General features: G+C 43.9%; 2 protein-coding genes across 4 annotated transcripts; both read left to right on the forward strand.

The window, feature by feature from the left end:
* The first annotated feature begins 14708 nt into the window (after positions 1-14708).
* CFAP251 (cilia and flagella associated protein 251) lies at positions 14709-130924 on the forward strand. Of its 2 annotated transcripts, none has more exons than XM_082251471.1 (23): positions 14709-14785; positions 20511-20768; positions 24851-24985; positions 30298-30585; positions 34047-34187; positions 35325-35434; positions 38801-38909; positions 49281-49361; positions 54495-54572; positions 56815-56859; positions 59273-59490; positions 62998-63192; positions 69238-69488; positions 73533-73684; positions 91909-92082; positions 92642-92826; positions 101083-101194; positions 104155-104318; positions 105922-106012; positions 110144-110287; positions 115720-115948; positions 119588-119689; positions 130658-130924. In XM_082251471.1, the coding sequence occupies exons 2-23, from the start codon at positions 20517-20519 to the stop codon at positions 130792-130794; spliced, it is 3393 nt and encodes a 1130-aa protein (XP_082107597.1). In that variant the 5' UTR covers positions 14709-14785; positions 20511-20516; the 3' UTR covers positions 130795-130924. The 2 variants fall into 2 exon arrangements, with proteins under 2 accessions (XP_082107597.1, XP_082107596.1); XM_082251470.1 differs by having other exon boundaries at positions 14712-14785; positions 20498-20768.
* A 22128-nt stretch (positions 130925-153052) lies between these two features.
* Positions 153053-208376, forward strand: BCL7A (BAF chromatin remodeling complex subunit BCL7A). 2 transcript variants are annotated; one of them, XM_082269633.1, is made up of 7 exons: positions 153053-153267; positions 171491-171572; positions 193747-193809; positions 200460-200556; positions 201085-201249; positions 203778-203896; positions 207291-208376. In XM_082269633.1, the coding sequence occupies exons 1-7, from the start codon at positions 153176-153178 to the stop codon at positions 207363-207365; spliced, it is 693 nt and encodes a 230-aa protein (XP_082125759.1). In that variant the 5' UTR covers positions 153053-153175; the 3' UTR covers positions 207366-208376. The 2 variants fall into 2 exon arrangements, with proteins under 2 accessions (XP_082125759.1, XP_082125760.1); XM_082269634.1 differs by lacking the exon at positions 193747-193809.
* The last annotated feature ends 79982 nt before the right edge of the window (positions 208377-288358 follow it).

Here is a 288358-nt window from a genome sequence, read left to right on the forward strand (position 1 = left end):
GTTGGGTATCTATTTACTCAGCGTGACATCATCTTTCACAATATACAAAAAAAAACATGGGCTAACTTTACTGTTTAGTTTTTTTTTTAAATGCAGTGAAATGTGATTTTTCGTAATTTTTCCCCCAAAAAAATGGCGTTTGAAAGACCGCTGCGCAAATACCGCGTGACAAAAAATATTGCAATGACCACTATTGTATTCTCCAGAGTCTTTGCTAAAAGGGGTTTTAAGTAGTTTTCTAGCAAAAAATACTGATTTTAACTTGTAAACAAAAAGTGTAAAAAATAGGCTTGGGGTTAAAGTGGCTAAGTTATATTATGAACCTTACTCTCATGTAATGGAGCTAAATAAATGTTCTTAAAACTCAGTTTTGTCAAAATTTTGGCAAATTGTTCTTGTGTTCATTGAGATATTGATTAAAATCCTACTTTTCAAAAGGGGTGTAATTTATGCTGAGCACTGTATACTCCAGCTTGGAGCTAGGACCGCAGTATACAGAGGAGCCTTCGCAGGCACTGCAGCTTTCACATCATTTTGCATATATATGCAACTAAAACCTCTGTTTTTAACCACTTCCCGACCGCCGCAAGTACATATACTGCGACGGTCAGCCCCTCACAGGCAAAGTGATGGCAAAGTGATGGCAAAGTGATGTACCAGTACGTCACTAGCCTGTGAGGCTCTGGGGAGCGAGTGCGCGCCGCCGGAGGCACGCTCCCGCGCGGTCACGGACGTCACGATCGTCCGTGACAGCGGGAGAAAGGCAGGCGGCTAATGTAAACAAGCCACCTGTCATTCTCCCCTGTGTAGGAATGGTGATCATACGGTTCTACTATGTAGGACCGTTGATCATTGTTCCTACACCTCAAGCCACAGCCAATCACAGTTGGAATCACGCCCCTAGCGACACACACAGCCCCTCCCTCTCAAATAAAGTTAACCCCTTCACTACCAGTGTCATTTTACAGTAACAGTGCATATGTATTGCACTGATTACTGCAGTAATGTCACTGGTAACCCCAAAAGTGTCAAAAATGTCAGTCAAGGGTCCGATCTGTCCGCCGCAATGTCGCAGTCCCGCAAAAAGATTCGCAGATCGCCGCCATTACGCGTTAAAAAAAAAAAAACAACAAAAATGACAAAAATCTTTCCCTTTGTTAGTAAACGCGATAACTTTTGCGCAAACCAATCAAAATACGCTTTTTGAGATTTTTTTTACCAAACATAGGTAGCATAAAACAAATTGGTCGAAAATGTTAAATTTTGATTTTTACATTTTTTTTTTTTTTGGGGGAATTTCATATAAAAAAATGTGAAAAATATTGTTATTTTTGCAAAATTGACGCTCTTTTTTTGTTTATAGCACATGATCAAAAAATCGCACAGGTGATCAAATACCACTAAAAGAAAGCTCTGTTTGTGGGAAAAAAAGGACGTCAAATTTGTTTAGGTACAGCGTCGCACGACCGCGCAATTATCCATTAAATTCACGCAGTGCCGAATCGCAAAATACCCCCTGGTCAGGAAGGGGGTAAAATCTTCCGGGGCTTAAGTGGTTAATGTGAATTTTTTTTTCCAGGCTGGCAGGTAATTGTGCTGGGACATTTTTGTCTGTTTGTGATGTAAATTGCCCTTTTATGTGCACCTTACTGCAGAGGCTAGTTATAAATTGGGGTGGTTGCCTTTTTTTTTGTACAGCTCGTAGCTGTTTTTTTTTAAATCCTACCTAAAATGCACTGACCCTGACCTTTGACCCCAACACTCGACTCTCAAGCCCCGTACACACGTACCGATCGTCGGCCGACAGAACGTCCTACAAATGTTCGCGGCTGGTGTGTTTGTTGTTTGTCTGTTGAAAAGTGCTCAAAACTTGCCCAGGACATTTGTCTGCCGACAGAAAATGACGTCACTACGTTCCACGCACGTTCACCGCTACAAAAGAGGAAGTGAGTGTTTGGCCGTGACCCTTCTGGGCATCTCGCGCTGATTTCGGTAGCATTTGTTTGGTTGACGACATTTCGCTATTTTCCGAGACATCGTTCGAGAATTTATTATGGCGACCGTGAATTAGTCCGTTGCTGTCGTTAGTGTTGGAGTTTTGGCTCTGAGACGACGTACGAGCAATAGGAAGAAGAAGCGGACCTCCTGGACGAAAAATTGGTTGCTTAACCGTGATCAATTTTCTCATATGTCCTTGCTGAGGGAGCTCCAGGAAAATAATCCTGATGACTTCAGGAATTATTTGAGGATGACGGATCCCATCTTTTACCGTCTTCTTGCCCTGGTGTCCCCCTATATTCTGAAGCAGGATACTTGTATGCGGCTTGCAATTACTCCTGAGCAAAGGTTAATTGCGACGTTGAGGTATCTTGCAACAGGGAGAAGCCTGCAGGATCTGAAGTTCACCACAGGCATCTCCCCCCAAGCTCTTGGTATCATCATCCCTGAGACCTGCTCTGCCATCATCAAGGTCTTGCAGAAGGACTATATCAAGGTATGTTTGATTTTTTACATTACATTACATGTATTACTAGTTTCACCCGAATTATGATGTTTTTGGATGTACAGCAATTGACACAGGCCATTATTTGTAAACTACCCTCTGTCCGCATGCACATAGTAGTAAAGATGTAGATTATCTTTAACCATTTGTAAAATTACCCACTAACCACCCCACCATTCTCTCCTATGTGTCCCTAAACGCATTGCCTGTTAACAGTATGTCGAATTTATCTAATTTTATTGCTTTCCCTCAAACAATTATTCCTTGGCCAATGTTTTAGTACCTAGTTAATGATTTATCTAAAATACATCAGTCCATCCATTCCCACCTATGATTCTGTATGTTTATGTAATGATGTTAAAACCTTCACTGACCACAAGCCCTTATTGATGTATAAATGCCCAGTTTTACTTACCCATCCCCCACCCACATGCTAAATCTCAAAGTCAGCATATACCAAAGCTCAAGTTCAGAGGTCTTCAAACTATGGCCCACCAGTTGTTCACGAACTTCAATTTCCATCATGCCTAGTCATGTCTGTGAATGTCAGAGAATTACAAGGCCTCATGGAATGTGTAGTTCTGCAACAGCTGGATGGCCGTAGTTTGTAAATCTCAGCTCTAGCTGGTGAGTATAATGGGCCATACACACTAGAAGATTGTCAGAACATTTTATCCTTCCGATTTACCAAAACCAAATAATATGAGGTCCAACAAACACTTTCAAATCCTATGCAATCTGGTAGGCCCTTGCACTACATAGAAAAGGTAAATCTGCACGAAAAAGTCTTCAGAGAATCTTCTAGTGTGTATGGCCCTTTACAATATAAGAACAATAGGAGGTTGAAAATAAATGTATGTAGATGTTACATCCCCATATCCAAACCTTTGCCTTCCTGTTGTATATTTTTTTAGCAAGTTGCATAAGCATTTAACAGACAACTGTGTGTGTAATTAATAATGTGATGTGCTCAAGCACTAATTTTATTTTTTTTATTTTTTCCCCACAGTTTCCTTCAAACGCAGAGCAATGGCTGGAGATTTCTGATCAATTTCTGGAGAAGTGGAATTTTCCCAATTGTGGGGGTGCTATTGATGGGAAGCACGTCCGCATTGTCCCCCCTCCGAATTCCGGCACATTTTTTTATAATTATAAAGGTTTTTTTAGTATAGTCATGCTAGCCATAGTTAATGCAAACTATGAGTTTATTTTTTTGGATATTGGCAAAAATGGCCGCAATTCGGATGGGGGAGTTATTGATCAGACGGAGTTCGCTCGTCGTCTAAAGAACGGCACTCTGAACCTGCCATCCAGGGAGCAAACTGTTGAGGGTATGAGCTTTGTGTTTATCGCAGATGAGGCTTTTGCGCTTGGGGAGCATCTCATGAAGCCCTACCCTCAGAGGAACCTCACCCCAGACCAAAGGATTTACAACTACCGGTTGTCCAGAGCTCGCAGAGTTGTGGAGAATGCCTTCGGGATAATGGCCAACCGGTTCCGGATATTCCTGACGTCCATAAACCTGGCACTGTACAAAGTGGATAATGTGGTCTTGTGTTGCTGCATTTTGCACAACTTCCTACGCAGGAATGCACAAAATTATGTATTGCAGCAACTGGATACTGACCCTGCTATGCCAGGTACAAGTGGAGAGGCCCAACCTTCTAACCAAGTGGAGTCCATGCCGTCAATGGAAGTTGGACGGTCAGCATTGGCATCACACAGGGCCCGTCAGATCCGCCAGGAATATCTGGACTATTTCGTGGGGAGAGGAGCTGTGTCCTGGCAGCAATCACTGTCACACACCCATTAATCTTGTTAAAGATTGGACACACAAGATAAATGTCAGAGATATATTATTTTTCAACACATTAAACAAAAATTGCAATGATTCTGTATTGTGGATTATAATCATTTGGGCACATATGCCAAACACAATTATTTGGGTTAATCATGTGTTATATATGTGTGACTTTGGAAGGGTTAATACATTCATCAGTGTGTTTCTTGACTGTAGTCTCTCACCAGCTGATCCAAAGTGATGATGGCCATGTGTTATTTTTTAGCCAGTGGTGTAAATACAAGGGCCTTCTGCACCCCACAAAATGTACACAAACCCTGTCACATTGAGAACTAGGTCACACCCAAGGTTCATCTAATGTCACCTTACATTGGTGTTCATTGTCCAGAAGTTGCCCATACTATATATTTCATATAATACATTAGGGTATTAACAAAGTACCTACACCTGTTATGTTGTGTTCATTTATGACATCCTTCTCACTGCCCACCAATGTTAGGATATGTCAGTGTTATGTGAAACTTGATCATTGTTCATCTCAAAGTGTTATATATATAGGTAATGGAAAGTGAACTAGAGCAACGAACAAGCAATACACTATAGATTACACTGATCTCCCTACACTGATTGCTACTGGCAATATCAATGCCATATTGAATCCTAGGACTGCTAGTACCTTGAGTGTTGAGTCACACTTATGCGATGCGGGAAGTCTGCGACTTTGCAGCCTTCCAGCATTGCATAAGGGTGACCCGCCACTTACTTTTTGCACAGGATTGTATTCCACAAGTGTTAAGCACTGTGCGATCCAATCCAGATACATCAGAAATAAAGGGTCATGTGCGACTTGTATGCGTGTTCAGTGCGAATGTAGCCATACAAAGTGTATGTCTCAATTCACACTGCACATCTGATGGCATGTAATATCGTAGCGCACTGCTCCTTTATTACATGCGATCAGATGTTCATGCGAAAATCAGCTATACAGTTTGTATGGCTCAATTCGCACTGCACTCGCACAAAAGTCGCACATGATGCATTTATTCAGCCGCATCAGGATAGGATCGCACAGTCGTTCAAACTTGTGTGATCCGATCCTGTGTGAAATGTCAGATCGCACTGTGATATGCGTTAAAACTGGGGGTATCTTTAACATTTCATTGACACCTCCAGCAACTCGCATATGGCAGTGTCCAAAATGCTTTCATTAACATGTAAATATGTGAATAGGACAGCCATCATACATTTAGTGCTTCTTTACACAGCTTTAGACCTCGACCCCCCAACGAAAGTCTAATAAAGAATTGAACACACATTGTTGAATGTAAAAATGTTTTAGTATCAAACATTCACAGGGTTAGGGTTAGGGTTAGGGTTAGGGTGTTGTAAAGTGCTTTTCCCAAACTTGGGTACACTCTTTAACATCTGAGTGTAATTAAAATGCCATAAAACATTATAAAAAATTTGTAACATCAGGAACATCCCAATACAAACATTAAAAACGTAGTAAAATTGTGGCTTAAAATTTGCCAATCATGTCCACAAAATTGCGCATTTTGATTTGTAATGCCGTTGCAGTCTCCTTTATTTGTTCCAGGTCTGCGCAGCATTGGAGAGCCTCACGGGTCAATTTGGCTAATGTGCAACTATGTAAAACATGGTCTGTAAAAAAAAAAAAAAAAATGAGTCAATGTGAATCACCTACATGAGGTCATAATAATAGGGAAACATTTGGTGTCCAGGTAATCTTAAATTCCTCTCGAGTTAATACCTACCCTGTTCTTATGCTCTTTTGCCCTAGGCTCTTCTTCTTCCTCCTGTCCTCCTCCGATGCTGTTGCTGATGATTCTGCCGGTCTCCTGAGCTTACTATAGATTTATTAGGGGTGTGAACGCATGATGACGTCATTGTGAGGGCATGGTCGTAATGTATATATATTAAGATGCAGAGACCAGAGACGGGCAGAATGCACGGCAACAGCATCGGAGGAGGACAGGAGGAAGAAGAAGAGCCTAGGGCAAAAGAGCAGACAACATAAGAGCAGAAGATTGGACAGCAGAAGAGTGGAGAGGAGAAGATCCAAAGAGCAGAGTGGAGAAGACCGGATGAAGATATTTAAGAACATTTCATAAACGTCTCCTGTCGTTATTCACATACACTTCCATTTATGTGGTTAATGTGTAGGGGTACTATGTACCCCATACCCATTCACATAGGGATTGGGGTCTGGGATCTGGGGGCCACCCTTTGTTAAAGGTTGCTTCCAAAGTCCTAGGAACCCCCTGGCCGCATGACCCCCCAAAACCACCAGACAGGGTTGTGGGGATGAGGCCCTTGTCCTCCTCTACATGGGAGCAAGGTGCTTTTGTGTGTGCGGTGCAGAGGCCCCCTGGCCCAAAGCAACAAAACCCCCCCATGTTGAGGGCATGTGTCCTGCTGTGGTCCAGGGGGTGTTTGGTCCGCTTGCTCGTTCCCTTTCCTGGCCTGACAAGCTGCATGCTTGGATAAGGGTCTGGTAGGGGTTTTGGGGGTAACCCACGCTGTCTTTTTGTTGTGGGCATACCCTCAAACTCAATACCACACACAAAAGGCCTGGTTGTAAACTTGGGGTGGACACCCACGGTGGGTTATTCAATTTGTCTGTGTACTTCCCCCTCAAAAATCTTCACAGCGCAAGTGGCCCCGCAAGTCAGAGCATCCTGATCCGACTTACGGTGCCACTTCCATTCAAATAAAGAGGCTCCCATAGGGAACTAGTGTTGACAATTGGAGGCTAAAAAAACACTGATAAAAATCATTATGAAAAAACCTACGTGGGCACACAATTGGCTCTCTGACACTTGGTCCTGGATCCTCCACATTTTCGGAAGTGGCTTCCACGCTGCTTGGCAAGTTGCCAGGAGATCTGGGTTCTGACCTGGCTGGGGATGCCACATCCTCGCATGACGCAACATCTGCAATGTAAATTTGTAAGGGAATACAAGAATATAAGGTTAAACAATCATTGCAAATACACATATTTCTATGATCCCACTACACAAAAATCTGTGCCTACAAACCTTCATGTTGCTCTGGTGTCTCATCACTTGTTGGCTCCACCAGAATAAGTTCAGGAATAATGTCTTCATCTACATAATACAAAACATTGGCCGTATCATAAAAGTCACAAGAGGTACATTTGTTAGGACATGGTGCCCTGCTTGATAGCTCTTTTAGTAACAAATATGAAGACATGTACATGGTTATCTACGAAAAATATGGTACATTAATGTTTGACAGTGCATAGGAACCAATTACCTTTAGTGGAATCTGTGCCACCATCTGGGCCCATGTCCTCCTCTTCTTCCACAACTGCCGATGGAGCTGCCAAACCTCTCCTCCTCCTTTCCCATTGTTTGGCACGGAGTTTACGTTTTTCTCCTATTTAAAGGTTTGAATAATAATCTGTGATTAATAGGAATGTTTGCTGAGAAGATTCGTGCAGGAAAGAACGTTCGTTGCAACACAATACATATATTTTTAACTATGGCTTCCTGACTTTTAATGTCATATACTAAAACATCATCAATAGATCGATCTAATCACGACATGACAACTAAAATGAGTAATCTAACTTTTTACATAGACATTATAATCTAGACATGTTAATACAACATACACAAAATTATAAAAAACATATTGCATGATTAAAAAAAAAATTAATAAATAAAACTTACTTTTTTTCAAAATCCGATGGATTTGGCCCAGCTGATCCTGCTCACGGTGTTTCAGGTCAGACCACCGTTTACGAATCTGATCTTTCGATCGCTCCACACCGAATTTTTTTACCAAACAGGCCACCACCTTATCCATGATGCCATCTTTCCTGGCATTGGGCCGATCGTAATTTGCCAACTTGCCATCATAATCCATTTTTTCTAAAATGGAGACCATCTCCACCATTTCTGGCTTTGACATGGGTGTAGCCCTTGATTTTCGGGTGGCCCAATCACTTCGGCCCACACTAATTGAGCTCCCAGATTGTTGAGACATTATTCTTGATTACAAGATTTTTCCACTGCTTCAGGTGTGAGTGTCGCATGTAGCCCTGATCTTCGGCACGTACACACCCCTGCACAAGCCCGCCACTGGAGGAGGAGTTGACGCCTGCGCTGTATTTAAAGGACGCCAGATCGTTCGGCCGACGATTCGCTAGCGGACATATCGAGAGTTGGAGCACGATCGAGCGGCGAATCACGACTTTTCCCCACAAACAAAGGTACGACTCTTTTAATAGAAAGTGTGTGTTTTGGGCCCTATACAGCTTTTATTAGGAATATCTTTATTATGTGCCAAAATACATGCTATTTTAATATGTTTTGTGTTGTTTTGTGTCTTGCAGGCATATACTGTCCTGCAATATGGTGGACAATTACACCAGCCACAACTTTCTAATAAGTTTTATTGATGAGTTCAGGCAACTGCCGTGTTTGTGGCAAGTGAAGTCCGCAGATTATAAAAATAGAAAACTCAGAAAACAGGCCATGGAACATTTGGTGGCCTTCTACAAGCCCGTCTGTCCTGGGGCAAATTTTAATTATATACGCAAAAAAATAAACAGTATTCGCACTGCCTACAGGCGGGAGTTAAAAAAAATAGAGGAGTCCACCCAGTCTGGAGCAGGTGCACGGAATGTATATGTACCACGGCTGTGGTACTATGATAACATGCGATTCCTGGCAGACACCATGGAATCCAGGCCGTCAATTTCAACACTGCCTTCTACTTCGGCAGAGGGCTCAGTGTCGGTTGATCCAAGCCAGGATGAGGATTTCCTGGAGGAGAGTTTTACTCAGGTATGGCATTTCACAATATATTGTCTGCTAAAATGTAATCATGTAACAAAATTATAAGCTAAACCATAATTGACCCTTTATGTAAACGGGCATAGCAAGGGGTTGGCATGACAGGCAACCGCCAGGGGCGCAGGCCAAGGGGGGTGGGTCACAAAAACATTGGCATTGTTTTATTGTTTATTTTAACAATCCACTCAGCCTGCACACCCCAGAACCCCCAGTTTGCAGGCGGATTCATGCAGGTGTAAAACATTGAGAGCTGCTTCATGCAGGTGTAAAACATTGAGAGCAGCTGAGCCAAAAGACCAGGAGACTGAGACTGCCTCTCACTGCATCCCCAGCACACCTCTGGTCTTACAAACACTGCTGCATCCCCAGCACACCTCTGGTCTTACAAACACTGCTGCATCCCCAGCACACCTCTGGTCCTAACAAACACTGCTGTAGCCTCAGCATTCCTCTGGCTCAACCTTTTTTAATACAAAACTAACAGCTCCTGCAAATGATCCATCCATCCTTGCTTCCATGTCTCTGGTCTCTCACTCTGGGTCAGCAAGGCAGGTGGCTTCCTTATTCCTGTTTCCCTGCACTGCTTCACCCTCAATGCCCTACATCAAGCCCTCTGCAAGTTCAGGCCCCTCTCTCTCTGCAACCCCCTCCTCTCTCTCTCACACCCCCTCTTTCTCTCCCTCTCTCTATCTCTCAACCCTCTCTTTCTTTTTCACACCTGAGACAATGATTGCCCACTAGAGAGCTCTACACTGGGCAAACAAGGGGCAAATTAGAAACTTTTAATGCCCTTTAATTTTTTTTTTGGGGGGTGGGTTACAGTTTTACATTGATCTTGGGGGGGGGGGGGGGTTGTTGCCAAATACAGCTCCTCAACAAGGGCACTGGAGACCCTAGATACGCCACTGTATGTAAAGTCTGCTATTTGTTCCCAATAATATAACAAACATGCATTTTTATATACACTATAACATTCTAATCAATTGTTCATTTCATCAACAGGGAAGTGTCACTGAGGAGGAGCCAGGTTGCAGCCAGGAGCCTGGGGAGCCTGAGGAGCCTGTGGAACTATTTCCACCACCACCTCCTCCTGCCAAACGGAGGCAAAAGAGGAAGCACGTGGATGACATAACCGATGAATTTATCCAGGAGGCCACCATAGCCCTACGTCGGAAACCGGAGGCCAATGAGTCCTTCGGCAACATGACGGCAAAAATTTTGGATAAGGTGGACCTCAGGCAGTGTCAGTATGCCAGAAAAATTATCCTCAATGTGCTGCAAAAGGCTGAAAACGGGATCCTTAATGAGCACAGCCATGCATGCCAGGAGCACCCGTGCCCTCCACCTCCACCTCCACAACACCCACCACCTCGCCAAATGCCACATGGCCAGTGGCAATATGGCCAGCAGGATCCAAACCTGCCCTCATGGCAACCTGATTTCAGTTACCAGCAACTTTAATTTTTGTAACCCCCTATTATTTATTTTACCCCTGTTTGCCAGTTTCTAGTTTAATTTTGTCCAAATGGAACTTTTTTATGTTTAGTTTATTATACGGAAAGTATTGATGTTTTCTTTGTTTTTTTTTGCTGAGATACAAAAAATAAAGAAAATGAAAATAAAAAATGGCCTATCTGAATTTGTTAACATGTTTAATATTGTGCATAACCTGAAAAATATGTTTTAGACATTAATTCATACAAGAATAAAGGGTCATATCAATAGTTAGATCTTTGGTGTGAAAATACAAAAATAATGGTGAAGAGTTCAAATTATTTAATTATAAAATTTGATAGAACAGATAGAATAGACAAACATTATCTTCATCATAACAGAACACATGCCTTTTGATTAGAAAAGTGTGGTATTATGAGCAGCATCTTCCTTCTTCTCACATTTATCAAGATGAGCATGTGCTCCGCATTTCACCTATTTCTTGGACTTCCGCGAGCCGAAAGTTCTTTCTGAATAAAATGTTGAGTTTACTAGAGAAAATTCTTCCGGGAACTCATTTGGTTTGATCATGCGTGTTGGGATTTGTAGCTGTGTGTCGGCCGAATTGTGTACTGACAGGCGAACAATCGTCCGTTCTGGTGTCCGCAGACAAAAATTTTCATGTTTGCAAGAAAGACTTTTGTCCGCGGATTGTGCGCAGACATCTGTCGGAGGCACCATACTAACACGCGTACAATCGGCAGATCTTTCGTCCGCCGACGTTTGTATGCCGACGATCGGTACGTGTGTACGGGCCTTCAGGGCCGGTTCAGACTTTAGCGATGTCAAACTTCGAATGTGATTTGCACCGCACTGCGGTGCAAATCACATGCAATGTCTGTGCAATGCAAATTCAGCCATGCAGATTGTAAGTCTGAATTTGCATCACGTTCGGACCAAACTCGTGCAGGACCCTTTTTTTGGTCCGCACCAGAATCTGATCGCATGGGTGGTCACACCTATGCCATCCGATTCCTGTCCAAATTGACAGTTCACACCGCGATATGTGAACTGATCCGGGGATGTCATTAACTTTGTATTGACACTCCCAGCGGTGTGAACTGCCTGCGAGTCGGGTGCGATGTGGGACCCGCAGTGGATTCACAGGGTTCCCCCATTGCACCAATGTGAACCGAGCCTAACTCTGACACTAACCTAGATCAAGCCCTGATCCAGCTATTTTTTCTTCTTTTCATACACTTTTCTTTGCTTACATGAGCCAGGAGAAAAAGATACAATGTATTATATCATGTAAATATGTAATACAATGTATCTATTCTCCATTCACAATCAGAAAACAAGACAGGGGTGGGATGTACAGTGACTGATCACTGCAATAGCCGATCAGTGGTTATCACAGCGATCAGATGATCGGGAACCGGGCAGCGGAAGAAACGTGTATTCAACCCACCCAATGTAACAAATCCTTGCAGCGGGCAGTGAAGCAAAGCCTTTATATTATAACAATGCCTGGCGGGAAGTTAAATAGGTTGTAAAAGTAGAAGAGTTTTCACCTCCATGCATTCTTTAAAAAAAAAAAGAATCTTCTGTGCACAGGATCCACTCTACTTACTTGAGCCTGATCTCGATCCAGTGATGTGCCCAAGAGCTGTCTCTCTCTCTCCTCACTGGCTCAGAGACAACAGCAGGAGCCATTGGTTCAGGGTGTGAGGAGGGAGCTGAGCAGCACTACTGACACACAGTGTGCGGATCAGGGGAGAAGATAGAGATCTTGTGTTCCTGCTAAACAGCAACACAGATCTCTGTCTTTCCCCCAGTCAGACCATCCCCCACACAGTTAGCAAGCACCCTCTAGGGCGGTGATGATAAACCTTGGCACCCCAGATGTTTTGGAACTACATTTCCAATGATGCTCAACCACACTACAGAGTGCATGAGCATCATGGGAAATGTAGTTCCAAAACATCTGGGGTGCCGGTGTTCATCATCACTCCTCTAGGGACACATTTAACCCTTTGATCGCCCTTGAGTTAACCACTTCCTTGCCAGTGTCATTAGTACAGTAACAGTGCATATTTTTAGCATGGCGAAAAGCCCAGGAGGCACTCAACGCTTTAGTAGAATGCGCCTTCACTGGAAAAGGAGGAATCTCACCCTTCAGTGAATAGGCCTGTACCACCGTCTGTCTGATCCAAATGGAAATGGTTAATGGTTGCAGCAGCCAGTTCTTTATGAGGTCCATCTGTAGGGACAAAAAGAGCGTCCGATTTTCCAAAAGGACGCAGCGGTCTCTAAGTAAACCCTGATAGCCCGGACCACATCCAAAGAATGTAAAGCATACTCCTTAGGATGCTGAGGTTTAGGGCAAAGGGAAGGCTGTACAATGTCTTCATTTAAATGTCATTGGTCCCCAAAAAAGTGTCAGCTAGGTGTCCCATTTGTCCGCCACAGTGTCCCAATCCTGCTAAAAATCCCTCATCGCCACCATTACCAGTAAAAATAAATAAATAGAAATGGCATACAAATACCCATAGTTTGTAGACGCAATAACTTTTGCGCAAACCAATAAATATACCCTTATTGGGATTTTTTTTTTACCAAAAATATGAAGCAGAATACATATTGGCCTAAATTGATAAAGAAATTCGATTTTTTACATTTTTTTTTATTAGATGTGTTTTATAGCAGAATGTAAAAAATATTGTTTTTGTTTTTTTCAAAATTGTTGCTCTAATGAAAACCGCAGAGGTGATCAAATACCACCAAAAGAAAGCTCTATTTGTGGGAAAAAAAGATCAATTTTATTTGGGTACAGCGTCGCACGACTGCGCAATTATCAGTTAACCACTTGCTGACCAGCTGCCGCAGTTATACGACGGCAGGACGGCAGGTTCCTGCGAATCGACGTACCTGTACAGTGGTCCGCGGGAGCGATACTGGGGACGCGAATGCGCGCCCATTCGCCAGTGAGGAAGCTGATCCACGGGGCCGCGATTGCCGCCGGGCACCTGCGATCGCTCCTCGTGAAAAGAGAACAGCGGTCTGCTGTTGTAAACACAGCAGACCATTGTTCTCTCTGGAATCAATGCAGAGCTCCTGTGTTCCTCCTATTTAGGATCACAGGTCTCTATTTTAATTTTACAAGCCCATCCCCCCACCCCCACAGTTAGAAAACACCCCCTAGGCTCACATGTAACCCTTTGATCGCCCCTGGGTTAACCCCTTCCCTGCCAGTGTCATTAGGACAGTAACAGTGCATATTTTTAGCACTGATTACTGTAGTAATGTCACCGGTCCCCCCAAAAGTGTCAAAAATGTCAGTTAGGTGTCCGATCTGTCCGCCGCAATGTCACAGTCCTGCTAAAAATCGCAGATTGCCGCCATTACTAGTAAAAAAATAAAATAAAAATGACATAAATCTTTCCCCCAGTTTGTAGATAAATTTTGCGCAAACCAATCAAAATACGCTTATTGGGATTTGTTTTTACCAAAAATATGTAGCAGAATACAAATTGGCCTAAAATAATAAAAAAATAGATTTTTACATTTTTTTTTCTGGGGGGGGGGGGGGGTTATATAGCAGAAAGTGAAAATATTGTTTTTTTCAGAATTTCATTCTTTTTTTATAGCGCAAAAAATGAAAATCGCACAGGTGATCAAATACCACCAAAAGAAAGCTCTGTTTGTTGGGAAAAAAAGGACATCAATTTTATCGGGGTACAGCGTCACACGACCGCACATTTGTCCATTAAAATAACGCAGTGTCGAATCGCAAAAAATTGCCTGGTCATTGGGGGGGGGGGGGATCTTCCGGTCCAGAAGTGGGTAAACTAACGCATAAAATGGCCTGATCATTAAGGGGGGTAAAACCTTCCATGGTAAAGTAAGGCAGTACTGAATAGCAAAAAAAAGGGGAAAACTCTTTAAGTGGTGATATCAGAGTTATCCATGATTATCCACAAATCATCAGGACTGTTAATATCCCACAATAGCTCCATCGCTGCCCACTCCTCCACACACGTGCCCCACAATACACCAACAGCACAGCATCACTACCTAGGATTCCTCAGGCCGTAAAGCGCGATGCTTGTTTGCGGCGCTCACCATAGGAACGCTGAATGGTTTACAGATTAGTTGCTAAGCAACGTGTGGAGAGGCTGCTGTGCGGAGAGAGAGGGATTTGTGAGTATCATATATTTATGATCGGGGGAGCGGGGTGTCCCGATCTATAGGCGGCACATAATCGGGGCTATTATTATTACTGAACTATTCACACAGTGCTAGGAAATAGTTATAGACCATGAGACTCTACAGGCATCCAATCGGCTTGTTTTATGATGGGGGTGACGGTGTAAAAACTGCTAGCACCACAGTAAGAGGTATTTACTAAAACTGGAGTAGCTGTGAACGACAACCAATCAGCTTCTAGCTTACATTTCCCAAGCTTCATTGAACAAGCCAAAGCTAGAAGCTGATTGGGTTCTATGCTTCAGAATGCATCTTCCAGTTCTAGTAAACCCCCCCCCCCCCCCCTTCCCATGCCTCCTAGGGCTGGTGTATCAGATCGCAGGCAGAATCGCTGCGATTGTGCATGCAGTACCGAATCATTGCAAATTGTGGGACGCACATGCAGTTCCCATGACTTGCAATGGCACCCCTAACGCGGTGCGATTATTGCCCAATAGAATCGCCGGACGCCTGTTGCCCAAAAGAAGTTATTGTCGTTTTTTTGGGCGATAAGCTATCCCAGGGTTCTGCTGGCACGATTTTACCGTGATTCGTCGTGCGACAATTGCGGCAAAATCGCTCCACATATTGGGGGTGCCATTGCAAGTCACGGGAATCGCACGGGCGTCCTGCAGTTTGCAATGATTTGGGATCGTGTGCAGAATAGCTGTGATGCTGCCCGCGATCCGATACGCTGGTATGTGAACGGAGCCCTAGGAGGCATGGGGGAGGGGGGATTTACTAAAACTGGAAGATGCAACCTGGAGCATAGTAACCAATCTGCTTCTGCAATTCTGCCCGCGATCTGATACGCCGGTATGGGAACGGTCTCCTAGGAGGCATGGGGGAAGGGGGGCTATTTACAAAAACTGGAAGATGCAATCTGGAGCATAGTACCCAATCAGCTTCTGCGATTCAGCGATTCTGCCCGCGATCTGATATGCCGGTATGGGAACGGTCTCCTAGGAGGCATGGGGGAAGGGGGGCTATTTACAAAAACTGGAAGATGCAATCTGGAGCATAGTACCCAATCAGCTTCTGCGATTCAGCGATTCTGCCCGCGATCTGATATGCCGGTATGGGAACAGACCCCTAGGAGGCTTGGGGGAAGGGGGGCTATTTACTAAAACTGGAAGATGCAATCTGGAGCATAGTACCCAATAAGCTTCTGCGATTCAGCGATTCTGCTCGCGATCTGATACGCCGGTATGGGAACGGACCCCTAGGAGGCATGGGGGAAGGGGGGCTATTTACTATAACTGGAAGATGCAATCTGGAGCATAGTACCCAATCAGCTTGTGCGATTCAGCGATTCCAGCGTTCCCATACCGGCGTATCAGATCGCAGGCAGAATCGCTGAATCGCACAAGCTGATTGGGTACTATGCTCCAGATTGCATCTTCCAGTTTTAGTAAATAGCCCCCCTTCCCCCATGCCTCCTAGGGGTTCGTTCCCATACCGGCATATCAGATCGCAGGCAGAATCGCTGAATCGCACAAGCTGATTGGGTACTATGCTCCTGATTGCATCTTCCAGTTTTAGTAAATAGTCCCCCTTCCCCCAAGCCTCCTAGGGGTCTGTTCCCATGCCGGCGTATCAGATCGCGGGAAGAATCGCTGAGTCGCAGAAGCGGATTGGTTACTATGATACAGATTGCATCCTCCAGTTTAGTAAATCCCTCTTCCCCCATGCCTCCTAGGGCTCCGTTCACATACGGCTTCACAGTCAGTTCTCTACTGCGCATGCGTGAAGCGCGCTGCGCTTTGTCAATGGCCGGCGGTGGGGGAAGGACAAGGGGTGATCTTGCCACAGCGAAAGGGGCTTAATGTCCTTTAGATTGTAAGCTCCATAAGCAGAGCCCTCCTAGGAGTCCCTTCTGTATTGAACTGTATTGTCCCTCCTCTACATTGTAAAGCGCTGCGTAAACTGTTGGCGCTATATAAATCCTGTATAATAATAATAATAAAAATGTGGCAGCGATGAGGGGGAGGCAGATAAGCGGAGCTTCCCCTTTTGGGTGGAGCTCTGCTTTAATGCATGCGTGCTGACATATTACATAAGCATAGCTCCCAACTGTCCCTGACTTCAAGGGACTGTCCCTGATTTGGAACAAAGTCCCTCTGTCCTCATTTTGGTCTGATCTATATAGTTGCATATAAAATACACTACTTATCTATCAAAAAGTGTTTCCCAAAGTATTAAACCTTTCATCCAATTTCTAAATTGCTGCATCTGTAAATTCCAAAAGCCAATATAAAGGAAACGTAGTGTTAAAAAAAGAATTTGTGAATTTAAACAATCGTCTTTTTTTTTTAAATTCTCCTTTAACCACTTCTGGACCGAAAGGATTTACCCTCTTAATGACCAGGCCATTTTTTGCAATTAGGCGCTTTGTTACTTTAACTGACAATTGCGTGGTCGTGCGACGCTGTATCCAAATTAAATGACCTTTTTTCCCCACAAATAGAGCTTTTTTTTTGGTGGTATTTGATCACCTGCGCATTTTTTTTTTTTTGCACTATAAACAAAAAAAGAGCGACAATTCTGAAAAAAAAAAAAAAAAAGGTTTTCACTTTCTGCTATATAGCATTCCCAATAAAAAAAATGTAAAAATCAAATGTTTTCATCATTTTAGGCCAATTTGTATTCTGCCACATATTTTTGGTAAAAAAAATCCCAATAAGTGTATATCGATAGGTTTGTGCAAAAGTTATTGCATCTACAAACTAGGGGAAAGATTTATGTCATTTTTATTTATTTATTTGTTTTTTACTGGTAATGGCGGTGGATCAGCGATTTTTTTACGGCGGACAGATCGGACCCCTAACTGAAATTTTAGACACTTTTGGGGGAACCAGTGACATTACTACAGTAATCAGTGCTAAAAATATGCACTGTTACTGTAATAATGACACTGGCAGGGAAGGGGTTAATATCAGAGGGCACTCAAAGGGTTAAATGTGTCCCTAGGGTGTTTTCTAACTGTGGGTGGGGGAGGGGGGGTGAGCTTTCTGAATGAACACAGAGACCTGTGTTCCTAAATAGGAGGAGCACAGGATCCCTGTGTTCATCACTGACAGAACAGCCGTTCTGTGTCCACGAGGAGCGATTGCGGGTGTCTGGCGGCAGTCGCGGCACGGGTGCATTAAGAAGGCACATTGGGGTGCTATTCACATTGTATGGCACCGCAGCACACCGGTGTGGAAGGGTCCTGGATGGCAGATGTTTCCAATATGTCTATCTATTATGAACGTTTGATACAAGCTTATTGTTTTGGATTGGAAAGCAACCTTCCTGCCTAATGGTGGGCATGCATGATGTGATGAAACTGAAAGATTGATACCTGATCACTTACGATCAATATGGGTGTCAAAATAGCTATGATCCATTCCTGTTAGACAAAAACCTCATGCATGCAGTGGTGTCACTAGGGTTGGTGTCACATGGTGCTGTACAACATGGTGTCACCCCTCGGCGGGGCTCTCCTCCCCTAGCCTGCCACAGTACTCTGTCGTGCCGCTGCAGAGTGACAGCAGGAGCAGGACAGAGCAGCGGGCACTGGGCAGGCTAGGGCATCAGGCTCTCTCTGGTCTAGCCTGCCACAGTGCCCTTGCCAGGTACTGGGCAGGATAGTTTCAGGCCAGGAGTGTACGGTCACAGACAGTGCATCCCAAACTGGCCCATGTAAATGGTGCGGTCGTACATTGTCATGGATGAGGGTAACACCATTGCGGACGGATATTACTTCCTACTTGATGGTGTCACCCCTCTGGCAGGTGTCACTCAGGTGCGGTCCGCACCCCCATAGTGACGGCACTGCATATATGGCCTCCAGAACTCCAGGCTTTATTTTTGTTTTTTGTTTTTTCAGGTTTTGGATAGTGGGATTCAAGAGTTAAAATATGTCTCTCAGGATTTAACTCCTGTCTTTGATCCCATTGAGAAGATTTTTCCTCATTTCCTGGTGCCAGTTTGGGATGCGCACTGTGACCGTACGCTCCTGGCCTGAAACTAGCCTGCCCAGTACCCTGTGGCAGGCTAGACACTTATACAAGAAATGGATGGTGTGGGTGTCACTGGGGCATGGAAGGCAATGACAGCAGTAAACACATACAGGCCCAATTCACAAAACTTTACACAAGGATGAAGATTTTTCCACTACAGCCATGTGACTGTAATGATTTACTCATTAGGCTCCAAGGTTCGAAAATTAACCCAAATAGTTACATGCAATTACAGATGGTTGGCTCTGGGCCCAAACTGCCTGCATGCAGGGTTTCTCATCAGTCCCTTATCGCATGTAACTATCGAGTGCCCCCACAGAAAGCAGCTTGCTATGGGGCCACCCGAGCCGAGCTGCAGCTCCATGTGTCCATTCAGACATGGAGCTGTGGTTTGGCCCAGCCCCCCTCTTTCTCCTTTTGGAGGTCATCTCATTGTTGCCCTTCTAGTTCACCTGTTGTTAATTTCATTAACACCAAATTAGCTGGAACTGATTAACAACCCCCTCTGCTACTTAACCGCTTGCCGACCGCCGCACAACTATTTACGGCGGCGGTCAGCCCCTCACAGGCAAAGTGACGTAGTACTACATCGCTCGCCTGTGAGGCTCTAGGGGGCGAGCGCGCACCGCCGGAGGCGCACTGTCGCCCCGCTCGTTCCCTAAGCAGTCCCGGCGGTCACTTGCGATCTCCCCGTGGAGAGGGAGAAAGGCAGGCGGCTAATGTAAACAAAGCCGCCTGTCATTCTCCCTGGTGTAAGAACAGAGATCATACGGTCCTGCTATGCAGGATCGTATGTCTCTGTTGTTACACCACTAGCCACACCCCTTTACAGTTAGAAGCACGCCCCTAGGGACACACTTAACCCCTTGATTACAAATAAAGTTAACCCCTTCCCTGCCAGTGTCATTTTTACAGTAACAGTGCATATGTATAGCACTGATTACTGTAGTAATGTCACTGGTACCCCCAAAAGTGTCATAAATGTCAGTCAAGGGTCCCATCTGTCCGTTGCAATGTCGCAGTCCCGCAAAAAAAATCGCAGATCGCCGCCTTTACTCGTTAAAAAAAAAAAACACCAAAAATGACAGAAATCTTTCCTTTAGTTAGTAAACGCAATAACTTTTGCGCAAACCAATCAAAATACGCTTATTGCAATTTTTTATACCAAACGTATGTAGCAGAAAACAAATTGGCCAAAAATTTTCAAAAAATTAGATTTTTACATTTTTTTGGGGGAATTTCATATAAAAAATGTGAAAAATATTGTTATTTTTTCAAAATGTACGCTCTTTTTTTGTTTATAGCGCAAAAAGTAAAAATCGCACAGGTGATCAAATGCCACCAAAAGAAAGCTCTGTTTGTGGGGGAAAAATGACGTCAATTTAATTTGGGTACAGCGCCGCACGACCGCGCAATTGTCCATTAAAGTCACGCAGTGCCGAATCGCAAAATAGGACCTGGTCAGGAAGGGGGTAAAATCTTCCGGGGCTTAAGTGGTTAACTGACCAGATCAATATCCCAGGAGTTTAATTGACTTGATGCTAAATTCTGATTAAAGAGTGTTCCTTTAATTTTTTTGAGTAGTTTATATATATATATATATATATATACACAGTATATATATGTACAGTTATACAGTATCTGTTTCCTTCTGACTATTCAGGTGTTGCTCACAGTATAAAATGTCTGAAGTGAATCCGGAATCTCAAGAAGACACATTAAACTATGAAGCTGTAGGCCAAGATATCCCTATGGAAGTCAGTGAATCCAATGCTACTGAAAATAATGAAGAGCACACAATACTTCCATCCAGTTATACTTCCCTGGAGGACCACCCTGGGACTACAAGTGGAGATGAGGTGGAGCAAGAAAATGACCATGTGCCACATAATCCAAGCCCCCGCAGTCCGACTGATGAAGAAGTACATGCAAATGTAAGAGGATGGAGAGTCAATTACAATTTTTTTGCTTTGCAAATGGAATCTTATATAAAGCAGTATTAAACCCCAAAACAAACATTTATTATATTGCAGTTTAACAGTTCTTAAATGTGGTGGCTACAGTCGTTTTCATTTTTAGGCTTTCTTTCTTTTACTTTCACCTTCTGATCTTGCCAGTAAGTCTGTTGTTTTTCAACAGAACAAGATGTCCTGCAGATGTAGCAGTTAGAGGGCTGAGACAACCCATTTTAAACTGACAGGGGTGCTTACAATGCTTTTTTTTTATTTATGCAAGTCTCTTAGGCCCCGTTCACATACAAGCGACGCTACTTCGCACCGCGACCTCCGAGGTCGCGGTGCGAGCAGTGCGCCGCGACCTCGGAGCGGCCGCCACGGACTTCATAACATTGAAGTCTATGGCGGTCGCCTCCTGGTCGCCCCAAAGAAGCTCCGGACCCTTTTTCTAAGTCGGAGCGACTTGTGTCGCTCCTATTAGAACGGGTCCGAGGCTTCCCTATGGGAGGCGACCTACGGCGACCTGTGAGGCGACCAGGTCGCCTCACAGGTCGCCTTAGTGTGAACGGGGACTAATCCCAAAAGGAAAACATTTTGCTTTATCCGCTTAAAAAGTGTTACATTTGGAAAAAAAAAAAAAAGTGTTACCTGGAGTTTGGCTTCTGTGTGTTAGTGTATTTAAATCTGCTTGTACATCTAACACTTCACTTCCCTAGGCTGACAATGCTGCGGTCCAAATGTGTCTCTGTTGCTCCATCATCCAGAGTGTAGGAACTCTAATACAAGATCACCAGTTGAAATCAGAGGGAAAAAAGAAAACTAATGCAGCCACCACCCCTAATAATTGGTGAACTGCAATATATTACATTTTTCGTTTTGGGTTGAATTCCGCTTTATTATAATCATTTTTTACAATAGCTGCATCGTCAAGGCTTCATTTAAATTGCTTTGCCTGCATTGTGTCTGAAGAAACGCAACATAAAGCAGGTCAAATGCAGCCTCGGAATTGTCAGTCACACTACACCTTTCCAAGGTGTCAATCTGATTTTCAAACGCTTGTCAAAAGCAATGTCCGTGTACATTTTTTTTTTTGCAAAACAAAAATTGTATACATATAGCAAAAAAAAAGAAATATATATATATCTTTTTTTTTTTACCTATGTTTCTGAAGGAAGACTACCACGGTTCGGGTCATTTTATTTAGGAATAAATTGATGTTTAAACAGACCTCAAAAATTCCACTCGCCTGTTCGCATTTTGCAAGTGGAATGATAAGGATGGCGAGTAAGGGCTGTGCTGTATGGGGAATGTAGTGCCTACCGCTGCCGTTCACAGCGCAGCCTGCATTGTAGTGAGTGCATTGTTCTTCAGAAAAGGGTGGACCCGGGGCGCAGAGCAGTGCGCCCTGAGCCCACCCATTGTGTGACAATAGCGAAGGATTCGCTATTGTCACACGGATTCTCCTCCTGATCCTCCTCCTGGCCAATCAGGAAGCTAGTCCGAGACCCGTTTCCTGATTGGCGGAAAGGCGAACAATTGCCATTGGCCAAGGAGGAGGAGGAGGAGGGAGACACGGAGGATTAGGAGAAGCCGCCGCTGGATCAGGTAAGTGAACGCTGGTCTCTCGGCATGCTGTGCTAACTCTGCATTTAAGGGGACACGCTGTGGGCACTCTACATTTAAGGAGGCATGCTGTGGGCACTCTACATTTAAGGGGGCACACTGTGGTCACTCTACATTCAAGGGGGCACGCTGTGGGCACTCTGCATTTAAGGGGGCACACTGAAGGCACTCTACATTTAAGGGGGCACGCTGTGGGCACTCTACATTTAAGGGGGCACGCTGTGGGCACTCTGCATTTAAGGGGGCACGCTGTGGGCACTCTGCATTTAAGGAGACATGCTGTGGGCACTCTGCATTTAAGGAGGCATGCTGTGGGCACTCTGCATTGAAAGGGGGCAGGCTGGGGGCACTCTGCATTTAAGTGGGGAAGTTTGTGGGCACTCTGCATTGAAAGGGGGCACGCTGTGGTCACTCTGGCGAGGGCGTGTTTAGGGGCGGAGCAGGGTGGGGTTTGGGTGGGGCAACAAGTGGCGAGTAACTCTTAAGGCCTGGCTAGTAGCTCATGACTTGAAATTTTGAGCCCTGTACTGTATATATATATATATATATATATATATATATATACACGTATATATACACACACACATACATATATATATATATATATATATATATATATATATGTGTATACACAGATATATATATATATATATATATATATATATATATATATATATATATATACATCAATTTATGCCTAAATATAATTACCCAAACCATTTTCCCAGCAATAATCTACGAGAGCTCCCAAACTGGGCCATATATACTGAACAGCAATCTTTCATGGAGGCAACAAACAAGAAGTGTAGACTCCCTGAAGAAGGGCCTTTTTGTGTTTCTGTACCAAAATACAGCTAATCCAGAATATTACAGCCATGCAACTTAATTTTAATGGATTGATTAACTGCTCCCCTCTGTTTTTGCAAAACAATATTTAGGAGAATTATGGCCTCCCATTAAAATATGTGCTGCAGCACCTAATTATAAGTGCATCTGCAAATAAAATATTGATTGCAGAACTTTAGAAGTGCACCTGCGCGGTTTTCTTTTAGTCCCCCTGCAGAGTCCCACAAATATCTGTTGATCCTTACAGTGAAGTCCATCTGATGCAGCTTCCTGTTCTGTAATGTTTTGTGGCAACAATGCTGCACTGCTCCTGAATTTGGAGCAGAGTTGCCACTCTCCTGTAGTCTGTGTGTGTGTTTGGACTACAGATGAAAAAGCTTGCAGTGGGTAGGGCCATCAGCATTGTTGCTGCTGATTCATAAGCCCGTAGCTTGTCAATCAGTACCTGACCACACCTAGTCCTGCCCACTGCTTAGTGGATTGGCAGCACTGATTGGACAGCTGAAACCCTCCCACTGTGAGCTGCAGTGTCTGGGAAGGGGAGCATGTGAGGCATAAATGAAGGAAGATTTGGCTCAGTCAGGGAGGGTAAAGGTCATTTTTTGCCTTCTTTACAAGGCTTGTGCATTACCTAATATCTGGATTTCATACTTGTTTAGACTCGCATACAGGAGCCTTTAATTGTTCTTTTAATACATCTCTTACAATTTTTGAAAATGCATGCATCTGGTACAGGTGCGTAACTGCAGGGGCTGCAGGGGTTGCAATTGCAACCGGGCCCCATGCTCCAGAGGGCCTGTGTGGCTCCCCTGTACATCTGGATGTGAGGGGCGGTGGGGGCAGCATGTAGAGAAATCACTGTCCTCCTTTTTCCTCCTGTAGCTGCAGGAGGAAAATGGAATTAATTGGTTCCTCTGTATGCTGCCCCCGCCACTCCTCCTATCCAGTTTGCTTCTGTTCTGCTGTCTCTGGGCCCCTGTGTGCTCCCTTGGTCCCCCCCCCCCCCCACTGTGCTGTGCTGCCCCCCCTCCCCCACACTGTGCTCCCTACCCTCTCCTGCCGGCTGCTGCAGGGGATGTGTCACAATAGAGAAACAGGAAGGGGTCAGTAAATATGTAATTTACCAGCTCCTTCCTTTTCTGAATGGACAGAGTCATAGTCAGTGATATTGAAAAAAAAATGATAAAAAATAATACAATTAAAATACCAAAAAATAAAAACTACTGACACCAGTGGGTGAACTTCCAGGATCTCAAAGGTCACACTTGAGACCGGGCCCTGGCATTCCACCACCATGGGGAGGCCCCAAGATGGCAGGAAGGGGGCCCACTGCAGTACTTGTGAAAGGGTCCCGCTGCAGGACTGTAATAAAGGGCCCCGCAACGAGAGTAAAGGGCCCCAGGATCAGTGGGAAGAGCCCCAGGCTTGAAGGGAAGGGCCCGGGCCAGGGGTTCGGGGGGGCCCTTCATGGTTTCCTTGCACCGGGGCCCTGAAGGTTCTAGTTACGCCTCTGATCTGGTATGAAGAAGTTCTCTGTGTTTTATAACCAGTTTCATTATAAAATATTAAACCTCGTATTCTTTGACAACTAGGAATCAAACAGTGCAAGAGACAGCATAGCAGACACTCTCTATGAGACAGATCCTGAAGAACAGGTGCTTGATGGAAGAGTGTCACAATTAAATCATGGTACCGAGGAAAATCAGCCTGATCCTACAAATATTCAGGTAAAATTGGTTTAGCCAGCCAGGCAAGTCAATAATGTTATCACTTGCATGCGCAAAGATCTGCAATTCTGTGATTCTTGTACCCCTGCCAAAGAGCATATTCAGGTCCCTGTACTTAACGTGGAATTTAAAGTAAAAAAAAAAATAAAAATGAGCAAACAGGCAGGATTTTAATGCGGAACAGACATACCATGTCTCTCCTGCATTAAAGTTCCATTAGCTTTCTGTATGTCTTATAAACTGAGCTGCACAAGCACAGCTCAGTGTACCAATTACGGCAATGTCGAGATGAATGAACTCCCACAGCACACGTGACGTCATCTTGGCCAGGCCAAAAAAATGGCTGAAGATTGGTACCTGGAAGCTGATCCGATTGAAGGTGACAGTGGCTGATGGGTATCCTTGGGGGACCGCAAAGCTGGATAGTGGGTGAGTATAGATTTACTTCTCACATATGCAATGCGGGAACCCTGCAAATCCACTGCGGGTTCCTGCATCACACTTGACTCGCAGGCAGTTCACACTGCCGTATGTGAATCACTGGGGGTGTCACTACAAAGTTAACAACATCTTCAGATCAGTTCACATATCACAGTGCAAACTGTCAATTCGGACATGAATCGGATTGCATAGGTGTGAACACCCATGCAATCCGATTCTGGTGTGGACCAAAAAAAGGGTCTTGTGCGACTTTGGTCTGAATGCGATGCAAATTCAGCCATACAATCTGTATGGCTGAATTTGCAACGCACAGACATGGCATGTGATTTGCAGTTCGCTGCGAATCACATGCGATGTCTGACATCGCATATGTGTGAACCGGCTCTAAAGCAGATTTAAATTGTATTGTAATTGTACTGTCTGCCCTCGTGTTGTAAAGCGCTGCATAAACTGTTGGCGCTATATAAATCCTGTACAATAATAATAATATTTTACTGTTGTTTTCAGTCTTCTTTTTTGTCCTTTTCACACTCCCTAGCCTCTACTGATGCACCTGAGAGCTACTAGTGTAGAGCGAGCGTTAGTTATTTCCTTCCACATGCTCTGCTTTGGGTGTACTGCAATCCCCATAGAGCTGAATGTATCTGCATGTAGATGTGTAGTGCCCCTCGGGGATGAGGGGGGAGAAGGTGGCTACTTTCACATACACAAGGCGGGTATAGAAAACAAACGTAGTCACCCTAAAATAAGAAGTCTGAGAATAGCACACAAAAAGTGAATACTTTTTCAAGGCACTGTATAAGTCATATCAAAGCATTTCACAACATGGCACACATCAAATTGCATTTCTCTGTGCCAGCTTCCATTCCAGCTAAAGAGTATTTTATAAGGCTTCTTTCACACGGAGCGGACCATATTGCGATCCGCTCCGGCACTTTTTTTTTTTTTCACGGACACGGATGACACTTGTGTCATCCGGTCCATATGTCCGCTTATTATCCCATCCATTTGCGGATGATATGCGGACATAATGTATGTCTATGACATTGCGGATGTCAGCGGATGACACCGCTGACATCCGATTTTGCATCCGTTCCGTTTTTTAAATGGAAGAAAAATAGGGTTCTGTTCCGTTCCAAAAAACGGAACAGAACTGAAAGGACGCAAATCGGATGTCAGCGGATGGTCATCCGCTGACATCCGCAATCCCGTTGCCATGCATTATGTGCGTATATCACCCGCAAATGGATGGGATGATATACTGACATACGGAACGCTCGTGTGAAAGGGGCCTAAGAATGTTCTTTAGCACATTATAACCACAGCTTTCCCACATAAGGTTACATAGAAATCCTGTGATATCACATCTTGTGATTTCTTTCTCTCTTTCTACAAAGAAACCATCCAGAGATAAAGGGGATCCCAGGTGGGGATTATGGACCATCCTAGTGAATATACAGGATATGGAGCTGTACCTGTCTGCTATTTTTATGTAAAGCATATATAAATATGAAACTATAAAACAAAACCATTAAAGTTATTCCAGGCTATAAATCCTCCTTTGACTACCCTGTGAAAGGAAGATGTTTAAACCTACATATTCTCAGGGCGCTCAGGTCCAGGTCCCATGGTCTCCCCAGCGGCGGATTCAGTGTAGAGGAAGGACAGTTGACAATGGATGTCCCATAGTAAGCCTATGGGTGACCCCACCACCCAGGCATTTCAGTCATTGTCAGGGATCTCTGCCCTACCCTAAAGCCCGCCGCTGGGAAGATCATGGGACCATACCATAGTGCTCTCAGAATTAGTACGTTTTAGCAGCTTCCGTTCACATTGCAGTTGGAAAAGGATTTAAAAGGCGGGTGGGAGCTGGTTTAAGCAGAGTTAACAATAAGCATAAAATTACACTATAACCACCTCCATCCCAAACCTATTCTGACACTTCACTCCTACATGTAAAAATCTAACAGATTTTTAGCAGAGACCCTATAGAATAAAATGGGGTGTGTTGCAATTTTTTATGTCACACGGTATTTGCACAGTGGTTTTTCAAATGCAATTTTTTGGGGGGAAAAAAACACATTCATGAATAAAAAAAAAAAACAAAACAGTAAAATTAGCCCATTTTTTTTTGTATAATGTGAAAGATACCTAACATGTCATGCTTTAAAATTGCGTCTGCCCATGAAATGGCAGCAAACTACAGTGCTTAAAATTCTCTATAGGCGATGCTTTAAACGCCTTTACAGGTTACCAGTTTAGAGTTGCATGGGCGATATGTTCGCCATCCGTCCAGCGGGTCGGATCGGATGAAAACGTACAGACGGTCCGTTTTCATCCGATCTCCCCATAGAGCAGAGCTGACAGGTCCGTCTCTGCACAGTGGGTGGAGACAGACCTGTCATCTGCCTGCATAGCGGGGATTAATGGAGCAAAAAGGGGCCTTAATGACAATGTGAATACCTCTCAAGATGTATAGATAGGTGGCACATTGACAAAACTAAGGTGGCACGTACATAACAAAGGTAAACTCTAATGGGAACTAATGGATGGTTAAGGAGCGAGGAAGGGAAAAAGAAATGAAGGGTAAGGTGCACTAGGCAGGGAAGCACACCCCTGTGATCATTTAGGTAGCCACTTTTGAATACTGTATAATCACAGTTTGGATAAAGCAGACAACATGGTCAAGAACATGAGAAACAAAGAAGGTTTAATTTAAAGCTGAACGCACACTGAAGTGGCAAGCTGTCGGAGCGCTTTACCTCTCTGTGCATCTGTCTGTTTCGACTGCGGTAGAGTACAGTGTGGTGCATGATCCAGCCCATCACACAGCTCTCTTTTTTTTCTCACTGAACTTTATTTTAAGTGTACAAAAGTACACTTCATTCACTGTATGTCACTGTAAAGCAGCACATTTTGTACAATGTGCTGCGACAAATCGCAGCATGCCTGCATTTTATTGCAGCTCTCTGCAGCGCAGCTCCAGCCTGTGTTGCAGTATAAATGGGACACACAGAAAACAACTATTTTTTGTGTGTCCTTGCGATGACCGGCGTTTTACAATGCAGTAAAACAGCAATCTCCGCACAAAACAAAGTCCATAAAGACATGGATTAACAAATTTGGGGTAGAGGTACTTGACTGGCCTGCACAGAGTCCTGATCTGAACTCGATAGAGCACCTTTGGGATGAATTAGAGCGGAGACTGCGAGCCAGGCCTTCTCATCGACATCAGTGCCTGACCTCACAAATGCGCTTCTGGAAGAATGGTCAAACATCCCCATAGACACACTCCTAAACCTTGTGGACAGCCTTCCCAGAAGAGTTGAAGCTGTTATAGCTGCAAAGAGTGGGCCAACTCAATATTGAACCCTACGGACTAAGACTGGGATGTCATTAATGTTCATGTGTGTCTAAAGGCAATACTTTTGGTAATATAGTGTATATGTAAGCAGTGTCAGTACCTGAATTTGACTTGGTGTTCATGCTTTTGCAGTCACTTTACAGCAGAACCAAGAGAGGGGGAGAGAGAAGCTGCACAATGAGCCAGTCAGGTGTGCCAAGGTGCAAGAAGCTGTTCTTATTGGAGGAGAGAGCAGAGTGGAAGAGAGATGAGCTAATCAGTGTGCTACATCGATTTTCACTAGCCATTCATGGGGTGGGTGTTGGGAGAAAACCTGTAACAGAAAGTGAAACTGCAACAGAGAACGATCAGGTCCCTAGCCCCGCTAGACATAACTATTCTGTGGGGCTAACACTGTAAAATCTCAAGACTGGATAGACAGAAATACAAATTCTTTGAAGTACAAAAACTGACAAACTGTCCAAAGGCATAATGAAGATGTAAAGAAGTGTACCTGACTCAGTTTGGCTATGCCAGCAGGTAGAAGGAGCTTTTGGATATAATATATAGAATAAAGTTGGAATCTGATACCAGCAAGACAGAGATTTGAAGACTTGTTCTTGGATCTGGTTCACTATGGAGGACATAGTAGATAGTTCTGTATTGTAATTCTGCTTCCCACTTACACGTGTAAGGGTCATCATTTCACACGGGCTTTCCGATCAGGTCCGCTTGTCAGTTTTTCATGTGAACCTCTTTAGATGCTCCATGCACCCCTATAAAGCAGCGGATGTCAGCGGTGACATGCCTGCTGACACCCGCTGCTATCCAATCCGATCCTGTCCGTGAAATCCAGACAAATGGAAACCCTATTTTCCATCCATCTGGAGGATCGGATCGGATCGGATCGGATAGGATCAGATGAAAATGGACAGGCGGTCCGTTCTCATCCAATCTCCCATAGAGGAGAGCGGGATCTAACAGGTTCGTCTGTGCACGAAGAGCAGAGACCGACTTGTCATCCGCCTGCTCAGCGGGGATCGGCGGATCGATCCCCCTCTGAGCAAAACAGAGTCTGCCAGGCAGGAAAGCCCGTGTGAAAGGACCCTAAGGGGCACATATTCCTCTGAGAAAGTGGCGAAGAGTTTGTATAGGTAGGTTAACAGGTGGGAGGCCGGGAGAGTACTTCTACATAAATCCTTATATGAGGTAATGGGTTTATGTCCAGGATAGCTGGTAAAACCTGGTGGAGTTGGCATGCCACCCAGGCATTAAACGGGCAGAGCGCCACGTTTTGAATTTTGTCATATTGTAGCCATCCCAGGGTGGAAGAAAGTCTCAGTGCCGGAATTTACCTGTAGGCACTAGTTAGTTCTATGTTCTTTGGTCACTGATTTTAGGGCCTGGAGTGGGGTGAAGACAAGGGACAGTGGGTGAAAAGTACTGAAAAAGAAATACAAATTGTTTAAAACTGTAACAATGAACATGCTTTGTATTTTTAACCTTTGTTGTTTTACTTGTTTATTAGGAGAATATTGGAGATGATGAACCTTCCAAAAACGACAACGATGAACTGGAGGATATAAATCTCCCACCGCAGTCAGATATTGTTGTCCAGAATGAAACCTTGCAACAGTATGTTGTTGAAGGTCAGACACCAGATACTAGTAACACAGGAGACCCAGTTCCTGGGGACATCAATGAAAAGGCAGATTCAGAGAGGAAAAGTCCAATAGATGAAGACTCATTAATATACACTGCAAGCCCTAAAACTGCATTTGAAGAGGAGAACACACCTCCAACAGATAAGCCTCTTGTGAGTATTATCAGGGTTACCAGTGTAGACTGATAAAGGGTGAAACACATACTGTCTGTGCCATACAAAAAAGTAAATATTACCTTATATACATAAGGAAAACTTGTCATAGAAGAAACAGGGATGCTAAAATCACTGACCCCATTCTGGAAATGCTAGTTATCAAAAACATCTGCAGAGTCGCGCTGAATGTGTGATTACCCACAGTGTTAATTAAGTCTACGAAAATATTTTCGTCGACTAAATCAATACTATTTTAGTCGACTAAATATGACTAAAACTAAAACAAATCAGATGACTTATACGACTAAAACTAAATGGCATTTTAGTCACATGACTATGACTAAAACTAAATTGAATTTATATCACAATGGCTAAATTTGTGTCTGTAACGCATGTTCAAATCTTAATACCATAAATAATAAACATGTTATTCGATTTTTACTCCAGGAGCATATAATGTTTGGCAGTTCTATTAAAATGTAACTAAACCCATTCGATTTTAGTGGATTAAAATGTACTGGAGATTTTAGTCGACTAAAATACGACTAAAACTAAAAAAACTTAGATGACTAAAATACGACTAAAACTAAAATGGCATTTTAGTCATAAGACTATAACTAAAACTAAATCGAAATTTGATGTCAAAATTAACACTGATTACCCATGCATAACGAGCAATAAGTGACATTAAAAATTATAGAAACCAAAATGGTGAAATCATTTCAAAGGTGAGAATATTCTTGTCAATGCATCAGCATTGCCACCTTGCTTGAAAGAAGAAAATGGTCGCACACCACCAGGGAATCCAATGAAGAAAAGTTCTTTATTCACATAAGTGGTACAAGGTACAGCAGGGTAGGACAGTAGACGCGTTTCACACGACTGCTTCGTGCTTGTTCACTACAAAATGTGTAATGGTAGGCCATCATTTAAATACCCACACCATTGTTCAATTAGCCACCTAATTACTCCAAACCTGACACAAATCTGCTTGCATAAAAATACAAATAGAAATACTTGACAGAAATAAAAATCAAAACATATATAATTGTGAATAAACATAAAAGTGAAAAAAGGAGAAAAAGACAAAAAAACTAAAAAAAGAGGATATATGTATATGAAAAAAACATATCAAATATATGTGCATCTAAACACACACATGTATACAAAATAATAAAAAAAAAAATGATTAAACAAAAAATGTATGTGTATATGTGTGAATGTGCACATATACCGCAACATAGATGTAAAATCACCATATATATTATAGAAAAAGTTGAAGGAAGAAGCAATACACAACAATGTCCATCCAGTCCTGTGTCTAAATGTTTTGTCTTGTCCTCTGGTGGCGCTGCCTATATAGGTTTAGATATATTGGGGTGTATACTCTGATGATTAAAGGTGCCTATGTGCTAAATATGTAATGTTATAATATAAATACACTCATATAAAAATATATAATTCATAAACATCAAATTGGTGCAAATAAGCAAGTGCAAAAAGTGCCTTCAAGAGTATTAAAAGTGACTGGTGCAAAAAAGTATGTGGTAAGTGATATACACAAGCAATAAATAACCAATTAAAATAACCAATATTAATAAAATACATGCAATGGTAAAGTGCTTTAAAAAAGTGCTATATAGTGTGGGTCACCCCAATTAAACCACCTCGCTGGTATGGGGGTAATCTGAAGTGCCAACAGAGGCTAATATAAAGTTTATGTACAGCTCGCAAAGTCCAGTAAAAAAGATCCAGTAAAAGAGTCTATATGTCACATGCCGTGACTACAGGTAAGCATAGGTAGATATAAGTGACAACACTCGGGTAACAACACTCTGGTGATAGGTGAAGAGGAACCCCGTGGTGGGTGGTAAGGTGCTGGGATATCCCTCCGGTGGAAATGCACACTTACCAGAAACACCCACCCCACACAGGGGTATAGAGCGGGTGTTTAAATGGGTCTGGCAGCCTAACGATATCCTCCTCTGCTTGGATGGGGGCGTATGCCGAGGCCCAGGCTGGTCTAGGGATATCTCCTGGTTTGGTCCCCTGTATGCCTTCCTGACCTAGGTGTGTTCCGAGGTGTCCACTCTACTCCACTCCCGATGTATTATGCCAGAAAGTAAATGGTGGACATAGTGTAATTCCGTATTATACTTTATTAATCAAAAGAATGTACAGAGGTATTCACATTGAGCAGGTAAAAATCGAGCGTGACTAAGTGTCAGAGCGCTTGCGATCCAAGCCTCGTTCCCATACAAGTTTACCGGAAATGACTCGACACGCCGTACGCGTTTCGTAGCTCGTACGTCAGGCTGCTGATGACGTAATATTTTGTGAGTCACTGACCTTGAGCGAGTACACAGTTTAGGAGATTTAGCTTCACTTACTGCATACTCATTTTGGGTCAGTGATTTAGCAGTTAGCTGTGGCTTATGGCGCTTTTCCACTGCATGGAACCAAACGGTTCGGCTCGCTTTTGTGCTTTTCCACTGCTGGTACTGCATGGTACGGTGTAGGAACGGTTCGGTATGGTACGGTACGGCGGCGCTTTTCCACTGCATGGAACCGAACGGTACGGTTCTCAAAAACAGTACCACCTCGATTGTGGTTCCAAGAGGTACTATACCGGTACCATATCCCACAATCCTTTGCATGCAGTCACTACTAGCCACTGATTGGTCAGAGAATCGTTGTTATCCCACCCACTTAACTTTAGTACTACTTTAGTGGAAAAGCAAAACCATACCGTACCGTATTGAACCATGTGGTACCAGCAGTGGAAAAGCAAACCGGGCCAAGCAGGGCCGAGTAGAGCCGAGCCGGTACTTGCAGTGGAAAAGTGCCATTAGTGTTTAGCACTTCTGACCAAGCAGGACTCAATCTGCATGATGTTTACATGTTCTCACTGTGCCTGCGTGGGTTTCCTCTTGAAACTCTGGTTTTCTCCTACACTATGAAGACAAGCTGGTAAGTTAATTGGTTTCATTCTAAAACTGTCTCTATTCTGATGTTCTGCTGAGCGGCCACAGGATGGTTGTCTCATCATTGGCCCCAGTAGTAGATAAAATGCTTTGAGCCTACAACTAGGCAGCCAGCATTTTCCGAAGGAAATCAGCAATAGTAGCCTACATATAATTGGGGCTTTGCTGGTGACATGTACCTTCTGTGGTTTCTAGCTCTGCTTCCACAAGTTTCAAGTCTTACTTTTTCTACTTAACAAAGGGAATTCTTAAGCTGGCCATACACGCATAGAATTCTCCATGCTTAATAAACAGCAAGAATGGTGGAATATTCCCTGCCGGCTATTGTGTTTTGACAACTGGCTCTAGTGGCACTCTCACACACTGTTTAGGGGGACTGATTTATTATTGGCTCACCATCCAGTTACAGTTATATGTTACTTGTGTCTTTGCATAGATCACATAATAAGAAGGAAATGTGTTTTCTTTGTGCAGAACCTAGTATGGTCGTTTGGCATAAACAATAATATCCCAGTTTATAATCTCCATGATGAAGAGCATCAAGTGCTTGTTTATGTGTGTGCTCACACAGCTGTCATTCATGACTTCACTCTTAACCGCCAGCGCCACCTACAGGTATGAACCGGATATATAAGTTACATTTATATGGTATGTTGCATTATTGTATGTAAAAAAGGCACCATTCTTCTTTAACCACTTCTGGACCAGAAGGATAAACCCCCTTAATGACCAGGCCATTTTTTGCGATACGGCACTGCGTTACTTTAAAGTGGAGTTCCACCCAAAAGTGGAACTTCCGCTCATCTGCTTCCTCTCCCCCCCACCGGTGCCACATTTGGCACCTATCAGGGGGGAGGGGAGAACAGGTACCTGTTTTTGACAGGTACCCTTCCCCACTTCTGGGAGACAGCGCCGTGGCGCTGTCCCTCGCATCTTCGGCCCCCCTCCTTTTTCCGCTTCGCACATGCACAGTAGGGAACCAGCTGTGAAGCTAAAAGGCTTTACTGCCGGGTTCCCTTACCCTAAATGGCGGCGGCAGCAGCACCCAAGAGCCGATACGAAAATCGGCTTCGGGTGCCGATATTGGACAGGTAAGTTCTAATATTTAGAAGTCAGCATCTACAGTATTTGTAGCTACTGACTTTTAATTTTTTTCCTAGGGGGGGGGGCGGAACTCCTCTTTAACTGACAATTGTGACGCTGTACCCAAATAAAATTGATGTCCTTTTTTTCCCCACAAATAGAGCTTTCTTTTTGTGGTATTTGATCACCTCTGCAATTTTTATTTTTTGCGCTATAAACAAAAAGAGAGCGACAATTCTGGAAAAAAAAAGCAATCGTTTTTACTTTCTGCTATATGACATTCAATAAGTGTATATTAATTGGTTTACGCAAAAGTTATCATGTCTACAAACTAGGGGAAAGATTTATGTAATTTTTTTTCCATCGTTTTTTAGTGGGACTGCCACATTGTGGCGGACAGATCAGACACCTAACAGACATTTTTGACACTTTTGGGGGGACCAGTGACATTACACCAATCGGCTCTCATAGCCTCACCCCCTATGGTAGCCATATCTCCAAACTTATATGTTTCAGTGTATGTGAATAAAAACTTAGGCCAGCCAATGATTTACACCATCATTGGCCTGCCATAGCCTGAGAGTTTTATTTATCCTGCTTATCCAGATTTTACAGATTTGCTATGTCTAGTTTTACTGGTTATTTAGTAGCATCACTATACTCCTACAGGGGCACTGCAGTTGCATTTCTTGCATGTGTGTGAGTGAAGACAGGAGATGGATTGCTACAGCTGACTGCGGACCAGAGAGTCTTATCATTGTATGGGATTCATTTTCTGGGTAAGGTTAGCTATATGCTTTATTCTCTAATAATATAACCTCTGGCATGGCAAGTGGGATCCTTTATTTGACTTGAAAGGAAGCATGTGACGAATAATAAATCTGGTATTTTTATTTTAGTACTATTATATGGTTTGTGGGTATCCTTTAAAGAAGAACTCCAGATTCAGCCCAGCATTCGGTATACATTTGCATGATCATGCTGTAAATAAACTACCAAAAGTATTGGACGCCTGCCTTAACACCCACATGAACTTTAATGGCATCCCAGTCTTAGTCCATAGGGTTTAATATTGAGTTGGCTCACGCTTTGCTGGTATAACTGCTTCAACTCCTCTGGGAAGGTTGGCCACAAGGTTTAGGAGTGTGTCTATGGGAATGTTTGACCATTCATCCAGAAGCGGAAGGTGTTCTGTTGGGTTGAGGTCAGGATTCTGTGCAGGCCAGTCAAGTTCTTCTACCCCAAACTCACTCATCCATGTCTTTATGGACCTTGCTTTGTGCGCTGGTGCGCAGTCACGTTGGAACAGGAAGGGGCCATCCCCAAACTGTTCCCACAAAGTAGGGAGCATGAAATTGTCCAAAATGTCTTGGTATGCTGACGCCTTAAGAGTTCCCTTCACTGGAACTAAGGGGCCAAGCCCAACCCCTGAAAAACAACCCCACACCATAATCCCCCTCCACTAAATGGATTATGGACCAGTGCACAAAGCAAGGTCCATAAAGACACGGTAAGCGAGTTTGGGTGGAGGAACTTGACTGGCCTGCACAGATTTCTGACCTCAACCCAATAGAACACCTTTGGGATAAATAAGAGCGGAGACTGCCATCCAGGCCTTCTCGTCCATGTCAGTGCCTGACCTCACAAATGCGCTTCTGGATGAATGGTCAAACATTCCCATAGACACACTCCTAAACCTTGTGGACAGCCTTCCCAGAAGAGATGAAGCTGTTATAGCTGTAAAGGGTGGGCCAACTCAATATTGAACCCTACAGACTAAGACTGGGATGCCATTAAAGTTCATGTGTGTGTAAAGGCAGACGTCCCAATACTTTTGGTAATGTAGTGTATGTGCTAGTACAATTTTCCGTACCTGCTGAGATCTGCCCAAACTTTAAATATGTAAAAACGATTTCCCTTGGCTCACTACAGTCTGCAGGAAAAATAAATGCTTTACATAAACTTGAGCATCGTCAGCATCTCTGTTAGCAAGTAAATATACTATTGGGGCTGTTGATTGAAAAAATTGCATTATGCATAGCAACATCTAATAGCTGAATTGGGTAAGTATGAGCAGTTTACATTGTGGGGGTGGAAGGGGATGCAGACTTTCATCTATTTTGTGGGGCTCAGACCTACCAGAAATGGGGTATAGGGGGACAGCCACACAGGAATATTGGATTTTATCATAATGATGTACCTGTAACTACTATGTGGGTCTCAATACATTACCTGTTCTTCGACAGCGAAGGCTGTTGTTCCTCTGAAATTGCAGTGGGGCTTTAAGGGGACAGTTTTGGCAAATATGTGCTTCCTGGAGTTATTCTTTAATAAATCAACTCATTGTATTGTTCACTTTGAAGTTAGCAGTTTATGACTGTGATAAAAGTGGTTAAAGCATGACCATATCTATGACCTTCTCACATCAGACGTCACCATATTGTGACGCAAACCGATATCACTGTTTACCAGGGAAATAACTGTTTCATGTGGCACATAGTGTATTGCTAAGCTGAATATTGATTTAGATAATAAATCACCTGGTTCCAATATATGAAGGTTACAGATAATTAATATTCAAAATATTCTTTCATGCCATCCAAAGAGCAACAGTATATATTTTGTATGTTACTAAAGCATGACCTGTAAAGCACTATACCATTTGCACTAAAACAATGAAATACTGGGGGCTGTTTATCATATTGGGATATTTGTGTATATATGGCATACTTTTAATGTCTGTAACACATATAGTTAAGCAAACAATTGTTTTTCCTGTGCAGCCTCCAGTAGGTGGTTGGTTAAACTGCCATGGGTTCAGTTATAAACAGGCACCTGAAATCTGGGAAGCTACTTCTGCTATCACTAACTAGGATCTGGCTGTCTATTCACCTTAGTGTGGAACTTACTGGGGGGTCACTACATGTCTGCCCAGTGGCAGAGCTAGACTTTTAAAACAGGGGTGGCAGGGTATTATTTTGGGGGATCAATATACAAAGTGTTCAATTACACTAAAAATATGTTATTTTCCACAAAATGTATATACTGTAGATCCCTATAGATCCCCCTTACAGCATGCCAGGGTGAGGTCCCGTCCCCCATATAGATCCCCCCTTACAGCAGGCCAGGGTTAGGTGAGGTCCGGGGAGTGTAATGTTTTCAGCAGGGGGGGGGGGCAACAGGGGTGGCAAGGACTTAGTCTGGGGTGGCATTGGTACACCCTGATGTACAATGGCACTATCCGATGTCCCTATCATGTCATCCAAGGACTAAGTTAGGTTGTCCTCTTCAGTAAGCTGAATTATTATAATATCTTCCTGTAACAGTATATCAATCCAGTGTACACAATATTCATTAGCTCAGATTTTTTACATGCATTTCATTACGTGGTCAATCCACCAAGAAGTAATATTTCAAATTATTTTAGGTTACCTATTTTCAGATATAGTTGGGCTGAACCACCCACTTGCTTGAGGATTCCAGAGGAAAATGCCTCACCACCAGAATTCTTGGTTGTAACCAACCCTGCCCTGAATAGGATATCTCATGTACTACTGCCATTTCTATAATGTAAAATAAATTCCAAATCCTACAGGAAGAAAGAGGTCCTAATGCAATAAATGTGGCAAGTCTGATAAGTGGTTGATAAAGTGCGGAATATTCACAGCTGGAGCCTTAAAGATATAGTTAGATGCTGAAAGGTGGCTCAGACCAGCAGCATCCTTCCAAAACTGTAATATAAATTTTCACCCTTTCAGCAAACAAAAGCATCTTATTCTATCCAAAATTTGTCAAATTAGATTCATCTTGTTCTGCTATTCATCCCCAGGTTATCGTGATCTTACTTTTAAATAATATACTTGATACATAAAAACTGGGTATGACATACATGAAAAATAAAAGGCTTAATTCACTAAGCTGTAACGCATATTTGCAATAATAATTGTTATTTTCAGCCATGTGACTTTAATTTTCAGCTCTTGTCGCTCATAATAATGGACGTTTTTACCAATTATTATTAATATATATATATATAGATATATATATATATCTATATATATATATAAAAAATTATTATAACTATAGTTTAGTAAATTGAGCCTAAAATGACACTGTTAATATCATTTCCATCTTGTGTCCTGCAGCATCCCTGTTCATACGATATTCCAGAGCCATCCAGAAGGGGGAGTAGTTGCCATAGCTATGTCTCAGAATGCTAAGTACTTGGCTACTATCGGAGGAGGAACAGTTCAGGTATAATATGATCAGTTTTTTTATGTACATTTTATTATATATTTTTTAAAGAAAACACTCAAAATATGTTTTAACTAATCAAACCATTCATTGTTGAAGAGGTCCTCTTATCCATTCACTTTTGCTTTCTTTTTTTTGTTTCTTAAAGCCCATGGTATGTGAAACACACTCAGACTAACACCCAGTACAAAAAAAAGTGCACACACAAGATGTGAGAACACAAAAAAGTGCATAGAGTGTATGAATAGTCCATTTACGAAGAGGCAGGACCCTGACCCTGTTCCCCGGGGGCGCAAGGCTCCTGACAGGGACTGAGGTGCTCACTGTTCCACCTCGCTGAAACCTGGCAGACCCTGTTCTCTGGGAGGACTGCTGAAACAGCCTACCCCAAGTTCTAGGTGGGTCTCCCCCGAAGGGAGACCCCATGAGAAAGGGCGAACTAAGCCAGAATGCCATATCCACCACCTCCCAAGACTTTCAGGGTAGGCCCAAGGACCCACACACTACTAATCACTGTGAGCAAAGTACACCCGTGCAAGTGACAAACACACAAAAAAATACAAACACACAACTAAAAGGGGGGACAGGGAAATGGAGAAGTGCTAAAAGTGCTGTGGTGCAGTACCGTGGCAGGCCCTTCTGCCAGTAATCAAAAATTCCTCTGGTCCCGGACAAAAGGCCCGACCCTAGAGGCAGCTGTGAAAAAAGTTTGTAGGTGCAGTGACCAAAGTGCCGAAAAAATTCTAGATGAGTTCACCAACCTGTGAGAATTAAGGCACCCCTGGCTGAACCATACCAGGGGCGCGTACATCACGGCTTTTCTCACAGCCCGGCTTTCGGACAGACCAGCGCCTCTTCATTCCACAGGAAGGTATCAGAACTTGGAGAGCTTAGGGAGAGCCTTGCCTACAAGTGGGGACAAGCACAAGGCCAGATTCAACCCAGGAAGAGAAAGGCTCCCCCACTGCTCCCACCGTTTACACCTGATTACATCAGGGAAGTACTAACTGACCCCCCAAATGGCAAGGGGTTCAAGGTTCTCTCCCTAACAACTGTTAAGAACAGATACTACACTTGATCTTAGCCAGAGGTTTTGCTTTCTAGATTGTTCAAAGGTACCTCTTCCTACATTCACTTGGGTTCATTGAGTGTTCATCTTTTATATTTGATGTGAGTAGATGCTCTGCTTTATGGTGATACCATCGCCCTTATTAGGGCCATGCAAACAGTCTGTGCTATTTTATATTGGGCAAATTCCTAATGGCTGATTTGCAAACAATGTGTGTGAGAGGAGATCTGAAAGTAACCCAGTGGGGGCTCCAATACACATACAATACTCTTCAATGTCAGTGATTTGTGATCAGTAATCCACCCTGAACTATAGACTATAGGGTTTGATTTGGAAGATTGCTGGCAGAGACATTACTGATTGTGGCCTTTCCTTGTATGTAGCAGATTTACCCTAATTGCCCACACCTACCTAGCAAATACTTACCTTTCCTTCACTCCCCCTCTGCTGTCCTCAGGTGTTTCAGGATATAAATGAGCATATAACTTACTCCATGTGACAGCACTAAACTTTAGTGGTGTCACATTGGGGGTCCATAGCCCTGTGTTAGTATGATTCTGGCAATTCATAAGAGGGGCGTTAAAGTCAAACCGGGAATTTTAATTTTACAGTTATAAAAAGGGATGCTAGCATGAAGGTACTACATGCAGTAGTAGGTGGCAAGTGTGTCCTATTACTGATAGGCAGCGCACATGTTGCGGGCCAGTACAGAGACCATTAATCAAGATGGTAGATGACAGTGTTAGTGCGTACACGAAACAGCGTGTGGTGATGAAGTTTCTTGTGAATGAAGGCGTAAAACCCGTGGATATCTACAGAAGACTTTAAGCACAGCACGGTGATGAGATGCTCAGCCACAGTAAAACATTTGAATGGTGTAAACATTTCAAAGATGGCCATACACTCGCCATTGACAATCCCAGCCGTGGTGGTTCTCAGCCCACAGCAGTCATTCCTGTGAATGGGGAATGCCTGATCCTCGGTAATCGACACATAACCTGTCATGAAATTGCACAAGAGACAAATCTTTCTAATGACGAAGTAAAGCAGACTGTCCTAGGATGGTTCAAGTGTACTGACAAATCTTTCTATGCTGATGCTTTCCAGGCATTAGTTAACCACTTGAAGGCCAGGCCTATTTCTGTAACGCTCCTGCGTTTCTTATATGGTGTGGATTTTCAGCTGCAGAAATAGTTCCACGTCAGTTGTCATGTAAGAGATATGCTGAGATACCATTCCCAACCTCAATGACTCATGTGTGGAAGGTCTTATTTCAGCCAGTAAATACACACAATTAGCAAGCTGGTTCCTAGAGTGACTTTATATATGTGGTAACACAATGATGAAGGTTTGAGGGATAGGTTGAGTGGAGGTGGTAGGTGATAGACACTTGAAGGTGAGACAGTAGCAGATGGATGCAGGAAGGTTTAACAATGTTGTATGATAGCAGATGATAGAATAGCAGGTGGACATACAAAAGAGATCAACCCAGTGCAGAAAAGTAGCAGTAGTCTCAAGAGCTAGCAATCTAGTTTATGCAGATGTGATAAACAGTCTCTACTATGCAGAGCTAGATAGTGTAAGCTTAGTATAAGTTTATAGAGAATTCCCCTGCGGGGTACTTAGCACTATTAGCGATACAGCCGAAGGGTGGTTCAGGAGAGGCAGATGATCCAGTAGCGGGATACAGGGATCAGCGCAGCGAGGTTCCGTCAGCGAAGTAAGCTTGCAAGCATGGAAGCTTCAAGCAAGGTTAGCATCCAGATAAGGGTGTTTGAACGAACACATGTGAGTGAGAGCCGACGCCTTAAATAGCCATCTAGTCCGGCGCTGAGTGATGACAGCTCCAGTCTTAAAGGTGTTTGTGGAAAGTGTAATTTAGGGTGCCAAAGGTACCGGAACATTACAATACCCCCCCTTTAAGGCCTGCTCCTGAAGGCCTCTGGAGCTGGTTTGTCTGGGTATCTCGCATGAAAATTGCGGATTAATCTAGGGGCATGTATGTCAGAGGTGTTTAGCCAGGTGTCGTCTTGGGGCCCATAGTTCTTCCATCTAACCAAGTACTGAAGTCTTCTTCTGTAGATACGAGAATCCAGAATCTCTTTTATCTCGTATTCTTCTCCACCTTCAACTTGTACAGGAGGGGGAGGTGGAATATTAGGCCTTATTCCTTGGTCCGGAACATGGGGTTTTAGTAGCGACACATGGGAAATGGGATGGATTTTTAGGTCCATTGGCAATGTAAGCTGCACTGCAGCTTTTCCAATAAGTTTCTTGATTGGGAAAGGTCCCAAGAACAGAGGTCCAAGCTTTTTGCTAGGGATCTTCAGTCTCAAGTTTTTTGTTGAGAGCCAAACGAGGTCCCCGATAGTATACTGTGGAGAAGGTCTTCTACGAAGATCATAGTACTTCTTTTGTTGACTGTGAGCGTGTGCAATGGTAGTATTTAGTAAACCCAGAGAATCCTTTATTTGGGAAAGATAGTCTGAGGCTACTGGGTTATTTGAAGGAAGGATGCGTGGAGGGAGAATAGAGGGATGGAACCCATAGTTCAAGTAGAACGGACTCTGCTTGGTTGTACTGTGAGTTGCGTTGTTGTAGGCAAATTCTGCCAGGGGGAGAAGATCCAACCAATCATCCTGTTGGTAAGAAGTGTAACAACGTAAATACTGCTCGATGCATTGGTTGACTCTTTCAGTCTGTCCGTTGGTCTGCGGATGGTAAGGAGAAGTGAGCTTCCGCTCAATCCGTAGTATGTGACATAGTTCTTGCCAGAATTTAGAAATAAATTGGGATCCACTGTCAGACAAAAGAGTTTTTGGGATACCATGTAATCTGAAGACATGTTTCATCAGGAGTTCTGCCGTTTGTTTGGACGAAGGTAGTCTGCGAATAGCAATGAAATGTGCCATCTTTGTCAGATGGTCCACTGACACCAAGATGGTATTAAATCCTTTGGAAGGAGGCAATTCTACGATGAAGTCCAATGACAGAACCTCCCATGGAGTTTGGGGTATTGGTAGACTGCATAGTAGGCCGGATGGTCTCGTAGTGTCAATTTTGGACCTGGCACAGACATTGCACGAAGAGACGAATTTTTGTATAGATGTTTTCATGTCAGGCCACCAGAATTGCCGAGAAATCAAATTGAAAGTCTTTGTCATACCCATATGTCCTGCCATAGGCACATCATGCGATAATTCCAAGATCTTGGTGCGTAGGGTAGGTGGTATGTAAAGTTTGTCGTTGTAGTAGAGGAAGCCTTCTGCATCGGTATTTAGTTGTGGTGGGGGTGAATCCAACCTTATACCATGCAGAACCTCTTCCTTCAAGGAACGGTTAACTCCAATAATGCATTTGTGAGGTATTATAGGAACGGAAGGAATTTCAAAGTAATTTTCTTCAGTTAGTCGTGATAGTGCATCCGCCTTTTTGATCTTATCTGCAGGTGTGTAGGTCACTAGGAAGTTAAACCTTAGAAAGAATAGTGACCATCGTACCTGTCGATGCGAGAGAGTTTTGCTAGTCTGAAGATATTGGAGGTTTTTATGGTCCGTGTATATAATTATTGGTAATTGGGTGCCTTCGAGTAAATGTCGCCAATTCTCCAGAGCCAATTTTATAGCAAGCAGTTCCTTCTCACCCACGGGGTAATTTATCTTGGGACTGCTCAGGGATTTAGAAAAAAAGGCGACTGGATGAAGTGGTGAAGTGGGGGTAGGTCGTTGGGAGAGTATTGCTCCTACTGCCAGGTTTGACGCATCTACCTCCAGAATGTATTGGAGGGATGGGTCTGGATGGCGTAATATGGGAGCGGAAGTAAACCTTGTCTTTAACAAGTGGAAAGCCTTATTTGCTTCTTCTGACCATTTAAATGGTATTTTTATGCTAGTGAGCTGTGTGAGGGGTCTCACAATAGCAGAAAAGTTTTTTATGAACTTCCTGTAGAAATTTGAAAATCCCAGGAATCGCTGTAGCGCCTTGCGTGTAGTTGGTGTAGGCCAATCCTGAATGCAGGATATTTTACTCATGTCCATCTCGATTCCTGTTTTGGATATGATGTAGCCTAGAAAGAGTACCTCATCTTTATGGAACAAGCATTTCTTCAGCTTCACATAAAGATTATGTGCAAGCAATCTCGATAATACAAGTCTTACATGTCTTATGTGTTCAGACAGGGTCCGTGAATATATAAGTATATCGTCCAGATATACCACAACACAGACATCTAGTAAGTCTTTAAAAATATCGTTTATAAATCGTTGGAAAACTGCAGGGGCATTGCATAGGCCGAATGGCATCACAAGATACTCGAACAATCCGTATCTAGTTCTGAACGCAGTCTTCCACTCGTGTCCATCACGGATTCGAATGAGATTGTATGCTCCTTTCAGGTCTAATTTTGAAAAATAGGTAGCTCCACGCACCTGCTCAATGAGCTCAGGGATAAGTGGTAGAGGATAGCGATCTTTTATTGTGATAGCATTCAATTTCCTGTAGTCGATGATAGGTCTGAGACTTGAATCTTTATTGCGAACAAAAAAGAGTCCTGCTGCTGTGGAAGAAGTGGAAGGTCTAATAAAACCTTTTTCCAAGTTCTCATCCAAATAGGTTTTGAGATGGGCAAGTTCATCCTGTGAAAGAGGATAAACATGACCGAACGGCAATTTGCTATTTGGGAGTAGATCAATGCTACAATCATAGTCTCGATGAGGAGGTAATGCTTGAGCATTTTTCTCAAGAAAAACCTCAGAAAGATCCTGATAACATAGTGGTGCAATCTCATCTGTCACCACAGACAGAATCTTCCCGGAAAACGGGAGGTTACACGTTTCCTCGCAATAACAAGAAGGGAAGGTCAAGGACCGTTTCTTCCAATCTATGGTTGGTTGGTGTGTGTGTAACCAGGGAAGTCCCAACACAATGGGAAAGTGGGGTGATGGTATTAAATTGAAGGTAGAAGTCTCCCTATGAGACTCGTTAATAGTGACTAGAAGTGCTTGTGTCTGATCGGTGATCGGACCAGAGGATAACGGAACACCGGTAATAAGACTTACTGAGACAGGTTTGAGTTTAGAAATAATAGGAATTTTATTTAAAGCAGCAAAACATATATCCATATAATTTCCACAAGATCCTGTGTCAATCATGGCCTTAGTAGTAATCCTGTTCTGGTCCCACTGTAATGTCAAAAAAACAGAAATGTAGGGGTTAGTGAATGAAGTTGTCAATCCTCCTAGAGAGACATGTGAACACTCACCCTTCTTTTTGTTGACTAGGGGGACAGACGTTTATCTTGTGATCCGGGGATGCACAGTACAAGCAGAGATTTTCATTTCGTCTTTTGGCTTTTTCCATAGTTGATAGCGGTGGGCGTATGGTTCCTATCTCCATAGGAACGGGGTCAACGGCCAGACTCCGAGAGGAAACGGATAATGGCATTCCCATCTTTTCAGCCTTTCTTTCTCGTAGTCTTCTATCTATGGTAATACTGAGTTGTATTAATGCATCCAGGGTTTTTGGCAGATCCGCTCGGGCGAGCTCGTCCTTAACGGCTTCTGATAGGCCAAGCCTAAATTGGGTTTTCAGAGATGCGTCATTCCATTCTGAATCAAGGGTCCATCTCTTGAACTCTGCGACAAAGTCTTCCACAGGCCTCCTTCCTTGTTTCAAGGATCTTAACTGAAGATCAGCAGTACTCTGCCTATTGGGGTCATCATATAGGCTAGTGAGCTCTGCCAGGAACAAGGCATAGGAGTTGAGAAGCTGGTCGTTTTTCTCAAAAAGAGAATCTGCCCAGGCTCGAGGATCGCTTGATAGGTAAGAAATAATAGTACAAACCTTAATGAGATCAGTAAGGTAGGTACGAGGTTTTAGCAAAAAAAGTAACTCACATGCGTTTTTAAATTCGCGAAATTTTTTGCGATCGCCTGTAAATACCAAAGGGGGATTTATCTTGGGTTCAGGGGACTGAGCAGAGGTAAGTTGTGTCAGTCTAATTACCTGCTGCGACAGAGCCTGATTGTCTTCTTTTAATTCAGCAAGTGCGTGTATTAACGCAGATACTTGCTGTTTTAATTGTGTCACCTGAGTGGCTATTTCTGCTGAATCCATTTTTTAGGTTTGTTCAATCTGTAACGCTCCTGCGTTTCTTATATGGTGTGGATTTTCAGCTGCAGAAATAGTTCCACGTCAGTTGTCATGTAAGAGATATGCTGAGATACCATTCCCAACCTCAATGACTCATCATGTGTGGAAGGTCTTATTTCAGCCAGTAAATACACACAATTAGCAAGCTGGTTCCTAGAGTGACTTTATATATGTGGTAACACAATGATGAAGGTTTGAGGTATAGGTTGAGTGGAGGTGGTAGGTGATAGACACTTGAAGGTGAGACAGTAGCAGATGGATGCAGGAAGGTTTAACAATGTTGTATGATAGCAGATGATAGAATAGCAGGTGGACATACAAAAGAGATCAACCCAGTGCAGAAAAGTAGCAGTAGTCTCAAGAGCTAGCAATCTAGTTTATGCAGATGTGATAAACAGTCTCTACTATGCAGAGCTAGATAGTGTAAGCTTAGTATAAGTTTATAGAGAATTCCCCTGCGGGGTACTTAGCACTATTAGCGATACAGCCGAAGGGTGGTTCAGGAGAGGCGGATGATCCAGTAGCGGGATACAGGGATCAGCGCAGCGAGGTTCCGTCAGCGAAGTAAGCTTGCAAGCATGGAAGCTTCAAGCAAGGTTAGCATCCAGATAAGGGTGTTTGAACGAACACATGTGAGTGAGAGCCGACGCCTTAAATAGCCATCTAGTCCGGCGCTGAGTGATGACAGCTCCAGTCTTAAAGGTGTATGCGCACCTTTCCAAAAGTAAATGGTAGGGCGCATACACTTGTGGAAAGTGTAATTTAGGGTACCAAAGGTACCGGAACATTACAATTTCTGACATTTGTTGCTTACCAGCTAAAATCAGTATTTTTGCGGGTGCCTCTGGAGAAGTCCATGGGAGGGCGCAATCTATTGTACGCCCCGTGGTTGCTACAGGAGTACAGATGTTTGTCGGAAACGGTCTCACCTTTGACGGCCCACACTTTAAGGGTCTGGGATAGCAACAACCACTTGCTCTCTCATGTCCCGTTGGCACCCTTGGGAGGTTTTACCTGGTTTTCACCCGGAGAACACCTAGACTTTTTTGGGCCATAGCATCTGATCATAACACTACCTGTGGCAAATTTTTAGAAGATGGGAAGTTCCTCCCCTTGGAGTCTCTTAGAACATGGTACGATGACTTTCCCATGGACTTCTGGAGGTTTAAGCAGCTCCACCATTTGTTCTCAATACAGAGATCTGCACTTTGGGCAGTATCTACCCTTACTCAGTTTGAACGTTTGTTCATTGCTGAGGAGCCAGTGCCCCATATGATTTCAAAGCTTTACAAACTACTTACTCTGGTTTCTCCCACAATTTAACCAGCTGATATCTGGGAATGGGAATGTGATTTAGGTCGTGAATTTTCTGAGGACCAATTGGTTCATCTGTATCAGTTGACTCACTTTAGCTCCATGGACCCTAAAACCCAAGAAAATAATTATAAGATTTTGACACATTGGTATTGTGTTCCAGCTACCATGGATGGCACGTATTTACCCCTCTGTCCTGGATCTCTGCTGGTGGGGCTATGGCCAACACTGTGCGCTTTTGCACATATGGTGGGAGTGTCCTGCGATCAAAGCTTTCTGGATGGACGTCAGATTGAAAAAATCCTGGACATAGCTGTTCCTTTGTCCCCAGAACACTTCCACCTTCATGTGCCAACCATACCACTTAGCCAATACAAACAAAGTTCCTTGCCACATTTGTTGAATGCTGCCAAATGTGTCATACCAATATATTCAAAGCAGGCACAGGTTCTTAGCTACGAGGATTGGTTTAAGAAGGTGAACTAGATCATGGAGGTGGAGGAATAGGTAGCGACCTGCAGGGATACTTTAGAGAGGTTCTGCGCGACTTATCATATCATGACTTCAGACTATGTTCTATCCAGCCTAGAATGTTGCCCTCCTGAAAATGGCCGACCCCACCTTTGGATCATCCTCCTGATCTCTGAGTAGCGATCTCTGTATTTTTTTTATCTGTTGTCCTTTTTTTTCTGTCTGTATAATGGTACTTGCTGACGTGCAGTTTTGAGAATTGCAATGGTTGTGAAAAGCGTCCACTACTCCCCTACCTCCTACCTCCCCTTTCTCCCCCCCCCCTTTTTTTTTTTTTTCTTCCTTTTATTGGATTGTTGTTTATTTTTCTTATATTGCACGTGTGGGATATTTGATGTTGGGGGAACAATGATCATTTAGCAGAAGGTATTTCTAGGCAGTTGCTTGGGTATCCCCCAGCACACGATGGGCCATATCATGGACACCAGGGCAAACCCCCCGTATAGTGCTCCCATCTTATGGTCCACTGTTTATCCTACTGATTAATACGGTGGTCACTATGGCCTCCCTTTCCTGCTGGGCTGGCCTATGACCAGGGACCAGGACCGCTGTTGGAAATCACGTGGCCCCTTACAGCCTTCCTGATGGGCCCCCCAACCTCGCCTACACCCCCCCTTCCCGGGGTGCAGAACAGCAGCACTGACTTTATCTGCCTACACCTCATAAATGAGGAAAAAAAAAAGGCCCTCCTCTTCTTCCACCTTCTGAGCCTCTCTGTTGACCTAATGGGGCCCAGGGAAAGTAATTTAAGCCCCGGTAAGCAAGTAGGAGCAGTGGTGTGGTCTAGTAAAATCCATGTTTTTAGGCATAAAAGAACATGAAATAAAGCTGCCCTGGGCCCCCCTGATTAGCTGATCAGGCCTGGGCCCAGTACAACAGTATCAGCGGCCCTGCCTATGACCAACATTGTCGTTTACAATATCACTGATTGCTGGCTTACATCCTAGGCCAGTCTACACGACATCTTGGAGTCTGCATTCTCCCTTACTCTCTGTTTATTTTATGTTATATATTATTATTTTATTTTTTATTGATTACATGTAAAAGTGATCGGTGATACAGTATATGCTTACATTTGATTCTTGGTTTGTTATGAGTGGTTGACAACTCTGATCACTCTAAATCTGTTTGTGTATGTTATGCATACAGTGGTGATCGAAAGTTTGGGCACCCCAGGTAAAAATTTGTATTTATCTACCGACTCCACAGCCCTGTGCCTCTTCTATCTCTTGCTTTTCACACAGGTACTTTGTGACAGATTCCTTTTAATAAAGTCGATTATATTTTATCTTATATATTTTCTGCAGAAAGTCTGTATTTGGGACTGGACCACAGGATCTGAAACACCAGTCTGTACTGCTGAGCTTGATGGAGAATTTGGTCTTCAGGTAACATCACAAATTGCTATGTATGCTGCTGAGTCTGACCTAGGTCTGATCTATATTGTCTCAATAACCCTACAGTTAATGTTAAAGTATATATTTAGTGTATATGCTCAGCTAATTTTAAATGATATGTAAAATGTGAGCCTGGTTCAACAAGATTTAAACCAGAGTTCCCACCTATGTTGCAATCTTATTGGGTGGTGGAGACTAATATGATTGGCCTATACACTCCATAAAGTGCTAAACTATTTGTTGGCACTATTTACAGTACAGTACAGTATATATTCATTAGATCAGGGATCCTCAAACTATGGCCCTCCAGCTGTTGCAGAACTACACATCCCATGAGGCATTGTAAAACTCTGACATTCACATACATGGCTATGCATGATGGGAATTGTAGTTCCTGAACAGCTGGAGGGCCATAGTTTGAAGACCCCTGCATTAGATTAATAAATGTATAGATATATAGCAGAGCAGTAAACATGAACAGACCTAACTAATAGCTATCTCTTTCTTGGATTAACATTTTACATTTCTGTATGAAATTGCCATTACCTACAGTGCCTTGCAAAAGTATTCGGCCCCCTTTAACTTTTCAACCTTTTGCCACATTTCAGGCTTCAAACATAAAGATATAAAACTGTAATTTTTTGTGAAGAATCAACAACAAGTGGGACACAATCATGAAGTGGAACGAAATTTATTGGATATTTCAAACTTTTTTAACAAATAAAAAACTGAAAAATTGGGCGTGCAAAATTATTCAGCCCCCTTAAGTTAATACTTTGTAGCGCCACCTTTTGCTGTGATTACAGCTGTAAGTCGCTTGGGGTATGTCTCTATCAGTTTTGCACATCGAGAGACTGAAATGTTTGCCCATTCCTCCTTGCAAAACAGCTCAAGCTCAGTGAGGTTGGATGGAGAGCGTTTGTGAACAGCAGTTTTCAGTTCTTTCCACAGATTCTCGATTGGATTCAGGTCTGGACTTTGACTTGGCCATTCTAACACCTGGATATGTTTATTTGTGAACCATTCCATTGTAGATTTTGCTTTATGTTTTGGATCATTGTCTTGTTGGAAGACAAATCTCCGTCCCAGTCTCAGGTCTTTTGCAGACTCCATCAGGTTTTCTTCCAGAATGGTCCTGTATTTGGCTCCATCCACCTTCCCATCAATTTTAACCATCTTCCCTCTCCCTGCTGAAGAAAAACAGGCCCAAACCATGATGCTGCCACCACCATGTATGACAGTGGGGATGGTGTGTTCAGGGTGATGAGCTGTGTTGCTTTTACGCCAAACATAACTTTTTGCATTGTTGCCAAAAAGTTCGATTTTGGTTTCATCTGACCTGACCAGAGCACCTTCTTCCACATGTTTGGTGTGTCTCCCAGGTGGCTTGTGGCAAACCTTAAACAACACTTTTTATGGATATCTTTAAGAAATGGCTTTCTTCTTGCCACTCTTCCATAAAGGCCAGATTTGTGCAGTATACGACTGATTGTTGTCCTATGGACAGAGTCTCCCACCTCAGCTGTAGATCCCTGCAGTTCATCCAGAGTGATCCATGGGCCTCTTGGCTGCATCTCTGATCAGTCTTCTCCTTGTATGAGCTGAAAGTTTAGAGGGACGGCCAGGTCTTCGTAGATTTGCAGTGGTCTGATACTCCTTCCATTTCAATATTATCGCTTGTACAGTGCTCCTTGGGATGTTTAAAGCTTGGGAAATCTTTTTGTATCCAAATCCGGCTTTAAACTTCTCCACAACAGTATCTCGGACCTGCCTTGTGTTTTCCTTGTTCTTCATGATGCTCTCTGCACTTTAAACGGACCTCTGAGACTATCACAGTGCAGGTGCATTTATACGGAGACTTGATTACACACAGGTGGATTCTATTTATCATCATTAGTCATTTAGGTCAACATTGGATCATTCAGAGATCCTCACTGAACTTCTGGAGAGAGTTTGCTGCACTGAAAGTAAAGGGGCTGAATAATTTTCCACGCCCAATTTTTCAGTTTTTTATTTGTTAACTAAGTTTGAAATATCCAATAGATTTTGTTCCACTTCATGATTGTGTCCCACTTGTTGTTGATTCTTCACAAAAAATTACAGTTTTATATCTTTATGTTTGAAGTCTGAAATGTGGCAAAAGGTCGCAAAGTTCAAGGGTGCCGAATACTTTCACAATGCACTGTAGGTACACTGCACAGATATACACTCACCGGCCACTTTATTAGGTACACCTGTTCAATTGCTTGGTAACACAAATTGCTAATCAACCAATCACATGGCAGCAACTCAATGCATTTACACATCTAGACATGGTGAAGAAGACTTGCTAAAGGTCAAACCAAGCATCAGCCTCAGGGAAGAAAGGGGATTTGAGTGACTTTGAACGTGGCACGGTTGTTGATGCCAGGCGGACTAGTCTCAGTATTTCAAAAACTGCTGATCTACTGGGATTCTTACACACAACCATCTCTAGGGTTTACAGAGAATAGTCCGAAAAAGAGAAATTATCCAGAGAGTTGCAGTTGTGTGGAAGAAAATGCCTTTGGTAATGTCAGAGGTCAGAAGAGAATGGGCAGACTGGTTTGACATGATACAAAGGCAACAGTAACTCAAATAACCACTCAATACATCCAAGGTATGCAGAATACCATCTCTGAACACACAACACATCAAACCTTGAAGCAGATGGGCTACAGTTTCAGAAGACCACACCGGGTGCCCCTCCTGTGAGCTAAGATCAGGAAATTGAGGTTACAATTTGCACGGACCCACCATAATTTGACAATAGAAGATAGGAAAAAAACGTTGCCTGGTTGGATGGGTCTCGATTTCAGTTGCGACATTCAGATGGTAGGGTCAGAATTTGGTGTAAACAACATGTTATATTCTCCGTGTTGTGAGAGACACAGGACTCTGGTCTGGAACAACGGATGTTTATTGAGGACTCGCTGTACACTACAACATGCATTACAGGACAGCTCTGTATATCAATGCATCTCTTACATGTCTCTAAGATGGCCACTCTGCCCCTTGACCCTTGTCATCACTCCTGGGTGGAGCCAGCCTTAAAGAAACAGTACATGTGAAACCCTTCAGGTATAACACAACATGAAAGCATGAATCTATCCTGCCTTGTATCAACGGTTCAGGCTGGTGGTGTAATGGTGTGGAGGATTTCTTGGCACACTTTGAGCCCCTTACCTACCTGAGTATTGTTGCTGACCATGTCCATCCCTTTATGACTACAGTGTACCCATCTTCTGATGGCTCCTTCCAGCAGGATAATGCACCATGTCACAAATCTCAAATCATCTCACCACTGGTTTCTTGAACATGACAGTGAGGTCACTGTACTCCAATGGCCTCCACACTCACCACATCTCAATCCAATAAAGATCCTTTGGGATGTTGTGGAACGAGAGATTCTCATCATGGATGTGCAGCTAAAAAGTCTGCAGCAACTGCGTTATGCTACCATGTCAATATGGACTTAAATGTTTGCGGAATGTTTCCAACACCCTATTGAATCTATGCCACAAAGAATTAGGGGAGTTCTGAAGGGCAAAAGGAGGTCCAACCCTGTACTAGCAAGGTGTACCTAATAAAGTGGCCTGTGAGTGTACATTTGCTGACTAACTCAGCATGCACTGCAGACATATAAATGGCTATAGACCGGTGTCCAACCTTTCTGGCCCACATTGGAAGAAGAGGAATTGTCTTGGACCACACATAAAATACACTAACAAAGATAGTTGATTAGCAGAATAATTCGGGCAGATCACAAGTTAATGATCACTGATATAGATAATGTTCCTATCTGGTCAATAAAACTTCACTTTTGTAATATTTTTTATTATGGAAGTAAAAAAGGGCAACATAAAACGAGTGCGATATTTGATGTTTTTGATAAATGAATGCATCAATATCTGGTTCGATGGATGTAGTAGCAATTCTCAATGAATTCCCAAGGTACTCTTTAGATATTTTGGTTCTAATTTTTCCCTTTGTGTGCTTCATCCTTGAAAATAGCTGCTTACAAATATAGGTGCTACTGAAAACTGATGGAATGGATAAGGCATGATTGTGAAAAAGTGGGATATTTTTCTTTGGCAAGATAAAACTTATAAAAGCCCAGTAAAGGCTGTCAAATGTATGTGTTTGCTAAATGTAAACGCATTTTGACAAAAAAATCACCAAAAATAAAAAATAAAAAAATAAAACATTTTAAGTAAGTTAATATTTTTGCGTTGGGCCGCATTCATAGCCGTCATGGGCCGCAGGTTGGACACCCCTGTAGATGACCACATGAACTGTAGGTCTTTGCCGTTGCATTAAGTGAAAAAAGGGGGTGATATACTGTGCTAACTAGACCAAAATAATAAAGCTGCTAGCACAATCAACTGACAAAAAGTTGGTGGAAAACATGTGAAAATATATATAGTGCAGCGCTGCGCTAGAAAAATGTATACAAAGTCCATATGGCATACACAGAATAATTTGTAAAAATAATAAATAAATGAAGTGAGTCCCAAGTGAAGGAGTGAAATTGACTGTCCAAGGTGATGTATGTGATCAAGGAAGCTGATAGTTTCCCTTCAGAATAAGGAATCAATATGTGCTCACCAGAAGTTGTAGACCCAAAATACCTTATAGCAAATAGGTCAAATAAGGCTCATGTAGTATGTCATAGGTCACCCCATCTCCCAATCAATCAGTGACATATAGGGATAAGCAAAATGACACAAACATAGTGTAAATCTGGTAAAAAAAAAACTGTTTATTTTAAAGGAAATACACTTACAACAAACATCAGATGGTAACAGCACATGTAATAAGAGATAATGTTAGGCTGTATCTGGCATGGTACTGGCGCGTTTCGTCATACCTGACTTTCTCAAAGGATATATGCCTTATGGATTTTCTATACATTTTTCTAGCGCCGCACTATATATATTTTTTCATATGTTTGCCGTTGCATTACTTATGAGATAGCTAAAGTATATAAGGAAAGGGGGGATTATAGTCTGCAATATTGTAACCTTCAAATGTACACTGTTTCTGAATCAGTAATACAGGTCTGTCTAGATTTTTATACATTGTCAATATCTGTTCACATTTTAGAAATATATTATATTTAATCCTCAAGATCACACACAAATAATTACCAACAGTGAAACACAAGTGATATTTTACTCATGGGTAAGTAGCACATCTAAGACTACCACATATTTGTCTTTATTATTCATTTTTTTTCAGTAGTTGCACACCCTGAAATGATTGATATATATATATATATCTTGCCCAAAAAATACTTTATTGACATAAATTACTATGCTAATATATATGTACTGTATATAAATGTACGCACCATTTTTACAGCACTCCTTTTCTACATATATCTTTTGTTCAGTGGTAAGCAGAGATAGCAAAGGTCCCTGTGCAAAATGGGAATATAAACGCCCTTTGAAACTTGTCAAAATCCTCCATGTATGTGCATACATGACATTGTGCCACCTGGCTGAAATTTGTCTCCAGGAGGTATTCACAGAATGTCTAATGTAGCTTATGCCTACATACAGTGCATTCAGAAAGTATTCACAGCGCTTCAATTTTTCCACATTTTGTTATGTTAAAGCCTTATTACAAAATGGATTCAATTCATTATTTTCCTCAAAATTCTACAAACAATACCCCCATAATGACAACGTGAAAGAGGTATGTTTGAAATCATTGCAAATTTATTTAAAAAAAAAAATAAAAATCACTGTGTACATAGGTATTCACAGCCTTTGCCATGACAATCAAAATTGAGCTCAGGTGCATCCTGTTTCCACTGATCATCCTTGAGATTTTTCTACAACTTGACTGGAGTCCACCTGTGGTAAATTCAGTTGATTGGACATGATTTGGAAAGGCACACACCTGTCTATATAAGGTCCTACAGATAACAGTGCATGTCAGAGCACAAATCAAGCCATGAAGTCCAAGGAATTGTCTGTAGACCTCCGAGACAGTATTGTATCGAGGCACAGATCTGGGGAAGGATACAAAAAAATGTCTGCAGCATTGAAGGTCCCAATGAGCATGGTGGCCTCCATCATCTGTAAATAGAATAAAATTGGAACCACCAGAACTCTTCTTAGTGTGGGCCACCCAGCCAAACTGAGCGATCTGGGGAGAAGGGTCTTAGTCGGGTAGGTGACCAAGAACCTGATGGTCACTCTGACAGAGCTCCAGCATTTTTCTGTGGAGAGAGGAGAACCTTCCAGAAGAACAACCATCTTTGCAGCACTCCACCAATCAGGCTTGTATGGTAGAGTGGCCAGATGGAAGCCACTCCTCAGTAAAAGGCACATGACAGCCCACCTAGAGTTTGCCAAATGGTACCTGAAGGACTCACAGAGCATGGGAAACAAAATTCTCTGGCCTGATGTAACAAAGATTGAACTCTTTGGCCTGAATGGCAAGCGTATTGTCTGGAGGAAACCAGGCACCCTCATCACTTGGCCAATACCATCCCTACAGTGAAGCATGATGGTGGCAGCATCATGCTGTAGGGATGTTTTTCAGTGGCAGAAACTGGGAGACTAGTCAGAATCGAGGGAGAGATGAATGCAGCAATGTACAGAGACATTCTTGTTGAAAACCTACTCCAGAGCGCTCTGGAACTCAGACTGGGGCAAATCTTCCAACAGGACAATGACTCTAAGCACACAGCTAAGATGACAAAGGAGTGGCTAGGGGACAACTCTGTGAATCGCCTTGAGTAGCCCAGCCAGGGCCCAGACTTGAACCAGATTGAACATCTCTGGAGAGATCTAAAAATGACTATGCACTGACGCTCCTCATCCAACTTGATGGAGTTTAAGAGGTCCTGCAAAGAAGGGGAGAAGCTGCCCAAAAATAGGTGTGCCAAGCTTGTAGCATCATACTCAAAAAGACTTGAGGCTGTAATTGGTGCCAAAAATGCTTCACAAAAGTATTGAGCAAAGGCTGTGAATACTTATGTACATGGGATTTTTGTTTTTTTAATACATTTGCAAAGATGTCAAGCAAACTTCTTTGACATTGTCATTATGGGGTATTGTTTGTAGAATTTTAAGGAAAATAAGGCATTTAATCCATTTTTGAAAAAGGCTGTAATATACCAAAATGTGGAAAAAGTGAAGCGCTGTGAATAATTTCCAGGTGCACTGTATATCGTTAGAGAAAGTGTGATCCAACTGAGCTTAGTTTTTTCTGCTGTTAAAGGGGATGACTGACATATTTGGAATTTTAACATTAGGCACCTATCTACCTAAATTAACTTTATATACAGAATGTGCACCAGCAACATTTTTTTTTTTTTTTTTGCTAACCTTAACTTTTACCTTTAATTTATCATGAGACAAAATGTGCACTTTAAATCACTGTTATCTTACTTAATTTTCCCCACATACAGGATAACTCTGTTTTGAAATACTCAGCTCCTCCCCTGAATGATACCGTAAGTACATTTTCTTGATTTAATTTTCCCTATGACTAAGCCACTGTGGAAGGGCCGAAACGCGTCAGCAGGTGTGGTTTCTTGGTGGAAACATGTAGGCTGAATCCAATCCTTATACACAGGTTATGCTGGCTGGTTGGGAAAGCCGCATTTTCTCTATTAACTGCACACATTGCTCTGAATGGGCATACTGAAAGCCTGCATCTGCGGATCATGGGAATGGAATCCCTGGCTTTTAGCAGCGTTCCAAGTTTAGCCAAAGGTTGCAAAGCAAAATATTTACTCTATACATAACCAAAAGAAACACAAAAAGTGAAATATTGCCCGATGGCAAGATTTAAAATGGCTTTCTGTGGTGACATGGAGAGGAAAAGCCTATTCCCTGCCACCATGCTGTAAAAAATAACCCTTGCTCTCTGTGTTCAAGCAGTGGTCTCTCTGCCAAGGTCTGACACACCCTCTGCTTAGTCAGAACTCTCTAACTAGTAGAAAATGTAACTTTACTGATTGGAGAGTAGGGATGAGTATAGCTGTGTTTGAATCCTAATCCAAACCCTCCTGCAAGGAAACTGTCACTGTGCTGGGCAAATCATAGGTGGTCAAGGCATTCACTGCCTAGTAGCAGCATGTACTGTATAAAATCCCCTTGTATACATGGAGTTATGGGGCTGGAATTGCCTCAGTGCTTATGATTGGTACAATACAATACAGATTCCTTAGGTGGGTTGGGTGGGTTCAGACTAGGATCCAAACATACCTGAGCTCATTCTTATTGGGGAGCTATAGGTCTAATTTAGCAGTGTAGAACTAGTATTGAGAGTATTCATTTAATTCACCATGTGCAACTCTTTTGTTCCAGTTTCCTGTTCTTCACTTTTTCAATAGATAGCCATCATAGACTAGCCTGGCTCAGTCCACTTCCCAGATTCTTTAAGTAGCCCAATATTACGCTGGTCATACATTGAACAATTTCTTGGGGCTGGACTAGAGAATTCTGTTACATAGTCAGGTGTAAAAAAAACACAGGTCCATCTACTTCAACCAATAGAAAAAAAAAAAGCCAACCATACAATCCCATATACACAATCCTATACCCGCAGTTGATCGAGAGGAAGGTGAAAAAACCCCAGCAAAGCTTAATTCAATTTGCTCCAGCTTGGGAAAAAATTCCTTCCTGATCCCCTGAGAGGCAATCAGATATTCCCTGGATCAACTTTACCTATAAATGTTAGTATCCATTTATATCATGTACATCTAGGAAATAATCCTGGTCTTTTTTTAAAGCAATCTACTGAGCTGGCCAGAACCACCTCTGGAGGGAGTCTATTCCACATTTTCACAGCTCCTACTGTGAAGAAACCTTTCCGTATTGGAGATTAAATCTCTTTTCCTCCAGACGTAAAGAGTTTCCCCTTGTCCTCTGTGGTGACCTTAAAGTGAATAACTCAACATCTAGTTCACTATATGGACCACTTATGTAATTATACATGTTGATCATATCCCCCCTTAATCTCCTCTTCTCAAGAGAGAATAAATTCAGTTCCTCTAATCTTTCCTCGTAGCGGAGCTCCTCCATGCCTCTGATCAGTTTGGTTGCCCTTCTCGGCACTTTCTCCAGTTCCCCGATATCCTGTTCATTCTCCTATCTACACTAAACAGTGCGAATGGAGGAATCCCCCCTGCCTGCTATTAGGAGGGTGTCAACAGAGTCAGCCTCTGTTAACATTTTTTTCTGGTCGATCAGGAACTAGCTGACATTCTCTTAGTGTATGGCTAGCTTTACAGTGTATGAACACCTCTAGTTAATTGGCTAAAAAAGTCCTTTATGTGGAATAATCTGCTCAACTACTGGTACCAGTTAAATGTCACCCCAAAGCAGCCCATAGATGATTCAATTTTGTTCCCTTTCACCACGGGTGGAAGGAAAGAAATCCACTTGATTCCCCCATCAACACAGTTAATGTTGATGTGTTGATGGGGGAATGCCTCCCGTTGCACTATTGTGTTCTCCAAGTGGGGGGCGACAGAACACAATGATTACTGTGGCTATAGCTGCCAGCAGTAATCGCATTTAAAAAATCCAACAGGCTGGCTGTACCTAAGTTGATTGCTGGATCAACTTGGGTACAAGTAGCCTGCCGATAGATGGATCACATATTGGCCAGTCTCTGCTGAACTGGCCGAATTTCGATTCATGTCCGGCTTCAGACCCTTTATTTAATTTTCCTTACTTGTATACTTATTGTAGTGTAATATTGGCCCTTTCTTCTCTAAATTAAACTCAATATATAAACTCACTGTAATGAGTATATGCAATCTAAGCAGAATTTCTTACCTCCAAGTATTTAACCTGATCGCATTTACTTTATCAATAATTAATTCAATTTTACTATTATTGTGTTATTTTTTGCAGACCTTTAACAAAGTCGTGGGAGCCTTTAGCCAATCGGTTTTCCATTCTGGTAATGTAAGATCCTTGACAGCTACATCTGCAGGAAAATTGGTTGTCTGGGAGACCATGAATCCCCCTTCGATCAGAGCAAAAGCTTTCATAAAGCCACATAATAAGAAAGCATTAAAGCTGATGCATCTGCAGAAAGATGCAATTACTGTGCTCACTGCCCATGACAGGTAATGACAACAACTAGGCACAGTAATTAGAAAGGCCAAAAACAGTTAATGTTTTAGGTAGTAATTCCAATGAGATATATTTGAATATGTAAACTAAAAATATACCTCCCACAAAACATTATATTAAACTTACAGAAATCAGTAACTACACAATAAAGAGTATTTATTATTTAGCACCAAGAGCAACAAAGCAATATAATGTACGGCATCTAGTCAGGATCAGCTTTTCCGATAAAGGTTTTGTCTTAAGAAAAAAATAGAGCTTTGCAGAAATTGCTCACATTGAAACAAAAAGTTTACCTAACCACTTTAAGACCGGTAGATTTTGCTGCTTAATGACCAGGCCCTATTTTGCGATTCAGCACTGCGTGAATTTAACGGACAATTGCGCAATCGTGCGATGCTGTACCGAAATGCAATTGACGTCCCTTTTTTCCCCACAAATAGAGATTTCTCTTGGTGGTATTTGATCACCTGTGCAATTTTTATTTTTTGCGCTATAAACAAAAAAAAGAGCGACAATTTTGAAAAAAACACAATATTTTTCACATTCTGCTATATCAGTGTTTCTCAACTCCGGTCCTCAGGGCACACTAACAGGCCAGGTTTGCAAGAAAACTGAAATACATCACAGGTGATATCATTTGCTTCTCAGTGATTGCAGTATTCTAGTCTGAATCTCCTCAAGGTAATACTTAAAATCTGGCCTGTTAGTGCGCCCCGAGGACCGGAGTTGAGAAACACTGTGCTATATGACATCCCCAACAAAAAAAATATGTAAAAATCAAAATTTTTTAACATTTTAGGCCAATTTATTTTTTGCTACATATTTTTGGTAAAAAAAAATAGCAATAAGCATATTTTGATTGGTTTGCGTAAAAGTTATTGTGTTTACTAACTACGGCAAAGATTTATGTCATTTTTTTTTTTCTTACTAGTAATGGCGGCGATCTGCGATTTTTTGTGGGAGTGCGACATTGGGGCGGACAGATCGGACCTCTAACTGACATTTTTGACACTTTTGGGGGTACCAGTGACATTACTACAGTAATCAGTGCTAAAAATATGCACTGTTACTGTAATAATGCCATTGGCAGGTAAAGGGTTAATACTATGGGTGATCAATGGGGTTAATTGTAAGCCGGGGGGGGAGGGATTCTAACTGTGGGGGGGGGTTGGGCTTGTGAGATTACCATAGAGACAGGCGATCCTGTATAGCAGGATCGCATGGTCTCTGTGATCATGTCAGGGAGAAGGACGGACGGCTGTGTTTACATCAGCCGTCCGTATTTCTCTATCAGTGGGAAGAGATCCCCGGTGTCAGGCGGCCATCGGAGCCGCCTGACACTCACGCCAGCTTCCCCGCTGACGAGCGGGAGCGCGATGCCGGCAGTGCGCGATCGCCCCCTAACTCCTCCCAGACGAGCTCCGTAATTGTACGGGGCTTTGTCTGGGAGAGCCAGCCTGCCGCAGTACATCTGCGGTGGGTGGACGTAAAGTGGTTATAGTAATACTAAACACACGATGTTTAATTTACATTGTCTCTGCTATTTCTGTAAGTGGATGATGGCACTGTAATTATTTTATTAAAGAAAAATCAAAGTACACTTTTCTTAATCAATGTACAGCTGTCACATGACCCAGCTCTTTCCCAGCCTGTCTGCAGGGAAACATAAGCAGGAGGAGTCTCTAGTCCTCTGCTGCAGGTCACATGTTCAAAAAAAAAAAGCCATTGGAATACAGAGTAAAAATTTATAATATCAATAAATTGTTTTAAATTGGCATACAAGTATATATTGGAAATGAAATCTTTATTATTTTGTGGAAAATAACATGGTGTAGGCTGTGTCGTGCCCCTCCAGCCTGTGTCTCAAAAATAGAGCTTTGCAGAAATTGCTCACATTGAAACAAAAAGTTTACTTTAAGTGATAATTTACATTGTCCCTTATATTTCTGTATGTGGATGATGGCACTGTAATTATTTTATTAAAGAAAAATCAAAGTACCTTTTTCCTAATCAATGTACAGCTGTCACGTGACCCAGCTTAGAGGGAAGCGAAGCCTCCATTAATCTACATCTAATATCCCACCCCCTTTGTGATTAGCTGGTTAGTGGGCATGGAGGAGGAGGGACGGAGTGGGCTATTATTTACCACTGTGTACATGTCCACATGTGTGACTCTATAGTCACATGGGCTGCTCAGATGTGATAGCGAGGAAATGCTCAGCATTGAAACTCACTGAAAACTGAGCATGTGCCGAGCTGCCAACACTGCTCTGCAAAATCCCTAGCTGCATTGGTTACATGGATAGAATGGGATGTAGAGAACAGCAGGATCAACCAGGTTTTTTGTAGAATGCAGCAAACTAATCTCATAGTGATTGAGTAAATATAAACAGCATGTAATACGCCATTTATTCATAGTTTTTTATGATGTGGATTTAGTGACACCTTAAGTCAGGCATGTCCAACCTGCGGCCCGGGGGCCGCATGCAGCCCAGAGCCCCAGGCAATGCAGCCACCTGCCCCCTGACTATTTATTTTTGATGGGGAAGAAGGAAGTCGGGTCAGGGGCACGGCCACAGCGGCTTCCAACAAACTGTAGGCAGAGGCTGCCTCGGAAGGGATCATCCTCTAGTTGTGTTAAATTAGTGCTGGGGGGGGGGGGCAGCAGCGCGGGAAGGGCACGGCGGCGTTTTATTACTTGTATACCTTAACTATAGTTAATATTTTATATGCGGCCCGAGAAAATTTCTCTACACTCAATGTGGCCCAGAGAAGCCAAAAGGTTGGACACCCATGCTTTAAGTGTAGTCAAATGTTGTAGTCAAATCTCCACCATGCTATGTATTTGCAACACAGCAGTTGATCACAAATTTCTGCTCAATTACTTTTATTGTTTTTACAAGATAGCACACCGCAGTCCAGAATGAGATACATAGTGCCTTGCTAACGCACACTTGGAGGGGAAGATATTCCCCACGGGTAACAATCTCACCGTTTCATTCAGCTGCGATTAGCATTCCACGGCTCACCGCCAACACTGCTTCCTAATATACCCCTCCTGTTGCGCCGGACATAATGACGTCACAGCGTGGTGCAGACACCAAGAGAGACGCAACAAGAGACACCACTCCCACTCCTCCTAATCTCTGTCCGTAAAAGGAACGCATATGCGGTCTATCACAGTTGTGTATTATCATTTTTTTTTTTTCCTTTTTTTACCTGGGGCCCAGCTCGGCCTGGTGCATCCCGGTCCATCTCTCCATATTACATCTTTTCTTGGCCACTTCCTGTTACTTAGTACCTCATAAGTAACCACTCTACCTTACTGACAACACTGTCTTTGGTTCCATTTTCAGCAGCTGAAGGCTCAGGGGGAGCTGATAGGAATAATGACTGGGGTCAGGTACACCCCTACAGCTACAGTACTCACCCCATTAATTGTAAATGTTCTTATTCCCCTGCATCACACGCTAATATTGTTTAATTTTGTTTTTCCCCAGATATTATGTCACTGGTGATTTTCGTGGACATGTGAAATTTTATGACCAAAAACTACAACTCCTAAACTGGTACAGCCATCTTAATCTGACTCCAATCCGGTCCATTTCTTTTTCAAAAAGCTCCCCTGTACCAGCAAGCGATAATACAAAATATCCTCAAGATTGCTCCATTACAGGGGATCAGTTTGCTGTAAGGTAAGTCAGAATACCTTGTTTATACTGAAGGGCTCATATTGCTTAAAGGGTAACTCCACTTTCCTGGAAAAAAATAGTTATTAATAATAATATAGCGTGTACAATTGCGACGCAAGTCATACTGTGATTGAATGTTTTTTAACCGCTTAAGGACCAGGCCTATTTCTGGCACTTGTTTACAAGGTAAAATCAGTATTTTTTGCTAGAAAATGACTTAGAACGCCCAAACATTATATATATATATATATATATATCATATTTTTTTTTTTTTTTTTTTAGCAAAGACTGGAGAATAAAATGGCGATTGTTGCTAAATTTTTTGTCACGTGGTATTTGCACAGCAGTCTTTCAAACGCAATTTTCTTGGAAAAAAAACATTTCACTGCATTTTAAAAAAAACGAAACAGTAAAGTTAGCTCAATTTTTTTTCTATAATGTGAAAGATAATGTTACGCCGAGTAAATAGATACCCAACATGTCATGCTTCAAAATTGCGCACACTCGTAGAATGGCCACAAACATTGGTACTTAAAAATCTCCATAGACGACGATTTAAAAATTTCTACAGGTTACCGGTTTAGAGTTGCAGGGGAGGTCTAGGGCTAGAATTATTTCTCTTGCTCTAAAAATCGTGGGGATACCTCACATGTGTGGTTTGAACACTGTTATGTGGGCGCGACATGCGTATGCGTTCGCTTCTGCGCGCGAGCTTGGAGGGACGGGGCACTTTAAATTTTTTTTTTTTTTTTAAAAACGCTTTAAAAATTTCTACAGTTTACTAGTTTAGAGTTACAGAGGAGGTCTAGGGCTAGAATTATTTCTCTCGCTCTAACAATCGCGGGGATACCTCACATGTGTGGTTTGCACACTCTTATATGGGCGCGACTTGCGTATGCGTTCGCTTCTGTGCGCAAGCTTGGAGGGACGGGGCACTTTCAATTTTTTTTTATTATTATTTATTTTACCTTTTAGTTTATTTACTTACATTATACCTTTAAAAAAGTATTTTTTGATCACTTTTATTCCTATTACAAGGAATGTAAACATCCCTTGTAATAGAAACAAGCAGGACATGTCCTCTTTAATGTGAGATCTGGGGTCAAAAAGACCTCAGATCTCACATCTACACTGAAGAGCAAAAAAAAAAAAAAAATTTCATTTTTTTTTTCATCATGAAACAAATGGGCCCTTAAGGCCATAGAGTCGAGTGGGGACCATCTTTCCCTCACTCGACTTCCTGCTTAGGAGGGGAAAGGACCGGACCGTTTTTCCTGCTACAGTTTACTAGTTTAGAGTTACAGAGGAGGTCTAGGGCTAGAATTATTTCTCTCGCTCTAACAATCGCGGGGATACCTCACATGTGTGGTTTGCACACTTTTATATGGGCGCGACTTGCGTATGCGTTCGCTTCTGTGCGCAAGCTTGGAGGGACGGGGCACTTTCAATTTTTTTTTATTATTATTTATTTTACCTTTTAGTTTATTTACTTACATTATACCTTTAAAAAAGTATTTTTTGATCACTTTTATTCCTATTACAAGGAATGTAAACATCCCTTGTAATAGAAACAAGCAGGACAGGTCCTCTTTAATGTGAGATCTGGGGTCAAAAAGACCTCAGATCTCACATCTACACTGAAGAGCAAAAAAAAAAAAAAAATTTCATTTTTTTTTTCATCATGAAACAAATGGGCCCTTAACGCCATAGAGTCGAGTGGGGACCATCTTTCCCTCACTCGACTTCCTGCTTAGGAGGGGAAAGGACCGGACCGTTTTTCCTGCTACCAACGGCTCCAGTAACCGGGAAAAACAACCGGGAGGCAGCTGAAGGAGAGGCACCTCTCCCGCCGCCCATAAAAGTGATCCTGCGGTGACCGCCCGCCCAGTAAAAAAAATACCGGGGTTATGGCACCAGTCCACACCAGAATCGGATCACCTATGCAATCCGATTCATGTCCGAGCTGACAGTTCCCACTGCGATATGCAAACTGATCTGGGGTTTTTGTTAACTTTGTATTGACATCCCCAGCGATTTGCATATGGCAGTGTGAACTGCCTGTGAGTTGAATGCGATGCGGTAACCGGAAGTGGATTCGCAGGGTTCCCACATCGCATATATGTGAACTGGCACTTATGCTGGCAATATATATAATAATAAGAAACAAAAAAATACAGAAGGTTTCATTTTTTAAAATACTCTTTCACTGGAAAGCCTTTTTTCAGCACAACAAAGCCAAATATTGATTTAGTGGGATATGGTTAGATTTTCAAGAAGAACCAAACATTCCTTTCAAATAAAAACAATCATTGATTGACTGAACTGCCCATTTTTGATGTTAAAGCAGTGTTTGGTCCATAGTGACATGATAGCATCACACTGGTGAGTGTGGAGGCCATGGGAGTACAGTATTTATTGTCATGTTGAAGAAACCAGTGGTGAGATGATTTGAGCTTTGTGGCATGGTGCATTATCCTGCTGGAAGTAGCCATCAGAAGATGGGTACACTGTAGTCATAAAGGGATGGACATGGTCAGCAACAATACTCAGGTAGGTCGTGGCATATAAATGATGCTCAATTGGTACTTAGGGGCCCAAAGGGTGCCAAGAAAATATTCTCCACACCATTATACCACCAGCCTGACCCGTTTATACAAGGCAGGATAGATTCATGCTTTCATGTTGTTTATGCCAAATTCCGACCCTACCATCTGAATGTGGCAGCTGAAATCGAGACCAGGCAACCTTTTTCCAATCATCTATTGTCCAGTGTTGGTGAGCCTGTGTGAATTGTAGCCTCAGTTTCGTGTTCTTAGCTGACAGGAGAGGCACCCAGTGTGGCCTTCAGCTGCTGTTGCCCATCTGGTTCAAGGTTTGATGTGTTGTGCATTCAGAGATGGTATTCTGCAAACCTTGGTTGTAATGAGTGGTTATTTGGGTTACTGTTGCCTTTATATCATCTCAAACCAGTCTGCCCATTCTCCTCTGACCTCTGACATCAACAAGGCATTTTCATCCACACAACTGCCATTCACTGGATATTTTCTCTTTTTTTGGACCATTCTCTGTAAGCCCGAGAGATGGTTGTGCATGAAAATCCCAGTAGATCATCAGTTTTTGAAATACTCAGACCAGCCCGTCTGGCACCAACAACCATGCCACGTTCAAAGTCACTTAAATCCTCTTTCTTCCCCATTCTGATGCTCGGTTAGAACTTCAGCAAGTCAAAATCCAGATTTATTGACTGGACATCCAAATATGACAATCATAACAAGGTAGACGCGTTTCACACACTGACTGTGTGCTTAATCATTACAAAGAAAAATGGATATAACATCTCAATATATACACACACAAAAATCCAATCATCAATTAAAAAACAGGTGATACAAATAAGGGATAAACCATTTTCCTAATTACCGAGGACACTGATAGACCCATAAAACATCTATGTGAAACCAGTGAAAAATCAAATGTGAATGCTGTGACACAATTGTGTATGAAAAAATATATAAATGCAAAAAAACTGATAAAATCTAAATATGTATAAACTATGTGTGAAAATTAAATGTATTGTGATTAAAGATATGGATAAAATTACCATTGTTTAATAATATGTGTCAATTATTTAGACAATGTGGGCTATGTGGGACTTTAAATGAGACACCGGCAGGTATGCCCAGCGTCTCCATCCCTGTATCGGAAAAAACGAATTGAAAAGGATTAAAAGAGGTGCATGGAAGCCAGCCAGCCCCCAGCCTGATGTACGAACCCTCCAGTCTGCCACCAACCAAGTAGACCTGTCTCAATATACATACAGAACAGGGGTTTAGTTGACACGCATTTGCAAACGCATATGTAAGCTGCAGAGCCACGACACGGCACCCTGTTATATCTGCAGTCCCTAACACTTTTAAATGTAAGTGTCTCCACTCTGGGAGCACATGGTTAAAGCACATGGTTAAAGATATGGATAAAATTACCATTGTTTAATAATATGTGTCAATTATTGTTCAGTATCTAGTGTTATAATCTGATGTATGTAGCTTTGATCTCCTCGAACTATATATCTCTCTCCGGTCACCCCGATATGATTGTAATTGTTTTTATGGGTGACCGGTTGATGCATATATACACAGGATCATATGTGTTTATTTTGTTCTAAAAACCATATTGTTCGAAATTGTTTTTATTGTACATATATCGTTTGGTCTGTGTATGTTATACGATCGATTTTCTTCTGACCCATACAACTAATATGCACGAATAGATTTATATATTTGACAAAAAACATTTTTAAAATTGAAAATTTAATAACAAACTATTTCATAGTTTTATATTCACATAATCGGATTGTACAGATATCAATATATATATTCACTATTCCTTGTATTTTTGTATATTTTTTGTGCATTTTTTTGCGCTTTTATTCTCATTTTATAATTGACACATATTATTATTAAACAATGGTAATTTTATCCATATCTTTAATCACAATACATTTAATTTTCACACATAGTTTATACATATTTAGATTTTATCAGTTTTTTTGCATTTATATATTTTTTCATACACAATTGTGTCACAGCATTCACATTTGATTTTTCACTGGTTTCACATAGATGTTTTATGGGTCTATCAGTGTCCTCGGTAATTAGGAAAATGGTTTACCCCTTATTTGTATCACCTGTTTTTTAATTGATGATTGGATTTTTGTGTGTGTATATATTGAGATGTTATATCCATTTTTCTTTGTAATGATTAAGCACACAGTCAGTGTGTGAAACGCGTCTACCTTGTCACGATTGTCATATTTGGATGTCCAGTCAATAAATCTGGATTTTGACTCAACCTGGAGTGCTGCCAATTCCTTTTCTTTTATCAAGTTTTCACGGAGGCGAGCCGGGGCATGCACCGGTGTGAGTCATCAGGCAATTACACCACCTTGAGCAGTGAGTCCTTGTCTCTTCAATTAGAACTTCAGCAAGTCGTATTCACCACATCTAGATGCCTAAATGCATTGAGTTTCTGCCATGTGATTGGCTGATTAGCAATTTGTGTTACCAAGCAATTGAACAGTTGTACCTAATAAAGTGGCCGGTGAGTGTATATCTGTGCAGTGTACCTAGGTAATGGCAATTTCATACAGAAATGTAAAATGTTAATCCAAAAAAGAGTTAGCTATTAGTTAGGTCTGTTCATGTTTACTGCTCTGCTATATATCTATACATTTATTAATCTGTTTCAGTAGCAGTATCACCCCCTTCCCTCCTGATTATGCTTGCCTCACTCGAACCAGCCCTGTTCCCATATGTAGCAGCTCTTTCATCTCCTCCCCTCTTTCACAGGCTTTGCTGAGACAATGGGAGCTATTGGCTCCTGCTGTTGTCAGTCATACCATGTGATAAGGGAGTGGGAGCGGGGCTGAGCCGCATTGTGTGTGTCTATAGATGCAGGAAGCATGGCTCAGGATCAAGCCTGCACTTGTGCCCCCAAAGGAAGCAGCTTTCTATGGGGGTGCACATAGAAGAGGAGGAGTACTCCTAATGCAGGAGGTGCTTTACTGGCCAGATCACAAGGAGAAAACAAAAGAAAAAAAAAAGAAGAAAACTAATGCAGCTACCACACCTGGTGAAAGACTGGCAGGTTGCAATGTATAATATTTTTGGTTCGGGGTTTAATACCACTTTAACTTCTAACAGATATGATTTTTTAATAAAAAAGATCATTATACTGAACAAATGTATTGTTTAGTGTAGCCACCAAATGATAATACATCTTATTAATGTTTTCTGCAAAGGAGATTCTGCAATCCAATTAAACCTGTATGATTATGATCAGTCTAACAGAATTTTGGTAAAGATGTGCATTTTTTTTGTCCTATTTGGTGGTTGTTTTTTAATTTATAATGATTGTTTGAGATACAAACATTTTTTCTTCTGTCATTTTGGGTATGTGTTTGTGTTCGTATAAAATGTAAAAAAAAAAATATCTGATTAAAGAAAAAAAAAAAAGATGTGCATCAAACATATCAATTTTATCTTTCAGCAATTTTATTGCATCCACATGGGATGGTCAGGTGCTGCATGTATTTACAGATGGAACTAAGCTGAAAAAGGTGTTACAAGAGCCCACTGAAGCTGTCCATGCACTTGCCTGTCATCCTGGCAAGACACAAATTGCCATTGGAAGTTACAATGGAATCTTGAAAATTTGGGACTACAAAGACCAAAACTATTTCATCAGCAGGATTTTTGGCAAAGGCAAATCTTTGCAGTGTCTGTCATATGACCCTAAAGGTAATCTCTCTATTCCATTTTTCCTCTCTCTTATATGTAGCTGAAATCCAGAAAAATATAGGTGGCAGGTTTTCTAATAATATAATCCTTTTAAGCCTAGCTACAAACCATGGTATCTGACTGATAAGGGTGACGATCAACATCCATAGATAACATCTACTTGCCAAACAGTAAAATTAGAGTATAAATGTTCCCATAGAAATTGGATGATTGTTGCGTGGTCCAGTTAGGCCGGCCATACACAGATCGAATCTCGAACATTTCAAACTTGAAATTGGGCAGGCTGAATGTACCAAATTAATCGATCGATCTACTTGAGCACAACCAGCCTGCTGGATTCTATTGCGATTATTGCTAGCAGCAATGGCCCGGCAGGAGAGATTCCCCCATTAACACTGTTTGTGTTTATGGGGGAATCGAGTGAATTTCTTTCCTGCAACCATGGAAATCCGCTCCATGTATGGCCGGTGTTCTAAAATTTTGTCGGACCCATGAAAATTCCGGACCTCGTCACTTCCGGCTGGTGCGAGCCCCGGTGCGCATGCACACAAGACATTTTCAAGGTCTGAGTAAATTCTAAGAGTTAGCGAACAGCTGGTTGAGAGGAGGAGGGGCTGAGGTGGGACGTACACACCACCGTGGGAAAATTGCTGTCACGGGTGAACCAAAGGTGCTGGAGACTCCAAAATTTTATCGTAGGTGGCCAAGACCCTTCCCTATGGCTTACCTTCCCTTACATTCTCTGGGATGAAAGGGCGCGGAGCAGTGACCCCGAGGCCCGGTTCTCAGGGTCACTGCTCCGCGTCCTTTCATCCCCGAGACCCCAAATTTTTATCAGCTGTAGGGGAGCGTCTTGGCTACCTGCTATGTAATTTTGGGGTCTCCAGCACCTTTGGTTCGCCCGTGACAGCAATTTTCCCACGGCGGTGTGTGCGTCCCACCTCAGCCCCTCCTCCTCTCAACCAGCTGTTCGCTAAGCCTTAGAATTTCATCTGACCTTGAAAATGTCTTGTGCGCATGCGCACCGGGGCTCGCACCAGCCGGAAGTGACGAGGTCCGGAATTTTCATGGGTCTGACAAAATTTTAGAACACCGGCATTAGGCTGCTTAGGCAATGTGAATGACACCCTAAAGTGGACTTCAGGACTCCAAAAGGAAGAATTAACTCAATAGACAAACCCTAAAAAAAATTGTGATAGTACCACATCTTGTAAATCTGGCTATATGATTTGTCTGGTAAATGTATTGCATCACTTTTCTTAAACTGCCAGACTGAATTAAATATTTTGGCCCCTAGAAGATGTTTGCCATAATGTGCAAGTATGCACAATATATTTGCACATTATGGCAGAGTTACCTAGCAAAATGATGATCCTCTCGAGAGCTGCAATGTCAGCATGCCCCTCTGTTGCCGGAACTTCCATCTTTTCATGGTCTTCTTAGAGGTTCTGAGTATCAAGCCTTTTACATGGCCTGATCCGGATGACATAGCGCCGGTGCATGCGCACAGGAGCTATTCTGTCACAGAATCGTTCCAAGTTGTATACTGAGCTGGGCATGTGCGGCTTGGTGTACATTTATAGAAAAAAATGCTGATAAGAAGGTAGATAGGAAGATACATGCACAGTCTTTTCTGTCATAAAAAGCCTACCTGTACTTTTCTAAAGAAAAGACTTCACCTTCGATGTGAATAATGTCAAAGTTATCGCCAAATAAACTGATCTATAGCAGAAATGTAAAATAACACTGGTTTATAAGCAGTGCTGTATCTTGGCCTAGGCCGACAAGGCCCAGGCCTAGGGCGGCACTATGCAGGGGGGGCAGAAAAAAAGCTTCACCCCGCATAAAAAGGGTCCCCGTCGGCTTGTGCTACTCTTTTAGTATAGTGCCAATCTTTTGGGGCGAATTGGGTCAGAGGGCAGGGTCCAGGAGGCAAATCAGTCTGGCATCCCCATACAGCGGTCACACTGCTACCTGTCGCTATGTTAGTACCGGCTGGTCAGGATATTCAGACAGACCACAGGCCGCCGACCACACTTAATACAACTGGCCTGATGGCCGCCAATGCTAATAGGTGTGGCTCATAAACAGGAAGGGGTGTGGCCTTTATAGGAAGGGGTGGGTCATATTTAAATTAGGGGGTGGACAAGTTTAGTCAGGCCTAGGGCAGCACAAAATACACCACTGTCTATAAGGGTTTTACAGGTGCAAGAGCTGGCATGGTTAAGTCTAAAATATAATAAATGATGGCTGCAGGGAAATAATATAAAAGGCACGGCACAATGATAAAGGGGGAAGGATTGATATAGATGAAGAAAATATTTTCCATGTTATAGGAACCACTTCTAAAGGGAGGAGTAGCCGTTATACCTCAGGTTGTTGCTGGTGCCTGGGGTTTGTACTGAATACACTTGTCTGCACTGGCGGTTTTAGGCACGGGCGAACGGGGCAGCCGCCCGGGGCGGCATTTTTTCATAACACGTGGGGGGCGGCATGCCCAGGCCGCGGACCGGTACCGGTCCGTGGATCAAATGGCACCGGACCGCCCGAGCCCCGTTCGCCCATGCCTAAAACCGCCGCAGCCGAGCCCAGGAGCAGAGCATTGCTCCCCCCCGAGCCCGCCCATTGTGTGACAATAGCGAATGAAAATTCGCTATTGTCACACTGATCCTCCTCATGGCCAATCAGGGAGCGGGTCCTCCCGCTTCCTGATTGGCCAAAAGGCAAACTCCACGCCATTGGCCGAGGAGGAGGCGCCGCGGGAGGACTGAAGAGACGTGAAGAGAAGTGAGGTAAGTGCTGTGCACGGACGGGTCTCGCGGGGGGAACGCTGGCGCTCTGCATTGAAAAGGGGCACTCTGGCATGGCATCTCTACATTGAAAGGGGGCAATGCTGTGGCACTCTGCATTAAAGGGGGCATTGCTGTGGCGCTCTGCATTGAAAGGGGGCATTGCTGTGGCGCTCTGCAATAAAGGGGCAATGCTGTGGCATCTCTACATTGAAAGGGGGCATTGCTGTGGCGCTCTGCATTAAAGGGGGCATTGCTGTGGCGCTCTGCATTAAAGGGGGCAGTGCTGTGGCACTCTGCATTAAAGGGGGCATTGCTGTGGCGCTCTGCATTAAAGGGGGCATTGCTGTGGCGCTCTGCATTGAAAAGGGGCATTGCTGTGGCGCTCTGCATTAAAGGGGGCATTGCTGTAGCGCTCTGCATTAAAGGGGGCATTGCTGTGGCGCTCTGCATTAAAGGGGGCAGTGCTGTGGTGCTCTGCATTGAAAAGGGACATTGCTGTGGCGCTCTGCATTAAAGGGGGATTGCTGTGGCGCTCTGCGTTAAAGGGGGCATTGCTGTGGCGCTCTGCATTAAAGGGGGCAGTGCTGTGGCGCTCTGCATTGAAAAGGGGCAATGCATTTATTGGGGGCAACAATGCTGTGGCACTCTGCATTTATTGGGGGCATTGCTGTGGCACTCTGCATTTATTGGGGGCAATGCTGTGGCACTCTGCATTTATTGGGGGCATTGCTGTGGCACTCTGCATTTATTGGGGGTATTGCTGTGGCACTCTGCTTTTATTGGGGGCATTGCTGTGGCACTCTGCTTTTATTGGGGGCATTGCTGTGGCACTCTGCATTTATTGGGGGCATTGCTGTGGCACTCTGCATTTATTGGGGGCAACAATGCTGTGGCACTCTGCATTTATTGGGGGCAACAATGCTGTGGCACTCTGCATTTATTGGGGGCAATGCTGTGGCACTCTGCATTTATTGTTATGTTGTCATGTTAGTTTTTTTTTTTTTTGGGGGGGGGGCGCCGGGAGGGAGTCTTGCCCGGGGAGCAATTTAATGTAGATCCGCCACTGCTTGTCTGCTTGAGTATTATCTGTGTACATGGGTAGGAAGACAATTGGTTGGCATTCAGATTATGTATGCTGATCAAGGGTACTGGTGTGTTACAGGTTACTATGTGAAGTACATCTTGTCATATGTTACCCCAGGCAGCATGTACAGGGTCTTTTGTCTTGATATTTATTTTCTTGGAATTACAGGGTTCTTTTTAGCAGCCGGCTTTACAGATGGAAGTGTACATATACTTGATGCTGTGACTCTGGAAGATGAAACTAAAGAACCATTCAAGTATGCAAGAGGATCAATAATTCATATCTGTTTCTCTCATAATTCACGCTATCTTGCTACAGCAGTAAGTATCAATAAAGCTACAATTTTATCTTCACATGTACAAAATATGGTAATGGGGAACCTGTAACTAAGGGACTCCTGAAGCAAGCAAAAACCCATTCACTTCAGTTAATAGAAAAAAAAAATGCTAGTTGGAGCAGAAAGAGAAAAGCCCAGTCACGTCACATGGCAAAGGCTCTCCTCCAATACCAAAGTACTCTCTAAAGCAGGGCTCTCCAAACTACGGCCCTCTAGTTGTTCAGGAACTACAATTCCCATCATGCCTAGTCATGTCTGTGAATGTCAGAGTTTTACAATGCCTCATGGGACGTGTAGTTCCGCAACAGCTGCTGGAGGGTCGTAGTTTGGGGATCCCTGCTCTACAGTATTATGGTTTTATGGTGAACCTTCTATTGGAAACCACAGGTTCCATACTTTAGCCTGCATTTTATGGATGAGTCCCAAAATGCCGGCTAAATATAGAGCGAACACTGCGGTGTCCAGTAAAGAGCAGATGGCAATATATGCCCCCTGTTATGAAATGGCCCCTAAATGTCAGTAATTTGTTTTTAAAGTTCAAATAGGGTTGCGCTTAAAACTTTGAGATGGAAACCAAAAAAAAAGTCCCAAGAGTGATAAACCGAAGTCCATTCAATCACAAATGCACTGTCCATCACCGAATGGTGTGTGATCCCAAGTAAAAAAAGCATCCACATCATAGGTTGGCTGCTTACCAACTAATATTGACCTCCTGTTATGTTATGGAAGGTCTCGCTCACTTGTGGCTTTAAACCCTGCCTGGACCTCTGATCAATCAAGGAGACTAAAGCCTCGTACACACACAACGATTATCGACCGACCGATCGGCCGTCTTTTGTCCAGTGTTGTTGTGTTGGTTGAAATGTTCTCTAGACTGCACACGAATTTTATCGGCCAACAAAAACCAACTTCAGAAGTGATGTCATGTTCTGGTTTACTTTCCGTGTGTTTTTTCTTCTCTGAGCATGCCCAGTCTTGCTCATCTGATTTTCGTCTGACGAAATCTGTACTGACTGACGAAAATTCACGGCCAACTATCGATGCGTGTGTACGAGGCATTAGGTTAAAAGTAACTGTACTCTCCACTTCTGAGGAAACTCGGTCTCCTGTAACCCCAAAAAAGATAACGCTTTTATAGCATAAAATCTTTTAAATGTTTTATTAAATAATAAAAGTTGCACTTACAGAGTACACTATAAAACACACATAGAAACTATGGTAATGGGAACCTGAACAGAAGGAATATGGTCTGCCACCTTTCATGTCCAGTTGCCTCCATCCCTAAATACATGAAAAAACAAGGAAAAGAAATTGGGACTTTGAATGAGGTCAACTAGACAAATAAGTTTATTTAATTTTTTAGAACCTGAACCTGTCACTAGGGACTCCTGAAGCAAGCAAAGACCCATTCACTTCAATGAATAGGGAAAAAAATGCTAGGTGGAACAGGAAAAGTAAAGAGCAGATGGCAATATATGCCCTCTGTTATGAACGGGCCCCTAAATGTCAGTCATTTGTTTTTGCTTTTTTTTCATATCTTTCTGCCCTCACTTTAGAATGCCCATTTATTTTTCAAGTTTGCAGCAGAAAATATTCACACTATTTTCAACTTGTAGTGATACAAGCAGTTTTTGCTGTTATAAATATAAATATATGATTGTGTCTTCCAGCCATATGTTTTACGGTATCAGAAAATAGGCTGGCCATACACTGATCAAATTTCTAGGGTTTCCTGCTGAATAAGCTGAAATGGGTGACCTGACAGCACCATCCGGTTCAACAGACTTTACTCTGAAAATCAAAGGAGTGGGGTGGAAATTTTCTGGACAAACTTTGGCTGCAGCAAATCACCTGCAGTCAGTGTTTGGGTATTCCAACAGCCTGCAGTCATTCCTGCTGTCAGAATACAACAGGCAGTAGAGGGGATTCCTCCATCTACACTGTTTAGTGTGGATGGATGAATCTGTTTGGTTTAAATTGTTCAGCCCGCAGGCTGGGGTTTGGCTTATGAATTGAAGTTGTTTCCACAGTGCCATCATTCACACTCACAGTTTTGTAGCACATTTGAAAGAGTAGAGTAAAATGAAGAAGACCTAAACAGGGATTTGAGATAAATAAGGTGATGGTTAAAGTCACAGAAATAGATATGCAGTATAACAGACTAGCAACCTCTATGTTCTTGTCTTACTCTCTTCTACAGCAGTTGTGCAGGGAGTTTTACAGTGTAGCATCATTCAAAAACAAAAATATACACACTGTAATACATTTCAATTTACCAGTCCTTAGATGTGGTTGCTGCATTTGTTTTCTTTTCTCAAAACCTTTTTCCTTCAGGCCTCTTTCACACTGGCTGACCGATAGGATTTGCCTGTCAGTTTTTTACGCAGACCAGTTTGGACCATCCATCGCTCTTTATGGTTGGCGGATGCCTGCTGACACCTGCCAACATCCTATCCTATCCTGTCCACTAGATGGATGGGGATCCGTTCCCCATCCATCTGGTGGAAGCGGACAGGTGGTCCATTTCCGTCCGACAGCACATAGAGGATAGCGGGCTGTGTGAAAGGGGCCTTACTTTCACTTGGTGATTCTACCAGTAACACACTTCCAGTCCTAAATAACAACACTCATCGACTATTTAGTATTAAACAAAATAGGACTATGGCCTCCTGACCCTCTGCTGTTCTTAATAACATAGAGGAGAGCAGGAGCCTTTGGCTCTTGCTGCTGTCAGTCAAATCCTGTAAGGAGGAAGCAGGGGGCATGCCTGAGCTGTGCTGTGTGTGCCTATGGACATACACAGCTCGGCTCGGGAGCACGTAGCATTGCTTTGTTGGCACTCGTAAGAAGAAGGAGGGGAGAATGCCGGTGGGGGGGGGGGGGGGACTGACAAAGAAGAGGAATAATCTTTTTTATTTATTTAATTTGAAAAAAAATGCCTTTAGAATCACTTTAATTGGGCTTTTATGGAGGAGATCTATTGAAGTGTGTTGTTCCCTTTTTTATATAAATAGTTTTGCATAATTAGGAGAAGGAATAAAGGAATAGTGTGGTCATGTGACTATTTACTGTACTATATTACAATAACAGCAATAATAGAAATAGTGGAAATGATTATTAATGAGGAGCTGTTGTCCTTTTTAGATGTCCATTTGGAAGAGGTCATCCTAATCTATATAATCTTGTCAATGTTTGTTAGTGTAATAGAAACCTGCCAGTAAAGAATCAATCAGTGTTCGCATAGATAGAGCAAAAGTAGTGCTTCAATTACATTCATCTGTGGACTACTTACTGCACATAACAATGTATCCAGCATCCATCACATCAAAGTCTGTCCACAGTAGCTGAGACTGCTATAAGCATATATGCTACTGTTGCCAATTTCATCAAAGTTTGTATCCACTCACATATGCTGTTGTTCTCATTCATACATATGCCCAGTACACGGCTCCAGCTGGTGAGGTTTCAGCTTTGCTGCTCACCCTTGGTTTACAACTGCTCTGCTTCAGGGAAACAGATAATAAATTCCAGCCATGAAATGGTAGTTATATGGTAGGCTATCATAGGAGGAGTATAGTCTTCACCTGTCAGGTCCCGGCCGGTGGCACAGTGACAGGGATGCGTCATCACTGGAAAAGCCACAGGCAGTGTAAAAGCCCCTCTGCTAGGTGATGTTATGTTGTGCCTATGTGTTACTTCACCCAGAATTTTCAGTGTTACTGTTGACGCATTTTAATAGAAGCCTTATCACACATTCCTCCCTCTAACTGTCCTTTCGCTAAAAGGGATTGGGTTCAAACCTTGTTCTTTGAAAGAGATTTATAGATTATTTTATCTTCATCTAGAGAGGGTCTAAGGAAGAACTAGATGCTGTATAATTATTTAAAGCGTTTAAGTTAAAAAAAAAACCCAAAAAACGAATATTATATATATATATATATATATATATATATATATATATATATATATATATATATATATGTATAGATCCCGTTCCCTTAAAGTGGTTGTAAACCCACTTTAGAGACTTTTACCTATAGGTGCTATAAATATCTCCTAAACATGCACCGTTTAGGAGATATTTACAGTGCATGCAGCCGATGACGTCATTGGCGCATGCGCTCTGAAGGAACGGCCACCCTGTGCCGTGAACGGCGGCTCCCATTCGCATGTGCGGGAGTGATGTAATCGTGCCTCCGGCCAATCAGATGGCCTGAGGACACGAACCAGAAAGCAGGAGAAGTCCTGTAGCTGAGCGGTCGGCACTGCGGGGGCTTTGTTTTAAGGTAAGTATTTCATAATGATGCATACTAGCTCAGGTTTAAGGTATTTCATAGCGATGCATCCTAGCTCATTATGCCTTTGTCTTTACAGGTTTTTTTTTCTCATTTTCCTTCAGAGGGTTTACTTCCTCTTTAAAGCATGTTATACAGCACAGTGCTTGTGCTGTGTATATTGGCCCTTTCTATTACCTATAAAACCTGTATAAAAAAAGTATATGTATAAAAAACAAGCTGCGCTAAAAATTGAAACAGTCCATGTGAATGTCCATAAATATAAAGTGATGACACTTGTGCAGGTACCGCTTACCAGATTCCAAACATTAAAGAGCCAAATAGGTGAAGGCAGATATCTTCAAATGTGAGACGCGGTAAACTTCAAAGGACTCCAATATGAATCTCCTCAGTGAAACATTAATGAAAAGAAGAAAACGACACCATAGTGTAAACCAATAATGGAATGAGGAATAGATGCACCAAATGAGTTATGACCTGTGCAGGTACCGCTTACCAGAAGTAGCAGATTCTATAGCCAAAATACTGAAAGATGACTCCACCGGGCCTCAAGGGATAAACAGCAAGCCTGCACTGTTGTGATGCAAATCTCCAGAAATGGGTATTATATAAAAAAGAAAAAAAGGGCAAACGCCATAGCGTAAAACCAAAAACAACAGGTAATAACACCCGAAATGTGTGAAGCTGGAAATTCCAGTGCTGAATGTGGTAATTAAATAGTGAAAAGGTGACAACCACCACCAAACTGAGTAGGTACCCCTTACCAGATATAGCAAGAGGAAGAATCAGATAGTCTCCCCAGTGTGATTGACCGCTTACCAGATGGACTTATAAATAAGCATGAAATAATAGGAGGTCCCGATCATGCAACCAAGAGGGCACCAGTAAGGATGGGTACTCTTACCGACTCCAGGTGATGTATGAGCGGGGGTTCAGAGTGACGTTGGGTTAAACTCCAAATTGGACTCCACCAACCAGGCTCAGGAAGTGGTGAAGGTTACCCGAGGAATAAGGAGGGGAGAGCCATAGCATAAAATCCAACGATAATTTATTCAAAACATAAAAATTGCACTTACAAACATCAGATGATAGATACGTGGATAGAAGGGAGGTAACAGCCGCCGGCCGGACGGCTCCGCTCGCCCGTCCTTCGTAGACAGATACGTAGGTGTGACATCAGCACGCCGTGACCTGACTAGTTTCATCAAAGATGATATTCTCAAAGGTGCGGGCGGCGTGCTGACGCTACCTATAAATAGCAAGAAATTCAATTGAACCGATGACCGGAAGTTCCCTTTCCGCCATCTTGGTTGTGGTAACACGGAACCGGAAGTGTACGTCATAGTCCGGGACAGGATATGAGGTACGGTATGTCAGATGTAAACAAAATGTTCCCAATGATACAATTCCATGTCTGAGGGGTCAAGTGATACACCAACCGGAACCGGAAGTCCGCCACGAAGTCCGGAACAAAAAGTTGAATGCACCATAGCAACCCCAAATAGCGGAATTGCCAATGGTACTAGCCCATAGGCAAAAGGGACAAATTTGCCATCGGCCAGCAAAATATAAAAACAGCTAGATATAGCAACAAAAAAAATTTTTTTTAGTAACAAAGATGCTAATTGAAAGCAAATAAAATCTAATATGGGATATTCCGGTCATGGATTCCAGTCTTGAATACAGTCCACATTAAAAGACTAAAATTATTAAATTAAATTAAATTAAATAATGTATTCAAAAATAATTATTAAAATTAAACCTATATTAAATGGCTCACATTACGGCATATTAAAACAAATTCATATACAGGAAATTAATAGTATAGAGAACTCATCTGTAATAAACACATTAACCCTTAGATGGAAAACAATAAATTTCGCCATCCAAGATGTTACATACAAAGGTGGTACATGGTAAGCATCAATGAAAAATTTTTTCAACTCAAGAGTTATCAATGAATGCGTTGACCTCTGTATCGACATTCAAACCAAAGGGTGTGTATGTTTTAACCCTGTAGATCCAGGCCATCTCGAGGCGGGAGATACCTCTCATCAGAGGCTCACCCCGCCAATGAGGGGTGAACTTGTCTATTCCTAGAAATAGTGTGTTTTTAGGATCACTGTTATGGGCCTGAGCATAGTGCTTCGAAACCGAATGTTTCGGAAATGATTTACGGATATTAGCCACATGTTCATTGAGCCTGACATTAATAGGACACTTGGTTCTACCTATGTATTGATAGCCACATGGGCATTGGAGCAAATAAACGACTCCTTTGGTGGTACATGAAATGAAAGGCTCAATGTCATGTGACTTCCCAGTACTTTGTGAGGTAAAAGATTTAGTATTCCGTTTCTTTGATGAATTTAGAGAACATATCTGGCACCTATTACATTTATAGTAACCCGTGAGCTGGTCCAGGAAAGTGCTCCTGGGTTTAGGGGGTTCCAGCACATTGGGGGCCAAACTGTGTCTTAAAGATAATGCACCCTTGAAAACAACCCTAGGTTTTTCAGGTAAAGTTGTACTCAGGACAGGGTCATTATTTAAAATATGCCAGTGACGGCGTGTTAGATTTTTAATGACCATGTGCTGGCTGGAAAAAGTAGTAATAAAGGGTGCAGCAGGCACATTGGAAACAGTATTGGTGTTATCTGCCTCCCGTGGTTTCAAGAGTGAAGCTCGATCTTTTTGCTGCACCTCCAAGAGTGTTTTCTGGAGAAATTCATAATCGTATCCCTTCTCAAGAAATCTCTTGGTTAGGACCTCCGACTGAGAAAGAAAATCTTGGTGATTAGAACAATTTCTCCTGATGCGGAGGTACTGACCCTTTGGTACAGCCCTTAGCCAAGGGTCATGGTGGCAGCTATCGACGGGGATGTACGAGTTTCTATCCGTCGATTTAAAATAGGTAGAAGTTATGAAACAATTATCCCTCACAGTTATGGTTATGTCAAGAAAGTTAATAGTAGATTGACTACATTCATAATTAAGTTGAATACCTCTTGAGTTAGAATTCAACATTTCCATAAAGGCTATTAGGTCACGGTGATGACCATCCCAGAGGAGGAGGACATCATCTATGTACCTGGCCCATAACCTCAACTGAGGCCTGTGGTGGGCATATATGACGTCCTCCTCCCACTGTGCCATGAAAAGGTTAGCAAGGGAGGGGGCATATTTTGCCCCCATAGCCACCTATAAAACCTGGCTGATCCTGCCTGGCTATAGCCTCCCCTCTGTAAACTGACCACGGTATATCATGGTTGCTGAGCCCTGATCATTTTACATGTCTCTGTCATCCACACCTCTCCTGTCCTCCTCTCGCCCCTCCCTCCCTGCCTGTCTGCTCCTGTGTCAGTGCCTGCCCCCCCCCTCCTGCTGCTGAAGTTTCATTTAATGTTTTATACCATCCTTTCTGTTTAATATCCCTGTGTGCTCCTGTGTCTGTGTTTTATAAAAATAAGCCGTTCTTTACCAGTTTTTAGAGTGCCGATCACTGCTCACGTGACCCGCCGGCTCTCTCCCCCTCTCCTTTTCCATCAGCGAGGAATCCTTGGCTTCGCCCGCTGCAGCTAACACATGGGGAGAAGAGAGGGCCAGCAGGTCACGTGAGCGGCGATCGGCACTCTGAAAACTGGTAAAGAATGGCTTCTTTTTATAAAACACAGACGCAGGGGCACACAGGGTATTAAACAGACAGGATGGGATAAAGTGGCTTACCAACTACTTTAAGAAGGATTACAGCCTGCATTTTATGTCATATGCCAGGAGAGACTTCCTGAACCTTGATATTTTCATTGAAGATTATCAAATTTTGACCAGGACCTTTACAAAACAAGTGGACTGCAGTAGTAAGATTCTCACTATCAGTTGTCATCTCCTGTCATTTTTTAAGAGCATACCAAAGGGACAATTTATTTAGGTAGGGCAGAACTGTAGCAGATTGGAAGATTACAAAAAAAGAAGCAGATGAATTAATGCTCCAGGGTATGGGGAAAAAGGTTTTGAAATAGAGACACTATTGAAGCAGAATGGGTGGAATGCTTACCTAGGGAGAGTCTGCTTCTATAAGAGAAGAATGTCACAATGATGATCCATCAGATGAATTTTGACTTTGACTTGGCCATTGCACTTCGTTTCAATGCACAAACCTACTGTAAGAAAAATAATTTCTTGACATTGGAGGATAACAATCTGATAAGGAAAGGACTGAGAAAGCCAAAAACATCCATTCCACATACATTCTTTCAGGGCTAGAATGGGTAAAACGTGACTGGCAAGGAGGTAATTTCATATAAAAAATGTCACAGACTGAATCAAAGTGCATATTTGAGTTTGACACTTTTGCCCCACCAGGGCTTTTGGTTGAGATTTATGGGTGTAATATGTTATTTTGTATTCATTAGTTTCAGAGTTTTAAGAAGATAAAGTGTTTTTTTTATTTTAAGACATATATTTTAAGGATATAACTGCTCTTGAAACACAGCTTTTAACAGGGTAAGTAAGAGATTGATTAGTAATGAAGCTATAAGGATATGGAATAAACCAGCACAACAGGGGTTAATAGAGGGAGGAATACATGAAAAGCAATGCCCTGAGCATTCCTTGACAAAGAGAGAGGCTTCTATCGAAACGCATCAGGGGTAACACAGCGTGACATCACCAAGCAGAGCTTTTAAATTGGCTGCGGCTTTTCCAACAGTACTGCACCCCTGTCACTGTGCCACCGCCTGGGGCCCTGACTGGTGAAGACATCACACTCTCCCTCTGATCACCTACATTCTAAATCACTACTTTATGGCTGGAATTTGTTATCCCATCCACTGAAGAAGAGGAGTTGTAACCTGTGGGTGAGCAGAAAAGCAGAAAACTCACCAATATGCATAAATGAGAACAGCATATGTGGAGACATACTTTCATGGAATTGGCAACAATAGTATCATATGCTTAGGGCAGTGACAGCTACTGTGGATACACTTTGATGTGATGGATATTGGATACATTGTTATATAAGTAGTCCACAGGTGGATATAACTGAGAGACTAACTTTTTTTGCTTTAACCACTTCTGGACCGGAAGTCCCCCCCCCCCAATGACCAGGCCATTTTTTTGCGATTCGGCACTGAGTTATTTCAACGGACAATTGCACGTTCGTGTGAAGCTGTACCCAAATAAAAAATTGATGTCCTTTTTTTTCCCCACAAACAGAGCTTTCCTTCAGTGGTATTTGATCACCTGTGTGATTTTTCTATTTTTTGTGCTATAAACAAAAAAAGAGTGACAATTCTAAAAAAAAAAAACAATATTTTTCACTTTCAGCTATATAACATTCCCCCCCCCCCCAAAAAAAAATTAAAAATCAAATGTTTTCATCCTTTTAGGCCAATTTGTATTCTGCTACATATTTTTGGTAACAAAAATCCCAATAAGTGTATTTTGATTGGTTTGCGCAAAAGTTATCGCATCTACAAACTAGGGGAAAGATTTTTGTCATTTTTTTTTTATTTATCTATTTTTTACTAGTAATGGCAGCGATTAGCGATTTTTAGCAGGGCTGCGACATTGCGGCGGACAGATCGGACCCCTAACTGACATTTTTGACACTTTTTAGGGGACCAGTGACATTGCTACAGTAATCAGTGCTAAAAATATGCACTGTTACTGTAATAATGACCCTGGCAGGGAAGGGGGTTAACCCAGGGGCGATCAAAGGGTTAAGTGTGAGCTTAGGGGGTGTTTTCTAACTGTGAGGGGGATGGGCTTGTGAAATCAATACAGAGACCTGTGTTCCTAAATAGGAGAAACACAGGAGCTCTGTATTGATTCCTGAGTGAACAACGGTCTGCTGTGTTTACAACAGCAGATCGCCGTTCTCTCTTCACGGGGAGCCATCGCGGCTGCCGGCCCCGTGGTTCAGCTTCCCTGCTGGTGAGTGGGCACGCACGCCCCCAGGATCGCTCCTGCGGACCTCTGTACAGGTACGGTGATTTGTGGGAACCTGCCGACCTGCCGCTGTATAACTTATACGGTGGCTGGTTGGCAAGTGGTTAAGCAAGCATTGACTGATCAAAAATCAAGAGAAACAAGATGGGCTTTAAGGTGCCAACAAAACACAATCAGTATAAAATCTGTAAATTTTATTATTTTTTACTTTTTTGATACAATTGGTGTCTAATTATATGAGAGGTTGTTGAGAGAGGTAATTTTTTATACACATGGCGTTAAGGGTTCATGCACAATGCAGCTCAAAAAAAAAAAGCTGCTTTTACAGCCATTTGAGCTTTTAATTGAGCTTGAAGAAGCTTGTACTTTTTTTTTGGCTCTTTTGCAGTTTTTTTTGAGCTTTTTTTAAGCATAAGTTTTTTTTTTTTTTAAACCCTCCCCTCATTTTTCTCATTTTTTTTTTTGTGTGTTTTTGACCTTCTTTGAGCTTTTTCATGCTCATTCGTGCTTTTTCACGTGTTTTTGGGCACATAGGTGCCTTTTCTGCTCGAAAGCTCCTCTCAAAAACGCAATTTTGGTGGTCGAGGGGGTATTTCTGCCTGTAAGAGCATATGCGTGCAGTGGCGTACCTAGAGCATTTGGCACCCGGGGCGGATCCTATATCTGGCACCCCCCCCCCCCCCCGACTTTAAAATGTAAAAACACCCACAAAAAAAGTAATGTTTTCAAGAATATTTTTTGCACAAATTTCACAGCCCCCCATCACAGTGCCCCTTGCGGTCTGCCCTCCATCTCTCTAATCACAGTTCCCCCTTTTGCACTCTCTGCCTCCCCTGCACAGTCCTACCTTCAGCATAGATAGATAGCTAATATTAGCAATGTGTTTAAGTTTGAGTAAGAGATTGTAGACTTGCTAAAGGAGATATTCAGAGACTACAGACATGATACAGGAGATGGTCAGAGATTGAAGACATGATACAGGAGATGGTCAGAGACTGCAGACATGATACAGTAGATGGTCAGAGACTGCAGACAGGATACAGTAGATAGTCAGAGACTGCAGTCATGATACAGTAGATGGTCAGAGACTGCAGACATGATACAGGAGATGGTCAGAGACTGCAGTCATGATACAGTAGATGGTCAGAGACTGCAGACATGATACAGTAGATGGTCAGAGACTGCAGTCATGATACAGTAGATGGTCAGAGACTGCAGACATGATACAGTAGATGGTCAGAGACTACAGACATGATACAGGAGATGCTCAGAGACTGCAGACATGATACAGTAGATGGTCAGAGACTGAGGATATGATACAGTAGATGGTCAGAGACTGCAGACGTGATACAGGAGATGGTCAGAGACTGCAGACGTGATACAGAAGATGGCCAGAGACTGCAGACATGATACAGGAGATGCTCAGAGACTGCAGACATGATACAGGAGATGCTCAGAGACTGCAGACATGATACAGTAGATGGTCAGAGACTACAGACAGGATATAGGAGATGGTCAGAGACTGCAGACATGATACAGGAGATGGTCAGAGACTGAGGACATGATACAACAGATGGTCAGAGACTGCAGACATGATACAGTAGATGGTCAGACACTGCAGACATGATACAGGAGATGGTCAGAGACTGAGGACATGATATAGGAGATGGTCAGAGACTGAGAAAATGATACAGTAGATGGTCAGACACTGCAGACATGATACAGTAGATGGTCAGAGTCTACAGACATGATACAGGAGATGCTCAGAGACTGAGGACATGATAGAAGATAGAAGAGCACTAGGGGGGCCGGAGAGCACAGACGAAGCAGAGAGCATTGGAGGTGCTGAAGGGCACGGTGGGGGGGGGGGACTGGAGAGAATTAAGAGGGGGTTTGGAAAGCATTGTAGGGGGATTGGAAGATGCAGGGGGTGGATTGCACTGGGGGGGGACAGGGAGCACTTGGGGGGCGAGCAGGGAAAACCAGAGGGGTGGAGAGCACTGGGGGGGACAGGGAGCACTTAGGGGGTGGGCAAGGAAAATCGGGGGGTGGAGAGCACTGGGGGGGACAGGGAGTACATGGGGAGCAAGCAGGGAAAATCAGGGGGGTGGAGAGAACTGGGGGGGACAGGGAGCACTTGGGGGGTGGGCAGGGAAAATCAGGGGGGTGGAGAGCACTGGGGGGGACAGGGAGAACTTGGGTGGTGTGCAGGGAAAATCAGGGGGTTGGAGAGCACTGGGGGGGACAGGGAGCACTTGGGGGGGGCGGGCAGGGAAAACCAGGGGGTTGGAGAGCACTGGGGGGGACAGGGAGCACTTGGGGGGCGGGCAGGGAAAACCAGGGGGGTGGAGAGCACTGGGGGGGGCAGGGAGCACTTGGGGGGCGGGCAGGGAAAACCAGGGGGGTGGATAGCACTGGGGGGGGGGGCAGGGAGCACTTGGGGGGCGGGCAGGGAAAACCAGGGGGTGGAGATCACAGGGGGGGACAGGGAGCACTGGGTGAGGGACAGGGAGCACTTGGGGGCGGGCAGGGAAAACCAGGGGGGTGGAGAGCACTGGGGGGGGGGGACAGGGAGCACTTGGGGGGAGGGAGAAAGCACTGTGGGGAGCTGAAGAGCATGGGGGGGTAAAGAGCAGGGGGGGTCTAGTGCACTGGGGGTGGGGCTAAAAGCACTGAGGGAGGGATTAGGAGCACTGGAGGAGGTTAAGAACTTTGGGGGGCCAGCAAAAGAAGTTGTATAGGAGGGGGATGGGGCAGCTGCATATAGATGAATTGATCTTTCCCTATTCTTCCTGCAGGAGGGAGAGGAGGAGAATCGGTTATTCAGCAGGAAGCTGCAGGAAGAATAGAGAAAGATGAATTCCTCTATATGCAGCAGCCCCATCCCCCTATCCAGCACACACTTTTGCAATGGGCACTCACCTTCTTCCCGCCGAGGCTCCACCCCTTCTTCCCGCCGAGGCTCCGCCCCCTTATTCCCGCCGCGGCTCCGCCCCCTTATTCCCGCCGCGGCTCCGCACGGACTGAAGGAGCTGCCACTGCAGCTGCCTTCACACTGCGGGATCTGTCTGAACACACCCGCTGACACCCCCCCAGTGAGTGGCACCCGGGGCGGGCCGCCCCCCCATTGGTACGCCACTGTATGCGTGTAAACTCCTGAAAAAGCCAAAGTGTGCATGGACACATTGGCTAACATGCAGGAAAAATGAGAACTCAAAAAAGCTCAAAAGCCTGTAGGAGCTGCTTCTTTTAGCTGCGGTGTCATACTTGCCAACTGTCCTGTTTTTGCAGCGACAGTCCCGGCAAATAGAAGCCTGTCCCGTGTAATTTATACTGTCCCTTGCAATTTATTTATATTTACATATTACATTTTTTGTAGGGTCACACCTGAGCACATTTGACACTCTAGAATTGCAGGGAATTGTGAGGAGAATTCTAAACTTTAGGCAGAAGTAGTGCAGCTAAATGGGAGAATTATTCCAACTCTGCTACTTTGGCTCTGTTACTTAAAGCAGAGTTCCGGGCACAAAATCGATCTTTTTTTTTTTGTGTCCGTCCGCTAGTTCTCCTTCACCTGAAAAGGAATTGGATAGTTAGGTTTTTTTTTTTACTCACCTTGTAATTGAAGATCGAAAATACTCACCTCAGTGTACTTCCTCCCTCAGCGCCGCGGCTCCGCTGTCACTTCCTGTCTTGCGATGATTCCTGGGAGCTGAATGTCATCGCTCCCAGGAATCAATGCGACGGCACCGGCCCCGCTCGTCACTTCCGGGGGGATGCCCAGAAGCTGTGGAGGAATGCAGCGCCGCACCGGAAGTGACGAGAGGGGCCGGTGCAGGCGCATTCTGGGAGAAGAGGACGCGGAAGAAGACGCAGAAGAGGACCGCGCCGGCTTCAGCTGCCCACAAGAGAGATGGCAACGCTGTGGAAGAATTTTTATAAGTGAGTATTTCATCTTGCAGGTAAGTGCGAACCGGGACAGATCAGAGGCTAGCCAATGTGGAATGTACTAGCCCTGACTGTCCCGGGGTATGTTCACTGAAAAATGTTTTCTGTGCCCGGAACTCCGCTTTAAGTTTGAAATTCCCTTTTCAATTTCCTGTAATTCTCTCTTTATTGAGTAGACCCTATAATCTGATAATAAGTAGGCAGAGATTAATTATGTGGAGTGGGTGGAGCTTCAGGGAAGTGGGTGTGGTAAGTAATTAATAGCTGTGCTGCAAAGTGTCCCTGGAAATTTTTTTCAAATGTTGGCAACAACTATGCGGTGTGCATGAACCCTAAAAAGTCCATCTTGTTTCTCTTGATGTTTAATTAGGTTATTAGGATGGTGGTGCCTTTGGCAATCCCCTGATCCCTTTGGAAGCACTGACTGATACTATATTGGCATGTTTATATCTTACTTTTTTGAATACTTTAAAGTGCACTGCAGGACTCATCTTTTCATTTTCTGTTAACCACTTAAGCCCCGGAGGATTTGGCTGCTAAACGACCAGAGGGTATTTTGCGATTCGGCACTGCGTGACTTTAACGGACAATTGCGCGGTCGTGCGACGCTGTACCTAAACGAATTTGGCGTCCTTTTTTTCCCACAAATAGAGCTTTCTTTTGGCGGTATTTGATCACCTGTGCGATTTTTTGATCACGCGCTATAAACAAAAAAAGAGCGTAAATTTTGCAAAAATAGCAATATTTTTCCCTTTTTTTTATATGAAATTCCCCCCAAAAAAAATGTAAAAATCAAAATTTTTTAATATTTTCGGCCAATTTGTTTTATGCTACCTATGTTTGGTAAAAAAAATCGCAAAAAGCGTATTTTGATTGGTTTGCGCAAAAGTTATTGCGTTTACTAACAAAGGGAAAGATTTTTGTCATTTTTGTTGTTTTTTTTTTTAACGCGTAATGGCGGCGATCTGCGATTTTTTTTGCGATACTGCGACATTGCGGCGGAAAGATCGGACCCTTGACTGACATTTTTGACACTTTTGGGGTTACCAGTGACATTTCTACAGTAATCAGTGCTATATATATGCACTGTTACTGTAAAAATACACTGGTAGTGAAGGGGTTAACTTTATTTGAGAGGGAGGGGCTGTGTGTGTCCCTAGGGGCGTGATTCTAACTGTGATTGGCTGTGGCTTCAACTGTATGCAGAGTGATCAATGGATCTACATAGTAGATCCATGTGATCAGCTCTCATACAGAGAGGAGAATGACAGGCAGCTTGTTTACACAAGCTGCCTGACTTTCTCCCTCTCCCCCGCCGATCGCAGAGTGGCTGGCGGCGATCGGGTCCGCCGGTCACACGCGCGGGGGGGTCCGTGACCACGCGGGAGCGGGAGCGCGCCTCCGGCGGCGCGCGCTCGCTCCCTAAACCCTCACAGGCGAGCGACGTAGACCTACGTCACTTTGCCTGTGAGGGGCTGACCGCCGCCGTAGATAGTCGTGCGGCGGTCGGCAAGTGGTTAAAAACCTATTTATCTATGTTCGTAATTATGCAAAAGCATGGATAAGGCATATTTGCTCATTGTTACATAGACAGGCATTGCTCTCTGCTTAGTTGTGATGCACAGTGTTTGTGCCTTGCTAATTTTCTACTAGATGTAGTCTGATTGAATCAATAGACTCTCTGCAGTCTTCAGTGGCATTAAAAACCACAAGGATTCGGTAGCCAGAAATGATGTGATCCTTTGTCTTTTCATAACATGAAGGAGAGCAGGAGCGCAAGTTAACTTTATTTCTCACAGTAATCATTTATTTTGGTTATGTGGATGCCCCATTTATTAAATGATTTCTATGGTCATAGCATACACTTTTATTTTATAACATCAGCATTGTAATAACAATACAAGCAATAGGTATAAATATATATGTTGCTTGTATTGTTATTACAATGCTAATGGTATAAAATAAATATTGGATTGTCAAGTATAAAATTTGACAATCCAATATAAGCCTGCTTAAAAAAAATCTCCTTTTATGTTGTGAGTTCTGCCTGTCTGCTTTTTCTCCTCTCAGCACCTCTGTAGTTCACAAGGCAGGCTCTATGATTTCTGTGACACAGCAGTGCCTAATCGCAGGACATGGTGAATATGTGTCACAGAATTCAAGGAAGTAAATGTGCAAGGGTTTTTCCCTACACAGTTGAAGGTGACTTTTCCAAGTGGCTGGGGATTTGGTTTTTACCACCCCCTCTATCCTGGCAACCTAAGGCAGCTGCCTAAGCAGCCTTATGCTGGCACCAGCCCGATGTGAATGATTTTACATTTTGTCCCTAGATATGCTTTATGTAAAATGTGATTATTAACAATAGGCCTCATTATCATTTGCAAAGCTCCTCAGTAGGGAAGCTGCCTGTTTAGGCATTTTGATGGTAGAAAACAGAAAGCTAATTATATTTAACATCTTAACCACTTATGCCCCGGAAGATTTTACCCCCTTCCTGACCAGGGGGATTTTTGTGATTTTTTTACTGCGTGACTTTAACGGACAATTGCGCGGTCGTGCGACGCTGTACCTAAACGACTTTGATGTCCTTTTTTTCCCACAAACAGAGCTTTCTTTTGGTGGTATTTGATCACCTGTGCGATTTTTACTTTTTGCGCTATAAACAAAAAAAGAGCGTAAATTTTGCAAAAACAACAATATTTTTCACATTTTTTTATATGAAATTCCCCCAAAAAAATGTAAAAATCAAAATTTTTTAACATTTTGGCCAATTTGTTTTCTGCTACATATGTTTGGTAAAAAAAAATCGCAAAAAGCGTATTTTGATTGGTTTGCGCAAAAAGTTATTGCGTTTACTAACTAAGGGGAAGATTTCTGCCATTTTTGATGTTTTTTTTTTAACGCGTAATGGGGGCGATCTGCGATTTTTTTTGCGGTACTGCGACATTGCGGCGGACAGATCGGACCCTTGACTGACATTTTTGACACTTTTGGGGTTACCAGTGACATTACTGCAGTAATCAGTGCTATACATATGCACTGTTACTGCAAAATGACACTGGTAGTGAAGGGGTTAACTTTATTTGAGAGGGAGGGGTGGTGTGTGTCCCTAGGGGCGTGATTCTTACTGTGATTGGCTGTGGCCTGAAGTGTAGGAACAGTGATCAACGGTCCTACATAGTAGAACCGTATGATCACTGTTTCTACACAGGGGAGAATGACAGGCGGCTTGTTTACATCAGCCGCCTGCCTTTCTCCCTCTGCACCGACGATCGGCGAGTGACCGGCGGACATCGGGTCCGCCGGTCACATGCACGGACTTGCTGGGGAACGAGCCGGGGCTGACTGGGCTGCCTGGCCGGGGCTGACTGCCAACGTATATCGTCGTGCGGCGGTCGGCAACCGGTTAAAGTCTTATGAGCAGGCAAGCCCTTTATTGCAGAAGAGACATGCAGACCTACCTGCCTACTCATATTCTTCTTTGGAATAAAAAGCTCAGTTCAGTGTAGATACCAGCACAGAGCCTGCATGGCAGGATGGCTGTCTGCTGCATGTGGACCCAATGACAATGGGGTACTTTGACGTAGTGGTGGGCTTGAGCACAATATGGCCATATGGTGGGACCAAATCCCCATTTTTACTCATTTTGATCAGGTCTTAGTTGCCTTGTTATATTTGATAGTTATTTCTTTTGCATGTGTGCGCTATCCTCTGTAGTTATATATGTCCTGTGCATGTGAACGAGTGATGTCATCCCTTGCTGGCCAAACAGCCGGGTATCCAGAAGACTCCAGGTAGAAGATGCTGGTGATGGACGTTGGACCATTGAAGGTTCTCCTTCATTGAAGGTAAGTATCGCAGAGTTTAGCTCCACTTTAAAAATTCCTTCAGCAGTTTAGTGATATTAGTAAAATGTAATCAGTAATACCAGATATCACTGCTATTTACCAACACAGTCTCATACATACTGGAGGTCATACATGTCTCATAAAGGAAATGTGTTCTCTTGTTTCAGGATGAAGAGTTCACAATAACAGTGTTTCAACTGACTAAACAAAATGGGTATACGTTTTGGGAATATTTAGCCAGGAATCAAAGTCACTATAGACCAATACAGAGTATAATGTTTGGCATTCACCTGGATAGCAATGAACCCAGACTTGCATCTCTTGGAAGGGATCGGATGTTGGTTGGTATTTATTATTTATTTTATTATTTATTTCAGGTTCTTGTATAGCGCTGTCAATTTACGCAGTGCTTTACATATACATTGCACATTCACATCAGTCCCTGCCCTCAAGGAGCTTACAATCTAAGGTCCCTATCTCACATACATACACAGTAGGGCCAATTTTTTTTTTATACAGGATCCAATTAACCTACCAGCATGTCTTTGGAGTGTGGGAGGAAACCCACGCAGGCACAGGGAGAACACGCAAACTCCAGGCAGGTAGTGTCGTGGTTGGGATTTGAACCAGTGACCCTCTTGCTGCTAGGTGAAAGTGCTAACCACTGTGCCCCCGCTCTGTACTACTAGGTAGATTGCAGTGATGTATATTTATAAGCACAACTATTGCTGAACATTTGTCCTAATGTATATTTTTTCTGAAATGCAAATGTAATTTCTTTGTATTCACAATTACACAAAATTGTTTTAGTTCTTTTTCAGAGCACAGGGTCTTTTTTTCTTTTTTTATTGTTCCCCAAACTGTTTGTTACTGATGCTATCATGGTTTTCTCTCCAATAGGTGGAGTATAATATTATCAAGAGCAGTAAAGACAATCTAGTCATCGAAAGCAGTGACCGCATTGACCAGAGTGCGGTTCCACAGTGTTTAGTATGGTACCCTCCTTTAACAAAAGAAAATTTTATTCTGGTTGGCAATGATCAGTATAAAATGAAACTATACAACACAACTACTAAAATGTGCAGGTGAGTAGAAGCACTGTATAGGGTAAATCACAAAGCATGTCTTCTCTGTGTTTTCTTCTTTATGGGTAAAGAAAAACAAAATCAATGTTTATGTGGCTATGCACTAGGGATCGACCGATTATCGGCAAAGCCGATTATTGGAGGGCCGATATTCACTTTTGCCGACACTTGGGTGATACCGCACCGTCCGGCATACGATCTTGGAGGTAACGTGGTCACGGCAAAGCAAAATTCAAAATGACCTTCTTCGCATCCTCCCTTTCCAACACCCTTCAAAGTGACCACCAATCAGCGGCTGCATCTAATCAAATGCACGCACGGGTTGATTTACTAAAGCTGGAAAGTGCAATATCTGGTGCAGCTTTTCATAGAAACCAATCAGCTTCCAGTTTTTTTTTGTCGAAGCTTAATTAAACAAGCTAAAGTTAGAAGTTGATTGGCAACCATGCACAGCTGCACTAGGTGTTCTGACAACCCCCGGTTCTGGCTATCAGAATAGAAATGTCTAAAGCCCCGTACACACGTACTGATCGTCGGCCGAACGATCGGCCGTCTTTTGTCCAGGGCTGTCGTGTCTGTTGAAAACTGCAAAAGACTGCACACGAATTTTGTCGGCCAACAACAGCCGACTGCAGAAGTGATGTCATGTGATGGGTAACTTTCCTTGTTTTTTTTCTTTTCTGAGCATGCCCAGTCTTGCTAATCTGCTGTCTGTTGGCCGAAATCTGTACTGACTGGCAAACAATCGGCCATTCTAGTGTTGGCCAACAAAAATTTTAATGCCTGCACACCCGATTCTGTTCGGCCGAAAATGCGCTGTCGGCTGTCGGAAGCATCATACTAACAAGCATACAATCGGCCGATCGGTCGTCGGCCGAATATTTACGGCCGACAATCGGTACATGTGTACGGGGCTTTAGTGTAATAGGTCAAAGAGACTGCCAAATAAAAAAATCCTTAGGAGTCCAAAGTTTTTAATGTTCAACTGGTTAGGACAAGCAAATCAAAAGACAGCCAACACCTTTCTGTACCACACTATCCCCCTTCATCAAGGCTAGGTGAAATGGCGGAGGGTTAAATGGACTCAAAAGTACTATGGCAGGCAGAGGATGTCATAAATTGCAGTCAATTGTGGTGTTCACAGTAGAAGAAGGGAAGTTTAATTTGAGTTGAGACAGTCCATTGCAGAGATAACTCCCGTAGCTAATCTACAAATCTCTATATTTAAAGCTAAATTTCAGGCAAACCGCTAAATAAACAATTGGCATATGCTTTTGGGAACTGTTTTGCCTGTCAAAAGATTTGCATTTTTTTCAACAAAGGCTTTCTTCTTGCCGCTCTCCAATAAAGGCCAGATTTGTGGAGTGCACAACTAATAGTTGTCCTATGGACAGGTTCTCCCACCTGAGCTGTGGATCTCTGCAGCTCTTCCAGAGTTACCATGGGCCTCTTGGCTGCTTCTCTGATTAATACTCTCCTTGCCTGGCCTGTCAGTTTAGGTGGACGGCCATGCCTTGGTAGTTTTGCAGTTGTGCCATACTCTTTCCATTTTCAGATGATGGATTGAACAGTGCCGAGTGAGATGTTAAAAGCTTGGGATATTTTTTTATAACCTAACCCTGCTTTAAACTTCTCCACAACTTTAGCCCTGACCTGTCTGGTGTGTTCTTTGGCCTTCATGATGCTGTTTATGCACTAAGGTTCTCTAACAAACCTCTGAGGGCTTCACAGAACAGCTGTATTTATACTGAGATTAAATTACACACAGGTGAACTCTATTTACTAATTAGGTGACTTCTGAAGGCTATTGGCTCCACTAGATTTTAGTTAGCGATATCAGAGTAAAGGGGGCTGAATACAAATGCACGCCACACTTTTCAGATATTTTTTGTAAAAAAAATTTTGAAAACCATTTATCATTTTCCTCCCACTTCACAATTATGTGCCACTTTGTGTTGGTCTATCACATAAAATCCCTATAAATACATTTGGAAGTGTGGAAAATTTGGAAGTGTGGAATAATACTTTTCAAGGCGCCGTATCATCAAGAAAGTTAGGCAAAACATCCAACATGGGTTCAGCCAGCATGACAAATGCCGGCAAAGAAGGTCTATTCCAGCATCAAAGATGGGCCATCTTTGTGTTGCCCACTCCTATTAGAGGGTCACATCCCTTCCGGTAAGCAGAACATAAGAGTAAAGGGTGTCACCTGGCTTTCCTTAGGATTTCTGCTTCCATCAGGGCTGTGGGACCTCTGAAGTTTCTATCTGGGACTTTTTATAACACTTATGTTGTTTTATTTAACGGACATTTCAAATTTAATTTTTTTCTTTATTCATAATTTTGGAGTGCTGCACAATTGGTTTATTATTAATTAAAAAACTTTTTGGGTGTTTTTTATAATACCTGCCTGGAGTTCAGCTTTAATAAAATAATTACTCTAAGATAAACTTAGCAATAATAGCTGAAAATAATTTATTTTTCCTTTATCTGTGTACAAAAGAAATAAGCCCAATGCATGTGATCTGCTCAGTGTATTTTCTAAAGTGTTACTAAACCCAGCACCCTGCATTCACTATATCTGGTCTCCCACAGTACACAGAACATGGAAATAGTTTTAGTAAATATAAACGGCTAAATACCTTTTCTCATCAGCAGTATATAGCAGTCTCGTGACGTCTATCAGTGTCTTGTTAAAGCTTGTAGGAGGAGTTTTCATACTGCACTAGCTGTCCTATGAGGATGCAGGACCCCTAACCCTCTGTCTGGACAGTGCTAAATGGCCCTGTGCTGATCACATGCACTCTCTTAAAAAAAAAAAAGCCTCTCTAGCATAACACAGCAAACTGAGCATGTGCAGCTTGTCCCCCTACCCTCTGTACTATCTGGAGATGAATAGGGGACACTGGAAGAAGGTGAGGATCAGAGAAGCCAGGATCAAAGAGCTTTTTTACACAATGCAGAGGATTAACCCCTTAGGTTCCACAGTGAGTATAACAAGCATGCTTTACTGCATATACAGACTGATTTTACTCTTGGGGATTTAATAACAATTTAAATATACAGTGGATTGTAAATCTATATTCACATAGGGCAGCTATATTTGCTCATTACATATGCAGGCTCTATTTTTTTGTTCAGTAGTGCTTTATGTCTGCCATAGATGGATCAAATCTTGGCCAGCTCAGCAGGGACCAGCCGAGATTTGATATATCAATGGGCAGGCTGGTTGTCCTGAAATCAATCCATGATCAACTTCAAGCGGTTGTATCCCGCTTTTTGACACTTTTACCTACAGGTAAGCCTATAATAAGGCTTACCTGTAGGTACAAATAATATCTCCTAAACCGGCACGGTTTAGGAGATATTTACAGTGCATGCAGCCACTCGCGCGAGCGGCGCATGCGCTCTGAAGGTCCGGGGGGACCTTCAATTAACTTGCCGGGAGCTTGCCGGAAAAATCACTCCCGCGCGCATGCGCGGGAGTGACGTCATCGTGGCTCCGGCCAATCAGCGCGCTGGAGCCGTCTCTTCCGGCCAATCAGCGCGCCGGAGCCGCCGAACCCGGAAGAGACGACGAGGGATCATGGCAGCGCCCGCATCGATGTCCGGGGGTCCGTGTCGGGGCTTCGTTTTAAGGTAAGTTAAACATAATGGGCTAGTATGCGATGCATACTAGCTCATTATGCCTTTGTCTTGCAGGTTTTTTTTTTTTTTTATAGGGTTTACAACCGCTTTCAGTACAACCAGCCTGTCAGATTTTTTTGCATGAGATTACTGTCGGTGGATATAGCTGCCAGCAGTGATCATTGTGTTCTGTCGATAGGGAAGGCTCCCCACCAGCAGTGATCATTGTGTTCTGCCAACTCCCCACCAGCAGACCACAATGGCGCTGTGGGAAGAATTCCCCCATCCACACTGACTGGGTTGATAGGGAAGTCGAGCGATTTTCTTTCCTGCAACCTGTTCAGTCATCTATGGCTTTCTTTAAAGTAATTGTACATTGCTAATCCTGTTATACAACTGCAAACCTTGCAGATGGGCTCTGACTGACTGAATGAACAATTTATTCACTGCAGTCTCTAATTTGAGAAAGATAGATAATTCTCATGGTAGAAAGAAGCAAGTGAACAATAGGTCTCAGAAGAGACATGTGGAGTAGTATGATTCCATGCATGGCAAGAAAGAGACACAATAATATTCAAAATAACAATGAAGCTTAGCAATACTAACATATGTTGTATTGATTTGTGTGAAGTGTGAATTTTAATCATAGTCCCATTTTAAATAAGTGAAGACATATTATATGCTTTTTTTATAAGAAAAAGAATGTTTGATATTTGGCTGCTCTTTGATGTGGCACTCGGAAATGTGTAGGAGGATGAGTAATGCAGTGCATACAAACATTCTGCCCAGATCTTTTCATATTTGTGGAATGTTTAATACAGACAGAGTACTTATTATAGAAAACAATTCTCCTTGATATACTGTATACTGATGTACCAGTGCTTCTGATACGTAATACTAATTAGATACTGGCTGAATGGACAGCAACAGGAATTATTTGTGGAACTCATTGAGCTGCAGAGCACGTTCAAAGAAATTATTACATTAATATGTGGATGTTATTTACAATAAATTTGCAAAACTGTTCATCCTGCAAATCTGCATGTATATGCATTCTGGGCAAAGCTAACAAAATAAAATATTAGTAGTAGAAATGCATCAATACTGGTATCGGTATAGATGCCAATACCAAGCATTTGAGCGAATACCAGTGGCGGCTGGTGCTCCATGGGCCTGGGGGGGGGGGGGCGGTAGACAGACCACACCATACCCCCCCCCGGACCACACCAGCCCGCACACCATAACCCCCCCCCCTCCCCCCGGTCGCCGGCTCACTCACCCTGGACATGTGGAGGGCAGCGGCGGCGGCGGCAGCGGCTGCGGCTTCCCCCTCAGTCTCCTGCATCTCCTCCCTCCTCCTCCTCCTCCTTGGCCAATGGCATGGCTTCTCCTTTTGGCCAATCGGGAAACGGGTCTCAGGACCCACTTCCTGTTTGGCCAGGAGGAGAATCCGTGTGACAATCTTCATTCACTATTGTAAACACAACTGGGTGGGCTCAGCCCACCCTTTTTTGAAGCCTGTTAGAGGCTCTGGCTCTAATCACGTGCTTAAAAAAAAAAAAACCCATTGGAATCCATGCGTCTGGCGTCCTGCATGTAGATTAGGGGGCCGGACGCATGGATGGGGGGGCGTCGCCCCTGCGCCACCTAATGGACAGGCTGCCACTGCCGGATACCGATACTTTTCTGTCTGATTTACATCAATACAAAATGAATTGGCGCAAATTGCATGCAATTTCCCCCACTGCTCCTGTGTGTGTGTTTGTGTGTGTGTGTATAAAAAGGGAAAAGCTACATCTAGTGGGCAGGTTAAAAAAAATGTTAGAATTCACAGTACATATCTGGCCATAATCTACATAGGTGTTCTGGTCCGCCCGATGATAGCAAATCATGGCCGCTGGAAGAGAAGTTCCAGTACCCCAGGTGGTCTGCATCCAAGCTGACTTTACTTCTGCCTTATACCCATGCAGGGCTGGCCCTACCATGGGTCCCACTGGGTCCATTGGACCCAGTCAGAACTTGGAGAGGGGTAGCAATTTGACTCCCAAGATTTTTTTTTTTTACAGCAGTTTTGTGTATCATCAGTTCGCGGCATGTTACGGGTGGCATTTCCCCATCTCATACTGCCGCCCATAGTGCAAACTGATGAGTATGAGGAGGCAGAGTGTCTCCTCCTGGGAACTCCCCTCATGTGATCGTGGTGTGCGCAATGACCTCAGACATCCGCGCACTCCATCTCACGCAGGGCAGGCTGGATCTTCTTGGGTGGTGGGCACAGCAGACACAGGAGTGACAGGACTGAGGACAGACAGTGGATGTGTGGTGGACTGGTCCGCTGGTGGGTTATGTAAGAAGATAACAGTATACATTATATTTTCTAAATGTTATATTTATATAAAATAATGGATGTGGGGGCCTTTTGTTAGGCATGGTTTTTTTTTTGTTGGGTGGGTTGCAGCATTTCATTCTTGGACCCAGGCAGCACAATGTCTTGGGCCAGCCCTGTACCCATGGGGTATGGGAATTTCTCCTCCAGTGGCCATGATTTGCTATCATCGGCGAACCGGAACACCTATGTAGATTATTTTGCATGTGGCCAGATATGTACTGTGAATTCTAACATTTTTTAAACTGCTCACTAGATGGCGCTTTTTCATTTCTATACACACAGGAGCAGTGGGGGAAATTGCATGCGACCATTTGGAATTGACGAAACTCACACAGCAAAGTATCGTTACTTGGTATTGGCGGGTACATGACCGAAAGTATCGGTAATCGTACTCGCAATGCCAATAGAAAAAACAGTATCGGTGTAACCCTAGTTACTAGGCTATTTTCTCTCCAGGTTGGATGTCCTTCATTCGTAAGAATAGTGTAAATCAGGAAAATACCACATTATGACCACTTGATGTAGCTGATGATCATAGTAAATAGGTACTTATTTACTATGATTGTCAGCTCTAATTTCACAATTGAGAAATTAATCGGACCGGATTGGTTACAGTAACATACTGTCTCATTGTTTTTGGTATTACCATGTGACATATCACACTCATTTGAACTGGATCTGATTCTAAAAATTCTGACATTCTACATTTAACAAAGAATGTGATGTATCAGATTTGTAGTGTTTGAATTTGTAACATAGTGAATTGGGTGTAATCCCAGTGTTCGATTTTAAAATAATCATAATTTGTGTCAGATTTCTGAATTGACTTCGGCCAATGTGATTTTGATAGTAATACAAAGGGGCATGTCATACCATGTTTACATACCTCCCAACTTTTTGAGATGTGAACGATGGACAAATATTGGCAAACATATGTAGGTATAGGACACACACCCCTGCCACACCCCCTTAAAGGAGACTTCTACAAAAAAATGATTAGTTAAACCCACAAGTGCTTTTTTTTTACCAATACTATTCCTTTATACTGGCTTTTGAAATTTACAAATGCAGCAATTTAGGAATTGCATGAAAGGTTTTAGCACTGGGAAACACTTTTCGATAGATAAAAAGTGCATTTTTTATACAACTATATAGATCAGACCAAAATAAGGGACAAATGATGAGGAAAGAGGGACAGAGGGGCTTTGTTCCAAATCAGGGCCATTTGAAGGAGAGATTGGTGCCTCAAGCCAAGAGTTTTGGGACTTTATGGGCTAATACAATGTTGTTGGTTTTATACAATTTATTTGAATTAACAACATACAAGTATATATAAAATATATATAAAGAGGAGAAGAGCATATACATTGGGTGTATGGGTTATAGACCCATAAGTTATAGTGAATCAAAGTAAGAAGTTTTGTGACATGGTGATATGGTGACAGTGGTATGTCTCTCTATCTGTCCACGCTTCTTGTTTTAGCGTTGGATCTATAGGGAGAATATCCTGGGTTTTCCTACGCGTTTCGGCGTGATGCCTTTATCAAGGCAAATCAGGGCCATTCCCTTGAAATCAGGGACAGTTGGGAGCTATGTCTTTATAGTAGTGGTGGGTGAAAAACCAAATGTACCATTAGGTAGGTAAGTGCATTTAGGTGGCAAAGAGGTGGCTTTTCCCTGTTTAACTACTAGTCACATATTTTTGTTCCATCATCAGAAAGAATGCACAAAGAAGTCAAGTCTATGTCCTGTGTAAACTAGGTGACCTTAGCGGAGAGTATTATTTAGGGTGGTAAAACTGCATGCTTACAGACTTTGGTGATGAAAATCTGACCCTGGTGGATACATTAAGGTTGATTTACTAAAGGCAAATGTACTGTGCACTGCAAGTGCAGTTGCTCTAGATCTGAAGGGAAGTTCTGCTGACATCTATCATTCATCATGTGCAAGCAAAAATGTTTTTTTTATTTTTATTTCCCTTGCATGTGATTGGGTATTCTTTGTAAAGTGAGGTTTTATCTAATTTACTAAGCTCTGGAGCATCTTACAGTGCACAGTATATTTGCCTTTAGTAAATCATCCCTATTGCATTTCTGGCGCGACCCCTTTACACTGTAATGGTATAAAGTATCACGGATTAGCTGGATTCAGAGCATGACAGGCAGGATTGACTGTTTGGCTAAGATGTGCCCAATTTTTTAGCTACATTATATGTATGTTCATTTGTTTCCCTATGTTAGAAAGACCCTCTTGGGCCCAACATTTGGATCTCCTGTAAGAAAAATGGAAGTGTTCCCTTCAAATGATCAATACGCAAGTAAAGGCTACATGGCATATATCACAGATGATAAGGTATGTTTTCCTTCTCTAACTATAATAGTTTATTGATTATGCTCTCGGACCATGCATTAATAAGGAGTTACATGTTCTGTTTTAATTATACATTTATCTAGTGATTGGCTGATGAATAGGGTTGTATGGCGAATGAGAAAATATTAAAGCTTCACTTAATAGTTTCTGTCTGCTGGGAATGCATAAAGATGTACTGATGGATTTAAACAAATGAGGAGTAAATAAGGCTGGATGTTTCCAGGTCCACAGTTTTTATGTTACTCATCTTATGCTACATCACTATCGTTCCATCCCTGTCTTGTTGCTTGAAGCTATGCTGTCACTGTCAGCATAATAAAGTGGAGGGGTATAAAAAAAACACGAAACCCCTAAGATCAGTGATTATTGGCAGACGGTGCAACAATGCATTGGGGAGATCACAGGAGTAGATATTGTCAATGATCTTTGGGTTTGTCTATTCCATAAAATCGGTAAACTTTTCCAAAGTACGATAGTCCCAAGCCTTCTAAACGCAGCAAAGGGTACAATCCCCCCGACAAATGGTTAGGATTGGAAAGCCCTACAATTAGAGATTGGTGTAAAAGAGTAGATTATATATATATATATATATATATATATATATATATATATAATATGGAGTGCTTGGGAAGCAGAGAGGAACATCAGACAGAGAGTTTTACAAATAACTGGGTAAAATGGGTAGATTTTAGGAAGACGAGTAGATATGTAGAAATTTGGATGGATTATAGTATGAAAATAAGGGAGAAGGGACAATAGATAAATGGACGAGTAATGCCGAGTGAAAGGGGGAGAGAAATTGGGGGAGGGGGGGGGGTTGGGGTAATTGTTTCAATAAGGAGATAAATGTATTTGTATTTTTGTATTAACCTGAATTTAATAAAATGTATAATTTTGATTAAAAAAAAAAAAAAGAACTAAACAAGAATCTGTTTAGATGGTGTCACTCACCAGCAGTGCTGTATCTTGGCCTAGGCCAACAAGGCCCAGGCCTAGGGCAGCACTCTGCTGGGGGGCAGCAAAAAAGCTGATGGAGCTGCACTGATATGCTGCCCTGATGGGCACTAATAGAATGCACTGATGGCCACTGATGAGGCAGGACTGATAGGGCTGCACTGATAAGGCAGCACTGATGGGCACTGATATGATGCACTGGTGGCCACTGATGGGGCTGTACTGATGGCCACTGATGAGACTGCACTAATATGCTGCACTGATGGGTAGTAATGAGGCTGCACTGATGGGCACTGATGTAGCTGAACTTATGGGAACTGATAGACTGTGGTTGTGGTCTGTGGTTTACAAATGACAGGGTGGGTCATAAACAGGAAAGGGTGTGGCCTTTCCAGGACGGGGTGGGTCATATTTAAATTAGGGGTGCCCAAGTTTAGTCAGGCCTAGGGCAGCACAAAACCTAAATACTCCACTGCTCACCAGACTACAGACTTAGGCCAGCCACACACGGTGCAAATTTTTTTTACCCGTGGTTACAGGAAAGAAATTTGACAGTGGAATCAGCAATTGTCTTCTCCCAGCGGGGCTGGGTGTGGAAAGAGTGATTATCGCTAGCGGCTATAGCAGCTGCTAGTGATAATCGCAAGAGAATCCAGCAGGCTAGTTTTACCCATGTTGATCAATCTATTAACTTGGTACATTCAGCCTGCCCATTAATGGTTCGAATCTTGGCAGGTCCCTGCTGAACCGGCCGAGATTCAAATCGTGTATGGCCGGCCTAACTCCTTTCACAATCAAACATATGTCAGAGGTGCATGTCTATGTAAGAGAACTATAGGGTAGACACATATTCCTGAGAGCTGCTTTAGCTCAGTTCACTGTATGCTGTGCAAATTAAATGATTTATTTCATTAAAATGATCATATTATGTACTTACCCTGCAACAGTATTGGTATGATGTGCAACTACAGTACTTCATCATTATTATTCTACCAGACTGTGTACGTTATGGGACATGTACGCAGAAATTGTGGTCTAATCTAAACCTTGTATACCAACGCTGCTTTTTACTATTGGTACACCCCCATGCCCACTTCAAGAAAAGTAGGTAAAAGTTATGTAATGCATGCACTGTGTTTTTCATAAGGATGAGAATTCTTGCCCAAACAAGTGTTTCCAGCTTGTGCATGTGCAAAAATTGGTCTGTTTTTAGATACCCTAGGAGTTAATACTGTAAGTACTTCTAATGCTTGCAGTATTTATTATTGCTTGAGAGGATTTTGTAACGTTTTGAAAAAAGATGATAAGACCTGGCTGATCCTTCTATCCCTCTTGTGACTGACAAAAGTAAAAGAAGGTGTTGGCCACACATAGCATGAAAGAAGAAAATGGTCGCACACCATCACGGAATCCAATGAAGAAAAGTTCTTTATTCACATAAGTGGTAAAAGGTACAGCAGGGTAGGACAGTACTCTGCTGTACATTGTACCACTTATGTGAATAAAGAACTTTTCTTCATTGGATTCCGTGGTGGTGTGCGACCATTTTCTTCTTTCATGCTTCTCCTGGTGGCGAGCCGAGGTTCAGCACCCACCTTGAATCGTGGACTTTGACTAGCCTGAGCGGTGTTATCTCTCTTCATTGGCCACACATATGTTAAGTCAGTTCATAGGGAGACTAACTTGGGAAGCAATGGCAGGTCCCAGCATTACAAACAACATCTCTGCATCCATCATAGGGAGACATCAGCTCTTCTACGGGAAGCTGTGTACTAGTCTTTTCTTTAAACCAAAACATTTTTTTATTCAAGTTCCTATAGTAACATTGGTGATTAAGGGATAATCTACTGTGCATTACCAGAATAAAGTTTGGCCTCTGCATTGTCTCTGTTACAGTACAATTTATGCATATAAAGTGGAAATAGACATATGGTTATTAATACAATTTAACAACAAATTCCTTTAAGCCCAATGTCTTTTTCATCTAGGTCGGGCTTCAGATCCTACCTATTGATGGAAACCCACACAAGTCAATGGCTCTCATTTGCCATCCTGATGGGGTAGCCAATGTTGTCTGCTCACCTGATGGGCAGTATGTGTTTACTGCTGGAGGAAATGATTGCACAGTTTTTATGTGGAAAACAAACTTTCAGTAAGTAAAAAATAAATTTCTTATATTAAAATATAACGAATTGTATATAAGACATTTACCGTGTTTAAAATGATTAAAAATTAACATATATGGGCAGAATAATAATTATATATATATATATATATATATATATATAATACCATCAAAATAAATAAGTAGCATAACAGTTAAAAAGTGAATAGACTCGCTGCTATGGCATAATTTACATTTTTCATTCCTGATAAGTAAAGTATAAATTCTAGGTAGGGTAATACTTTGTAATGAGGTGTAGAATGTAACACAGAAGCTTGCAATAATAAGGGATTTAAAAATTACTTTATTGCATGCTACCCTCCCTGTAGTAACACAGATAGAGTACTCATCATTTACGATCTCTTCTGCACAATTCTCATCTGGCATTTAGCAGTATGCCTGCATGCGGATAGAAGTCCAACTATAAAAGCACAGTGATTTCTTTACAGAATCACTGTATTTCATGTTTGTGTTGAAATGCCAATTTTCTTCAGCAGGTGGCATTATGGGTAAAATGTAAAATTATAGCTCTATGCTCAGCTAGAACACCTAAGATATATGAGAAGAGGAGCCCTCTAAGCATACAAAGGGTGATTTCCAGGTTTATTAACTTACAAGCTTAACTACACTGTATTGTCAATAGTATGGAGACGCCTGCCTTTAGACACAAAATAACCTTAATGGCATCCCAGTCTTAGTCCGTAGGGTTCAATATTGAGTTGGCCCACCCTTTGCAGCTTTAACAACTTTAACTCTTCTAGGAAGACTGTACACAAGGTTTAGGAGTGTGTCTATGAGAATATTTGACCATTCTTCCAGAAGCACATTTGTGAGGTCAGGCACTGATGTTGGACAAGAAAGCCTGGCTCGCAGTCTCCATTTTAATTCATCCCAAAGGTGTTCTATGAGGTTGAGTTTAGGATGCAGGCCAGTCAAGTTCCTCCACCCCAAACTCGCTCATCCATTTCTTTATGGACCTTGCTTTGAGCACTGGTCCATATAATTTGGTGGTGGGGGGATTATGATGTGGGATTGTTCTTAAGGGGTTGGACTTGGTTCCAGTGAAGGGAAATCTTAAGACGTCAGCATACCAAGACATTTTGGACAATTCCATGGGGGTTTGAGGATGGCTCCTTCCTGTTCCAACATGACTGTGCACCAGTGCACAAAGCAAGGTCCATAAATGGACATCACATGGATGATCGAGTTTGGGGTGGAGGAACTTGATTGGCCAGCACAGAGTCCTGAACCTCAACCCGATAGAACATCTTTGGAATGAATTAAATGGAGACTAAACAAAAGCTAGGGGAGGTAATTTAAGTCATTATATAGCAGCTGCTTGATAAGCCTGTGGGGCTATGGTTGCTGCATTTTGCTTTCTGGTATTGCTCTCTAGTAGGTAGTCGTGCCATAGACGTTTATAGACTGCCAGACTATTAGTTGCTGGGATAGATCACATGACTGTACTGTATTATTAATATTATATTTTCCTTTTTTTAAGAAAAACTTTGATTAAAAATATCTTTCTTTTTTGGTAATGTATTAATAGTAACACTAGTCTGTATATATGACATTCCTGTTTGGGTTACAGGTCTTTGGAAGCCGTCGCTTCCCTTGGGGGTGATGACTTAATACCTTTCTATGGGATGCTGCCTGGGGGAAGAGATGGAGCATTATTCAAGGTTAATTTTTAACCATATGAAACATTTAATTTTCTATGATATTGTTTGTTTGCAGTTGTTTATTATTAGTTTTTTTCTAACAAAATTACAAATAACTTAGAGAGCAGTGCTTGAGCTACAGTAAAGGCCATAAGGGACCTTTTTTTAAAAAAAAAAAATTAATAAATTGACTGGTTCACAGTGGTTCTCAAAGTTGTAAAGTGCGACGTTCACTTTAATCCAAGTCACAGATGTTGAAGGCCATTTACAATATGTACGTTCACATACTGTGAAGGGTTCGTCGCCCTCCTGAATCCTTGCGAGATTATATGACCCTCAGAGATCAAGCTTTGTAAAAATGGTAGCTGAACAGAATCTGAAATAATTCTGGAACCAGAGAAAAGTGGTAATGATTTTTAACGACAACTTTGATTGAAACCTCTATAATCCTTTCATGGACAGGGGGTGTGGTTTTTTTTTCCACAAAAAATAATGCAGACTTAGCTCTGAAAGTGGATGACTAAATCACCTCTTTCGTTTTTCATTGATATAATATTTTAGCACCTTTAAAGAGTAGATCAGGAATCTGGAAAAAAAAAATCATACTCACCTAGAGGGCTGCAGCACTGCTAAGATTGAGAACTGAGCAATCAAACACTGCTGATCGCTCAGTTCTTGGTCTTCAGTGAGCTCTCTCATTCAGTTTCTGGCTCTCTGCTCTGCCCCAACAGTGCTTACTGGAGCTCAGAGCTTTGAAGGGTGCTGAAGGGGCTGGCTCAGGCTCTCAGCAGCATGCTGAGGCTGAGCCAACTGCCAGTCCAGGCATCTGGGTGTATACCAACCATATGGTCGGGATTTTTCTTGAGCTTGGACTAGTTGAGTGATGTCAGCTGACAGCAGGCTTTAGCCTTGCAATACCCAGCATAAAGGAAAACAGGGAAGTTGCAATAACATCTAGGCTATGCAGTTCTATGTGCCTTGGCTCAGGAATAGCAGATATAGGATAGATTTCATAAGTGATGGGACCAGATTTGATGTTTGCTCTATCAGCCAGGAGAACAGCGCTTCTTTGAGACTTGGTCTGCAGAGGAATTTGATGTTGTTGTACCAAGCTATGATCAATGAAACAAGTACAGGCACCCGAGTCATTTATAGCTTGAGTTTGGGGTCTTTCTTACGGCAGCAGGAAGGACAATATGAATTGACCTATCCAACATAGAAAAGAAGGAATGACACCCACTGCCTTTCAAAGGCCAAGTTCCTACGTAGTATTCATCCTCATTGCAATACAGACAGAGGTTGTACTGAAGGCGTCACTACCTCCCCTCCGATGGCAGGGGAGAATGTAGGAGTAAGAACTGTATGGCCTCATGCACCTAGGTGCATTCAGGCATCTATCATAAATTGTGTATACAGTCAGGTCCATAAATATTGGGACATCGACATAATTCTAATCTTTTTGGCTCTATACACCACCACAATGAATTTGAAATGAAACAAAGAAGATGTGCTTTAACTGCAGACTTTCAGCTTTAATTTGAGGGTATTTACATCCAAATCAGGTGAACGGTGTAGGAATTACAACAGTTTGTATATGTGCCTCCCACTTTTTAAGGGACCAAAAGTAATGGGACAGATTAACAATCATAAATCAAACTTTCACTTTTTTATACTTCGTTGCAAATCCTTTGCAGTCAATTACAGCCTGAAGTCTGGAACGGCAGCAGCAATAAATGGCTGTACATGGGTATATTCCTTGCTTGCATAAACTGGCACACTAGCATTAATCCCTGAATGGGACTTTTGTGTTCATTCAGGAATTTACACGTTTGTGAGTTTACGCAAGCACAGTGTATACTCACATATAGCCATTCAATACTATTGATAGCTCTATGCTGTAGCTGCCTCTCTACGGCCTTTTTCACACTGATGTGATGCAGTCTGACCATACCGTAGGTGCAGTGTAGTGTACCCATGGGTTTAGTGCTGGTTAGCTGTACTTTCCCATGGAGTTCTATATGTCCCACGGTTCTGGTGCGCTTTCTGGCAAATCAGGACCGCTGTAGTAGCAAGTATTGCACAGAAGTATGACCATGCACAGTTTTGTAAACAGACCTATGCACATCCATGCCCAAATGTGAAGGTTCTCACGCTGAAGTCCAGCTATTTGGATTGGCCTGATTTTCCTGACATAGGTTATGAGTAAGCGACCTACAGAGTCGTGAAACGCGTCAACCGTGTCCATGTCTGTTCGATGCACCGCTGTCTTTTATGAATGGGAATAAACACTTCAAGTTCATTCACCTCTGAGTGCGGTCACTTTTTCTCTTTGGAAGCTTGATTTTCCTGACAGCTTTACTGCTCCTTCTCACAATGCAAGTCTCCACAGTTGCTTAAGGATATCTATAGTGAATTTGTCCCTTTTTTTTTTTTTTTATGGTCTGGACTAAAAAATATCATTTTTAAAAATTGTTATTTTTTTAGTGAGTTAAAGTGTTACTAAACCCACAACAGTGAAATCAGTTTGTACAATGGGTATGAAAAAAAGAATCACTCCCTTTAAAATAATCACATTTTGTTACTTTGCAGCCTGAAATTAAGATAGAGACAGTTTTTGTTTTATCCAGCTCTATTTACTATCGCAACCTATAACATCCAAGTGAAAGATATAACACCAACATAACAGAAAAAAAATGTTATCCCTTAAAAAAAAACCTGCAAATGAATCTGCCAGAAGCGCACTCAAGCTGGCCATACACAGTTAGTTTATACTATGGTAGGAACAGCTTCTTAAAGAATTGGCACCAGTTCTCAGCTCTGAGCTGACGTACAGCGGTAGACCAGAGTGGAGTATGTCTATGCTGGGAATCTATCATGTATGTGACAGCTTCCCACACAGTACTGTTCCCTCCGCCCCATTCAGCTGTCAGACGGGAAATTCTCTGGCCTAAACATAAAAAGAGTGCTCATTCATGAGTTGTCGGGCCACACATGTAACGCTCGGTATGTCCTGACCTCTGCAAGATGGAGAGAGGAGGGCAGTAGAATAAGCATCTTGAAAAGTAACCATTCTTTTTCAGAACAAAAGGCTAAATATTCACGTACTGAATTTGTTGTAATGTATTACTGATGTTTTTTGACAAATGTCATTTAGGCACCTTTCACACTTATGCGACCTAAAAGTTGCGCGATTTCAGCTCGATTTTTTGCAGTGATTTTGCTGCGATGTTGACTGGACTTGAAGCAATGCCTATGTCTATGGACCTCAAAACGCATTAAAGCGGAGTTCTGGCCACAAAAAAAAAATTTCAATGAACATACCCCCGGGACAGTCGGGGCTAGTACATTTCACAATGGCTAGCCTCTGATCTGTCCCAGTTCGCACTTACCTTTTAGAAGAAATACTCACTTTTAAAATTTCTTCTCCAGCACTGCCATCTCAGGTGTGGGCAGCTTGAAGCCAGCCCGATCCTCTTCTGCGTCCTCTTCCGTCCTCTCCGGTCCCACGATGCACTGCACCGGCCCCCGCCGTCACTTCCGGGTCTGCAGCGTCATCCCTGCACAGCTTCTGGGCATGCCCAGAAGCTGTTTAGCAAGGTATGACGCGCCTGCACCGGAACTGACGTCGGGGCCGGTGCAGGCGCATTGATTCCTGGGAGCGATGACGTTCAGCTCCCAGGAATCATTGCAAAGCGGAAGAGACGGCGCGGGCCGCGGCCGCCGAGGGAGGAAGTGGAAGAAAGGTGAGTATATTTTTCTGCAATTACAAGGTAAGTTAAAAAAAAAAAAAACGTAACTACCCATTTCTTTTTCAGGTGAGCTATAGCAAGCGGATGGCCCAAAATCGACTATGTCGATTTCGTGGTCGGAACTCCGCTTTAAAATCGGCTCATAGTAGTGCAGGGACTACTTTGAAGTCATTGCGACTTGAAGTTGTACAAATATGAACGGTACTCATTGGAAATCATGGAGTACAACTTGTCATGCGACTTTGCAGTCCCAAGTCGCAGGAGAAGTGGTTCAAGTGTGAAAGGGGCCTAAAGGTGAACTAACCCTTTAAAGAGGTTTTATTTAATAGGACAGCATCACTTTTGATAGATACAGAGATGATGGTTGTTTTTACTTGTTCACATTTGCTTGTGTTTTATGCAGGAGTTGGAAGATTACTTTTACTATGCTCAAATGCGTAACCAGGGTATTGATACAATGGAGACCAGACAAGTTTCAACACATATTCCCTTGAAAGAAGTTCCTTTCATCATGCGAGCACTGGGATATTATCCAACAGAACAAGAGGTATTTATAGAACTGTAGAATTTGTTAATAGTGAATGGATTTACATTCTCACTAAATAAAAAAAATACACATTTTAAAGCAGTGATCTTTAGCCATTGATTTGGGAGCTTTATGTGGTTCTTGTCTAGGGAACAAAACTGAACTGACTTGAAGGCCCTGGTAGATGGCTGTTATGGCATACCACTGTTTTTTTTTTCTTTTTTCAAAATTTGTGAGACTTCAGGTATGCTTTAAAGGAAACCTATCAGCAAAGAAACACAGAGGCCACTGCTGATATTTTTTTAACCGCTTCCATACAGAGCAGTTAGACACCCTTCCTGCCCAGACCAATTTTCAGCTTTCAGCACTCTCACACTTTGAATGACAATTGCTCAGTCATGCTACACTATAACCAAACAAAATTTTTATCATTTTTTTCACACAAATAGAGCTTTCTTTTGGTGGTATTTGATCACAACTGGGGTTTTTTTTTTTCGTGATATATGCAAAAAAAGAGCAAAAATTTTGAAAAAAAAACACTTTTTTTTAGTTTCAATTATGAAATTTTGCAAAAAATAAATTTTTCTTCATACATTTGGGCCAAAATGTATACTGCTACATGTCTCTGGTAAAATTAACCCAAATTAGTGTATATTATTTAGTCTGTGTGAAAGTTATTGAGTCTAGAAGCTATGGTACCAATTACTGAAAATTGATCACACCAGATGTACTGACTGCCTATCTCCTTTCTTGAGGCCCTGAAATGTCAGGACAGTACAAATACCGACCAAATGACCCCTTTTTGTAAAGTAGACAGTCCAAGGTATTTAGTAAGAGGCATGGTGAGTTTTTTGAAGTTGTAATTTTTTCCCACAATTCTTGGGAAAATGAAGAAAAAAATTTTTTTTTCTTTTTTTTCCCACAAAGTTGTCAATTTATAAGCTATTTCTAACACATAGCATGTACACAGCAAAAATTACACCCAAAAATACATTCTGCTACTCCTTCCGAGTATGGCGATACCACATGTGTGAGACTTTTACACAGCCTGGCCACAAAAAGAGACTCCACGTCCAAGAAGCACATTCAGGCGTTCTAGGAGCATAAATACACATAAAACTTTCTTACTACCTATCACACTTTTCAAGGCCCTAGAGCACCAATACAATGGAAAAGTCCACAAAATGACCCCATTTTGGAAAGCAAACACTCCAACGTATATTCTATGAGGCATTATGGGTCGTTTGAACATATCATTTTTTTCCACAGGTTTTTGGAAAATGTGGGAAAAAAATGAAAACTTTTTTTTTTTACACAAAGTTGTCAATTTATAGGATATTCCTAACACATAGCATGTACACAGCAAAAATGACACCCCAAAATACATTCTGCCACTCCTCCTGAGTATGGCAATACCACATGTGTGAGACTTTTTCACAGCCTAGCCATATAGAGGGGCCGAACATCCAAGGAGCATCATCATGCATCCTAGCCACTTGCCTAGGCCTATTTTTGACATTTGGTGTTTACAAGCTAAAATCAGTTGTTTTGCTAGAAAACTGCTTAGAACCCCCAAACATTATATATTTTTTTTTAGCAGAGACCCTAGAGAATAAAATGGAGATTATTGCACTATTTTTTATCACACCGTATTTGCGTAGCGGTCTTCCAAACGCAATTTTTTTGGAAAAAATTCACTTTTTTTAATTAAAAAATAAGAAACCAGTAAAGTTAGCCCAATTTTTTTCCATAATGTGAAAGATAATGTTACGCCGAGTAAATAGATACCCAACATGTCATGTTTCAAAATTGCGCACGCTCACGGAATGGTGACAAACTTTGGTACTTAAAAATCCCCATAGGCGACAATTTAAAAATTTCTACAGGTTGCCATCTTTGAGTTACAGAGGAGGTCTAGGGCTCAAATTATTCCCCTTGCTCTAACGATCGCGGCGATACCTCACATGTGTGGTTTGAACACCGTTTACATATGTGGGCGGGGTTTCTGTATGCATTCGCTTCTGCGCGCGAGCTAACGGGGACAGGGCGCTTTAATTTTTTTTTTTTTTTTTTTTTACTATTTATTTTATTTATTATTTTTTATTTTTACACCGTTTAAAAAAAAAAAAAAAATTGATCATTTTTATTTCTATTAAAAGAAATGTAAATATTCCTCGTAATAGAAATAGGCACGACAGGACCTCTTTTTTGTGAGATCTGGGGTCAAAAAGTCCTCAGATCTCACAAGTACACTAAAAGATAGAAAAAAAATAAATAAATAATAATTATAATATAAAATGAAAAAAAAAAAAAAAGGACCTTTAAACCGGTTGCTAGGCAACAACATTTTCCGTAGCTCCGGTCCTCCAAGACCATAGAGTCAAGTGAGGGCAAGCTTGCCCTCACTCGACATCCTGTCTGTGAGGATTCGGGACCGGATCGTTTTCCCCGCTGCCGGCGGGTCCGGTAAGCGGGGAAAAGGACCGGAACGCGTCGGGAGGGGGGGGGGGCGCCTCTTCCGCCATCCCGGAAGGGTGATCCCACGGCGAATCCGCCGCTGGGACCACCCTTATCGGAAAGCCAACCGTCCACCGTTTAAAAAAATACCAGGGTTATGGCAGCTATCTGCTACCATAACACCGGTATTTAGGTTTAAACAGACGACGTATATAAACCTTTTTGGACTTGGACATGGTGGCTGTATGAAGGGTGACAGGTACTCGGGTACTTTGTTGGGCAGGTGACAGGTACTCTGGTACTGATGAACAGGTGGCAGGTACTCGGGTACTCCGATAGGCAGGTGACAGGTACTCGGGTACTCTGATGGGCAGGTGACAGGCAGGTGATAGGTACTGATGAGTAGTACTCACTGACTGATAGGTGATAGGTGATACTGTACTGATGGGTACTGATGATCAGTACTGATACGTGATAGGTACTGATGAGTACTGATGAGTAGTGATGGGTACTGATGAGCAGGCGGCAAGTACTTGGGTACTTCAGGCGTCAGGTACTCTGATGAGCAGGTGGAAGGTACTCGGGTACTCTGATGGGTAGGTGACAGGTACTCAGGTACTCTGATGACGGGTACTCCGTTGACAGGTACTCAAAGTACCCGAGTACCTGTCATCAGAGTACCCGAGTACCTGTCATCAGAGTACCCGAGTACCCGTCATCAGAGTACCCGAGTACCTGTCATCAGAGTACCCGAGTACCCGTCATCAGAGTACCCGAGTACCTGTCATCAGAGTACCCGAGTACCTGTCAGAGTACCCGAGTACCCGTCATCAGAGTACCCGAGTACCCGTCATCAGAGTACTCGAGTACCTGTCATCAGAGTACTCGAGTACCTGTCATCAGAGTACCCGAGTACCTGTCATCAGAGTACCCGAGTACCCGTCATCAGAGTACCCGAGTACCTGTCATCAGAGTACCCGAGTACCCGTCATCAGAGTACCCGAGTACCCGTCAGAGTACCCGAGTACCTGTCATCAGAGTATCCGTCATCAGAGTACCCGAGTACCTGTCATCAGAGTACCCGAATACCTGTCACCAGCCCATCAGAGTACCCGAGTACCTGTCATCTGAGTACCTGATGACAGGTACTCGGGTACTTTGATGGGCTAGTGACAGGTGCTCTTTATTGGGGGGGGGGGCAATCAGTGTGTTTAGGGTGCACTGTAGTTGGTAACTAGCTGTTACCACAATCTCCTCCTCACACAGGATCAGTGTGTGAGGAGGAGAACACGGTGACAGCTAGTTACCGTGTTCTCTGTTGACATTTGTGACCGGCTGTGATTGGACACAGCCGGTCACGTGGTAAAGAGCCAATTTCATTGGCTCTTTACCTAGATCGGGGATCGACTCTGTCCGAGGGACGAGCCTCGTCCCCGATCGCTGCTCTGCGCGCCCCCGGGGGCGCGCATTGCAGAGAGAACGAGCGGCTCGTGCTGGAGCCGCTCATGTGATCGGCTGTGATTGACACAGCCGATCACGTGGTAAACAGCCAATTTCTATTGGCTGTTTACCTTGATCAGTGATGGGCTATGTCCGAGGGACGAGCCTCATCCCTGATCGCGCCGCTGCGCGCCGCCGGGGGCGCGCAGTAGCAGCTAGAACGGGCCGACGTCATATGACGGCGGCCCGGATCTAGACAACCACTTTTCCGACGTCATTTTACATGACTCGGTAAGGAAGTGGTTAAGGTGCCCATGGCTGTTATTCCTATCTTGTTTCACTATCAAGTGCTACCCAAGTAGTAAAGGAAGGACAACAATAAAGATGACAGACCTTCACCGTGTGGATTTAAAAACACATTAGCAGTGCCATTTCCCATGTGTGTTTTTTTTTTTAAAGGTTACTTTATGTAAAAGCTTGTTTCTCTTTTTTCCCCTTCTTTTTTTTTTTAAATGTCCATACTCACTAGCTCACTACTCACTAGCTCACTACTAGTTATTATTGAATTAGCTCACTAGGTGACAAAGTTTAGAGTCAAGTGCAGGCATTACCGCTGCACAGAGGCGTAACTAGAACCTTCAGGGCCTCGGTGCAAATAAAAAAAACATGAAGGCCCCCCCGGACCCCTGGCCGGGCCCTTCCCTTCAAGCCTGGGGCTCTTCCCACTGATCCTGGGGCCCTTTACTCTTGTTGCGGGGCCCTTTATTACAGTCCCGCAGAGGGACCCTTTCACAAGTTCTGCAGTGGGCCCCCTTTCCTGCCATCTTGGGGACTCCCCATGTTGGTGGAATGCCAGGGCCTGGTTGCAAGTGTGACCTTTGCAATCCTGGAAGTTCACCCACTGGTGTCAGTAGTTTTTATTTTTTGGTATTTTAATTGTATTATTTTTTATCATTTTATTTTTTTACAATGTCACTGACTATGACTCTGTCCATTCAGAAAAGGAAGGAGCTGGTAAATTACATATTTACCGACCCCTTCCTGGTTCTCTATTGTGACACATCCCCTGCAGCAGCTGGCAGAAGAGGGAAGGGAGCACAGTGGAGGGGGGGGGGGCAGCACAGTGGAGGGGGGCGGGCACAGTTGAGGGGGGGCAGCACAGTGAACGGGGGGGGGGCAGGGGAGTACACAGGGAGACTCATTTTATTTCGGGTGGAATGTAATGTCACCAAACTCACCAACACATCTAAATGACCCCAGTGATCTCCTCCTCTTCCTATACATCTCTTGTCTGTGAGCATGTATAGAATTTCCAGCTAAGATCAAATATGAGAAGCAAAAGCCTCAGAAGCATCAGTGGAATGAGATATTTATCAGTATTTTATGCTTTCAATTTATTATATTATTAATAAGAAGATTGAGATCTTTACACATCCTGCCTCTGTTGTTTTAAACCAATAGAGACCTTCTTAAAAATGACAGGCTGACTGCTTATGTTTAAAAACACAAAAACTCAAGAACAGACAATGTAACATTTTGTCATCTTTCATGTTTAGGTGGAAAATATGCTAAATGAAATCAAATTTAGTGAGTATGTAAACACTGGAAAACAAGTTAATGACATAGACCTCGGGGACTTCATAAAACTCTACATAAATCACAGACCTGCATTTGGATTATGCTTAAATGAGCTACAACAGGCATTTCAAGTTCTTGGTTTCACTAACGAGAAAGGGGAACTGGCTGTGAACAGAGGAGATTTACTGCAGCTTCTGCAGACAAGAGGTGAGGAACCAGCACACTAAAATGTATTATTAACAAGAGGAGACAGTAATATCTTCTTATAATACAATGAAAAATACTGATGGGAATAACAATTATTGAAAATGTATTTATACCTACACCCGCTGTTGTGGACGGTGATCACCATGGATGCCAGCCTGACAGGCTGGGGTGGAGTACTGGACACTCTTTGCGTCCAAGGAACGTGGTCGACGGTGGAGTCGTCTCTACCGATCAATGTCCTGGAGCTCAGGGCGATCAAGCTCTGCCTGCTCTATTGGGCGCCTTGGTTACAGGGTCTCCCGCTTCGAAGTTCAAACGGACAATGCCACGGCTGTGACTTACATCAATCACCAAGGGGGCACCAAGAGTGCGTGGGCGGCCAAGGAAGTGGCCGAGATCCTGACCTGGGCCTAGGCACACGTTCCGGCTCTTTCCGCAGTTCACATCCCAGGGGTGGAGAACTGGCAGGCGGATTACCTAAATCGTCAGACTCAGGATCAGGGGGAATGGTCCCTGCATCCGGAGGTCTTTCGCCTCCTGTGTGCCCGATGGGGAACTCCGGAGGTGGATCTGTTTGCATCTCGTCGAAACAGAAAAGTAGAGCGGTTTGTAGCCAGGGCTCGAGATCCTCTGGCCAATGCTGTGGATGCACTGGTGGTGCCTTGAAGCCGTTATTGGCTGATCTATGCCTTTCCCCTGCTACAACTGTTGTCTCGGTTCCTCCGCAGGTTGGCGGTGGAGACGGTGCAGGTGATCCTAGTAGCGCCAGACTGGCCTTTCCGGTCTTGGTATGCAGATGTGGTGAGGATGACCGTCAAGCCTCCATGGTGGCTGCCTCTGAGAGAAGATCTGCTGTCTCAAGGACCGATCTTCCATCCTGCTTTACAGTCGCTGGCTTTAACGGCTTGGCGGTTGAAGGCCAGGTGTTGAGAGACAGAGGTCTCTCTGAGGCTGTGATTCCTACCTTGTTGAGAGCTAGGAAGGCTACTTCCAGGAAAATTTATCATCGTACTTGGAAGATGTATATTACCTGGTGTGAGTCGCAAGGGTTGCATCCTTGTTCCTTTTCGGTGGCGAGGGTCTTGGCTTTCTTGCAGAAAGGAGTGGAGCAACGTTTGGCTCTAGGCACGATTAAAGTTCAGGTGTCAGCCTTAGCCATTTATTTCTAACATCCCTTGAAGACTAACTCCTTGATTCGCACCTTTATTTAGGGGGTGCGTCATCTAGCTTCGCTGAGGAGGTCCCCTTTACCTCCGTGGGATCTGAATTTGGTTTTGTCCATGCTACAATGACCTCGCTTTGAAAATATTAGAGAAATTTCTCTGCCTTTGTTGTCTCAGAAAGTTGCCTTTCTGGTGGCTATCACCTCTGCTCGCAGGGTGTCTGTATTGGCTGCTCTGTCCTGCCGTTCGACTTATCTGGTCGTTCATAGGGATAAGGTTGTTCTAAGACCTAACCAATCTTTTCTCCCCAAGGTGGTGTCGGCTTTCCACCTCAATTAGGCTATTGTGTTGCCTTCGCTCTGTGTGAAGCCCTAGCATCCTAAAGGATTTGCCCTGCATTCGCTGGATGTGGTTTGAGCGATCAGGGTTTAACTGTCGGTCACCGAATCCTTTCGGACGTCTGATTCCCTGTTTGCCCTTCCTGAGGGATCTCATAAGGGTTAGGGTGCGTCTGCTGCAACCATATCAAAATGGATCAGACAGACTATTGTTCAGGCCTATTCACTGAACGGTCAGGTTCCTCCTTTCCCTGTGAGGGCGCATTCTACTAGAGCGCTGAGTGCCTCTTGGTCTTTTCACCATCAGGCTTCTGTGGCTCTGGGTGTGTAAAGCGGCGACCTGGTTGTTTGTACACACTTTTACAAAATTCTACAAGATTGATGTGATGGCATCCTCCCATGCTTCCTTTGGCCTCAGAGTTTTGCAGGCCGCTGTTTGCTGAAGACACTGAGCGTTCCCCTTCCATGTACTCCTTGCTGCAAGACCACTTATAGGTGAGGGCAGTGGCCATTTGTTTCAACCACTTGAAAGGTTGTACCTTTTACATAAGCAGCTTTTTTATTCTGCTGTTTTATAAACACGTGAAAGACATGTTGTTTTTCCTTCAGAGCTTCTGTTTCTGTTATTTACGTGAATTCTAGAATTTTATGCTGCATTGGTTATTGCATTGCAATTGCTATTGTGGTGATAGCCTCTGTTTCACTCTGTAATAATTTTGTTTCATGGTACTTTATCTTAAAGCAGAACATCGGGAAAATAAATGTTTTCCTATGCAGTGGGGCTGTGCCTGCACTGCATAGGTTAATTGCTCGTTTGTCCAGGGTCGCACAGAAAGCCTATACTTACCAGAACCTTCAATCCTTCAGAAAACAGCACTCCCCTAAATCCAGCAGTGGACTGTTTCTGCTGTCCTCGTGTTCATAGCCGGTCTTTGGGCATGATGACATCAGAAACAGTTCATGCACTGCGCTCAGAGGATCGGCAGTTTAGGTAAGTATCTCCGCTTTCCTCATCCTTAGGCAAAAGCAAGCAGTTAACCTAAGCAGTGCAGGCACAGCATCACTGCATGGGAATTCGTTTTTTTTTCTCCCCTGGAATTCTTCTTTATTATAACACAAGTAACAGCTGATTTTAAAGTACAGTTAACGTGTAAGTCAGCCATTCTCAGCCAAGGTTCCTTAGAATCATAGGGTTTCTCCAGAGGTTACTTGAGCTGTGGCTGATGGTCCTTTTTTCTGATGGTGTCTGCAAAGTCTTGGGTCTTACGCCACTTAACAGAACCAGCAGCATGGCGCCACTGAAGTGTAAGGTGGATTCTTCCCACGGACCATCAATGTAAGAGACATTCTTTACACTGACCATCAATGTAAGAGACATTCTTCCCACTGACCACCAATATAAGGTACATTCTTCCCACTGATCATCAATTTAAGGTACATTCTTCCCACTGGTCATCAATGTAAGGAGCATTCTTTCCACTGATCACCAATGTAAGGTACATTCTTCCCACTGATCATCAATGTAAGGAGCATTCTTTCCACTGATCACCAATATGAGGAGCATTCTTTCCACTGATTACCAATGTAAGGAGGGCATTCTTCCCACTGATCCTCAATGTAGGGTACATTCTTCCCACTGATCACCAATGTAAGGTACATTCTTCCCATTGAACATCAATGTAAGGTACATTCTTCCCATTGAACATCAATGTAAGGAGAATTCTTCCCACTGATCATCAATATAAGGCACATTCTTCCCACTGATCATCAATGTAAGACACATTCTTCCCACTGATCATTAATGTAAGGCACATTCTTCCCACTGATCATCATGTAAAGGACAAATGTATTAGATTGGAACCTCTCACAAGCAAGGCTCCCCTAACCCTTTTCTGTTGAGTTGTAGTGTAACTGTACTGTCTTCCATTTTATGATAAAGGACTGCGCAAACTTTTGGCACTACAGAAATCCTACAAAAGAATAATAGTTTTCCCAATGACCCCTGATAGCAGGGTTTTTTGAGACCTGAAATTTTATTTAGGATTCCTAAAAAGGTTAAAAAGGTTGGGAAAGGCTTATGTGAGTTAGAGTTTTTGAATCTTCACCTTCACCAATTATTTCTAATATGTTGCACACAGGTGAGCATATGACAGAAGAAGAACTTGCAGAATATTTTACAACCTTGTTGGGATTAAATCCAGAAGGTGGAAGTTCAGAACTGGACACCTATAATTCTACAGGTTTGTTACAAAATGGAGTGCACCCTCCAATCAAACATAAATATATTAATATGATAAAGGTTACCTGCCAGGTTAAAAAGTTTAAACAAACCAACAGTACTCATTAAGTGCTAATATTTTTCTGTGCAATCAAGGAGCCACTTCAGCCTCCAATGCAAGGTATTTAGGTGGGTTCACAACAGATGCATTTTGAACACGGTGCGAAAAAACACCCACGGAACGCAGGTTTCACGCACACGTTCTGGTGTGAACCAGCCCTTACTCCATCTTGGAGCTCTGCCACACTTCCCTGTCATTTAACAATTTAAAGGGAGCTCATCTATTGAGTACTGATGCACTCATGCTATAGTTTTAAATGGCACCAGGTGTGACAGAGTGCTGGGTCAAAGAAGAATTTGAAGTTTGTATGTAATATTCCATGGAATTGCTGGGCTCCCTGGATGAACAGAAAAGGCAGTACATTGTGAATGCAATAAGGAAGTTGGTTTATTATGCTTTTTTGGCATGATAGGTTCCCTTTTAGGCCTCATGCACACTGGAGGTTATCAAAACGTCAGAAGAAAGCTGGAGCTGTAGAAGGAATTTTTCAGCTTTTTTGCAGTAGCGTTCAGCGTTTTTTAGCAAAACTATACTCCCACAAAAGCTTATGGTTCAAAAACATTATCAAATGCCAAAAAGCCAAATTTGTCAGCCTTTTGTTGCCATTTTTCAGTGTTTTTAAGCTTTTATCAGAGTTGGAGCATTTTTACAGAGGAAAAACTCATCTCAAAACCCACTAGTTCTGGGTTTTTTTCCAGCCAGAAAACACCCCTGACAAAAACTGCTGATAACAGCCTAAGTGTGCATGGACACATAGGATAACATGCTGGGGAGTTTACTGACTACAGAAAAAAATATCTGAAGCCAAAAACAGCAGCTGTAAAAACGTGCAGTGTACATGCGGCTCGAAGGACCATTTGTAAGGGTAACCCCAAAACTCATGGGTTTCCGTAACATTTTGACTGTTGAAGCCAGATTGAAAATTATATTTATTTAGACAAACATGTAGATAGGAAGCCATGTTTGGAGAGCAAGTCAATCACATTACATTCTGTTGGCTTAATGAACATTGCTCTAACTTCTTAAAGACTTGTATTACAATTTATACATTCTGAAGTAGGTGGCACCTATCTATCTAAAGTTCCTTTGAAGTTCCATCTCAGTCTTTGATAACATTCTTTGATATGCGAAATGGACATTTAACATAAATGTGTCACTTCCAAAGCTTATTGGCTAAACAGGTCTTCGAAAGGTCGAGATAGCAATCTAACAACAGGAGGCATAAATGGCTTTTGAAGACAACAGCTGTATACAATATGACTTATCACAAAATATATATCCAATATATCTCCTTAATCATAAATCCATGTTTGATAATCATAAGTAAATATTTAATAAAATGGCTACTTCCCTTTTCCTCATCAAGGCCTAAGAGGAGTTTTTTAGCTGTAAAAACGCTTTAACTCTGATAAAAGCTGAAAAACAATTAAAAAAAAAAACGCTGAAAAACTTAGCTATTCTGCGTTCATCAGGGTTTTTGAGCCATAAGCTTTTATGGGAGTATAGTTTTGCTAAAAAAAAAAAGGCTACAAAACACTACAGCTAAAAACACTTAAAAAACGCTGAAAAACTCACTCTACCCTACTAAAAGGGAATACAGTACACATGTTGTGGGGCCCTAATTGGTGTTGCGGGATTCATTGTGTGTAGTCAATTGTAATTCTCTCTAAACTCCTGTAGTTAATTGCATCCTTATTTTCTGAATGGCTACAAATGTGCACCTGAAAATGCCGTGTTCCCACATCTCTGGTGCTGTCTTCTGTAGTCATAACAGAGCATAGGCATGCGCACAGGGTGTGTCAGGTGTGTAAATTGTAAAAAATAATAAAATGATAAAATCTACTGACACTGTCCACTGATCTACTGATACTGTGAGCCCCTTGCATTATATGTTTTAGCTTTGGGGTGCACACCATAATGCAATAGGCTGCGCACACCTATGTAACAGAGGGAGTCTATATAGCATTCACTCAAATGAATAGAGGCAGCCAAGGATTATATCAGATCTGCACTGAAGGTATATTGACTTTTATGACTTCAGCCTTGTGTTTCCTGGATAGCACTAGTAGCTTGGTTACTGGTTTTCTTTGGTGTTTTTTTTTTTTTTGCAATATATGTTCTCCAACATGACTGACACCGTAAGGCACAGCATACCACGCTCCTGGGCTTCTCTTTTACCTTTCTGATCCTACAGATCTATCTTTATGATCTTACTGGAGTGCATAGCTATTTTGTACATATTTTGTTTATATATTAATTATGTTCAGGAAAAAAAATCTGTTGTCAGGTAAAACTGGAATATTGAGTATTATTTTTTAGCATTTGTATAATGGGTGAAGCCTTTGCGTTCTTTTCATGTGTGTTTCAGGGATTGTTCAGCAGTGTGTTGATAAAAGCTTGTGGTTTAGAGACCTCCATAGCAGAGGCTATAATTTACAGACATACTAAGTGACTTATTTCTTATCAGAGGGCTCAGTCTCAGACTTCAATTAGACAAAACCAGCCACGAAGCAAGGTGTTAAAACAAACAATAAGTACTTGTACATACTGTAAGAGTGTGTGTGTTTATTTATTGAAAAAAGTACTCAAACACCAGTTAAAAAAAACCCCAAAAGAATTGACCCCAAAATATTAAATTTTCCCCTTAAAGGATTAATTCACCTTTATAAAAAAAACTGCCTATGCGGGTGTAGATAAAAAACAAACTGTGCAGCTCTGGCTAAAGCTGAAAAATTCCCTTGGTATAGGTGTAGGTTATTTACATACCTCCTGAAGCCTGACAGGAATACTCCTAGGAAGTTTCTAGGACGTTGCTAAGTGAGGCCTAGTCATTACTGCTCACCTCATCCATCATAGGAGTGAGCTTTTTCTCTGAATCAAACCCTCTCACATGGCTCTTTCTCTCCCCGATGCAGTAGCTCTGAGCTCAGCGTTTAAAAGCTCACCTGTGATGGTGGAGGTGAACAGTGATGACTAGGCCTCACTTAGCAACTTCCTGGGAGTATTTCAGTCAGGCTTTATTGGTATTTTTTGGTAAAGGTGAACTAACTCTTTAACCACTTTACCGCTGCTCACTAGAGCTCTACTGCGGCAAAGTGGCTCGATAACGTCTGGCGACGTAGACCTACGTCACCAGACATTCCCCTCTTTCGGCGGCACACGCGCTGCCGGAGGCTCCCTCCCGCTGTATTCAGTAACAGCGGGAGTCGGGCCAGGGGAGGAGCGACGGCGTTCGCCGCTGCTCTTCCCCGATCGTCGGGGAATCGAGTGTGGAGATCCACCTGCTTGTGTAAACACAAGCGGGCGGATCTCCTATGTGACAGGCAGGGTCAGATTGCAGGGTTAGGCATAGCTGAACCTGCGATCTGTCCTTGTGTCACATAGTCCCCTCCCCCCACACACGTCAGTAAGCACCAGGCATACATTAACCCCTTGATCACCAATAAAAATTAACGCCTTCCCTGCCAGTGTAATTTTTACAGTAACAGTGCATATTTATAACACTGATTACTGTAGTAATGTCACTGGTACCCCCAAAAGTGTCAAAAATGTCAGTCAAGGGTCCGATCTGTCTGCCGCAATGTCGCAGTCCCGCAAAAAAAATCGCAGATCACCGCCATTACTCGGCGAAAAACACCAAAAACGACAGAAATCTTTCCCTTAGTTAGTAAACGCAATCTTTTGCGAAAACCAATCAAAATACGCTTATTGCGATTTTTTTTACCAAAAATATGTAGCAGAAAACAAATTGGCCTAAAATGATAAAAAATTTTGATTTTTACATTTTTTTGGGGGGGAATTTCATATAAAAAAAATGTGAAAAATATTGTTATGTTTTCAAAATTGTCGCTCTTTTTTTGTTTATAGCGCAAAAAGTTAAAATCGCACAGGTGATCAAATATCACCAAAAGAAAGCTCTGTTTGTGGGAAAAAAAGGACGCAAATTTTGTTTGGGTACAGCGTTGCATGACCGCGCAATTGTCAGTTAAAGTCGCACAGTGCCGAATCGCAAACAGTGGCCCAGACGTAAGACAGAAAAATCCTCCGGTGGTAAAGTGGTTAAAGATTAACTCCCAGAAAACAGCTAAATGCACAGACAGGGGTTGATTTACTAAAATTGGAGAGTGCAAAATCTGGGGCAGCTGTGCATGGTAGCCAATCAGCTTCTAACTTCAAATAAACTAATAACTATTGCTGTGCCTACCCCCTTATATGTGTATTAATATAGTTGTTATCACGTACCTCATGGAGATCGAGCTGTAGAGGGGACTTCTCTTGCACCTCCTGTCCAACACCCCTGGTAGAGATGACAGGTGGTGTGGGGCAGAGTGGTACCAGGGCCGGTATAGCAGGTGGCACTAGCTGCGGCTTGACAGGAAACCGATGACCGTGGATCACCGGATGGGCACCTGGAACTGGAACTCCGTGATGCTGGATGAGAAGGCAGGAGCATAGCCGGAACACAACACAAGCCAAGGGGTCATCAACAGCCGGGCAGCACGGGTACAGGAACCTGAGATGGAAGCGGTGTTAAGATACAAGCCGAAGTCGGTATACAGTCTGGCAGCGAGGTGCAAAGGCATAAGACAGGAGCAGGGTCAAACACAAGCCGAGGTCACAGGTAGGCAGGCAGGAATCCAGAGGAGAGTCGAGGACAAGTTAAGTCAACACAGGTAAACCGGAAGAAGGTCAGAGCACAGGTGAACAGGATATTGTGCCAATCCTTCAGTGACTCCCACCACAATTCAAGTATTGCGCTCACCTCCACATTTGACCTCTCATACCAGGTCAAGTTGCGCTTTCCCCTACTGTGGCCCCTCTGCACTCCTCCTCCTCTTCTCCTGTACCTTCTGGTATCCTGGGTCTGTTCCCATAATCACGTGTGTTCCTCAGGAAGTCACGTGACTGTGACAACATACGTTGGGTGGAGGCGGGTGATGTTCCAGAGACCGGAAGTGACGCGGGAGTCTCCGAGCCCCACTGTTATTCCGCAGCAGAAGGTTTTAAACTGTAAATGTAAGTGCTACAATTTTTAATACACTCATTTTAATTTACTACACTATGAGAATGCCCTTTCTTGCATGAATTTGCATACAGTGGTGAAACCGCAAATTTAAGGGGCCATACATGTGATTACGGGAACAGACCCATGATACCAGAAGGTGCAAAGGAAGAGGAGGAGGAGTGCAGAGATGCTCAGTTTTTTGTGCCCCACAGTAGGGGAAAGTGCAACGTGACCTGGTATGAGAGGTCAAATATGGAGGTGAGCGCAATACTTGAATGGTGGTGGGAGTCACTGAAGGATTGGAACAATATTGTGAAAAATAATTTGATTCACTTTGAACTGCATCACAGTTTGGATTATTTTGAAGGACACTCAAAAAGTTGAAATTAATTTTGTTTCACTGTATTCATTATATATATATATATATTTTTTTACTGTTATTTGTACTCGGTATACGATTGGAAGTGTCATACAGATTATCATAGCTTACCTACACCTATAGAAATATGTAGAGAATTTAGATTGCTTATGTTCATGATTGATGCACATTTAATATAACTGCTCCTGGACCACCCCACGTACATGTACTGCAGCAGGATGGCTCTTCAGCGCAAAATTACGTAAGTGTATGTCATTATTTCCAGGTCTGGGGCACGCATGCGCATCGCCTGCAACCTGCTGTGATTGGACACAGTGGGAGCCAATCAGCAGGTCCGGCAGACCCGATGTTTTCCGATACCTGGCGATCATTACCGAGAGAGGCAGAACAGCAGTCTGCCTATGGAAAGAAGGCAGATTGAAGTTCTGTCAGAGGGGAAGAGGGAGATCCTGTGTTTCTTCTAAGCAGGAACATGGATCTCTGTCTTCTCCCAGTTAAAGCATCCCCGCATAGTTAGCAGGCACTCCCAGGGAATACATTTAACCCTTTGATCACCCCTGATGTTAACCCCTTCCCTGCAAGTGTTATTAATACAATGACAGTGCATATTTTCCAACACTGATCACTGTATTAGTGTCACTGTTCCCCACAAAAGTGTCACTAAAGGCTCGTACACACAATAAGAAAATCGGAAGGAAAATTTTGTCCGACGAACGATCTGCCAACTTTCGGATTGTTAGTATAGTGCTTTCGACAGCCGATTACGAATTTTCGGATGACAAAAACTGGATGTGCAGGCTATAAAAGTTTTATCGTACATCAACACAACATCCGATTTTTGTTTAGCTAGTACAGTTTTCGTCTGAAAAAAATCGTAAGAGCAAAACAAGGCATGCTCAGAAACGAAAGAATACATACAAAACAAATCAACACATGACATCACTTCTGAAGTGGAATTCTGTCATACATAGTTACATAGTTAGTCAGGTTGAAAAAAGATACAATTCCGTCCGGTTCAAAAAAAAAAAAACAGTATTAAAAACCCAAACATACAATCCCATATACACAATCCTATACCCGCTGTTGATCCAGAGGAAGGGGAAAATAAACCCCAGTAAAGCATAATCCAATTTGCTACAGCAGGGGAAAAAAAATTCCTTCCTGATCCCCCGAGAGGCAATTGGATATTCCCTGGATCAACATTACCTAAAAAAAAATTTATTACACATTTATATTATGTACACCTAGGAAAGAATCCAGGCCTTTTTAAAGCAATCTACTGAGCTAGCCAGAGCCACCTCTGGAGGGAGTCTAGTCCCTATTTTCACAGCTCTTACGGTGAAGAAACCTTTCCGTATTTGGAGACGAAATCTGTTTTCCTCTATTCTAGATGTAAAGATTGCCCCCTTGTCCTCTATGTGTTAAAGTGAACAACTCAACACCAAGTTCACTATATGGACCCCTTATGTATTTATACATGTTGATCATATCCCCCCTTAATCTTCTCTTCGCAAGAGAGAATAAATTCAGTTCCTCTAATCTTTTCTCATAGCTGAGGTCCTTCATGCCTCTTATCAGTTTGGTTGCCCTTCTCTGCACTTTCTACAGTTCCCCGATATCCTTTTTAACCACTTTACCACCGGAGGATTTTGCTGTCTTCCGTCCAGGCCACTTTTTGCGATTCGGCGCTGTGCGACTTCAACTGACAATTGCGCGGTCGTGCGACGCCGTACCCAAACGAAATTTACGTCCTTTTTTTCCCCCAAACAGAGCTTTCTTTTGGTGGTATTTGATCACCTGTGCGATTTTTACTTTTTGCGCTATAAACAAAAAAAGAGCGTTTATTTTGAAAAAATAACAATATTTTTAACATTTTTTTATATGAAATTCCCCCCAAAAAAGATGTAAAAACCAATTTTTTTAAAAATTTTTGGCCAATTTGTTTTCTGCTACCTATGTTTGGTAAAAAAAATCGCAATAAGATTATTTTGATTGGTTTGCGCAAAAGTTATTGCGTTTACTAACAAAGGGAAAGATTTCTGTCATTTTTGGTGTTTTTTTTTTTAACGCGTAATGGCGGCGATCTGCGATTTTTTTTGCGGGACTGCGACATTGCGGCGGACAGATCGGACCCTTGACTGACATTTTTGACACTTTTGGGGGTACCAGTGACATTACTGCAGTAATCAGTGCTATATATATGCACTGTTACTGTAAAAATGACACTGGCAGGGAAGGGGTTAATTTTATTGGAGAGGGAGGGGTTAATGTATGCCTGGTGCTTACTGACGTGTAGGGGGGGAGGTGACTGAGTGAGTCATGTACAGATCGGATGTCCAGCTATGCTGAACAGTCCGATCTGTCACTCCCTGTCACTATGGAGATCCGCCCGCTTGTGTTTACACAGGCGGGCGGATCTCCACACTAGATCCCCGGCGATCGGGGCAGAGCAGCGGCGATCGCCGCTGCTCCTCCCCTGGCCCGACTCCCGCTGTGAATGAAAACAGCGGGAGCGAGCCTCCGGCGGCGCGCAAGCACCGCCCAGAAGGGGGAGTAGTACTATGTCGTCAGACGATAACGAGCCACTCTGCCGCAGTAATATTACTGTGGGCGGAGGTAAAGTGGTTAAGAACTGGTGCCCAAAACTGAACTGCTTATTCCAGATGAGGTGTTACTAATGATCTGTACAGGGGCAAAATTATATCTCTCTTTCTCTCTGGAGTCCATGCTTGGCATTGCATGCTATTATTAAGCTTATGATCTACCAGAACACCCAGATCCTTCTCTGCTATGGATTCCCCCAGTTCTACTCCACCTAGTATGTATGATGCATGCATAGTCTTAGCCCCCAAGTGCATAACTTTACATTTATCAACATTAAACCTCATTTGCCACATAGTTGCCTAATGAAACAGTGCATTGAGGTCAGCTTGTAAATTGGAGACATCCTGTAAAGAAGTTATTCCACTGCAAAGCTTGGTGTCATCTGCAAAGACTGAAATGCTACTTTTAATCCCAGAGCCTATATCCCGCTAATAGGACAGGGCTCTGCCTTAGTTACATAGGCAGGGCACTGTCCTGTGTAAATTCATGTCGATCGGTGGATGCCAGCGGTAATCCATTGGCTGGCACCTGCTGATAGACATCTGATGTGTTTAGTGCCGGTTCACATTTCTGCAATGCGGGAACACTGCGAATATACAGCGTGTTCCCGCATCCGCACCCCTGGCAGTTCACACTGCCATATGCGATACGCTGTAGGTGTTAATTAAAAGTTAACGACACCCCCAGATCAGATCGCATATCGCAGTGCGATCTGAAAGTTTGCCCATAATCGGATCACACTAGTGTGAACCACCATGCGAACCGATTTTGCTGCGGACCAAAAAAAGGGTCCTGTGCGAGTTGGGTGCGATTGCGGTGCGAATTCAGCCATACAAACTGTATGGTTGAATTTGCACCACACAGAGATCGCATGTAATTTTAGGAGCAGTGCGCTCCGAATTACATGGATCTCTGTGATCGCAGAAATGTGAACCGGCACTTAATCATAGCACGGTCTGGTCGCCGGCGGCTCGCACGCGCGCCCCTACCCCAAAGTGGCAGATCACGTACCTAATTGACACCGTATATCTGTTTTATACGGTCAGCAAGCAGTTAAGCTGTGGCAATAAAATACCTGGAAACTGGTTTCTATGCAGAGCTGCACCAGATTTTGCACTTTCCAGTTTTGGTAAATCAACCCCACTGTGCTTTAGCAAAATAAATGTTATCCAGTTAGAGTTTAGATCCAATTTTAACCAAGTGCAAGAGTTCATCGAAGGAAGTTCAGAAGCAGAGTATTTTGTACCATTATGTTGTGGGTCATGTTGGAAGGTGTGCTGCAGTGCTTTATTGTGAAAAATAAATGGTCAATCCCATATATGGTGTATTATTACAATTCACACAGTAAACATTTAAAAAGGCTGGAATTTTTATTGAACTTACATTTGTGTTCATTATAATTTTTGTGTTTACTGTGAAATCCATTCAGAAACATTATCAAAATGTTTATGCTGCTTTTGTATCTGAGCACATCTACAGTGAAAATCAATCTCAAAAAATGTAACCATTCTAGTGCCAAATGTTCTGCCAGTGCTTATTTACAGGTGTCTACCTTTGCTTGCAGTACAGAAGTGCAGAGTCGGGGGCCTCCAAAAAAATAAATAAATAAATAAAAATTAAATAAGGATTGTGTAAAAGGGATGGAGGAATTGTAGATAGGGATGAGGACAGTCATGCAAAGTAATTGAAGAGGGTACATTTCCACTTAGGGAATCAAAAATGATTGTGAGGCCCTAAAATTCTATACATTATAGCAGGGGTGAATTTGACCTAAAGCTAGTACCCATGATCACTATGTGGAAGCAGTAGTCTCTCTACAGAAATCCAACACTCCCCTCAATCAGTTTTATTGACCTCTGCAATGAGACCTTTACTTACCCATAAAGAGCAAAGCTCCCACTCTGCAGTTACTGGCAGTGGACGGGCTTTTCTGTAGCGTTTATAAATAGAAAACGAACTGTAAGACATTGGACACCTTTTTTTTTGGTGCACCTGGAATGTCTTTAGCTTAGTATGAACTGAAGGGTAAATTGAGATTTAACTCTATGATAGTGAGTAAAGTGATACTAAAGTCTCTTTTTTCAGTTAAAATAACAAACATGTTATATTTACCTGCTCTGTGTAATAGTTTTGCAGCCCAGATCCTCCTCTTCTCGGGTCCCTCTTTGGTGCTCCTGGCCCTTCTCTCCTGTTGAGTTCCCCCACAGCAAGCAGCTTGCTATGGGGGCACCGAGCCAAGCCGCAGCTTCCTGTATCCATTTAGACCCAAACCCTACCTCACCCTTTTCCTTTCTCTCCTCATTGGCTCACTGACTTTGATTGACAGCAGCGGGAGCCAATGGCGCTGCTATCTAAACCAATGAGGAGGAGAGTCCCGGACAGCCGAGTCTCTCGTGCAACATCGCTGGATCTAGATGGACCTCAGGTAAGTATTGGAGGTGCTGAGGGGGGCTGCTGCACACAGAAGGCTTTTTATATTAATGCATAGAATTCTTATGAATTTACAACCACTTTAAGCCTTGAGTTACATACAGAGAGCACAACCTACCTGCTCAATATTTCCATTATTAATCCAGGTATTACTATAGTGCAGTGATGGCGAACCTTGGCACCCCAGATGTTTGGGAACTACATTTCCCATGATACCCAACTACACTGCAGAGTGCATGAGCATCATGGGAAATGTAGTTCCAAAACACCTGGGGTGCCAAGGTTCGCCATCACTGCTATAGTGTATCAATCTATTAAGATAAAAAAAACCTTCTGCCTTTACAATATGTATAGAGCTTTAAGTGGCGATTTACTGAAAGTTCAGAATTCTTGGAAAACGGTAGAAGGACCTGAACTAAATCTGGCTTTTTCCTATTACTGGATGTTACAGGTGCAGCGGAATTACTTGAACAAGAAATCCCAGAGGAAATTACAGCAGATCTATTCGCTGTGGAGATTCTTGGTTTACCGATCCGTACAGCTGACAAGAATGAAGAGCACTCTCAAATTCCAGAGGCTGCCTCATGATAGGAGTTGATGATTGCTAACAATGGTCCTTCTAGTTATAAAGTGCCAAAATGTTTTAGATGAAGTAGGGAATAGTTTAAATGCCTGCCCGTTGTGGGTATTTTTTTGTCTGTTTAGAGATACACAAAAGGAAATGAGATGAATTATCTCCAAAGTGAGATGAAATCCTTTCTCGGACAATTGTCAACAGAACTGTTGTCCCAATTGAAATGTTTCCCCCTTGTCTATTATTCTAATGACAGTCTTAAAAATTAGATTTCCATACTTTATCTAAGACAAAAAAAAATGTTTTATGTTAACATTTACTATAAAGTGTTATTTTACTCTTACCAGATACTCTCCTCACCCCCCAGTCCACGCTCTACTTACCTTTGGGGCTGCTGAGCTGTCAGCATCCCCGCAGCCAGTCCAGCAGTCCCGGGATTTAAAATCCCCACTCTTCCCTCTCTTCTGGGATGGATAGAAATTCACTGTGATGGTGCTGACCAATCAGAATTGATCTGGTTTGTTCCTGAAGCTGGTGCATGAACAAGAGTGGAGATTTCAAATTCCTGAATCACTACACTGGCTCCAGGAATGCTGATGGTTTAGTAGCTCTGGAGTAAGTACGGTGGGGATCAGAGGACTGGGATTGAAGTCCTGTGTTAGTTTAACTTAATGTTTATGCTGTAAAGGAGAACAAACACTTTAAGTTCCCCTTCACACTTATCCATTGTGTTTCATTATTGCACACACATAAACATGAGGTATTTTGTGTGTTAATGTGCTTTGCATTATGCAAGCCTATTTATTCTGACTGCGCTGCCAATGCAAAGTGGCAAATTAAAAATTGTTGCAACACATGTTCAATGGACTGTGCTTCCAAGGTGTGTTTGAATTCTATTTAAATAAAACGGTGACACATTACTGTGTGTTGTATAAGCACACCAAAAATGTAGGTTAATGTAAAGCTAGACTAAAACTAATATTATTTAGCAGAACCAGTCACCTAAGGTTTTTCTACTTAGCATTTCTTTAGTCAAAGTTTTCTTTATGTTGAAATATTCTTCAATTTCATTTTTTTATATATGTTAGAATAAAATTATAACTTTAAATTATAATTTAAACATATATGGTTTTTTTTCCTGGGAAAGCTTCAATAAAAAGATATGGGCACTTTGGAGGTCTGTTTCAAATAGAACAATCTTAAAGTTAAACTAAAGGCAAAACTTTTTATTTCGTTTTGGATAGAGTGGAGAGGGATTAGAACACCTGTCGATTTTTGTTGCTTTTTGGTCCCTGGTAAGGAGACTCACCCTCTCTACTTGTCCTGTTTACCATTATCATTGAAAGTGATACCCTGGGCTGTCTCTTTTTTGCAATGGGCTGTCTCTTTATTGCACTGGGCTGTCTCTTTATTGCATTGGGCTGTCTCTTTGCTGGACTCCTTGCTGAACTGCGCCGTCTCTCTGCTGGATATGGGCCTGTCTCTTTGCTGGATATGGGCCTGTCTCTTTGCTGGATATGGGCCTGTCTCTTTGCTGGATGTGGGCCTGTCTCTTTGCTGGATGTGGGCCTGTCTCTTTGCTGGATGTGGGCCTGTCTCTTTGCTGGATATGGGCCTGTCTCTTTGCTGGATATGGGCCTGTCTCTTTCCTAGATATGGGGCTATACTTTTCGGGATATGGGCCTGTTGAAAGTGCATTGAAGTGCCTCTGAGCTTACTTTGGTAAGTGCTGGATATTTATAATGTTTTGTGCATTTTACTACATTGCTTTTTATTAAAGTGGAACTTTCCCAATCATCATTGATTATTTTTAATCCTCACGCTGCTAGCAATAGTAAATAGATAGTAAATTATAACATATTTACTAACCCAAAAAAAGTTGGAACACTGTACAAATTATGAGTAAAAAAGAACGGACTAATTTACAAATCTCATAAACTTATATTTTATTCACAATATAATATAGATAACATATCAAATGTTGAAAGTGAGATATTTTGAAATTTCATGCCAAATATTGGCTCAGTTTGGATTTCATGATAGCTACACATTCCAAAAAAGTTGGGACAGGTAGCAATAAGAGGCCGGAAAAGTTAAATGTACATATAAGGAACAGCTGGAGGACCAATTTGCAACTTGGCAGCATTTTTGGATTAACTTGGCAGCATGATTGGGTATAAAAAGAGCCTCTTAGAGTGGCAGTGTCTCTCAGAAGTCAAGATGGGCAGAGGATCACCAATTCCCCCAATGCTGCGGCGAAAAATAGTGGAGCAATATCAGAAAGGAGAAAAATTGCAAAGAGTTTGAAGTTATCATCATCTTCAATGCATAATATCATCCAAAGATTCAGAGAATCTGGCTGGAACAATCTCTGTGTGTAAGGGTCAGGGCCAGAAAACCATACTGGATGCCCGTGATCTTCGTGCCCTTAGACGGCACTGCATCACATACAGGAATGCTACTGTAATGGAAATCACAACATGGGCTCAGGAATACTTCCAGAAAACATTATGGTGAACACAATCCACCGTGCCATTGCCGACTAAAACTCTATAGGTCAAAAAAGAAGCCATATCTAAACATGATCCAGAAGCGCAGGCGTTTTCTCTGGGCCAAGGCTCATTTAAAATGGACTGTGGCAAAGTGGAAAACTGTTCTGTGGTCAGACAAATCAAAATTTGAAGTTCTTTGTGGAAAACTGGGACGCCATGTCATCCGGACTAAAGAGGACAAGGACAACACAAGTTGTTATCAGCGCTCAGTTCAGAAGCATGCATCTCTGATGGTATGGGGTTGCATGAGTGCGTGTGGCATGGGCAGCTTACACATCTGGAAAGGCACCATCATGCTGAAAGGTGTATCCAAGTTCTAGAACAACATATGCTCCCATCCAGACGTCGTCTCTTTCAGGGAAGACCTTGCATTTTCCAATATGACAATGCCAGACCACATACTGCATCAATTACAACATCTTGGCTGCGTAGAAGAAGGATCCGGGTACTGAAATGGCCAGCCTGCAGTCCAGATCTTTCACCCATAGAAAACATTTGGTGCATCATAAAGAGTAAGATGCGACAAAGAAGACCTAAGACAGTTGAGCAACTAGAAGCCTGTATTAGACAAGAATGGGACAACATTCCTAAACTTGGGCAACTTGTCTCCTCAGTCCCCAGACGTTTTCAGACAGTTATAAAAAGAAGAGGAGAGGCCACACAGTGGTAAACATGGCCGTGTCCCAACTTTTTTGAGATGTGTTGATGCCAGGAAATTTAAAATCAACATATTTTTCCCTTAAAATAATACATTTTCTCAGTTTAAGCATTTGATGTGCCATCTATGTTGTATTCTGAATAAAATATTGAAATTTGAAACTTCCACATCATTGCATTCTGTTTTTATTCACAATTTGTACAGTGTCCCAACTTTTTTGGAATCGGGTTTGTACTTGTTTTAAACAATTTTTTCACATTTCTTCAGTTACTTCCTGGTTTCCAGGTCTAGACAAATGATGTCATACATCCCAGGAGTCTCCAGGAGGGGAGGAGTGGTTTTCTCAGCTAAGCACAATCTCCTGCATGCATACTTGATCTAAGGGCAGGATCTAAATGCCACATGGATCATTTGCCCTTACTCAAGATGACCATCGCCAGAAATGCTAGGGGGTGTTTTTTTAAAGAGATTTCTCACCAAAATAAAGCATGGAGACATGGATGAATGGGGGATTTTTCTTTAAATAATAGAAATGAATTAAATAGTGTTTTTGGTGCTCAGATACAGTGAAGATCTGCTTTAAATTCCATACAAATAACTTGTATAGCCCCCTAAATTATACTTGGTTACCTGTTCTAAAGGGGGCAGTGCTAGGAGGTATTTCGAGGTAGCGACAAGGGGTGGTCCTGGGGGTGGGTAGGGGGTGGAGAGCATTACTTGTTCCATACCACTTCAAGTAATGAACTAAAACATCTGGCTTTTTGGGCCATGGGACTTAATCTCACTCTCCCATGTTACATCACTAGGTGCAAAAAGTGTCAACTAGAACTTGTGCTTCAAGTGCTCTGCAAGTGTACAACTTGCCAGTTAAATTCTACTTTAACCACTTGACCTACGGAAGATTTACCCCCTCCCTTCCTGACCAGGCCACTTTTTTCGATACGGCACAGTGTTACTTTAACCACTTCTGGACCTGAAGGTTTTCCCCTTTAATGACCAGGCAATTTTTTGCGATTCGGCACTGCATTACTTTAAACGATAATTGCGCGGTCGTGCGAAGCTGTACCCAAACAAAATTTATGTCCTTTTTTCCCACAAATAAAGCTTTCCTTTGGTGGTATTTGAGCATATCTGCGATTTTTATTTTTTTGCGCTATAAACAAAAAAAGAATGACAATTCTGAAAAAAAAACATTTTTCACTTTCCGCTATAAAACATTCCCAATAAAAAAAAATGTAAAATTCTAAAATAAGAGAATATTGATTGGGTTGCCCGTAAGGTATCGCATCTACAAACTAGGGGAAAGACATGTCATTTTTAATTATTTAAATTTTTTTACTAGTAATGGCGGCGATCAGCGATTTTTAGTGGAACTGCGACATTTCGGCGGACAGATCGGACACCTAACTGACATTTTTGACACTTTTGGGGGGACCAGTGACATTACTACAGTAATCAATGCTAAAAATATGCACTGTTACTGTACTAATGACACTGGCAGGGAATAGGTTAACACCAGGGGCGATCAAAGGGTTAAATGCGTCCCTAGGGGGTGCTTTCTAACTGTGTGGGGGATATACTTATGGAATGAACACAGGGACCTGTTTTCCTAAATAGGAGGAACACAGGATCCCTGCATTCATTGCTGACAGAACAGCGGTCTGCAGTGTTTACAATGGCAGATGGCCATTCTGTCTCTACAGGGAGCGATCGCCGCCGGACCCGCAGATCCGCTTCCCACTGTGGCGAATGGGCGCGCACATGCCCCCACTCACGGTCCCGCGAAGCGATGTACAGATACGTCTTTGACAAAGCCGACACCGCAGTATGTGTACTGCTGGCGGTCGGCAAGTGGTTAACTGACAAGTGCATGGTCATGCGACGCTGTACCCAAACAAAATGTATGTCCTTTTTTTCCCCACAAATAGAGATTTTTCTTTGGTGGTATTTAATCACCTCTGCGGTTTTTATTTTTGTGCTATAAACAAAAGAAATTTTGAAAAAAACCTTTTTTTTTACTTTCTGCTAAAAAACATCCAATAATAAAATTTAAAAAATCTAATTTCTATATAAATTTTGGCCCATTTGTATTCTGCTACATATTTTTGGTTAAAAAAAATCCCAATAAGTGTATATTGACTAGTTTGCACAAAAGTTATCATGTCTACAAACTATGGGATATTTTTATTTAGTTTTTTTACTAATAATGGCAGCAACAGCGAATTATAGAAGGACTACAATACTGCGACAGACATTCTGACACTACCCAAATAGCAAGCAATTGTGCTGCAAGTTTTAGCTTGTTAAGCAATTGCTAGACTTGCCAGGCTTCACAAGTTTGTTGCACAATTGCAGCAAGTCCACATTGCATGACTCCAGATCAACTTTCTTTGCAAACATTATGCAAGTCTGCTGCAAGTTCTGGTTCAGTTATGTTGTGCAATAGTCATCCCACCACAGGGGTCACTGTGGCTGAATTTTCATGCTGTAGACTTGCAGAGCTCTTGCTGTAGACTCACCACTCCAACTTTGCTCCTGCTAGAGACTTGGCACGCAAATTTGCTACAAATTGGAAAAGTGTCAACTAGAAGTTATGCTTCAAGTGCTCTGCAAGTGTACAACTTGCCAGTGAAAATGTGCAGCAAGTTACCAGACTTACAGTTTAACACTGCCACAAATTTGTGGCAAGTTATTCTTGCTATCTGGGTAATTAACACTTGACACTTTTTGGGGACCAGTGACACTTATAAAGTGATCAGTGCTAAAAAAAAAAAATGCACTGTCACTGTACTAATGACACTGACTGGGAAGAGGTTAACATCAGGGGCGATCAAAGGATTAACTGTGTGCCTGGTCAATGTTTTTGTGTACTAAGGGAGGTGCTTTTACTAGGGGAGGGCAAAGATCCGTGTCTCTGCTTTGCAGGAACACAGGATCGATGCCTTCCCTACTGACAGAATGGCAATCTGCCTTGTTTACATAGGCAGACTGCTGTTCTGCCTGTGTAACAAATGATCAGCGGGTGCTGGGGCACATAGAGTTTGAGGCGGGTGCCGGCGGCACCCATACGCATCCCTACGTCAAAGAGTCGGATCATGTATATATATATACACACGTTATCTGGCACACAGCTGCCACCCTGCAGCAGTAAAACTGCTATGGGGTAGACAGCAAGATTCATATGTTTGGGTTGTTTTTTTTTACAGTTCCACAGCTGCGCCATAAATATTAAGCAGCTTATCAATTGTTGTTTCCACACTGTATGGATCATTAATTTATATCTCTAGAGTAAAAACATTGCAAACGTGTTCAGGCTGTTGTCCTTGCAAACACAGACTGTGTCCTGAAGTGCACTGGATACGTTGTCAGGATAATCCCACTTTAACCATGCAAAGCCTTGCGTAATAAACACACTGTCTCATTGTGCACATCAAATTGTACTAAAACAGGATAGATGTTGTAGGCTGCTTGTCAATGAAATGTTCTACAAGTGGTACTCAACTCAGGCAGATCTAGCAGTCTATAGACATAGCTGCAATGCATATACACAGCTTGAATCAGCAGTTCTTCCAATACCTTAGGAGAAATGATGAGAGAGCCTTAGGACTAAACATCCATAAAATAAACATCATTCTTTTAAAATTCTTTATTTAGAGTGACATAATAAACAGGAGTTACATAGGGCCTTAAGCCAGATTAATCAAACAGGTCCAGAGTCAGTGATTAGAGTATAATACAGAGAGTTACAGTATAATGAACAACATCCCTTAGGAGGTCTAAAACACTAACATCTAATCTGCTGAATAATTTGCTCGGAGCAGGACCATGGACAGCAAAGCTGCCAGAAGATTTAGGAGAAATATGAGGGTATAAATTACTAGCGGGGGTGAAGCCAATGCCTAGCAGAAGTGGGCTTCCTGCTTCTTTTTAGAGAGGCCATGATTTCTTCCATGCATGCACATAATATCATTTATAGTCCTAATCCATTAGTATGCTGTAGGAGGAGAGGAGGAGTTAGATTGTGCTGGGATGCAGGTCCTAGCCCCGTTGAACAAATGTCCCACCAGTGAGTGGCAAAATTTACACTTGGAGAGCATACTAAGATATAGTAGGCAATCAGCCGGGTCCAACTCAAGGCAAAGATCCGTAAGTTCCCGAATCAGTGCACAGACATCTTGCCAGAAGGGGCGTAACCATGGACAAGTCCAGAAGACATGCAGGAGAGTGCCACCGGCCATGCTGCATCTCCAACAGATAGGATCCAGTTCAGTTACATAGTTACATAATTACATAGTTAGTCAGGTTGAAAAAAGACACAAATCCATCCGGTTCAACCATAAAAAAAAAAAAAAAAAAAAAAAGAAACAGTATTGAAAACCCCACCATACAATCCCATGTACACAATCCTATACCCGCTGTTGATCCAGAGGAAGGCGGAAAATAAACCCCAGCAAAGCACGATCCAATTTGCTACAGCAGTGGAAAAAAATTCCTTTCTGATCCCCCGAGAGTCAATCGGATATTCCCTGGATCAACTTTACCTAAAAAAAAAAAATTTAGTACCCATTTATATTATGTACACCTAGGAGAATCCAGGCCTTTTTTAAAGCAATCTAGTGAGCTGGCCAGAACCACCTCTGGAGGGAGTCTATTCCACATTTTCACAGCTCTTATGGTAAAGAAACCTTTCCGTATTTGGAGACTAAATCTGTTTTCCTCTAGACGTAAAGAGTGCCCCCTTGGCCTCTGTGTTGACCTTAAAGTGAACAACTCAAACCCAAGTTTACTATATGGACCCCTTATGTATTTATACATGTTGATCATATTCCCCCTTAATCTCCTCTTCTCAAGAGAGAATAAATTCAGTTCCTCTAATCTTTTCTTATAGTTGAAGTCCTCCATGCCTCTTATCAGTTTGGTTGCTCTTCTCTGCACTTTCTCCAGTTCCCCAATATCCTTTTTAAGAACTGGTGCCCAAAACTGAACTGCTTATTCCAGATGAGGTCTTACTAATGATTTGTACGGGGGCAAAATTACATCTCTCTCTCTGGAGTCCATGCCTCTGTTAATACAAGAAAGGACTTTGCTTGCTTTGGAAACAGCAGCTTGGCATTGCATGCTATTATTAAGCTTATGATCTACCAGAACACCCAGATCCTTCTCCGCTATGGATTCCCCCAGTTCTACTCCACCTAGTATGTATGATGCTTGCATATTCTTAGCCCCCAAGTGCATAACTTTACATTTATCAAAATTAAACCTCATTTGCCACATAGTTGCCCAATGAAACAGTGCATTGAGGTCAGCTTGTAAATTGGGGACATCCTGTAAAGAAGTTATTCCACTGCAAAGCTTGGTGTCATCTGCAAAGACTGAAATGGAACTTTTAATCCCAGACTCAATATCATTTATAAAGATATTAAAAAGTAAGGGTCCCAACACTGAACCTAGGGGTACACCACTGATAACTTTAGACCATTCAGAGTAAGAATCATTAATCACTACTCTCTGAATATGATATTTTAGCCAATTTTCTATCCATTTACAAACTGATCTTTCCAAGCCAGTAGACTTTACCTTACACATTAGCCGTGTATGGGGAACTGTGTCAAACGCTTTTGCAAAATCCAAGTATACTACGTCCACAGCCACCCCTCTGTCCAAGGTTTTACCTCCTCACATACGATGTAGCTTCTCTGGGACCTTGCACCACCGAGTCAGGAGCTTGTAGCCAGAATCCTGCAGTCTCTATAAAATGGAGCTTTTGTGTGTAAAAAGGAAAAAATTGTTTAGTTTGATAAGCAGACAGAGTCATAGCCGTGTCTGTCTCCCACTCAGTTTTCTGGAGGAGCGATGAACATGGTATACACTTACCAGCCACTTTATTAGGTACACCTGTTCAATTGCATGGCAACACAAATTGCTAATCAGCCATTCACATGGCAGCAACTCAATGCATTTAGGCATCTAGACATGATGAAGACAACTTGCTGAAGTTCAAACCAAGCATCAGAATGGGAAAGAAAGAGGATTTAAGTGACTTTGAACGTGGCACGGTTGTTGGTGCGAGACGGCTGGTCTCAGTATTTTAAAAAAATGCTGATCTACTGGGATTTTGACACACAACCATTTCTAGGGTTTACAGAGAATGGTCCGAAAAAGGCAAAATATCCAGTGAGCAGCAGTTGTTTGGACGAAAATGCCTTGCAGAGTTTAGAGGAGAATGGGCAGACTGGTGATCAAGATGATAGATAGGCAACAATAACTCATATAACCACTCCTTAAAACCAAATCTTGCAGAATACCATCTCTGAACGCATAACACTTCGAACCTTGAAGCAGATGAACTACAGCAGCAGAAGACCACACCAGGTGCCACTCCTGTCAGCTCAGAACAGAAGACTGAGGCTACAATTCACACAGGCTCACCAAAATTGGACAATAGATGATTGGAAAAAGGTTGCCTGGTCTCAAGAAGTCTCGATTTCAGCTGTGAAATTCAGATGGTATGTGAAAGAGTGTATCAACGTGCCTTACTGAAATATTATATTTCATAATACATTTCAGCTCATGCCCACTTTCCAATGGAATGTGGTCCCTTGCAATTACATATTAACGAGTCAGACTAACACACCTCATTCACACACCCTGGACACTTGGCAGTTGGATATTTTGCATATAGACGACAGACAACACCTGAACACAATTGACAATTGCTTACATTAACACATCAGACAGCTGAACACAGATGGAGCGGCTTTCCCACAAAACACAATTTTGACAGAGATGTATGGGAACACAAGGGCCTTTTCATGTATTGTTTCTGTGAGATATGTTCTATTGATAAGTTGACCCATGAATTGTAACTGGTTTAAACAGGGTTTTGCCGCCCAAATTTCCTTTAAATGTGTGAGCAAAACTTGAAATAAACTAGATGTGTCTACGCTAAGCTTAAGTTGCTATGTGTCGTCGCATCTCCTGGCCAGCAGACTTCACTATACAGGGGGAGTTGGGACTGGAGGGCCATATATCATCTTGTAATTGCCTCCTGACGAGATTGAGCTAACAGTTTGGTGTCAAGAAGTTGGGATCTGCCATAACACAGTATTGGGTGAGTAATTCTATTTTTTATTTATTACCACCCTATACTGTCAGAGCAGATTAACGGTACCCAGTTAGCGCTATTTTTTAGCGCCTCCCAGGAATCTGATATTCCTAAAGATAAGAGGGGGGTCTGATACCCCAGGGTCTGAAACCCGGTTACAAAGCAGTACTGTGTGTGATAGTGAATTCTCCCTCTAAACCTTGTATATTTGCTGTATAGACATTTAAGTGTATTTTTAGTCGTTATATAAGATTGCATGCCATTGTATAGATGTATGTGGAGATTGTATGTGATATTAAGCTGAGCTTGAAGGTATAAACTTGCCCACCAAGTATAGTTAACAGCAAACCATAAATTGGGTGTATATAAATCTGATTATAAAGACGCAGAAAACCACATAAGTTGGAAACTAGGTTTTCCAATAAAGTCTAAATAATGACCTCACCATCCCTATATTATATATATATATATATATATATATATATATATATATATATAAACCTTCAAACTCAGCTAATTTCACTTTATATTCTGAGCTTAGAATAAATGGGCAATTCTCAAGGTAAGGAGAATCCCAAAGGAAAAAAATGAAATTTACGTTTAGGAAAATTGTATCGTGTATGGGCAACCTTAGTTGTGTAGAGGTGTGTGAGATCCATGGATCGTTATGTTGTGTTAGTTTTAATAATGTTCCTAAAAGTGCTGTATCAGCAAAGCATTTCATAACACTGAATGAATACTGGTTGCATAATAATTTGTTTTGTGTTTATTACTTATGTTTTAAAGTGATGTGATTTTGCCACGAGTACAACAAAAAGGTAACAAATCCGTGCTATGCTGGTCATGGCAGCTTTTAGAAGCAAGAAAATATATTTGGTGTGTAAAGTGTGACCTTAAGGACTAAAATTGTATTTCTATCCTTAAAATCGTGAGCAATTTTGAACTTTATCATTGGGGTTTTTGTCACTGACTTTTTATCTTTATCACTGGCTTTTTAAAAACAAAAAATTTGGTGCCTTTTTCAGCACAAACCCCCCCCCCCCCCCTCCCCCATCTGTGACACAGGTAATTGCAAAAGCTAGGGAGTGTAAACAGCTGTATTGTCATGCCAATTGACTGAGCTGAGTAAACTTGAAGAGGAAAGTACAAAATAATCTGTTAATTGTATATGTAGATGTATATTAACTATCAGTTTTGCTTTTGTAGAAAGAAAACAGTTTTGAAGAATGTTCCAAATGGGTGAAAAAAATGGTGACGTATAATTTCTTGTAGCCAAATGGGAAATTACTAATGTTTATTCTTGAGCTGCTCATTTGTTAACCATGGTGAACAATAATAATTTTTTCTTTAAATTTATGGTATACCATAACAAAAAAATATAGAAATCCACGTGGTAATAATTTGACATCAACAATTTTTGGTATTAGAGAAGTGCACTGTTAGGAAGGAAAATGTTTGACATGCTTACTGTATGCTAAATTCCTCTAACCGTTGGTTTATTTTTAGGAGGAAAAGTAAAATGTTTTGTTACTAAATCTTTCTTGATGCTTATTTCTCAGACAAATTTGATTTGAGACTTTCAGAACGAAGGACGATCACAGCCTTCAACGACAACTCACCAATGGGAGTATTGTTTACAAATTGTTTTTTTTCTGATTGATTAGACTGTTTTTATGGGTGTTAGAAAGTTCTTATTTATTGGGTGTCAGATATTTGATGTGTTCTAATTTGACACATATGAGCTCTGGCATTAATGAGGTGCTATGCCTTAGATAATTAAGCATCTCTTGTCTTATAATAGAAGAAACAGCCCCAGCCCAAATAGTAAGTCTCAGCAATAGCAGACAACCGATAGGCACTGTACTGCATGATATATGGCTATATATATATATATATATATATATATATATATATATATATATATATATATATATATATATATATATATATGTATATATATATATATATGTGGTTGTACAATGGTGAGCAGGAAAAACCTTACAACACACCTTGTATCATTCAAATACCTTTACGGGGAAGATACCTGAAGGGGGAAAAAAAAAGCGCCCCACAAAAACCACGATAGGATCTGGGGATTACCCACATCAATACAAAGGTAAATGAAAGAATACCATGCACCAAACATATATGCATAAAGCTATAGTGACAGAGAGGTCATAGACTCAATCTGTAATTGGTCGGCAGGCCGTACGAATAGAGGGAGGCATACCTACCAAAAGAGATACAAAAAGGTTATATACTAAGCTCCCGCTGAGTAGCACACAGATTTAATAAGAATTTTAGACTATATACCTTATGGAAAAAACTGGTAAATTGTCTATATATACAAATACTTGAAATCTCTAATAAAACATATATTAGATCAAATCGGACGTACGCCTGACCAAATCGGAATCATTCCAAGATAACAATCAACCACGCTTATTATCAAACTGTAAGTCCAATAGTGACACATATAACTACAGACTAAGAATACTAGAACCAAAACACCCTAACTCAACAACATATCTTGCAGGAGGTGGCTCTGGTTCTCGCTGTTGACTAATGATGCATACCATAACCACACATGGAACAAAAAAAACATATATGTACATATACCTATCTTTACCACATTGATTAATATCAGTGGTAATTAAAAACTGTAACTAATATGTTTGTATAAATATTACAGAATTGGTGACAACCACCCTTGAAAAAGGCTCAAGAGGAAGCCGAAACGCGTAGGAACAAACGCAGGAGAAATCTCTACCGAGATTATCCTAAATTGTCACCGATTTTCACATCTGTCACATAACTTTCTGACTTTCAACACTCTTTCACTTGGGTCTATCACCCAAACATTCACAACAATGTACTTACTTGTATCATATTCAAAATATTAAATAATCTTTGTTTTATAATACGATGATATCCTTGAAAATACTCATACCTGCCTAAAAAGTCCCATCCAACTTGGCCTGAGGTACCAACCCCCATACACAGATTCCTTAGGGACGACGGCAAAACCCATATACTCTAAAGGCTAATAGTGATCTAAAAAACTTTTTTATGCAACCAAATATTGCTTTTCAGAACATTGGCTTTTTTTTTTAGTGCTCACCTTTTCTGAAGTCTCAGAGCGTTAGTAAAAAACACTTTTTTTATTTATTTTTTTTTTAAATACCCTGCAAGACCATGCATAATGTGCTAGTATGCATTTCATAGTAGCACATTATGATATACTTACCTTAAGTGCCGGTTCACACATTTGCAATGCGGGAAACCTGCGAATCCACTGCGGGTTCCTGCATCGCATTCAACTCGCAGGCAGTTCACACTGCCATATGCGAATCTCTGTGAGTGTCAATACAAAGTTAGCGACACCCCCAGATCAGTTCGCATTAATCGGATCACATAGATGTGAACACCCATGCAATCTGATTCTGGTGCGGACCAAAAAAAGGGTCCTGTGCAAGTTGTGTCCAAATGCGATGCAAATTCAGCCATACAATCTGTATGGCTGAATTTGCATCGCACAGACATCGCATGTGATTTTCAGAGCAGTGCACTCCGAATCATATGCGATGTCTGACATTGCACATATGTGAACCAGGACTAAAACAAAGCTCTTCCTGCAGCCTTCCTTCCAGGTTCGCGTGTTGTTCTCGACATCATTCCTGTGCATAACTGACTGTCCTCACCACACACTACTCACTAACTGGCTGTCCTTACCGCGCACTGCTCACTGACTGACTGTCCTTACCGCGCACTGCTCACTGACTGACTGTCCTTACCGCGCACTGCTCACTGAATGGCTGTCCTGACCATGCACTGCTCACTGACTGGCTGCCCTGACCGCGCACTGCTCACTGACTGGCTGTCCTGACCGCCCACTGCTCACTGACTGGCTGTCCTGACCGCACACTGCTCACTGACTGGCTGTCCTGAACGCACACTGCTCACTGACTGCCTGTTCTGACCGCACACTACTCACTGCCTGGCTGCCCTCACTACACACTGCTCACTGACTGCCTGTTCTGACCACACACTACTCACTAACTGCCTGTCCTTCCTGCATACTGTTCACTGACTGGCTTTCCTCACTGCACACTTCTCACTGATTGGCTGTTCTGACCACACACTACTCACTGAATGCCTGTCCTTCCTGCACACTGCTCACTGACTGGCTTTCCTCACCGCACACTGCTCACTGATTGGCTGTCCTTCCTGCACACTGCTCACTGACTGGCTTTCCTCACCGCACACTGCTCACTGACTGCCTGTCCTTCCTGCACACTGCTCACTGACTGCCTGCTCTGACCACACACTGCTCACTGACTGCCTGTCCTTCCTGCACAATGCTCACTGACCGGCTGTCCTCACTACACACTGCTCACTGACTGCCTGTTCTGACCACACACTGCTCACTGACTGCCTGTCCTTCCTGCACACTGCTCACTGACTGCCTGTTCTGACCACACACTGCTCACTGACTGCCTGTCCTTCCTGCACAATGCTCACTGACTGGCTTTCCTCACTGCACACTGCTCACTGATTGGCTGTCCTTCCTGCACACTGCTCACTGACCGGCTGCCCTCACTACACACTACTCACTGACTGCCTGTTCTGACCACACACTGCTCACTGACTGCCTATCCTTCCTGCACATTGCTCACTGACCGGCTGCCCTCACTACACACTGCTCACTGACTGCCTGTTCTGACCACACACTGCTCACCGACTGCCTGTCCTTCCTGCACACTGCTCACTGACTGCCTGTTCTGACCACACACTGCTCACTGACTGCCTGTCCTTCCTGCACAATACTCACTGACTGGCTTTCCTCACCGCACACTGCTCACTGATTGGCTGTACTTACCGCACACTGCTCATTGACTGGCTGTCCTCACTGCACACTGCTCACTGACTGGCTGTCCTTACTGCAGACTACTCACTGACTGGCTGCCCTCACTACACACTGGACTCCAGGAGCGCTAAATGTTCATTGGTTAGGGGGCGCTAATTACTTGTCTTGCCCCTGGCGCTGACAACCCATGCTACACCCCTGTATATACTGCCCTAGCCTTTCCATATACCTGGGGACCATGGCTAGAGTGAGGAAGTGAGCCAGTGCCACCACTATTTGTCTTCAGACCGGGTCAAGAGGCGCAGGTGTAGGCCTACGGACCACGGCTGAAGAAATAGGTGGAGAGCAGCCGCAAAAAAACTCCACCCCCACTGTATACATGGGCAGGGCAAAGGGAGTGGAGTAAGGGGAGAAGCCAATGGGGGGGGGCGGCAAAAAAAAGGTTTCGCCTAGGGTGTCAAAAATCCTTGCACCGGCCCTCCTGTACACATAGGTGCGGAAACAAGTGCTGCGTATTCTTGAGCGAAAAAAAAAAAGCTAGAATTATTACCTGATAACTCCTTTTCCAGGACGGTCACATGAGAGGCTCCACCTCCTGCAGGAAACACAAACAAAGACAAGTTTAAAAAGGCCGTTCTAAGCTTGCCCCTTCAGTTATACAAAGATTGCCTTGCCATCAAATACTAATGTTCTGATATACAGTATGTACTCAATATCTTCCATTAGTAAAGGTGGGGGTCCACCGTCCTGGAGGATTCCTGGAAAAGGAGTTATCTGGTAATAACTCTAGCTTTCCCCAGTCATCCTCCAGGACAGTCACATGAGACCCCAAAAATTCATACCTAGGGTGGGACTACAGCCTCCAGGATCTTTCGACCAAAGGTCAGATCTTGGGCGGAGACCAAATCAATCCTGTAGTGTTTCACAAAGGTGGAATCACTGGACTAGATGTCTGCTCGGCAGATTTGCTAGATGGAGGCCCCAGCTTTCTCTGCCCAGGAAGTAGCAATTGGGCGTGTTGAATGTGCTTTTGTGTTCGGCAGGCTGGGAAGACTGAAGAAAGGTTCCTTTATAGAGAAGGCCTGAAGTTTGCTAACTCGTCTAGCTGGCATAACTGTAACTAGGAAGGCTGATTTCAGTGTCAGATTTTTCAATGAAGTCTCCGTAAGTGGCTCGAAAGGTGCTTGGGTTAGAGCCCTGAGAACCAGGGAAAGGTCCCAAGGGGGCCACACCTTAATGCTCTCGGACAGTCGTTTCTTTGAGATGGAATTGAAGTAACGTTTGACCAGAACGTTTTCTATAAGCTGTGCAAGAAAACCCCTTTTTTTTCATTGAAGACCCATCTTTGTTGAGTCTGCGGCTGTCAGGGTCTTACCTTGCCTTCCTGTTAGCAAATATATTAGACATGTGCAGACTGCTGACTTTTATAAATTCTGTTTGCATAATCACTTGCCTGCTGCCTGGGCGTCACTCAGTGATGATGTTGCACACCTGACTATATATGTCACCTGTTGGCTTGCAGTCTTTTGCCCTTGTGTTTGTGCTCCAAGGTGCATCTCTGCTAGCAGTCTTCTATTCTCTGTGTTCCTCTGTGCATGACCTGGCTTGGCTGACGACTTTCTTGGCTCTCTCGGCAGACGACCCAGCATCGACAGACTACCCGCCTCTGGACTCGACCCCGCCTTTGATGGCTACCTGCTTCTAGACTCGATCCTGGCTTGGATGACTACCCACTCTGGACTTGACCCCGGCTGTTCCTAATTTGTCTCCTCACTCTTGCTGTGCGTTTATTGTTGTTGCTCTAATAAACTGCTTTATTTTACGTGCATCTTTCGTGTGGTCTGGTTTCCTGGCACTCGGACAGCAGCTTCTCAATTCTTGTCTGGGTTTCGCGTTTTTGACTTAAAGGGGTGCTTAAAGGAAAAACCCTTGGTTTTATCCGCCAACCTCGTTAACTCTTTTTCAAGTTCGGAGCCGAATAGTGAACTACTGTCGAAAGGGATATTGCACAGTTTATTCTTAGAGGCAAAGTCTCCCTCCCAGGTTTTTAGCCATAGCACCTTCTAGCTGCATTGACTAGGCCCGTGGTGCGAGCAGAGAATCCTACTGCTTCTGCTGACATGTCAGCCATGTACGCCACTCCTTTTTCTATTAGTAGGAGGGAGTCCAAAGCCTCCTCTGCCCCCGGTACTTTGTCTAGGTGCCCCCTGAGTTGCTCCAGCCAAAATTACACATTTCTGACCACACGTGTTCGCTATTTTGGGCTGAGAACCCGTGGCCCCTACTTTGTATGTTCTACGTAGAGTGACCTCCATTTTTTTTGTCTACCTGGTCCTTTAGTTGGCCCATGTCTTCAAAAGAGAGATGCAATTTTTTTGATACTTTGGCCAGAGATGCATCTAGTTTTGGACATTTCGTTAGAACACTTTGTTGTTTGTCAAATAGGAAACTCTTCTGGGCCTTTGGACAAAACAATCTGTTTTCCGGGTTCCATCAACTCCTTGTCTATTATACCTTTGATAGACTGATTGATTGGAAATTATTTGCGCTTTTCTTCTTGAAGTCCTTTATACAGTCTGTCCCTGACGGAGTCCACGGGCTGCGATTCTTGGATTTCTTCCGTAGTATAAATCGCTTTTAAAAGCTCTTCCGTTTTTTTCTGCTGGAAAAAGATGCTTGGAAAATTTCTGTGATTCGATCGAGCCTAAATTGCCGTCTGAGTGGTTTTGAATTTTTGAGATGAGGTGGATAGCCGTTCGTCCCCCTTCATCTCATCAATGGCAGTTTGTAGAGATCTAAGCATAGACGTCATCTCTTTCTTGAGGTTGAGAAAGTCCTTTGCGAGGGGTTTAGTCTCTTTGTCAACTATTTTCTTGATGCACCAATTGCAAAGTAGAGAGAGAGAGAGAGAGAGAGATGCTAACGCCTGTTCTTGCTGCTGCTGCGGTGCCGCCATTTAAAACTGGCCGCTTTAATGTGACTAGACGCCCCCCAGTCTGAAACCGCGCTGTTTGCGGCCGTATTTGCTCAGAAAAAAGATGGCCGCATGTCTACTTCCTGTGGCGGCGCCATCTTACTAATGTCATTTCCGCTCCCGGTGGTCACAATTAGTGTGGATGTGCTGGGAGCAGAGCAGCAGCATACAGGCGTGAGCGGGAGAAAAGGTGAACCCCCAACACCTCATTCTTCCATGTGAGCCCGCCCGAGGGCTAGAGAGGTGTGGCGGAACATGTGGGAAGATGCAGCCCTGCAGATCCCCCACAGTAAGTCCTCCTTGTGGCTCTTCCTCCATCCTTGGTTTAGCCTAAAGTAATGGGAAGGGAAAAAAACAGAACCCCCCTCAAATTCCCAGAAGCAAAACCTACCTGAGTAGCGTAGTTGAGGGGGTTCTTAAAGTTGAGAAGTTTTCCCTTTTTCTCCCCTCGTTCCCCTCAGGAACCTGTGACTGACTTCCTCGTCAGCTTTGGCACAGGGGGGTGGGTGAGGGAGGTATCCAGGGACGCCTGCTGTGGATAAAGGGAAGTTCTAGGAAAATAACAAACTGGGGATGTGTCCTCTCCAGTGCCGGTGTTTGCAGGATGAACACAAGAACTGAAGGGGCAAGCCTAGGACGGCCTTTTTAGCCACTTCTGGACCGGAAGATTTTCCCCCTTAATGACCAGGCCATTTTGTGCAATTTGGCACTGCGTTCTTAAACGGACAATTGAGTGGTTGTGCGATGCTGTACCCCAAAAAAATTGGTGTCCTTTTTTCCCCACAAATAGAGTTTACTTTTGGTGGTATTTGATCACCTGATCACATTTTTTGCGCTATAAACAAAAAAAGAGCAACAATTCTGGAAAAAAAAACCATTCACAATAATAAAAAAAAAACAAGTAAAAATCTAATTTTTTCATCATTTTAGGCCAATATGTATTCTGCCACACATTTTTGGTAAACAAAATCCCAATAAGTGTATTTTGATTGGTTTGCGCAAAAGTTATCGTGTTCTTCAAACTAGGGGAAAGATTTAATGTCATTTTTATTTATTTACTAGTAATGGCGGCAATCTGCTATTTTTAGCAGGATTGCGACATTGCGGCAGACATTTGGGGGGGGCAGTGACATGGATCAGCTTCCCCGCTGCCTAATGGGGTTGCGCGTGCCCCCCCAGGAGTGCTCCCGCGAACCGACGTGCCTATATGTTGGTTGGTGGAGCCGAGCCAGCCTGCCGCAGTGTATCTGCGGTGGGCGGTCAGCAAGTAGTTAAACTTGTGTGTGCAAGTCCCAGCAAGCACTGTTTCTGATAACATCTGGCTCAGCACTGTCACTTCCTATTACACAGTGAACGCTGTATATAGACTGTGCATATATACTAGGGGCCTCCATTTTGTCAATCAGCTCTGATTGCAACCAGGAGATGCAGTCACCCAGACCTCTAAATCATATCACAAGTCACTACTAGTTGGTCACATGTGTGACAAGTTCTATGGGTTACTGCACCGCTCCTATGTCTATTGAGTTGACTTTATGCAAAGTAACCCGAACTGACCAATCACAGTCCATCTTGTACTGGCATGACTTAGGCTGCATTGGCACTGGTAAATAGCACCAGTGCAAATGACAACAGGAGAAATCTGCTGACCATCAAGCCCTGTACGCTTAAGAGCCGGTTCACATTTGTGCAGCTGCGGCGTTCGCGAACTGCTCCTTCATTACATGCGATCGGCTGCGCGGTGCGAGTTTAGCCATACACTTTGTATGGCTAAATTCGCACCGCACCCGCAGCAAACACGCACAGGACCCTTTTTGGCAGCCGAAACAGGATCGGATCGCACAGCGGTTCACACTTGTGCGATCCGATCCTGTGCGAACTGCAAGATATCACTGCGATATGCGATCAAACTGGGGGTGTCGTTAAGATTACATTGACACCCCCAGCGTATCGCATATGGCAGTGTGAACTGCCGGGGGTGCATTTGCGATGCGGGAACAGGCTGTGGATTCGCAGCCTTCCCGCATCGCATTAATGTGAACCGGGGCTTAATGACAGACCAGTGGCAGCTGCAGCTATCTGTAAATATCCACTCTGCCAGCAACAATCCTCATAGGTAATCGCTGGCAGAGAGGATAGCTACAGATAGCTGCAGCTGCCACTGACCTGTCATTAATCACTTGCCTACCGGGCACTTTTACCCCCTTCCTGCCCAGGCCAATTCTCAGCTTTCAGCGCTGTCACACTTTGAATGACAATTGCGCAGTCATGCAACACTGTACCCATATGACATTTGTTATAATTTTTTTCACACAAAAAGAGCTTTCCTTTGGTGGTATTTTTATTTTTTGAAAAAAAAAAAAGTTTTCATAGTTATAAAATTTTGCAAACAGGTAGATTTTCTCCTTCAATGATTGGCACTGATGAGAAGGCATTGATGAGGCTGCACTGGTAGGGGGCACTGATAGATTACACTGATGAGGAGGCACCAATGGGCACTGATAGGCAGCACTGATAGGTGACACTGATGAGGAGGCACTGATTGGCAGCACTGATAGGTGACACTGATAAGGAGGCACTGATTGGATGCACTGATAGGTGACACTGATGAGGAGGGCACTGGTGGGCACTGATGAGAACTGATAGGTGACACTGATGAGGAGGCACTGGTGGGCTCTGATTGGCAGCAATGGTGGGTACTGTTGATCACATAGTAAAGAGGAGCTGATTGGCTCTTTATCTCGACCTGTGATCAGCTGTGTCCAGAGGACACAGTAATCACAAAGTGTGGTACCCGCACGCCACAGTGGGCGTGCGGTGGGCGCAATCACGGGAGGACGCCATATGACACCCTGGCCGGCCAGGCTGTAGTCGTTCGGCTATTGCGTGGTCGGCAAGTGGTTAAAGCGTACAGGGCTTACAATAACTGAAGCCGGCCAAATATACTGTAAAAGACATCGAAAAAACAGTTGTAATTTTGGCTGTAAAATGGGCTGCTCAATCCAAAATGCCCAGGCCTATTTTATGTCCCAGTCCGGGCCTGCTGACCACCACCCCTTCAACCTCTGCAGCAATGCTGGCAGCACTCATACGTCTATTTCTCAAAGACAACCTCTGGCTAGGATGCGGAGCACGTGCACTCAACTTCTCTGGTCGACCATGGTGAGGCCTGTTCTATGTGGAACATTTTAATTGGGTACAGTGCTGCACGACTGCGCAATTGTCAGTGAAAGTAACGCAGGGCGATATCTCAATGCCCTGTTCATGGGGGGGGGTAAATGTTCCAGGGGTCAACTGAAAGGGCCCTAAATGTTCCTATGACCTTCTCGGTGCACCCTCCAAGACACAGGCAGCCTAGGGCCCCCCACTCCCTTATGACACAGGCTGGTCTGGGCCCCCACATGACAAAGGCAGGCCAGGGGCCCCCTGCTCCCGCATGACACAGGCAGGCCAGGGGCCCCCAGCTCCCACATGACACAGGCAGGCCGGCCGGGGTCCCCCAGCTCCTCTGCAATACAGGCTGGTGGCCCCCAGTTCCCCTGTAATACAGGCTGGCCAGGGTCCCCCAGCATCTCCATAACACAGGCAGGCCAGGGGGCCCCCAGCTCCTGCATGACACAGGCAGGCCGGCCCAGGGCCCCCAGCTTCTCCGTAATACAGGCGGTGGCCCCCAGCTCCCCTGTAATACAGGCTGGCCGGGTCCCCCAGCATCTCCATAACACAGGCAGGCCAGGGGGCCCCCAGCTCCCGCATGACACAGGCAGGCCGGCCCAGGGCCCCCAGCTTCTCCGTAATACAGGCGGTGGCCCCCAGCTCCCCTGTAATACAGGCCAGGGACCCCCAGCTCCTCCATGATTCAATGACATCACCAGGTTCTTTTGAGCTGTGGCAACCATTGTTGGGGCTCAGTCCCTATCATATAGGAAACATTTACTACTTAAAAAGTATTTATCTTCCTACAGTAGAGTGACTGTGACCATGCCCTCCCCCCGGGTCAGACTATGGAGCGACTCCTCCGTGCTCAGAGCTGTAATGAATGGAATGGTGGGTGTGCAGTGCTCGGCTTTCCCCATCCCCCCGCAGCGCTCGAGCACTAGCAGCAGCAGGCGGCGCAGTACGCATGCGCGGCGTTGGCTGTGCTCGGCCGTATGCGTGTGGAGAGGCAGAGAAGAAAGAGAGACAAGTAACCGGCGGACACTCTCCGTCCTCTTCCCCCCTCCCTCATAAACCACTGCAGCCATGTCGGGCCGCTCGGTGCGAGCCGAGACACGAAGCCGGGCTAAAGATGACATCAAACGGGTGATGGCCGCCATCGAAAAAGTACGGAAATGGTAAGAAGAAAAAAAATCCCGACAGACAACAAAGGAGGACCGGAGGGAGGAGGAGGAAACGCGTCCGCTGAGGGAGAGCGGAGCCAGGGGGGAGGGGGCGTGTGTGAGGGGCCCCAGTGCTCGCCGCCTGCTCTCCGCGCTCCCGCCAAAGCCGGCAGCCATTTGTGAGGAGGAAGACGAGCGCCGGCCCCGGTGTGGTGCTGGCGGGGGGTTCGGTGCCTTCCCCTCCTCCTTCCCGGGTGACCGGCGAGCACTTTTCCTTCCACTCCGGGGCCCACACATTTCTTTTAAATTTAGCGCTTTGGCCCCGAGGCTCACTGCTCCCTCCCCCCCCCCTCTCGTGTACTATGGGGCTATGGAGGAGGAAGTGCGGCTCCATGGCTGAGCACTGCGGGAGTCCTCCTCCTCCCTACACCGGTCACACAACGTGTTCTAGAAGTTCTCCGCCTGTATTCACACACCAATAGTCAGCGGGCCGCTTCTTGTGGGATGACCTCGCCGATGCCGATTGGACAGCCGTTTAAATGTCCTCACATCAGGGCTGCTGGAGGGCAGGCTGAGAGCAAACACATCATCATCATATCATAGCTCTGCACTGAACACTAAAAGAGCTTACACTCAAACACCTTATACATATGGATCTATAAAAATATACTCGATTTTTTCCTGATCGGAAAAAATACCTCTAGTGCTGGGTTTTTATGCGCGTTTCACATGCGGAAACTCCTCCTACTGTCTAGAATATTCATTTATTCTACCATTTTAGTATTTTAAGCATATACTCCCAAATTTTTATGGGTGTCAATTATGCTGGAAAACTCAACGCAGGTTTAGGGCGTTTTTTTTTTTTTTTTTCCATGTCCCCAAACAGTACTCTAATGCTGGCCATACACTAGCCGAAAGAGCATTAAAAAATCTGTCATTTTTCCGGTTTGTTCCTTTTTACCTCAAGTAAACGGGCACAAATAGAAATTCGGTTTTAACTTTTCAGAGCTGAAAAATTGAAGGAACAGTTTGGAATCGGGTGCTTTCCAATTAGCTAATCAGGAGCCTAATGGCTCCACTCACACCTGGGCGCTTTGGGATGGCGGCAGAATGATTGCAATTCTGCCCACAATCTCAAAATGCACTACAATTGCAAAAACACAGGCTCAGGTGCCAATATCTTCAGTGGCACTTAAAGTACAGTATTGTCATGTGATGTATCACGCGGCAAATCACATTTCATGAAGGTTGCTGCCCAAAAGAAGCTGCAGCCCAATGGTGTGCTGCTCAGGCTCTGTTGTAGCAGGGTATATATGGATTCTTGAGCATCCGCCACTGGGAGTGAAGGTGCGGGACGGAGCTCATCCCAGCTCCTGCTATGGCTTGTTCAATTGGAAGGGATGCCTGTAGCCACACATCTGTGTAGTCCCTAAAATCGATGTAAGAGTGGCAACCTCTGCCTGGACTCCAGCCAGGCCACTACCCAATGCGTTTCGCTCCCCCCTTGGAGCTTAGTCATAGGAATCTCCTGCTCCTTTTTCAAGCTTCACTCAATGCGATTTGCCATGTTTGTTTTAGATGCCATTGAAAAACAAATGGCACATGAACATGCATCCTTCAATTGTTGATAGCAGAATGTATAAAATGGAGCCATTAAAAAAAACAGAAGATGTGGGGTTCCTACCACAATCCATACCAGGACCTTAAGGTCTGGTATAGATTTTAAGGGGGACCCCACAGCATGAAAAGGGGGATGCATCAATTTTAGGAGAGGCTTCCTTCTGGGATGACAGCCATGCAGACCAATTTGATGCAGTGTGCGGCGTATGGTCTGAGCACTGACAGGCTGACCCCCCCACCCCTTCAACCTATGCAGCAATGGTGACAGCACTCATACGTCTATTTCCCAAAGACAACCTCTGGCTTTGACGCTGATCACGTGCACTCAACTTCTTTGGTTGACTATGGCAAGGCCTGTTCTGAGTGGAACCAGTCCTGTTAAACTGCTGTATGGTCTTGGCCACCGTGCTGCAGCTCAGTTTCAGGGTCTTGGCAATATTTTTTTATAGCCTAGACCATCTTTATGTAGAGCAGCAATTCTTTTTCAGATCCTCAGAAAGTTCTTTGCCATGAGGTGCAATGTTGAACTTCCAGTGACCAGTTTGAGAGAGTGAGAGTGATAACACCAAATTTAACACAGCTGCTCCCCATTCACACCTGAGACCTTGTAACACTAACGAGTCACATGATACCGGAGATGGAAAATGGCTAATTGGGCTCAATTTTGGACATTTTCACTTAGGGGTGGGTGTACTCACTTTTGTTGCCAGCGGTTTAGACATTAATGGCTGTGTGTTGTTATTTTCAGGGGACAGAAAATTTACACTGTTATACAAGCTGTACACTCACTACTTTACATTGTAGCAAAGTGTTATTTCTTCAGTGCTGTCACAAATTAAAGATATAATAAAATATAAAAAAAATGTGAGTGGTGTACTCACTTTTGTGAGATACTGTGCCTGTTTGAATAAAGGCCAGGTTTACCTGTGTGTGCTGCGTTTTTGGCGCAGAGTGAGTTTAGGCTTGTTTTACAAATATTTTTAGGCGTGTTCCTATTGACCTCTATTAGAGCGCACATTTTCATGAGAGTGCTTCAGAGATGCAGCATGCAGGACTTTCATGCACATTCATGAAAATAGCATTTAGTGGGAGTGCTCAAGCTGACCGAACTCCCGCTGAGGTGTGGTAGTGACATCATACTGGCCCGGCCAATGAAAGCACCTGGCAATCGATACCTGGAAAGCCAGTTGCTGAAAGATGTCAGCAGCCGGCAGGGAACTCCAGCAAGCTGCATTGCATGACTAAAGGTAAGTATAGTTTCACGTTTAATGCATGTGTTGTAATGGGGTCTAAGATGGAGGTGACAATTGCTTCGAGAAACCTAAGTCCCGGTTCACACTTGTGCGATGCGGGAAGGCTGCAAATTCTCAGCCTGTTCCCGCATTGCAAACGCACATCTGGCAGTTCACACTGCCATATGCGATACACAGGGGGGTGTTAACAACACCCCCAGTTTGATCACATATCGCAGTGCGATCTGACAGTTCGCACAGAATCGGATCGCACAAGTGTGAACCACTGTGCGATCCGATCCTGATGCGGCTGGAAAAAAGGGTCCTGTGCGGGTGCAGTGCGAATTTCAGCCATACAAAGTGTATGGCTGAATTCGCATCCGCACATCCGATCGCATGTAATGAAGGAGCAGTGCGCTCCGAATTACATGCGATCGCCGCACTCGCAATAGTGTGAACCGTTCCTAAAGGTTTGCCGAAAGATTTGCAAGTAGGTTTATGAGCTTGTTTGTAGGCATTGCTCTTACACATGCTGAAGCTTGTATGCACATGGCCATAAAACCCCACTCCAGACACATTTTGTGTTTTTTAGCTATTGATAGAATGGGGAAAAGTCATTTTTTTCTGTTTAGGCTTTTATCTGTGACACTATTGGGGGACTTTTCTTATACTTTCTGTGATGCCTGTACAAGAAATGGAGGAAGTAGTCATTCTTGGGCAAGAAGGCACAGGTAACAACCATTATTCCTTTGAGTCTATTCACACTTCTGCGGCCTACACATTGTGCAATTTCCATTAGACTTTACACTGCAACTTGATGCACCTTTGAATGTGTGCAAATTTGTTACGACTTTGGTTTTGATCAATGTGATTATTTTGTTTGTGCTCTTCAAAGTCATTAAGACAAGTGCAGAATGGAAAACATGGTTTTGTTTTATTATTTTCTAATGAATTCCAAATTTTCAGAACAATTTCAATTTGATTCGAAAATTGATCAACCGATTTAAATTCTGTGTGAAGCAGGCCGGGAAGTCTGCTGCCGCATCCTTAGCAACCAATGACTCCTCGGTTGTCAACGGGTTTCCTTTCTGACAGCTGAATGTAAAAAAAAAAAAAAAATACCGGCAATGAAAAATAAATGGAAAAAAAAGGGGGTCCCCCCCAAATACATGCCAGGCCATGCTAAAATGTAAAAAAATAAAAAACCCACGGCAGCACCCCCCTCTTAAAAAATGCATACCAGACCCTTATCTGAGCATGCAGGCCAGGAAGGGGCAGGCAGTGAACCATACCAGGGCACATGCCCTTAACGTGAGGGTGCTTTAGAGCAGGGGGAGCTCTGCCCCCTCCCCAAAGCACCTTGTCTCTGTGTTTGATGAGGTCTGCGAGTGAGGAGCTTATTGCAATCTGAAAGCACCCTTTACCAAGGGTACTTAGTAGCCATTCTTTATCATCAAAAAAGGCGGAAAAATCACGCCGTCCGCCGCCAACCTAAAAACAAAAGAAAAACCTCTGGTAACCCAGTGGTCTCGTCTTGCCCCTTAGGTATTTAAGAGCTGTCACACAGCGGGAGTCTTCTTCAACCGGGCTGGAGTTTTTTTTTTTTTTCTTGTGGTGTCGGGCAGCGCAAGTGACGATGAATCCACACTGGGTGAGATATATATATATATATATATATATATATATATATATATATATAATATATATTAGGGATGCACCAATCCGATATTCAGATCGGAAATCGCCCCCGATCCGGACAAATTAGCTGGATCGGAGATCGGTAAAGTTTAGCCGTCCCATGGGCCGATCCGGTTTTTGCTGAGTAACGGCTCAGCCATCCCTTACTAGGTGCAGTAATAGTATGGGATGGGAGCCGCTAATTCCTGGCTAATGCCAGGCTGCATGCTTGGATAATGGTCTGGTATGGATTCTTAAGGGGGGACCCCACCCCATTTTTTATTTTTTTTTATTTTCTCTATTGCCGGCATTCTTTTCACAAGGCAAACCCAAATAATTTTATATCATGCAGGTGCAACTTTCATGTGACTTTTCAGGGTTTACATTGAGATCTATGGACCTCAAGTCGATTGAAAGTCAGCCCAAAGTAGTGCAGGAACTACTTTGAAGTCACATGGTTATTATAGGGAAACATGAGGTGCGACTTGTCATGCAACTTTGGGGACCAAAGTCGCATGACAAATAGCACAAGTCTGAATGGGGCCTTAGTGAAAATATGTTCTGGTTTTTGTTTGTGTCCTTGTTGGAAAGATTTAACATCGCAGGAAGTGAGGGGAAATCTCCCAAGTAGGAACGCAAATGGTGGGAAAAATGACAGCAGCTGTAACCCTTCCTTGTTCTGTCCAAAACATGAAAAAAAGTTTGGTCAGGAGTTCAAATTTTAAGTTTAATACATTAAATATAGTTAAACAGAAATCCGCAGACTGGATTAAAACATTGTTCAAATTCAGAGAAAGCCTGCCTTCATCACCATACTTTTATCACTTTATCTCTTCTGCTCAATTTGGCTTTGTTATCCAAGTTTCCAGCATTATATTTATGGTCCAGAAATGGTGAACATTGCATAGAGATAAAATGCTCTACAGTAGCTGACTCTCTGCCAGCCTTTTACAACCTTGGTGCCTTCTGGGTTCCTCAGGGGTTGACAAAATGCCTTAAAAATTGCTCGATATTGTGTACAAGTCAGTGGGTGGATCAAGCCTGACTTTTTGTTACACAAAGCCACAGGTCTTCTTTATGCAACATTACACCTTTGGGCATTGCGTGGGCCAACCGCCAGTGTCCTAACCACTGCTGATGTCATCTGTTGATAATGAGGATGTTGGAAAACTTGTCTGAATCACCGCACCCTCCCCCCACCACCCTTCTTCTCTGTAAGCACTGGGGCCATGTTGGTTGGAATACTAGTCCATGCCAGTGTGCTTTGTAAAAATAAGGCCCCTTTCACACTTGTACGACCTGAAAGTCACACGACTTTTCTGCTACTTTGATGCAATGCCTGCCCCCACTCGGCAGCGGGGACTCTGATGCACAGGGCCGGCAGCTCCAATTGCGCCGGGCACCTGCGATCGTTTTCCCGCTGTGAGAGGAGGACGGTTCGATGTTGTAAACACAGCTGACCATTCTTCTCTCTGCAACGATCAGAGCGCCTGTGATCCTTCTATATAGGATCACAGGTCTCTGTGATCATTTCAAAAGCCCAACCCCCATACAGTTAGAAACCCTCCCCTAGGCTTACATTTATAACCCCTTGATCACCCACAGTGTTAACTCCTTCCCTGCCAGTGTCATAACAGTAACTGCCTATTTTTAGCACTGATTACTGTAGTAATGTCACTGGTCCCCCCAAAAGTGTCAAAAATGTCAGTCAGGGGTCCGATCTGTCCGCTGCAATGTCGCATTCCCACTAAAAATCGCAGATCGCCACCATTACTAGTACAATAAAAATGACATCTTTCCCATAGTTGGTAGACGCGATAACATTTGTGCAAACCAATGGAAATATGCTTATTGTGATATTTTTTGAAAAAAAAAAAAAAAAAAATGTAGCAGGAAACAAATTGGCCTGAAAATGTAAAAAAAATTGATTTTTTTTTTTTTTTTTAATTTAGGAATGTTCTAAAGCAGGATGTGAAAAATATATATATTTTTTTTCAGAATTGTCGCTCTTTTTTTTGTTTATAGCGCAAAAAAATAAAAATCGCAGAGGTGATCAAATACCCCCAATAGAAAGCTCCATTTGTGGGAAAAAAAGGACATCAATTTTATTTAGGTACAGCGTCGCACGACTGCGCAATTGTCCGTTAAAATAACGCAGTGACGAATCGCAAAGAATGGCCTGATCATTAATGGGGCAAATCCTTCCGGTCCAGAAGTGGTTAACTGGAAAAAGTGTGAGAAACACTGCTCTATGCCATGAGCCCTGGGGAGATTGAGGAAGGGGCATATGATAGTAAAGTGCATACTGCTTCCATCCACCCTTGTCCTGTCAGCTGCCTTCATGAGCACAGATGGTCCATTATTTCACAGAAATTACAGACTCCAGTTGTGATGGCTGTACAAAGAAACCCACATGCATTTGTGTACTGACTAAAGTGCGGTTTCTTCTTAAGGGGTTTTATACTACTCTTTCACTTTCTGTTAGCACTGCACTTTTTTTTTTCTTCTCTTTTAACTCCAGTGAGTCTTATGCCTCGTACACACATGCAGATTGTCGGCCGAAAAGATTCGGCCGGCGACCGATCGGCCGATTTTCGGCTTGTTAGTATGATGCTTCCGACAGCCGACAGCACACTTTCGGCCGAAAAGAATCTGTCGTGCAAGCATTAAAATTTTTGTATGCCGACACCAGAACGGCCGATTGTTCGCCAGTCAATACAGAATTCGGCCGACAGACAGCAGATTTGCAAGACTGGGCATGCTCAGAAAAGAAAAAACACACGGAAAGTTAACCATCACATGACATCACTTCTGCAGTCGGCTGTAGTCGGCGGACAAAATTCTTGTGCAGTCTTTTGCACTTTTCAACAGACACAACAGCCCGGGGACAAAAGACGGCCGATCTGCACGTGTGTACGGGGCATAAGGGACAATGTTTCTTCTCACACCTACTTCATTCAGGCCTTTCCCACACATGCTTGATGCTTCCATTAGCCGCCCATATTGCTAGGAAGGCCTAGTCTGCGCTATTGTGGTTTGTGTGGTGACTTTTAAATTCATATGTGCGTGAACCCTTCTGGTCCTTTCCCAGACCCTATACTTTCTTCTTCCCAAATCCACTTGCATCTTCTTCCTGGCAGCAGCACAAGGTAAGGGGGTGCATTGTGATGTAAGGAAGGATGGGTGACTCTTAACTTCTGATGGTGGGCTCTTGACATCTCATGTAAGGGTGTAAGGGGGCATGGGGTGCTCTGGACATCTAATCTTATAGATCTAACCGGCCCTTTGAGGGCAACCATAATGCTGATGTGGCTCGCGATCAAATTGAATTTGACACCCCTGTCTTAATGCATAGAATGCAGTAAGATTAAAAAAACCTTCTGCCTTTACAACCCTTTTAAACCTACCCAATAAAAAAAATGTAAAAAATTAAATTTCTTCATCAATTTAGGCCAATATGTTTTTTGCTACATGTTTTTGGTAAAAAAAAAAAATCCCAATTAGCGCATGTGTATTGGTTTGCACTAAAGTTATAGCGTCTACAAACTATGGGATAGCTTTATGGAATTTGTATTTTAATTTTTTACTAGAAACGGCCACGATAAGCAATTTTTAGTGGGATTGTGACAGAAAAATCTGACGCCCAAGTGACATTTTCTGGGGAAAAAAAAAAAACCCCTCACTGTACTAAAAACACTGACAGGGAAGGGGTTAACATCAGGGGCGATCAAAAGGTTAAATGTGTTCCCTGGGAGTGCTTTCTAACTGTGTGGGGAATGCACAGCCATTCACTGGTAAGATCAGTGTGCTTCTGTTTCTTCTCTGACTCTTATGCAGCTGAGAACACAAGCTATGTGATCACTTATTTAAAAAAAAAAAAAAAAAGTGAACTAAAGTATATAGAATAATTTTTATGTATAGGCAAAACATTTTGTGTTTCATTTTTAACCTGAATGGGTTATTGTATAAGTTGAGATTTACAATCACTTTAAAGCGTAGTCCCGGCCTATTTTGCAACTTTAGTGATTCCTGGAGTGCTCGCTATGCTGATCAACAATTGGGCCACGGCCACCGACATCACTTCCGCCTTTGCATTGCATCCTGGGAGCTGTTTGTCATCACTCCCAGGAGGATGGAATCAGGAAGAACTCCCAGAACACTCCTTGGAATCAGGCCCACATCTAAGATGGCCGCGCTCAGACAGTGTTTTTAAAAGTAAGATTTTGACTAAAATCCAATACTGTACACCTTGTAAGTATGAGAATAGCGGTTCTGTAAAGGGCGATGGATTAGTATTATAGGGGTATTTTTAGTTAAAGGTATTTGAGGCCGGAACTCCGCTTTAACCACTTCCTGACTGACCACAGTACATAAACTGAAACAGGTCGGCTCTATTGCGCAAAATGATGTACCGGTACGTCATTTTGCGCTGTAGCTAGCAGGGGGGGGGGGGGGCGCATGCCGATTGGCCACTGGGGCCACAAGACCTCTTCTTTCAAGGGGTGATTGTCCTGGTTCCGAATTCTGAAAATTTTCAGGGTTTTTACTCAAACCTGTTCAGTCTTCACTAGGACGGAAGGCAATGCTTCGAAGCCTGGACCTCAAGGCGCTAAACTTCTTTTTGCAGGTACAGAAGTTCATAATGGAGTCCATTCAAACGGTGGTGGCATCCCTGCATTGGGGGGATTTTTTTTGCCTCTATCGACATCAAGGATGCTTACCTTCACATTCCAATATGTGCCAGTCGCACTCTGCTTTGCTGTGAGAGAGGAGCATTATTAGTTTGTGGCGTTACCCTTTGGTCTCGCCTCCGCTCCTCGGGTCTGCACAAAAGTGTTGGCTCAGGTGCTAGCTTTGCTATGCCAATGGGGGATCGTGGTACTTGGCTACTTGAATGATCTCCTTCTGCGAGGGGGGGTCTCCATCTGCTCTGATGGAGAACCTGGAGATCACAATACGAACTCTGTGGGAGTTCGGCTGGATTCTGAATTTTCAGAAGTCTGCTCTGGTTCTGTCCACAAAGCTGGACTATTTGGGCCTGACTCTGGACTCTGCCGTAGCCAGAGTGCTCCTTCCTCTGGACAAACTCCAGAAATTGCAGGCTGCAATTTGCCTCCTGCTGTCCAACAATCCCTCTGGACTTGCATGCAGGTGCTGGGCCTAATGGTATCTACCATCGAGACAGTTCCGTTTGCATACGGTTCCGTATGCAGTTCCATACGCGGTCCCTGCAAAAGCAGATTTTGACCAAATGGGACATGACTCCGCAGTCTCTGGACAATCCAATCTGGCTAAGTCGGGGAACAATGATGTCCCTGATATGGTGGCTTTACTCTCTGACGCTTCGGCTGGGAAAATCCTTCCTCCCCATGTATTGGACAGTGATCACCACAGATGCCAGCCTGTCTGGCTGGCGAGGCGTCCTCGGCAAGCATTCTGCTTGGGGGGATATGGACGCTGGAAGAGTCCAGACTACCGATCAATGTCCAGGAACTCTGAGCACTCAGAATGTGTCTGGGTCATTTGACAGATCATCTTCAGGGATGACCTGTGCGTATTCAATCAGACAATGCCACAGCCATGACTTATGTCAATCACCAAGGGGGCACAAGAAGTACCCTGGCGGCTCCGGCATTCTAAAGCTCTCTATGCCTTGCACATTTCCCTGGGTGGAAAATTGGCAGGTTGATTACCTCAGTCAGCAAGCGTTGGACCAAGGGGAGTTGTCCCTTCATCCGGAAGTGTTTCATCAGTTGTGTCTCCGGTGGGGCACCCCCGAGGTGGATCTGTTGATGTCTCGGCTCAACAGTTGCAGAAGTTTGTGGCTCGGTCAAGGGATCCTCTGGCGGATGCCACAGACACACTGGTGCCCCGTGGGGTCAGTATCGTCTGATTTACTCCTTCCCTCCTCTCAAGTTTCTGCCAAGACTTCTACGTGGGATCAAGGTAGAAGGGATTCCAGCCATCTTAGTGGCTTCTGGCTGGCTTTACCGGGCTTGGTATACCAATCTGGTGCGGCTGGTCATCGACGTTCCTTAGAAGCTTCCTCTCGGAGGATCTGCTTTACAGTCACTGGCTTTGACGGCTTGGCTGTTTAACACCGGGTGCTAAAGTATAGAGGTTTATCTGAGTCGGGTATTCCTACACTGTTAAAAACTAGGAAATCTACTAGGAAGATCTGCCATCGTACGTGAAAGACGTACATTGCATGGTGCAAGTCTCTCTTGGGGTTCATCCTTGCTCCTTCCTTCTTGGTGGCTCGTATCTTAACCTTCCTTCAAACGGGGTTGAACAGAAATTGGCCCCGAGTACCATCAAAGGGCCAGGTATCGGCCTTGGCAGTCTTTTTCCAATGACCTTTGGCCACACACTCCCTGGTGCGCACTTTTCTTCAGGGTGTCCGACATTTGATTCCTCCGGTGTGGGCTCCGTTACCGCCTTGGGATCTTAATTTTGGTGCTTTCAGCTCTACAGAAACCTCCCTTTAGAAAATATTCAGGAGAATCCCCTGCTTATGCTGTCCCAGAAGGTGGCCTTTTTGTTGGCGATCACCTCTGCATACAGCATATTGAAGCTGGTAGTGTTAGCCTGTCGTTCACCTTATCTGGTGATTCACAAGGATAAGGTGGTGCTTTGCCCCTATCCATCATTCCTACCTAAGGTGGTCCCTGACTGTCATTTGAATGAAGACATTGTATTGCCTTCCCTGTGTCCCAGGCCTAAACATCTAAAATAAATCGCCTTGGATGTGGTCTGGGCAATTAGGGTGTTCCTGGCAGCTACAGAGTCTTTCAGAAAGTCAGACTCTCTATTTGTGATCACGGATGGACTTTGCAAAGGGTTGTCCGCCTCCTCTGCGACCAATTCCAGATGGATCAGACAGATGGTGGTTCATGCCTATTCCATCAGGACTCAGGTTCCTCCTTTCCCTGTCAAGGCGCATCTCTACTCGGGTACCTAGTGCCTCCTGGGCCTTCCGTCATCAGGCGTCAGTGACGCAGGTTTGCAAGGTGGCGACCTGGTCGTCTGTGCACACATTTACAAAGCTTTTTATAAAGTGGATGTATTGGCATCTGCGAATGCTTCCTTTGGCCGCAAGGTTTTGTAGGCTGCTGTTTTTAAGAGGAAAAAAGACCGGAGGGGCCCAAAGGGTCACTCCGGAAAAGTAGTTGTAAAAGGAGAACCAATAACGGTGTAAGATGCAAAGAGAGTCCCTTTACTGAAAATATGTAAATTGCAAATGTATATCATAAATAACCCTCCCAGACACCTCATGATAAAAAACCATGCAAACAATGTTGTCACAGTGGGCACACACAAACGGGCCCCATTCAGTCCTTAATGCATAGCACCGGTGCACAAGCAAATAGATGAGGATTATATCTGATATTTCATATTGGGGAATTTCCCTATTACTATGGAGCCTAGTTCCTCAAATGTCAGTTCATAAACAAGAAATCTTGTGTTTCTGGGGTCAAAGTTGTAAAGATAGCCCATAGTCAGTCCCAAATGCACAGAACAATTGCAGATACGTTGCCTCCTATGGAGGTAATCGCCTGTTTCCACTGCACAGGTGCTAAAATTTAAAGTGCTAGTGATGCAGATATCTAGTCTGCCTAGGCTATGAATCAATGTACATCATCCAGTATACACACTAGCCTACCTGTGTACATCCCAATTCAAGGCTCCACGTGAGCTGGATAGCTGTACAGGCACTATTGCCACTGCAAAACCACAGTCCACTCAGGGAGGCAGTTGGAGAATGATGGTAATTATCACTAGACTTAACTGCTAGTAATCCAGACATTGTACAATGTGGCTGTATTCCTGGAGTTCAGCTTTAGGAACTTGCCCATTCCCAATAAAGCATATTTTTGATTGTTACAAAAATCTGATTAGTTCCTTTTAGTCCTTTCAATATCACATCTATTTGGTTCTGAATTTAAAGGATTACCTGTAGTAGGCATAGCCCGATTATCGCCAATGCCGATATGCACTTTCCCCGATATATCGGTATCGACCCCGGAACTGGCCGATATTGCCGATATTTTTGTGACGTCATTCTGCCTTATTAGGCCACCTTCCTCGCCTTGGACAGCCTTGTCTGAAGTCGAGACTAGTCTTGCGGGAGTATATTACAGCCATACACCCACCCACCCTCCCACAGCAGCCCGGTGCCAGCCAGCCAGCCACCCACATCCACATGCCCTGTACCAGCCAGCCACAGGCACTGTACCAGCAAGCCAGCCACCCACAGGCCCTGTACCAACCAGCCACAGGCACTGTATCAGCTAGTCAGCCACCCTCCACAGGGTGCCAGACAGCCAGCCGCCCACAGGCCCTGTACCAGCCAGCCGCCCACAGGCCCTGTACCAGCCAGCCGCCCACAGGCCCTGTGCCAGCCAGCCTCCCGCCACAGGGTGCCAGCAAGCCAGCCATTAAGCATTAAACAAAAATTAACATGTTCAGTACCAGATTTGTGTCAAAAATATTATTATTTTTTTTCAAAACTTTAAATATACAAAATATCGGCCGATACCGATACGTTGTGACCAAAATATCGGTATCTGCCCTGAAAAAAACATCATCGGTCTATCCCTAACCTGTAGTATTAATTTGTGTTACTGCTCTTATTTTCAGATTGTGTTTGCGTATTCCTTTCTGCTTGGCCCATTGACTACAGAAAAAAGCAAGAATAATAAGGGTCACCTTTTTGTTTTACAACTTTCCTTTTTTCTTTTTTTTTTTTTTTTTTGTGTTTTTTTTATATACATACCTTTGTGTATTTTCATATACATACCGTGTGTGTGGTTTTTTTTGGAGAGCATTGTTAGGCCCCTGTCACATGGCAAATTTGATCACATCCACCTGTCAGTTTTTCAGACAGACCTGAACGAATGGTCCATTTCCCCCTTATAAACAGACACAGCCTACCTCCCGATCCAATCCGCTAAAAAAAAAAAGGTCCTATTCTGTTTAGACAATTGGGTGTAAACAGACAGCCTGGAGTCCATTTACACTTGGCCACCCATAGAGCAGAGAAGGGGGCAGCCTTTTGCCTCATTTTGCGTGAAGGAAAAGTTAAAGCTACTGTTTACACCCTTGTCCTTGCTATAGCTAGCCTTGTTACAATTGTAATGATCAGCTTTTGTTAGATTTCCTATTTCTGCAGTGTGGGCGCACAAGTAGTGTTTGCCTCTGCAATTGGTTACGGTGCAGGATGAGGGGTACAATAATATGAAAGAGATATAGATAGATATATATATATATATATATATATATATATATATATATATATATATATATATATATATATATATATATATATATATATATATATAGTAAAGATAAGCCCAGGATTGGGTATTTATTGTTGGGTTTGGGAAAATATATTTTTTTGATTTTTTTTTTTTTTTTTTTTTTTTTTTTTTTTTTTGTTTTATGCATTTTTTATTGAGAATGGTGCATTTTAATTCACACTTAACAATGTGTTCTATAGCCCATTTACGTTGTTTTGATGCATATCCTTTTGGACCCCAGAAAACAATGTTAGGGATCCAAGTATAGGTGGAGTCTGCTGGTGCCAGAAAATAACTTGGTAAATTTACAGGAGCTAATATTTTACAGTATACAAAGTATGTGTATAATATATTGTAAATAAAAAAAAAAAAAAAAAAGGGCAGGCTAATCCAGGTCACCAGGCTGCCATGGTGACTACAAAAATGCTGTCTGGAAAGTCTATTTGCAATCTCATTGTTTGCAATTATATCAGTTACCACTAGGTGATGTCTGGAAGAAACACAGCTGACAATCATTGCCGCAAGTGCTTGTGTGTGTGCTAGGAACACCAGTATGAATATGTGTGTGCTAACCCCACTAGTGTGTTTGCCTCAGTAGCCTAATGTCTTGTTTGTGAATATGGATCATTGAGGTACATAGCTTTAAATATGTGCAACTAAAGTCTTTTTATGGGTAAAGGTGAGTGTCAATTGTGGTGTTAAAGTGATTGTAAAGGTAATTTTTTTTTCTTTTTTTTAAAATAACAAACATGTTATACACACCTGCTCTGTGTAATGGTTTTTCACAGAGCGGCCCTGACCTGCCTCATCTGGGGTCTACCACTACTCCTCTTATCCATCCCTCCCCCATAGCAAACCGCTTGCTATGATGGCAGATGCGGGGGCTCGATCATGAGCCCGGCTGTGTGCATCACAGGAATTTACTGACAGCAGCAGGCGCCAATGTCTTCAGTTGCTGCCGTATGTCCTGTAAAGAGAGAGAGAGAGATAGAAGAGCTGTTGCAGACAGGCACAGTTATGGATTGAGATTGGGCTCAGGTAGGTCCTGACCAGGGGGTATTTTGCGATTCGGCACTGCGTGGCTTTAACGGACAATTGCGCGGTCGTGCGACGCTGTACCTAAACAAATTTGACTTCCTTTTTTTCCCACAAACAGGGCTTTCTTTTGGTGGTATTTGATCACCTTTGCGATTTTTTTTTTTTTTTTTTTTTTTTTTTTTTTTATCATGCGCTATAAACAAAAAAAGAGCGTCAATTTTGCAAAAATAACAATATTTTTCACTTTTTTTATATGAAATTCCCCCAAAAAAATGTAAAAATCAAAACTTTTTAACATTTTTGGCCAATTTGTTTTATGCTACTTATGTTTGGTAAAAAAAATCGCAAAAAGCATATTTTGATTGGTTTGCGCAAAAGTTATTGCGTTTACGAACTAAGGGAAAGCTTTTTGTCTTTTTTTTTTTTTTTTTGTGGGACTGCAACATTGCGGCGGACAGATCGGACCCTTGACTGACATTTTTGACACTTTTGGGGTTACCAGTGACATTACTGCAGTAATCAGTGCTATATATATATATATATATATATATATATATATATATATATATATATATATATATATATGCACTGTTACTGTAAAAATGACACTGGCAGTGAAGGAGTTAACTTTATTGGAGAGGGAGGGGTTAAGTGTGTCCCTAGGGGCGTGTTTCTAACTGTGATTGGCTGTGGCTACTAGTGTAAGAACCGAGATCAACGGTCCTACATAGTAGAAACGTGTGATCTCCATTCCTACACAGGGAAGAATGACAGGCGGCTTTGTTTACATTAGCCGCCTGCCTTTTTTCCGGTGTAACGGACGATCGCGAGTGCCCGGCGGACATCGGGTCCGCCGGGCACAGGCGCGCGGGGGGGGGTCAGTGACCGCGCGGGAGCGCACCTCCGGCGGCGCTCGTTCCCTAGAGCCTCACAGGCTAGCGACGTAGTCCTAAGTCGCTTTTCCTGTGAGGGGCTGACCGCCGCAGTAAATAGTCGTGCGGCGGTCGGCAAGCAGTTAAGATGGGAGGGGGGAAAAAACATTTGAAAGGGTTTTTTTATCTTTAGTGTTACTAAACCCAGGAAAGATTTTAAGCAGAGTTCCACTCAAAAGTGGAACTTCCGCTTATCTGTCTCCTCCCCAACCTCTGGTGCTACAATTGGCAACTTACAGGGGAGAGCGGTTACCTGTTTGACAGGTACCCTTGTCCCCACTTCCATTGGACCTCGTCACGGTGAGGTTCGGCACAGGTCTGGCCCCTTACTTTTCCCTCTGCTTCATGGCCAATTACCGAGCGCAGCGCGCTTCGCGCATGCGCAGTAGGGACCCAGCCGGGAAGCCGCAAGGCTTAACTGCAGGGTTCCCTTACCAGCAATGGGGGCGGAAGCACCCGACAGCGGATGGAAACATCGGCTGTGGTACTGGACTCCAGGACAGGCAAGTGTCGTAATATTAAAAGTCAGCAACTATAGTATGTGTAGCTGCTGACTTTTAATTTTGTGGGGGGGGGGGGGGCGAAACTCCGCTTTAATTACTTATTTTCAGAGCCCGCTTTGTAGATCTCACACTTTGTGGTAATGTGTTCCTCTTCTGTGGTACCTCTCGGGTCTGTCTTATTTTGAAGTGCTGTTCTGTTTCAAACAGACATCTATTTACACAGCTAGGACGGTTGCCAGTGTCAACTATTATTATTATTATTATTATTATTATGAACATTCTTTATTGTGGGCATCCAAGGGAAAACCGGATAATACTGTCACCAAAATATCCTGTCACAATTATTATTTTTTTATTTATTGTGTGCAAAATTGCTTTTATGTAGACTGATCCAGATTTTTACAATTTTCCTCAACTCCAAGAAACAGGAGATCTCTTCTGAACTGTTCTAAGTTCTTCGTATATTCCCTAGGATAATTCACTGGGGGTGGTAATGCCAGTATTATGGCACTGGCTTCCTAGTAGATACTTAAAATAAGAATTTCATGCATGGTATCTTTTTATAAATTTAGATTGATCCAGCTTGTACCAATGTAACTATGTAATGTATATACCATACAGTACCTGAGTGATACCTCTAGAAGTTGGAAATCACTTTGTAGACACCGCTACATCGGTGATCTTCACTTGCCTCCGGGTCCTGTGCTGAGTGGATGGCCTGATGCATTGTGATTGCCACTATTATGGCTACTTAGCATGGACACAATTTAGAGAATGCTTTCTGCCCTGAATGCAAAATGCAACGCGTTCCTTGATTGGCTCTTCCCCTTGTCCAATGAGAGAATGCTTTGAATTAATTTAGAAAATGGAATGCTTTCTCTGAATGGTGCCCGTGCTGAGCAGCTGACCTCCTGTGTTCAGTGTATAAGGCTGTCCACTCAGCACAGGACCTAGAAGCAAGTGATGGGTGTCTACTACATTGATTTCCACCTTCCAGGGGCAGAACCAGGTATGGTATATACATAGTTACATTGAAACTTGCTGAAATAATGTAGCTTTATTGAAAATTCTAGCATGCCTTAGAGCTGCACGATTATTATTTTTAAAAAAATCACGATCTCGAGTCACCCCCCCCCCCCCTCACGATTTTAAAATGGCATGGCATATTTTTTGTTAGAAAATTACAACATTATAAATATTTTTTTTAGCAGAGACCCTAGTGAATAAAATGGCAACCGTTGCAATCTTTTATGTCACACTGTATTTGTGCAGAGGTCTTTCAAATGCAGTTTTTTGGGTAAAAATACACTTTAATTTAAAAAAAAAAAAAATAACCAGTAAAGTTATCCCAATTTTTTTGTATAATGTAAAAGATGTTACATCAGGAATTGTGAGAGCATCGTGATCTTTATTCTAAGCAAAAAAAAATCGTTATTCTCATTTTATCCAGAATCATGCAGCTCTACATGGAAGCGACGTGCAAAACGTGACCTCTGGATCCCCGAGTTCCTTTCCCCAATCTGTATGGCTGGGGAAGAATGTAATGGAGTGTAATCTGCCCTGCATTCGATTTATTGGAGGGAAGGTGAAACCATCAGGGTTCTTTAATATTTGTTACAGCATGCTGCATTTTAATGTTTCTAGACTCTAGCATGTTCTATTTTCACAAACTCACACCTATCTGATGAGTTGGTGTGAATGGCGGCTATTGGAAATAATTAATTTTAGCTTGTAGTCTCATTGGATCTGTATTGAGCAATGCAGTCTAGTGCATTTGGTGTGAGTGGGCCCTAACAAGTACAGGTCAGGTGCGTGAGTTTTTATAGTTTCTTCTCACTGCTGAGCTAAAATACTTTATATGAAGGTGGATTGTGTGGTTTATTTTTTCACTTTATAATATATTTGATGTATTTCATATAATTTTTTTTTATTTTCAGGGAAAAGAAATGGGTGACTGTCGGAGATACTTCTCTTAGAATTTACAAGTGGGTGCCTGTTGCTGAGCCTAAAGTGGATGATGTAAGATATTCTCAGTTTAAGAATTTTCCTGTAATAAACCATCAATCACATTTCATACCTTATTCGCTTCACAACATGTATTCCCAAATGTTCATATAGTGGTCTGCTTCTTGCTTTACTAACACTGATGGTTTACATGCAGAAACAATTTTTGTTGCATAATATGAACAGTAGTCGTTGTCTGCAAAAGTTTTTATCTTTTTGATCAAACTATTTATTTTGGACGGGTTTTTATGCATATTGCAGTACAGCTATACTTTTCTGTGGGAAAGAAAAGTGTAGAACACAAATGTTACAAACCAAGCTACACAGCTATGTTTCCAAGTAGATTTATTTTACATTTTGGGAAACTATCAAGGTTTTTAGTGAATCCATGCATAGCATAAGCTGTGTAATCATAGAATCTAAAAATGTCCCCCTCAAGTGGTTAGAAGTAGCATTGCACCTTTTTTATGGAGGCTGAAATGTTCTATAAACCTCCCAGATATTTTTTTTTCACTCTCAAGATCGCACTACTTGTTCAGGGGTTTTCAAATCCAAATTAGCGTTTACATAGGTCCAGCATTGTAGGTGATCCGATCACTTAAAGCTGGAACTCCACACTTTAAAAATGAATCTTGCACAGTTGTACAGGCTTCTATCCAGTACAAAAATTGCTTACTCTTAATTTCACTGCACATTCTGAGCGTCTTGTGGTGTGCATTAGAAACTGCAGCAAGTCAGAGCCCACCTTATTTCATGCCTGAAAGTCATCCAGCATCTAAACCAACCTAACTGTCCATGGTGCTCCCCTTTCATTTTTTGTTTTTCAATCACAAGTCCTTAGCATCATCTTTGGGTGTTGCCTAGGGTGGTCTGCTTGCAATTGCAATCTTTCTAGGAATGCCTAAAGCTTCTGAACAGAGGTCACAATGCCCACAAATACACAGTTGTTGATTGGTGCCACTGAGGTTGATAATGACCTTGTATGTGTTGACCCCTGTGTGGGCAAGTCTTTGAGGTGATGATGGCAGCAGTTTAAAACTCCTGAAAAACCTACAATTCTCAGCAAAGAAAACTAAGAAAAAAACCAGACTACTGTTTTTCCCATCCAGAACAGTAGTGAGAGTGACACCAGTCTTAAAGTAATTCTAAAGGCTTAAAGGTTTTTTACCTTCAGTATGCAGCTCCCCCTGCAGCTCCACCTAATACTTGCCCAATCTTGATCCAGCGATGTTCTGTCAATCACAGCCAGTGAACAGGGGGTAGGGCTTGCTATGGGGGTACTCGGCAGGGTGAAGGAGCCCAGAGTGCCGACGGGGGACCCAAGAAGAGCAGGATCGGGGCTGCTCTGTGCAAAACAATTACATAGAGCAGTAATATGTTTTTTTTCTTGCATTAATCGACGGACACAGCGCTCCATAAATCATAACTAGTGGGTTATTTTGCCGCCTTCAGGAGTAGGACTAGGCAGAACAAAAAACACCTGGCTACGCCCATGGCCCATCCTCCACTGATATATAACACCCCTCTCTGCTCTAGGCAATCCGTTTTAATCTGCCTAGTCAGGGGTAAAGACCTAGGCTCCTGGCTGGGATCTCTGGTCCTAGCAATTTTTGCCTTCCTTACATCTTTTTGTTTTTTTCCCTCGGAAGATCTTCAATCAACTGTCGGGCTGGGCGAGGGGCTGGATAATCTAGATCCAGTGGTCCGCCCAGCCCTCATCGTGGAAGGATAAGTACAGTTCCCCTCTCTCCCCTTTTGGTGTTTGTTTTTTTTTTTTTTGTTTTTTTTCGTGGTTGCGGGTAACCTCCAGGGATGGTCGGACCTACCTGCAGGTTCCCTTCTCCCGTCCTTAAATCCCTCACTTAGCTGGACTTTCCCCACTCTCATTCCCCCCTGTCTGGGCCTAGTCTGGTGGGGGTCCCAGGGCAGAGAATACAGCAGTCTCCCCTGCTATCCCCACTCTGTAAGGGTTCTGGGATAGTGTGTGTCCTGCACTGGTAGTCTGGAGGGTTCCCAGTGTAGGAGACCCCTAGGTGCATGCCCTGCTGTTTGCAGTGTGGGTATAGTAAAGAGGGGTCCCAGTGCAGAGACCAGTGCAGATGCACAGCAGTCTCTCCCCTAAACGTGTGTCCTACCTTCAGGGGGAGTCCCCTTGCAGAGGGTGCAGCGTTGCAGAGTGCAGAAAAGATCCTGGCAGCATGCTTCAGTGTTTGGAGCTGATGGTGGCCATTTTCCCTTAGTCTAGGTGGTCTCCGGTTGGCAGCCTTGTTTATGTAGCTGGATGATGTCACGGGGGCCATTTTCCCTTAGTCTGGGAGATGCTGGAGACAACTGAAGCCTCGTGGGGATGCCAACGCTCCTCCTTAGTTTCCTCTTCCTGTACCCAGGACATATGAACAGGGATGGCGTCCATGATGATGCTGGGTTTGAATTCTCTGCGCTCCTCTGGTCGGTAGGGTGAGTCTTTGGGTGTCCATCTTATCTCTCTCTCTCTCTCTGATGATGGGTACCCTGAGCATTGAGGGGATCCTTTAGTGATGCCAAAAGATCGTTTTTGTACTGCATAAACTTTCTTTATGGAGTCTCAGGGTCACATCTCCCCCACTGACCCCCTCATGGAGGTGACAGGTCCCTCGGAACCCCAGCTTTCCATGGTTGCACTGACGGTGGTCCTGCAGTCCTTGGTGTCCCGGGTGGAAGTGGCGTGTGGGCAAAGGCCCAGGAGGAAGCGTCCCCCCCCCGCCTTCCTCTGCTCAGGCTGTCTCATCTAAATCTGAGCCTGATACCATCATGAACACTGTATTTAATAGCGGGGGGATTTAATATCACACCCCTTGATCCATCAGAAAGTGAGGATGATTCCTCCATGGTCGCAGCGGCAAATGAAAAGCCGCTGGTAGGCGCACTTAATAATGCAGTGCGTGAGACTTTAAAGATGGAGGATGAGGCTGATGTAGCCACAGAGGTGGCTGTGTCGTTTGGAGTACAATGCGACTTATGCGTACCAAAGGGGTTTCCTTATGTGCCTTATTTTGACAGGTTTTCCTGTAAGGAATGGGAACAACCAAAATTACCCTTTGTGGTCCCCAAACATTTTGCTGTAGGTTACACTTTTGAAGAGTCCCTTTTTAAAAAAGTGTACTAGTCCACCAGTGGTGGACCCTCCTGTTTCCAGGTTGAATAAAGCAACCATGATCCCAGTAGAGGAATCCCCATCCTTTAAGGACCCGGCTGACAAGAAAGTGGAGGCTGTGGCACACAGCATGCTTACTATGGCTGGTTCGGCTTTGCGGCCGGTCTTTGCCTCAGTCCTGGTGTCTCAGACCCTAACTGAATGGGCCAAGCTTTTGCACCAGGGCCTGGGGGGTGAATCAGGTCCCGCTGCTTATGTTGATTTAGCAGACCAGTTGGACCATGGTGCAAAAACGATAAAAAAACTGAATCGCAGGTAGACGTTCTCAAGCCACACTGTTCCAGTGGGCGAGAATCAAATTTGAAACGTACCTTACGGTCTAATGGTGACCGGGAACCCTGCGCAACCAGGGGTGCAAAATGGTAGACAAATTGAGGGGGGGGGGAAAGGGATTCCCTCCTGGAATGGTTGCAAAGAAGGGGCTCACAGGGATACTGGTGCAGACATAAACTTTATTGGTGATAATGCACACATAAAAATGGAAATCACAAAATTAAAATGTGTGAAGACTCGTCAATGTAGACTGAATGACCCTGAAGACCCCTACGGGTGTCAGGATGAACATAGACAGCAACAACACACGCTTCTGTCCCCACCCACCAAATCCTGCTCTAAGGCACAATTGGTGCAGGCTAGGTGTGATATGTCTGAATCAGACCTCAAATCACTCTCAAAAGCCTGGACAATAGTGCATTTGGCCAACAGTAAACAGACTGGGGGGCCAAAAAGTAACTAACTGGGCATGCCCGTTGTATCAAGTGAAGAACTGAATGGTAGATTACTGTGTGTGAAAACAAAGTCACCAGAGAATCACTTAATGTATGGTAGATGCATCACCATGGTGTCATAGTTCCATAAGATTGAAGGCAAACAATAAGTCTTCCTGTGGTGTTTGTCTAATCTCCTGACGGGGTACTTCCAGAAGGACCTGACCACATTAAGCAGTTCAAGGAATAATGTACTGAAAGGGTAGCGGCTTAAACAGCCGGTTTGCTTAAACAGCAATGGAAAAGTATAATAGTCTCCAAAGAGAGACCCCCAGAATTTGGGGAGGGGATATCAGGTTTCCCCTACAACGGCAAATTGCCGGAGATATAGCTTGCTGGCTTAATAGTCTGGATGTGGCAACACTGAAACATCACCTGATAGGGTTAGGATGTAGTGTATCTGCATGTATAATGTCCAGTTCGGACCCGTGGCTGGGATTCCTAGGAGTTCCCGGGGTGTGGTATACCGACAGTGCAGAATATGTAATCCAATCTAGAATATAAGTGTGGAGAATCGGCTCTTACCAGATATCCCCTGTTATCATCGATACAGCCAGAGATGAAGTACCTTCTCAAGTTCTCTGGTCCCAGAGGTGGGTGACAGGTGCAGATTGTAACTTGCCAGATCATCCAGAGTCCAAGTATCACTGCTGCCGATCGCAGCTGACATCTCACGTAGTACCGCCAATGAGCTGATTTAGCAGGCTCAGTCCCGTGTCAGGAAGTGTCCTTGGTAGTTTTTCCGGGTCGCTGCGGAGATGTTGCAGCCAGTCAAGTTCACACGGTGTAATCTCGAGCAGGAGACAGTGGGTGGGTGGAGCGTCAGCGTGTGACATCGTTGGACCATGGGCTGCAGTTTTATTTGTGATTCAGCTCCTGTGCTGTCCAAACTTTCTGTTTTAGCTGTGGTGATTAGGGGCGTGCTGTGGCTTAAGAATTGGTCCACAGACCAAGCCTCTAAGAAAGCTTGAATTGATCTGCCCTTTAAAGGCAATCGCTTGTTTGGGGCTACCCTGGATGACATCATTAAGGGTATCATGGGAGGGAAGAGTACCTTCCTGCCACAGGCAAGGAAATGGAAGGAGCCTCGTCGCAGACGGGGGCCCTCCTTCTCAGCCCAAAGAAAATTATTTTATACTTCTGGGACAGGATTAGGGAAATAGATCTTTCTCTTACGTCCTCCGACAGTCGCCGCCATCTTCATATTCGTCACAATGGGGGTATTAGACTTTGCTCCGAAGGAGTAGCTAGGCAACAGAATATGTTAATATAAAAGCTTTAACACATCCCACCCCCAGGGGGTGGTCCCCTCAGGCAATACCCTCCTACTTCCTGTATCCATACCTCAGTTTCAATGTCTAGCTTGTCAGGAGTAGCTGGATGTCTCTATGCTGGGGCATTTTGTCTCAGCCTTTCTCTTTGAGTTTTTGTTTTGAGTTTTTTCTCACTTTGTACTTAGCTGTTATTTTTGTCAGCATTAGTTAGTTCTTCTGATGAAGAGGATTCGTGCGGGCTGGGTCTCGGGCTGATCCCCCTGGTCGCAGGTTGTGGGTCAGTGGCTTCCTAGCCTGCCATCGAGCGTTCAGCCAGGTACCGCTCCTGGCACAGTGAACGACCCATCCCTGTTAGGTGCAGGGATGATCGGTGAGGTGGCTACCTCACTGGACGCTGTGCGGTTTCTTAACCCCGATTCTGTGCGTCCTGGATGCGACTCTCCCTGCCTCATGTGCAGCGTTTTGTTCGCCTGTGCGGGTTCCCCACGCCATTAGGAGGTAAGTGTATCTATGTGGGGACCTGTCTGTCGGGGGGTGTCAGTCTGGGACTGTGTAACCTGCCTCTGTTCACACTATTTGGCTCCCTGTCACTCTGACTGCACGCTGTGGGCTGCAGGGGGGGGGGGGGGGGCTGTGTGGCACTGTCTGTGTCAGCCTTTGTACAGTGTGAAGGGCTATGTGCTGTGGGGCATGTTTTTTGGCATGTTGGGGCACAATACAGCTATCGCTGCGGCGATCCGCCATGTTTTTTTGCATGGGTGGTGTTGTACTACATCACAGGAGTGGGGGAGCGGCGGTTTCGGCGCCAACCGACGCCATTTTGCCTGCGCTCGCCCCAGCCGCATGTTTTCAATGCGGGCGGCCATTTTCTTGTAGCCTTCCATAGGCTTTGATAGAGCGCCCTGATTTCATCACTTCCTCTTTCCTGGTGTGCACCGATCGAGGCAGCAGCAGGGGTCCCCTCAGGTTTTATCTTTCTGGTTTTCCTATATCCATTGCCTGTATTCTGTTTTATCCCTGTGGGGGTCTCAGTGTGCCTGTGTGTGTGTGCGGTGGGCTGCGCTCGCCGCGCTTGTTAAAGGGGCAGTTAACCCTTTATTCTCCGGCAGATTTTTTGGGGCAATGGATTCTCAGGAGGGCAAATTTCCTGCCACCTTGGTGGGAAGCCAGGGGACTGCTGTTTCTCCCCCAGGGGGGGATTTGGCTGCGGTTGTGGCTAACCTTGCTGCTCAAGTGCAAATGCTTGTGGCTGCTCAATCCACAAAAAGGTCCAGAGCTTCAATTTCCTCTGGCTCAGAGGGCGATGGTGATGGGGCTGATATGGCTGGGGTCTCCCTATCGGGGTCCCGTTCCTCCCTGGATCTTGTGGGGTCCGAGGTGGAGGCTGAGGTTGAAGGGGTGGATAATTCTCCCCCTGGCTCGTCTGAAGAGCTTGCACTCATGAATTGGTTGCTTCTATTAAGCAGACGCTGCGCTTGCAGGATGAGCCATGTCCTCCTACTGCCTTGGCAGCTTATGGGACAAAGAGAAGACGCAAAACATCGCAGGTTTTTCCCTGCACGGATGATTTCCAGAGCGCTGTTAAGGAACAATGGCGTAATATCCGCAAGCCTTTTGCGGTGCCCAGTAGGTTCAAACTGCGTTATCCTTTCACGCCCGCTACTGATGAGCGTTGGTGCGTGCCGCCTCCGGTGGATCACGCGATAGCGGTTTTGAATAAGTCTACTGCGATTCCTGCTGAGGATACCCCGGTGTTCCGGGATGCCACGGACAAGAGGCTGGAGTCTCTTGCCCGTCATACCTGTTCTATTATGGGTTCTATGCTGAAAGCTCTGTTTGCCTCCCTTATGGCGGCCCAGGCAGTCGCGAGCTGGACGCAGGTGCTTAGGCGCATTTTGGTGGCTGATTCTGCCCCATCGGCGACATTGGATATGGTGGATCAAATCCATCAGGGTGTCATGTATTTGTGCGATGCGGACTTGGATATGGTCCCGTTGGCCGCACGTGTACACGGTGTGGCGGTGTTGTCTCACCGCCTGGTTTGGTTGAAGTGTTGGTCGGTGGACCAATCTTCGCGCAAGACCTTAGCCAATCTGCCCTATGACGGTTCTCGCCTTTTTGGCGAATCCTTGGATACACTGATAAAGTGGATCACGGGGGGTAAGAGCACGCTCTTGCCCCAGTCCCACAAGGCTAAGGCGACTCCCGGTAAGAAGCATGCTTCCTTTCGGCCCTCTCAGGGGTCCTTTCGTGCCTTTCGGTCGCACTACAAGGGCAAGCCGTTCAAAGGTCAGGGCTCCCAGAAGAAGCCGTGGACAGGTAAGCAGAAGTCCGGCCAGTCCGGATCCGCTGCCCACAACAGTGCGGCCTGAAGGGGCGCCCTCACCCGGTTCTGGGGTGGGGGGACGCTTGCTCGGTTTTCCACAACCATGGCTGTCCCGGGTTCGGGACAGGTGGGTTCAGGAAATCGTTCGATCTGGTTACAAGATCGAGTTTCTCTCTCGGCCGGAGAGCAGATTTTTCCCCTCAAATCTTCAACTGTCTCCAGAGCGTTTGCGGGATATGCACCTAGCGGTGCGGGACCTGAGGGCTCAGGGAGTGGTGGTTCCGGTGCCTCATCGGGACAGATTTCGGGGGTTCTATTCCAATCTGTTCACCGTGCCCAGGAAGGAGGGCAAGGTACGTCCGATTCTGGACTTAAAAGCTCTGAACCGCTTTGTGCGGGTCCGCAAGTTCCGCATGGAATCTGTGCGGTCGGTGGTGGCTGCCCTGGTTCCGGGGGAATTCATGGCCTCCATCGACTTGAAGGATGCGTACCTACACATCCCCATTTTCGAGGGTCACCAGAGGTACCTTCGATTTGCCATTTCGGAGGATCACTACCAATTCGTGGCGTTACCTTTTGGCCTCGCTTCGGCTCCGCGGGTTTTCACCAAGGTGCTTGCACCGCTGCTGGCCTTGTTAAGGGCCCAGGGCATCTCTGTCCTGGGGTACCTGGACGATATTCTGGTTCGGTCTGCGACCAGCCAGGGTCTGGAGTCGGATCTGTCCGTCACGGTGCAGACTTTACAGGAGTTTGGTTGGACGATAAATTATCCAAAGTCTACGCTGTGTCCGTCGGTTCGTCTTCCCTACTTGGGGATGATCCTGGACTCGGTCCAGGCGAAGGTCTTCCTGCCGGACGACCAACTCAAGACTCTTCAGGGAGAAGTCCAGTCCCTCAAGGACGTTCCGTGCTCCTCCCTGCGGAAGTGCATGCGGTGTCTGGGACTGATGGTCTCGGCTTTCGAGGCGATTCCCTTTGCCCAGTTTCACACGAGGGGTCTCCAGGCGGAGATCCTGTCCAGGTGGGACGGGCGTCCGCAATCTCTAGATGTCCAGATTTCGTTGAGTCATCGCACCAGAAGGGACCTTCTGTGGTGGCTCCAGTCCCCGGCGGTGTCGGGGGGAAAGTCTTTTCGTCCTCTTTCATGGACGGTGATCACCACGGATGCCAGCCTGTCGGGCTGGGGTGGTGTTCTGGGCGTTCTGTCTGCCCAGGGAATTTGGTCGGAGGAGGAATCCTCCCTTCCAATCAATATTCTGGAGTTGCGTGCGATAAATCTCTGCCTTCAACGTTGGACCGACAGACTGCTCGGCTGTCCGATTCGAGTTCAGACGGACAATGCCACGGCGGTGGCTTACGTCAATCACCAAGGGGGCACCAGGAGTGCCCGCGCGGCTCGGGAAGTGGCCGACATTCTTTCCTGGGCCGAGACTCATGTCCCGGCGATATCGGCGGTACACATTCCGGGGGTGGAGAACTGGCAGGCGGATTATCTGAGCCGCCAGACCCTGGATCAGGGGGAATGGTCTCTCCGTCCGGATGTCTTCCAGATGTTGTGCGCGAAGTGGGGTCTTCCGGAGGTGGACCTGTTCGCGTCTCGTCTGAACAACAAGGTAACAAGGTTCATGGCAAGAACGCGCGATCCTCGGGCAGACGCGTCAGACGCGTTGGTAGCCCCGTGGCATCAGTATCGGCTGCTGTATGCGTTTCCGCCGATTCAATTGCTGTCCAGGTTCCTTCGCAGGTTGATCTCGGAACCACACATGGTGATTCTTGTGGCACCGGACTGGCCTCGCCGGTCCTGGTACGCGGACCTCGTGAATCTGGCGGTCGACGCTCCTTGGCGTCTGCCTCTTCGAGAAGATCTCCTGTCTCAAGGGCCGATATTCCATCCTGCTTTACAGTCGCTGGCTTTGACGGCCTGGCTGTTGAAACCGAGGTCCTGAAGGATAGGGGTCTCTCTCCGGAGGTCATTCACACTTTGATAACGCGAGGAAGTCTTCCTCGGGGAAGGTCTATCACCGTACTTGGAAGGCCTATTTTGCCTGGTGTGAGTCCAGGGGGTTTTCACCTCGCACTTGGTGCCTAGGGTGTTGTCCTTCCTTCAGACGGGTGTCGACCAGCGTTTGGCGCTGGCTACGGTCAAGGGTCAGGTGTCTGCGCTGGCCGTTCTCTTTCAACGTCCTGTGGTGTCTAACTCTTTGGTTAGTACCTTTGTTCAAGGGGTGCGACATCTGGTCCCTCCTAGGAGGGAACCTTTACCTCCTTGGGACTTGAATCTTGTTCTGTCCGTGCTACAACATGCTCCCTTTGAACAGATCAGGAAAATCTTGTTGTCCATGTTGTCCAAAAAAGTCGCTTTTTTGGTGGCGATCACTTCGGCTCGCAGGGTTTCGGAGCTGGCAGCTTTGTCCTGCAAGTCTCCGTATCTGGTCCTTCATCTAGATAAGGTGGTCTTGCGACCTAACCCTTCTTTTCTTCCGAAGAGAGTTTCGGATTTTCACATCAATGAGGATATTGTCCTGCCTTCGCTCTGCGCGAAGCCCAAACATCCGAAGGAGGTGGAGCTGCATTCCTTGGATGTTGTTCGGGCGATTAGGGTTTACCTGAAATCGACTGAATCTTTCCGCAAGTCGGATTCCTTGTTTGTCCTTCCTGAGGGACCTCGGAAGGGCTTGGCTGCGTCGGCCTCTACCATTGCCAAATGGATCAGACAGACTGTGGAACAGGCCTATGCTTTGAAGGGGAAAGTTCCCCCTGTGCCTGTGAAGGCGCACTCTACAAGATCTCTGAGTACGTCTTGGGCCTGTTGTCATGGGGCTTCTGTGGCCCAGGTGTGTAAGGCGGCGACTTGGTCGTCCGTTCACACCTTCACAAAATTCTACAGAGTGGATGTTCAGGCATCGGCACATGCTTCCTTTGGCCGCAAGGTTCTTAGTGCGGCAGTTCCTTAGAGCCTCTTGTATGGGCTCCTTGGCTGTTTGGGATACTTGTTGTTATCCCTGGGTTATTTGTTTTCCTGGGTTTTTGCTTCTGTTGAGCAAGTTTTTTTTCTTCTCTTGTTGCCCAGATGGTTTCCTTCCTTTGGTAAGGTTCCTTTCTCTGCTGTGGAGACGGCGTTGCCTTGGGCGCGGCTGCGTTTCCCACCCCTCATGTTTGCACTGCTTTGGGACGTCCCCATTGTGACGAATATGAAGATGGCGGCGACTGTCGGAGGACGTAAGAGAAAGCGGAATTTTTGTAAAATCTTACCTGTAAAATTCCTTTCTCTGAGTCCTCCGACAGTCGCCGCCCCCGCCCCTCTTTTGGGGTTGGTTGTATACTCTACTGCTATTCCACTGAAACTGAGGTATGGATACAGGAAGTAGGAGGGTATTGACTGAGGGGACCACCCCCTGGGGGTGGGATGTGTTAAAGCTTTTATATTAACATATTCTGTTGCCTAGCTACTCCTTCGGAGCAAAGTCTAATACCCCCATTGTGACGAATATGAAGATGGCGGCGACTGTCGGAGGACTCAGAGAAAGGAATTTTACAGGTAAGATTTTACAAAAATTCCGTTTTTAAATATTCCCCGGGGGGTTCCAAGCAACCTTGGTCTGGTAAGCCTAGAGATAGCTTCCCCGGACCAGCAGACAAGACTCCTTCAGCATGAAGGTCTGCCCTCACCCATTATTTGGGTGGGGGGACATCTTCGCTGATTTACGGCTCCGTGGACATCGTTAATGAGCGTCAAGGAGATCCACAAAATGTTTATTTTGGGGGTACCCATGAAGGGGACCAAGCTTGTCCTTTTTCAGGTTTTTTTAGGTCCTGAGTCTCCTTGTGCAGATTTAATTCCTGCAATGGTTCAGGAGATGTCTGAACTACCTAAGGTCCCCCCTATCCCTGTCCATGGAATTGATTTACCTAGGTCTAATTCTATTCCTGCCCAGGGTGGTCCTTCCTCTGCGCAAACTTCAGGGACCACAGGCTGTGAGTCACCGGCTGCGGTCACACAGATGGTTCTCTCATTTTGTATACAGATTCTGAGTCTGTTATCCACTTTCAAGACAGTTCTGTTTGCACATGCAGCTCCTTTAGCAGGTTCTGCTCCACAGGAGGATACCAAAGTTTGTGACAAAGGTAACGGGGTTCTCTGACTGACTCCGCAGGTGTCCAAGGGCCATGGTAAGGCCAGTATAATCCTTGGCTAAGGGTTCTTCTGCATTTTTTGCAAGGAATCAAGAGCGAGGATCTTCCGATCATCCTGGTGCCTGTAAACTTCCTTTGGGAGCTTCCTCTCAGAGAAGACCAGTTGTCCCAAGGGCTGATCTACCATCCTGCTTTACAGTTGCTGGTTTTAATGATTTAGCTATTGAAAGCCAGGTACTGAGGGATAGAGGTCTGTCTGGGTCAATGATCCCTACTATGGTGAAGATGAGGAAGTTGTCCTCCAGCAAGATATACCATTGTACGTGGAAAGCATACATTTCTTTGTGTGAGTCGATTGCCACTCATCCTCAATCCTTTTCTGTGGCTCTAATCATAACCTTTCTTCAACAGGGCGCTGATCAGAAGTTGTCCTTGAGTACTATCAAGGGCCAGGTGTCTGCCTTGGCAATCTTCTTTCAGGGACCCCCTAGCCACGCACTCTTTCATTGGTACCTTCATTCAGGGGGTTTGACATGTGGCACCACCAGTAAAGTCTCTTTTGCCACTATGGGATTTAAATTTAGTACTTTCTGTTTTTTTCAGAAACCTCTAACCGAGAATATTCGAGAGATTCCCTTGCCTACGTTATCTCAGAAGGTGACATTCTTGGTGGCTATTACTCGACTCCCAGGGTATTGGAATTGGCGGCCTTATCCTGTGGCAGTCCATATTTAGTGGTCCATGGAGATAAAGTGGTTCTTCGTCACTGTCAATCATTCCAGCCCAAAGTGGGCTCTGACTTCCATTTGAATGAGGACATTATGTTGCCTTCCTTGTGTCCCAAGCTGGCTCATCCCAAGGAATTTGCTTTGCATACCTTGAATGTGGTTTGTGCGATTCGGGTGTATCTGGCAGCTACTAAGTCCTTTTGGAGGTCAGACTCGCTTTTTGTAGTTATGGACGGACCAAGTAGAGGGCTGGCCATTGCTTCGGCTACCATCTCCAGATGGATCAGACAGACGTTGACTCAGGCCTATTCCATTAAATGTCAGGTTCCACCTTTCTCTGTCTGAGTGCTTCTTGCGCCTTCCGTCATTGGGCTTCAATATCGCGCGTTTGCAAGGCAAGTTTGCATACCTTCACAAAATTCTATAAGGTAGATACTTTGGCATCTGCAGATACTTCTTTTGGCTGCAACGTTTTGCAGGTTGCAGTTTTTAAGAGGGACTGTTCCCTCTTGAGGGTGTTTTTTCTTTAAACTTTTATTTTTCAGACGGGGCTCCTGTGTCCTGGTTAAGGGCACTTATGTTAAGCCTTGGGTTATTTTCCCCACCCCTAATTTTCTTTTTGGCACTGCTTTTGGACGTCCCACTATTTATGATCTATGGAGCAGTGTGTCCGTTGCATGAAAGAGAAAATGGGATTTTTGTACTTGCCATGAAATCCATTACTCTGAGTTCGACGGACACAGCACCCACCCTTCTATGGAGTTCTGATACTTCTAATACTGCTTGCTACTCAACTAATTATCTAGACCAGAGACGAAGGGGTTATATACCAGCTGAGGACAGCCCATGGGCGTCCTTTGTTCTCCCTAGTCCTACTCCTGGAGGAGGCAATATAACCCACTATTTAAGATTTTTGGAGCGCTGTGTCCGTCGATTAACTCCAAAAATCCTTTTTTTTTTTTTTTACTTTTTAGGCTGTTTACTATACACTATATTACCAAAAGCATTGGGAAACCTGCCTTTACACACACATGAACTTTAATGGTATCCCAGTCTTAGAGCTGCAAAGGGTGGGCCAACTCAATATGGAACCTTGCAGACTAACAGCTTCAACTTTTCTGGGAAGGTTGTCCACAAGGTTAAGGAGTGTGTCTATGGGAATATTTGACCATTCTTCCAGAAGTGCATTTGTGAGGTCAGGTACTGATGTGGACGGGAAGGCCTTGCTTGCCGTCTCCACTCTAATTTATCCTGAAGGTGTTCTATCAGGTTGAATTCAGGACTCTGTGCTGGCCAGTCAAGTTCCTCCACCCCAAACTCGCTCATCCATGACTATATGGACCTTGCTTTGTGCACTGGTCCAAATAATTTGGTGGAGGGGGGATTATGGTGTGGGGTGGTTTTTCAGTGGTTGGGCTTGGCCCCTTAGTTCCAGTGAAGGGAAGTTTTAAGGCATCAGCATACCAAGACATTTTGGACAATTTCATGCTCCCAACTTTGTGTGAACAGTTCGGGGATGACCCCTTCCTGTTACAGCATGACTGCACCAGTGCACAAAGCAAGGTCCATAAAGACATAGATGAGCAAGTTTAGGATGGAGTAGCTTGACTGGTCTGCACAGAGTCCTGCCCCTAAACACAAAAGAACACCTTTTGGGATGAATTTTATTTTATTTTTTTCAGCCTGCAAGGTAGATGGAGGGATCCCAATGCTGGGAGATTGCATTCTGACAGTGACACCCACCTCTGTTGGAATACGCTGATTGGCAGCTGAAGCTGGTTGGCTTCAGCTGCTGATGGACAGATAAATTTCCAACGTGTCACTTCGACATAAGTCTTTTAAGCAGTTGACTCGAGCAGTTGGCCCCACACGCTCGTTGAAGTTTGGCTAGTCCAGCAGGGAATTTCAATCAGTGTATGGTCAGCTTTACGTAGTTTAGAGAGAACTTTTTCTCTTTCATTCATTGACTGACACAGCTCCAGAATCTTCATGATCATTGGGTTATGCAGCCCGCAACAGGAGTAGGACACTAGGCAGGAAAAAGCTTTACCACGCCTATGGGGCAGTCTCGGGGAGCATACTCACACTTCCTGCTATAGGTATTCAGTTTTTTTTCTGCATAGTCAGGAATAAGGACCTAGTTCCTTGCTGGGATCTCTGGTCCTAACATTTTTTCCTTTTTTTAAACTGAATCTTTTTCTTTTATTTTCGGTTTCTGCGAGAACTACAATAAACTGGTGGACTGGATATTCTAGATCCTTAAGGTCTTCCCAGTCCGGCCAGCGAGCGCGCGCAGGTCTCAGCTTCGCCGCGACATAGCCCCACTGGACAGGGGGTTGGCCTGCAAGTTAAAGTTCTCGCGAGAACGCATACGCCCTGGTCGCGGCCTGAGTCGCAGAGTTCCTCCTGGCCGACAGCACCCCCATTCCGGTGGAGGGGTGTTTTGCCTGGAGCAGTGCCCACCCGGTTCTACAGTATGGTAAGAAGTTATCCCCCCTCTCCCCCTTGCAGGTTTTGGGGTGGACGTGGGCCCCTCCCTGGGGCAGTGGGACCCCCCCGGGTTCCCTTCCCTCTCCCCAGCCCCTCTAGGGTCACTGTGGGTCTTCCGTACACCCCCCCTTTCTGGAGATTGTGAGCTGGCTTTTGCCATGTGCTCTAAACGGGGGCTTCCTTTTTGCTGCTGACTGGTTCTCCCCCCGGGCGCACACTGGGGGTTACAACAGGGTCCTTTGCCACTCTGGGGGTTAATGACCTGGTCAGGGGGGTTCTAAGGGCTCCTAGCTGTTGTGTTGGGCTGGGGGAGCGGATGAGTTCACATCCGCGGGTCTGAAAATTTAGGCCATGGCTTTGCTGCCTACCGGTCGGATGCTGTGTGGGAGGCCCCAGTGAGGGTGGCTGAAGCGGGGTTGTCTCTGGGCGGTCGGCTCCGGCGGTCTTCGGGCCCAGGCGGCGGGGCGCCCCCAAAAAAATGTATGCCTTGGCTGAGTGGAAGCCTCCGTGGGGGGGGGGGGGGGTTTGGGGCAACCCCTGTTAGTGTCCTGTAGATACCTGCCTTCCCTTGGATGGGATATGTGTGGCTGGTCCTCCACCAAAATTTAGACTGCGGCCTACTAAGCCATGCAGCCAGCTTGGCGCCTTCCTTGGAAGGGGGGGGGGGGCGCTGTGGGGGTGGTCACCTTTTTGATGACAGCATGCCGCCATTATTGCGTAGGGCACTTTCCCTTTTAGAGCTGCGGACCATTTGGGTACCTTGCCCGCGAATCCGCATCATGGTGGGCAGCGCCCTTTTTAAGGGGGCCGTTTATTTTCATGCGGCCTCTATGGAGGAGCTCAGAGGGTGACCCTTTTTTTTTTTTTTTTTTTTTTGCGGGTCCAGTAGGTGGTCAATTCGTGGGCCCTGAGTCGGCCTTCCCTTTGCGGGATCACAGTTGGCACCCCTCACTTGCCTGTTTTGTGTCTATATATGAAAAATAAAAAAAATCTTACGAATGGAGTTTCGGCTGCTGCTGCATCAGAGGTGTCGGTCCTTTTTTAGTACCACAGGTACGGCGGCAAGGGTGTTCCCCCTTCTTCCGCTACTTTATAAGAATGTCCCAAAACAGTGGGGTTGTCCAAAATGCACTCGTCTTGGTTATGCTGTGTCCTTCAAAGGATTGCCTGCTTTCAAGTGGGCAGTCCCATCTATAATGGACTCGCCAGTTTCCAGATTGCTTGGATCTACCTTACGCCTGTTTTTTGAGCCCTCACCTTTTACAGCTCCGGCTGATAGGAGGGTGAAGGCTCTGAGCTGCCATATGTTCATTGTGGCTTGTTCGGCAGTTAGGCCGGTATTTACTTATTACCTTGGTGTCGCAAACTCTAACGAGTGGGCTAAACATTTACGCTGGGACTTGAAGGGGGAGTCCTTTTCCCTGCCTTTGCGGAGCTGGTGGACCGTTTGGTCCAGGGTCTACAGTTTTTTTTACCTGTGATCCCTCCTTTTGCTGTGGCTCCCTTGGTCTTGGGCTGTATGTATCAGCAGCTGCCTTTCGGTGTGTTTTGGCTGAAATGCTGGTCTGCTGACCAGACTTTTTGGAAGGCCTTATCTGATATCCCTTTGTGGGAATTGCCTGTTTGGAGCAGGCAACACATAAGGAGTCTCGTCATAGATGTGGCCCATTCTTCTCGGCTCATAAGACGTTGGTTTTGTCATCTCAGTATCTCAAGACAAATGGCCCTTCTGGGACTCTACCGAAGGTTCCAAGAGGACCTTGTCCAGCTAGCCCTGAGCGGGCTCTCTAGACCTGTGGACGGGCTCCCTCAGCATGGAGAGGCGCCCTCACCCATATCTTGGGGGGGGGGGGGGGGATTTGTCGACCACTGGTCCCTGGATTTGTGGACCTCCCTAGTAAAGGATAAGGGGTCCAAGAAGTCTTTTGTTCTGGCTACAAGATCGGGTTTCGGTCTTATTTTCCCGGAAAAGTTATCCCCCCCCCTCCTGACCTGCTTTGTCCACAGACCACTTACGGGGTCTCTTTGGGCAGTGCAAGACTTGTTACTGCAAGGGGTGATTATCCTGGTTCCGACTTTGGAACAATTTCAGGGGTTTTATTTAACCTGTTTACAGTCCCCAGGGTAGTGGTCAAGGTATGTCCAATCCTGGACCTTTTGAGGCTTTCACCGTTTTTGTGCGGGTACAGAAATTCCAAATGGAATCCATTTGTACGGTAGTGGCGTCCCTATATCAGGGGGATCTTCTCGCTTCTATTGATATCAAGGATGCTTACCTTCATATTATGATATACGCCATTTGCAAGAAGCATTATCAGTTTGTGGCATCAGCCCTTGGCCTCACTTCCGCTTTTCGGGCCTTCATTACACTGTTCTGGTTCCAGCCACCAAGTTGCACTGTCTGGGTCGGTCTCTGGTCTCGACTTCAGCCAGAGTGTCTTGCCCCAAACTTCAGAAATTGCAGGATGCAATTCTGCTGCAGTTGTTTTTCTAGACCTACATGCGCGGGCCTGACAGTTTCTACTTTTTGAGGCGGTTCTGTTGCAGTTCCATTTGAGATCTCTGCAAAGGGATTTCTGTCAAATGGGACAAGGTCCACAGTCTCTAGACAAGAGGATCCCTGCATTGGTGACTTCGTTCTCCGGCACATTTCCTTCCTTTATACTGGACCGTGGTCATCCCGAATGCCAGCCTGTCCAGGTGTGGAGGTGTTCTTGGCACAGATTGTGCTCAGGGGGTCTGGATTGTGGAGGAGTCCAGACTGCCGATCAATGTACTGACTGCAACTTCGGGTGTTCAGACCCTGTCTGGATCTTTGGACTATCGTCTTAGGCAAATCCAATCGGCCAACGCCTCGGCTGTAGCCTGTCAGTCACCAAAGGGGCACAATAAATGTCCTGGCGGCTCGGGAAGTAGCTGGCATTCTAAGGTGGGCAGAACAATTGTTCTAGCCCTTCCTGCTGTACACTCTCCAGCAGGGGAAAATTGGCAGATTATCTCAGTCGACAGGCGTTGACCAGGGGGAAGGGTCACTTTATCCGAAGGTGTTCTTCAGTTGTCTCCTGTGGGGAGTATTCCTGAGGTGGGCCTGTTGGCCTCTCGTCTTACGGTAAGGTACAGAGATACAGTCTCGGGATTCTCTAGCTGACACCACATACGCACTAGAAGCTCCCTGGAGTCAGTATTTTCTGATTAGGCCTTCTCCCAAGCCTCCTGGACAGGATCGAGGCAGAAGGGATCCTGGTCATTCTAGTGGCTCCAGACTGGCCTTGCCGGGCTTAGTACTCTGATCTGGTACGTCTGGTCGACGCTGCTTCTTGGAGACTTCCTCTCGAAGAAGATCTATTGGTCCAGTCCTTCTTTACAGTCTCTGGTTTTAATAGCTTGGCTGTTGAAAGCCAGGTGCTGAAGGATAGGGGGTTGTCTGTCTGTATCGGTGATTCCCAAGCTGTTAAAGGCTAGAAAATCTACCTCCTAGGAAGATTTACCATTGTGCCTGGAAGACGTACATTGCGTGGTGTGAGTCTCTTGGAGGTCATCCCCGTTCCCTTTTTGGTGGCTCAGATTTTGGCATTCCTCTAACAAGGTGTTGAGCAGCACCTGGCCCTGGGTACCATCAAGGAAAAGGTTTTTCGGCCTTGGTGGTCTTTTACCATCTTTTTGGCTACGCATTCTTTGGTTCGCACCTTTATTCAGGGGGTTCGCCAATTGGCTCCCCCAGTACGGTATCCATTGCCTCTGTAGGATCTCAATTTGGTGCTGTCTGTTCTCCAGTAACTGCCTTTCAAAGATATTTGCAAGCTTCCTCTGCTTACATTGTCCCAGAAGGTAGCCTTCTTGGTGGCTATTACTTCTGTATGCAGGGTGTCGGAGCTGGTGTCGTTGTCTTGTCTTTCACCTTACCTGGTGGCTTACAGTAATAAAGTGGTGCTTCGCCCTTGTCAGGCTTTCCTTCCTAAGGCTGTTTCTGGTATCCACCTGAATGAAGACATGTTGCCTTCCCTTTGTCCTAAACCTAAACATCCTAGGGACATTGCATTGCATGTGGGTCGGGCGATCAGGGTGTACTTGGTGGTAACAGAATCATTTTTTTATCCTTACGGATGGACCTCGCAAGGAGTTGGCTGCATCTGCTGTGGCCATTTCCAAATGGATCAGACAGATGGTAGTGCAGGCCTATTCCATCAAGGGTGAGGTCCCTACTTTCCCTGTTAAGGCGCATTATACACTGGGGCTTAGTAACTCCTGGGCCTTCTGCCATCAGGCGTCAGTGATACAGGTTTGCAAGGCGACCACCTTGGTCGTCTGTGCACACTTTCACAAAATTTTATGAACTGGATGTTCTGGCATCTTCGGATGCTGCTTTTGGCTGCAAGGTTTTGCAGCCCGCTGTTTGAGAAGACTAGTCCTCTTTAAGGGTGTATGTTTTTTTTCAGGTGAGCTTACCTGGTTGGCTAGGTTTAGCCTTTTAGGAATTTTTTCTGCTGTTTTTTCCCACCCCCCTCATGTTTAACACTGCTTTGGGACACCCCAATTGTCAAGAAGATACTGGAGCGGTGTCAGTCAATGAATGAAAGCGAGAAAATTGGATTTTTGTCTTACCGTAAAATCCTTTTCTCTGATGTTCATTAATGGACACAGCACCCACCCCTCTATTGAGTTGGGTTATTTGTCTTCTGACACTGCTTGCAACTAAACTGAATGCCTATAGCAGAAAGTGGGAGTATACCCCCTGGGACTGCCCCATAAGCCTGCTAAAGCTTTTTCCTGCCTAGTGTCCTCCTCCTGTTGGGTGCAGCATAACCCAATGGTTAAGAAGTTCATTGATGGACAGCTCAAGAATCATCAGAGAAAAGGATTTTACGGTAAGACAAAAATCCAAATATCTTTTTTTTTTTTTAAACGTAGCACCTTTCTAGCTCTTTCTGCTTTCCTGCCTATACGAGGTGAGGATGACATGGGGCCCCACCCACTACTTCTTGGGATGCCCACATCACATTTCAAGAGACAGTGTTATGCTCGAGGTAGCTTGCAAGATTATGTGCATTTGCAGACTTGACTGCACACTCTATCTATTATTCTGCAACTGGTAGAGACTTGCAGCATGTCTGTTAATCTGCGATGGCTTCCCAAGCATATGAACACGTGTGTGTGCATGCATGGGTGGGAATCCCCACATGTATGTAATTTTACTGTAGGTCTTTGGGACCTGGAAGAGACCTGCAGCACATATTTGCAAGTTAAAAATATATTGTAATCCCGTGAGCTACTATGTTTGAGTAGAGATACTATGCTGAATACACTGATCACTCCCCTTGAAGTAAGTGCAAATTAAAAAAATTAAATACAAAAGTTCAGCGCAAGGTAAAAAATAGACAATCCTCTATTATAGAAACAAAATAATGTCGTATCTGTAGTGCAATAATAATAATAATATCCACATAAATTGTGTCCAAATAACCAATGATAATATTGCAGATATAATATAAAATGAAAACACGAAAATTTTGACAATTTCCAATGAATCCGTGAAGATTATCACTATGAAATTAGTCCAAGATATCCACAATGTGTTTAAATGAATCCGTGGTGTCAATTATCAATCCCAATCACCAGTGATCAATCAAAAAGATATAAATCAACAATCCGTGAAATAAACGGCTTGTCTGGTGTCACCTCCACTCCTATGACCCCCCCCGCCCCCTTAGGGTGGGTGCTCACCTTTTTCAGGGTGACCTTGCAATTAACCTCGGTCAAAATCAGCATTCGCTCCCAACGTGAGAAAGATGGACTAATCCTCCGGTCAATGGACTCCCACTCCGGGGTGATGATCTCAGCAGTTGGCACATATGGGGGAGGAACAACAATCTATGGTGCAAGAACATTTGTATAAAAAGTTACTTTATTAGAGTTTAAAATCACTCGCATGTATCTGGTGCTGAAGCGCACCAGTCTTTAACAGGCAGAAATGCAGTCTTTAGGGGTCCAGACAATCGGTTTGATCAAGTACCGCCACAATCCGCATTGATTGTTGTTTCTCCCCCATATGTGCCAACTGCTCCCCCATATGTGTCAACTGCTGAGATCATCACCCCGGAGGGGGAGTCTGTTGACCGGAGGATTAGTCCATCTTTCTCCTGTTGGGAGTAAATGCTGATTCTGACCGAGTTTAATTGCAAAGTCACACTGAAAAAGGTGAGCACCCACCCCACGGGGGGGGGTGGCCACAGGAGTGGAGGTGACACACCAGACAAGTCGTTTATTTCACGGATTGTTGATTTATATATTTTTGATTGATCACTGGTGATTGGGATTGTTAATTGACACCACTGATTCATTTAAACATATTGTGGATATCTTGGACTCATTTCATAGTGATAATTAATCTTCACAGATTTATTGGAAATTGTTGAAATTTGCACAATTTCATTTTATATTATATCTGCAATATTATTGGTTATTTGGACATAATTTATGTGGATGATATTATTATTGCACTACAGTTGGCACTACAGATACATTATTTTGTTTCTATAATAGATGATTGTCTATTTTTTACCTTGCGCAGCACTTCCATAATTGCGAGTGAAGGATATGTAAAGATGGCAGCTAAGAGGAGCTACAGGAAAAAAGACCCTCTTTAATCCTTCTAATCAGTGATTTGGTCAAACCATGTAAAGATTTTGTTGGGAGTTCATTTGTCTTTTATATTGGTTGTCATTAATAGTATGCAACATGTGGTAGCCTCACAGTAGTAAAAAACAGATTTTACCCAGATTGTGCATTTAATAGTGAAAATTGATTGTTGTAATTGCAGTGGATCTATCCTCATTGTATTTTCTTTGTACTGCACTTGTTGGGTAGGTATATTATGTCTTGGGCAGTCACTTAGGCTTTTCCAGTTATTGTGTTAAACCTTCATTTTACTTGTCTTACTCCAAGGGCTTGCATTGCATGAGGAACAACTGTTGCCAATGATTTGCTGCAATCTAAGTGCCCACCAACTTGCTGCATGAATTGTGGGTCTCAACAAGTCTTAGAATGGTGCAAGCAGCAGATATGTTATAATACCCACAGAAGTGCCATAACCTATGTGTAGCTGCAAGTTATGTTTTTTTTTTTTTTTTCAACTTTTTCCCCAGCTATTTCTTGGGTTTTTTTTTTTTTTTTTGCAGCGCAGTTTAATTTTCTGTTGATGGGGAAATGTGTTGAACTGACTTTCATTTTGCTTAAGTTTACATCAAGTTATTTATTTGTTTACATTTCTTTTCCATCAGATTGAGTTGAAGGTGACAGATGAGAATTCGGGACTTCTGAGGCGACCAAAACCCTGTGGAAAAGTCAGATACTGCCTTTTCTACTATTGTTTGTTCTTTAATGTCACAGGAAGCGGGAATATTATTTACTAACACACTAGCATGCCTATCCAAACTTCTTTCTAACACCTACTGAACTTTGTCTACTTTTAATTGGCTATTAATAGTTTCAGTGCTGATGACTGTTCTTAAATATTCCTAACATGTAAATTGTATCACAGGTTTTCAGTGACATGTTTTTTTTTTTAATTTAGTAGTGAAGAGCAATGATGGCCTCTAATATCTAATCCTGATCAAAACTGGTATTTGGAAACAAGGACTTCTGATTAATTGTGGATTACTGCACATTTCTGTTAAATAGTAAAATGCATATGAAGCGTAACTGCTTCAGAGACGTCTGGTGTGTTATCTGTGCAGTTTAGGAGAAGTTGATCTTCCTTCTAGAGTGAGAAGTGCAGAAATGCTGGACTGTGCCCAAGCACTATAGCAAATGCCAGGAGTACAAATCCTTTTTCTTCATTGTTTACTGATGGACACAAGTGTTTGTCAAGCAATTGTTAAAGCTGAGTTCCACCCAAAAGTAAAGTTTGGCTTATCCATCTCCTGCCCCCCCCCCCTCCGGTGCCACATGTGGCACCTTTTAGGGGGGTACCTGTTTTTGACACGTTCTCATCCCCACTTCCATCGGACCTCATCGCCGCAAGGTCCCCCCTCCTCCCCCGCCAGGGTGCTATTCAGAAAGTACAGGGCGCTTCGCACATGCGCAGTAGGGAATCCGCAAGGCTTCACTGCCGGTTTCCCTTACAGGCTATGGTGGCGGAAGCAGCACCCGAGAACCGATGGAAACATCGGCTGGGGTGCCGACATTGCTGGACTCCAGGACAGGTAAGTGTCCTAATATTAAGTCATCAGCTACAGTATGTGTAGCTGCTGACTTTAAATTTTTCTGGTGGGGGGGGGGGCTGGAGTTCCTGTATAACCGTGCCTCAAAGCATCTTGTTTCAGTTTTTTGCTAGTGGCCAAGGGGGTTGGATATCTTTCCCTGACCGCTGGGAAAAACTCTTGCCTAAATTTTTGCTAGCCTTTTTTTCCTTTTTTTTTTTTTTTCTTCAAAAACTTTTGGTAGAACTGTTAGGATCCCTGCCCTTAAGTTGTAATGGCCTTTTACAAGCCACTAAGGTTTTTTTTCCGTAGGTAGTACAAATAAAGGTAGTATAGTACCCACCATAGGAGTACATGACATCAGTAAACCGAGTTGTACATATGGCTGAACGAATAAAGCCACGTGTGTAGATAAAACTACAACATTTGGTATGCGTAGTAAGCTCAAGACCGGCTAAAGAGATGAGGTGACAGCGCACTGCTGGAGGGCTTTGTTTTAAGGCAAATCTTTTAAAATGTCCTGGTATGGGGTGCATGCTAGCACATTATAACATTGCCTTGCAGCAGAAAAGTGTTTTTTTTTTTTGTTTACTACCACTTTAAGAACCTCAAACTTCATCCACTACAGCATTAGTACCACATAAGCGACCAGAGTCGACGACATCCTTAAGCCACGACTCTTGAAGTCGGAATCACTTTTACTGAAGTGAGGACAGAAACCGCAATAAAAGAGGACAGATCCTAATTCTAAATCTAAGCTGGGCATACAGTTCTCAGCATAAATTAAAGTACTCCCCAACAGATTTGTCAGAAAACCTTTACTTTCCTTTCAGAATCAATGTTTTCTATGGGAAACTATACTACAAAGTACTCCCACAAATGTGGGCCATTGATTGTAACCAAGTTTGTCAATTTGCATACACACACATTATTTTTTTTATTCCTTTCCTTAACTGATGGACACAGCTCCATGTCTTCAGACAATTGGGCTTTATGCTGCTCTCTCTTCAGGAGTAGGACTAGGCGGAAACCTATTTAGTTACGCCCCTGGGGCAGTCAGAGGGTATACCATCACTTCCTACTATAGGACTCCCAGTTTTTTCTGCCTAGTCAGGAGTAAGGACCTGGCTCTCTGCTGGGATCTATGGTCCTGGAATTTTTTCCTTTTTTAATTTTTTTTACTTTTTTTCTTTATTTTGTTCCTGTGTGAACTAAAATCACAAGCCAGACTGGGCAACGCACTAGATATTCTAGATCCTTATGGTCTTCCCATTCTGGCCTGCAAGCGTAACCCAACTATTAGCTCTGCGCTAGGTTGGCCGCGACATAGCCCCACTGGACCGGGGGTTGGCCAGCTAGTGAAACACCCCTCGAGGTCGCAAAGCCCTGGTCATGACAGCAGTCACGATCCGAGTCGCAGCTTACCTCAGGCCGCAGCAGACCCATTCCAAGATAATGTGGTGGACTGCTGGCAGTAGCGCCCGCCTTGCGCTTTGGTATGGTGAATAGTGTCCCCCCTCCTTTCTTACGGAAATGCTGAAGTGGTCGCGGGCCCCCTCCTGTGTCCTTTCTCCACCCTCATGCCTTTTGCCCCTCCTACACAGCGGGGGTTCCTCCTGCGTACGTGCCCTCGCCTGTCCCCTTCCCCCCCCCTGGCCCCTTTTAGGGGGCATGGGTGCATTTGGGTGGGGGGAGGGGGCTTGTCTGGTGCTGGGCTGGAGAGTAGTGGGTGGGTGCCGCTGTTGCCCCCCCCCCTTTGGGGGTGTCTGTACCTGTGTGCTGCGGGGGGGGGATGGGTTTCCCTGGGGTCCAGGGTCCCGTGCAGCGCCGCGTGGTGCTGCCATTTTGCCCTGGATTCTGTATTAGCTTCACGGCCATGTTTGTGTAGTCCAGCGGCCATGTTTTTTGTTTCCCCATAGAGATTAATGGCGGCCATTTTCTGGTAGTCTGTGTGCGGTGCTGTACTGCAGGGGCCTCTATAGTCAGTGCTTCCTCTTCCCATCGCAGTGTGGCAGACTGTTTTGGCACTCTCCAGCTCAAGTCTCTGAGTGTACATGATCCTTCCTCTGCTTTATTCTGCGGCGTGGGTACGCTGATTCTTGTGGTGCCCCATCGGGGGGGGGGGGTGGAGTCCCCGTTTTTTTGCAGGAAAAAAACAAAACTTTTTTTTATTCTAGTTTGTGCACGGGGCAGCCCTGATTAATCCTTTAATGACCATGGAGCCTCTGGAGCGCGTATCGCCACCTGATCCACTCCTGTAAGCTGCAAGACCCTCTGGGTCTCAGTCTGCCCTGGCAGCCCTGCAGTCACTAGTATCCAATGTAGATATGGCCCTGCAAAGGAGGCCCTAGCAAGAAGCCCCCCATCCCCGCGCCTTCACCTGTATCCTCTGCTTCCTCAGATTCTGAGGTGGATCTGGCCACCGCAGAAGAAAATCAGCCCACTTGGTCTGTGTCCACGCATGCTGAATGCTCCAATAGTGAGGATAAGTCCTCCCCCCCCCCCCCCCTCTGCAGCCATGCATGTTAAAGCACTGGTGGAGGCCCTAATTGTGTCAGTGTTGGAAACTTTAAAGTTGGAGGAGCTGATGCTGAGTCTGCGATGCCGGTGCAGTTTGGCACCAGCAAATCTTTCACGGTGACGAAGGTGTTTCCCTTTCCTGCCTATTTTTGACACGATTGTCAATAGTCAGTGGGGTTCCCCGAAACGCATGGTTGGAATACCTAAGCGTTTCGCTAGGAGATATCCCTTTGAGGAGACTCTTCTGAAGAAACGACTGGTACCACCGTCGATGGACCCAGGTTTCCAGGCTAAATAAGGCCACACTTCTGTTATCAGGCGTCAGTGGTTCAGGTGTGCAAGGCGGCTTTGTGGTAGACTGTACACACATTCACAAAGTTTTATAAGATGGATGTTTTTTCCATCTTTGGATGCGGCATTTGGCCGCAAAGTTTTGCAGGCTGCGGTTGCAGAGGCTTCTGCTTCTTGAGGGTGTAATTTTTTCCTGGTGGTGAGCTCCTGTTACTAGTTGAGCTCCTGTTACTAGTTGAGTTCCGTTTTTTTCCTGGTTGCCTATGTTTAGCTTTGTTGGGAATTCTGTGTATTGCTGTTCCCCCCCCCCCCCCCCCAACCCTTATTTTGACACTGCTTTGGGACATCCCAAAGGTCTGAAGACATGGAGCTGTCTGTCGGTGAACGAAGGAGAAAACTGTTTTTCGTCTTAAAGTCACATTTTTTTCTCTGAGGTTCACCAACTGACACAGCACCCACCCCTTTTTTGGGTTGTGTTCTATGTTGTTCTTACATTGCTGGTTACAAACTGAAGTCCTATAGCAGGTAGTGAATACCCTCTGGGACTGCCCCAGGGGCGTAACCAAAAAGGTTTCTGCCTAGTCCTACTCCTGTAGAAAGAGCAGCATAAAGCCCAGTGGTCTGAAGAATTGGAGCTGTGTCCGTCAGTGAATCTCAGAGAAAAGGATTTTAAGGTAAGACAAAAATCCATTTTTTTCTAACAAATTAATTGAAGACCATGTTGCAAAAATGAATACAACCCAATGAAATTCTTAAAAAAAAAATAATGACCAATAAATTGTTCAATGGACATAAATGAATCCAATTTTTGTTTGTTCACATATACCTAGTGCAAACAGCATGGATGAAAAACACCTTAACCTTCCAATTTATTCGTTCAACAGAAAATTCCCAAACTTGTTCTTTGTTTTTCTGGCTCAAAAACTTCACAACCAATTTGTGCCCAATAACTGGCTGAAAAACGAACAAACTGTCAAAATGACTGATTTTTCATATAGTGTATGGCCAGCATAAGGAGCAAAGTTAAATTATAGACAACAAAATCCTAACTACCAGAATTCAACTACAAGTGAGTCTAATTATTCATTTAAACAGGTGTCCAGCAGACAATTGTTTATAAAAGGGTGTTACTTAAAACTCCTTTCCATTGCATGCTGTCAACAATGGCACCACATGGAAGAAAAATGTTACAAGGCCTGAGAAAATAATTCCTTTACACAAAGGTGAAGGCTACAAGAAGATCAGCGACGCTTTACTTACCAGACAGAATACTGTAGGAAAATTGATACAAAAATTTAACAAAGATGGAACTGCAACCATCTCACAGAGACGTCCATGGAAGTTAACACCTCGAAAGGAGCGTCTTGTGATGAGAAGGGTTGAAGAAAGTCTGCATGCAAGTTCACTGCAGTTAGCTAAAGAAGTAGAAAGCCAAACTGGGGGGATTGTTTCCCTTGACTCAATTTGGCATACACTGCAGAGGAATAGCATGCATGGGTGTCGTCCACGAAAGAAGCCTCTTCTAAATCCCATGCACAAAAAAGCCTGCCTGGAATTTGCCTGGACCCATGCTAAAAAAGACTGCTGGGACTTTGTACACTGCAGTGATGGGACCAAGATAATTGTTTTTTTTGAATGGATGGCTTCAAATCTGTATGGTGTCACGAAGGTGAGGAGTACAAAGAAAAATGCGTGGTGGCAGTATCCTGGGGAGCTGCATGAGTGCTGCTGGTGTTGGGGAGCTGCATTTAATTGATGGTATCACAAATTCACAGATGTACTGTTCTATATTGAAAGAGAAGATGATACCATCGCTCTGTGCCCTTGGTCCCCCTATGGGGGAATCGGATGGGAAGGGATCGTCAGTCCGTTCTCATCCGATCCGTTGGATGGATGCAAAATAGGGTTTCCATTCATCCAGATTTGACGGATCGGATGTCAGCGGACATGTCTCCGCTGACATCGGATGCCCCATAGAGATGCATGGGGTGACCGTTCAGATCCGCCAAAAAAAAACTGACAGGTCTGCCTGTGTGAAAGGGGCCTTAAGAGGTTGTTCTTGAAGAATGGAAAAAGAAAGATGCTGCAATATGTCGCCAACTTGTTCATTCCATGCTTGGACTTGGTGTTTTCCTTACAAATCATAGAGGTCCTACAAAATACTAGACGTAGTAGTTTTTGTTGTGGGGTGTATTCATTTTTGCATCAAATAATTTGATTAAAACTGAAGATTTTGTAATCCTAAAGTATATTAGCCTTACTTTCATGTAATGAGCTAAACAAATGTTCTATAAAACTCAGTTTCAGGCCTAGTCACTACTGCTCACCTGCGGCATCACAGGAATGAGCCTTTTTCACTGATTCAAACTCTCTCACATGGCTCTTTCTCTACCCTGATGCAGTAGCTCTGAGCCCAGTGTTTGAAAGCTCACTCCAGTGATGGAGGTAAGCAGTAACAGCTGTGCCTCTCTTAGCAACGGCATAGAGGTATTCAGTCAGGCTATGGGAGGTACGTAAATGGCTTACACCGAATAGCAAGGGCGTTATTCAACTTTAATCAGTGCTGGGCAGTTGTTTTTTATCTAGACGTCCTTTATCTGCATAGGTAGTTTTTTGTAAAGGCAAACTAACCCTGAAGCAAGAAAAAAATATCCAAGGCTGCAGTTAGAAATGAGTAAAGTTTTTTTAAGGGTTGGGTAAAAAAAATTAAAGTACTAGTATTTTAAATACGCCGTAGCCAAGAATCGATGCTCTACGCTGATCCAGTTTTGTGTACCATTTAACAGCGCAGAGCTGTTACTGACACACTGCAGTTTTCTTTCTAGTGTCTCTTAACCTGTCTGATTTCCTTCCATCTTCCCTCTAACAGATCTATCCGTTTTTCATTGTGATCTATGTTGTGGATACTGGATATTTCTCTGTGTGAACATTTCAATGGTCAGGTAATTTTTTTTTTTTTTTCTTTTTTTTTTTTTTTGTAGAAGACCAAAAACAAGAAAAAAACAAAGGATGAGAAATGTGGCTCTGAACTGACCACTCCAGAAAACAGCTCCTCTCCTGGCATGATGGATATGCATGGTAAGTAAAGAAAGTGTCACAGAAGCACATTATATATTGTCTCATCTTTTACCTTTTTCCAAAGAAGCTGTATTACTACATAAATGCTCCAACTATTATTTACCAAAAATTGTGTGTGCTGATGCTAAAATGGTTAAACTGCTGCTTTTGCTAGGACACACAAGTTAACTTTCCATTGTTCTGAAATCCAAAAGTGCTGTAGTTTGCAGAAAAGCATGGTAATTTAGGGAGTAATGTGGGGGGTGGGTGTTGGGAGACACATGGCATTGAATGTGACAGCTTTATTACTGTTGTAGTGTTCTGTGGACAGTCCGTGATACAATCTCTGAGCTCTGTCCTGCCCCACTCATTGTCTTAGCAACTAATTGCACTCTGGAAGTTGGGCTGAGCGTAGTCTGAGTATGGCACCTCTAGGATTCTTGTAATGGAAACAAGCTGTCCGATTCCTCTTTAACTCCTCTTTCAGTATAAAGGGCTGTGGCCAGAATCTGTGTCCTACCAGATAGTTAACAGTTTCTTTCCTTTCAGATGACAATAGCAACCAGAGCTCTATAGCAGATGCCTCACCTGTGAAGCAGGAGAACAGCAGCAATTGCAGCCCTGCCCCAGAAAACCTTAAGATTCAGGAAGACAGCACAGAGTTGAAGTCTGAGGAGGCTCATTCTAATGCCAGTGAACACCAGGATTCTGAAGGTGATACTTAGTAAAATCCTATGTTGCCCCAATGCTATTACTGACCTCTAGATTTTGGTTGAAAAACCTGATTGTTGTGCATTTCTTTAATTTTAATACATTGCTAGAGATAACATTTGTGTGTAAAATATTCACTCCTATGCAGAGTCTTAATTTTAGGGTGTTATTGTAACTTTGCTATGCCTTCTAATACTGTGTGAACCCCCACTGTAGACACAGTGGAAAGAAATGTCTTCTATAGTAATCTAAATTTGCACACTGCTTCTAATCTCGCATACAAAACTTAATTGGAAAAAAGGCAGCGCCTATATCTGTCCCTCTCCTCTGACCTGTTTTGCAACCTACTAGGGTTTCATCCACATTTATTGAAAACATGTTTGAAAAGGTCTATAATATCTGGATGCAATTGCAGATTTCTGCAGTCCTAAAGCTCTTTCATCGTGGTAATTGCATAAAATATACCTCTTCTCTGCATTGTTTACTCCAAGGCAGCCCATTGATGTCAGGTTTTTTTTTTGTTTTGTTCAATCAGTGGGTTGAATTAAAAAAACCAATGACCCAATTCCTCCATCCACATACGTGAGGTGGACGGCGGGGGATCCTCCCCACTGTATCTTTGTATCTTGACAATTGGGAGACTACATTGCATCCCACGATGAGAATACACTAATACGTAGCCTGCAGAGCTGATCAAGCAGAACATTTCCAACAGGCTGGTTGAACAGAAGTAGATTGGTTGAATGACTTCTGTTCAACAACAGTGCCCCATATATGGATCACATTTCAGTTTGTATTACTGAACTGGCCAAATTTCAATCCATGTATGGCAAGCTTTAATACAACTGTATTTAAAATCCCGAGCTGAAAGATTTTGGCAATTTCAGCACAGCTGTAGTACTTCTAACAGCTAGAGATGTATGCATAGGTTTACCAAAGATTGGCATGATTGTGAGGTTGTTTTCCCCATTGATTTGGGGATGTGACAAAACTAGGTTTTGAGAATCCAGCTTTTGGTCATTAGCAATACATAAATTGGGTGATGTATAGCACTATCTTTGTCATGCAGTTTTTGTTGTAAACACCTGGGCTCCCACCTAATTTGTCTCACATAGCCACTGAACTAGGCTTGCTCTTCCTTAACTACTTGACTTCCTTCCTAAGCCTTGTACTGCCTAACTATATCTGTGACACCCCCAAATATCTCTAAAAGATGTCTGTTCAGCACCGTATACCTTTTAGCATTTCTAGTCTACCCTAATGTATAATCTTTTTTTTTTTTTTTTTTCCCCCAGGACAGATAGGGAGGGATTTCATTTTATCTTGTGGAGATGTTAAGTGCATTATTTATTCCAAAATATTAACATTCTGCTGATTTTAAAATATCACTTAAAGTGGAGTTCCACCCTCAAAATGTACTTTTCCCCGTCCTCTTGCTTTTTTCCACTTGAAAAACAATTGGCTAATTACAATTTATTTATTTTTTTTTTTTCATTCACTTACCTTGTTTTTAAAGAGAATATACTTACCTTCCTTCCTCTTCCTCCCTCTGCGGACACGGCCGCCGACGTCACTTCCTGCTTGCATTGACTCCTGGGAGATGAACATCATCGATCCCAGGAGTCAATGCGCCTGCACCGGCCCTGCTCGTCACTTCCGGTGCAGGCGCGTTATTCCCTGCTGAACAGCTTCTGGGCATGCCCAGAAGCTGTGCAGGGATGACGCGCCTGCACTGGAAGTGACAAGCAGGGCCGGTACAGGGCATTCTGGGACTCCGACGTCACCGAAGAGGATGCTCCGGCTTCAGCTGCGCACACCTGAGATGGCAGCGCTGGACAAGACATTTTCAAGGTAAGTATTTCTTCTAAATGGTCAGTGAAACAGGGAACAGTTCAGAGGCTATCGTTGCTTCAATGCACTAGCCCTGACTGTCCCGGGGGTATTTTATCTAAAAAAAAAATTTCAAGGTGGAATTCCGCTTTAAGGAAATCTTTATTTTGACACTTCATTGAGACTCATCGTTGGCACACCATTAAGGTAAATTGATAGTAAAGTCAGATTTTTGGGTTATACCTAATATATCTTTAAACCTGCACAATTTAAAAGATATTTGCTTTAGTTGCGGGGCAGGGATGTCACTGCCACATGCACACTGCTCTTTCATTGGATGGCATGCCGTCCATTGAACGGGGCTCAGGAGTGAGCATGCACGAGTGTTTGCTATGGGGGCACTCAGCAGGGGGTAGGAGCACAGAGTACCAACGAGGGACCTAAGAAGAGGAAGATCAGGTAAGTATAACATGTTATTTATTTGATTTGTATTCTGTAATCTCCTGTTTTATTTAGTAATATAAAGTGACTCACTGCAGCCGGAATTCGCTTTTCATCGTTTAAAGCAGTAAAGAATAAAATCAAGCTTGCTGATTGATATAAATAACAGCAGTATGCTTTTTTTTAGGTTTAGCTAGTCTTAAAAAGTGATGGAATTTAGTATTCTCTTATTAATGGTTTATGTCGATGCCTTTTTTCAGTTACTTCGGGTCAAAATTCACAGTCGTCTGAGGAAAGTTCACTAATCAATTCAGAGAAAACTGAGCTACAGTCTTGTGTTGATAAAGATGCCTCTGCAGAAAACACAAAAAATTCTCAGGTAATGGATAGAGCAGCTCTATACTGTGCATCTTGCAAAGGAAAAATACTAAGGGGACGTCTTTATTCTGGTCATCACTAATGCTGGCCATACAAATGAAAATCTTCATATAAAATTGAATTTTATATTTGATGACTGACTGAACAAAGGTTTCTCAAATATCTAACATTCGATTTTATAATGAATATACACTGCTCAAAAAAATTAAAGGAACACGTTGAAAATGCATCAGACCTCAATGGGAAAAAATTATCATGCTGGATATCTATACTGATATGGACTGGGTAATGTGTTAGGAAGGAAAGGATGCCACATTGTTTGATGAAAATGATCAGCATACAGCAGGCTGAACTCAGACACCCTCAAACATCAAAGTGAAAAAATAATGCAGCAGGTTTAGTCCGTTTTGCTGAAATTTCATTGTAACAACTCAAAATGGTACTCAGTAGTTTGTGTGGCCCCCACATGCTTGTTTGCATGCTTGACAACATCGGGGCATGCTCCTAATGAGCCGACAGATGATGTCTCGGGGTATTTCCTCCCAAACCTGGACCAGCGCATCACTGAGCTCCAGGAACAGACTGAGGTACAACCTGGCGGCGTCAGATGGACCGAAACCTAATGTCCCAGAGGTGTTCTGTTGGTCAGGTCAAGCTAGTGATGGGGGCCATTCAATGGTATCAATTCCTTAATTCTCCAGGAAATGGCTGCATACTCTCACCACATAAGGTCGGGCATTGTCGTGCACCTGGAGGAACCCAGGACCCCCACTGCACCAGTGTAGGGTTTGAGAAGGAGTTTTAAGTATGTCATTGTGCCATTGTCTAGCCTGTAGAAGTCTGGGCGTTCCTCCATGGATATGCCTCCCCAGACCATCACCGACCCACCACCCAACTGGTCATGCTAAATGATGTTACAGGCAGCATAACATTCTCCACGGCTTCTCCAGACCCTTTCATGTCTGTCACATGTGCTCAGGGTGAACCTGCTCTCATCTATGAAAAGAACAGGCCAGTGGCAGACCTGCCAATTCTGGTGCTTAAAAGTAAATGCCAAAATTGAGCTCCACGGGGCCGGGCAGTGAGCACCGAGCCCAGTAGAGGACGTCGGGCCCTCGGGCCACCCTCACAAAGTCTGTTTTTGCTTGGTTGGTCAGAGACATTCACACCAGTTGCCTTGCCTGCCCCGTCCAGCTCTCTTAGAGTAACTGCCTGTCTCCTGGAATCTCCTCCATGCTCTTGAGACTGTGCTGGGAGACACAGCAAACCTTCTGGCAATGGCACGTATTGATGTGCCATCCTGGATGAGTTGGACTGCCTGTGCAACCTCTATAGGGTCCAGGTATCGCCTCATGTTACCAGTACTGACACTGACCCTAGCCAAATGCAAACTAGTCAAAAACAGAAATCAGAAAAAATGAGTAGGGGAAACATTTTCAGTGGCTTCCACCTTTTAAAACCATTCCTGTTTTGGGGATCGTCTCATTGTTGCCCATCTAGTGCACATGTTAATTTCATTAACACCAAAGCATCTGAAACTGATTCACAGCCCCCTCCGCTACTTAACTGGATCTATATCCCAAGAGTTTATTTGACTTGATGCTATACTCTGATTAAAAAGTGTTCCTTTAATCTTTTTTAGCAGTGAAAACCTCATACACTGACATTCATTCGTTCTGGAAAAAAAATTCCATCTTGTTGTTTTCAATTCTCTTCACTTTGTTTGAAAATGATTGTCCATTTGACTCCACTAAGATTAGAAAATTGAATCCATTTTCTTAAAACAAAAGTTTTCTAATGAAAACCTATTTGTCTATGGCCTACATAAGAAATACAAATCCCAACCAAATTGGGTAAATATTAAATACTGCTCTTCCAGTCAGCAGATGAAACACCAAGCTCCTTTTTTATGATTACCTTTCTGGTCTTACCTGTGTTGATAAAATATTGATCGCGAAAGCTGAATGTAAAAAGCACAGAATTCCCCAATTTTGTGTGCAACAAAACTTAATTCAAACTGAACCGTTTGAAGTTAGCTTGCAATTTTTAAACCAGAGAAGGGATATGGGAAAGGGTTGGGAAGAGGGGTCCGGAGGATGAGTGTCTGTGAATAGGAGACTGCAGGTAGCGATACACCGATATGGTTTTTTCAGAGCCGATACCGATATTTTGGTCACAGCGTATCGGTCGATATGGGCCGATATTTTGTACATTTTAAGGTTTTGAAAAATAAAGAAAAATTTTGACACAAATCTGGTACTGAACATGTTACTTTTTGTTTAATGCTTAATGGCTGGCTTGCTGGCACCCTGTGGTGGGTGGCTGGCACCCTGTGGTGGGTGGCTGACGGGCTGGCTGGCACCCTGTGGTGGGTGGCTGGCTGGCACCCTGTGGTGGGTGGCTGGCTGGCACCCTGTGGTGGGTGGCTGGCTGGCACCCTGTGGTGGGCGGCTGGCTTGGCACAGGGCCTGTGGGCGGCTGGCTTGGCACAGGGCCTGTGGGCGGCTGGCTTGGCACAGGGCCTGTGGGCGGCTGGCTGGCACAGGGCCTGTGGGCGGCTGGCTGGCACAGGGCCTGTGGGTGGCTCGCTGGTACAGGGCCTGTGGGTGGCTCGCTGGTACAGGGCCGCTGTGGGTGGGTGTATGGCTGTGATACACTCCCACGGGAGACTGTCCAAGGCGAGGGAGGCTGCCTAAGAAGGCAGAATGACGTCACAAAAATATCAGCCAGTTCCTGGGCCGATAACCGATATATCGGGGAAAGTGCATATCGGCCCTGGATATATCGGCCTTGCCGATAATTGGTCTATCCCTAATTGCCGGTCCAAGCAGTAGAGAAAGGGTACTCATGTAAGCGTTAACCTTTTTATTTAAGCTCTTTATTTTTCTTTCTATTTTTTTTAAATCCGTGGCTTTTGTTGAAATATTCCCTGTTGTTCCTGCCATTAAGGTCCTTTGGTAAGGCACAGTTATGGGGTGTTAACGATCTCCCAGTTTTGGCCCTCAATTGTCACTTCTGTCCCTGACTGAGACTACAAGTGGCTGTGCTAGCACACATAGCTCACTGTTGTCACTAATAAGAAGCTGTTTCAGAGCAATGATGTGCAGCTGATGTTGAAGTGAGTGTATGTACACAGGAAGTGATTGGAAGAAACTGAGGGAATGGGCAGCATTGAGTTACATAAATAGATGAAACAAATGAAATTCTTATTTATGGAGAAAAACCTAATTATTTGATGCACAGGTCTGTGTTAAACAAATTGTCATCCAGTTTGGGTTTAGTTCAACTTGAGCTCCACAATTTTTTAGTGCTAATGTAGTATGTGTCTTGTCGTTTTCACCCGTGTAGATGCAGGCCATTGTGTAATTGTGATCACTTTTTCCCTTGTGATTTAGGATTCTGATGATGGTGCCCCTCCAAGCAAAAAGGCGAAATCTGACAGTTCGGCACAAAACACCGAAGCAGTCTAGACTGTCAAGCTAACCTTCTTTCTTTTATTATTTGGGGTCGGTTTACTGTAAGGTACATTGGTTACTACAACTATAGGACAGCCTTACTGACATCTTTGTCTCTTTAATGAGAATAGAACTCTTTTTATCTTCTCAACCTACAAAGCAAAAATCCAACAATGCCTGGACAGGAGGCCAGGACTTGAGGAAATGGGAAACTTTCTGTGACAACTCAAAATACCAATGACAGTCTTTTGAAGTGGTTGTTGTAAACACTCAGGAGGGTCTACGCACTGTTTTCTGTAGTCATTTTTACATTTGTGTTGCTGCTGTATATATGTTTTCCATTTTGCTATTTAACATGTAAGATATTTAAAGATGGTACCTGTTCAGTTTTAAGCCTCCATGTGAATTTCCATAATTCTGGTTTTGTTACTGTGCCTTTTGGTCTAGGGATTTTTATTTTAATATAAAGTTTCACATACAGTGGATAAATATGTTAAATATTTGTAGCAATTTAAAAATCATTTTAAGCCATTTTCACAAGTGGACTGAGCTGATTACTTTATCTAAGAGTATTTGAATGCCTTTTATCATGCACCATTTATCAGCATCAATGCATTCCACAGTCTGACGGCATCTGCTAGTTTGTTTTAACTGCTAATACATTATAATGTTCTTCAATCCATGTAACAACTTCCCTCTGTTCCAGGCAGCTAACGCATTCATTTTGTTTTACTACAGAATCAGTGGTTCATCCATATTTGTAGATTACTCTAAAAATAACTGTTTTATGATCAATGGTTTAGTCAAAGGAGTATTTTATTTTACTTTGCCAACTGCTACATATATTTTTTTTTTGTTATTTGATTAAAAAAATCAGTATAAATAGATTTTATATTTTGTCATTCTAGTTGGATGCGTGGGTTGCTCCTACAAAGACAGCACAGCTTAAGGCAGTATAATAGTTATATGCTATTTCTTTGTGCATTTTAGGCTGTGTGCCCGTGTGGTGGTTTTTTTTTTTTTTTTTTTTTTTGTTCCCAAGCAGGACATGTTTCTTCTTTTTTAATTTGTATTTTCAGCAAATCGGTTTTAAGCTAACACTACAGTTTTCATCCCAGTGATGTCATTTTAGACCTTCGTTTGCCAACTGACCCATACATGGGGTACTCATAGATTTTGCATCTTATAGTTATCCTCTTTGATACTGAACAGGCAAAAAGACCATAACTGTACTTGCCAATGTGTACAAACTGCTGGGATATTCATGTTTCCAAAACTGATTATTTGTTTACCCAATATTAAAGTCAGGGTTGTGGTAGGCTGCCCCATCAACCTATGAGTATATCTGCTAATACACAGGGTACACAGCCTAATGTGATTTCATTTCATATCAAGCTGCACTATTTTTTGATTTAAAAGCACTAATGGTTATCTAGTAGTATTTTAATTTGAAAGACTTTTTACAGTAAAAATGTATTGGTACTAAATTTTCAATTAGACAAAGTCTGTAATTTTACACATTTGCTCATAAAATTGGCATTTAAGCCCAAACATGATGGCACCCTATTTAAGTGCAAATGCTGCAAAATAGAATGATGCTGTCTTTTGTGAAAGCTGACCCCCCCCCCCCGCCCGCATAATTTTATATAACCTAACCCACCCTCCCCCCATCACAGATGCATGCTTATTGGAGTTGCACTGAAATTTTGCCGCAATTTTACTGTGTTTGAGGTGTGTTTTTCTTAGTTCATGTGACTCAAAAAAACGCATAAAAAGGGGTGCATTATTTGGTTTCAGTACATTACAATGGTGGAGGAGCTTTTTTGGTGCGGTTTTTTTTAACTGCCCAAAAATGCAGCAAGCATTAATAAATCCTCAATGGAAGCAAAACACACCAGTGTGAAGACTCAAGAATTTAAAGAGATACATTTTTCTTAAGCTTTTCTTGCACTAAAGGTGCCGACAAATTCATATTCATGTAAATGTATGATTATTAAAAAGACGAGTATAATAACTATATATAAAAATTATATATTTTTAAACTGTCATTTTTGGTTTCGGCCAAGTGCATCCTAAATTTTAAGTTTCAGCACCAAAATTTCTATTCATAGCATCTCTAATGCTTACCTTGATGTTTTACATCCAGCACAGCAGGTTTTCACTGTACCAACTGCACCTGTAAGTTGCAGCTCAGTAAGACTTTTAAGGAATCCTATTTGATGGCCTCTGGCATCGGTGGAGCCCAATATGGGGCACAAATGTGCAGGTTCCTCCAGGACAGTGGGGACTTGATATGGTGGATGAAAAGAGAAGGGACTACCACTGTCAGACTTAAGTCACATATGCATCTCTGGAGGGGAGAGTGGATAAGGTCGAGAAGGGGGCAAAAAGAATAAAAGCACTTTGTTTTAAAGTGCACTTATCCTTTTAAAGTGTATTTAACCTTTGCAGCGAAGTCGGGATGATGCCCACGTTGTGTGTTTTTGTTACCATTCACACAGAATACCTTTAAAAAATATGTAAAAATTGCTGCCTAAATTTTAGCGTGCCCTTTTTTTTTTTTCCTCTCTGAAAACTGAAAATCACTACTCAAGCCTAGCACACACAGGATCAATGTCGGGCGGCATCGACCGGTTCAATAGAAGTCGGTCCGACAGAAGCCGGCTGTTTCGTTCGTGAAGGGTCATGATCAAGAAAGGCTTGCCGACCAGCTCCGTTCTCAGCCAATGGCTGAAAGCGCTAACCAGAGTGTTCTGGCAGGGGGGGGAGGGAGGGGGACACAGCACAGCAGGCTTGTGTTCTGCATTGTATGTTAAAGCACTTCTAGTCCAATCTGTCCCTGAAGTGTCCCTAAACAAGCACAATGGAAGTTATTCTGAAAAATATAACCTGCTTGCAGAGTTCTGTGTATAATTCTGCTTTAAAGAAACTCAAAAAGGTAAGAAATATGTTTTAAATTGTTTTTAGGCATGCTGTGTAAATGGGAACAAATAACCTATTTGTTGTGATTTTCCAATTTGGCAGCAATGGTGAAAATACACATTAAGTACAGATGGCAGATGTCATCTCAATACAGAATTCGAAGTAGGCTTTCATACAGGAAGTTGTTTGGTTTGCAGTGATGTTTGTGCATATACATTTTGCATTGCTGTCATTCTGCAGTTTTTTTTTTTTTTTTTTGTTTTTTTACACCCTTCGTGGAAAAAATAAAATAAACATCACATTTTTACACCCTTTCTTCTCTAGTTTGTAGAAGCTGAACCGCCTGTGAAGTCTTACACATCCATCAGTTTCAGCCTTGCTTAAGCATGGACTGTTTATCTAAATCTGAACCTATATGAGGGGAGAATTTCAGGATAGTGTTGACTAATTTTCCTCTATAGGAATATACCTCAAGACATCACAGTAAATGTACATTTTCTGTGTATATAATAAAAAAAGAGCACTTTCATCACTGCGAATGCTACATATATGGTGGTAAAATTCTATCTGAGATAAGAATGTATCTATACTGTTAAAACATTGTCCATGTCAACAAATGAAGAATGCTAGAAACTAAGCCATCATTGTGTTTCATTTCAATAGATGTACTAACAAGAAAGGACTGGAAATCTGTACTATTGCATGGGAGTTGTTGATTTTTGGTTTAACTGAAAACGCTGTGGTTCAGTTTGTGTTTTTACTTGAAAGCGGTTCAACTTTAATAATGTTCCACGCAGTGATTATTAACCCTTATTTTGTTTAAAAATAATGGTACCACATCTATTCAACTCACTGCCAGAGTAATTAAATAATTCTCTACTGTGAAATCGCAACAAATTACTTTTAAAATTCTCATACAAGGACCAATATTTTGTAGGCCTACAAACTATAGGCCTAATGTTCAGGTAACTGGACCATCTGTGAGTTGTCCTACCCAGTTTTCATTCCTATAAAATACTAATAGAGTAGGATGCGTAAAGCAGTTCATGTGACTTGATCTTTACATTCATATGCTGCCATCATGAGACAGTTTCCATTGTTCCAACATATGTCATAATTTAGCATGATGAGCTTGCAGATCTAATAAAAAGCTTAAGCCTCTTGGAGGTAGTTCAAAAGCTCAAAATCCACTACAGGTACACTTTAAGCCTGCAAATATGCCTACAGATTTTTCCGAAGTGGGCAATCCAGTTTACAATTTGACCATCCTTGGTGAAAACCAGATCTTACATATGCAGCTATCCAGGTATGTCCAAATTGCACAGATTGTGTAGGGAGCAATTGAAACTATTTGAGAGAAGCAGCCCCTTGCCAATGTGGGTCTCAAACAGTCACATTTTCCATTATGCTAAAATTATAGCCAAGGCAGAATATGTTAATCGTAACTCCTAACTGCCAATTATCAGCAGAGGTAGTTTATAGAAAGCCTTCAGAGTAGACTACCCGCATGTAAAAAGTGCTCTTTTAGGGTCCATGCACACCATAAAAGGTGCGCCCGAGCACATGTGCAGTTTTGCACGTCCCCGTAGCCCATTAATTTCAAAGGGCTGCTGAACGCGCTAAGTACAGAGGTGTGATTTTTAAAATTGAGCTGCACCAAACTGCATGGTGATGTGGTACCATGCAGTTTGGTGGCCATGAATGCACCCACATTTTCAGAAGGCAATGTGTTCTCATGCGATGCTGGAAATGTGCATTTCCGCACTGCAAGTGGTGTGAACTGACCCTTAGACTTGCATTTATCATTGGATTTTATTACATGTACCTAAGTGACTTTGCAAGCATGCCTATCAGGTTTTCAGGAAAAGAGGTTTTGTCATCTGCACTGAGAAGTGTAAGGGTGAGCATGAAAAGAGGTAGAAACTGGAAAATACACAAGGGTTTGCTTGTTTTGTTAAAATCAGGGCAAAGTAGCTGGTACAATTTACACAAGGTAGTGTCTGAAGATTTTACTTCGTAGTTTTGCACCTCTCTGCTCCCCATTTGATGGTGCTTGGTTATGATGGTCTTATACACCAACTTGAAATTCAACTGTTTAGACATTGTGGAGAGGCAGGGTCACATATTCCCCCATATTAGCAAAGCCATGGTATTGTTCCAGGCTCCGGCAAAACATAAGAAATGTAAGTAAATCATGCCAACTGCCTCCTAAAATAAAAAACAAAACAAAAAAACCTACAATTTTGCCTAAGATGGGCAAAGTACAGGTTTATTTTAAGACTTCTTCCCATGCACTGGGAACTAGTCTATTGTGCTTATATTTGCACTTGGATAACACATATTCAATACACTGCACTGATTACCATTTTTTTTGTTCCACATTCGGTCTTGTGTATGGGTTTCTTTCAGATCGAAGCAGGCCGGCCTGCATAATAAAGTAAAAAATAAAAATGCAGTTTGTAATATAAAAGCCACAGTACTGACTGATAATAGGTTTATTGTATGTAACAAATCATAGGGATGTGGCGACCAATAAATTGGATTTTTGTAGCCATTCAGTTCACAACTCCATGAATCCGCTTGCTTGTATTAATGCATAATTTGAGGTAACTTTTTTTAAGAGTACTTTTACTTTTTTCTCGGTGCATAACTGTAACAGTAATTTTCACCCTCTGTACATATAGTAAAATATGGATGCTTGAGCTCACTGTCATCTGTAGATTGATCACCGATGCCTCATGTTCTGGACATTTGACTGGTTAACATTCTGATATTTGTAACTTTTTTTTTTTTCTCATGTATTTATTCCATTGGTAGTTATGGGTTTGTACAGTGTACAATTTCTTTTGAAAATAAAATTTCAGAACCTTGTTTATGTATTTCCACTTGCATTTATCACAAAGGGGTTTTCTTAGACATAAAATACAGGACACAGGTTCTTTAATCATAACAGCTGGGTAATAATCCTCTACCTTCAGGTGACTAGACACTGGAAAAAATAGAAGGCTGCAGGCACACCCCCCCCCCCCTCTAATTCTTCCATCATGGCTTCTGTTCTGCAGTTGCCGTGGTGCTGCACATATGCTCACTTATGACACCAGCCCTTTGATGGCTTGATAGTTTGGTTGAGAGCAAACTGTGAAAGTTATTACTCACAACGTGCCTTAACCACTTCGTGCCTACGCTTTAGCTGAAAGGCTGCTACAGCGCTGGTGTTCTGTGAAAAAACCCTACCCGTGAAAAATCCCTACCCTCGTCCCTTCCGGTGCACCTACGTCGTGGAACAGCTGAGCAGCTTACCAGTGTGCTACCACTGCTCCGGAGGGTAGGGAATTTTCACGGGTAGGGTTTTTTAACGTTACACCGCATCAGCTGTTGCCGCGGGCACATTAAAACCTCTCCGCTGCAACATGAAATTCCGCTCCTACCCCTGTGACTTCCCTGATCTTGGCTCCTAAATGTAAAAGCGGCGGTGGATCTATGAAAATATAAATCACTGAGCCGAGATCTCCGTGATTTATATTTTCATACACCCGCCGCTTTTACATTTAGTAGTCAAGATCAGGGAAGTCACGGGTAGGAGCGGAGATGATTTCATGTTGCAGCGGAGATGTTTTAATGTACCCGCGGCAACAGCTGATGCGGTGTAACGTTAAAAAACCCTACCCTGTGAAAATTTCCTACCCTCCGGAGCTGTGAGACGGCGCACTGGTAAGCTGCTCAGCTGTTCCATGACGTAGGTCAACAGGAAGTGACAAGGGTAGGGAATTTTCACGAGGTAGGGTTTTTTAACATTACATCAGCTTAAAATGCCTGGATGGTGTACATAGATGTCCTCCCGTTCTTGCACCGCCCACTGATCACTCGGCTGATCCCAGAGCAGGGTAAAGGGCCAATCACAGCAGGCCCTTTACCATGTGATTAGCTGTCAGCCAATCACAGCTGATCACAGAAATAAATGGAAGCCGGTTTCTTTTAGAGGGACATCGGTCCCCTTAGTGATGGTAATCAGTGCCCAACATTACTGCTAATCCATTCCACCTATCAGTGACCATCAGTGAGGGAGAAAAATTACCTCTTTGCAAAATGTTATAACAAAATATGGAAAAAAAAAAATGTTCTTAAAAAATTCTGTCCTTTTTTGTTTCGTTACGCAAAAAACCCAGGGGTAATTTAATACCAGCAAAAGAAAGCTCTATTTGTGTGGTAACAAAAATTTATAAAAATGTAATTAGGGTACAGGGTTGCATGACCACAAATTTGTCATTCAAAGTGTGAGAGCGCTGAAAATTGGCCTGGGCAGAAAGGCAGTAGAAGTGCCCAGTAAGAAAGTGGTTAAAAGTAGATGTTTAAATAGATGGGTTTATTTGCCCTTTAAAGTCGGGTGGCCATACATTATACAATTTTTTCTTGTACAATTTTTCTTTAGATTATATGGTTTTTGGTAAATCTAAAGTCAAACCTAAAAAACTTTCAATTGTTTCCAATCAGGCAGGCCCTTGAAGGTAAATCTAAAGGAAATTATACAGAAAATAATGAAAATGCATGGCCAGCTTCACTTCAGCTGGTCGAAACAAACTATTTACGTCACTAATGTAAGGTCAGCTATGTAAAGTATGCAGCTCTGTGTTCCAGCAGCAGAACAGACTTCCTGTCCAATCCCTGGAACAAAATAGTCGGGCTGAGCGCTGCTCAGACATTCAGGCTTCTTCTGCTGGGAACAGAGAAGGAACTCTGTCCTGTTGCCTGAACATAGCGCTGTATGTAGTTGATCATACAAACTATTTAAAACAAAATCAAACCTGGAGTTGGGCTTTAAGTGTATGGGCACTATGCATGACTGACTACAACTGTGAGGAATAATCAATGGGATAGGGTTAGCAAAACTGACACCAATATTCTACATTCTCTGAGAATGCTGGCTGCCAGAATTTTAATAGTTTGCAGTGGATTTTCTACCTCCCACTGTTAAAGGATAAATGTGCATTTATTTTTCTTTCATTCATCGACGAACACAGCTCCTGATCTTCTTAACCATTGGTTTATACTACCTCCTGCAGGAATAGGACACAAGGCAGAAAAAGAATTTCACTATGATGCCTATGGGAAATCCCAGGAGGTGTACTCAGTTTTTTTTCTGCATATTCAGGAGTAAGGACCTAGTTCCTTGCTGGGATCTCTGGTCCCGGAAATTTTTTTCTTTAGATTTTTTTTTTTTTTTTTTCCTCCTGGTGTTTTCCTGCATGATCTACAATCAACTGCCGGACTGGGCGACGAGCTGGATAATCTAGATTAAGTGGTCACCCCAGTCTGGCCAACGAGGGTGTGCAGACGTCAGCTCCGCACTATGTCGGCCACGACATAGCCCCACCGGACAGGGTTGGCCTGCGAGTTAAAGATCTCACAAGCTTACATATGACTTAGTCTAGGCCTGCGTCGCAGTGTTCCTCCTGGCAGACAGCCCCCCATGATGGCGAGGAGGTTCTGTCTGGAGCAGTGACCTCCTGGTTCCTGGTATGGTGAGTAGCTATCCCTCCTCTCCCCCTGGAGGGTTTTAGTGTGGACGTGGGTCCCTCCCTGGGATGGTTGGGCCACCGGGTTCCCCTCCTTCCCGTTAGGCCCCCCTTGAGTTTGATGGTCCTGTGATTCATCTATCCCTCCCGTATCCACTCCACCTATACTGGGGTTGAATGGTGGTCTGGCTACCTGCTGGGGCAGGAGGCTGTACTGGCGATGGGGGGGTGGGCCGCCGGCAATCAGCTGTGGGGGGGGGCTCCTGCCACAGTGCCCTTGCTCTGTCTTGCCTGGGCCCTGTGAGCCTTGTGGAGTCGCCATTTTGTTGTAGCCTATTTTCTGTATATGTTGGCAGCCATGTTTGTGTAGCCGCAAAGTTTTTTTTTTTTTTTTTTTTTGCATTAGTTCGGCATTGAATGAATGGCAACCATTACTGTGGAGCCTTCTGGGTGGCAATTTTAGCTGTGGGAGCCCTCCTTATCCCCTGGTACTGACTCCTGTGCCTCTTTCCTTCCTGGATGCCACACATGGAGTGCTTTTAATCCTGGTACTGCCGGTGACTGTCTGGTGGGGTCCTCTTCCTCTCTCTGTTGCAGGATCGGGGGCGCTCTGTGGCTGACAACTGGGTGGTGTTACTAGCACGGTGGGGGGTCCCTTGGCAGTGTCTTTTTGCACTTTTGTGGGGTACCCTTTTTCCTCATGGAGTCCTTGGAGCACATTTTCCCATGTGACCCACTCTCTGAACCTGCAGGGCCCATCCATTGATGCACTGCCGGCGGTCCTGGAGTCCTTTGTGTCTCAAGTGGAGGTGGGTTTTGGGCAACGGGGTAGTAAAAAGCGCCCCCCACCTTCCCCTGCTTCGTCTCCTCAGATTCTGAATCTGATCTGGCTGCTGCGGATGGGGCCCACCCTGAGTTCTCAGATAGTAAGGATGATTCCTCCACTCCTGTAGCCGCACACGAAAAGGCGCTGGTGGATGCACTGATTGTTGTGCGTGAGACTTTGAAAATAGAGGATGCAGCAGAAGCTTCGATGGAGGTACTGTTTCCCTTTTAGCACTCACAAGCCGTCTAGAGCGGCAAAGGGGTTTCCGTTTCATTCCTATTTTGACAGATTTGTCACAAAAGAGTGGACACATCCCTTTGTGGTCCCTAAGCGATTCACAATGAGGTACTCTTTTAAAAAGACTCCCTCTTTAAGACGTGGACTGTTCCACTGGTGGTGGATCCCCCGGTTTCCAGGTTGAATAAGGCAACCATGATTCCAGGGGAAGAATCACCGGCTTTTAAGGATCCGGCTGACAGGAAGGCAGAGGCTGTGTCCCACAGTATGTTCACTGTGGCTGGCTCTGCGTTTAGACCGGTCTTCACCATTGCCCTAGTGTCACAAACTGACCGAATGGGCTAGGCGTTTAGGGCGTGACCTGGAGGGTGAGCAGCTCCCCCCTGCCTTTGCAGAGCTGGCAGACCAGTTGGTTCAGGGGATGCAGTTTGTGTGATACCTCTTTGGATGCGGCTCCCCTGCTTTCTAGACTGTGTTTCTGCAGTGGTCCTTAGGTGTGTTTTGTGGCTCAAATGTTGGTCTGCGGACCAGACCTAAAAAAAAAAAAAAAAAAAAAAAAGCCTCAACTGGTCTTCTGTTTCAAGGAGATCGCCTGTTTGGTGCTACTCTGGATGACATCATTAGAAGTCTCAGGGGGGAAGAGCACCTTTTTTCCACAGGCTAGTAAGGGTAAGGAACCTCGTCGCAAAACGTGGCCCATCCTTGGCTAACAGGAAGTTTTTTCGTCCCTCAGGATCGGCTGACACGGGTTCAAAGCTTTTTAAGGCATCTTCTGGAGGATCCAAGCGATCTCCAGACCCGTAGACAAAGCTCCTTCTGCATGAAGGTGCCCCCTCACGCCTGGGGTGGGGGGGAAGTCTTCCCTGGTTTACAGGCCCGTGGACCTTCTTGGTGTAAGACAAGTGGGTCCATGAAGTAAAACGGTCTGGCTACAAGATCAAGTTTCGTTCTTACCCTCCGGAGAGGTTCTTTCCTTCCAATGTGCGCCTGTCCCCGGACCGCTTGGAAGCCTCTTCAGGGTGGTGCAAGACCTGTTGCTTCAAGAGGCAATTGTTCCGGTTCCACCTCGAACATTTTCAGGGGTTTTATTCAAACCTGTTCACAGTCCCAAAGAAAGAAGGCAAGGTGCATCCAATTCTGGATCTCAAGGCCCTGAACTGCTTTGTGCGGGTTCAGAATGCAGTCTATTCACACAGTGGTGGCATCCTTGCATCAGGGGGATTTCCTTGCCTTTATCGACATCAAGGACGCTTACTTACACATTCCAACACTTAAGCCCCGTACACACGCAACGATGATCGGCTGAACGATCGTCCGTCTTTTGTCCAGAGTTGTGTTTTGTTGGTTGGAATGTGCCTAGACTGCACACTAATTTTCTCGCCCAACAAAAATCTGCTTCTGAAGTGATGTCATGTGTTGGTTTGCTTCCTTTTTGTTCTTTCTTATCTGAGCATGCCCAGTCTTGCTCATAAGATTTTTCCCTATCGAAATCAGTACTGACTGCACGAAAATCGGCCGTGTTTTGACAAAAATTTTATAGTCTGCACACTAGATTTTTTTCGGCCGAAAAGTGGGAGTCAGTTGTTGGAAGCATCATACTAACAAGCCGAAAATCGTCAGATCAGACGTTGGACGAAAATTCCCTGCCAATTTTCGATGCGTGTGTACGGGGCTTTACTCTGCTTTGCCGTGGGAGAGGAGCATTATCAGTTGTGGCGTTACCCTTTTTGGTCTCACCTCTGCTCCTTGGGTCTTCACAAAGGTGTTGGCTCCGGTGCTGGCCTTGTTACGTCAGCGAGGGATCGCAGTGCTGGGTTTCCTGGATGACCTTCTCTTGCGAGCAGAGTCTCTTACTGCTCTGATGGACAACTTGGACATCACTATACGGACTCTGAGGGAGTTCATCTGGTTTCTGAATTATTAAAAGTCTGCTCTGGTTCCTTCCACAAAACTGGACTATCTGGGTCTTACTCTGGACTTTGGCTCTAGCCAGAGTGTTCCTTCCTGTGGACAAACTCCAGAAGTTGCATGATGTGATTCATCACTTGAAGTCCAGCAGGTGGTCCTCCCTCCGGACTTGCAAGAGGGTGCTGGGCCTGATGGTTTATACCTTTTTTTTGAGGCGGTCCCGTTTGCACAGTTCCATACGAGGTCCCTGCAAAGGGAGATTCTGGCCAAATGGGACAAGTGTCCGAAGTCTCTGGACAATCAAATTAAGCTGAGCCGAAAAACAAAAGGGTCTCTGATCTGGTGGCTTCGCTCTTCAGCTCTTCGCCAGGGTAAATCTTTTTTCCCCCTTGTATTAGACAGTGGTCACCATGAATGCCAGCCTTTCCGGTTGGGGAGGTGTCCTGGGTTGGAACCCTACTCAGGGAGCTTAGACACTGGAAAAGTCCATAAAACCGATCAATGTCCTGGAACTCTGAGCGATCAGGCTGTCCCTGAATGACTGGACGGATCGCCTACAGGGGTGTCCGGTGCGAATCCAATCTGACAATGTCAATCACCAGGGTGAAACAACTGGTGTATTGGCAGCTTTGGATGTAGCCAGCATTCTTTGGTGGGCAGAACCTTTCGTTCTGGCCCTCTCTGTTGTACACATTCCAGGGATGGAAAATTGGCAGGCAGATTTTCTCAGTCGGCAGGCGTTGAACCAAGGGGAGTGGTCCTTTCATCTGGAGGGGTTTCATCGGTTGTCTCTCCGGTGGGTGGATCTGTTGTTGTCTCAACTTAAAAGGAAAGTGCACAGGTTTGTGGCACGGTCACGGGATCCGCTAGCGTACGACAAAGCCGCGATGGTGGCCCCCTGTGGCCAGTATCGTCTGATTTATGCCTTCCCTCCTCTCAATCTTCTGCCGAGACTCTTGCGAGGGATTGAGGCAGAAGGAATTCTGGTCATTCTAGTGGCCCAGAATTGGCCTCGCTGGTCTTGGTACGCCGACCTGGTGCGGCTGGTTGCCGACACTCCTTGGAGACTGCCTCTCAGGGAGGATCTGCTGTCCCAAGGGCCAATCTTCCATCCTGCTTTACAGTCGCTGGCTTTGACAGCTTGTTGAAAGCCAGGTACTGAAGGATAGAGGTTTGTCTTGGTCGGTGATTCCTACTCTACTGAAAGCTATGAAGTCCACTTCTAGGAAGATCTGCCATCGTTCATGGAAAGTTTACATTTTGTGGTGTGAGTCACTTGGTGTTCACTCTCGCTCTTTTTCGGTGGCTCGGGTCTTGACCTTGAATTTGAAATTATTCAAGAGATTCTTTTTCTAACTGCAAACCACATAACCCACATCCCTCCTCTGGCAACAGCCACAATCCACTCAGTTTAATTCTGTCCCCCTGCTTCCTAAAACCAGCCCCCCAATCTCATGTGCCCTTTGGAATGCTCGCTCCATCTGTAACAAGCCCACATCTGTGCACAACCTTTTTATCTCTCATAGCTTTAACATACTCGCCATAACTGAAACCTGGCTTCAATATTTAGACACTGCTTCTCCTGCTGCCCTCTCCTATGGTGGGCTCCACTGGACTCACTACCCCAGACCCACCGGACAGAAAGGAGGTGGAGTTGGATTCCTTTTATCCCCGCAATGCACCTACAAAGTCCTTCCAAACCCTCCCTCTCTGTCACTCTCTTCTTTCGAGATGCATTGTATTAGTCTGTTTTCTCCAATTTCTCTAAGGATTGCAGCAATCTATCGGCCCCCTGGACCAGCATCACATTTTTTGATGACTTTTCTGCCTGGCTACCCTACTTTCTCTCCTCTGAAACACCCACTATCATTCTTGGTGACTTTAACATCCCTGTAAATGTTAACAGCACAGCTAAAACTCAACTCCTCAACATAACTTTCTCTTTTGACCTAACCCAATGGAGACACACTTTCACTCACTCCAATGGTAATACCCTCGACCTTATATTCTCCTATCTCTGCTCATCAGTTTCACTGTATCCTTGCCTCAAATCACCCAACCCCCCCCCCCCCCCCCAAGCAGCAAACAATTACTTGTAGGAACCTTTGTTACATTGCAACCCTGGCAAACTGACTACAGCAGAAATCTCAAGAGACACTGCCGTGCTCTTGAACGACGATGGCATAAAACCAAATGCTTGCAGGACTTCACCCTATATAAATCTTCCCTCCAAACTTACAATTCATGCCTCCATGCTGCCAAACAAGCCTACTTTGTCTCTCTTATCACTACCCTGTCATCCAGTCCCCGCCGGCTCTTCTCAACTTTTAACTCTCTACTTCGTCCCCCACCCCCTCTACTCACTAACTCACTCACTGCCCAAGAGATTGCCAATCACTTCAAAGGCAAGGTTGATGCCATACGTGAGGACACCTCCACTGCGCGCACATCTTCCTGACTCAACATACCTTGCCTAACAGCACAGTCAACACGCTCCTCCTTTGAACTGGCTACTACTGAAGAGGTTAAACTGTTTTCAGATGCCCACCTAACCACCTGTTCCCTGGATCCTGTTCCCTCACAACTACTACGGACACCCTCTTATTCTATCCTATGTTCCCTTACTCACAACTTCAATCTCTCCCTCTCTAGTGGCACCTTCCCCTCCCCTCTAAAACACGCACAGATCGCTCCCATACGTAAAAAGCCCTCACTAGACCCCACCAACCTGAACAACTTAAGACCCATTTCACTGCTCCCATTCACTTCTAAACTTCTAGAACGCTTAGTCTACAACCGTCCCTGCTCCTACCTCAGTGAAAATAACCTTCTTGATCCCTTACAGTCTTGGTTTCGCTCACAGCACTCTACAGAAACTGCCTTACTAAAACTCACAAACGATCTACTAACTGCTAAAACCAATGACCACTACTCCATACTTCTATTACTCGACCTTTCTGCGGCCTTTGATACTGTTGACCAACCGCTCCTTCTTAATAAACTCTGTTCCCTTGGCCGCCAAGATTCTGCTCTATCTTGGTTCTCCTCCTACCTATCACAGCGCTCCTTCAGTGTTACCCACAACTCTACCTCCTCCTCCCCATTGCCCCTTTCTGTGGGGGTTCCCCAAGGCTCTGTTCTTGGACCCCTCCTCTTCTCTATCTACACCGCCTCCCTTGGTCACTTGATAACCGCCCACGGCTTCCAATACCATCTATACGCCGATGACACTCAAATCTATCTGTCTACTCCTCACCTCACTCCTTCAGTCTCCTCTTGCATTGCTAACTTACTTACTGACATATCAACATGGATGTTGCACCACTTCCTTAAACTAAATCTCTCTAAAACTGAGCTGGTAATATTCCCTCCCGCCCGTGCCCCCCTCCATGACTTTTCTATCAAAATTAGTTATGCAACCATCAATCCCTCCCCTCATGCCAGGGTACTAGGTGTAATCCTGGACTCTGACCTGTCCTTTCAGCCCCAAATCCAATCATTGTCAAAAGCTTGTAGACTTCACCTCCGCAACATCTCTAAAATTTGCCCCTTTTTAACAACTGAAACCACCAAGCTACTCATTCACTCCCTAGGTATTTCTCGCCTCGACTATTGCAACTCCTTTCTCATAGGCCTACCACTTCGGAGGCTTTCCCCTCTTCAGTCTATCTTGAACACTGCTGCCAGGCTTATCCACCTTACAAACCACTCAGCGCCTGCCTCCCCTCTGCCAATCCCTACACTGGCTCCTGATTGCCCAGAGAATTAGATTCAAAATACTAACCACAACATACAAAGCCATTCATAACTCTGCCCTGAGTGACATCATCAATCTTGTCTCCAAATATCACCCAAATCGTCCTCTCCGCTCCTCTCAAGACCTCCCTACTCTCAAGCTCCCTTGTCTCCTCCTCTCATGCTCGTCTCCAGGATTTCTCCAGGGCCTCTCCCATCCTCTGGAATGCTCTAACTCAACCTGTATGGCTATCTCCTACTCTAGCTGCTTTCTGGCGATCCCTGAAAACTCCTCTCTTCAGGGAAGCCAATCAAACCGCCAACTAATCTGCCATCAGCTCATTCCCTATTCTTACCTCTTGTAACACCTGCCCCACCCCATTAGATTGTGAGCTCTTCTGAGCAGGGCCCTCTAAATCCTCTTGTATTTTATTGTATTGTATATGTACTGTCTCCCTCTAATATTGTAAAGCTCTGCGTTGTGCTATCCCAGAAGGTGGCCTTTTTGGTTACTATCACTTCTATGCCCAGGGAGTCGGAATTGGCGGTGTTTGTCTTGTCATTCCTTTTATTTGGTGGTTTACAACAGGGGCGTAACTACAGGGGTTGCAGGGGTTGCGATTGCAACCGGGCCCAATGCTCCAGGGGGCCCAGCATTGTATAGGAGGGGAGGCAGGGGCAGCATGTAGAGAAATCACTGTCCTCCTTTTTCCTCCTGTAGCTGCAGAAAGAAAATGGAGGAGATTGGATCCTCTGTATGCTACCCCCGCCACTCCTCCTATCCAGTTCACTGGTGTTCTGCTGTCTGGGCCCCTGTGTGCTCCCCTGGTCCCCCCCCCCCCCCCCACTGTGATCCCTCCCCTTTCCTGCCGGCTGCTGCAGGGGATGTGTAACAATAGAGAACCAGGAAGGGGTCGGTAAATATGTAATTTACCAGCTCCTTGCTTCTCTAAATGGGCAGTCATAGTCAGTGACATTGAAAAAAATTTAATAAAATGATAAAAAATAATACAATTAAAATACCAAAAAATAAAAACTACTGACACCAGTGGGTGAACTTTCAGGATCGCAAAGGTCATACTTGCAACCGGGCCCTGGCATTCCACCACCGTGGGGAGGCCCCAAGATGGCAGGAAGGGGGGCCCACTGCAAAACTTGTGAAAGGGACGCGCTGTGGGACCGCAATAAAGGGCCCCGCAAGTGGAGTAAAGGGCCCCAGGATCAGTGGGAAGAGCCCGGGGCTTGAAGGGAAGGGCCCCGGCCAGGGGTCTGGGGGGGCCCTTCATGGTTTCTTGCACCGGGGCCCTGAAGGTTCTAGTTACGGTTTACAAAGATAAGGTGGTTCTTCGCCACTAGCTGTTGTTCCTTCTAAAGGTTGTCTCTGATTTCCATCTGAATGAGGACATTGTGTTGCCTTCCCTGTGTCCCAGGCCAAAAAATCCTAAGGAAATTGTGTTGCGTTCCCTGGATGTTGTTCGGGCTATGTGGGTGTACCTGGCAGCTACAGAGTCTTTTAGGAAGTCAGACTTCCTATTTGAGCTTATGGATGGACCTCGGAAAGAACTATCCAGTTCATCTGCAGCCATTTCTAGATGGATCAGACAGACGGTGACTCAGGCCTGTTTAAGGGTCAGGTTCTCCCTTTCCCTATGAAGGCGCACTCTGCTTTTTGGGCCTTCTGTCATCGGACGTCAGTAACGCAGATGTGCAAGGTGGCTATTTGGTTGTCGGTGCACACTTTCACAAAATTTTATAAAGTGGATATGTTGGCATCTGCGAATGCCTCTTTTGGGTGCAAGGTTTTGCAGGCTGCTATTTGAGGCTTGTTCCCTCTTTGGTGGTGTAATGTTCTTCGGGTGGGCTCCAGTTTTTTTGGTTGAGCTCCTTTTACCTGGTTGGGGGGCAACTTAACCCAATGGTTAAGAAGATCAGGAGCTATCCTTCAATGAACATCGGAGAAGGATTTTACAGGAAGCTAAAAATTCCATTTTCTCTTTCGTTCATTGACGGACACAGCTCCAGAATCTTCTTGACCATTGGGTTATGCTGCCCACTACAGGAGTAAGACACTAGGCTGAAAAAAGCTTTACCATGCCTATGGGCCAGTCCCAGGAGATATACCCCCACTTCCTGCTATAGGCACTCCAGTTTTTTTTCTGCCTAGTCAGGACCTAATTCCTTGCTGGGATCTTTGGCCTAGAATTTTTTTCTCTTTTAAATGGATTTTTTTTTCCTCCAAGCAACTGCCGGACTGGGCGACACACTGGATATTCTAGATCCTTACGGTCTCCCCATTCCGACCAACGAGCGCAACCCGATGGTTCGGTCCTTAGGGCGGTGTTCACCATAGCATTGATGTCCCAGACTTTACCAGAGTGGACAACTCTTTTGCGCAAGGTTCTGGAGGGGGGGAACAGCTTCTCCCTGCCTTTGTGGAGCTGGCAGACCAGTTGGTCCAGGGGTTGCAGTTCATCTCTGATGGCTCTAGGCTGTCTGTGACAGTAGTGGTCCTTCGGCACAGGATATGGCTGAAAAGCTGGTCTGCGGACCAGACTTCCAAGAACAGCCGGATCTGATCTTCCCTTTTGTGGGGGATCACCTGTTCGGATCCCCCTGGATGATATTGTTAAGCAGGATTTTAAGACAAGTGATCTAAGTCTTTAAGGATCTCCTCTAGAGGTTCCAATAGGACCTGGTCTGGTAAGCCGAGAGCGGGTCCTTTTCAGACCCGTGGACCTCCCTGATTCAAGACAAGTGGGTCCACGAGCTGATTCGGTCACGCTACAAGATTGAGTTTTGGGCTTATCCTCCAAAAAGGTTCTTTGCTTCCTACCTGCTTTTATCCCCAGACCGCCTGCAAGACTTGCTACTACAAGGGGTGATTGTTCCGGTCTCAGAATTTGAACTTTTTTTTTTTTTTTTTTTCATGGGTTTTATTTAAACACATTTACATGCCCCAAGGAAGCGAGGTACGTCCAATATTGGACCTCAAAGCCCTGAACCACTTGTGCGGGTCCAGATGTTCTGAATGGAGTCTATTTGTATGATAGTGGCATCCCTACATCAGGGGTATCTTCTGGCCTCTACCGATTATCAAGGATGCTTAACTTCATATTCTGATATAAGCCGGTCATCCGTGCCTCCTCTGCTTGCCGTGGACGAGGAGCATTATCAAAAGGTCTTGCCTTGGCTCCTCAGGTCTTCACAAAGTGTTGGCCCCAGTGTTGGCATTGTTGCACCAGCGGGGAATTGTGATGCTGGAGTACCTGGATAATCTTCTGCGAGCAGAGTCTCCGACTGCTCTGACGGACAACTGGGAGATTACTGTGCGGCTCTGGTTCCGTCCACCTAGTGGGCGTATCTGGGTCTGCTTTGGACGCAGCCAGGGAGTTCCTCCCATGGGACAATCTCTAAAATCTGCAGGATGAATTTGGCTCCTGTTGTCCAGCAGTCTGTCGTCTTTCAGGACTGCCATGCGGGTGCTGGGTCTGATGGGGGTCTACCTTTGAGGCGGTTCCGTTTGCACAGTTCCTCACGAGACCTCTGCAAAGAAAGATTCTTGCCATGTCGGACAAGAATCCACAGTCTCTAGACAATCTGATCCTGTTGAGCTGGGGTATGAGAGGGTCTCTGAGTCAGTGGCTTTGCTCTCCGCCGCTTTAACAGGGAAAATCTTCCTTCCCCTGTACTGGACGGTGGTCACCTCGGATGCCAGCCTGTCCGAGTGGGGTGACGTTTTTGGCAGCGATTGTGCTCAGGGGGTCTGGACTCTGGAAGAATCCAGACTACCGATTGATATGCTGGACATTTCCTCCGGAGGAGTTGTCTGTGGTGGGGAACTCCCGAGGTGGTCCTGTTGGTCTCTCGTCTCAACAGGAAGGTGCTTAGGTTTGTGGCACGGTTTCGGGATCCTCCTGCCGGCGCCACAAGCGCACTGATGGCACTTTTGGGGCCAGTATCATCTGCTATATGTCTTTCCTCGTCTAGAACTTCTGCCAAGATTCCTGCGTAGGTTCGAGACAGAAGAGATTGCGGCTATCCTAGTGGCTCCAGATTGGCCTCGCCGGTCTTGGTACACAGAGCTGAAACGGTTGGGCGCCGATGCTTCTTGGAGATCTGTTGGCCCAAGGGCCAATCTTTTATCTTCCCTTTCAGTCGCTGACTTAATGGCTTGGCTACTGGGAGCCTGGTGCTAAAGGATAGTGGGTTGTCTGATTCGGTGATGCTCACGCTGCTTCAGGCTAGTAAATCTACTTCTAGGAAGATTTTCTATTGTGTTTGAGGAGCGTACGTTGTGGGTTTGAATCTCTTAGGTTCATCCCCCTTTTCGGTGACTGGGAGTTTGGCTTGCCTCCAACGACGTGTTGTGCAACATCTGGCCTCGGGTACCATCAAGAGCCAGGTTTGGCCTTGGCAGTTTTCTTTCAATGTCATTTGGCTATGCATTCTTTGGTTTGCACCTTTTTGTTCAGTGGGTTTGCCACTTGGCTCCCCCAGTGCGGTCTCCATTGCCCGTGTGGGAACTCAACTTGGTGCTGTCGGTTTTTCAGTAACCGCCATTGCAAAATATTCGTGAGATTCCTCTGCTTACATTGTCACAGAAGGTAGCCTTCCTGGTGGTGTTTTCTTCTGCAGGTAAGGTGTTGGAGCTGGCAGCTTTTTCTTGTTGTTCACCTTACTTGGTGGTTCACGGAGATAAAGTGGTGCTTCGTCCTTGTCAGTCGTTCCTTCCTGAAGTTGTTTTTGGTTTCCATCTGAATGAAGACATGGTGTTGCCTTCCCTGTGTCCTAAGCCTAGGCATCCTAAGGAGGTTGCCTTGCATTCTCTGGCTGTGGTTTGGGTGTTTAGGGTGTACCTGGTGGCTACCAAGTTCATTAGGAAATCAGATCCGCTATTTGTCCTTGGATGGACCTCCCAAGGGTTTGGATGCGTTTTCCACGACCATTTCCAGAGCGATTAATCAAGGGTCAGGTTCGCCTTTCCCTGTTAAGGTGCATTTTACCGGGTGCTTATCGCCTCCTAGGCCTTCTGCCATCAGGCGGTAGTGATGTAGGTTTGCAAGGTGGCCACTGGTCATCTGTGCTCACTTTCACAAAAATTTTTATGAAGTAGCTGTGCTGGCATCTGTGGATGCTGCTTTGGCTGCAAGGTTTTGCTGACTGCTGTTTGAGAGGACTAGTCCTCTTTGAGGGTGTATTTTTCAGGTGAGCTCCAGTTGTTACTGGTTGGCTGCTAAGTTTAGCCATTGGGAAATTTTTTGCTGTGTTTTTTCCCACTCCTCATGTTTGAAACTGTTTTGGTCTGTCCCAGTGGTCAAGAAGATTCTGGAGTGGTGTTAGTTAATGAACGAAAGAAAAACTAGATTTTTGTCTTCCTGTAAATCCTTTTTTCTGATGTTCAGTGAAGGACACAGCACCCACCCCTCTATTGAGTTGAGTTATATTTCTTCTGACACTGCTTGCACCAAAACTAAGTGCTTATAGCAGGAAGTGGGAGTTTATCCCCTGGGACTGCCCCATAGGTGTGGTAAAGCTTTTTCCTGCCTAGTGTCCTACTCCTGCAGGGGCCAGCATAACCCAATGGTTAAGAATATTCTGGAGCTGTGTGCGTCAATGAACAGCAGAGAAAAGGATTTTACAGTAAGACAAAAATCCAATTATTTGGAGCCTGTACGGCATTACACCAGCAAGCAGCAGATTGCTGATGCTATGCACGGCTACTGTAGATCTTTCTGTGTACCTGTACATCCTGTTCGGGCAAGCAGATATCCTGACAGGAAGTATTCATGAACTACCACAGCCCCGTGGTAGTTAAGAACTAAAAGTTGAAAGCGGTAAAGGATGTTGGGCCTTTGTAGTTGTGTGCTGTGTGAATAAATGATGTGGCCATGTGGACAGAGCCCCACACGGCTGTTCTGATTACAAAAGGTGACAGCTTGTACAGGGAACTTCTACCCCGATCTGCTGTCACAGGGAGAGGCTGCAGCATTGGGAACACGTTACACCCTAAAAACAGATGTAACAATATTCCCAAAAGTGAACGTATCCTTTATGTCTAGATGGGGGGGGGGGAAATCAACAGCTTTCACTTGCTCAGCCTGTAGGGTTAAATGAGAGATATCTTACAGTGTAGGACCAGCTTCAATCTTACAGCCTTCTCTCAAAACAGCAGCTAAGAGTAAGTGCTTGTTCACACCATCTGGCAGTGTTTTCGTGTGCTCTGGTGGCTGTTGTATACAAGTGGTGAAAGGGCAATGCATCACACTGATTAGCTGCAATACAATGATGGACCGCGCCGAGTTGTGCTCTGGAAAAATGCACATTACCACTGTGTTGAGGTTTGAATGGGACCCTTCTGTGTTCCTCTGCAGAAAACACAGGTCACCAAATAAGAACAACCCCAAGGATTTATGCGACTTCACAAGATTTAGGCATAGTTACTATCCAAAGGCATGAATATGTGTAGCATACAGTTTTTGTGTGCATAAGCCCTGTAGTATTTAAACTGTTGCATATAAATTAATGTATGGCTGACACTACATTTCTAGTAGAAATCCTAAAAATGTATGTAAAGCACAAATGTAATATGTGGTGGCTGTAATAATTTTCAATATTCAAGGGTTTTTTTTTTTTTTTCCTCCCCTTTTGTTTTCACTGGGTAATCCTGCAAATAACATACTTTTTTGTCCCTGTGTGACTACGCTAACTGCTGGAAGCATTTGCAATGCCATTACTGCTAAAGCCTCGTACACACGCACCGATTGTTGGCCGTAAATTTTCGGCCAACGTCCGATCGGCCGATTGTCGGCTTGTTAGTATGATGCTTCCGACAACCGACTGTGACTTTTCGGCCAAACAAAATCTGGTGTGCATGCTATAAAATTTTTGTTGGCCGTCAGCAGAACGGCCGCTTGTTCCTCAGTCAGTACAGATTTCGGCTGACAAAAATGTGATGATCAAGACTGGGCATGCTCAGAGAAGAAAAAACACACGAAAAGTAGACCAGAACATGACATCACTTCTGAAGTCGGTTGTTGTTGGCCGACAAAATTCGTGTGCAGTCTAGAGCACATTTCAACCAACACAACAACACTGGACAAAAGACGGCCGCTCGGTCGGTCAACAATCGGTGCGTGTGTACGAGGATTTAGTGGCTCCCCAATCACATTGCGATTGTTGTGCCGCAAATTGTGCTGCAATGGCAACGCACTACGCTTTTTGCTCAAAAAAAGAACATGAGCTTCTTTTGCACTACATCAGTACATTTACCGTGTGAAAATCGCATTGTGATTGGGGTGCTATTAGAAATAACCACATCGCAAACACGTTCCACGATTTGGAATCGTGGCTAATCTGTCTGTGATCAGATGTGAATGGAGCCCAAGGCAAAATGAACAGCCAAAGCAAATACTGATACTCAACCTGGTGTTCCACACCTAGATAGGTAAGCAGCACTAATGGAAAAAAGGTTGCCTTAAAACAATAAAGGGTCTCAACTAAAAATGTAGAGGACAACAAATCATCCATCAAAAAGAAGCTGGAGGAACAACAACCTTCCTTGAACAGGAAAAAAGAAATAAAAAAGAAGAGGTGGAAATACATGAGTCTAGGAATCTAGATACTTAGCCCTGTAACAGATAAAATCCCTACGTGTTAGCAGGAATTCATGTACTAGAACTAGGAACAAAGAGCCTGATAAAAAATGAGAAGGAAGACCTACACTATATTGTCAAAAGTATTGGGACACTGCCTTTACAGTTACACGCAGATGAACTTTAATGGCATCCCTGTCTTTATAGGGTTCAGTATTGAGTTGGCCTACTCTTTGCAGCTGTAACAGCTTCAACTCTTCTGGGAAGGCTGTCCACAAGGTTCAGGAGTGTGTTTATGAGCATGTTTGCCCATTCTTCTAGAAGCACTTTTGTGAGGTCAAGCAATGATGTGGACGGGAAGGCCTGGCTTGCAGTCTCCTCTCTAATTCATCCCAAAGGTGTTCCACCAGATTGAGGTCAGGACTGTGCAGGCCAGTCAAGTACCTCCACCCCAGTGTTGCCAACCCCCTGAAGTGAAATTTACTGGCAGGACCCCAAAATTTACCATCGGCACCATTTTTTTACGGGCAAAAAAATCAAGAAATTCACTGACAAAGCCGCATTTTTTACGGACACTGAAAAAAGTACCTAAAATAACAATTTTCAGTGCTAAACAGTGAAAATATAAATATTTTAACTATACTGTAAACATATAGCTAGTGCTATTAGCAATGTGTTAAAGTTAAACAAAAGTCAAAAAACATATTTCTCAATTTACATAAAGGTCAGGTTACCATAACCCAGCCAATACATTGTTCCCCCTTACATCAGAGTCTGCAGGAATCCCAGTGAAAGAGAACTCATATTTAAAGGGGAAACGCACATCACGATTTATTGGGGAAACTCTGATGTAAGGGGGGGCACTGGTGACTAGAGACCACCTTATATCAGTGTTCACTGCGTTCCCCTTTACATCAGAGTTCTTACTTACATCAGGGTCCACAGAGTTCCCCCTTGCACTGTAATGGGGAATCCTGTAGACTGATGTAAAGGGGAACGCCAGGAACTCTGATGTGGGGGGCAATCTGGTGACCAGAGACCACCTTCCACAGAGTGAATACATTAAGATATGGGGGGGTGGTTACTAATATAGAGGGATTTTTATATCAATGACCCCCTTACATCAGTGACCCCCCCCATCAGACTGGCCTGGCGGCGCTGTCACTGACCTCCTCTCAGGTGCACTGTGCAGGGCTCAGTCAGACGGTCTGGTCTCCACTCTGCAGGCCACACACATCTGACTTCTCCCGTGACCCCCATACCGGCGGTGCTCTCACTCTTGACTCCTATTCAGAGTCCAGACTCCCCTGCAGACATGATAAAAGACAAGAGATGGTTAGAGACTGCGGACATGGTACAGGAGGTGGTCAGAGACTTCGGACATGGTACAGGAGGTGGTCAGAGACTGTGGACATGGTACAGGAGGTGGTCAGAGACTGCGGACATGGTACAGGAGGTGGTCAGAGACTGCGGACATGGTACAGGAGGTGGTCAGAGACTGCGGACATGGTACAGGAGGTGGTCAGAGACTGCGGACATGGTAAAGGGGGTGGTCAGAGACTGCGGAACATGGTACAGGAGGTGGTCAGAGACTGCGGACATGGTAAAGGGGTGGTCAGAGACTATGTACATAATACAGGAGATGGTCAGAGCCTGCGTGGACATGGAAGTGCCCTCCTCACCCCCTCACAGTAGTTTTTTTCCTATGTCCCCCTTCATATTAGTTCTCCACATCAGTGTCCTCCTCCTAAGTCCCTTTCACCTCTCCATAGCCATATCAGTGACATTACTGCAGAGTGAAGCTATGACACTGATGTGCCTGTGGAGAGGTGAAGGGGGCACAGGAGCAGGACACTGATGTCCTCTGCCCCCTGACTCATCTGTCTACTCCAGTCTGCGCTGCTAGCTGTCAGAGGCTCGGAGCCCCACTCACCAGTCCTCTGCTCTTCTGTGCTCTGCCTCTGCTGTCACAGTCTGCTCCGTCCACTCCACCATCCGCCCAGCACAGCATCTTCTAGTTCTAGTCCACGGACTCCACTCCACACTGTCACTGGCGGCCGGTGGGAAAACTTAAATGATGGTGGGGGCGGAGGCAGGCGCAGGCGGGCCGTGGCACTCGTCCCACGCATCTGACTCAGAGCGAGTCTGCATCTCTGCGAGAGAACTCGGGGATCTCCGGAACTGCGCGCCGCGCATGCACAGTTCTGACCTTGCCGCCGTAGATTTACTGGCACTTTTCTCCTGCTACGGCATTTACGGGGAGGAGAAAAGTTCCCCGTTTTTACGGGCTGTCCGTAAATCTACGGGCGGTTGGCAACACTGCTCCACCCCAAACTCGCTCATTCATGTCTTAATGGAATTTGCTTTGTGAACTGGAGCGCAGTCATGTTGGAACAGGAAGGGGCGATCCCCAAACTGTTCAGACAAAGCTGGGAGCATGATATTGTCCAAAATGTCTAGGCATGCTGACGCCCTATAAGTTCCCTTCACTGGAACTAAGGGGCCAAGCCCAACTCCTGAAAAACAACCCCAAACCATAATTCCCCCCCTCCACCAAATGATTTGGACCAGTGTACAAAGCAAGGCCCATAAACACGTGGATGAACAATTTTGGGGTGGAGGAACTTGACTTGCCTGCACAGAGTCCTGACCTCAACCCGATAAAACACCTTTGGGCTATATTAGAGTGGAGACTGAGAGCCAGGCCTTCTCATCCAACATCATTGCCTGACCTCACAAATGCGCTTCTGGAAGAATGGTCAAACTTTCCCATAGACACACTCCTAAACCTTGTGGACAGCCTTCCCAGAAGTGTTGAAGCTGTTATAGCTGCAAAGGGTGGGCCAAGTCAATATTGAACCCAATGGACTAAGACGTTCGTGTAAGTGCAGGTGTCCCAATACTTTTGAAAATATAGTGTATCTTTCAGCAATTAAGACCCCAAGAAGGCATCTGAACTTAAACTATCACGGTGAGGGGAACTCTGCAGCTGGGTAACAGTGTCCTGGCTGCTGACAATACAGAAAAGTACAGGACTTACAAGATATTTCCTTGCAAGAAACGCTGACATGCATGACCCTCACTGTTTAAAATTGGAAAAATCAGATGTAGGAATATGGAAAAAATACACGAGTCTAGAAAGGAATCAGTGTGGGCACAAAACACCATCTGTGGGAGGGAAACCGTCATCCAGTCACAGAGGGAGTTAAATTTTTACTTAGATGTGAAGAACTTGCATGCTCCAGGTGAAGACTGTATGTAGAACTAAACTCATGTAGTAAGTCCATCTATCCATAAAGATGAGAGAAAAAAAAAGGAAAGGAATAATTCCCACCTTGACCAGATTATTGCAAATAGCACGTTTAACTGGTCCAAAGGACAGTTTTTAGCTTCGCTCAAATTCCTGATTCTTTAACTCTGGAGAATTTAAAAGTCCTGAGGAATAATATATGAAGGAATTTTCCCACGATCCCCTACAGACGTAGATACAAAAATATCTGTTATTTATAGAGAGTGTAGATTAGAGATTGGCCGTTATCAGCAACACCGATATATCGGGGGCCGATATGCACTTTCCCTTATATATCGGAATCGGCCTTTAGACTTACCGATATTGCCGATATTTTCGTGACGTCATCGCGTATGTGCGCTACGCGATTCTGCGCACTGAGCAGCTCTTAGGCCGCCTCCCTCAGCCTCGTTACAGTGTGTACCCGCCGCGGCCACACTGGAGTCTGCATGCTGCACAGTCGGGACAGTGAGTGATCTAGTAGTCCTTCAAAATCACAGTGACCAGTCACAGATACACATTCTGTAACACAGCCGCCGCGGCCACCCACCACCCACAGCTGCCCGGTGCCAGCCAGCCACCCAGTCCCACACACCCACTGTGTACCAGCCAGCCAGCCACAGGCCCTGCCTGAGTCCTGACTAGAGATGTCCTTGTGGTTCGCCCGGCGGTCGGTTTGCATCGAATTTTGCTTGGTTGCTACCCGCCAATTTTGCGAACACATGGCGTTCGCGGCGGCCATATTAGTTTACATTGGAAAGAACTTTGACCCATGACACAGCTGTCAGGTGGAACGGGACAGCCAATTGAAACATTTCAGCACATGGACATGCCCCCTACCCTATAAATAGACCAGAGCAGGCGGCCATTTCCCATTCTGCTTTTTGTCAGCTTAGGGAGAGGTCTGCTGTATGCATCAGGGAGAGATTGCCAGGCACAAATAGCTCTGTTAAGATCCACAAAAGTCCTTTTCAGGGCTCGTATTTCGGTATAGGTCTACTACAGTATCTTTTCAGGTTAGGGGCAGGTATCCAGTCGGTGCTTTAGGGGCAGTTAGAGATCAGCAGCAGTCACACAAATCGCTCTGTTAATGTCCACAAAAGTCCTTTTCAGGGTTGGTATTTCAGTATAGGTCCAGTCTCTTTTCAGGTTAGTGACAGGTATCCAGTCTGTGCTTTAGGGGCAGTTAGAGATCGGCAGCAGTCACACAAATCACTCTGTTAATGTCCACAAAAGTAATTTAAAGGGCTGCAATTTTTTTGGTATTGCTGTGCAGTGCAATATATAGGGGGAGGGGGGTAATCCACTTTGTAGAAAGCATATTATAGTGGATTAGTAGTATTATTGTGCACTGTGCAGCATTGTGGCAGGTGTGGTGACTAAGCGTTGCTGCAGCAATACTACAAACAGTGACAAAAGCACTTTTAATGTATTATAACTGTGATAGACCAGTGGCCCCCCAATACCACATATTGAAGTGGGGTGTTATCTGAGTATACTTTTACAAGTGTATATGTGTCCTGCAACAATATTGCCTCTTTTGCTGCGTTCAGTCTGATACACACAGTGACAAACTCCCTGGCCAATTATTTGGTGTTATAAAACTGTGGCCCCCCCCCCAATACCACAGATTGAAGTGAGGTTTTATATACCTTTTTCCAGATATACTGCAATTCTCTAGAGACTTTTGTCACAGGGTAATTAAAAAACATGACAGGCAGAGGAAGAGGCAGACACTTACCCAGGGGTGGTAGGGGTAGGGCAGGAGCAGTAGGCCGGAGCCAAAGTTTGAAGTTTCAGAAGGCGCGTTCGATTACGTCAAAGGACGCACCAGACTTGGTTGAGTGGCTCACTCAGCCTTCTGCACCTTCCTCATCCTCTCTATCTGCACCCTCTTCACTCTCTGCTGTGTGCACCCCCAAAGACACCACCACCACCACATACCCTCCGCTCTGGAATTATTTTCCGATCCATCACAAGACATTTGCAATGCGCAGCCATTGTTGGCATCGGATCAGGAAGAGGAGGTAGCAACAGCCGCCACTCAGCAGTCTGACGACGGTACCCAGATCAGCCCAAGGAAGTTGGTCCCCGCTGTTGCTGCCTACTCCGAGATCTCGATTGTTAGTGGTGGGGAAGGTGACGTGGATGATGACGACGTGTCTATGGACGTCACGTGGGTGCCCACAAGAGAGGAAGAGGAGGGGAGTTCAGAGGGAGAGACGGACCGGCAGATAGGGAGGAGAGGCAGGCAGAACTTGCATTGCACAAGAGGTACAAAGCAGACTGCAACTGTATCAGGAGCGAGCCATAAACCATCTACAGTCACATCTGGTGCTCCCAGGACGCTGGCACATGGCTCCGCAGTGTGGGCTTTTTTAAATGTGTCGGTTGCTGACAACAGTGTTGCCATCTGCACCCTTTGCAGTCAACGCATAAGTCGCGGTAAGCCCAACACTCACTTAGGGACGACCGCCTTAAGAAGGCACCTGAACTCCCATCACCGAGCCCAGTGGGAGCAACACCGTCAGAAACCACAAAGCCACACTCCAGGCTCTCACCGTCCAGCCTCTTCTCCTTCTCCTCCTTCTCGTCTCTCCTCACATTTGTCCTACATTCCACCTTCCATGATGCCGTCATCACGTTGTTCTGGAAAAAGGGTGGCTTCTGTGGCCCAAATGTTGGAGTGTAAAAAAAAAATTATGACGCCGGATAACCCTCTTGCCCAACGTTTGACTGCTGGCTTGTCGGAACTGATAGCCAGCCAACTACTGCCATATCAACTGGTGGACTCGGAGGCCTTTCGTAAATTTGTGGCCATTGGAACACCACAATGGAAGGTCCCAGGCAGGAAATATTTCATATTCATAATCAGAAGGCCATTCTAGAGCTGTATGGCCATGTTCAGCGGCAAGTGAATATATCTCTGGCACACAGTGTTGGTGCCAAGATACATCTGACCACAGACACATGGTCTAGCAAACACGGGCAGGGAAGGTATATCACTTTTACTGCCCACTGGGTGAACCTTCTGACGGCCGTCAAGCATGTAACCCGTGGCACCCATGTAGATTTGGTTGTACCGCCACAGATTGCATGCAGGCCTGCCTCTTCTTCTCCTCCTCCTCCATCCTCCCTCTCCTCCTCAGCTGACTCCTCCTCTTCCGCTGCTACCATCTCTTCCGCTGCGCCACCCAAGATCCCCAGAACCTATTCCACATGCCAGGTGAGACGTTGCCATGCTGTGCTGCGTCTGTTGTGCTTGGAAGCCAAGAGCCATGCTGGTCCTGCACTCCTTTCAGCTTTGCGTTCACAGGCAGATCAGTGGCTGACACCGCTCAATTTGACAGTTGGTAAAGTGGTGTGCGACAACGGCGCCAATCTGCTGAGCGCGCTGAAACAGGGCAAAATAACACACATGCCATGCATGGCACACGTCCTGAACTTGGTGGTGCAGCGATTCGTTGCCAAATACCCTGGGGTCCAGGACGTCTTGCGGCAGGCCAGGAAAATCTCGGGCCATTTCAGAAGATCTTACACAGCCATGGCTCACCTTGCTGACATTCAGCGGCGACACAACCTGCCCATCAGGCGTCTTATTTGTGACTGCCCGACGCGATGGAACTCAACGTTGCATATGCTTGATAGGCTGCTCCATTAGAAACATGCTGTTAACAACTACCTGTACGCACTCTGCGGCAGGACAGGTTCTGGGGAGCTTGGGTTTTTTTCACCTCGCCAGTGGCTGCTCATGCGGGACGCATGCAGACTTCTGTGGCCATTCGATGAGATCACCAAACTGGTCAATCACTGGCCAGGGCGCCATAAGTGACATCATACCTTACGCCTTCTTTCTGGAGCGTGCATTGCGTCGTGTCATTGATCAAGCCGTCGAGGAGCAGGAGCAGGAAGATGAGGAAGTCACAATGTTGGATGAATTCCCAGTGGGTGCTACTCCATCTGAGACAAATCAACAGCAGGAGTCTGAAGAGGAGTCAAAGGAGGATGGTGCTGGGGGGATGAGGAGGAGCAAGAAAAGCATGCTTTAAACCTTTCTGGGATCCCTGGTGTTATCCATGGATGGGGGGAGGAGAACGAGGATGACATTATCCTGGATGATGAGCTGGAAGCAGGCCACTACACTGCTTCCAGTTTAGTGCGAATGGGGGCCTTCATGCTCCAGTGTTTTAAGGGGGAACCCCGTATAAAATGCATAAAGGCCAAGGACCAGTACTGGGTGGCAACATACTTAGACCCCCGGTACAAACATAAAATGGTGGAAATGTTAACACAATCACAGAGAGCGGTCAGAATGCAGCGCTTCCAGGCCTTGCTGCGGGAAATGCTGCATTCTGCTTTTGCGTGCGCTGGCAGAGGAATTTCCAGTCACAGAGAGACAGTTGCTGGTAGCAATCCAACAGCGCCTGCAAGAAGAGGGCGGTTTGAAGATGTCTTGGTCACTTCAGATATGAGATCCTTCTTTCAGCCGAACCATCGACAGCTGTACTCCGGATCCAGCAACAAGGAATGCCTAGACCGACAGGTATCCGACTACATCGGGTTAACGGCCGATGTGGACGCTCTGAGGAGTGATGAACCCCTGGACTACTGGGTGGGCAGGCTTGACCTCTGGCCAGAGCTTACACAATTTGCAATGGAAATGTTGGCTTGCCCCCCGTCCAGTGTCCTGTCCGAAAAGACGTTCAGCGCAGCAGGGGGGATCGTGACCGATAAGCGCACTCGCCTAGCTCATGACAGTGTAGACTACCTCACATTTATAAAAATGAATGAGGCATGGATCTCTGAGGAATTCAACACATGTGACCAGTAGACCATGTTTTATTGAAATTCCCTAATGCCAGGCCACAAATATCCGCCAAACCGCCATCCACCCACAGCAATTCCTGGTCCTTGGCTTTGCTACATACAGCGGCATAAAAGGCATTTCATGTCCATTGAATGGCAAATTTTTGGGGCCTTTCAGGGCCGACAATTATTTTTTCTGTGAATGCCTAATGTACCTCCAGCCACAGAGAACAACTTTCTTAGCTGTCAGTTAAACCCCTGTGGGCTAATTTTTGGGGCCAATACTGGCCAACACTTACTTCTGTATCCTGTGAATGCCTAATGTACCTTCAGCCACAGAATACAACGTTCTTAGCTGTCAGGTAAACCCATGTGGGCTAATTTTTGGGGCCAATACTGGCTGACACTTACTTCTGTATCCTGTGAATGCCTAATGTACCTTCAGCCACAGAATACAACGTTCTTAGCTGTCAGGTAAACGCATGTGGGCTAACTTTTGTGGCCTGGAATGGCCGAAACTTACTTCTGTATCCTGTGAATGCCTAATTTTTCAGACTGGAATTGAAAATCAATGGGTCTGTAAAGGTTCCGCCAAATTGTGGAATGGATGCGGACCCATTTTACAGATGTGTGAATGGACCCTATATATATTAGACATGTATTTACCGGCTGCTGTCAGTTCTGGCTGATTTAGGAAAAAAAAAATAGTTTTATGCTGTAAAAAAAAAAATAAAAATTAGGGCAACTTTTCCAATTGCAATACTTCTGTTATGACATTGTCCATGTGCTGGGACTATTTGTGCACAGCTAGTATGTCTTTTGTGGCTGCAAATATGACCTAAATGTTTTTGAAGTTCGCCTCCCATTAAAGTCAATGGGGCCCGCCGCGAACTTGCGGTTCGCCGACTTTTGAGAAAATTTGCGACTGACGTTCGTGAACCGCCCCGGCCGATGTTCGTCCATCTCTAGTCCTGACTCCTGACTGTACCAGCTAGCCAGCCACAGGCCCTGGGCCTGTACGTGCCAGCCACCACACAGGGTGCCAGCCAGCCACCAAAGGTTGACAGCCAGCCAACCACCCAGTCCCAGCTAGCCAGCCATGAAAGGGTGCCAGCCACCACAGGGTGCCACAGCCAGCCACCAAAGGGTGCCAGCCAGCCACCCACCCTGTGCCAGCCAGCCACGAAAGGGTGCCAGGCAGCCACCACAGGGTGCCACTGCCAGCTACCCACCCACCCGGTGCCAGCCATGATAGGGTGCCAGCCAGGCCTCAAAGGGTGCCAGCCACCCACCAAAGGGTGACAGCCAGACACCCACCACAGGGTGCCAACCAGCCAGCCGCCCACCACAGGGTGCCAACCAGCCAGTCACCCACCACAGGGTGCCAGCCAGCCACCCAGTGCCCACCACAGGGTGCCAGCCACCCACCCACCACAGGGTTCCAGCCAGCCAGCCAGCCATTTTGTTTAAGCCTATATTACTGTCTTTCTTGTTTCAATGGAGATAGAAAAATTAAAACTGTGGTCTGGGACTATTTCTCTTCTCCATCTCCAGGAAAATCACTGTGCAACACTTGCAAAAACAATGTAAGTATGGGATCAATAACTGCAAAAAACAAAAATACGTCTAATCTTTGGGCCCATCTAAGAGTTCATCATGTTGAATTGTATAATGCAGGACAGAAAAAAACAAAATTAATCACAAGGTGAAACATCACTATCCCAGGCAACAATAACAGATATGTTTCAGAAAAAAAAAAACAGGTGGCTAAAATCTGATGGAAGATCCTAACTGCTGGAAAGAGTAATCACAGAGATGATGGTCACTGATAACCAGCCATTTACAATAGTGTCTGACTCTGGATTTAAGCGGTTGATGTCCATACTTGAGCCAAGGTACACACTGAAGAGTGACAAATTTTATCGAACTGAAATGCTGCAAAAGATTCACCAAGAGGTCGTTGACAAAGTACAGACTATGCTGCAACCAGAGAATGCTGGCAACTCTCTCTCATTCACAACTGATTGCTGGTCAGGACAAACAGAATTACTAATGAGACTTACATGCCACTTCATTGACAGCGGATGGACAAGAAGGCATTTGGTGTTGAATACAAAAGTGATGCAAGGATCCCACACTGGGGAGTACTTCAGAGAAATGTTTCTAAGCATGCTAGAAGAATGGGGAATCACCAAAGACTGAGTGATGCTTGTGCTGTGAGACAGTGGAGCGAACATGCTTAAAAGTATGACACTTGCTGAAGTGTCAGACCTCAGTTGCATGGCACACAGCCTCCAACTGATGGTAAATGATGGTCTGTCAAACCAAAAAGCTTTGCTGGACATTATTACCATGCTGAAGAAGTGTGCAGGCCATTTCCACCATTCTGTTCTTGTCAAGCAGCGACTGAGGTGCATTCAGGAAGACCTTGGCCTACCCAAAGACAACCTGATACAGGCTGTTCCAACACAATGGAACTCAATGCTACACATGTTACAAAGGATGCTGGAGCAGTAGCGAGCTCTCACTATATATTCTGGTGAATATGGACTTGGAGGACGTTCTTATCCTACTGCAGATCAGTGGGACATAGTAGCCAGCATTATTGAGATGCTCGTACCTGTAATAATATCCTGCACTGGATGTCCTAAAAGCTGTCGCAAGCAACCATTTTGTCACGGAAACCATTTTGTTCAGAGCTCTGCCATGACAGCTTACAAAAGATCCTCACTCACACAGCCCCCCTCCCCTACCTCAATTAATTCCTGGAATGCAGGGAGTTTCGACTTCAAACAAGCCATTATCTGAACAGATGTCTGGATGGATATCTGTTCTGATACTCAGGCCAGGTCGTAAAGCCATAACCAAGCAAAGGAGGATAATGGCTAATGGGTCGTAAAACAGAGCCATTCAAGAGCTCTGTTAATTGAACACATTTACACACAAATTCATAACTTTAAACACAAACAAGATATGTCTCTAGAAAGTGTATAATTAAATGCAAAATAAAATACTAATCGAATTGAGACCATGCATGATCACCCTATCACATATAGAATAGAAGATAGCAATAATATATTCCCTGTGTGATAATATATTCATGTTTAGTATCTTTTGAAGCCAAATCACATGCTGAATGATAAACTAGCAGTTTAAAGAATGTAACCATTACATATTTCAAGATATGAATTATGTTAGAAATCTGTCTATACGGGAGGTTCCTTGGTATTGTGGTAAACTTTAGGGCCGCCCATGGCCACTGTGTTTATTGGTCAGGGACCTCTGTTAACAACCTCTGCGGTCTCAGAGAAAAAGAGAGAGGCAGATGGGGTTAGAGAGTTCTCATGGTAACATCAAGAAGTAACATCTATCAAGTTTGAGAACCGATCACACTGGCTCAGCTTCTGAACATTGAAAACCCAAGGACCTTGAATGCAAGCATTCTTCTTTCTAAATTGCTGAATTGTGTCTCTATTTCTTTGAAACACTTTTTTTCTGTAAATATTTTATTTGCACCAATTTTTAACCTTTTTTTTATTAAACTTTATTTTGAAAAGTGTTAATCTTGTCCCTAAGCTCTTAGTGCAAACTAACAACGAACCTGTCTCTTGAAGAGTGCTACTGTATAGAATAAATCCTCTGAACATTCCTGTCTGTGGTGACAGCGCGTGTTACAGATGATTATTCTAAAGTCATAATTGGTATTTCGAAAATTATGAGCATCCGCTGGGCTCATCCTAACGTAGCGGTGGTGGCAGTGAAAGGGTTAATTGCTTAATTAGCCCGATGACAATCAATCTCATCCTGCTGGCATCTAGATTGTGGTCCCGCAAGCTGGAAAATCTATGTGCCGGGTGCAGCTGAGAGTGGCATTGTTACGCAAGTGAGGGCAGGGTGTGAGATTGGCTGGTCCTTGGTCACGAGTTAGTGAGAAGGGCAGGGATCTGATACCCGCCATCGTCACAGTACCTATTTAGGAAGTGACACTGGAGGTGAGTCATTACGACTCATCTGTTTCCTCTGTGATCCCATGTGTGAGAGTCCTAAAGATGCTTCTTCAAAAGAATGAAGGACCCAACACACGTGGCATCAAAACATGTTGGCAGGCCATGAGGGACAGCCTCGTCAAAAGGTTTGAGAAGCATGAGGAGAATAAAAATGTTGTGCTTGCATGTCTTTTGGATCCTCGATACAAAAACCATCCTTTCTCTTCTGATGGTGTATTGGCCAAGGCAAAACAATGGCTGACAGAAAATATTCAACAGAAGGTGCAGGAGGTTCCTGAGGAAAAGAAAAGTCAAGAAGAGAAGGTTTCTGATGTGGAAGAGAAGGATGCAGGAGAAAAATGTCCCAAAAGACAACAGATAGAAGAGAAAATTCATTGTGGTCAAATAGATGCAATGTTCAGCTTTTATTGGGGCCTCATGCTTAAGCCTCGTAAACACGTACCGATTGTCAGCCGTAAATACTCGGCCGGCGACCGATCGGCCGATTGAAGGCTTGTTAGTATGATGCTTCCGACAGCCGACAGCGCATTTTCGGCCGAACAGAATCTGTCGTGCAGGCATTAAAATTTTTGTTGGCCAACACCAGAACGGCCGATTGTTCGCCAGTCAGTACAGAATTCGGCCGACAATCAGCAGATTTGCAAGACTGGGCATGCTCAGAGAAGAAAAAACACAGGGAAAGTTAACCATCACATGACATCACTTCTGCAGTCGGCGGACAAAATTCTTGTGCAGTCTTTTGCACTTTTCAGCAGACAGGACAGCCCTGGACAAAAGACGTCCGATCGGTCGGCCGACGATCGGTACGTGTGTACGAGGCATGACTCTACAATTTAAAGAGTCTCTACAGTGAGAGCACATGCATTTAATGAGATAGATAGAGGACAGGTGACTAGAGGGAGCCCACCCCTCCTTAAAGGCACAGGGTCACACTGAACACCCAGCACATCGCACAATGGCGGCAAAGGTGTCAGTGCGTTGCCTGGCTCAAATACAGTCCAGCATTGCAAACAATGCAATCAAAAATGCTAGCAAAGGTTTCCACCGTATAGAGGATTGTGGGATGGAATGAGATATCTTTTTCACAGATAAAGTTAGAAAGCACAGCACGTTTCGTGCATGCACAGTAGGGTACCAGCTGTGAAGCTGAAAGGCTTCACTGCCGGGTTCCCTTACCCTGAATAGCGGCTGCAGCACCCGATAGCTGATACAAAAATCAGCTTCGGGTGCCGACATCACGGGAACCCTGGAAAGGTAAGTTCTAATATTTAAAAGTCAGCAGCTACAGTATTTGTAGTTGCTGACTTTTAATTTTTTTTCCTAGAGGGATGGGACTCCTCTTTAACCACTTGCCGACCGCTGCACGACTATTTACTGCGGCGTCAGCCCCGTGCAGGCAAAGTGACGTAGGACTACGTCGCTGCTTCCCGCCAGTCTGGTGCGTGCTCCCGCGCCCCCCTGCCGCTGCTGATGGCTTGATTGGGTTCAGAACCGATCAGTCATCAGGTCCAGGCCAATGATTTTTGACCTGGACCTGTTGATCGGTCCTGCCCAATCAGATTCCATGCTGAGCCTGTGTAATGTAAACACAGGCTCAGAAAAGACCTGCTCTTCCCTCCCATGATCCTTTTTGGATTAATCGAGAGTAGAGAGCACATCTAACTGTGAGTACTGCACCAAGCCCACTTATATAGGCACACTTAACCCTCGATCGCCCCCCCCCCAGTTAACCCCTACACCCCCTGTCACAACACATACTGTATACAGCATATAGCATTTTCCTACATACCTGTATAAGTGTGATTTGTGACCAGGCGTAGCGCTTGCGGCCCCCCTTTTTCACGTAAAATACCCGCCACCCCCCAATAAAGATTTAACCCCCTGATCCCAGACTGATCACCCCCAGTTAACCCCTTCCCCCTGTCACATTGCACACTAATACAAACGTAATATACTGTTTTTCTGTATTTTGTATTAGTGCGATTGTGACTTGAGTTAGCGCTAGCGACTTAGTTTCTGTCCCAAGTAGGTTTAGGGTCCCCGCCACCCCCCCAATAATGATTTAACCCCCTGACCCCCCCCCTGATCACCCCTACACCCCCTATCACAACACACACTGTATACAGTATATAGCATTTTCCTATATACCCGTATAAGTGTGATTTGTGACCAGGTGTAGCGCTTGCGGCCCTCCCTTTTTGACTTAAAATACCCGCCACCCCCCCCATAAAGATTTAACCTCCTGATCCCCCCTGATCACCCCCAGTTAACCCCTTACCCCCTGTCACATTGCACACTAATACAAACATAATATACTGTTTTTCTGTATTTTGTATTAGTGCAATTGTGACTTGAGTTAGCGCTAGCGACTTAGTTTCTCTCCCAAGGAGGTTTAGGGTCCCCTCGACCCCCCCAATAAAGATTTAACCCCCTGATCCCCCCCTGATCACCCCTACACCCCCTGTCACAACACAGTTGTATACAGTATATAGCATTTTCTATATACCCGTATAAGTGTGACTGGTGACCAGGTTTAGCGCTTGCGGTCGTTCCTTTTATCCTTAGGATACCCGCCACCCCCTCCCAATAAAGATTTAACCCCCTGATCCCCCCCTGATCACATCCAGTTAACCCCTTCCCCCCTGTCACATTGCATACTAATAATACACACATAATATAGTTTTACTGTATTTTGTATTAGTGTGATTGTGACTTGAGTTTGCGCTAGCGAGTTAATTTCTATCCCAAAGGAGGTTTAGGGTCCCCGCCACCCCCCCCCCCAATAAAGATTTAACCCCCTGATCACCCCCAGTTAACCCCTTCATTGCCCTGTCACAGTGTCACTTTTATAGTGTACAGTTTTTTTTCTGATCACATTTATTTGTGACACAGGTGACATTAGCTAGTGTTAGTGTCAGTCTAAAATAGCGCAGATTCCCGGCGCATAGTTAGAAATAACCCCTTGATTGACCACACACACACACACACACGCACATTCCGATTTTAAAATCTTTCTGGGCCTTTCCCTCAACATGGGCATAACCAAACAGAGTGAATTGCGGCTATATTGGTCCACTAGCCCACTTCACCATATGCGCATGTACTCTGCCTCCATGTCCAGGGCGAGATACGAGCAAATTCTGCGATTTTTGCATTTGCAATGAAATCTGCCGTCCTCGGGGAGACCCTGCATATGATCGGCTCCACAAAATTCGGCCCCTCATAGACCACTTCAATCAGCAGTTTGCAGCCTTGTTTACCCCCGAACAAGTTGTCTGCGTTGACGAGTCCCTGATTACGTTTACTGGCCGCCTTGCTATGAAACAGTACCTCCCCAGCAAGCGTGCCAAGTACAGGGGTCAAGCTTTACAAGCTCTGTGACAGTGCCACAGTGAGTTTCCGGCTCTATGAGGGAAAAGATAGCACTGTGGAGCCCCCCAACTGCCCAGACTACATAGGGAGCAGCGGCAAGATAGTTTGGGGCTTGGTGTCACCCTTATCCGGAAAGGGGTACCATTTGTACGTGGACAACTTCTACACAAGCGTGCCACTATTTAGTCATCCTTCTGAATTACAAATTGGCGCATGTGGCACCGTGCGACCTAATCGCTGGGGCTTCCCCCAATGGCTTGTAAATTCCCGTCTTAGTCAGGGGGAGAGAGCCTGCTTGAAAATGGACAAATTGCTTGCAGTGAAGTGGAGGGATACACGGAATGTTTATGTTCTGTCCTCCCTTCACGCAGACACGATGATCCAAATTCCTACGGCAATTGGCGTTATGGAGAAACCCCTCTGTGTCCACGAATATAACCTTAATATGGGAGAGGTGGACCTTAACGACCAGCTTTTGGCGCCGTATTTAGTTGCCCGTAAAGCCAGACGCTGGTACAAAAAAGTGTCTGTTTATTTGTTCCATTTGGCTATGCTGAACGCCTTTGTCCTATACAGGGCATCAGGACGAACTGAATCCTTCCGAGAATTCCAGGAAGCGATCATCCTTGCCTACCTGTACCCAGGAGGTATGCCTGCCCAACTTCCCCTTCCAGATGCAGTGAGCCGGCTACATGAGAGACATTTTCCACATGTCCTCCCGCGTACCCCTACCCAAAAGACACCCCCAAAGAAGATTTTGTGTCTGTAGCAGGTGCGGATTTAGGCTTTACACCCGCTAATATTGTCCCAGATGTCCTGACCAACCTGGGCTCTGCATCGGGGAATGTTTCGAGCGCTACCATACACTAGTGGAGTTTTAGTGTAGGGTACAGCACGACACAGTGTAGGGCACAAAAAACACAGGGTCTCGAAAGATGTTCGATGGCTATCGACATTTTGAGAGACCCAAGCTGGAAAATCGAAGTTCACAAAAAAAAAAATTGTTCCAAAAAAAATCCAAAAACAGTTGTCGTGTCTGTCATTTTTTATGTTCTTCTACTCTTCCTATTGTAATTTTACTGTACTTTGTTTATTTTTCATTCTTTTGTTAACCTGTTTCTCTTGCAGGTACTCGTCGGCTGCCACATTGATTTTTTATATTCTGACACAAACAGCATATATGGATGCCTTTGCTGGCAGCAGCTGTGGTGATAGGCTGATTTCAGCACTGCAGTTAAAATACCTTTTAGGTATACGTGGAATATTGTCATGTTTACCCACCATTAAATTCAGTGGGTGGCTGTTTGGGCGGTTAATGGTGTGTAATACTACACAATATTCCTGTGCTGATTTCTGTTAGGTTCTCTTTTTTTTCGTTCAGCCCACAGGCTGCATGAAAAAAAAAAACCTACACTAAATGCCAAACAAGGACCAGCAATGTACTGGTACGTTTCTGGACTTTGAGTGGTTATACCAGGATGATGCCTGCAGATTTAGGCATCACCTTGGTATCGTTTTTTTACAGCCAGCAGTTGGCTTACATGTAAAAGCAATCCTAGCGAATAATTGGCCGCTAGACTGCTTTTACATTCAGTGGGAGGGGACTACCCGCCGCCTTCCGCCGCCTTCAGTGGTTTTTCGCGGGCTCTCCTGTCCCACCGGTTAACCCGAGAGTGAAGCCGGTGGTTCAATTATCTAACCATAGAGCTGATTGGAGATGAGAATAGCTCCAATCATCTCCTAAGATACCGGAAGCTACGAGCATTTCATGACTTCTGTTTCGTCAGAAATAAACAGCACCATTGGGAAATTGGGAAAGTATTTTATCACACCAATTTTGGTGTGGTCAGATGCGTTAAGGTCAGAGGAGAGATCTAGAGTCTAAAAGACCCCAATTTTTTAAAAAAAGATTAGCTGTCACTACAGATTGCTATCATAGGGGATATTTGAATTCACTGTGATAACAATAAAAATGATTAAAAAAAAAAAAAAAGAAAAGAAAGGTGTCAAAATAACATAAAAAAGCAAAATAAAAAAAATAAAAAATCAAGCCCCCCCCCCCGCCCCCCCGTGCTTGCGCGCAAAGGTGCACGCAAGCGTTCGTCTAGTGTCATATGTAAACCGCAATTGCAGCATGCATGTGAGGTATTGCAGCGAACGCCAGGTCAAGTGCAGTAATTCTTGCAGTAGACCTCCTCTGTAAGTCTAAAGTGGTAACCTGTAAAGACTTTTAAAGGCTTTTAAAAATGTACGTAGTTTGTTGCCGCTGCACAGGCGTGCGCATTTTTAAAGCATGTCATGTTTGGTATCTATGTACTCGGCATAAGATCATCTTTTAAATTTTACCAAACAATTTGGAATTATATAGTGTATTTGTGCAATTAAAAAAAATGTATTTTTTCGCCAGAAATTGAGTTTGGAAAATCTGTGCGCAGATACCGTGTGACAAAAAAAATGGCAACATCCACCATTTTGTTCTATAGGGCTTCTGCTTTAAAAAAATATATAATGTTTGGGGGTTCAAAGTAATTTTCTAGTAAAACAAAATATTTTTTCATGTAAACAAAAAGTCACAGAAAAGGCTTGGTTTTCAAGTGGTTAGAAGAGTGGGTGATGTGTGGCTAAGATTGATCTTAAAATGCCGGGACAGTTCAAACACCCCCCAAATGACCCCTTTTTGAAAAGTTGACACCCAAAGCTATTTGCTGAGAGGCATATTGAGTCCATGGAGCATTTTATATTTTGCCCTAAGTTTCGGGAAGATGACAATTTGTTTTTTCTTTGTTTTTTTTTACAGAAAGTTGTCACTAAATGATATATTGCTCATGCATGCCATGGGTATATGTAAAATGACACCCCAAAATACATTCTGTTGCTTCTCCTGAGTACAGGGATACCACATGTGTGAGACTTTTTGGGAGCCTAGCTGTGTACGGGACCCCGAAAACCAATCCCCATCTTCAAGTTTTCTAATGGCGTAAATTGCTTATTTTACCTCTGCACTACCTGTCACAGTTTCAGAGGCCCTGAAATTTCAAGATAGCACAAAACCCCCCAAATGACCCCATTTTGCAAAGTAGACACTCTAAGCTATTTGCTGAAAGGCATGGTGAGTCCATGGAATATTTTATATTTTGCCACAAGTTTCGGGAATATTATTATTTCTTTTTTTCTGTTGTTTTTTTACACAAACTTGTCAGTAAATGATATATTGCTCACACATGCCATGGGTATATGTGAAATGACACCCCAAAATACATTCTGCTGCTTCTCCTGAGTACAGGGATACCCCATGTGTCAGACTTTTTGGCAGTCTAGCCGTGTACAGGACCTGGAAAACCAATCTGCACCTTCTGGCTTTCTAAGGGCGTAAATTGTTAATCTCACTCCTTACTACCTATCACACTTTTGAAGGTCATGAAATGCCAAGATGGCACAAACCCCCCCCCCCCCCAAATTACCCCATTTTGCAAAGTAGACACTCCAATCTATTTGCTGAGAGGCATGGTGAGTATTTTGCAGCTCTCATTTTTTTTGGAAAATGAAGAAAAAACAGGAAAATGCATTTTTTTCCCTCTTTTTTCAATTTCCAAAACTATGTGACAAAAAGTGAGATCTGCAAAACACTCAACATGCCTCTCTGCAAATAGCTTAGAGTGTCTACTTTCCGGAAAGGGGTAATTTGGGGGGGGGGGGGGGTTTGTGCTGTCTTGGCATTTCATGGATAGGTAGTCAGGAGTGAAATCAACAATTTACGCCCTTGGAAAGCCTGAAAGTGGGGATTGGTTTTCGGGGTCCTGTACTCAGCTAGACTGCAAAAAAGTCTCACACATGGGGTATCCCTGTACTCAGGAGAAGCAGCAGAATGTATTTTGGGGTGTCATTTCACATATACCCATGGCATGTGTGAGAAATATATCATTTAGTGACAAATTTGTGTAAAAAAAAAAATATATATATATATATATATATATATATATATATATATACTGTATATATTTCCCGGAACTTGTGGCAAAATATAAAATATTCCATGGACTCACCATGCCTCTCAGCAAATAGCTTGGGGTGTCTACTTTCCAAAATGGGGTCATTTGGGGGGGTTTTGTGCTATCTTGGAATTTTAGGGCCTCCGAAACTGTGACAGGTAGTGCAGAGGTGAAATGCACAATTTACGCCATTAGAAAACCTGAGAGTGTTGATTGGTTTTCGCGGTCCTGTACACAGCTAGGCTCCCAAAAAGTCTCACACATGTGGTATCCCTGTACTTAGGGGAATCAGTAGAATGTGTTTTGGGGTGTCATTCCACATATACCCATGGCATATGTGAGCAATTTATCATTTAGTGACAACTTTGTGTTAAAAAAAAAGAAATGTAATTTTCCCGAAACTTGTGGCAAAATATAAAATATTCCATGGACTCACCATGCCCCTCAGCAAATAGCTTGGGGTGTCTACTTTCCAAAATGGGGTCATTTGGGGGGGGGGGTTGTGCTATCTTGAAATTTCAGGGCCTCTGAAACTGTGACAGGTAGTGCAGAGGTAAAATAAGCAATTTACGCCATTAGAAAACTTGAAGATGGGGATTGGTTTTCGGGGTCCCGTACACAGCTAGGCTCCCAAAAAGTCTCACACATGTGGTATCCCTGTATTCAGGAGAAGCAACAGAATGTCTTTTATGGTGTCACTTCACATATACCCATGTCATGTGTGAGAAATTTATCTTTTAGTGACAACTTTGTGTTAAAAAAAATAAATAAAAAAAAAAAATTGTAATTTTCCCAAAACTTGTGGCAAAATATAAAATATTCCATGGACTCACCATGCCTCTCAGCAAACAGCTTGCGGTGTCTACTTTCCAAAATGGGGTCATTTGGGGGGGTTTTGTGGTATCTTGACACTTCAGGGCCTCCTAAACCGTTATAGGTAGTGAGAAAATGCAATGAAAAATGTACGCCCTTTGAAATTCTGATGGTGGGGATTGGTTTTCGGGCTCCCGTACACAGCTAGACTCCCAAAAATTCTCACATATGTGGTATCCTTGTACTCAGGAGAAGCAGCAGAATATATTTTGGGGTGTAATTACACATATACCCATGGCATGTGTGAGCAATATATCATTTCAATGACAACTTTGTGTAAAATAAAAAATATATATATTTTTTTAGTCATTCCTTAGGATGTCTACTTTCCAAAAAGTGGTAGTTGGGGGGGGGGGGGGTTGTACTGCCCTGCCATTTTAGCACTTCATGAAATGAGATAGGCAGTCAGAAATTAAAGCTGCGTAAATTTCAGTATTTACACCATAGTTTGTAGACGCTATAACTTTTGCGCAAACCAATAAAAATACGCTCATTTACATTTTTTTTGTCAAAGAAATGTAGCTAAATACATTTTGGCCAAAAAATATGACATAAATTGAGTATATTGGATATTTTTTAAAAGACAAAGTTGAAAATGTAATTTTTTCTCAAAATTTTCGCTCTTTTTTTATTAATATCGCAAAAAATAGAAAGCGCAGAGGTGATCAAATACCACCAAAAGAAAGCTCTGTTTGTGAAAAAAAAAAAGGACGTAAATTTTGTTTGGGTACAGCATTGCATGACCGCGCAATTGTCAGTTAAAGTCACGAAGTGCCAAGTTGAAAAAAGGGGTCTGGTCAGGAAGGGGGTAAAATCTTCCGGGGCTTAAGTGGTTAAACTGTAATAGGAATTAAATACATTTTAGCGCAAGGCCTATGATAATATTATATTGCTAGTGCATTTACAGTATAATTATAGGAAAGCGCATAATATTGCAACTAGGCGCTCACTGTCAATTCAAATTCTAATTGATTTTATTTCTCATAAAGAAGTAGAAATACAAAACCACACTAGCCAATAAAAGGTGAAAACATACCTTACTGATTGCAGAACTAAATGCAAGTTCTAAAAAACCTCAGGGTGATAGCCTCTACTGGACACTAAGACCACAGTAAGGGATGAAAAATGTATGCCTGTGCAAGGGCCGCGTTGGCTTGCACAGGTGTTCCCATAATCCCTGTGCAGGCAGTCCCATTCATGTCAATTGGGATTAAGTGGCGGCACAGACACAACTGCTGTTCCCAATCTGACAGCCATCTGGGAAGGCACGTGGTGTCCATGTAGTTGCTGCATCCCAATTGTAATGAATAGGACAGCCTGCACGGGGATGCACAGAAAATCCCCATGCGGACAAACACTGCCCTCACGTGGCCGTAAACTATAGTGTGCCCATGTGAATAAGAAAAGCAGGGAAAAGGTCCCTGAACCATTTTACAAAACACATCTGCATGGTGCTGCAACACCATGTGGTTTTGAGCAACTGAAAATGTGCCACATTTTCAGATGGGTGGGAGGGCCATTAAAGTAACACTAAAGGCAAAACTTTTTCATATTTTTGAATCAAGTGGAGATAGATTAGAACCCCTGTCAGTTTTTCTAGCTGTCTGTGTCTCCATTAGGGAAATTCATCCTCTTTATTTGTCCTGTTTACCATTTTCATTGAAAGTGAAAGTAAAGGAAAATCCCAAATTTGGGGTTGACCCTAGAACGGTAATACAGGGTAAATCTTCCAATGGAGACACTAGTTCTAGTGATCTAGAGAGCCCCAAAAGATTCCTTTAATTTGCAGGGATTTCTTCTCACTTCTTGTTTGGCTATGGGACGGGAAGTGAAGGAAAATCTCTGCAATGAGACACAGATAGCAAAAATAAACCCTTCCATACTCTATCCAAAATGAACACAACAGTTTTGCCTTCAGTTCTTCTCTAATAATCTTTATCAAGATCTCTATTGGCTACAGGGTTTGTAATATTTGTCCTGACCTCTGTTTAGGGGCTGACTGGCAACTTTCGACCGAGGGGGCAAGTACAAACCAGAGGCCCATGGTGCAGTGACTCGCCCCCCCCCCCACTCTCATTCTTCCTGGCCTCCTCCTGACCCCCATTCCAGGTTGAAGCCCTGCTCCAGGTACTTTCTACTCACTGGCCAAATCCGTGTTACTGATCTGGCCAACAGGGGGTAGTTGGAGGGAGCTGGGACAGCTTGGTCGGGTCTGGCCAGGGGAGGAGAGTCTCCAATGGGGCAAAGAACCAGCCTCTGCTCCAACACAGTTTACACCATCCATGCTGGGGGGGGGGGGGGGTGCCTGCGCTCTGTCCTTGTCTTCCTCCCACACTCAGTAGGTCGGCAGGGGGTGCTTTTTACTTCTCTTCACCAGGAATCCTTTAGGCATGTCTGTGGCAGAAGCAGTGTAGCCTTTTTACAGGGCATCAAAGCGGCCTGGGGGGCAATCCCCCCCTTGCCCCCTGGCCCAGTCCTCCCCTGCCTCTGCTATAGGTTTATTAAATTAACAATAAATTTGAGTGCAACCCTTTTAATGCTTTAGCTTCTATAGACCCAACAACCTAATAACATTTGCTGCTAAATATTGCATTTAAAATTTTCGATAAATCTGTTCAATAAGTGCAATAAGCGTTGATCCTGCAACAAAGCAATTGCTGCCCCGTCCTTAGGTGACAGAGCCGTTCCTCCACAGATACAGTAAACTGATTAGGCGGAATCACCCTAGGACAGGAACAGTGATGGGAATTACGCAGTTATAAGTAAACGGCGTTACTAACAGCGTTACTTTTGTAAGTAACGAGTAATCTAATTGATTACTTTTTTCCCTGCGGTAACGCCATAACCGTTACTAATGCAATGTTACTGTAATTACACTTCATATACCACTAGAGGGTAGTACTAGCAGTAGAAAACTAACTTTTCTATGATGATCAGCTGACGTCTCCAGGCTCTCGGCCTGCCGCTGTCCACTCCTCTGTCTTGAGAGACTCCTCCTGACTGAGGCCTGAGCACGGGTGACTCCTGGAGTCCTGGCCCTGGAGTACAGCGCCTCTGCAGGTACCACTCAGCATACCACCCCCACGCAGCCAAATACCACTCAGGACAGGAGGCACCCCACCCACCACCAGCCACTATGTTGCAGGTACCACTCAAGCAAATACCACTCAGGACAGGAGGTACCCCACCACCACCAGCCACCACGCAGCAGGTACCACTCACAAAAAATAAAATACCACTCAGCAAATACCACTCAGGTACCAGTGTACCACGCAGCTGGTACCACACAGCAAATACCACGCAGGTACCACTCAGCAAATACCACTCAGGTACCAGTGTACCACGCAGCCGGTACCACACAGCAAATACCACTCAAGTACCAGCAGTGTACCACACAGCCGGTACCACTCAGCAAATACCACTCAGGTACCAGTGTACCACGCAGCCGGTACCACTCAGCAAATACCACTCAAGTACCAGCAGTGTACCACGCAGCCAGTACCACTCAGCAAATACCACTCAGGTACCTAGCAGTGCACCACGCAGCCGGTACCACTCAGCAAATACCACTCAGGTACCTACCAGTGTATCACGCAGCCAGTACCGCTCAGCAAATACCACTCAGGTACCACTCAGCAAATACCACTCAGAAAATATCACTCAAGTACCTACCAGTGTATCACGCAGCCGGTATCACTCAGCAAATACCACGCAGGTACCTACCAGTGTACCATGCAGCAGGTACCACTCAGCAAATACCACGCAGGTACCACTCAGCAATTACCACTCAGGTACCAGTGCCATGCAGCCGGTACCACTCAGCAAATACCACTCAGGATTCACCACAGTACAGTACAGACAGTAGACAGTGCATATGATATCAAGGGCAAGGCTATATGGTCGTAAATTAATAAAAACGCTCTTATGGAAGCCTCGTCATTATCTCCAGCACCTTCATTGAACTATTATCATTACAGGTCCTTTGAGAGATTTTTTTGTGTTACTGCTGTTCAGTTCATACACACGCACAAAGACAGTCGCACACACCAACGACAACCAGGAGTCAGAGCGATGGCAAATCCAATGAGTTCAAAGGTAGCTTTCGCAAACTGGAAGTATAAGCACTACTTTTCCCTCGTTGAGGTGAAAGACAAGAATGTTTATGTAACATGCAACTTATGCACAGGAAATAGGAGTCTCTCCACATCGGTGGCAAGTAATTCAAATTTAATGAAGCACCTCACATCGTCTCATGCTGCCACAAAACTAGTGGCCAAGACAGCTGATAATGTGAGCTCCGCTATCAAAGGAGGAGATGGAGCCACGACATCAAAGCAACTGAAACTTAATTTTTCACCACCTCAAACTCGTATAATGCAGAGAGAATTAAACAAAACAATTTCCAGATACTGCATATAGTTGAGGAGATGCTGCCGTTGTCGACAGTTGAGTCTGATTCTTTCCGGGCAATCATTGTGAAAATACCTGCGAGACAGGGGGTAGGCCCGCCATGCAAAAAGACCTTTTCAAATTACATAGATGCCGAGTATGCCAGAATGAATGACGACCTCAAAAAGACCTTTGAACATGTAGACTATATTTCCACAACAGCCGATATTTGGACGGCACATAATAAAAGCTATCTTGGCGTAACCGTGCATTGGATAAATCCAAACAGCATGAAGCGAGGGAAACCAGCACTAGCATGCAGAAGATTTAAGGGTCGTCATACTCATGACATTATTGCAAGTAAGCTTGACAACATTCACTCATCCTATGGCATATCCCATAAAATGTAATCAACTGTCACTGATAATGGCTCCAATTTTGTCAAGGCCTTTAAAAGATACCAGCAGCCAGTCGAGGAGAAGGACACTGAGGAGGATGAGGAGGAAGTAACTTTTACGGACATTAATGATGTATTGCAAAACGGTGATGATGATGATGATGGTGAAATTGTGAACACTTTGCAGCCACATCACAGGTGTGCTGCTCACACTTTAAACCTTGTTTAATGTACTGATGTTGACAAGTGGTTACTGTCAAATCCACAAACAAAAGCGATATACAGAAGCGCTACTGCAAAATGTACAGGCTTATGGAACATGGCTAATCATTCAACGCTGGCTGCTGAGACCGTGGACAACATCATTGCAAAGAAGCTGATGGTCCCTTGCAGTACAAGATGGAATTCCTTTTATGATGCCCTGGCTCGAATCGGTGAGATTCCTAGGGCTGAGCTGAACAACATCTCGTCCAAGTTTGGGATGACAGCCATCACAGAACAAGAACATCAGTTCATCAGGGAGTACTGTACTGCCATGAGGCCACCTACAGTAGTCTTAGACATTCTTCAGGGAGAAGACAACTGTTTCCATGGTACACTCCTACCCACACTGGAGACATTGATTTGCAAGACCTTGGAACTGAAGAGTGGCCTGCAAATCCTAGTTGACCTTCCAGAAGCAGTTGTGATGGTAAGAACTTTAATTTGTTTAAATATCTTTAACCAGTCACCCAAGAATTGCATCTTGTTTTATTTATTTTCCCCCATACTCCAAAGACATGCTGATAGTGGTAGGTTATTGGCTCCTATCTAAATTGGCCCTAGTATGTGTATGTATGAATGTTAGAAGAAGCTTCCTTCTGGGACGACAGCTATGCAGACCAATTTGATGCAGTGTGCGGCGTATCATGGTCTGAGCACTGACAGGCCAACCCCCCACCCCTTCCACCTCTCCAGCAATGTTGGCAGCACTCATGTCATACGCCTATTTCCCAAATACAACCTTTGGATACGCTTAAACTGATGGCACTATACAAGTACCTGAAATAAAATAATATGTTCTTTGCATTCTTATCATTTCCAGACAATAAAAGCAAGATTTGCAGAGGTGCTGAAAAGCAAGGATACTGTCTTGGCTGCTGTGACTCTGCCCAAGTTCAAACTGCGTTGGCTTCGGACACAGGTCGGGAAGGACAAGACCAAGACAAGTCTGCTGGCGGAGTGCCAGCAACTTGTCCTAGGCCAAGACCAGCAAGCAGGTACCACAACCAGCACACCAACACGCTGCCTTAGCAGAGACTCAACCATAGAGGATGAGTCCTTTTCCTTTGAGGAAGAGGATAACTTGTTTGTTGGCCAGTTGTGGTCTCAGGTCTGTGCAAAAAAATATAAACATTTCTAAACCATCTATTGTGTTTTATTGTTCCACTATAGTAATGAATGATCATATTTAAAATAATATATTTGATAGGTGTCTCATTGTCCCACAGAAACATTAAAATAGTGTAGATTACTGTACAATGTTTTATAATAAAAATTGCACATATTGAGTGTCCATTTCATTCATTTAACATATTTAATATTGGGGGCATCCAAGTTATTTGACATTTTTTAAGTTATTTTTTTTAACCACTTGCCGACCGCCGCACGCCGATCTACGTCGGCGGTCAGCCCCTCACAGGCAAAGTGACGTAGGGCTACGTCACTAGCTTGTGAGGGTCTAGGGAGCGAGCGCGCGCCGCCAGAGGCGCGCTCCCGCTCCCGCGTGGTCACGGACCCCCCCGCGCGTGTGACCGGCGGACCCGATGTCCGCCGGCCACTCTGCGATCGGCGGGGGAGAGGGAGAAAGTCAGGCAGCTTGTGTAAACAAGCTGCCTGTCATTCTCCCCTCTGTATGAGAGCTGATCATATGGATCTACTATGTAGATCCGTTGATCACTCTGCATACAGCTGAAGCCACAGCCAATCACAGTTAGAATCACGCCCCTAGGGACACACACAGCCCCTCCCTCTCAAATAAAGTTAACCCCTTCACTACCAGTGTATTTTTACAGCAACAGTGCATATGTATAGCACTGATTACTGTAGAAATGTCACTGGTACCCCCAAAAGTGTCAAAAATGTCAGTCAAGGGTCCGATCTGTCCGCCGCAATGTCGCAGTACCGCAAAAAAAATCGCAGATCGCCGCCATTACGTGTTAAAAAAAAACAACAAAAATGACAAAAATCTTTCCCTTAGTCAGTAAACGCAATAACTTTTGCGCAAACCAATCAAAATACGCTTTTTGCGATTTTTTTTACCAAACATAGGTAGCATAAAACAAATTGGCCGAAAATTTTAAAAAATTTTGATTTTTACATTTTTTTATGGGGGAATTTCATATAAAAAAAGGGAAAAATATTGCTATTTTTGCAAAATTGACGCTCTTTTTTTGTTTATAGCGCGTGATCAAAAAAATCGCACAGGTGATCAAATACCGCCAAAAGAAAGCTCTGTTTGTGGGAAAAAAAGGACGCCAAATTCGTTTAGGTACAGCGTCGCACGACCGCGCAATTGTCCGTTAAAGTCACGCAGTGCCGAATCGCAAAATACCCCCTGGTCGTTTAGCAGCCAAATCCTCCGGGGCTTAAGTGGTTAAGTAACACAATAGTTACTTTCCCTGGTGATTAGTTACTTTTTTACTGGTGTAACTCAGTTACTTTTTGTGAGAAGTAACTAGTAACTATAACTAATTACTTTTTTTAAGTTACATGTCCAACACTGGACAGGAAGCATGTTACTGGCAAGAACACAATGCAAAAATAAAGGAGACAAACTGAAGAAAATAAAACGAATGCAGCCTTCGCCTTCAAGGACTGGGAAGCTTCAATAAATTACATTTTGTTTGTGTGTTTGGACATTTTTTTTGTAGGATCCGTTAAAGACTGGAATATTACCGCTGGATTGGCGTAGGGCCAATGTGGTGCCCATATTTAAAAAGGGATTAAAGTCTTTACTAAGTAACTATAGACCTGTTAGTTTAATGTCTATAGTTGGGAAGATAGGGGGTAGCTGTGGACGTAGTACACTTGGATTTTGCAAAAGCGTTTAACACAGTTCCCCACACACGGCTTATGTGTAAGGTAAAGTCTAAAGGCTTGGAAAGATCAGTTTGTAAATGGGTAGAAAACTGGCTAAAAGACAGAATGCAGAGAGTAGTGGTTATTGAGTGGCAATTTCTGCCTGTCAGATAAGTTCCCCTGACAACATTAATCTTTTTAGCTATCTGAAAGAAGGTAATTCTTCATCCACAAGTGTAAGGAGAATTCTTCCCTCTGACCATCACAATAATGTATCATGAGTAGTAAATATATTCATTTTTATAGTCATTTTTAGCAGGGGTTCCCTGAGACCTGAAAATTATCTCAAGGGTTCCTCCACGCTGAGAAGGTTGAGAAAGGCTGCTCTAAATGGTCTAAGGTTATCAGGGCTGCTGTTAGAAATCAAGGGGCCGTACAATCTACCTTACAGACCCCCCCCCCCCCCCCCGAAAATTTTGAATGGCCCTTAGACTAAAAATACACTAAAATCATTATTAGTGGACACAAACACAACAGAATTCTTGCTAAATCTAAAACTGTATTGAGAAATAAAAGTTCTGCGTATGAATGAGGTTTTGGGGCTTATTCACAAGGGCACAGTTGCCTGTACAATGTGAATCAGTGATTTTTTTCTATATGACTGGAGCCATCTGGAGCTACAGTATCTCACAAAAGTGAGTACTCCCCTCACATTTTTGTAAATATTTTATTATATTTTTTCAGGTGACAACACTGAAGAAATGACACTTTGCTACAATGTAAAGTAGTGTACAGCTTGTATAACAGTGTAAATTAGCTTTTCCCCATACAATTACTCAATACACATCCATTAAACCGCTGGCAACAAAAGTGAGTACACCCCTAAGTCAAAAAGTATAAATTGGGCCAAAAGTGTCAATATTTTGTGTGGCTACCATTATTTTCCAGCACTGCCTTAACCCTCTTGAGTATTGGAGTTCACCAGAACTTCACAGGTTGCCACTGGAGTCCTCTTCCACTCCTCCATGACGAAATCACAGAGCTGGTGGATGTTAGAGACCTTGCGCTCGTCCACCTTTCATTTGAGGATGCCCCACAGATGCTCAATAGGGTTTAGGTCTGGAGACATGCTTGGCCAGTCCATCACCTTTACTCTCAGCTTCTTTAGCAAGGCAGTGGTTGTCTTGGAGGTGTGTCTGGGGTCATTATCATGTTGGAATACTGCCCTGCGGCCCAGTCTTCGAAATTAGGGGATCATGCTCTGCTTCGGTATGTCACAGTACATGTTGGCATTCATGGTTCCCTCAATGAACTGTAGCTCCCCAGTGCCGGCAGCACTCATGCAGCCCCAGACCATGACACTCCCACCATCATGCTTGACTGTAGGCAAGACACACTTGTCTTTGTACTCCTCACCTGGTTGCCGTTACACACGCTTGACACCATCTGAACCAAATAAGTTTATCTTGGTCTCATCAGACCACAGGACAGGTCAAGATGAATGTGCTGCCCAGGGTGCTCTTCATGTTTCAAATGCTCCCGTTTAATATACCCGTCAATTTGGTGAGGACTTTGAACTCTCTGGTTAGAGCATACGTGTGGCGCCGATCACACCCTCGGCTTGCGCTCTCGCTATTATCGCGGGACAAAAGCCGGGGGGGGTTGGCGGTGCCGGACTTTGGGAGATATCTGAACGCCGTCTCCCTGGTTCGGATAGCCGACTGGAAATTTCATACAGAGGAAAAGCTCTGGGTTCAGCTGGAGCACAAGCTGGCAAATACATCATTATATCCTCAACTTTGGATACCTCCAGAGACTAGAAATTTTGCTGACACTATCTCGCCTTTAACCAGTTCGGTTTTTCGCATCTGGGATCGGCTACATAGGCTCCATAAAATTCCATATAATTCACCGCTTATGCCGATTTTAGGCCATAGCCTCTTCCCGCCTGGTCATAAAGACCACTCTTTCTCCCAGTGGCTACCACAGGCCAACGCCACGCTGTTGCATCATATAACGGGGATGGAAGGAATACTCCCATTCTCTAAAATATGCCAGGCATCACCAAAGACATTTATGGATTGCTGGAAATACCACCAACTTCAGCAATTCGTGAAAAAACTGCCTCACCCCTTACGCAACATACACTCCCTGAATCCGATTGAACAAATTCTAGTACGCCCTGAATCAGGTAAAGGTTTATTATCTAAGTTTTATAAGTCATTGGACGCACTAGGCCCTAATTCCACCCCACACTTTATGAAACAGTGGCAACTAGACTTTAAGTGCACTTTTTCGCCGACACAGGAGGAGGTTATTCTTCAATTGTCTCATAGCTCAGGAACATCGGCGCGGACAACAGAAGCCAATTATAAGTTTCTCACTAGATGGCACTACTCCCCCGCCAAGCTACAGAGGATGACACCATCTCTCTCGGCTGTTTGCTGGAGAGGTTGTGGGCATAGAGCTACGCACGCACATATATGGTGGTTCTGCCCAGCAATTCGACCCTTCTGGACTAGCGTATTGTCTTTAATTGAAAAAATTCAGGGTTTACCTATTGCTAGGGATCCGTTGTCTGTCTTATTCCATGACACTAAACTACCTCCGGCCCAGTATCGAAAGTCTATTACCCCTTACCTTTTAAATGCAGCCAAAGCATTAATCCCAAAATACTGGAAACAGTCTACAGTTCCCTCGATACCTCAATGGTTGCGGGCAGTTGACCGTATCTACTATCTGGAAGACATGACATTGGATCTTCGAGGTCAGGCACCCCTGGCACGTAAGATTTGGTCATGTTGGTTAACATTCACCCACACTAACATATACGCCTCATATATGGCAGAGGCCTCTCTAGGCTAGAACGCCTAGACTGGTGAAACACCAAAACACCAAGGGACCCCCCCACTTTCCCTTTTTTTTTTTTTTCTCTTTCTCTCTTCCTTCCTTTCCTTCCCCTCTCCACTGGAGAGCCCCCGCTTAAACAACTGGACTAAAATATCTAACAATCCCAGAAATATTGATTCTTGTAGGTAAATTATATTCGTATGTTTTTTTTTTTTTCTTTTTTTGCATTGGTTCTAGTTATGACAAGCAGGGATTGCTTAACTGTATATAATTTGGGGAGACTCCCCCTTTGTTCTTTTCTACTTCATGTTTGTATAACTCGTATAGAATTCAATAAAAAAATATATTAAAAAAAAAAAAAAAAAAAAAAAGACCACAGGACAGGGTCTCAGTATTCCATGTCCTTAGTCTGCTTGTCTTCAGCAAGCTGTTTGCAGGCTTTCTTGTGCATTATCTTTAGAAGAGGCTTCCTGGGATGACAGCCACGCAGACCAATTTGATGCAGTGTGCGGCGTATGGTCTAAGCACTGACAGGCTGACCCCCCACCCCTTCAACCTCTGCAGCAATGCTAGCAGCACTCATACGCCTATTTCCCAAAGACAACCTCTGGATATGATGCTGAGCACATGCACTCAACTTCTTTGGTCGACCATGGCGAGGCCAGTTCTGAATAGAACGTTTCCTGGTAAACCGCTGTATGGTCTTGGCCACTATGCTGCAGCTCAGTTTCAGGGTCTTAGCAATATTCTTATAGCCTAGGCCATCTGTATGTAGAGCAACACTTCTTTTTTTTTCAGATCATCAGAGAGTTCTTTGCCATGAGGTGCCATGTTTAACTTCCAGTGACCAGTATGAGAGAGTGAGAGTGATAACACCAAATATAACACACCTGCTCCCCATTCACACCTCAGACCTTGTAACACTTATGAGTCACATGACACCGAGGAGGGAAAAGGGCTGATTGGGGTGTACTCACTTTTGTTGCCAGCGGTTTAGACTTTATTGGCTGTGGGTCAGGTAATGTTGAGGGGACAGCAAATTTACACTGTTATAAAAGCTGTACCCGCACTACTTTACAATGTAGCAAAGTGTCATTTCTTCAGTGTTTTCACATGAAAATATATAGTGAAATATTTACAAAAATGTGAGGGGTGTACTCACTTTTGTGAGATACTGTATGTGCAGGCAGCAAATGTTACACTATGGGTGTGTGGGTGCAGGTGTACGGCCCAAAACAAAGACAAACCTGTCACACACCTGTCAAATTTCGACCTGTGGCTGTGTTCATCCACTGCACCCCCATGAGTAACAGGCAGCTCCAACTGCATGAACAATTGACTCATTGATAGGGTCAGAGTACATGGATGAATGAGTCCTTAGGACTCATTCACACATGAGTTCAGGGGCGGTAAAAACCCAAGGTTGAGCTGTACTTTTACTGCCCGCCAACTGCAACTTTAGCAGTGGCTAGGGGTGTGCACATGCCATGGCTGCGATGCTGTGCTTTACAGCCATGGCAGAAATTATGCCCTTGTCGAAAGTGACCCATTTAAGTGAATAGTGCTGCTCTGCAAGTGTTCTGCGACTGCATGCAAAGCACACGATTGTGGCCTGCCTGTTAAAACAGGCAGTGAGGAGGCAATATGCAATTATTTAGCCAATAATAGGCAATATCAAAATGCTGACAGCTCCTCAGATAGCAAACCACATGTGAATGAGCCCTTCATTTTTTTGTCAATTAGGTTTTAGAATTGTATTTATTTTTAATTTTTTTAGAATTGTTTTTATTTTTCTGTGATTGTTTCTCACATTGTGCTGGAAAGCATTAGCCCCCGTTCACACTAAGGTGACCTGTGAGGCGACCTGGTCGCCTCACAGGTCGCCGTAGGTCGCCTTCCATAGGGAAGCTGCGGACCCATTCTAATAGGAGCGACATAAGTCGCTCCGACTTAGAAAAAGGGCCCGGAGCTTCTTTGGGGCGACCTGGAGGCGACCGCCATAGACTTCAATGTTATGAAGTCCGTGGCGGCCGCTCCGAGGTGCGGCGCGCTGCTCGCACCGCGACCTCGGAGGTCGCGGTGCGAAGTAGCGTCGCTTGTATGTGAACGGGGCCTTACCCTTGTGATCTGCTGCCGGTGCCATTGTATTGTTAATGACACCCAAAAGCAAATTGCAAACAAATGGTACTGCAGATAGGTTTTTAGGAGTAGTGCGCGCACTGATGTTTCTGTGTTCTGGTGTATTCAAATGAATAGGCTTCAAAATCGCACTGCATTGGAATGGTCAGGACAACCAAATCCCCTCCTCTAAGTACAAATCTCCCCTCCAAGGTCATATTCCCCCATAAAGTTTTCCTCCAAAATCCACACCAAGTACAGATTTCCCTGCACATTAGTAAGCTCCGCTCAGCACAGACCGGCACCCTCCCAGCTCCATCTCAGCACAGACCATGGTGGGCATAGGAACATAATAAAAAAAAAAACTAGAAAAAAGTAGAAGGAGCTCCTGTTCTCCCAGCCTTCCTTGCAGCCTACCTTTACTAAAGTCAGCCACCGTATCAGTGCCAGGTGCAAGAAGTGGCTGGGCAGACCCTGTGGCCCTCTGTGATGGATAGAAGGTGTGCAAATAACAGCTAAGTGAACTGGAAGCAGCTCCCACCCCCTCTCTCTGTTTTATGTAATTAAGAAGACAGTCAGGAACTGTAGCCGATTAGGAGGTATGACACTGTCCTATGATTGCTTCAGAGACTCACAGTTGCTTTCAGCTCCAAGTTGTTTAATTACACCCAACACTATAACAGAGCACATTTACTGGTCTGTCTGCCTTCCCCACCACGTCTCTGCCTGGATTCGGCATGTAGAGTGTCAGTAGCACTACAACAATTTGTGTTTCCTTGCTTCCTCTGTTACAGATTGCAGCGCCCAAACCTCTGCCTTGTCTGTCCTGACTGCCTGGTGTAGCATGAAACTCATAGACAGTACAGTCGGCTCTCCTGTTCGGCAACTGCTCAGGCTCCCCTTTCCAGCTGATGGAGCAGGGGCCCGATACAGGAGGTCTTGCTGTACTGCCTTATCAGTGGCCCAGAAGGTTATTAGAGGTGTACCCCAAGGTTCAGTGTTGGGACACTTACTTTTTAACCACTTTACCACCGGAGGATTTTGCTGTCTTACGTCCAGGCCACTTTTTGCGATTCGCGCTGTGCGACTTTAACTGACAATTGCGCGGACGTGCGACGCCGTACCCAAACAAAATTTACGTCCTTTTTTTTCCCACAAACAGAGCTTTTTTTTGGTGGTATTTGATCACCTGTGTGATTTTTACTTTTTGCGCTATAAACAAAAAAAGAGCGTTTATTTTGAAAAAATAACAATATTTTTAACATTTTTTTATATGAAATTCCCCCCCCCCCCAAAAAAATGTAAAAAATTTTTGGCCAATTTATTTTCTGCTACCTATGTTTGGTAAAAAAAATCACAATAAGCGTATTTTGATTGGTTTGCGCAAAAGTTATTGCGTTTACTAACTAAGGGAAAGATTTCTGTCATTTTTGGTGGGTTTTTTTTTAACGAGTAATGGCGGCGATCTGCGATTTTTTTTACGGGACTGCGACATTGTGGCGGACAGATCGGACCCTTGACTGCCATTTTTGACACTTTTGGGGTTACCAGTGACATTACTGCAGTAATCAGTGCTATATATATGCACTGTTATATATCATAGGTAAAAAGGCGCTGGTAATCTTAATATATCACGTGTTATAAAAATTAATAGGTGATTTAAAGTGTAATATATGTGATTAAAAATTGCTACAAATATATATATGATCTACTATTGGTGCAATTAGCAAAGAAAAGTGCATACCAGTGCAATTTCAATTCAGAAGTGTTTGTGCTTCTCAAAGTAAATTAATCCACAAAGGTGTGGATCAGTGAACCAATAAATAGATATATAAAGAATTCCATACAAAAATCACATAAGAATATATAAAAATATAAATATATAAATGTGCTCCAAGTAGTTTTTAAAAGTCCAGGCAATAGCATGCAATCAAAATTGTGCTTGATGGATTCTTATTAATCCCTTCACAGTGCTCCAGGTGCTGGGATGTGACAACCGTCAATTAAGAAGTGCTTGTGCTTCTCAAAGTAAATTAATCCACAAAGGTGTGGATCAGTGAACCAATAAATAAATAAATATATAAAGAATTCCATACAAAAATCACATAAGGATATATAAAAAAATCACATAAGAATATATAAAAAAGTATAAATATATAAATGTGCTCCAAGTAGTGTTTAAAAGTCCAGGCAATAGCATGCAATCAAAATTGTGCTTGGTGAATTCTTATTAATCCATTCACAGTGCTCCAGGTGCTGGGATGTGACAACCGTGGCCTCTTACCAGCTAGCAGCAGGTCACAAGGACCCCCAACGCCTGTGATCCCTTTATTGGGTGGATCAGACCTCTCCTCGATTGCTTGGATCTCTGGCTCCTATATTACTCGAGTTGGACCATGTAGTCCCCCCATACACATAAAGATATAGAAGAACAAATAGCCTCCAATAGTGAAATACTGTTTTATTCTCCAAAAAACATACACTATAAGGTGACAATTAGCCTCTTACTATTTGTTGTGCCCTCCTTGCACTGGGCAATTCGGCAGTACAAAATCGTTTTTTTGGGTCTTAGGAAGATATTCTCCAGGGATCTGCAGCACCCTGTATCTCCTTTCCCCCTTTCTTTGTATTGCGGCGGTGGATGTGTATCCCAGCTTCTGTTCCGAATGCCTCTGTGTGTTACTTCCGGGTTAGCATTGGCCACAATGCATTTCGCTTAACGAGCGTCCTCAGGCAAGGATCTCCTAAGTGACAGGCAGGGTCAGATTGAAGGATTCAGCATAGCTGAACCTGCGATCTGTGCCTGTGTCACATAGTCCCCTCCCCCCACACACGTTAGTAAGCACCAGGCATACATTAACCCCTTGATCACCAATAAAGGTTAACCCCTTCCCTGCCAGCGTAATTTTTACAGTAACAGTGCATATTTATAGCACTGATTACTGTAGTAATGTCACTGGTACCCCCAAAAGTGTCAAAAATGTCAGTCAAGGGTCCGATCTGTCCGCCGCAATGTCGCAGTCCCACAAAAAAAATCGCAGATCGCCGCCATTACTAGTTAAAAAAAAAAAACAATAAAAATGACATAAATTTCCTGTAGTTATTAGCTGCGATAACTTTTGCGCAAACCAATCAAAATACGCTTATTGTGATTTTTTTACCAAAAATATGTAGCAGAAAACAAATTGGCCTTAATGTTAAAAAATTGTGATTTTTACATTTTTTTGGGGGGGAATTTCATATAAAAAAAATGTGAAAAATATTGTTATTTTTTCAAAATTGTCGCTTTTTTTTTGTTTATAGCGCAAAAAGTAAAAATCGCACAGGTGATCAAATACCACCAAAAGAAAGCTCTATTTGTGGGGAAAAAAAGGACATAAATTTAATTTGGGTACAGCATCGCACGACCGCGCAATTGTCCGTTATAGTAACGCAGTGCCGAAACGCAAAATATGGCCTGGTCAGAAATGGGGTAAAATCTTCCGGTCTTAAAGCGTTTAAAAATACGCTCATTGAGAATTTTTTTGTCAAAGACATGTAGCTAAATACATTTTGGACTAAATATATGACAAAAATTGAACATATTGGATATTTTTTAACTGTCAAAGTAGAAAAATATTGTTATTTTTTCAAAATGTTTTATTTTTTTATTAATATCACAAAAAATGAAAATCGCACAGGTGATAAAATACCACCAAAAGAAAGCTCTGTTTGTGGGAAAAAAAAGGACGTAATTTCGTTTGGGTACGGCGTTGCATGACCGCGCAATTGTCAGTTAACGTTGCACAGTGCCGAATCGCAAAAAGTGGCCCAGACGTAAGACAGCAAAATCCTCCGGTGGTAAAGTGGCTAATAATAGCATGCAATGCCAAGCTGCAGTTTCCAAAGAGGAGATTAAGGGGGGATATGATCAACATGTTTAAATATATAAGGGGTCCATATAGTAAACTTGGTGTTGGGTTATTCACTTTAAGGTCATCACAGGAGATAAGGGGGCACTCTATGTCTGGAGTAAAAGAGATTTAATCTCCAAATACGGAAACATTTCTTCACAGCAAGAGCTGTAAAAATGTGGAATAGACTCCCTCCAGAGTTGGTTCTGGCCAGCTCAGTAGATTACTTTAAAAAAGACCTGGATTCTTTCCATTCTTTATATTATGTACATTATATACCTGGATACTAACATGTATAGGTAAAGTTGATCTAGGGAAAATCAGATTGCCTCTCGATGATCAGGAAGGAATTTTTTCCCCTGCTGTAGCAAATTGGATCATGCATTGCTGGGTTGTTTGCCTTCCTCTGGATCAACTGTGGCTACAGGATTGTACATATGGGATTGTATGTTTTTTTTATTGGTTGAACTGGGTGGACTTGTGTCTTTTTTTAACCTGACTAACTATGTTACTATATGTCTCTTGTGCGTGCTTGTCCCCCTCCCCCTGAATTTTGAATGCAGATCTGCGGCTCCCCTCTTAATTTTACCTTCTCCAAGCCAATTGAAAGGCTATTTACTGTATGCTACATATGGCACGCTCTCCATCAGAACTCCTTTGTTACCTAATTTCGTGAACAAATAATGGAAAGGCGCTTTAAGTTGTATGCCTTTAAAGAAAAATTCAAAACTGTCATAGAGCTGGGTGTTGTATGATAATACTTAACATCCTATTAGGTGTTTAAACAGCGGACAGTCAGCTTTAACATAAGGATGGTCCCAGTGGCGGATTTGCCACTGTATCACCCTTATAGGCAGCGGGAGAGGTGAAAAAAAATGACTTTTTTTTTGTGTAGATATGAGATCTGAGGTCCTTTTGACCCCAGATCTCACATTAAAATGGTCATGTCATGCCTATTTAAAAAAAAAAAAAAAAAAACAGTGTAAAAATAAAAGGTAAAATAAATAAGAAAAAAAAAATGAAAGTGCCCTGTCCCAGTTAGCTTGCGCCCAGAAGCGAACGCATACGCAAGTCGTGCCCACATATGTAAACTGTGTTCAAACCACACATGTGAGGTATCGCCATGATTGTTAGAGCGATAGCAATAATTTGAGCCCTAGACCTCCTCTGTAACTCTAAACTGGTAACCTGTAGAAATTTTTAAATTGTCTATTATATTGCATATAGGGATTTTTAGGTGCCAATGTTTGTCGCCATTCCACGAGCGTGCACAATTTTTGAAATGTTGGGTATCTATTTACTCGGTGTAACATTATCTTTCACATTATAGAAAAAAATGGGCTAACGTTACTGTTTTCTTATTTTTTAATTCAAAAAAGTGAATTTTTTCCAAAAAATTGCGTTTGTAAGGTCGCTACGCAAATACAATGTGATAAAAAATATTGCAATGATCTCCATTTTATTCTATAGGGTCTCTGCTAAATAAAATATATATATAATGTTTGGGGGTTCTAAGTAATTTTCTAGCAAAAAAAAAATGATTTTAACTTGTAAACAACAAGTGTCAGAAAAAGGCCCGGTCCAGAAGTGGTTAATAAACCAAAAAAAATAAAATAAAGTGTCCAGTGCCCATTTCCTCATCCATTATGCAAAACAAAATCATCTTTACTATGGAGGAAATAGAACACTATAAACTATCCAACTTATTGTGTTGTGACTTGTTACAGGAAACACCACTCCTCCAATAAAATATGGCGGGGGAAGTTTTGAAGCCTGCAAATATATCTTGCATGATTACAAGTGAACAAATTATACTCACGACCACACTATAGTCAGTTTGAGACAGAGCAAAAATCCCCTTTAGCTTATTAGCCACACAGTAATAAACAGGAATGTCCTGCTCAATCTCAAAGGGTAAACACTTTTTTAGACGTGAAGTGGAATATAAATATACACTATATTGTCAATAGTATTGTGAAACCTGCCTTTTACACGCACATGAACCATACTTCCCAACATTTGAACTTCAAAATGAGGGACACTGGAGAAGGTATAAGATCTGCGATGCGCTATGCGCGCTGCGGCAACATGTAGGCATGGCCGATCATTTAGCAGTGGGAGGGCTTAAGGATCTGGTTAAACAAAACCCAGGCTTCCTTTTACCTACAGTATTTCACAAAAGTGAGTACACCCCTCACATTTTTGTAAATATTTTATTATAACTTTTCATGTGACAACACTGAAGAAATGACACTTTGCTACAATGTAAAGTAGTGAGTGTACAGCTTGTATAACAGTGTAAATTTGCTGTCCCCTCAAAATAACTCAACACACAGCCAATATTGTCAAAACCGCTGGCAACAAAAGTGAGTACACCCCTAAGAGAAAATATCAAAATTGGGCCCAATTAGCCATTTTCCCTCCCCGGTGTCATGTGACTCGTTAGTGTTACAAGGTCTCAGGTGTGAATGGGGAGCAGGTGTGTTAAATTTGGTGTTATCGCTCTCACTCTCTCATTCTGGTCACTGGAAGTTCAACATGACACCTCATGGCAAAGAACTCCCTGAGGATGTGAAAAAAAGAATTGCTGCTCTACATAAAGATACCCTAGGTTATAAGAAGATTGCCAAGACCCTAAAACTGAGCTGCAGCATGGTGGCCAAGACTATACAGTGGTTAAATAGGACAGGTTCCACTCAGAACAGGCCTCACCATGGTCGACCAAAGAAGTTGAGTGCATGTGCTCAGCATCATATCCCAGAGGTTGTCTTTGGGAAATAAACATATGAGTGCTGCCAGCATTGCTTCAGAGGTTGAAGGGGTGGGGGGTCAGCCTGTCAGTTGTAACGCTTCTGCGTTTCTTATATGGTGTGGATTTTCAGCTGCAGAAATAGTTCCACGTCAGTAGTCATGTAAGAGATATGCTGAGATACCATTCCCAACCTCAATGACTCATCATGTGTGGAAGGTCTTATTTCAGCCAGTAAATACACACAATTAGCAAGCTGGTTCCTAGAATGACTTTATGTATGTGGTAACACAATGATGAAGGTTGAGGGATAGGTTGAGTGGAGGTGGTAGGTGATAGACACTTGAAGGTGAGACAGTAGCAGATGGATGCAGGAAGGTTTAGCAATGTTGTATGGTAGCGGATGACAGAATAGCAGGTGGACATACAAAAGAGATCAACCCAGTGCAGAAAAGTAGCAGTAGTCTCAAGAGCTAGCAATCTAGTTATGCAGATGTGATAAACAGTCTTTACTATGCAGAGCTAGATAGTGTAAGCTTAGTATAAGTTTATAGAGAATTCCCCTGCGGGGTACTTAGCACTATTAGCGATACAGCCGAAGGGTGGTTCAGGAGTGGCGGATGATCCAGTAGCGGGATACAGGGATCAGCGCGGCGAGGTTCCGTCAGCGAGGTAAGCTTGCAAGCATGGAAGCTTCAAGCAAGGTTAGCATCCAGGTAAAGGTGTTTGAACGAACACATGTGAGTGAGAACCGGCGCTTTAAATAGCCATCTAGTCCGGCGCTGGGTGATGACAGCTCCAGTCTTAAAGGTGTATGCGCACCTTTCCAAAAGTAAATGGTGGGGCGCATACACTTGTGGAAAGTGTAATTTAGGGTACCAAAGGTACCGGAACATTACAATACCCCCCCCCCTTAAGGCCTGCTCCTGAAGGCCTCTGGAGCTGGTTTGTCTGGGTATCTCGCATGAAAATTGCGGATTAATCTAGGGGCATGTATGTCAGAGGTGTTTAGCCAGGTGTCGTCTTAGGGCCCATAGTTCTTCCATCTAACCAAGTACTGAAGTCTTCTTCTGTAGATACGAGAATCCAGAATCTCTTTTATCTCGTATTCTTCTCCACCTTCAACTTGTACAGGAGGGGGAGGTGGAATATTAGGCCTTATTCCTTGGTCCGGAACATGGGGTTTTAGTAGCGACACATGGAAAATCGGATGGATTTTTAGGTCCATTGGCAATGTAAGCTGCACTGCAGCTTTTCCAATAAGTTTCTTGATTGGGAAAGGTCCCAAGAACAGAGGTCCAAGCTTTTTGCTAGGGATCTTCAGTCTCAAGTTTTTTGTTGAGAGCCAAACGAGGTCCCCGATAGTATACTGTGGAGAAGGTCTTCTACGAAGATCATAGTACTTCTTTTGTTGACTGTGAGCGTGTGCAATGGTAGTATTTAGTAAACCCAGAGAATCCTTTATTTGGGTAAGATAGTCTGAGGCTACTGGGTTATTTGAAGGAAGGATGCGTGGAGGGAGAATAGAGGGATGGAACCCATAGTTCAAGTAGAACGGACTCTGCTTGGTTGTACTGTGAGTTGCGTTGTTGTAGGCAAATTCTGCCAGGGGGAGAAGATCCAACCAATCATCCTGTTGGTAAGAAGTGTAACAACGTAAATACTGCTCGATGCATTGGTTGACTCTTTCAGTCTGTCCGTTGGTCTGCGGATGGTAAGGAGAAGTGAGCTTCCGCTCAATCCGTAGTATGTGACATAGTTCTTGCCAGAATTTAGAAATAAATTGGGATCCACGGTCAGACAGAAGAGTTTTTGGGATACCATGTAATCTGAAGACATGTTTCATCAGGAGTTCTGCCGTTTGTTTGGACGAAGGTAGTCTGCGAATAGCAATGAAATGTGCCATCTTTGTCAGATGGTCCACTGACACCAAGATGGTATTAAATCCTTTGGAAGGAGGCAATTCTACGATGAAGTCCAATGACAAAACCTCCCATGGAGTTTGGGGTATTGGTAGACTGCATAGTAGACCGAATGGTCTCGTAGTGTCAATTTTGGACCTGGCACAGACATTGCATGAAGAGACGAATTTTTGTATAGATGTTTTCATGTCAGGCCACCAGAATTGTCGAGAAATCAAATTGAAAGTCTTTGTCATACCCATATGTCCTGCCATAGGCACATCATGCGATAATTCCAAGATCTTGGTGCGTAGGGTAGGTGGTATGTAAAGTTTGTCGTTGTAGTAGAGGAAGCCTTCTGCATCAGTATTTAGTTGTGGTGGGGGTGAATCCAAACTTATACCATGCAGAACCTCTTCCTTTAAGGAACGGACAACTCCAATAATGCGTTTGTGAGGTATTATAGGAACGGAAGGGATTTCAAAGTAGTTTTCTTCAGTTAGTCGTGATAGTGCATCCGCCTTTTTGTTCTTATCTGCAGGTGTGTAGGTCACTAGGAAGTTAAAGCTTAGAAAGAATAGTGACCATCGTACCTGTCGATGCGAGAGAGTTTTGCTAGTTTGAAGATATTGGAGGTTTTTATGGTCCGTGTATATAATTATTGGTAGTTGGGTGCCTTCGAGTAAATGTCGCCAATTCTCCAGAGCCAATTTTATAGCAAGCAGTTCCTTTTCACCCACAGGGTAATTTATCTCGGGACTGCTCAGGAATTTAGAAAAAAAAAGCGACTGGATGAAGTGGTGAAGTGTGGGTAGGTCGTTGGGAGAGTATTGCTCCTACTGCCATGTTTGACGCATCTACCTCCAGAATGTATTGGAGGGATGGGTCTGGATAGCGTAATATGGGAGCGGAAGTAAACCTTGTCTTTAACAAGTGGAAAGCCTTATTTGCTTCTTCTGACCATTTAAATGGTATTTTTATGCTAGTGAGCTGTGTGAGGGGTCTCACAATAGCAGAAAAGTTTTTTATGAACCTCCTGTAGAAATTTGCAAATCCCAGGAATCGCTGTAGCGCCTTGCGTGTAGTTGGTGTAGGCCAATCCTGAATGCAGGATATTTTACTCATGTCCATCTCGATTCCTGTTTTGGATATGATGTAGCCTAGAAAGAGTACCTCATCTTTATGGAACAAGCATTTCTTCAGCTTCACATAAAGATTATGTGCAAGCAATCTCGATAATACAAGTCTTACATGTCTTATGTGTTCAGACAGGGTCCGTGAATATATAAGTATATCGTCCAGATATACCACAACACAGACATCTAGTAAGTCTTTAAAAATATTGTTTATAAATCGTTGGAAAACTGCAGGGGCATTGCATAGGCCGAATGGCATCACAAGATATTCGAACAATCCGTATCTAGTTCTGAATGCAGTCTTCCACTCGTGTCCATCACGGATTCGAATGAGATTGTATGCTCCTTTCAGGCCTAATTTTAAAAAATAGGTAGCTCCACGCACCTGCTCAATGAGCTCAGGGATAAGCGGTAGAGGATAGCGATCTTTTATTGTGATAGCATTCAATTTCCTGTAGTCGATGATAGGTCTGAGACTTGAATCTTTATTGCGAACAAAAAAGAGTCCTGCTGCTGTGGAAGAAGTGGAAGGTCTAATAAAACCTTTTTCCAAGTTCTCATCCAAATAGGTTTTGAGATGGGCAAGTTCATCCTGTGAAAGAGGATAAACATGACCGAACGGCAATTTGCTATTTGGGAGTAGATCAATGCTACAATCATAGTCTCGATGAGGAGGTAATGCTTGAGCATTTTTCTCAAGAAAAACCTCAGAAAGATCCTGATAACATAGTGGTGCAATCTCATCTGTCACCACAGACAGAATCTTCCCGGAAAACGGGAGGTTACACGTTTCCTCGCAATAACAAGAAGGGAAGGTCAAGGACCATTTCTTCCAATCTATGGTTGGTTGGTGTGTGTGCAACCAGGGAAGTCCCAACACAATGGGAAAGTGGGGTGATGGTATTAAATCGAAGGTAGAAGTCTCCCTATGAGACTCGTTAATAGTGACTAGAAGTGCTTGTGTCTGATCGGTGATCGGACCAGAGGATAACGGAACACCGGTAATAAGACTTACTGAGACAGGTTTGAGTTTAGAAATAATAGGAATTTTATTTGAAGCAGCAAAACATATATCCATATAATTTCCACAAGATCCTGTGTCAATCATGGCCTTAGTAGTAATCCTGTTCTGGTCCCACTGTAATGTCAAAAAAACAGAAATGTAGGGGTTAGTGAATGAAGTTGTCAATCCTCCTAGGGAGACATGTGAACACTCACCCTTCTTTTTGTTGACTAGGGGACAGACGTTTATCTTGTGATCCGGGGATGCACAGTACAAGCAGAGATTTTCATTTCGTCTTTTGGCTTTTTCCATAGTTGATAGCGGTGGGCGTATGGTTCCTATCTCCATAGGAACGGGGTCAACGGCCAGACTCCGAGAGGAAACGGATAATGGCATTCCCATCTTTTCAGCCTTTCTTTCTCGTAGTCTTCTATCTATGGTAATACAGAGTTGTATTAGTGCATCCAGGGTTTTTGGCAGATCCGCTCGGGCGAGCTCGTCCTTAACGGCTTCTGATAGGCCAAGCCTAAATTGGGTTTTCAGAGATGCATCATTCCATTCTGAATCAAGGGTCCATCTCTTGAACTCTGCGACAAAGTCTTCTACAGGCCTCCTTCCTTGTTTCAAGGATCTTAACTGAAGATCAGCAGTACTCTGCCTATTGGGGTCATCATATAGGCTAGTGAGCTCTGCCAGGAACAAGGCATAGGAGTTGAGAAGCTGGTCGTTTTTCTCAAAAAGAGAATCTGCCCAGGCTCGAGGATCGTTTGATAGGTAAGAAATAATAGTACAAACCTTAATGTGATCAGTAAGGTAGGTACGAGGTTTTAGCAAAAAAAGTAACTCACATGCGTTTTTAAATTCGCGAAATTTTTTGCGATCGCCTGTAAATACCAAAGGGGGATTTATCTTGGGTTCAGGGGACTGAGCAGAGGTAAGTTGTGTCAGTCTAATTACCTGCTGCGACAGAGCCTGATTGTCTTCTTTTAATTCAGCAAGTGCGTGTATTAACGCAGATACTTGCTGTTTTAATTGTGTCACCTGAGTGGTTATTTCTGCTGAATCCATTTTTTGGTTCGTTCAATCTGTAACGCTTCTGCGTTTCTTATATGGTGTGGATTTTCAGCTGCAGAAATAGTTCCACGTCAGTAGTCATGTAAGAGATATGCTGAGATACCATTCCCAACCTCAATGACTCATCATGTGTGGAAGGTCTTATTTCAGCCAGTAAATACACACAATTAGCAAGCTGGTTCCTAGAATGACTTTATGTATGTGGTAACACAATGATGAAGGTTGAGGGATAGGTTGAGTGGAGGTGGTAGGTGATAGACACTTGAAGGTGAGACAGTAGCAGATGGATGCAGGAAGGTTTAGCAATGTTGTATGGTAGCAGATGACAGAATAGCAGGTGGACATACAAAAGAGATCAACCCAGTGCAGAAAAGTAGCAGTAGTCTCAAGAGCTAGCAATCTAGTTATGCAGATGTGATAAACAGTCTTTACTATGCAGAGCTAGATAGTGTAAGCTTAGTATAAGTTTATAGAGAATTCCCCTGCGGGGTACTTAGCACTATTAGCGATACAGCCGAAGGGTGGTTCAGGAGTGGCGGATGATCCAGTAGCGGGATACAGGGATCAGCGCGGCGAGGTTCCGTCAGCGAGGTAAGCTTGCAAGCATGGAAGCTTCAAGCAAGGTTAGCATCCAGGTAAAGGTGTTTGAACGAACACATGTGAGTGAGAACCGGCGCTTTAAATAGCCATCTAGTCCGGCGCTGGGTGATGACAGCTCCAGTCTTAAAGGTGTATGCGCACCTTTCCAAAAGTAAATGGTGGGGCGCATACACTTGTGGAAAGTGTAATTTAGGGTACCAAAGGTACCGGAACATTACATCAGTGCTCAGACCATATCCCGCACACTGCATCAAATTGGTCTGCATGGCTGCCATCCCAGAAGGAAGCCTCTTCTAAAGATCATGCACAAGAAAGCCTGCAAAGGCCTGTGTGGTGGCAACAAGGTGGGGAGTACAAAGACAAGTGTGTCTTGCCTACAGACAAGCATGGTGATGGGAGTGTCATCGTCTGGTGCTGCATGAGTGCTGCCGGAACTGGGCAGCTACAGTTCATTGAGGGAACCATGAATGCCAACATGTACTGTGACATACTGAAGCAGAGCATGATCCCCTCCCTTCTGTGACTGGGCCGCAGGGCAGTATTCCAACATGATAATGACCCCAAACACACCTCCAAGATGACCACTGCCTTGCTAAAGAAACTCTCCACACCTAAACTATTTTTAGTATCTGTGTTTCCCAACCGAAAGTGGAGGAGTGCAAGGTCTCTATCATCCACCAGCTCCATGATGTCGTCATGAAGGAGTGGAAGAGGAGTCCATTGGCAACCTATGAAGCTCTGGTGAACTCCATGCCCAAGAGGGTTAAGACAGTGCTGGAAAATAATGGTGGCCACACAAAATATTGACACTTTGGGCCCAATTTGGACATTTCCACGTAGGAGTGTACTCACTTTTGTTGCCTGCAATTTAGACATTAATGGCTGTGTGTTGAGTTATTTTTAAGGGACAGCAAATTTACACTCTTATACATTGTAGCAAAGTGTCATTTCGTCAGTGTTGTTACATAAAAAGATATAATAAAATATTTACAAAAATGTGAGGGGTGTACTCACTTTTGTGAGATAGTGTATAAAATAGGCTTTGATTGCTTTGTCTGAGCCTACCTTAAAGAAGAACTTCATTAATATAGTCAGGGACTGCATAGCAACCAGCAATTGTTGAGACAATGAAGACTTTGGTGAGAAGTATTTAATGTGCAGTATTGTGTATATATAGTGCAGGAGTGCGTAAAGCAGAGCACAGGGGTTGGGACAGGAGTGTGTAATGTACAGAATTCAGAGGACAGGAGTATGTAATGTACAGAATGTAAGGGACAGGAGTATGTAATGTACAGAATGCAGGGGACATGAGTATGTATTGTATTGAATGCAGGGGACAGGAGTGTGTAACGTACAGAATGCAGGGTGCAGGAGTGTGTAATGTACAAAAAGCAGGGTGCAGGAGTGTGTAATGTACAGAATGCAATGGGTAGCTCCATACATTCCCCCAAACCCACCCTGGCTCCATCCATTCCCCCCCTCCTCTGCTCCATGCCTCCCTCCTCTGCTCCATGCCTCCCTCCCTGGAGTACATAAAAATCACAGACCTCAGATCAGCCACATCCTGGAGAGTGGTGTGCTGCTCCCTTCCTCCTCCTCCATGTACAGAAAAACACAAGAAGGAGAAGGGGTGGGTTCAGTGCACTCTGCTCTGCACTGTTTGAGTGTCAGAGCAGCAGGGATAGATGCCAGCTGGCATGTTTTGCTCACGGCAAACCAAGCTGCCCGCACCACCGTAGGCATTCTGGGACTCAGACCTGATTCGTCGGGACTCCGGGACAGGGACTATTTTTCAAGACGGTCTTGGGGAATCAGGGACGGTTGGGAGGTATGCATGAACTTTATTTACATCCCAGTCTTAGTCCATAGCGTTTAATATTGAGTTGGCCCACCCTTTGAAATTGTCCAAAATGTCTTGGTATGCTGACGCCTTAAAAATTCCCTTCACTGAAACAAAGGGGCCAAGCCCAACCCCTGAAAAACTACCCCACACCATTATTCCCCCTCCACCAAATGATTTGGACGAGTGCACAAAGCAAGGTCCATAAAGACATGGCTGAGCAAATTTGGGGTGGAGGAACTTGACTAGCCTGCACAGAGTCCTGATCTCAACCCGATAGAACACCTTTGGGATGAATTAGAGTGGAGATTGTAAGCTAGGCCTTCATGTCAAACATAAGTGCCTGACCTAACAAATGTGCTTCAGGGAAAATGGTCAAACATTTCCAAAGACACACTTCTAAACCTTGTGGACAGCCTTCCCAGAAGAGTTAAATCTGTTATAGCTACAAAGGGCGGGCCAACTCAATATTGAATGCTATGGAACCCTACGGACTAAGACTGAGATGCCATTAAAATTCACGTACGGTACGTGTAAAGGCAGGCATCCAAATACAGTACTTTTGACAATATGGTGTATGTATGACTATCTATCTACCTCAAAATGTAGATAGACTATAGAGTCTTTGTATAAAATGTTTACTGTATGGACACGACAAACATCCACACAGTAAGAATGAAGAGAAAAACCCCTGCCATATTCTGTTATACCCATAGTTCCTATATCACCATTTCCATGTAGTGGCCATAAGAAGTTTTTTTCCAGTGCATTATGGCCACTAGATGGCACTTATGGTAAATAAAAGAAAATAGTTATTTTTCGCTCTGTGAGAATGTTTTATTCATAGATCCCAAAGTGTTTTTTTTTTTATAATTAAAGAACACATATATGCACTCTAAAACATTTTATGATTTATCTGTACAATTTCCTTTAGAACTACCAACAACTATGTATTTCATGGGTCCTCCTGATTTAATTTCAATTTAGTGGAAAGCAAAAACTGAAGTAGATATACTTTCCCACTTATCCAAGTCTGGTATAGCCAGGGCCAGCTTCCTAAACAGCCAACATAGCCCATGGTTTCCCACACCTATTGCCATTTACAACAATTTGTTGTGCACAGCCACTGAGCCTGCCAGACTGCCAGTGCAATTCTGCAGGGTCCTCAATGGTCCCAAGAACATCCTGTGCATTTTTGTTGGTGAAATAATGTGCTGTGTATACAGTACATTCTGGTTCCATACACCTTGAACCGAACTACCAGCATAACTCTCAACTGTCCCTGATTTCGAGGGACGTCCCTGATATCCTTCTTTCCTGCTCATTTGTCCCTCATTTTGGTCTGATCTATATCGGTGTATATACAGTATAAAATGCACTTTTTATCTTTCAAAAGGTTTTTCCCAGTAGTAAACCTTTCATACAATTTCTAAATTGCTGCATTTGTAAATTCCAAAAGCCAGTGTAAAGGGATAGCAGTGGTAAAAAAAAAAGCATTAACTAATAATTATTTTTGTACATTTCTCCTATAAGGGGATGTGGCAGGGGGGTGCCCTATGCCCAGGGCCGGCGCTCCTGCTAGGAGAACTGTCTAGGGTGCACTATTGCTTAGGGGGCGCAGCCACGGCTGCTGGCTTCCCTACTAGCCTGGCTGCCACCCTAGGGTGACCAGACATCCACGGTGCACCCGGAACTGGAGCAGGGGGGCGCCATTGTTCCCGCTTGGGCTGCCTCAGGAGGGGAAGGGGGGAGATGGGGATTAGAGTGCCGCCTGATTACAAAAAGCCAAGTTCTTCTGCTTACCCGGAGGGGAGACTGTCATATGGAGTTCCGCCTCCTGGACCGGCTCATACCTATGATAGACAGCACACTGGTGACGTCTATCATAGGAGCCGGTCCAGGAGGCAGCACTTCGTATGACAGCCTTCACGCCGGGTAAGCAGAAGAACATGGCTTTTTATAATCATGTAGCGCTCTAATCCCCATGTACTGGTCACTCTGCATTGGATGGGGGCACTGGTCACTCTGCATTGGATGGGAGCACTGGTCACTCTGCATTGGATGGGGGCACTGGTCACTCTGCATTAATGGGGGCACTGGTCACTGCATTAATGGTGGCACTTATCACTCTGCATTAATGGGGGCACTGGTCACTCTGCATTGGATGGGGGCACTGGTCACTCTGCATTGATGGGGGCACTGGTCACTCTGCATTGGATGGGGGCACTGGTCACTCTGCATTAATGGGGGCACTGGTCACTCTGCATTGGATGGGGGCACTGGTCACACTGCATTAATGGGGGCACTTGTCACTCTGCATTAATGGGGGCACTGGTCACTCTGCATTGGATGGGGGCACTGGTTACACTCCATTAATGGGGGCACTGGTCACTCTGCATTGGATGGGGGCACTGATCACTCTGCATTAATGGGGCACTGGTCACTCTGCATTAATGGGGGCACTTGTCACTCTGCATTAATGGGGGCACAGGTCACTCTCCATTGGATGGGGGCACTGGTCACTCTGCATTCATGGGGGCACTGGTCACTCTGCATTCATGGGGGCACTGGTCACTCTGCATTAATAGGGGCACTGGACACTCTGCATTGGATGAGGGCAGAGTGACCAGTGCCCCCATTAATACAGAGTGACCAATCCCACCATTAATGTAGAGTGACCAGTGCCCCCATTAATGCAGAGTGACCAGTGCCCCCATTAATGCAGAGTGACCAGTGCCCCCATCCAATGGAGAGTGACCTGTGCCCCCATTAATGCAGAGTGAACATTGCCCCCATTAATGCAGAGTGACCAGTGCCCCCATTAATGCAGAGTGACCAATGCCCCCATTAATGCAGAGTGACTAGTGCCCCCAACTCTGTATTGTTGGGGGCACTGGTCACACTGCATTGGATGGGGGCACTAGTCACTCTGCATTAATGGGGGCACTGGTCACTCTGCATTGGATGGGGGCACTGGTCACTCTGCATTAATGGGGGCACTGGTCACTCTGCATTAATGGGGCACTGGTCACTCTGCATTAATGGGGCACTGGTCACTCTGCATTGGATGGGGGTACTGGTCACTCTGCATTAATGGGGGCACTAGTTACTCTGAATTAATGGGGGTACTGGTCACTCTGCAAATAATGGGGCACTGATCACTCTGCATTAATGGGGGCACTGCGAGTGATGCAAGTATAGGGGGGAGTATGGGGAATGCATGGAGTGTGCTGCGAGTATAGGGAAATAGGGACATTTTGATGTTTTTTTTATTTATTGGGGTGGGGGGGCGCAAGTAGCTGGTCTTGCCTAGGGCGCAGAATAGTCTAGCACCGGCCCTGCCTATGCCTACATACTTTTGCTAATAGGTGTCCCTTGTTCCCATCTCAAAAAGTTTGGAGGTATGCTACCAGGTTAGGACGACACTTTGCCCTAACCTTATGTGACTTCTAGAACTGATAAAGGGTGGGTATTTTGAGCTATTTATCCTCAATCGCAACATGCCTTGATTATGATGGTGGCAAATAACAGCTGGCCTCTAGGTGCTTGAGTTAAATATCTAGCTCTGGGTGAATCCAGTAGTAGTTAGTTATACAGTAATTTTTTTTTTCTTTTTTAGGCAGAGATTTTAAAAAGTTGTTGTTTTATGAAGTTATGTTCGGTTCTTACTGTATTTTACTGTTAACTGTTGTTTGTTTTGCAGGAACACCATTCAGCTGCAGCACTAATATGTTTATTCTGACAGCAAAGCAGTGTTAATTTCGTCGACTAAAACCGACTAAAACGTTTTCGTCGACTAACACAATTCAGATGACTAAAATACGACTAAAACTAAAATGGCATTTTAGTCTTAAGACTAAAATACGACTAAAACTAAAATGGCATTTTAGTCAAAAGACTATAACTAAAACTAAATCGAAATTTGCTGCCAAAAATTAACACTGGTACATGCTCAAAGCATAAATAATAACATATTAGATTTTTCACTCCAGGACCAGCAGTAGTATATAATGAGTTTGGAAATTGTAGAGAAATGCTTAAATAATGCATTAAAAATTACAATTGAACTACACCCATTTGATTATAGATGACTAAAATTAGTTTTAGTCGACTAAAATGTAGGGCGTTTTAGTCGACTAAAATGTAGGGCGTTTTAGTCGACTAAAATATACTGGAGTTTTAGTCGACTAAATACGACTAAAACTAAAACATTTGCAGAAGACTAAAATAGGACTAAAACTAAAATGCCATTTTAGTCCTAAGACTAAGACTAAAACTAAATTGAAATTTGCTGCCAAAATTAACACTGCAGCAAAGGGGTTTTGCTCTCAGAATATTTACATCAGTGATTGCAAAACTGCTGGGGGAGATTTCACGTCCGCAGGGCAAACTAAATGAGAGTCTCCTGCAGAATGAGGAGGTAATAACATAGGTACTGAGAGAGCTGAAGGCCTATTTTGAGACCAACTACCAAACAGGCTGTGCTATGGGGATATTATAGGAGGCCCATAAATCAGTGATAAGGGGAGTGTTGTTCAAACATGGAGCAAGAATAAAGAGGGAAAGGAATAACCATTTAACATCACTCACACATCAACTTAAGACCCTGGAAACTGAGCATAAACAGAAAAAATTAACTTCAGCTATGTCAGAACTGGCAATGATAAGGAAACAAATAACAGATCTATTACATTATAGAGCTAAAGCCGCAATGCAATTTTCAAGGAAACTGACTTACGAATCAGGTAATAAGTGTGGGAGGGTACTAGCGAGATCAGTACAGACGCAGAAAGCAAGATCTTATATCCCCCAGGTAGTGACTTCTGAGGGCATAAAGAAAATGATTCCGACACAAATTACAGAGGAGTTTAGGAATTACTATTCCTCGTTATATAATTTACCGGAGAAAATAACATCACAAAAAGAGATAGAGGAATATTTGCCACAGGCAGAGTTACCAAAACTATCTAGAGAAGAACGAGATACACTGGAGATGTATATCTCCCTGGAAGAAATACAACAGGCTGTAAACACCATGAAACCAGGCAAGGCACCAAGCCCGGATGGGTTAACATTGCAGTACTTCCGGGTGCTGTTTCCAATATTGGGATCGTACTTAGAAAGACTGTATAATGGTACAGAATCGGATGGACTGTTTGCCAGGGTTACACTATCAGCCCATATATCGTTGATATTGAAGGAGGGAAAAGACCCATCGGCTTGCGGGAGTTATAGACCTATATCCCTCTTGAATATAGATCTGAAAATATTTATGAAAATCCTGGCAACTAGAATATCGAAATGCCTTTCAAAAATAGTAGATCTAGATCAAGTAGGCTTTATGCCTGCTAGAGAAGCAAAAGATAATACCACAAGAGTGTTGAACTTAATTCATGTGGCCAAGACAGCAGAAATCTCTTGTGTTATACTGAGTACTGACGCAGAAAAGGCATTTGACCAAGTTAATTGGGCCTTTATGTTTTCAGTACTCAGATATATAGGAATAGGCGACTCAATGATGGATAAAATAACTAGAGTTTATTTAAACCCGACAGCTAGAGTAAAGGCTAATGGAGTACTATCAGAGCCCTTTCCTATAAAGAATGGAACAAGAAAGGGCTGCCCATGATCTCCTTTACTATTTGCTTTAGCATTAGAGCCTTTTCTATGTAAAATTCGATCAAACCAAGATATACGTGGAATAATGTTAGGAAAAGAGCAATATAAAATCGCAGCCTATGCGGATGATCTATTGTTTTTCTTCATAAATCCGGCTGTCTCACTGCCGATACTCCTAAAGGAGTTCAAGCAGTATGGCGCCTTATCAAATCTTAAAATAAACTACGGGAAATCAGAAGCATTAGGGTTGGGAATCCCGGAGTCACAAATGAATAGCCTAAAGGCTAACTTTTGATTTACCTGGGCAGTGAGGTACCTGGGGACTTATATACCTGCGAACTTATCCTGGGCATATGAACTTAACTTCCCCCTCTTGATTATGGAAACAAGCAAATTACCAAATCAATGGCAAGGAGGATTACAGTCCTGGTTTGGCAGATGTAATTTAATAAAAATGAACATCTTACCTAAATATTTATACCTTATGCGGGTGTTACCTATTAAACTGCCAAATAGATTTTTTAAAATAGTACATGGGATGTTTGTTAGGTATATATGGGCTAATAAGAAACCTTGGTTAGCACGTAATAGTTTAACACTGCCAAAACGAATGGGAGGACTCGCAGTTCCAGATGTATGCAGTTATTATCATGCTATACTGTACATATAAATAGAGTAATGGATTGGTGGCATCACTCTGAAACGAAATTGTGGGTACAAATAGAGCAATTGCAGACTCTGGTGTCCCTGAAGAAAGCAATGTGGTGCTACCAATCAATTCCTAAGAATCTAAAATCACACCCATTGATAGGCAATACAATACATATAGGCAATCAGCAGTGCCTTTTACAAAAGCTAACAACAATACACTCACCCTTATATCCCATCTTAGGAAACCCTTGTTTTCCCTCAGGTCTGGATAAGCAGCGATTTGGTGAATTGTGGGAAACAAGGCAAGAGCATGCAGAAGCTTTTGTGGTCCAGAAGAACTGGCCTTCGATGGCTAGCTTAATGGACAATAACGGGCCATATAAACTCCCTTTCTGGCAAGCACTCCAGCTGCATTACTTTCTAGTTTCAATTCCGAACCCTGAGAGTTTTGTAAGGCCCTTGACGAACTTTGAGAAACTGTGTGAAGAACCGGAGAGTCTTCTGCGTACTCTGTCTATCATGTATAAATTGCTGAATACTCCAATGGAACAACCAAACCTAAGATGGGTTGAGAAGTGGAAATTAGATCTAAATAGAGAGTTTACAAGAGAACAGACTCAGAGGATTTTTAGGTTTGTGTTTGGGCCAACAAGATGCACTAAAATTCAGGAAATAAACTATAAGATCTTAACTAGGTGGTATAACTTGCCTGAGAAATTGCATAGATGGTACCCACGAGAATCAGATAGGTGTTGGAGGTGCGGGAAAGAGGAAGGTACACTTTTTCATATTTTATGGACTTGCCCCGACATAAAGATGTACTGGGCGGAAGTAGGTTCTATAATTCAGAAATTTACAAGCTACAGGATTGAGGGAGATCCAGCCCGTCTCCTACTGCATGTTTCAGAAATCCCGATCAGGAAATACGAGAAGTCTATCGTACCTTTCATGCTAAATGCTGCAAAGGGATGTATCCCCCTATATTGGAGGAAGATAGAAGTGCCTTCAGTATCGGACTGGGCACGGTAATTGGAGCATATAAATAGGATGGAAGACTTGGTGCTTTCTTTGCAGCATAAACAGGAACAATATAAGGCAATCTGGAATGCATGGAAAAAAGGGAACTAACTTAAGGTTAAAGGCAGAGAGGTATGGTATATTATAAAAATAAAGTAATAATAAGGGTATGGACGAGAGGGGGAAGAAAGGAGAAAAGAAGGCAGGAGGGAAAAGAATAGGAAAGGAGAAAATAAGATAGTAAGAGAAGAAGAGAGAAATAGGGTAAGGAGGTATATTAATTTTGGAATATGGCTAGGAGAAGGACCTGATCTCCAATCTCTGAATATTAAGAATCTGTACCCTAAGGAAATATACCCTTTTGTTGTATTAATTATACTGTCCTTGTGTATGTTTGGTTTACAAAATCTTAATAAAGTGATATTTGAAAAAAAAAAAATAAATCTTCCATGGACTCAACATGCCTCTCAGCAAATAACTTGGGGTATCTACTTTCTGAAAAGGGGTCGTGGGGGGGAGGTTTGTGCTATTTTTGTCATTTTAGGGCCTTCGAAACTGTGATGGATAGTGAGGTAGCGAAATGAGAAATCTACGGCCTTTGAAATCCTAAAGGCGGTCATTGGTTTTTGGCACCCGTACGCAGCTAGGCTCCCAAAAAGTCTCACACACACATGTGGTATCCTCATACTCAGGAGAAGCAGCAGATTATATTTTAGGGTGTAACTCCACATATACCCATGGTATGTGTGAGCAATATATCATTTGAGTGACAACTTTGCGTATAAAAAAAATATATGTATATATTTTTGGTAATTTTCCAGAAACTAGTGGCAAAAAACAAATCTTCCGTAGACTCAACATGCCTCTCAGCAAATAGCTTAGGGTGTCTACTTTCCAAAAAGGGGGTACGTTGAGGGGTTGTACTGCCCTGGCTTTTTAGCAACTCAAGAAATGTGATAGGCAGTCAGAAATTAAAAGCTGCGGAAATTCCATTATATATACCATAGTTTGTTTGTAAACGCTATAACTTTCAACCAAGCCAATCAATATATAGGTACTGGGATTTTTTTTTCCAATAGACATGTAGCAGAATACATTTTGGCCTAAAAATGTCAAAATGATGACATTTGAGTTGTTTGGATATTTTTTATAACATAAAGTATAAAATATCTTTTTTCCCCAAGTTTTCTGTTTTCTTTTCTGTCTTTTTTTTTCATTTTTTTTTTAACAAAAAATAAAAAACACAGTGGTGATCAATTACCACCAAAAGAAAGCTCTATTTGTGTAAAAAATAAAATATATAAATTTTGTTTGGGTACAGTGCTGTATGACTGTGCAATTAGCAGGTAAATTAGCGCAGCGCCAAATAGCAAAAAAATGCCCTGGTCATGAAGGGGGTTAAACAATTAAAAAAAAAAAAACCCTAAACTACTTTTTTACTTGCATGAGTGTTTCATTCCATATCCCTCCCCAAAACTACTTTCAGTAGTGGAGACCAGTGATCTTTAATTTCATCTATTTGCATCAAAATTTAAAGCAGTACACCAGGAAAAACATCAAGATAAAAATCAATAGCGCAAGAAAGATAAAATAACAAAACCAGCTTGTGCTGCAATATTTAGCTTCAATCCAGATAGTTGAGATTTTCCCTGCAGTATTTTTTTGCCACTAGATTTCCTCAGTCTGATGAGCAGAGTGATTCAACCCACCTCCTCTGAGCCCAGTTCGTCCAGGACCTTTCCCATCCTGTGACTAGGCAGTGGAAGGAGAAGTGTCTGGTCAGAGGCTAGAAAGGCAGAGGGCTGGTGGTGCCAAGCTCTCCCAAGGAGTGGCTTTCCAGGGTTGTTGGAGTAGCACAAGGGGTGTGGGACCCCACTGTGTGAAGCTGTACTAGGCCATGACACCTAATATTTTTTTCTGCACTATGCCTCATGAGCTAAGCCTTTTTTGTCCGAAACCTGGGCAATTTTTGTTACCGGTCAAAAGGCCTAGCCAAAGCATGCAACACTGGCACTTTTTATTTTTGTATATTTATTTGCTCTTCATATGTGTCATTTGCACTTTTTTATATTTTCTCCTTTTCATTTAGGATGAAAGGTATAGGACCTCAGGCCTACCCTGAAATCCAGGGGGAGGATGTGTGGCCATTGGGTTGCTTCCTCTCTGCCTTTGAAAGGGAGGTCTCTTTGGGAAAGCCCCCCACCCAGTACTTGTTGGTTGGCTTTGGCTGACTATATAAAGTGGGCTCACCAGGCCGACCTGGGTGTGCGTTACCCCTAGGGGAGCCTTGTGCCTTGGGAGGGGGGTCAGGGAATGGTCCTTCTTATTCAGGAGGGGACCAATGAGACACCCTAAAGTTGGCCGAAGAAGAATTGCAGGTTGAATGAAAAAGGCTTTATTCCACCATCCTCACATTCAACATGGATAGGAGAATCCTCTCTGCTGTGCTATTCTTTTCTGACAGCAGGGAGACTTCCCCAGTATCAGAATCCACCAATCAGCATTGCAGGCTAAAGCCGACTGCACTGATCGAGCAGCAAAAATCCGGCATTGCAGTTTTGAAGAAGCTGATCAATAGATCGACTTCTGTAGAAGTACCTTGCCTATCCACTTAACGACTGTCCCATAGCAGATTTACTGCTACAGGGTGGCCATTCTATGCAGAACTGGGTAAATATACGTGATTCTGCACTTCCGCATAGGGGACACATCACTTCTGCTGTGATTTGTCTCAGCAGAAGCCGATCAACGGCTGTCAGCCAATTGATGTCTGATGGAACAGAGGCTAGATGGAGCTCTGCATCTGCAGAGCTCTGTCCTGATAGGGGGAAAGTCATGGATTTCGTGTTCCTGAAAAGCAGGGAATAAAATCTATCAGATCCCTTAGTAAAAGCAGCACACATTGTACACAAAAACACTGTCTAGGCCCACATTTAACCCTTTGATCGCCCTAGATGTTTAACCCCTTCCCAGCCAGTGTCCTTAGTACAATGACAGTGCATATTTTTAGCACTGGTCACTGAATTATTGTCACTGGTTCCTACAAAGCATCACATATGTCAGTGTTTGATTGTCCACTGCAAAATCGCCGTCTATAAGTCGCTGATTGCCGCCATTACTAGTATTAAAAAAAATTCTAGTATATATACCATAGTTTGTAGACGCTAACACTTTTGCGCAAACCAATCAATATAAAAGTATGTAGTAGAATACATATTGGCCTAAACTGCTGAAGAAATTTGATTTTTTTTTATATTTTTTTATTGGATGTGTTTTATAGCAGAAAGTAAAAATTATATATTTTTTTTCAAAATGGTCGGTCTTTTTTTTTTTTATAGCACAAAAAATAAAAAAAACAGAGGTGATCAAATACCACCAAAAGAAAGCTCTATAAAAAAATTTATAGCAAAAAATACTGATTAAGTGCCGGTTCACACTTGTGCGATGCGGGAACGCTGCGAATATGCAGCGTGTTCCCGCATCGCATCCGCACCTCTGGCAATTCACACTGCCATATGCGATACGCAGGGGGATGTCAATTAAATGTTAACGACACCCCCAGTTTGATCGCATATTGCAGAGCGATCTGACAGTTCGCACAGGATCGGATCGCACAAGTGTGAACCACTGTGCGATCCGATC

Source organism: Pelophylax lessonae (assembly GCF_965119305.1).
Source record: "Pelophylax lessonae genome assembly, chromosome: 1".
In the NCBI taxonomy this organism is placed as follows: Eukaryota; Metazoa; Chordata; class Amphibia; order Anura; family Ranidae; genus Pelophylax; species Pelophylax lessonae.

Bases quoted from the DNA above. Each gene is read 5' to 3' on its own strand.
- CFAP251 (XM_082251471.1), top strand. From the start codon at position 20,517: ATGTCTGAAGTGAATCCGGAATCTCAAGAAGACACATTAAACTATGAA. The intron at 92,083-92,641 runs GTTGGTATTTAT...TCTCTCCAATAG, and splicing joins TTGGAAGGGATCGGATGTTG to GTGGAGTATAATATTATCAA. The intron at 110,288-115,719 runs GTATTTATAGAA...TTTCATGTTTAG, and splicing joins ATTATCCAACAGAACAAGAG to GTGGAAAATATGCTAAATGA.
- BCL7A (XM_082269633.1), top strand. From the start codon at position 153,176: ATGTCGGGCCGCTCGGTGCGAGCCGAGACACGAAGCCGGGCTAAAGAT. The intron at 200,557-201,084 runs GTAAGTAAAGAA...CTTTCCTTTCAG, and splicing joins TGGCATGATGGATATGCATG to ATGACAATAGCAACCAGAGC. The intron at 201,250-203,777 runs GTGATACTTAGT...GCCTTTTTTCAG, and splicing joins TGAACACCAGGATTCTGAAG to TTACTTCGGGTCAAAATTCA.